General features: G+C 40.8%; 1 protein-coding gene and 2 long non-coding RNA genes across 4 annotated transcripts; all 3 read right to left on the bottom strand.

The window, feature by feature from the left end:
- Positions 1-67931: 67931 nt before the first annotated feature.
- LOC134516670 (uncharacterized) lies at positions 67932-94237 on the bottom strand. 2 transcript variants are annotated; one of them, XR_010071394.1, is made up of 4 exons: positions 94115-94237; positions 93013-93200; positions 73806-73912; positions 67932-68080 (listed from the first exon to the last, which is right to left on the bottom strand). It is a non-coding gene; the product is annotated as an uncharacterized LOC134516670 (long non-coding RNA). The 2 variants fall into 2 exon arrangements; XR_010071393.1 differs by lacking the exons at positions 67932-68080; positions 73806-73912 and adding an exon at positions 89671-91223.
- A 6092-nt stretch (positions 94238-100329) lies between these two features.
- On the bottom strand, positions 100330-109162 carry LOC134516669 (uncharacterized). Its single transcript, XR_010071392.1, has 4 exons — positions 109036-109162; positions 105602-106760; positions 101820-101982; positions 100330-100762 (listed from the first exon to the last, which is right to left on the bottom strand). It is a non-coding gene; the product is annotated as an uncharacterized LOC134516669 (long non-coding RNA).
- Positions 109163-112316: 3154 nt separating this feature from the next.
- GPM6A (glycoprotein M6A) lies at positions 112317-248213 on the bottom strand. Its single transcript, XM_063336056.1, has 7 exons — positions 247555-248213; positions 158813-159005; positions 141908-142064; positions 126499-126652; positions 123850-123926; positions 122414-122479; positions 112317-114633 (listed from the first exon to the last, which is right to left on the bottom strand). Exons 1-7 carry the CDS (start codon positions 247589-247591, stop codon positions 114481-114483), a joined length of 837 nt encoding a protein of 278 aa, XP_063192126.1. The 5' UTR covers positions 247592-248213; the 3' UTR covers positions 112317-114480.
- Between the last annotated feature and the right edge of the window lie 40145 nt (positions 248214-288358).

Raw genomic sequence — 288358 nt, 5'->3', positions numbered from 1 at the left:
TTAGTCATTTGATGGACTACCTATATCACAGGAGAACAACCACTAATTAGCTCAAAATTACACATCAGTATATTTGCTGTTTCATTAAGTTTCCGCTCTATAAAAATGCATACAAATAGGATTACAAGTGGGATTTCCTATCTGTTTTTTGACAATAATTATGTCTTGCTGCAAACGTTTATGCTTCCGATCCATTTAGAGTCAGTCCACATCAGGTCAACTCAGCTTTGATTTCATTAGGGATGAACATACGTCAAACATTGTTGCCTGCGTTGAGACTCAGATTTTCAAAGATCCACAAAATCTAAACTACAGTGACCTGAAGTAACACTGATGCTTGTCACCTCCAATAAAGATCAGCAAAGGCATCGGTATGGCAGAGTTTAGAAGGAAAGAAAAAACTCTGTTGTTATGACTAGGCAAACCCAGGGGCATCCTGTTCTGGGTTGGATGCAGACTTCCGTTAGATTGATCATGTTTAGTGAGTTGACTTCTAAATTTCCTCTTGGGTCATGAAGGGCTGAGCCTTGACTACATTTTGACTTCTTGCTGTTTCATGCTACGTATTCACTGTGTCTCTCGGCCATTCCGGGGTCAGCGTGAGTTGGTGTGAATATTCACAGAGTATATAGAAGGTGCATTACAAAGCCACAGGCTAAGGTTTTTTCACTGTGTATTGTTAATTAAAGACAATTCAGCTTAATGATCAGTGTTGATCACTAATGATCAGGCACAAACTTGACCATAGGAAGTTCCATCTCAACACGAGGAGGAACTTCTTTGCTGTGAGGGTGGCAGAGCCCTGGCACAGGCTGCCCAGAGAGGTGGTGGAGTCTCCGTCTCTGGAGACATTCCAAACCCGCCTGGACGCGTTCCTGTGCCACCTGCTCTGGGTGACCCTGCTCTGGCAGGGGTGGGACTGGGTGATCTCCAAAGGGCGCTGCCAACCCCGCCATTCTGTGATTCTGTGTTTAAACTTTTCTGGATGCTCCTGCTCGGAGGTAATTTCACGTACCTAACTGTCCTCCCCCTCCCTCTCCAGACACCCCTCCAGTTTTCCTGACCTGAGGTACCTTTCCCAAACAAAAACGTTCATCATCATTTACATCTCTCCTAAAGATCTTCTCTCTCCACCATCCTTCTCCCAGTGCGACACTCTATACCCATATTACTTTGTTCATGAAGTCTCTTTGGGAAAATAGTTAAGTACCTTCTGAAATTGCTTTTTTTTTTTTCTCCAAGTCAAATCTGCCCAAAACAATAATAAAAAAGCCACCCTGTCAAGTTAGTTTTTAACCCTGCATCACCTTGGCAACAGGTGAGATTCACAGCATATTACTTTGATCTATTCAGGTCACACTAGCGTTACTTTACAGAAATCTCTGTGACAGTTTTTATGTATGTGCACGTATTAATTTTTCAGATAACTCCTGGTCAGTCAGGGTTGTGTGTAATTGCTTCCTCTAACCAGAATAGTGCTACAATTCCAGACACGGGTGTTAGAATTGAAATACAGTGTGAAAAATCTTAAAAAAAAGAAAGGACTGCTTGTACTTTGCTCCTGAGGAGGACACCAACCATTTCATACCTTAATAACTCCTTAGTCAGTTAATAACAGTCTTCGGTCACAAACCCTGTATCAAAATGCAGCAAACGTCAAGGTAATCTGAATAACATTTTAGGAAACATAAAGTGTTTGAAAGAGAAAAAAACACCTTCATGAGACTTGAGCTGGAAGTTCTCTATAATTCAGGCAACAGAACTGAAAAAAGCATCACCAGCCTCTGCGTAATACTCAACTTTATTTAAGAGTAGAAAAAAACACCTGTAAGTGCAGAAAGAGTTACACATCTTACAGACATATAGCAGAAACCAGCAAAAGCAGATACACTTTTGGTAATAGTTGGTTTCTTGTTTCAGATTGCAGCAATATGGAAATGCATTTTAATTATAAGGATCTAATGGTACCTGAGAGTTTATTAGAGCATTAATATCTTGCATTAAATTTGAAGCGTCCGTAAGTTTCCGTTTCTTCACCGGTATCAAACCCGTAAATATCTTGATTTTTCAGTTCCGTTGAAAAACAAAAGCCACATTTAGAATATCTGAAATATGATACAAAACCAGACAAACAGACCCCCAAATCCACTCCCGGCAACCTTCCCCAAATATTTAACATTTTTCAAAACGTTCAGAAAGATCACTACATTCACACAAAATATACTTTTTGAAATTCCTGTTTTAATCCCGTGTCTTGCAGGGTTTCCTTAAAAGCACCCTTCTTTCTAAGGACTTTGTACTTTTCCAAATTCTGCAAAATACAAGAGCACTCTTCCCTGTCCTTTGTGGGGACAGGAGTTCCCTGTTCTGAACGAAGAATCGCCCCGTGGTCAGGCTTACAGCCTCGTGAAACAGGACATCTTTCCCGTACTCTTCTCTCTACTACTTAACGGAACAGTGTTGCTTCCAAGAAAAGTATATGAAATATCTATACGCATGTTCTGTACTACATTCAGACTTGAAGGAAATTAAATGCCAAATGATGCACAAGTGACTATACAAAATTCCTCCAAAGGACTTTTGATTTAATCATTGTGTGCGCTCTTCCTGTCTTTAAAAGTCACAGTTTCTGACCTAATAAAGCCTTTGTTGCTAGACACAGGACTGAGTGCCGTCTTTGAACGGTGCCATTCAATTTGTTTATAAATGTCCATTGGTTTCAGTAAACTGAAGTATTTAGGTTGACTTCCCCAGCGCACCCTCTGGGTATAGGGACTACCCTATCCCAGAAGTGGCTCCAGGCTCTGTAGTTCCACCAATTAGTAAACTATGTTTTTGACTTAGGTCAGAGCCATCTAACAGCTACAATATCGTATGCTTCCGCCAGTCTCTTGTGTCTCATTTTTCTTCCAGAGGCTCCCCGCCCCTTTCTCCCTCATAGGCTCTTTCTTCCTAAAATAAGCTCCTTATTTAGAAGCTTCATGCTCTGAGGTGAAGGCCACCTGGTGGGGCTGTGTCCATTCCAGGTGATCCCTATTCAGCCCCATCACATGGCAAGGGGGTTCATTTCTTCTCCTTAAGAGTTCAGGACAAAAAAAAAAAAAAAGATTGTTTTGCTTGGTAGAAAGGTTCCATGTAAATATTTACATGTGATTGTGCTTAACTGTTGGGACCCCTCTTCTTTCCTTTTTCATTCTTGACTCCTCAAAATTACAGTCCAATAGAGAGGTAGAGATGCAATTCTGTTACCTCCCACATTCCATCCTGACTATTTTTTCCCTGAAAAATGAGTTCAATAACTAGCATTAAAATAACAATCCTAACACAAATTTATTCAAATAACTACAGGCACCAGCACGTCTTTCTAGCATTAAATTTCTGTTAGGAGAAATTTTTTATATAGATGGAACAGGAAGGTTTGCAATCCTCTTTTTTTTTTTGAGTCCCTACATATTTTTCCCCTAATGTAATAGGTCAGCAAGATCCCAAATAAAAATTTGTACGTTTGTTTGTATTTGAATATTTAAATGATGAGACAACACAAGAAACGTCTCCTTGCAACGTTTAATAGCAATGACCGTACATCCAGGTGGATACTGTGGAGGAAACTGTTGCACGCGTATCTGCTTTCATAGTAATATGGGGTTAATAGAGCAGCAGCTTAAAAATAGTCATTAAATGCTTTTTTGATGAAGGTAACGTGAAAATGCTAGACCCTAATCTTGACCTGAAGCTAAAATGCTGCTTCTCCAGAATATCCAGTGCGAAAGCTTTTGACACTGTTTCCCACAGCATTCTCCTGGAGAAACTGGCTGCTCATGGCCTGGACAGGTGTACTCTTCGCTGGGTAAAAAACTGGCTGGATGGCCGTGCCCAGAGAGTGGTGATAAATGGAGTTAAATCCAGTTGGTGTCCGGTCACAAGTGGTGTCCCCCAGGGCTCGGTGCTGGGGCCGGTTCTCTTTAATATCTTTATCAATGATCTGGATGAAGGGATTGAATGCACCCTCAGTAAGTTCGCAGATGACACTAAGCTGGGCGGGCGTGTTGATCTGCTTGAGGGTAGGAAGGCTCTGCAGAGGGATCTGGACAGGCTGGACCGATGGGCTGAGGCCAATGGTATGAGGTTCAACAAGGCCAAGTGCCGGGTCCTGCACTTGGGTCACAACAACCCCATGCAGCGCTACAGGACTGGGGCAGTGTGGCTTGAAAGCAGCTCGACAGAAAAGGACTTGGGAGTGTTGGTTGACAGCCGGCTGAATATGAGCCAGCAGTGTGCCCAGGTGGCCAAGAAGGCCAACAGCATCCTAGCCTGTATCAGGAACAGTGTGGTGAGCCGGACTAGGGAAGTGATCATCCCCCTGTACTCGGCACTGGTGAGGCCCCACCTCGAGTACTGCGTTCAGTTTTGGGCCCCTCGCTACAAGAGCGACATTGAGGTGTTGGAGCGCGTCCAGAGAAGGGCTACAAAGCTGGTGAGGGGTCTGGAGGACAAACCTTATGAAGAACGACTGAGGGAGCTGGGGTTGTTTAGCTTGGAGAAGAGGAGGCTGAGGGGAGACTTTATCACCCTCTACAACTACCTGAAAGGAGGTTGTAGAGACATGGGGGCTGACCTCTTCTCCCTGGTGACAAGTGATAGGACGAGGGGAAACGGGTTCAAGTTACATCAGGGGAGGTTTAGATTAGATATTAGGAGACATTTTTTCACTGAAAGGGTTATTAAACATTGGAATAGGCTGCCCAGGGAGGTGGTGGATTCACCATCCCTGGAGGTGTTTAAAAAAAGGGTAGATGGGGCACTGAGGGACATGGTTTAGAAGTGGCTCTTGTCAGGGTAGGCTAAAGGTTGGACTCGATGATCTTAAAGGTCCCTTCCAACCTCAACAATTCTATGATTCTATGATGTGAGCCTACATTGTAGAAATATCTGAAGTACCTGAATGGTGCAAAACTCAAACATCCCCCTGTGAGCATCCCCTTGATATCTGGACCTCCTTTCAGTAGAGGTGACCACAACCCAATGAGTGAGAAATCCCAGGCAGCCAGACTGGTGTGGATGCGTAGGAGCAGCCCCATACCTGCGGTAGCAGCAACCTGCTGGTTCATTGCTCTACTTTCTAGCATCATTTTGCGTTTCCTTTATACAGAACAGAATCCATTTCCTTGCTCTGAAATCTTTAAGAATGGTGAAGAAACCCAAGTGTCTGATGATACATCGTACTTACAATTTTTAGCAAGGCTTTAAAGCTTCTCTACAGCTGTATGGTTTCATGCACTTTTATCCCAAATTAAAACAAGCGTCTGATCTAAACAATAAATAATAAACTAATCTAAAATCGGTGTCTAAACCCAATGTCTTCTCAGAGGATCACTTCCACGCACCACAACAAATGATGCAGACATCTAGTGCTGCAGCAAATTTTTGTCCGTGGCTTGTGTCTGTATCTGGATGCAAAAGGGGGTGCAAAGACAAGGGAGGTTCCACTCTGTTTTCTGTTCCCTGCAATCTTTCTGCCTTAAGAAGAAAGGTGGAAAACATGAACCTTCCTACATGTAAAATGTAAATATGTAAAATAATAGTCATTTGCTACCTGTAACCAATAGACAAATGCCATTATAACAAGCTCTTGAAAGTTATTGATCGAGTTTTTCCATTTTTGATAGGGCATTAAATAGTAAGATATGCCTTAAATTTCCCACTAGCAACCTTGCTCTCTTTTCTTCTCCTAGGCAACCAGCTCTCACACAGCTGTTATTCCACCATTTATTCTCTACATCTTTACAACCCTTTCACTGCGGATTAGTTGCTGCCATATAAAACAGAAGGTCACACAGCGTCTGAATGAATGTTATTCGCAAGAAGTTCCTCTGATATCAGATGGGTGAATTTTCCAAACGATGACTTTGCTATAGGTGGAGTAAAAATAGTGTATGTTGTTTAAAAAAAAAAAAGAAGTTTTTTTTAGAGGTATGTAGAGATACAACTCTCAGAGAACCCTATTAACTCTTACAGAGTCAATTTGCCTAAAATACTTCTACTCAAAATATTGTCTCCAAGTCTGCAGAATTAAACACAAATTTATCAGCAGAACTAGCAGAAAGCAAGAGAAATTAAGTTTCATCCTCCTACAGCAAGAGAAAAAAAGCCCTGCTTTTCAGCAAGATGAAGACGTAGATAAAAAGAGAACATATTTCTCCTATAACAAAAGTTGGGGAAAAATGGCTTTTCATAAAGAGGAAATGAAAAATAAGACATTCTAAGCAGGTACAAATAAAGGAGGGATATAAGTTATGAAGTAATTAAAGGAAAATAAATGTGATCTAGGTTACTAAAGACAAGTAACAGGGTTTGAGGTACAACAGAGAGATTAAAAAATGCTATCTACGTACACAATATTGCCCCTGTTCATAGTTATGCTCGATGATTAATTTGTCTCTCTGAAACAAGCAATGAACAAAAAACTGTAACTTGAAACAAAAGCTATTGTAACAACTGGGCTCCATGGCTCAGGTTCCCTCCGAGCCTTTAAAATGCTGCTTACTATGGGTATGCTGTGATTTAAATTTAAATCATGTTAAAAAAAAAAAAAAAAGCCAAACAAGTCTAAAGGTTATGTTAAATAGCTAATACAATGGTAAAAAAACAACAAATCAGCCAGAGTGATTGCTATATTCAAAGATTTTCTGATAGTATCTTACATTTAAATATATCAATTTTCTTCGGAATAGCATTTTAACGGTATGCTTTCATGAGACAGAATGCTTTAGAGAAAATTAAGAAAAGATGATAAGTGACAGATAGGATAGTCATTTGGTTAACCTGCACAAAAAAGAAACAGAGGCTAAGAAAAATCCTAACCAATTTCTGATGTATTTGGACAAAGCTAGAATCTAAGTTCCTAACTCATATCTCTAACAGTAGCTAATTTTGTATCTTATGCTGAGCCTTCTAAGGGCATAAGAAGAGATATTGCTTACCATTGCTTTTGTTATGTACACTATTTATTTCATAAAAATCAATGGTAAGTTGAAATGTCCACGGACCCACTTATGCTCCCTTGTGTTTTAAATGTTTTCAAAATGTTGATTCTATGGCACAATTTTACAGGTAGAATTATATATTGATTTTCTTTATGACTTAGTCTACTTCAGTGGGTGTAGTCTATTTACGGTAGCTTCATCGTACCAATTAAGCTGCACACCGTGACACATGCTGATATTGGGGGGTCAGTGCTTGCTTGCTTCTCTCCTCCAGTAAGATCTCCTGTCTTCACATTCCAAAGAAATTGGTTTGGATTCCAATGGCCCTGAAAAAACAGCCCAAGGGGCTAAAGAAATCCCTGCCATGGGAGTATTTTCTTGCTTATCTAAAACAAAAGGGTCTTATTTAATTCCCAACTTCCCTGTTTGTTTAGAACATGTAAGACACAGTCCAAAGGGAAAATAACTCATAACATTATAAATTGCAAAGGACTTCTTCTAGGCTTTATCGCTCTTAGAACTAGAATTTTCAGTGCTTACTGCAGCTGTAGAAACAGATCATCTGCAAAACCACAGGACAGCCAAAAGGTAAGAGCGTGACATGGGTAGACAAGGAATTAACAGTTAAGAAAGGCAAACAGTACAGAGAAAAATGAAAGAAGGTGCAGCGTAGCTGCACAAATAAATGTTCGCTTTTGTATTTTGCAAGTTTAAAATAAAGGCCTGGTTTAATAAATAGAGCATGCTTGAAAATGGCAACACAAATGAAGCCATCACTGAGATATGCACAACATTTCAATCAGATTTCTCCTAAGGTCAAAAGTCAAGCAATAAGCGGTGTCACTTTCTGATGTGAAAGGCTTTTTTCCATTTTATTACAAACCTTATTATTAAGTGAGAACTGGGTTTATTAATGCAACTCTAAGACAGGATCACAGAAAGCAAGAAAAATAGCAAACCACTTTATATTTTTCCTCTTTTACAGCTATATATGTTTCAGAAATGATTTCATGAAAGCGTTTGTGCCCTTGTAGCCCAGTAAACACTGCTTGTTCCTGGCCACAGGCTTGTTGAACTACCAACACAGGCCTTGGGATATCTCAGACTTTGGGCTCGTCTTGGCCTGCCTGGCGCCATGATTTGGCTCGTAGCAGCAGCTGACACGCTGGTGACCATGGCCAAATTGGTTTTAGCTTCTCTTTATCTTCACAAAGGTGTGTGGCGTAACACCTACTGTTATATATGGGGTTTGCAGGAGATGGCTAGTGATAGCAACTAGGCATTACGTGTAAAATGAACTGTCCCTGACTGTAGCATAAAGCACGGTGCAGGTGAGTACAGATACACGATTGCAGCAGGAGCCTGGAATATGCAGCCACAGGAGGCTACCAGGGCTATAAACTCACCAGTGCTACTCACCAGTGGCCAGTTACTGGTCGTTGAAGAAAGGCAACCCTGTGAGATGAGCAAAAACAGTGCTGGGGATAAGGAAGAGAACAAACCGTACGTAACACATAACGTAGGTAGAGCTGTGAGCCAAGGAATCATGCAATCACAGAATGGTTTAGGTTGGACGGGACCTTAAAGATCATCTCATTCCAACCCCCTGCCCTGGGCAGGGACACCTCCCACCAGCCCAGGTTGCTCCAAGCCCCGTCCAACCTGGCCTTGAACCCCTCCAGGGATGGGGCAGCCACAGCTTCTCTGGGCACCCTGGGCCAGGGGCTCACCGCCCTCACAGCAAAGAATTTCTGCCTCAGATCTCATCTCAGTCTCCCCTCTGTCAGTGTAAAACCCTTCCCCCTCGTCCCATGGCTCCTTTCCCCGATCCAGAGTCCCTCCCTATCTCTCCTGTAGGCCCACTTTAAGTACTGGAAGGCCGCTATAAGGTCTCCCCCGAGCCTTCTCTTCTCCAGGCTGAACCCCCCCAGCTCTCTCAGCCTGTCCTCACAGCAGAGGGGCTCCAGCCCTCCCAGCATCTCCGAGGCCTCCTCTGGCCCCGCTCTAATGCGTCCATGTCCTTCTGAAGTTGGGGACTTCAAAGCTGGATGCAATACTCCAGGTGGAGTCTCACAAGAGCAAGAAAGGAGGAGTAAGGTGCAGAGTGTGTCAGCAATGTGTAGAAACAATTTCAGGTGGCTTCACATGCGTGAATGCAGAAACCATCAACCTCATACTTCTGGGAAGGAACCTGAGACGCTGCTGATGTGCCACACCATTGCCCACCACCAGGCCAAAGCCATCAGCCTCAGGACTTGGGGGGCAGTGGAAGGCAGGCAAGCACAACAGAAAGAGGTGCATACTCAGAAGTTTGTGTATATTAATTTTAACTGTATTTTCTTAAAACTCTAAGTCCTGGAAGCATTGCAACTGGACTAATAGTAATGTTTTGGTTAGACTGTGAAGGCTTCAGCTAGACTAGCAATAAATTCTTGATTTACATGTAAGATGTGCTACCCTCCTTCGTCAAAATTTGAGTGCAAGACCTGTGTGGGAGACTGTCCTCCAGAAGAGGAGGATCAGGGAAATCCTATCAATGTGTGTAAACACCTGGTGGAGGGGAGCCAGACTCTTCTCAGTGGTGTCCAGTGACAGAGCAAGAGGCAATGGGCATGAACCGTAATTCTGGAAAACTCCATTCAAACACCGTAAAAAATTCAGGGTCTGTGCCAAATGGCTTGTATATCCATAGGTAGTGGTATTTTTTTATTATTTCTTGCACATTTCTATCTGTTATGAAAAGGAATTAATACATTCAAGCATAAGAGAAAAACACGTAAGAAGGACAATGTTGTGTACTAAAAAGTCAGTTTAGAGAGAGATCAAGTATAGAGTGTGTGAGAGAAATGGAAAATATCTAGTATGAAAAGGTATAGACTACCTTTGCATTTTGTGAATCCTTATTTCTCATTGCCTTTGCTTTTGAACTCTTCTTCCAGCTATCAAGAAGACCGGTAAGTATTAAAACGGCACCCTAGGAACAGTGAGAGGAGTTCCATCCATACAACGTGCTGCTCTCTGATGGCACCACTATACTGCAGAATGCATTTTTGAGTAAGGTGTTCGTTCACTATGCTTGTATAAACATTCCTGTTCCAGCATGAAGAGGAATCGCCGGGAGTTTTGCCAACCCACGTCTGAATGCAGCGTGAAGACTCTCCTGCTCTGGATTCACCAGCTACAGGAGATATGATAGCTCCTTCACAGATGACTTAACCCACGTTTCTTAACAGAAGAAAAGAACCAGAACACATTGCTTTTTTGTTTTGCTTTTAAACTAAGGGACTAGGGCAAGCAAGCAATTCTAACCTCTTCACTAGGACATAAAGCTTGTACATATTTCAGTAAGTTTGGTGAGTAGAAATGCTGCCAGGCTACAAGATTATCTTATGCACAGTAAGTTTCAGTGTGTTTTCTGGCAAGCACAGCAACACGACGTACTGCTGTATAAGTAAATGAATGTGCTTATGAAACTTTAACAATTAACTTGTGGACACCGGAGTAAATGCAGTGGACATATGCCTATGTCAGCTAAGATTTAGTTGACATCCCTTTTTAAACATATTTATAGACCAGGCATTTTTCTCCTCATGTTGTTATCGTTGAAAATTAGATTAGACCTTTAGAAGGAGTCTGAAACACTCCAGTAAAAAACCAAAAGGAGTCAAAGTTTGAAACACTCCAGTAAAAAAACACTGGAGTGAGACTCTAAGTGGACAAAGTAATCCAAGACGAAGGGAAAACCGACCCAACTTCTTGTTGACAGAGCCTTTGGGCTGCCAGCTGCAAGGTTCAGTAAATTAACCTGTATCTCTCACAGAAAGCTAATTCTCATTTTCAAATAAGGAAGCCTAGCATTTGCTTCTACATGCTGATGTCTAGTAAATAGGAATACATTTCTACTTTCATTTCCATGTTATTTCTCATTAACATCCTCTCCAGTTGGCTGTTATTTTCACAGCCCTTGCATGCACAGTGGGAGAGAGGCGCTCAGAAAAATAACACAACCAACCCAAAAGCCAAGGAGCTCATTGATTTTAAGACAACATTTTCCATGGAGTAGACAACTCAAATGTGGAGTTGCCTTTAATTTGGGTGGTACTGCAAGAAATATCCAGGATTCCCTAACTCACAGACCCCACTTCAAAAAAATTGTTTCTGCTTTCACCTGCATTTCAGAGCCAAAGGCTTTATGGAGAGGCAGCTTCAGTGGGCTCAAAGCCATAGCCAATCCAGGGAAACTAAAATATGCAAATTCGAAAGCAACTAGTAACACCACCATTATTTGAATTTCTCTGTCCCTTCAGCTAATCCACCCCAACCACAGCCAGCTGCCTTGCACTCAGATAGTGCATCTGTGAGAAGAAAATACAATAGTGTTCATTTATTGCCATACATTCTTGCGGCTTACAAGAGGCAAAACACAGCAAAGTAAAAAAGTGAAAAACAGAAAACACAGTAAGACTCATTTCTAAAGGCTAGCAGATAGGAGTCTTTCTAATACTGTGAGGGACTCTTACAACTATGTCAGTTTTCTTAAAATTATAAATACTTGTCTGTGGTCTTTACCTTCTGTAGTTCCTTAAGCTAAAGTGAAATAAAAGAATCACCCACTTTTACCTACACTGCAAAATGCTGTGGGTTTAGTGCACCAAACTGTTCTTATAATCCAACCACAAAGCGTCTGAGTTCTTATGTCCACCCTTCGGTATGGATAGTTTGCTTATCCTGCCCACATTATATATAAATATATTTATGGCAGCAGGAAATCACAGCCGTTAGGAGGAACAGAAGAGTCCCAAATATAACTTTTTGCATCACTTCAAGATTTAAACAGACTAACCCTCACTCGGCTGGTAAACAGTTCAAAGCTTTCTACAGCCCCTCTTCCATAACCACCTATATCTCCTCTCTTTTAGAGTTATCATTTAAAGACCACACAGGTTACAAACGGTAATTCAATATAAGTAATGATCTGATGAATTGTCAGTGTCTGGAAATCCCTCAGACATGGCTATAATCGCGCACATGCATACACAACAGATCTGGTGCCGTACACACCAGATCTAGCAAAGCAAGCAATTGAAACAGAGGAACGTTTCTCTGTATCACGTTCCTTTCGGCATCGCTCCATCAGAGCTGGGCTGTTGTGGCAGCCTGGCTGAAATTCTGTCCTCCTCAGGTTACACAAAAGCCTCTTCTAGGAATGGACAAGCCGAAGTACTGCGTCCAGCTCTGGAGTCCTCAGCACAGGAAGGACACGGAGCTGTTGCAGCGGGGCCAGAGGAGGCCCCGGAGATGCTGGGAGGGCTGGAGCCCCTCTGCTGTGGGGACAGGCTGAGAGAGCTGGGGGGGTTCAGCCTGGAGAAGAGAAGGCTCCGGGGAGACCTTCCAGCCCCTTCCAGTCCCTCAAGGGGCTCCAGGAAAGCTGGGGAGGGACTCTGGAGCAGGGAGGGGAGCCGTGGGACGAGGGGGAAGGGTTTTACACTGACAGAGGGGAGATTGAGATGAGATCTGAGGCAGAAATTCTTTGCTGTGAGGGTGGTGAGCCCCTGGCCCAGGGTGCCCAGAGAAGCTGTGGCTGCCCCATCCCTGGAGGGGTTCAAGGCCAGGTTGGACGGGGCTTGGAGCAACCTGGGCTGGTGGGAGGTGTCCCCGCCCAGGGCACGGGGTTGGAATGAGATGATCTTTAAGGTCCCTTCCAGCGAAAACCATTCTATGATCCTGTGTGGTTATGACTCAGCCTCCCTTGCAAGCAAGTGTCGTTTTATAAAATAATTTATAGTAAAATATCATATAGCAGCTTCTTTTTAAATGTGCTGAAAGAACTGAGGAAGGTGACTTCTGCTCATCTCTTTACAAGAGAGAGAACATTTACTGCCAGAAAAAGGCTGCAGGTGGAAGATTGACAGATGCACCATCTTCCTGGAGACATAACGAAAACAGCTTGCGAAAAAGACTACGATCTGTTCTGTTTGCATGTCAGGCAATCCTAGACAGCAAGTGGTCTTATTTTAGGAGTCTCCTATGAAAGACTGAGAATAGTCAGGTTTTTTGAATTTCCCAACTCTGAAAACACTACACCTTTGTTTCTGCGCTGAGTCCCAGAAATCCCAATTATTTCGTCTCGAGCTTTTAGACTAAGATAGCTATGAGAGTCTGAGTTTAAAAAAGCAATTTCAGGGCAGGCAGGCTGACCCTGAAAAAAATCAAATTAAAATAAAGATAAGGATCAGAAATATATTCAGCGGCTAACAGTTTATAGTTTTCCGAAGGCAGCTTCCTCTGAGAACAACCAAGAAATATATACTCCCCCAGGTCATAAAACAAACACTTAATTGCATTAAAAGCAGCACTAAACATAATTGAAGACGCACAGCAAAGTATACGAGTTTTTCACAGTTTGCTTTTTCAAATAAATCCATCGTTAGACTATCATTTCTCTTACAGGTAAAACCAGTGATAATTATTTTAATTACACCACTGCTACTGAAGTATTTTAAGGCTGGAATTACTTAGACATATGCAATCACGCAGACAGGGTAAACAATGTGGGGCACAATCCTGGCAACTGCATGAATGGCAACATTGGTCTCCTTTTTGAGACTGAAACAGACATTGAAACCAAGAGGTAAAATTAAGTATGTGCAGAACATTAAAAAAAAGATGAACTGTCACTTACATTTCCCTCTTCCCGAGGGTAGGGAGCCAAGCGCTATTCCAACAGCTCATTGTCACCAGATGAGGGGAAGGATGAAGGAGACCTCACCATCGCCTCTTCCCACGGAGGAGCTGGGACTCATGCTGGTACCACGTAGCAAACAACAGTCACCCATCCTTGCCAACAAACAAAACGGGGTGGTGGAGGAGATCAAGGGATGGCACCATTAGTGATTTAAATCTCCCGGAGAAGAGTTCTGAGCACCACCAGAGGTAGGTGGTGTTGGCTGCGGCCTGGCCGGGGTGGGTTAAGCCCAGCCGGCAGCTAAGTCCTACCCCTGCCAAAGCCAGTACACTGGAGACACTACCTTTTTATTAAGAGTATTTTTTTTTCTAGTTTGTTTTGGTTTTGAATCACGGAGATGATCTTTATGTAAATTCAAACTCAAAAGACTTCAACAGCTGTTTCAGTAAAAACCTGAATGTGATACACAAGCTCCAGCGAGATCGAGGAGAGGCAGACACCGAAAACGTTTACCAGCTCCCTATCTTACTAAAAATATCCCATGAAATTGCTACAAAATAAATTCCTCAACAAACTCAAGTTCTCAGACTTTCTTATAGAAAACTGCAACGTGAAAGTCAAAATATCCCAAGTAAGAATAAATATACTATTACACTTTGCAAGAGATGTAGAGTCTCTTGCAACAAGTAGAGTCTCTCCCAGATGGGCTGGGTTCCTCTTCAGATTGGAGAGCGGGCTTTGTAAAGCCCTACTTGGAACATCCATGGGTAAATGCGGGTAGCATGGCAAATATCATACAGAGACTTAAGAAAAGGAGTGAAAAAGGGCATCTTAGTGAAACAGTATGACGTTTCACAAGACATTTTAGGGAGTGCTGTCTTTATCATGTGGCACCTCAGTGAACACAACTCTGTGGAGACCCTCACCAACTAGTAACACCAAGAGTTTGACATTAGATCCTCAGTGAAACAACTTTCTATCCTTTTCCGATCTGCCGCTTGAGCAGGACTGTTGCCTGTTGGGAGACAGACAGCCCACCCGATGGCCTTCTAGTGGACAAAGTGAGAAATCGTAATGCATTAGAAGAAACGTAATGTCGAATTTAATTACTAAATAGTAGTCTCAAAGCAATACAGGCAGTCCACAGGAATGGTATTATCTAAAAGCATAAGATCAGAGCGGAAAGCTGTCACTGGTGCTTGCACAACAAAACAAAAGCACTTGTATTTTTAATATCCAGATGTGAGCATTTCCACTGATAGAGCTAATTCCCTCTGCTTCAGAATAACCACGAAAGAGCCTTTCATTGAGTCTGATGAGAAATGCTTACCAAAGAGCAACATTGCTTTAGAGACACCATTGACTGCAGATACCAAACTCAGTAATTTAATAAAAATGCAGTGATTCTGTGGCTAGATGGAAAATTTGCATGCTAATTCCATGCCACTGATTTGCAAAGAGAAGCAATAATTAATGCGCATGTACATACAATTTGTGTACGTATATTTGCAAATGAATTCTTATCTTATTGGTTTTGCTTCATTTCACCAGAAAAAATATCCTGGGATGTATAATCCAAACCACAAAAATCTAGTGCATATATATACATAACACCATATATATGGTGTAATATTTCAGGCAAGCCCTCTGTACTTCAGTAATAATGACCGAGGTTATTTAAGATGGGAATATGATTTGAAGTCAGCACTGAAGATAAGAATCAAGTGTCAAAAAGGAATTCTTCTTCTTGCTCGGTAAAGGATGCATCTGATGCAAAGGTTCATTTAAAAGTCTAAAACTGGAAGCAATGAAATGTATGTTATCAGATAACATAAATCAAAGTGTCTGTATGTGATGCGGCCTATTTAGAGATAAGAAGAAGAAATATGTCAGGCGACAGACCGGGCACGAGATGGTTTCATGGTTTTTTTACAAGCACCTACGTAGTAGTCACACTGTGTGAAAATTCACTCAGAGATTTCTACCAGACGCAAATATTATTTGTTCCAGCTATGCATGCTTCTCAAAGAAATATTACTGAGCAATCATTGTAAACAAGATGCCTTTGGAGATGTTGAGAGGGTGCTAAAGTGAATTTCCTGTTAGATCAGATACTGTGGAGAAACGTACGCTGTTGATAGAATGCGACTGGTATCAAAGCGTGAATTCGTCGTCCTAATACAGAAATACAACGAGAGTGGGAAAATGCAACAGCCTTCATTTCACTTTGTGGCAACAAATATGATATAATTTATTGCACAGTATCAAGAGTAAGAAAATATGTAATATCTTATGCTTGCCTTTCAAGCTTTTCTCTTTTTTTCTTGCATTCTGCTTCAGGCTGCTTTTTATCTCGTCTTGTCTTTCCACCTACATAAAACCCATCCCAACGTCATATTGACAAACTACCATTCTGTGCACCGCTTCTCCCCATCTCACGACTAGGTTGTCCAGTCTTTTGAACTCTTAGTGCTGCCCACTTTCTAATTTCATAAGTATTCATGCCAGTGCTATGAGTGTATATTCATATAACTTCATTGCAAACAATATAAAAAAAAAAGTCTAGAAATTCAGCTTTCATCATCCAGTCCTGTGTGTAAGCACCCTTTATTTTTTGCTGCTTCATGGTCTATTTTACACATAGACCCATGTGTTCTACTTATGGGCATATCTACCAGTAAGTAATTTCTGACTGAAAACTGCAATAAGGGTGTTTTTTCCAAAATATGCGCACAGATTTTGTCTGGCTTATTTGTGCTTTGTTGTAACTGAATGGGATCCAAGTAAACTACTTGAATGGCATCCAGTAGATTGTGAAGGTATCCCCCTGCATTGCTTTTAGCTCGGACCCTTTGAAATGTGGAGAAGACTCGGAGTCTCATGGAGACCTTCTAAGCCTAATGATACTGGTTATTCCTTTAGCCAAAAATTGGCAGTTCGCGCATTCTGAAACTTAATTGTCATGATTCCTGCTGTGTGGGTTAATTATTTCCCATTTCTAGACTGTAGAAATTAGACTTCATCAGTGAAAAACGTGTAACCACCGGCACTTTTCAGCAAGGTACATGACTTATAATATATCTTTCCTTTTATGTTTGTGTTACTGTGGGCTGTATAAAAATAATCATAGTCCAAGTGTGGCAGTTCATTGCACCAGCTTATCAGTAATTATATTCTTCCAAGATAATAAAATAATTATAGTAATAAAAAAAACAATCTAATAAAACATTGTTAAAAAAAGAGATCGCCGTGCTTACGTCGGGTTTATGGTGTAACCAGAGAAAATAGCAAACCAAGGAAATATGTAAATTTACAAACACAGATTATTCCACATCTCAGTTCAGCAAATTCCCAACCTTAAAATAAACCTTTTTTCAAATATTTCCCCCTTCCTCGCTTTGAGGGCTGTAAAGAAACCATGTGTCTGATGGAATTTCTTGCTATGGATGAAAGATCAAATATTTGTGCACACTGCAGATGGCGTTTTGCTACTTTCACAGGCACGTCACCAGTTACGCCGTGTTTGTGTTTTCGATCGCACAACAACAGTTGTCAGATGTTATATTAATCTCTACAGCTTTAAAAACAAAAATCTAATAACACCAACTTTGGTATCACAGAAAACAGAACACTGCTTTAAATAGTTTAAGAAATACAGGTACCACAACACATGACAGTATTTTAAACCCGCATAGACAAAATACTTGAAAAATATTTATTTCCTATGCTGTAGTAAGGCAATAATGCTTGGAAGCAACTTAAATTGTGGATTTTGTTTCATTTCTGACTCATCCATTTGGTTTTAATGACTATAGTGCACTTGTCCGCCTATCAGATTAGCAGACTTAGTATTTCCTACCCTCTCTTCTCTAAAAGCTTGAGGTGATACATCAGTGCTTTCTTATGTTTTGTTTTGTTTTGCATCTTTTACCCATTTACAATCCTATTACATAAACTTCTTGTGCAAAATATGCAAAAACTTGCCTACTGACCCATCACTCACCAGTAAATACATCCACAAATTCAAGGTGTTAGCTGACAAAACAGGGAACAGATAGGTAGGAGTACAGCTCAGTATATTTAATTTACATTTTTTTACTTAAAAAAACATGCTTAATTCCTTTTCATTGTAATTCAGAAATACACAGACTTGAACAACACCGATTCATTCACAGAAAATGTGAAAGAAAAATCCGAATTCCTCCTGTTCCTGCCGAAATAGCGGACTGAGGAAACCTATAGACTCCTCTTGTAATCATGCACTGGGAAATTTTAGGAAGGCAGCTATTAGCCAGCATCATCATCTGGTCATACATCACACTGGACATATAGTCAGAGCATATGAAATTCAGAAGTTTAAAACACAAACTGAAAATATACACAGGATTTATAAGAAATATTTTTTTTTATAATGGTCGGAAAATGAAAGCTCTTGTGGGTAATGCTCACAAGATTAATTTAGCTCAATAGTATTTATTAAGAGAAAGTAATGTTTGTTTCTCATTTGTCCTACTGCTTTAATAGAGTGGAACAAAACTTTCACACCTACCTCAAACTTTTAAAATATACTGGGTTTACCACAATTCAGTAGACTGCATTCATTACAATCCAAGTGCGTGAATTTGAGACCTTAGGAGGCAGCTGCGTAGAACACATAAAACACTTAGATTGCTAGCTGTGGGCAACAATAAAAATATTTTATAGAGAGAGGCCATTTCATTTGTGAAATCACTCTTCACCCTGAATCCACAGTTCAGAGAAATTACTTCAAGCTAAAAAGACTCTAAAATGAAGGAAACAAAAATCCAAGCAAGCCACAAACATAAGAAACAAACTAAAGGTGTGAGCGAACAAACAAGAGAACCGAATATTGAGAAAACCAGCTTCTGGTTTCGCATATTTTCACATTTAAGTTTCATATTTCATTAAATTATGCCATTAGTTACTAGCAACTGAATTTCTGCTTTTGTCAATGGCATTTCCTTCACCTAAGCAAAGGACTGCACCATCGGGCCCTTCTATTAGCTAATTAGCTAAATTACTCATTTTAATAATTAATGATTCATGCTGCCCTGTTTTGTTGCCATTAAACAAATACATTTAAGACGCTCTAAAGGGCAGTGCATTTTGTAAATGTAAAAAATAAAAAGCCATACAATTTTACAGTGATAATAACACAAAACAGTTTTTGTTCTTATGTAAAGGACCCTTAGATAAACAATTCTAACAATGACAATTTGAGCTTACTAAAATACCTTCTGGAAAAGCCCAGACTCCAATTGCCATGAATGTTATACAAACTAACATTCAATGACATATTTTAAAGCCCACTGGCACAACAAAGCTGATAATATTTTTCATAAAAATATGTATTTCCATCTGAAATGCTGTAACGTACTCTCTCAACTCCTTTGATCATCACAGCTGCATTCTAGGGTCATCTAAAAATAGTCTCCTATAACTCCAAAGTTCTTATCTCTGTAGATATTGTGAATCACATATGATTACCTACAATAAGGCTCTAAAAGGTTTCAGTACTTTTCAAAGCACCAAAAAAATCAACCAAGGGGTGAACGGCCCCCAAATGCCTTTCAATCATACATTAAGCACTGAAGCAGGTTTTCAATTTTGAGGCTGATTCGAAATCCTCACACAGAAGCGTGTCAAATTCAGCATTTGTAGATCAGGGCCAAACTTGAGATTTTTCAGCAAGTTTGAAAGTAGTGTGGAATATTTCTGAAGAAGCAGAGAGAAACAGAGGTGTTGAGCACTGAATTGTAATTTTTTTCAACTTTACGTATAAAAATTTTTAAAAACTTCAGAATATTCCATAGCACACCATGAATGTAAGTAGAAAAACAAGTAACTGCCAAGATTCTAATCCGTTAGAAAATCTCCAACCTGCTTTCTTGTAGAGTAAGACTGGATAGTATAAGTTGAGAAATGAGGAAAGAAAAATTGCTTTGCTACTTTTTTTTCATCTCTAACTTGAGAGTTGGCAATAAGAAGCAACAAGTACTAAAACTTACAGACTTGTCTCTTCAGAGGCAGAGGTGAGAAGAAAGGAATTTCTAGGGGCACATCTCTAATGCAGCAATCAACCAACCAATATTTTATGTCTTGCGCTTTTGTTACCTATAAACACACTCTTTTTATTTTTTTTTTACCAGTTACTTTTGTCCAAAAAAAAAAAAAAGAAGAGAATAATAGGGATTTCTGTTTGTGTAAGTCATGCCAAATGGTATTATTCCATGAGAGTAAATCTTTGAAATTAATCAATAATAAACCCTCCAGAAGTACAAGCACATTCAGCATTTCTTCCTATCACAAAAAAAGTAATCACAGTTTAAAGAGAGGATTTTTTTCAGCTGTCTGAAGGGCTAACACAAGTAACTGAATTCAACTCACAGAGGTGTTACTCTGACCTGCCACCGAGAAATCATCACCAGCACCTGCAGCATTGTGTTAGACCTTAGAGAAGTCCACAACCTGTTAAAGCTCTGACCATTAAGAAGACCATTTTAAAAAATCTCAGACATCTTCAGTAACTGAGTTTCTAATCTACTGTTCTACAGTATGTTTTAAGACTCAATGTCCTGCCAAGATGTTTTCATTCTTCCTGGAATGAGTTATCTATTTAAATGTAAAAATATTTAATCACAGTTTCCCTCCAAGTTAAGATCACAATTCTCTTTTAACATAGGCTTCAAAACAACTAGTAATATAGAATCATAGAATCATAGAATTGCTGAGGTTGGAAGGGACCTTTAAGATCATCGAGTCCAACCTTTAACCTACCCTGACAAGAGCCACTTCTAAACCATGTCCCTAAGTGCCCCATCTACCCTTTTTTTAAACACCTCCAGGGATGGTGAATCCACCACCTCCCTGGGCAGCCTATTCCAATGTTTAATAACCCTTTCAGTGAAAAAATGTCTCCTAATATCTAATCTAAACCTCCCCTGACGTAACTTGAACCTGTTTCCTCTCGTCCTATCACTTGTCACCAGGGAGAAGAGGTCAGCCCCCATCTCTCTACAACCTCCTTTCAGGTAGTTGTAGAGGGTGATAAGGTCTCCCCTCAGCCTCCTCTTCTCCAGGCTAAACAACCCCAGCTCCCTCAGTCGTTCTTCATAAGGTTTGTCCTCCAGACCCCTCACCAGCTTTGTAGCCCTTCTCTGGACGCGCTCCAACACCTCCATGTCCCTCTTGTAGCGAGGGGCCCAAAACTGAAGGCAGTACTCGAGGTGGGGCCTCACCAGTGCCGAGTACAGGGGGATGATCACTTCCCTAGTCCGGCTCACCACACTGTTCCTGACACAGGCTTAGGATGCTGTTGGCCTTCTTGGCCACCTGGACACACTGCTGGCTCATATTCAGCCGGCTGTCAACCAACACCCCCAGGTCCTTTTCTGCCGGGCTGCTTTCGAGCCACTCTGCCCCAATCCTGTAGCGCTGCATGGGGTTGTTGTGACCCAAGTGCAGGACCCGACACTTGGCCTTGTTGAACCTCATACCATTGGTCTCAGCCCATCGGTCCAGCCTGTCCAGATCCCTCTGCAGAGCCAACCTACCCTCAAGCAGATCAACACGCCCGCCCAGCTTAGTGTCATCTGCGAACTTACTGAGGGTGCATTCAATCCCTTCATCCAGATCATTGATAAAGATATTAAAAAGAACCGGCCCCAGCACCGAGCCCTGGGGGACACCACTTGTGACCGGACACCAACTGGATTTAACTCCACTTACCACCACTCTCTGGTGGTAAATATTTGTCATTCTGTTCCAGAAGGGAACTATTACAGTTGCCAACACCTATAAAGTTAGTCGTGCAAGAGAAGAAGACAAACATTTAACTTTGGCTTTCTACCAGGATTGGAAAATCCTGTTCGTTCTAGGAGTTTAATATCCTTCATGATGAAGTTAGAAGGAATTTTACTCTTCATTCCCCATTTCACAGGTAATAGGGTCCTGAGATTTTCATCACTATAATCAATCTGAAAAACAGTATCTGAAGGTCACCGGGAATAGTTTTTTTATAAAAAACTTCTTACATTAGTAAATGATTGACATTGGTCCACTTCTTTCTACGTTAGGACAGCACTTGTTTTGAGCAAAGAGTAGACATTTCTACATACATAGTCCCATCACAAACTGTTTCCAGGATGAACACTGGAATTTAGAAATAAATAAACCCCCTCACATTATTGGAGGACACCAGCCAGCCCGTTCAGCCTGCTTTGTGCTGAAAAGCTGAATTTGCTTATGTTCAGTCAGTGAAAGTCGTGACGTGCCTTGCCTTATCTACAGCAGTAATTTCAGGACTCCTGCCGAAATATGTTTTGTAACCACTGGGGAGCATTTTCTAAAACATCACAGTAATTTAGAAGTCCTAACCGACCCAGGACAACTTGCACTCCTTAATTGCTTATGCACTTTTCTACTTCAACCATTTAGCAAAATGATATAAATTGGTTTTTCATTTTAAAAAAATCTATTTTCTTTGTCTTAAAGTTTCATACAATGGTTTTCAGTGCTTTAACTAATTTGCTCTAGAGGTAAAACATTTTTCATTTTAAATTATTGGAGTGGAAAATTGCAGACGTTTAAAAATTTATGAAAAAATATGTAAGGGCCTGTGGTCTCATAAAATATGTATCATATAGCACCATATTTATTCTACCTACTTGTTAAATTTGCTTAAAGTGCCCACTGTGATTTGTTTGGCAGAACATACTCCTTTTTCCATAAAAGTCTTTTCTGTGTCTTACACAGCGTTATCTATTGTTTGAACTGTGCCAGGGAAAAAGAAAGTATAACATTTCTGACGATCTTTTCCTGTCTTCATTAACAGAAGTTAGCTGCTAGTGGGAATTTAAGACAGCACATTTATGAAATCATTGAGGCAACTTAAAACTGAAGAGCGTCTATTAAACAATACAGCAATAAACAGCGTGGTTTTTGCATTCATGTGAAATTTTATATCACGACATGGGAACCTGGAAGGAAGACATCAATTCTATGTAATAATGTGATTATTTCAGGTGGCCTCTATTCAGTACCAAAACAAAATATCAGATACTTGCTTGCAGAAAAAAAGAAAAAGCCTTTTCAGTGAAATATCAATATCATAGTCTTTTGTTAAGATGGAGGGGGAAAAAAGCTACCCTTCCCCCTTGGACAAATCAGAGTTTTTCTTTTCAAGTTAATTTAATAATTTCTACGTCATGTATGCTAATTGTTTATTTCAGTATTTAACAGACGGACAACAATATTAATATTCATTTCTAAGAACCTAAGAACGATTAAATAAAGGAAAAGCTTTTAAAAAGTTTTTCATTAAAAGAAATTACATCTACTTTCTAAATGTTGAAGTAATTATTGGTTTTATTTTACCATAAACTTGTTCCATTTCCATTTATTATACGATACAATAGAATAAATACAGTGAATGATCTTTTCAAATACACAGCATTGTTCTGTAAAGGGACAGAATTAATTTCCTGAACGTTACAGATAAACTGCAGAAGGAGAGTCAAAATTTGATATCCCAATAAAAGGATCTTTGTTTCTGAAAGACAAAAAGATTAATGTTTGTGCATTCAAGGAGCTGTAACAGAATAAACACATCACATTTGAAAAAATTTACTTCCCTCTAGGATAATTCAACACTAATTTTTTTCTTGTTTAGAATTTTGGGTAGTTAGTCTTTCATCTATATTTTAGAGATTTACTCCTAAGTTTGCTTGACAGTTCAAACTCAGCTCAAATAAAGGGTGCAGATGGAGAGATCTGCTGGCAGAGGAGCCCGTGTGCCACAAATCCACTTGGGACAATCCAATCCCTTGAAAATTCCTAAGGAAGAACCCTTGGCCTCTCTTCAGGATTTTCTGAAATTTAAAGCACTTAAAAACAGTGGACACTTTTTTATAGCTTTGTTTTGCTTTGACCTGTGTCTTGGTGAAATTACATGTAAAATTTATTCAAGAAGACAGAGAAGACTATACTCTCAATATTCAATCCCCTAGTGATTTGGGGAGAATATATCTCATTTTCCTAATATCATTCTAATATGCTAAGCAATGATCTAGGACATAGATTTGAAATCCTATTATAAACTTCCCCATCAAAATTTACAATCAGTCATATTTAGGATATTTTAAAGAATCTCCAGTCAACTTGTTTACTGACAACACATGTACCTAGCATTGGAAAAATTTGCGATGAATACCAAGAGCCTAGCTTCAAGACAAGATCTCTTTAGCAAAGTTTTCTTCAAGAAAAATAGAATATATTTATTTCTGAAGCAGCCTGTAACCGAAGCAGAAAGTAAGCAACAAGTAACTCACAATGAAAGTGTAATTTAAATTCTTTGGACAGCTGGGTTTGTCGTGGTTTAACCCCAACTGGCAACTAAATAATATGCAGCCGCTCGCTCATTCCTTTCCACCTCCCCATGTCAGATGGGGACGAGAATCGGAAAAAAGAAAAGGTAAAAATCTTGGGTTGAGATAAAGACAGTTTAATAACACAACAAAGGAAGAGAAAATAATAGTAGTAATACTAATAATAGTAATACTAGTAATAATAGTAGTAATAGTAATAATAATAAATTCTACAAAACAAGTGACGCAAAATTCAATTGCTCACCGCCCACTGACTGATCCCCAGGTTCCCATCCCCCGGCCAGCCCCCGTTTATACACTGAGCATGACGTCTATCTTATGGAATATTCTTTTGGCCAGCTTGACTCAGTTGTCCTGTCTATGCTCCCTCTCAGCTACTACGGGAAGCTGAAAAAATCCTTGTCTGTTCAGCAACAACTAAAAATATCCGTGTGTTATCACCATTATTTTCACCCTAAATCCAAAACATAGCACTATACCAGCTGCTAGTAAGAAAATCAACTCTACCCCAGCAAAACCAGGACAGGATCCTACGTGCACACATAGAAAATAAAGATAAATCTATTATTTGAAGATGAAGGAGCCCATACATTTCTTCAGAATACTTCTGAAGTCTTTAGAAAGGTGCATATAATTGTAGCTCATAGGTGTTCCTGTAATTTTTCCCATGTTAAACACTCCAATGAATTTACAAAGCTCAAGTTTCTCTTTGATTTTGAATAGTCAGTGTGTCACACGATCTTGGAACTTTCTCTTTTTCAAGCAAGATTATTTTTTTTTAGCTAGTAAGTCTTCAGAAGAGCTTCTTGTTGTGTCAGTTTTCATTACTTGTATGTATTTATACCAAGAGAAACATACAGTGTACGTGTGCATAGGTGCTCATTGGCCTGGATCACAAAACCTTTGATTTAATGTTCAGTACTGCGGTTAAGCACACGGTTAACCTACTAAACAAAAGTAGTTACAGATTAGTTCGGTGTAACTTGTACAACAGGATTATTTATTGATATGAATAGGAATGTATAACTTAAAAGAAACAGCTATCCTTGAATGTGTTCATATCGCACCCTTTGCGTAAAGATCATAGGTAGTTCATGAAACGTGTAGGTAACTTTTTCTTTCATGAAATGCATCAGTAACTTTTTCTTTCTTTAAAATAAATTATTTCAAAGTTGATAAAATCTTTGTGTAGCTCTACAACCAAAGACGTGGTACATGACATCTGTTCCTTTTTCTTGTCAAGTAACTAGAGAAATGCCGTAGCCTGTGCCCAAATCTCCTGGAACAGGTGGATCCACCTGGCTGCACGACTCCAGCCGTGCTCTGCCATTCTCTCCCCAGACTGGATCCAGAGGGCTTTAAACTGCCCCGCTCCTCCAGAGCTTTTACCCAGCATAAAAATCCATGATGGTTTCTGCCCTTTAACTTGATTGCCAGAGAATAAGGTTGCCTTCCTGCGATGTTTTCTCCCTGGCCATCCCCAATCTGACTCCCCAGTGCTTCCTCAGATCTTTTTATTCCCACAAGATAGTCTATGGGTCCCTGAGTCTGCAGGGTCCTTAAGAGGGTCCTTTTAAGCAAACTTCCAAAACTTCTGTTTTTTTCCCTGGGCACCAGGGACTGCAGGACCTCATGCTTGATTGTCCTGCACTCCAAAAGATCTATCTCCAATCTGTGCACCCAGTGTGAAAAGATTAGCTTGACTGTTCAGCAAAAAACACTGCAGCAAATCAAGCTCTGATAAACAAACAGTGGTACCTTTTTCGAAATACAAACAATATGATTTCCTTCCTTGTAATGATTAAATTTCTCCTTCTGATGAGACAGATTGTTTTCATTATGTTGGCTTCACCTATAGAGATACTAAAGTGTTAGAAAAATAAAGGTAACTTTAGTCTTTTAGAATTTACTGGTCATTTTACCTGTAGCTTGGTACTCACTCTATCAACGATGCTATTATGTTATCTAATGCATTAGATAGATGTGTGAATGATTAGGTACGATTTTTTTTCCCTGTCCCATAAAAACAATCTCTAGCTTTCTTTTTCTTCCTATATTAAAGTTTGTTTTGCTCAGATTAGGAGTAATTTTCACACTGTTGGGAACAGGGTCAACAAGCGAAAATAGAGCATCATGCTGGCATTAGATACTGCGCTGTGAACTAAAAAAATGTCCTTGCATCGTCACGAACCATCACGCTTGTTCCTACCAGGTATAGTTAAACCATCTATTCTCATGCCGTGCTACTCCAAGGCACTGTGTTACACAGATATGCTCGTACTTAAATATGTGAATACACTTTAGTAGGGAAGTAGGGAGGTGATTGTCCCCCTGTACTCAGCACTGGTGAGGCCACACCTGGAGTATTGTGTCCAGTTCTGGGCACCTCAATACGAGAGAGATCTCGAGGTGCTGGAGCGAGGGCAGAGGAGGGCAACGAAGCTGGTGAAGGGCCCAGAGAATAAATCTGATGAGGAGCAATGGAAGGAGCTGGGACTGTTTAGTTTGAGGAAGAGGAGGCTGAGGGGAGACCTCATCACTCTCTACAACTACTTGAAAGGCCATTGTAGAGAGGTTGGTGCTGGTCTCTTCTCACAGGTAATTAGCGATAGAACAAGAGGGAATGGGCTCAAGCTGCAGCAGGGTAGGTTTAGGCTGGACATTAGGAAAAAATTCCTCCCAGAAAGAGCGGTGAGACACTGGAATAGGCTGCCCAGGGAGGTGTTGGAGTCCCCATCCCTGGATGTGTTTAAGACTCGTCGGAGAACTTTGTAGAGTGGAGTTGATGGTTGGACTCGATGATCCCAAGGGTCTTTTCCAATCTAAATGATTCTATGATTTTGATTTCTTTGGGGAACAATGGAAAACATACGTTGCTTTTCAGGACCTCCTTTAGAAATCGTCCTTTTATTTTGCTAGGACAAGCATTCTAGTTGTATCTAAACTCAGAGAAGAGTGCAACCTTCAGTTCTTGTTCCCAGATAATCGAACTGAGAAATTTACTGAATTCCCACTCTCCCACCCCTCCCTACTCAAACAGCTAGGCATGAAGGAAAGCAGGGGACAACAACCAGGATGCAGATCCTATCCCAGTTCCTCCAGTTTAGCCATATTCACAAAAGACAATTTTGGTGGAGATTTCCCCTCTTCATGAGGATCTTGATTTAGCATTTGGCTTAGACATCTAACCTTTACTTTTCATATGATAATCCTGCCCTCCTACCCTTGTAGGACTCAATTCAGTACAACATTAGGACTTGTGATACGCTTCACTGCATGACGATCCACTGACATTAATAATTAGGCGAACAATGCTTAGATCTTAATGGTGATGTTCCTCATTTGATTAAATTAGATGGTCTCATTAGGATATAGGATTAAATTAAAAGATAATGCAAAAAGATATATCTTAAATATGAAAGGTAAGAAAATAATGTTGATGATCAGTATGATCACACAAGACCATATTTTCAATTTTAATTTACTTGTCCTTAAACTTTTAAAATAGAGAAAGGAAAGAGGATACAGGAAGAGATAGCACTGAAGCAATAAGATCTCTACATTCATCACAGCCATGGAACCACTGAGAGCTATTTGAGAATAATAAGGAATTTCTGAGACTGATGCACCCAAAAGGAACATAAATACCATAAACTTATGTCACAAGTGAAATAAAGCAAATTATAGCTACTTTTAAATGTCAGTTACTGTTTAAGTCTAGTTAGGTTTCAGTAGATTTCCAAGAAGAAATCATAACTAATGAATCCTAATGAAGAGCATTCCAATTAGTAGAGTGGAATTTTATACTGAAAATTCACATCCTGAATGTCCAAGAATGTAAAAATATTCTGGATTACAACCAAGCATCTCTAAGCAACAATTAAATTCAAAGGGTAATGTTAGGGAAACCGGGTAAGCAAACTTCCAAAGAAAAGACACTCTTTTTTAACACGTTGTTCTGGAAACAATAGAAAAAAAATACAGTTTTCTCTCTTTTTTTTTTTTTTATTTGGAACTATACAAGTAGCATCTATCATCTCTGTAGGATGCTCCTCATTCTTGATCACATTATAAATGAATGAGAAAAAAATGGGAGATTACACATAAAACCCAGTCTCTCTAAAAAAAGGTAGGCCAACTGATTTACTGCCACCCAAAAGACATACGCTTCTCTCCTTAGAGAAGCGCTTCCCTTCTTTTTTCCCCTCTTTGACCTAAAAAAAAAATAATAAATATTTTTAATCCTATAATCTTAAAAAGTTGTTCAGAACATCTTCTAGCTTAAGCAGAGAATCTGCTTGTGTGTCCTTAAGCATGATGGTTGAGCTGAAAACAAGTGCACAACAGCTGAAAAACAGGAAAGAAAATACAATCATGGCTGGCCAGCAGGTTTTGAAATGTTTTTCTATATGCACATATTTCCTCTGCTCCCTCTCAGTGATTTCTCTATCAATGCTTCTGTCCTCCCACTGTAGAAACCATTAGCTCACAGCTGAACGGCCTTTAAATCTCTGACTTGCATAACTAACTCTCAAGGTACATTAGGTTCCGTACGGTTGATCATTTCAACTAGAAACAATTTTCCTCTGGTGAAGAGCCAGGACGCTGCTTCTCACATACGCAGCTATCTGCGACGCCTAAAATGTAATACTTGTAAAAAACAGAGATATCAAACTCCCTAATCATATTCTGTTTTCCTGGCACAAGATTTCACGCTGTAATAGACGAGGAATAATAAAGCTGTAAAGATTTAAAACAATATATCTTCAGAAAATGTTAGCAGCATATTATGCTGTAAACAGGTTTTTCTTGTTTCAGTTCTCACCTTACTCCTCTTTATAGGTGCTAACCTACTTTAAAAACACAGTATGTAATAGAAATATTTTTTATTCTTTTTGAATAAAGACATAAACAATTATTCCTGTAGTCATTTCACCCTGGTCCCTTTTATATATTAAAATGCTTATCTTTGAACAAGTTTTTTTAGAAAAAAATACACGTCCATACTATTATGTCATTCCAACAGTGACTGAAAATGACTTCGATGACTGTAAAGCATCAATATTAAGGTCAGTCTGCCAGCATGACAAAAAGAGTAAACCAGGGAATCTCCACTGTGCAGCAATTAACAGAGAAACTCCAAAAATATTCATTAGTTTCTATTTTTTCTAGTAAATAACTCAAGTCAGAAGGCTGAATACATTTTCATACGTATAAGCTGCAGGTGGGGTGTGGAGCTACAGTCAAGTTCACCAGTGTAGAAGTATCTGGGCTGAAATTTGGCATTTCTGTCCTTTAGAAATTACTTTTCTGTGAACATGACCTCATGGAAGTTCCACATCTTTGAAGAACACATCCTTCAACGTCCTCCCCTTCTGCGGGAAATCAAAGCATGTTATCCTCTGACACAACACTGTTAAACTTCATCTCATAAAAAGTTGAAAAAAAAAATCTCATAGAAAAGTTTTCCAACTGTGGAAATTTATGCATGAACAATTAGAAAGCAGTACGTGTTCTAGGCTTTTTTTTAACCTTATGTGTAGAATATAAGATCAATCAAGAAGAGGGATCCAGAAGGACACAGAGAATAAAATACTGCCTGTTGGATATCACTGCCAGCAGACAGGAGTAAAATGAAAGGCATATGGGCTATTGGCATAATCAGAATTGTTGAGTTTCTACGGCAGTCAGTATTTTGTATGGCTTTGAAGTCAAACCTCCCACTAGAGGTTCAAAGCATAATACCACACTCCAACCTCCAAACCCTTTCTTTTGGATGTCAGTGTCTAATTAAGATGTTCTTGAAGCAAACAACCCATTTTCCATATGTAGAACTATGGGAAGTTGATCTTGTGTGTGGCCTCAGCTGTCGTAAGAAATACACAGTGAGGTGAATCTTCTGGTCTATCTCACTTTCAGGTAAGAAAAATATTATCACTTCACCACAAAATAATTGTTTCACTTTATACTAAAATTAAAAAAAAAAAAGGGGGGGGGGAGCTCTGATCAGAACTGTGATGAGGTGATAAGCTGCCAAAATATCATGTGCTAATGCTTTGATAAAATATATTCAGGGGAGAAGCGGCAGGCAAAAAATAAGACCAAACTAAGTACTAATGTGATGAGAAATATGTTTTGTTCTACATCAAGTGTTTCAAACAAAGCTAAACAGTTTGTGATGGATAAAGCCGAATCGAGGAGCGCTCCAAAACCTCTATTTTTATTTATTTTACTCACAGTGCACCTAATCCAAATATTTCTGAAATGGTTCACAATATCTTGACCATGTCCCTAAAGGGCATGATTCTTTATGACCTTAACATCATAAGACATCATAAAGCAGGAGCTTTATTTCAATAAACGAGAATTTAAGAGGCAGCAAAGATCCCATGATATCAAGGAGTGCAAGGGACGATGGAGGAAGGAGAAGAATTAGGAGGAACACAGTACTACAGACAGGAAAAGAAAACCCACAACTGAGTGATTATCCTCCTATTTTCTTGCAATCTAGATTGTTCTTGTAGTACAAGAAAACCAGTTTTGTCATGGTTTGGGCTGGGTTGGCCAAGGACAAGACAACCGACATTCTCCCACAAATCTTGCTCTAAGGAGAGGAACAAGAGAGATAAGGAGATTTGGGAGTTTAGAAAAAAACTAAACTACTTAAATGAAATATTAACAATAAAATAAAAAGGAAATAATGGAATAGATACAATATACATAAATACACACAAAACCGTATCAAGCTCCCAGGGGGATGTCACTGGCAGGCACTGGGAAAGTTCCAGACTGGACTCAGTGGCAAATGGGAACTGGAATGCACTGACCGGGATCAAAAGGCAGATGAGCTGATGGGTTCCTCCTCAGACATCAGTCATGGAAGAAAAAGAGCCACTGAAGAAGCAGTCCATTGGAGAAGAGCCCACTGGAGAAAACCCAAAGAAGAAGAGCCCTTGCAAAAGAGTCCTTAGAGAGGAGCCAACCTGGCCCCTTTGATCCCTCAGCTTTTCTACTGAGCATGGCAGATGGGATGGAACACCCTATTGGTCAGTTTGGGTCACCTGACCTGTCCATAGGCGTGACCCTTCCACAGGGTAAACAACGGAATCCTAGAATGTGTTGGATTGGAAGGGTCCTTTAAAGGCCACCTAGTGCTGACCCTGGTTGCCGCAGCAACAAATCTAAGCAGGAGCCTCTCTCACTGAACACAAAGTTGCTCCACCCCAAACCGGGACAAGTTTCCAATAAAAAAATATATAATTTACAATTACTTTTAAAAAGTTAGATAGAGAGGTACTTAATTGATCATTTTTCTTAAAAAAAATACATCATTTTTCTAAAAAAAACCCCTTTTTTTCCTAAAAATCGACATAGCTCAATTTTGCGTAGCCATTAGTTTTATACTACGTCTCTTGCTACATCTCCACCATACCTTGCATTAGCCTCTATGTTTCCAGAGAGGACATCGAAATTAAGATCTATCAACATTTTTTTCAACAAACCGTAATGAAACATGGTATTAAGTGGAAGGGACTGGCAGTAAAATCAGCCTTTAATATATTAAGAAAAAAAAAGACATTTAGAGCAGGTGTGAAAGTCCTCACTTGTACGATGCGAATAGCATAGATGAGTCTGTAGATGCTGCACCATGTGCTTGGTCACACGAAAAAATTACCTTTAAAACTGATAGATGATCCACACAGTAAGAGTTACATGAATGAAAATGTGGCGGTCAGAGCTATGAACAGGACGGCTAGGTAGCTTTTATTTTGCTTATTTTGGAAGGAATCGCAGCAAGAATTGTAAAAGTCCAGATCACCCATCTCTGTACAAGGAATTCCCACAGGCCTCAATCAGTAACAGAATTTTGTTTTGGTAATTCAGTTAAGGAGATTACATCTGCTCTGGGTCTGAATGCCTCATGTTTGTAAGGAAGAGAAGGCTGTAAAATGGACTCAGTGAGATTCCTTTCTCTTTCTTGTCACCGCAGAGGAACAGGAAGACAGAAAAGTATAGATGGCATCTAGGATATATGTGAAGGTAGAAAAGGGGAAAAAATATTTCAGTAAGAACGAGGAAAACTAAACAATTTAGACCAAAGACATTCAGTGATAATAAACACTGAATGTTTGAAGAACTACTATGAGACAAATGGAAAAAGAGCAGTGGCTACTGCTCCACAACTGCCAGGACATGAGAAAAACAAAACAGTTCCTTCAATTTTTTTTTTTTTTTGTTGTTTTTGAGCTCTATTAGGAGCTGCTAGCACTATGAAATGGCAAGGTTCACATGTTGCCTAGGGTTCTTTGGAAAATCACGGACACAGACTAACTGCCTTCTAGGGGACGCATGGACTGCATTTTGTTTATTTATTTTTTGTTTTACAACTGAGAGAAGTTCACCGGCCTTCCCAATGGCAAGAGGAGGGACAACAGCGCATCGAAGTGGTGAGCTTGTAGAAAGATTGAATCAAGACTAACGACCACGGGAGAGTGGCCCAGATAAAAGTTCTCACGTAGCTTAAAACAAGTTCAGAAGTACTTTTCATGTGTGTAATCATTCTAATTAATTGTATTTCTAAAATCTAAAAAGTTAAATAAGGCTAGAATATATAACATTATGTTCAGAAAGATGTTTTTATTCAGAATCTTTTAGCTTCTGGAAGAATGTACGTGCCCTTTCGGTATTAATTATTTTAATATTTTGTAACATCCTGCTCAAAATAAAGGGACAATGACATAGGGAGTAGGTGGGTTGTTTTTTTTCCAAGAAAAGTAAGGCAAAATTTTCTCTGTTGGAAAATAATTTCTACGACTGTGGTTAAAAATATAAAAAAAAAACCCCACACTTAATGAATGCCTTTAAATGTATTTTTAAAAGAATGCTTTTAGTGTGGAAGATTCTCATCAACACTCATTCTGGAGCAGCCTTTTTGCATCGGATAGCAATGTCTGACAAGACCATTTGACAGCAATCCCCTTATACTTGTTGAAAATTGGTAATTCTGAGGGATTTAGTTAAAACAGCTGTTCTGCACCAACACATCTGAGTCCACTAACCATTTCAATTTTTAATCCTCATCTGCAAATAATAAAATTGACAAATTTCTTGACTTTTGAACATGGATTTCTGTCAGTCATTGAAAACAAACTCTCTCTTCACAGTATAAAATACCTGTGCAATTTTGGAGATATCATCCATTTATGTTCAGAAAATGTTAGTTTCATACCCTCTTAGTGGACGGGAAAGAGGAACAGAGTTTCAGTGGCTCTCAGTTTATATAGGATAGCAAAGAAAATATAAATTTTGACACTTCTAATGACCGTTCATTTATTCTATTAGACATGCATTTCTAAAAAAGCACCTCTAAGCTATAGATAAAATTAATTCAATAACAGACATTCACCCACTGGCTCAGCTGCACACCCTCAAGCTCAAAAACTCCTTTTCTCCCATCTGTTAACATGACTGGAGAGAAATGGGTGATTAAATGATCATGTATAAAATTATCCCAAAAGCAAGAATTTGCAACACACACAAAAAAAAGGCTGCATGTACACCCTCAGGGTAGGAGTTTCTTCAGTCTAAATATGGCTTAATCTGGACTATATGTTGGAAGATCAAATACGGTCATTTGAAACCCCCTCGACTGGTTTCACTAAATCATATTTGAGAAGACAGTCTGTTATCAAAGTAGTCTTGATTTCTTTCCCCCTCTAACCTCAAAGTAATAGAGTAAGAGACGTTCAGACTATAATCTGTTCAGAAAACACAGATTTATTCTTCCTCAGACATCACTGTTAGGTTTCACGTGAATATTTCATCTAGCATTCTTTCATTCAAGCCGCAAGAACCTTAATTTCTTGGCTTTATTTTCTTGATAGTTTCACAGCGACACGACTATTATAAGATGAACGGAAAAATGGAGCTGCCCGCCTTGCTTAGCTACTCTTCTAGATGTAACTTGCCAGCTAGGATAGTTTTATGAGAAGAGATATGGGGTTTGACCTCTGTCAGACTGAGAAAGGCATTAAAGATGTTTCTCTGGTTTGGTGTATCAATGTTTTAACCAGTATATTAATTTTTAAAAGACCGGATGTTAACAGAAAAGAACCCTGTATGCTCAATTCGACAGAGATTACTTCTTAACACCCATCTTCAGAGTAATTGTTCCAAATGGGTGGAAATATTGCTCTTCAGTCTCAAGTCAAACCAACTTATGTTATTGACAAGCTGTAATTCATTACTTGTTCAGCTGGTCTGTTCCTTTACCTGAATTTTCTTTGTTCTCAAATTATCCTTTTTTCTCCAGTACGCCACAGACAGAAATTGCTCAGAGTTGAAACAGATAGCTTAATTTACAGAAATCATACTTGGCTACAAAAAAAGCATTTGCCAGATTCCCTTTATTTCTACAAGTGAGGGAGACTTTATTAAGGTGAGATGATCTGCAGTTCTGCAGATTACTGCTAGCATTTTTAAACAGCTATATTAAACATTTAAACTAAATACCATTAGCAATTAGCAGCAGTTCTTAATATCATGATTTACTTTTGCTGAACTTTGATCAACAACTTTACCAAATTTGACCAAAAATGACAGTTCTGCTGACTTGTTGTATAACAGTATATCAGCTCTTGTATGTTGCCTCCTAACTCCTCAGTCTTCTGTATTATCACATCGTCATTATCTCAAAAAGCTAATCAGAAGCAGATTTTGAAATCTGTAAAGTCAGACATAAGCATAGGGTGAGGTAAACTTTCCCCTGGTAAAATCAAAAGTGCAAATTAGGAATAGAACCCATCACGTGATGCCCGAGATATGCAGGTGGAAGCGTTATCCAAGTAATCATATTCTAATCTAAATTCCAAACCACACCAGAAGAGCATGTTTGAACCACCACGTACAAACACAAAGAGCAAATAAACCATGCAACACTTTCGGCAGGTTAAGCAACGCTGCATCAATTAACTTGAAACAAAGCTCTCTAAAGGCACGGTATAACATTTCGCGTAAAAGTGACCTGATGTGAGCTGTCTGGTTTAGTCTCTGAGCAAGCTGGAATTCAAACTATTCAGGCGATCTATCAGAGCCCTGGTCAAGCACCACTTGAGCCCCAAGTTGGGCAACAATAAATCTGTTGTGGTTTGGGACAGACTGGTCACTGCGGTGAATGACAGATGCTCTCCTCCACCTCTCTCCAAGGAGACAGAGAGAGAGAGAGTCTTATGAGTTTAGAAAAAAACTAAACTACTTCAATGAAATATTAATAAAATAAAAAAAAAAAAATGAAATATATACAAAACCAGGATCAGCCTCCCAGGATGACATCACCGACAGGCACTGAGAAAGTCCTAGACTGGACTCGGCAACAGATGGGAACTAGATTCTGGATCTGGAGCCAGGAAGGCACGGATCGGGATCAAAGGCAGGCGAACAGACAGAGTCCTCCTCAGACACCGGCCATTGAAGAAGAGTTGACCTTTGATCCCTCGGCTTTTATACTGAGCACGAGGAAGATGGGATGGAATACCCTGATGGTCAGTTCGGGGACACCTGTGCTGTCCCTAATTCGATTTTATATTACACGAGATATGAATTAATTTATTCTTGTTATTGCCAGTACTTTTACATGCCACTGGCAGATGTTGATGTAATGACATAACTAACCATAGGTGGTTTGTATCCACATCACTGGAATTGCATTTCTTCTCTGGATTTGAGTACTATACTTTCTCTGAGAATTTATTCCTCTACCCTGAAAGGCTTAATCACTTTGAAATTATCCAACCTTTGCCTTTTATTTATTACCTCAATCTTTAAAAAAAAAAACAAACAAAAAACCAAAACCAAACAACAAAACAAAAAATCAAATTCTGAGCAAGACTGAGGTTTTAAAAACAGTGCAATACCAAAATGCCAGCTGATGGTCCAGGAGTGAACTTTGTCTCCCGCAAGGATTTCTTTAGCTCAACCAATATGCTGGAGACAAGATATCGGCCTACATATGCCAATATACTTGTGTCTTAAGTACATTCACGGGCCTCAATTCTCTTTCTCCATGAAATTCAGATCAAACCTGTGAACCTATCTCTATCTGTAGCTTATTTTTACACTCCCATATCCTCCTAGGTCTAATTCTGCAGTTTTATTTTTCCTTATATTTGTAAATATTTTCCATATATGTGTACAGGTACACATATATGTACGTATGTTTGGGTGTGTGTGTATTTTTGCATGTGTATTTGTGCTTTTGTGCGTGTGTTTCTACTCCTATTGCTCTCAAACATATCCTGCCCTATTTCAAATGCTGACAGTAGTTTAGGATCAATATAAATTAGAAATAGGGCATGAACCACCCATATAAACTTCTGAATGCATCGCTGAAAGCATTAGGAGGGCAGAATTTTCTGATTAAATACAGAGGTATGGGAAAACACGTAAATGCTGAGATGTTTTCACAAGTATTACTTTTGGTGAATTTTCCTTAGGCTATTCTCCTATTTCCAGTCAAAGTACCTCATGGGCTAATTACAGTTCTCATATTTATTCTGCTAAATGAGGCCAGGCAATTCTGGAGGTTCAGTCTCTAGTCAGGGCTTGGGCCTCAGCTCTGCAGCAGGAAGACTGAAAATCTTGATTCTCTCAGATTTAGCTGGATCTCTTGTGGCCTGCATAAACTAAGGATTTATTCATGCTGTGAACTAAGAGCATTAAATTCTTCTCTCTGCAGCAGAGAGAGTTGGAAAGCCTAAAAATCACAGCTTAAGTCGGACGGAACACTCTGATTTCTCTAACTCCCTGTGAAAGGGCTCAGAAAAAAAAAACGTTTAAAAAGGTCTCAGAGAATGGAAACGCCCTGACTCCACCAGCTCAGTTTGTTTTTTAAAGTTTTTCTTTGGAATCAGCTGGGTAGGAAAAGTCCCTTAAGAAATTAAAGCTGAAATTCTAGATATTCTCTTAGTTTTGGGTGTTAGGATTTCACTGCAATATAGGATCAAATTACAATATTGATTTGTATTTAAGTAGTAGCAAACCTTTACATTCCAGGAGTTCAGCATATATGACAATGGGCAGCATTCAGATTTGAGCAGTAGGTAAAATAGGAATAGAAGTACAACTTCTTTTTAACATTTAAAAAAGAAGGAAAAAACTAATAAAAACCAATCAGGTTTACCTCATAAAAAGTACCAACACCCGAAGTCTTTACTTATTGAAGTCTTTTGATTTATTTTTTTTTTCTAACTTGAAAACGTCCCCAAATACTGAAACAGCATTTTTCCACTGAAAAAATAATTTTGACTGAAAAGTAAAGATAAGTTCTAGGACTTCTGATAGTAAGAGAAATACTGCTCAATATAACAAAAGTAGCTCTGCTGTAGCACAATGAAAGATGATTGTGAAAGAGGAAATGTATGCAAGCCATAAGCAAAAACTTCCTGATACTTGTATACATTATTCATAGCACTGATAGGAGCATTCAATCTAGCCTCGCTTTTTGTATGACTCAGGGTATCGACTTTCCACCAGTTATCTCATTATTGATCCAAATAACTTTTGTTTGGCTGAAATGCATCTTTGAAAAGCCAGAGAGTCATCTACCCTTGTTAACAAAAGAGAGAAAAATCTTCATTTCCTTTTGTTGTTTCTCCAATGACTAATCTCCCTCACTGTTAAAATTTAAGCCTAATTTATACTTCGCATTTAGGAGACTGCCTCTGTAGCAGACAGCATTTTTCCCTGATAAAAAGTGTTCATTATCAAGTGACCTCTTAGCTTTGTTTCAATAAAACAATCAGATGCAGGTCTTTAAGTGCAAAATTTTATCACTTGTTGAGAAATACTTACAAAGGCGTTGAAAAGCCAAAAAAAACCCCAACAGTTGTCCATGATAAGATATTCTCAAAGGAGGTCGAAAGCAGTGAGTGAACATCACGACCATCACATTTCCACTTGTCTCACTTGTTTATATATACATAATTTTGATTTCCTCCAATCCCATTTCTCAAAATTTCTATCTTCTCGTACGAGACACCTTAACCTGCAAATTAGATTATTAGGTATATTTAGGTATCTACATAGTATGAATCATGTACCATTCCAAAGAATTTTGCAGCAATTATCTATGAGAATTGACTCTTAAGACTGCAATTTGACATCACATATTTTATTCAGCAGCAAAGCTAATCTAAGACATTAACAACCTCTCATCTCCAAAATACTTGCTTCTGCTTCTCAGTTACAGCACTGCTGTAAACAGATTACTAAAATAAGAAGTGGGTTTTTTTTAAGTTAATTACTTCAAGGTTTTTCCTAATATTAATCTTTTTTCACCAGCTCCTGTAGTTATTACCTGCAAAGAAAACGCCGGGATAATAAATGGAATCCAAATAGGCATGTCGTTTTGAATAATCCCTTTGTTGTTTTATGGTTACTTCTATGTTTTGTAAAACGCCAGTGACCTTGGTAACAGGGCATATCTTCCCAGGTGATATTCTGCTAAAATACCACTCCTGTGAAGAGTTCCCTTCTGGCCTGGCACTGATTCCCCAAATCCTTTGCAACCGAGCCAATATCTTAATACAGTAAAAAATTAGGATTTATCTGCTTCTTCAGACTTGTTTGGATTATTTCCTAGAAACTAAAAAAACAGATAAAACATGAATCTGGGGACAAAAATGTACCCAAAACAGCTCTTTTCTTATTCCAGATAATATATAAACTTCTGTAATCTTGTTTAAAAATGCTCTGCATGACAAATCCATACTTAATACACCTCTGGTAAAGACTTTATATGACACTGAGGATTAATTTAGCCTAGTGTTACTGCTTTATTTGTAAATTACCTGTAATTATGAATATAAATGCAGGCTGAAGAGAAACAGGCAGCAAAGCTCAATGACTTTAGAGGATTCTTTCAAAATATTTCATTTACTGCAAGAAGAAAAGACAACCCTGGGTAAGACGAGACTTTCCAAAAGTGCAAATCATAAGGTCGAGTACAGATAACAAGTGGCACAGTAGCCAAGAGGTTAAATCGTCTAACGAAAGTTTCTGATTAGATTATCGTGGTTTCTATTTAAATTCATTCATATGCAAACTAGAACTTCTACATATTCTGTGCAACTAATGCTATATTCTGTACAGAGGACGTGCCAATTTTAAAATTAGGGTTGCTTAAGTGCGTTTTGCCTCCAGATAATCACACAGACATAAAAATCAAGAAAACAGTCATTCACACCGCTCCCATTCTTGGTCCTTCCCTGCCTCACTATTCAAAATATTCAGCCATGGCTGTTCCATAATTCTTTTTCAGTTCTTGGATGTAATCCTAGTACTCATTGCTTACAGTCGTGATCAAACATAATATTTCATATCCAACCTAGATTAAGAATGATTTTCTGCTAATTCAATAATTCTACATAGCACAGCGTGAAGCCAAATTACTCATTTGAAGACAGTCCTTGGAGAACTTGGCGCAATACCAGTAAATACTTTGCCAATGGAGAATTTGCTAAAGAGCAGGGGAGTTAATGAGTGAATTTGTCACAGTATTTGATGTAATAAGACACATCGAAATGAGATTGGCATGATGTTAATATTCTCCTAACCAGAAATTTTCTATATAGCAATTTATTACACTGACAGATTTTATACCTAAGCAATTTTTATAACAAGTCAATTATGTGGGAATTGTATGGGAGAAGGTTTGGTTTGGTTTGAGTTTTTCCTCCTCCAGTAGGTTGTTCTCCTCTGCCTGTCTTTTCTTTCATGGTTTTCTCTGGTTTTTTACTGGGTATCCTTAAAATGAGCCCTTTGTTTTCCATCTTTTGTTCCCTATTCCACTGCTGAAACTGGAATGCTTATTTTGAATCTACATATTAATTTCGTGATCTTGGTCTTACCTTGGTCTACGTTCCTTAGCCACCATCTAATCGAAAGTGGAGCCAGGCAATTCTCGAGCTTGCAGTTACCTGTCTGGATCAGGCAGTACTATATAATCCATCCAAATCATCAGCACAGGGACAATTTCTCAACTGACTTGGCACCTCAGGTGACCTCTGCTGCTCTCCCTGGGCCACGCTCACTGACAGAAACTAGTTCACAAAAGTGAGATACCGTGAGGCGCTTCATACATTATCCTATCGTAACATTTTTTTTTTTTTTTACATCCTTCATTCTGACTATAGTTTAATGCAAAATGGAATCGGTGAATTGGTTAGTTTTTTTAGTGCCGTTAGTTGTTAGCACAGATTAAAGACCTTATGGAAGTAGGCTGTTACTGAACAGACATCCCCGTCCCAAGGGTAGCAGAGCACGTTTGATTAATTCCAGTGTGTTTCAGAAAGCGTGGATTGCCCAATTATATGCGATGCCTCAACCACAGACCATTCCTACAGCCGTTGCTTAATTAAGGAGAGCACTTCCACATTCCATGCAAGAGAGTATGAAAGATTTATTTGTGGGGATCTGATCACACTTGGAGTTAATGCTGACGCAGCTGAAGGATTTACAGTCTAGAACCTTTAATGAAACTTCCCGGCGTCTGTGCTTCCCGCCACCATAAACCACAACACTCATCCCCGCGCCCGGGGGGAGCTCACGTGCAAAAAAAAAATTAACAAACGATGTTGCAAAAGTAAAGAGCCTTTTTCTTCGCAGTTTGTATTACTCAGCTCCCTCTTGCCAAGCCCTGTGTCAGGAGCTGGTGCAAGATTTCCACTGTGAGCAGCACCGCCACGTGTTTTGAAGTGCAGCCGGATACAGGGAGCTCACTTACTGCCCCACACGCTCATGCTAACTTACTTCCTCCGGCATTCTCTTAATAAATAGGTAGCAGCCAAAAAAGATGGAAGTGATTAGTGACAACTTAGGAAAATAAATATTGGTGAGGAATTGAGATTTTTATTTATTTAAAGATATTTAATAAATATTAATAAAATTAATTAATATTAATAAAATTAATAAATATTAATATTAATAAATATTTATTTATTTTTATTTATTTAAAGACTATAGCAGCAAACAGCAGAGAAAATATATGTGGCAATACCTTCAACTAGTAACGTTTTGGGATTAGGAGCCTGTGTACTGTACCATACCAGCGACTTTGAAGGTAAGTCAAATGACGGATGCAATAATATTTTAACTTCCATTTCCCCTCGCATTTTCCTGCAGCGAGGACGTCATCACACAAGCAGTGTGGTTGTCAAGGGCAGTGGAGGCATTTCCTGAAAAGCATTAGGAAATGTAGATGCATCGTCAGTGTGATGACACTACATTTATTCTTCCATGATATTTGTACGAAAAGGGGTAAAAAAAAAGAAATTAAGCCAAAGCAATATTCTTTTCCTAAACTAAGTTTTATATTAAAATACAAGTTTTGGTATATTTAGAAGCAGCCACAATCAAATTGCCATGGTCCATGTCAGCCAGACACAAGCCAGCTCCAGTCCAAAAGCTGTAGAACTACAAAAAATACATCTCAAACCACGATGAAAAGCAGGTTATATTAACCCAAGTAAGATCGGTATGCAAGTATGCATATTTGAGTTCCCAAAGAGATTGTATCTGTTCAAACTAATTCCAATTTTTTTCTATCCATCTGAGGAGAATGCCCATGATAAATGGGGCTCTCTCGAAACTTAAATACTTTATGAAGCACAGCAAGAACAATATGAGCTACATAGTGTAGCGTAGCATGTTACACATTTTTTTCCATTAACTTTTTTCCGGACTCTAAGTTCTCAATGAATGGGAGCATATCAGACATTACCTTGTACCGTGTCAAACATCTGCATGTTTCTTCTTCCTGAGCGGTTTTGATCTTAACACTATTCACAAAAATTAAGTCACGCGGTCATAATTAATTTGTAATAAGACTGAGCTCAATAAAATCTGCAAAAATGGAAAGTAGAACACAAAGGATTTTTTTTTTTTTATTTGGTTATTTATGGGTAGTCATGTCAACATATTCTGAAACTATAGTCTCTCTACACTGTCGAGCTTTATTCTAAAGCTCATTTATACAGATCAAGGTATGTGATTGTGATTCTCCATGATGATGCGTCTTATCTGCACACAATGCTGCTGATATTTTAGAATTAACTATATAACTAGGTAGAAAGCATGGTGGATTTTTTTTTTATTGGGGGTGTGTGTGTGTTGTTTCTTTCTACGTATCTATCTGTTTCTTTGTGAAAAAGACGAATTTCAGGAAATCAGAAGCCAGCCTTCCACGTGCACATACACACACCTATGTTGTACTCACAAATAGCAGTCAGTGACACCAGTCAGTTCTGCTGCTGTTGGATGGAACATAGACCGTGGGAGGTGGGAGCCCTTGTTCTCTCCCCACCTCTCACCCCTGAATGGGAGCTGAAGGCTGAGACACACAGACCCACTGCTGGTGCCTTACTCATGACCCGCATGCAAGGAAAAACACTGCGAAACACTGAGCGAAAAACACTGCAGGTGACTTTGTGCACTTGTGATCGGGGGCACTTGGGGTTATCTAGAGGTACAAATCTCTTTTTACATCATTTACCGTTATATAGCTACTTCAGAATGCCTGACAGATATTCAGGACACATATCCACATCCTCTTAAATCCCAAGCCCAAATATTAATGTCAAGCCCCATCAAGAACACAAAACATAAAGGTGAAATCAGAAACTCGGTATAACACGCCTTTATTCTTGTGTTCATCTGTGTCTGCCACCAGAGGCACACACACAAAATCCAGAAGTGGATTAACCTGTCGCCAGATATTAATTCCCAAGTGTAACTCCTTTGAGCCCTGACACATGCAGATTTCTGTCTCTTCTACAGCGCTATTAATAGATGACACATAATTCTGGAAACCTCCTGTTTCTTGGACAGGAGTTTAGTATCTTAATAAATGCTCTTGAATTCTTGTATACTGAGGTTAGGCAGATTTCAGGCATGTGAGGCAGAGACGGCTATAGACTACTGTTCACAAGTACATTTGGGAGCATATAAAAATATATTTGAATTCTTTATATACTTAGAAACAGAAAAAGAAATTTTTTTGCCCAGTTAGACTATTCAGCTTGTTAGGGAGCTACACCAAGAAGTGTTAGTCTTAATTTCTAGATCCTCTCAGCCCAAGCAAGTTAAAACCTCTCTCTTTTCAACTTTCTATCACATCAGTTAGCCCTGGCCTCACATTCTTGATAGTGCTAGTCAGCACTTTTTCTGCTGAGGCTGAAATAATATTCAGATAGAAAATACTTATTCATGTGAACAGAAAAATCTACAAAGGAGAGAATTGATTCAGGCATCGGAGAAGATAAGAGTGTCTTGAGACTGTGAAGTTCTGAATGAATACACTTGTTCAGTGTGGTTTGTGCTGAAGAATGCCTGGGTAGAGTACAGAAAAAACCCAGTACAGAAAGACAACAACTCTCTCATTGTGGTGATGGGAAAAGTCATCAAACCTCCTTACTAGGTAGAACTTACACTTCTGAAAGATGGGTCTGAACAACAGCGCTGAAACCAGAATTGACGCCATTGGAGATCTCCAACTGGAAGATCCAAACATGGCCTGCACGGTTCAGTACGGCAGATAACAATACCGCTAGGTTATACAACAGTTATACATTGTTTGGGTTGTCAGTCCTTTGTGAATAACACCGACTCGCACGTCTGCTTGGAACATATATGGTCTCTTACACTGAGAGGAAAGGGGGTGTTAATTTTTTACAGCTTCATCTAAATATGGATGCAAGCTTTGCTGCATCAAATTTAATATCCGTCAAAGAAGAATGAGTCAACTTTGGAAATGACATGAACCACTGTGCTAGTACATAGTGATGAAGCAAGAAGACACGTTGCTTGCAAGGAAGAGTATAGCATCAGAATGCCCATAAGACCAAGAAACACACTGAGAAATTTGGGGTTTTCAGGTATGAGCCAGTCTTGGTTTGTATTTTTAGCATACTGAAGTCCCTCTTGGAGACTAGCTTTTTTCTTCTGTTTTGCTCACTGTACTACAAGTGCTGTTTTCGAGAGCTGTTGTACTGGAGAGAGTTCAAAATAGATATTTACAACCATTAGCTGTGTCCTGTGGATGACAGAGAACTTGCATGAACCCTTAATTGTATTGAATAACTATAAAACTTTGAAGAGAACTCCGAACCACTCGTGGAGTCAGGGAAATGACAGCTTTCAGCAAAGTATCAGTAGACTTCGTTTGTTTCTGGCCCACAGAGACATTCACCTTAAGGCACTGCCTCAGGCTTTTGGATTTCTTAAGCCTACCTCCGTGAGATTATTTACGCTGTTTTTCACTTCCCACCAAATTAACCTTTCTTAACAATATTTCAGAACCCTAGTGCAGTTCTGTGTGTTCTAAATTCAGTAAATATCTTTCTAGAAAGAAAATTTATAGACAAAATAACTTCAGTAGCCCACCTTCAAACCATATTGAGAGAGAATAAAAAATAAGGTAAGTGATCAGTTATGTTTCTACAAATCTATTTACAAACAAAAATAAAGTATGTTCTGGGTAGAATAAAGGCATTGGTCTACTCTACGAAGCGCTGCTCACGGGGATAAATTAACTTAGCACAGGCTTTTGCTGGTGTGATGTGGTTTTTACAAATTCTGTAAGTACAGTTGGTTTTTACTGGGTAATTTTACGCAATTTCAGAGGTAGAATGTTACACAAGCAGAAAGAATTTCTTCAGCAAGCGCCGTGGTTTCGCGCAGGGGCTCTGCCAGTAGGGAGGTCTGTGGTGGCGCACACAGGGATCTGCACGTGAAGAACAATTTATTTTAAAGCTACAGGCTTCTAGAAACTGCTACTCAACTCTGAATTCTATGGCAATTTATTTTACACATTAGCTGCTGGTGCTGCAGCACCTCCTCACAGATGTAATTGGGAACATTCACGATATCAGGCATCGTTTTAGTTTTCAAGAACAAAGAAGTTGAAATTTATGCAACGTTCATATTCTGCTCTAAACTCTTCTGTAAAATGGCACTCATTATTTTTTCTATATTTCAAATGCCCGCTATGTATTTGATACTCCCTAGCCGATGCTTTTAAGGTGATATCAGCAGTGAAATTTAGTTATAATAAATAATATTCTCACAAGCTATTGTGAGTAGGACGAGGGTACAGAAAACTAGGCATGCCCGTGGCACGGGGGTTGGAACTAGGTAATCTTTAAGGGTCCCTTCCAACTCTAACCGTTCTATGATTCTATGATAAACCCATTTCTTAGACAGATTAAGGCAGATTACCAGCACCAGCTATAATAAAAGGATGTGTTGAATACTTCTAGTTGTGAAAAAAAAGCTAAGAAATGTGATCCAATTGTAATCTAAGAGATAACTTCCTTAGTCTGTAGTCAAACTCAAACGGTAGCTCTGACAAAAGACCGTAAAGTTTAATGTGGAATTAATCTCAAGATTCTCTGGAATTGAAATGACAGAACGAGAACACCACACGTCGTTCAGCTTACCTGGGAGAGACGCAACCCAGCCAACACATCCCGCATGACATCCTGGTCTCTAAATTGGAGAGACATGGATTTGATGGATGGACCACTCAGTGGATCAGGAATTGGTTGTGTGGCTGCACTCAAAGAGTTATGGTCAACGGCTCGATGTCCAAGTAGAACACAGTGATGAGCAGCGTTCCTCAGGGGTCGGTTCTGGGACCAGCACTGTTTAATGTCTTTGTTGGCGACATGGACAGTGGGATCAAGTGCACCCTCAGCAAGTTTGCCAACGGCACCAAGCTGTGTGCTGTGGTCGACACGCTGCAGGGAAGCGTGGGAGGGGGCACAGGCTGGAGGGACCTGTCCAGAGGGATCTGTGGCCGTGCGAACCTCATGAAGTTCAACAAGGCCAAGTGCAAGGTCCTGGCAGCTGGGTCAGGGCAATCCCAAGCACAAATCCAGGCTGGGCAGAGAATGGCTTGAGAGCAGCCCTGATCTCAGGGATCTTAACAGATTTCTCTGTGTTTGTCGGTCACTATGCGTGTGCCACAGTAATTCTTGAAACTTCTGTATATGTAGCAGTCTGAACACTCAGTGTAATGCAGGCAGGCACAGAAAAGTGTGTGCCCTTTTCTGCAGGCACAGAAAAATAACAAAAAGTTATTTTTTTTTTCAGCAAATATCATATTTATTATTCCTGAGCTGTCCAGTTGCTGTGCATTTAAATTTTATTCTGATCAGGCTGTCAAACATCCACAAGTCTCAGATAAAACAAAGTAAATACACAGGTAGAAGTACAGATACCAAAACCAAAAAATTTGTTGCCTTCGGTGGATGAGCGTTAAGTCTAACGCTTCAAGAAGAGGCCACACACTAAGCAGCTGTGCAGCGCCCACGTTGTATCAGATACAGTACATTTGTGTTATAATAGTAAAGGAACATCTGGGGAGCTATATGTCTCACAAAATATAGAATCATAGAATTGTCTCGGTTGGAAGGGACCTTTCAGATCATCGAGTCCAACCATTAACCTAACTCTGACAGAAACCATCACTAAACCATATCTCTAAGCAACACATCTACCCAGCTTTTACCTCCAGTGATGGTGCCTCAACCGCTTCCCTGGGCAGCCTCTTCCAATACTTAATAACCCTTTCAGTGTAAAAAATTTTCTTAATATCCATTTTTCTGAAGCCAGTATTACAAATTCAATCAAAAACTTAAAAGTCCAACAAACAAAGTTATCCCAGAATTCTATGTCTCTAATTTTCCCCATCAATTGTGCAACTTTAATGCCTCTGGAATCCTTCAAGTAGAAATATGTTGTTTGTAATTTTAAAATAGTTTCTGTCTTACAAGATTTTCTGTACACTTATAACATTAAATGTCATGCGTATCATTGGAAAGTCATAGACTGGAAATAGATTTTTCAGGAAAAATCTACCACGCACTAACCTCTTTTTCCTACTTTCAAAGCTAAAACAGAACACAAAAGCCATTTGAAAGTTCTGCACATCAGCCTTATTTTCTCTTTTGCCTCTTACAAGATAATTTTTATTGCAAATTATGGATTGTCTTTTAAAGTACATAATGACCCATTATGTACTACATCTTTGTCAAATAATGCTATGTAAGTGGAAGACTGAATTTAAACAGTAATTTTCTATTGCCGAAATTATTTTACGAAATCGTAGAAAAATGCCTTTCGTTTCACTAGGAAGCTGAACTAGAAGAACAATATATGTAATTTTCTAACAAAGCAAAGTATAACAACTGTGATATTGATTTTATCCTGATGCTTTTATCTGAGTTTAAAAATATTTTGCCTGTTAATCAGGGTTGATATTGTTTACTTGCAATTACCTTCAGAATAAATTGCCTAGAAATGCATTCTCCAATTTTCATATAAAGGGAGAAATTTAGAACAGGATGGTTATATGTAAAGGCCATGTAATTTTCAAACTAGTTGATAGCTTTTCCAATAAGATTAAATAAAAAATTAGTGAGTTTCATGGTTTTCACTCAGTTTTTACAAGTGCCTGACCTGTTTTTTTAGTTTATGGGTGCTTATCAAAATTCAGTTACAAGCATTCAGCACTTTGATATGGTATTACAGGTTGTGTGTGAAAACAATACATACAAATTGAAAGTCATGTTAAAATTCCCAATATAAAGTTGATTTATTGAGATTTAAGGAAAAAATATATAGAATCAAAATATGTTCAGCGTTGACATTCACAGCAGAATTACTGTATGAAAATAAAAGGAAATTTTAGGTTACTTCTCCAGTATTACATATCAAATTATGAATATGAATGCCTAAATCAGATGACGTATTAGTTTCATGTCAGGGGAAAAAGAAAGAAAGAAGTCTTTTTAAACAAAGAAGGTTTTGAATATGATGCAGCAAAATATTCAAAGTAATTTGCATGTTTACATTATTTGTTTTCATGTAATTTTGATGTAAGCTTCAGAGAAAATGTTTCCGACACAGTAATTAGCCTTCCTCAAGTATCAGACACTTCTCTTTCTAACACTAATTTAATGCTTGGCTTCATTCTACTACTTTGGCATGCGCTAGTGCTACCTGCAAAATTCAGATTTAAAAACACTCTAACATCTAAAAAAATATATCATTTTGGCTGACCAGTGATTAGTCTGAACTAACATCAATGATGGAGGCTGAAATGTAGGGAGAGATAAGTACTGTTGATAATAAAACAGAAAAATAAGGACCAAAAGATAGATGGAGTTACAGTCAAAGTTCAAGAGCGCTGCTCCTCACACGTTACTTCTCGATATAGCCCTCCTTTTTCTCTTATTTAAAATTTTGTTTTAGATTAATGCAATCCCCGGCTATTACCTGTTTAGCCTGTGTTCTTAGGTCTCTCTGTGACTGTAGAACCTTGCCAATCTAATGGTTTGAAATCCTTTTTTTCCCCCTGATCTGCACAAAATTTCCCATCATAAACAGTGAAATCCTTTGAAAAAAAAATTTGCTTGAACACAGTAGTAACGTAATGCAAAGTTCCTTCACCTACAAGTTGAATCCCTTGTTACTCGTTCCACCTCAAACCTCTAGATGCGCTTCCAGTCCTTAAGCTAAATTCTCAACAATATTAAAAATTGGAGCACAGATTTTTGCCTTAAGCAAGTAAATGCCACCAAATATAAAGCTTACTGCTCTCATTTCAGAAAATACACTTGCCGTGAGAGCTTTAAAGATTTATTCAACCCATAGTTTATTCATTTTTTCTGGTAGCTTAACACCTTAGTGCTATTGTAATTAACCAGGATATTAAATAAACAGAATGGCAATACAATTGCCACTTGGGAAACTAATGAGGAGTGTTAACTCACAGCTACTACGATGCTACAGAAGGCAAAAGTTCTAGTTCGCTGCATGCATTTGCTGTGCTACTCACAAAGCACAGAAAAACTATTGCCTATGCTGCACTCTAAGAAGACCTCCACTGGTCTCTAAGACATAGTATTTGTCTACTGAACTTCTTTTAATCCCAGAGCACATTCAGAAGCTTCCTACAGATGCGGCCCAGGTAGACAAACATCGTTATCACCATTGTATGCCAGGAGTCAAGCAAGCCAAGCGTTAGCACCAATTTTTCTTGGCAGCTGTTGGAATGGCATTGCAAATATTCCTGTCCAGGCTTTTCAAGAACGGTTGGCAGGCAAAGTATTTGCACGCCAGTTTTTCCATCCTTGTCCTGATACCACACCGTAAGAGGCATGGCAGATGAGGGCAGCCTAGAAAACACACTTCTTCCTTGGTGAGAACCAGTGGCTAGAAAATGCTCTCAGCCAGAACATTCACCACACGCATGGTGAACAACCTGCTACACACGTGGCAAGATGGGTATTATTTTTTCTTAGAAAATCAATAGGTCAAAAATACCCTCTCAGCAGCTGCAGAGGCTACAAATAAAATAGGACTCCATACCCAATAACTGGATTCATTTTCTACCCTAAAGCCCATGTTCACCATTCCCATCCTTGCTTTTACTCTACTAAAAACACAATAAGGACATCGACCTGTTGGAACGGGTCCAGCGGAGGGCCACAAAAATGATCATATATAGATCTGTAGATATACAGAGGGGCTGGAGCCCCTCTGCTATGGGGACAGGCTGACGGAGTTGGGGGTGTTCAGCCTGGAGAAGAGAAGGCTCCAGGGAGACCTTATAGTGGCCTTCCAGTCCCTAAAGGAGGCCTACAGGAAGGATGGGAAGGGACTCTTTATCAGGGAGTGTAATGATAGGACACGGGGTAATGGCCTCAAACTGAAAGAGGGGAGATTTAGATGGGATATTGGGAAGAAATTCTTTGCTGTGAGGGTGGTGAGCCCCTGGCCCAGGGTGCCCAGAGAAGCTGTGGCTGCCCCATCCCTGCAGGGGTTCAAGGCCAGGTTGGACGGGGCTTGGAGCAACCTGGGCTGGTGGGAGGTGTCCCTGCCCAGGGCAGTGGGGTTGGAACTGGATGATCTTTAAGGTCCCTTCCAACCCGAACCATTCGGTGATTCTGTGAGTACAGAAGGACTATGAGCTAGATCACGTGCCCAGAGACGCTCTGCAACGTGCACGTACCCAAGAAGGAACAGCCTCATAGTGTCTACAGAAATGATGAAATCTCAGTGCAATCCTCCTATCATTGATATCCAACTTCCTTTTCTTTTAAAAAGTTAAATGTTCTTGGAATTAAAAGCAACTGTTTTGCCTCTGTGCTGAAGCTTTATCGCATGTATTCACTTAGGCTTTAAATCAAAGCAAAAAAAACTACCAACAAAAAGGAAACAAACCCCTTTGACATTTAAAACTGTATATTAGACAGTATAAGATTACTGATTCACAGGGAGATGTATGCTGCTTGAACTAGATCTAGATTCAACTCGCAAAAACTAGTTTAGATTGTATAAATTATAGATTTTGAATGAATTTGGCATTAATCTAGCGGTATTTTGGAATTTTTAGTTTGGTGTTGATCTTGTAGTTTTCTCTACACAAAGCCATTGTGTTTCAGTTAAGTTGATCTTGCCCTCGCGGGAGATCTTTGTTTTCCCTGACAGATGCCTCCCACGCAGTCCCCTCTCACCCCACCTTCCCCCACTAAACATCTGTACAGAGCTGCTATATTCTGGAAAATTTGTTTTTCTTCATGCACTCTCCAGGCTTATTATTCATAAAAACTTCAAAACCTTATTAGAGATAACACTTAACTTATTTAGAAGATATAAGGGCTCCCTGGACAACATGTGTGCCGATCTATAAACGTTTTGGCATTTGTAACAACGATCACATAACTGCACTCTGCAAAAACCACATAAGCAAGCAGTCCGGTCCAAATTTACTCACTTGTACATTGTGTAAAAAAAAATGAAATATGTGGTTTGTTTTTTTTTAACAAAGGTATTCGTAATAACACATCCATGCGTTACTATAAGCCCATTCTGCCCTCTCTCACTGTTCTGCACAGCCAGAGAAATCGGGCAAGGAGGTATAACAACACTGGGAGCTAAAAGAGGAATGGAAATATGAGTTTCATTATTGAGGACCTATGCCTCATTGGGTCCCAAAATTCATGGCAATTGGAAACACTCCATTAATATTCCCTCCTCCTCTAATCTCCCACCCCATGTCCTTGCTTCTCTGAACAAGGCTCCAGAAGGCTGCTCAGTTCTGGTGGAGTCTCTCTTGTTCTGGGTGTCATGTCATAGAATCATTGAATCATCTAGGTTGGAAGGGACCTTTCAGATCATCGAGTCCAACCATCAACCCAACTCTGACAAAAACCCCCACTACCCCGTGTCCCTCAGCACCACGTCTGCCCGGCTTTGAAACACCCCCAGGGATGGCGACTCCACCACTGCCCTGGGCAGCCTCTTCTAATGCTTGACAGCCCTTTTTGTGTAGAAATTTTCCTGATATCCAATCTAAACCTCCCCTGGTGCAAGTTGAGGCCGTGTCCTCAGTCTTATCACCTGTTGCTTGGGGGAAGACACTGACCCTCACCTCTCTAAAACCTCCTTTCAGGTAGATAAAATCAATGTTCTTGGACCATAGAGCAGTTTTTACACAGTTATTTCCTCTTGTATCCTTGTTCCCTCTCACAACATGAGTCTCAAAGTTGAAGTGTGGTCAATACCAAAAGCCAGGCTCAGATGGATCAAGTTTGAACATTTAGTGTAACAGTCATTACCAACATACTACATCCAAAAGAATGGCCACATTCCCAAGTTATTAGTACTCTCGCCTCCAAAAATACAGTCTATGTCAGCTTTTTCTTTCAAAATCCATTCCTCTGTCTTTTGTTAATTTGCAAATCCTAGTTATTTCCATACTAGTATTATATAACCTCATTTGCATGGTTTCCCAAGCTAATAGCTTCTGCCTCACCTTAGAGTTTCCAAACTTTGGTTCAGTACTGTCCAAAGCCTTCAAAATCAATCTGTAATTTATATAGAAAAATTTCATCATCAGTTACTGATAAGAATCTGGCTAAATATGATGTTGCAGAATTACCTCAACCAAACTTACAGTAGAAACAGAAAAAAAAAAAAAAAGAAAAAAAAAACCCTATTGTTTTCTTTAAAAATTCTTTTAAGCAAGAAGAGGAAAAGAAATTGTAGAACTAAATTAGAATGACATAATTTGACCTTGCAAAAAAGGCATTTGCTGTATTAAAAAGAAAATGATAAGCTACTACTGACATTATAAGAAGTAGAAACAATGGTTCTCTAAGCTTCTGATAAGCTCATTTTTTTACTCACATGTCAGGGTAAATGATTGTTTAAAGAACCAAATCTAGCATCAAAGTAATAAGTTGTCCAACTGATGAATTAGAATCTTTCCTCTTTACCATCTCCTGTAAAATTTTCAAAATATCCTTAAGCTACAGGCGGAGCCAGAGCCCTTTGGAAGTACTCAAAGGTCAATTCTTCTCCCTACTATACCATGCAGATTACGGCACTGTCCGAGGGAGAAGACTCATTTTAATCCAAAAGTGAAGTACATGTAACGAGACATGGCCACGGGGCCTGCTCACTGAACAAAGAGTTTACATGCATTCGCTCAGAAAAGGATGGATTTGCCCGCTTAAGAAAAAAAGAGGAAAAAAAAATCTAGCACTGATTCCAAAGTAAAATGGATAAGGATTCATAATTTCGTATTATTTTTTAATACACATACTGAAGTCTATTGAACACTTTCTTTTAACCAGAATATTTATTTTTTTTGCTGAAGACCTAAGTCTTTATCAAGCGTGCCAGTCTGAGCAAGGCTGCCGAAAAGGTAAGTAGGAAAATCTGTTAACAAACATGAAAATAAAGATGTGCAAAATATTTCACTGTATGGGAAGCGAAAGACATTGAAATTTAAGCCAGTAAATTGAGCTTTTATCTTTTTAAGTTTAAATGAGTTAGAGAATAGAACTATAAAATAAAGCTTTTTTTTTTTGCTTTCAATAGATTAAGCTAATAATTATTATTTTAGTTAAAAATCGGAAAGGAATTGTTTAGCCAAAGCGTTCCTTACTACCCGACACTTCAAACAGTGACCACAGTAACAGTCACAACCAGGTGTTCAAAGCAACCTTGTTGAGCAAGAAGACTCATGGTAGACCTCGAATTCCGCAGCTGGTAAAATAGACACGTTCGTAAAAAGGGTTACTTCCCCTAGTCTTGAAAGGAAGCAACATCTTTCAAAAAGGAGTAAAATAATAATAAATAACAAATAGTCCTACAATAACTCGTAATTGTGAAATTCCTGTAAGATTAAAAAGCATACCAAGTTTTAGCGAAAATCCTATTTCTACTGGATACTTGGATTTCACACAAAACAAAAAGGAGTTGTTCAACTCTAGCTGCTTAAAGACTTTTCCCTTTCCTCATTTTGTTTTGAAGACTGAAGCTCAGGTTGTATTTCAAGGAATAAAACATTGCCTTGCAATGATACCCAAGCTAGTTCTGGTCTCATAAGCAGCAAGCGTTTTAGAACGACATTCCCCCCAGGCTAATTAGCAGACCTGGTGTAGCAATTACATAGCATTTCAGTTAGGCTAGTTAACCTTGCTTCTGGGCATTAATGAGTATTACATTAATGCACACATAGAGATGCTGTACCAGCCACGCCATCCAGACATTGCAATGCTCAGAGCTGCAAGTTCAAGAGCACCAAGCTTAAAACGGACTTAGTTTGATGTGAGAAAAGCATCCGCTGGGAGCAGGAGGGTTTGTCTTGTTTTGTTACATAAAGGAGAATGTGTTCAGCAGCAACGACTGAGAGACTTAAACCTCCATGAATCCAACAGGACAGCACAGCAGCTTTGAGACCAGAGGAAAGGTAAACTGTGCTTAAATAATCCCCAGACAGAGGGAAGAAACAAACCAGAACCTCTTGCACTCTGCTACACTAACCACTGAGTAATCAAATCAGATTTACATGGGCGTCCTTTCTTCCTGGTCTCTTCAGCTGCTACCTCTGTGATTCAGGGTTGAGGAACATGGTCAGAAACTCAGATCATAGAATGGTTAGAGTTGGAAGGGACCTTAAAGATGACCTAGTTCCAGTCCCTGCCCTGGGCAGGGACACCTCCCACCAGCCCCGGTTGCTCCAAGCCCCGTCCAACCTGGCCTTGAACCCCTCCAGGGATGGGGCAGCCACAGCTTCTCTGGGCACCCCGGGCCAGGGGCTCACCCCCCTCACAGCCAACAATTTCTGCCTCAGATCTCATCTCAATCTCCCCTCTGTCAGTGTAAAACCCTTCCCCCTCGTCCCACGGCTCCCCTCCCTGCTCCAGAGTCCCTCCCCAGCTTTCCTGGAGCCCCTTGAGGGACTGGAAGGGGCTGGAAGGTCTCCCCGGAGCCTTCTCTTCTCCAGGCTGAACCCCCCCAGCTCTCTCAGCCTGTCCTCACAGCAGAGGGGCTCCAGCCCTCCCAGCATCTCCGGGGCCTCCTCTGGCCCCGCTCCAACAGCTCCGTGTCCTTCTGCTGTTGGTGCCCCAGGGCTGGAGGCAGCACTGCAGGGGGGTCTCCCCAGAGCGGAGCAGAGGGGCAGAATTCCCCCCTCGCCCTGCTGCCCACGCTGTGGGCTTAAAGCCACTGTGGCCCATAAAGCCACTGTCTATTCAGAATTTCCTACGCAGCTCTGCAGGTGTTGTGAGGGCAATAAAAATTCTTGGTAAAGAATTGCAGTGTCCGGAAGGTATGCAAATATTTAGCACTGCCATTAGTCTAGCTCACTTTCCTTTCAGGAGAATGCTCCCGGCAGAAAATTAATCCTGCTAAAATGAGTGATCTTTGTTACTGAATCATACAATAATGTTCTCCCTGAGTCCCCTAAGCCTTCCTTAAGTCTCAGAAAAAAATAATCTTTGCCCAGTATTTGATTTGTCACAACTTAGATTAGTTAACGCAAGACACTTTTTTTTCTGTCCCTTTCTCGACATAAAGTGTTCCCTGCAGGTAAAGTCAAGAAAGCACGCATTGTTTTACAGTAAAAAATGCAATCATCTTCACAAAATCTCTCAGCTTTTCATAAGAAAGACTTTTTGTGGAGGATAAATCTATCATTTACAAATTAAGGTGACAAAACTCAATAACAGCAAGGCAAATCAGAAATTATTGGCCTTTGCACTTTCAGTAGAGCTCCACTTTCATTAAATAGACGTTGAGGCATTAGTTATTATTACTGGTAGGACTGGTAAGTCGTGCAGCTGGAATGCTAACAATCCGAGCTGTTCCTACAGCTGAAACCAGCACCTTGCAGGGCAGACCAATTAAAGATACCCTTTTCTCCTATACTTCACGTATTCTTGATGTCATGAGCTGCAATACGTCCACAAAACATAAGGGTTTATTTTAGGAGCTTATATACAATTGTCAGTATTTACTTACCACCAGCTTTAATGTCTTTTTCCGGTATTTGCTGTAGTTCGAGTTTGCACGGAAAGCAAACACCCAAGGCCATGCCAGACTAAATGCTGATCATTCCTGCCAGGATGAGCACCACAGATGCATCTTCTAGTTCCAAAAGAGTCTGATCCTCTTCTCCCTTCCTTTGATGTACAGCGTGAATAAAGTTCTGTCCATGTTGCTTTCCATTCAAGACACACAAAGACTGTAACGAAAACTAACATTGATACAATTTCTCCCCAAACCAGCTGGAATCCACTCATTATCCTGAGTGGGAAGGTTTGTTATGGTTTCTTACTGTGCCGGACCTGTAGGACAACTTGTCCCACATGGAGCCTTCAGGGAATAAGTGATGACAGGATCACTTATTGGACATATCTATATCATTTATACCTATATCATATCTATCTACAAGTTCACTGATATAAAAATACCTCACGAGTAAAATACACGTAATCAGACTATGTTACAAAAATCTATATTTATAAATTTCTACTAGGCAGAAAGTGGAGCTTATTCCGTATCCAGCTCATCAAAAAAACAACAACAAAAAATACACACATTCCATTAAAGATTTGTTGAATGTCTACCATTAAATAAACAGCTTAACTCTAAAAAGACTAATAATACAATTTATTAAAATTAAAGTACTTCTATTTAATCACAAACCTAATTTAAATATTTTTACTTAAAATATTTGTGCTACAACAGTTGCATAAATAGCGATGATTATTTAAAAAGTCAGGTTAGTCTGGTCTAATACATATAACTATTTCCACAAGACATTGTTTAATCATTTGGAACTTATGATTACATGCAAGCTATAGTTTCTAAAAGTTTACCATTTAAATGGTGATCTCCAAAGAAACTTTTAAAAATCTTTGAGAATTTGCTCTTAGCATAAACCCAGAGTAAACAATTTGTGTTTTTAAACTGATTTTTCCCCACGTGAAAGATTTGCAAGATATATTCAGCCTCATTGCCATTATTGCAATAAAGCAGGGAACCAACGCAACCCCAGCTGACATTTCAAATAGGTGCGTAGAGACCTTAAGGAAGATGAATAAGATGAAGGTCCCAAACAGCAATGGGATGCTTAGATTTAACTCAAGGACAATAAATGTGATTTACATCATTGTTTTCATTGAGCTTGCGTCAGCCCCGTGATAATTTATATCAGCTACAATAACATTAATCACCTTGAGAGTTTGTTTACCTCTTCTTTTTTATGAAAAAATGCCAGTTTATTGGTGCTTGTTAGTGAAACAGTATATTTACCTATATATTATAATTTGGCTTATGGGTGGATAAATCAATATACTGTAGTTTTAGAGGGATACTGTTTTACAGGCTGCTTTCTGTCAAAATCCTACAAGACAGTTAAAACCCAACACAACTGTGAAGTGAAGGCCTCGGCCATCACGAATATCAACAGCCCAACATTCTAATATTCTGTGAAGTCTTCTCTGGACTAGAGACTAATTTTGCATTAATGAGCACCTGTCTATTTCTCTCATTTTACTACAAACGACACGGGGAAAACAGGATAAATAAAAAGGAGAAACAAAGCAATTTCATTTTAAAAAGTAGGATTTATGCACAGTTATACACAAGAGAAATATTAATTGCATCAGCACTGATGAAAGAGAAAAGAAAATTTATCAATTAAAATAGGTGAAAAAGAAGGTCGCTCTCCATGAAATTTAAGGAAATTGAATAAACTTGTTCATTTGTCCCCAACAACGTCATCTGCATAGCCAAAAATGGAAGGGAGTTAATGTTAACTGTATGCTTTACCATTTTCTCCAGTAGTACAGTAAATTCCCAGGGAGACCTGCAGTTAGGCTGTAAATCCATATTAAACTTGGACAACTACCTCACTTAGGCACAAGCGAAAAGCCTCACAAGAACGTTCAAAGAACATTCACATCTAATAATGGCAGAAGAACAAGGATTGAGAGGCAGGTCATTGGCAGCAGCATTAGCTTTTAATGAAAAATAGTAAGTTTGGACTCTTTCAGCTTCTTTTTCTCTCTCTCCTTTCTCCAAGACCAATACAAGAGAGGAAACAGGCCATGAAAGCGAGATCCTTTGAAGCATTCCTCTAAGTCTAAAAACGGCACTGTTAAAATCTGGAATGAGCCTGGTTCTACAAATTTAGCAGCAGTTTTGGAAGGTCTAAATCTACTGTTTCAAGCCACCAGACAAAAAAAAAAAATTGCAGAGTTTCACCCTCTCTCTACAGATTCCTATTTTAGACAAGAACAGAATCATCAAGTGATTTGCTTAATTAACCAGTGAAGTCAGACTTGCAAATGGTAATCCTAATAAGTTTACACAATTGATCTACAGTGCAAGAATTATTTGCTGGAGAAATCGATGAATTTTTATTAGTGAATATATTTAAAGTTATTGTATTTCAGACAATTTCCAGATGGTGAAGGGGGAATACATTCAGGGAACACATTATTCATCGCTCCCTAGCTACAGAGCACAGCGTCAGTCCTTGGATACGACACTGAGCAGCCTAATGTTGAGAAAAGCTGCTGAATTGTTCTGATGAGAGGCCAGTGTAGTTCTTTGTCCCCCCCAAAACCCCACAATCTTGTTATTATTCAATCTGTGGGCAGCTTCTTTTTTTTTTTTCCTGGAGGAGCATTAGGCAACAACTTGAGAGACATTCTGTTCTGTCATACTGCTTCGATTCCAGGCAAAAGGCAATTTTTTTTTTTTCCCCTTTAAAGCATTATTCTGAATTACATTAGACACAATTGAACGAAGCAAGTTTTTTTCCTTATTGTGGCATCCAGAGTTTGAAAACTGCTTACACACACACACGTATGTGACAATTAATGCAGAAATGAGTGTGGGTTTATGCATATTTATATAGTCAAGTTGTTCATACTTCTCATACTTCTACCCAACAACTCAAACATTTAATTATTGTTTCTTTCATATTTTTCTTCAAAAGTATTACTCTCTTAAGTCTTTCCATAATTCCGTTCCAAATGTCTGTATCGCTATGACGTTCAGCTGTTATTATCAGTTGGGCTAATATTACAGCGTAGTATTAGAATCATGTCTCCTAAAGTTTTCCATCACAAAGGAATTAATTGAACTCCCCGTGACTGGGCTACATGGACTGGAAGTTATCCATGTCTCTGGTCGCACTGGGGAAATCACGAGCATAGCAGCAGGTTTTCACCTGGTGTTTGTTTCCTGAACAAAACAATAAAAGCATCGATTTCAAATACTGCTCCTAAGTGACTTCTTTATATATAAACATATATTTTTATTTTTATTAGCAGTGCTTTGCCAACCAGCAGGTTCATTGGCGAGTTAATAACCACAAAATGTGTTTTCCTTTGACACTAGAATAGGATTGGACATTATGTTAAGAGGGGAAGAGGACTCTCTGTCCTTCACCTATCCTCTGGCATCTAACCAGTCTTTAGACTGAATTTCTAATTTGAATCTCAGTCTGGTGGAATAACTACTAGAGGGAAATATGTAAAATGAGAATATATTCTGTCCGGCAGATTAGAAGGGAAAAACATAAATGTGTACGAGAAAGGAGGGAAGAGAAAAAGGACAGAGCAGGAAGGCGTAGGCGTCATTTCCCTGACACCAGGAGCTGTCGGGTGACGGCTTTGGAAGCAGACAGAGAACTTCTGTTGCATGTGGGAGGAGTTTTAGGAGGAACGGGAAGTATTTTCAAAGATGAGGGACGCTGGGCAACCTAATCTTCCTTCTTCCCAAGTGAGGATTTTATTTCATGACAATTTCCTTTGACCTCGAAAGTGTGAAAGTCAAACTGTTCTGAGTTGATGCACTAGAACGTCCATTGTCATCCCAGTGACAGAAATGGTTTCATTTCCTGGGAATTCATCGTTCTGAAGACAGTCTTGTATACCCTGGCATTACCTTTGAGGTCTGGAGAGAAAACAGACGCGGGTTTTGTAAGGCTAGGTGAAAAAGCAGACAGGTTCTCAGATGCTATATCCCTTCCCCAGATCTGTTGAGGTATTCTCCTGACAAACACGCTTTGATGAATGCTTGAGACTTAGATGCTTTTTATAAATGCCTGTTTTCTAGAGCATAAATGAGAGCAGACAGGGAGGTCACCGTCCTGATTTTGCACCAGTGAAAGGTCCTCTCATCCCAGGCAGTTTTCCTGAAGCAGAAAAGGTTATGTTGTGTATAAAAATAAAACAAGGCACTGGATGGGAAAATAATTTCTATTTCAAATTAAAAGAATGCTATGAGTTTCAAAGCCTACTTTCCCCTGTTCACGTCTGTCTTTCTCATATTTGCCTGCAGCTGAGCTCTGGTATAAGCTTTCTACAGTTAAAATTTTGCTTTCGGCTTAAACTACCTCTTTAGCATTCCTCCCAACGAGTGTTTTGTTTTCCACTGTGTTTATGTAATGAAAGCCAAATTTTCAGCTATAAAAGTTACGAAATATCTTCAAGGAATAGCTACCATCTCCAACATGCAAAGCGATTAGATTTGGGACTGCAGAACTTTGCATGACTGGACTCAGCAACCTTAAAGCACTTAAAGATTGTATGTTTTCTAGGGTAACAGAGGCAGATGTGGATATAATCCACGCGTTCTCAGTTGCAGTAAGTACTTTAAAAGTCAGGGTTAGCAAAATATTCAGTCATAGAACAAAAATGCCTTAGCTGGTTGTTTTACACATATAAATATATATGTATATAAAAGTGTACACGCAAATTGTGCAAAATGCCAAAAAGGTCTTCCCTTCTTGAGGTAAAATTATGACTCCAATAGAGTGATTAAGAGATACCGTCAAGTGGAAAGAAGTTGTGGGTTTCATGATTGGCTTTTGTTGGACTTCTTCCAACCTCTGAAGAGATTAAAGATACCAGAGAGACCTTTTTATTCAATTTCGTAACTAGCATATGATATCAAAGAAGCTGTGTGAGTTTCTCATTTTCCAGTATTCATTTTAACCAACTTGGCTGCTGTGTTTATAGAAGTTCAGCAGGTATTGCGGCACTGATCTAACTCTGCGCTTTTCAAAAGCATTTCATTATTACTTTTCTATTTCTCCAAATATCCAAAATTCCAGAGGCTGGGAAGACAGTAAATATGATGAAATAATATTAAAGTTTGATTTCCTTCCTTTTACATCGGTAAGAGTTTGAATTAACTTCTGGTGAACTGTGAAACAAATAGATTTAAACACTGTTTCAACACTTAAATATTTCACAGAAGCAGTTTGAATTCTACTGGCAAAACGCAGAATCTGGAAAGATTTGTCTAACAAACAGACCTGTCCTCCACGCTGCTGATAGCCTTATTTAATACTTAATTTACAAAATGTCTGTTTATAACTGAATTCCAGAGTGTTTCTTTCACCATGGTAATTACCTCAAAAATTTGCAGAGCATTGCTTTAAATAGACTACCTATTCCAAAGTATGAGGTTGTAACTCTACTTTTTGACTGCCAACAGAGAGGAAAATGAAGGGATGTATTTTTTTCTTCCCGAATTTGACAGATTTGGGTTGGAACAGAAAGGGAAGGATTATTTCATGCTGAAATTAGATGATTGTAAAGAAAAAAAAACAGTAAAATATAAGGAATCAGTAGGAGAAGTCTAAGAAGATGAATATACTAGATCAGACTAGAAATCTCAGAATTCTTTTTTAATTTCAACAGCAATTCTTACAAATTGAAAATTGCCTGGATTATAGAGAATATAACCATTGAGTTTTCACGTCCTAAATTCTTTTTAAAAAAAAAAATAAATCTGAAATGAAAAGTCATTTCAAAACAGAAAAGATATCAAAAGATTCATTTAGAAACTCTCAACATGTTTTTACTAATTTTGTTTCTTTTTAATTTCAGAAGTCTTTTCCCAAAGCTGGTAGCTGACACTAACTCACAGACTAGTTTGTTACTGCTGAAAAATCCTTCTCCTGGAGGAAGGAATTTTCATAAAAATGTTTTCACCAGTTGTGGTTAGTTTGTGAGGCACCTAGCATCTTCAGAATATTTAAACACATCCCAAGGTAAAGCCTTCTCATAGTGAATTGATTTTACGGACTAAACACATCACGGACCATTTGTTCCCTGCTTCTTGGGAAATAAGCAGAGGCAACTTCAATCATTAAGGAATTTCTCTGGAAAGAAAAAAAAAAAAAACAACCAGAAAATGGACTCTAGATTCCTACCAGTTCTGTTATAATTAATCTGCTGCACACAAGCACGCAAGACATTCTGCTGGCATCCTGAAAAATTTTTCATAGCTAATGCACCTGAGAATATAAGAACACTATCAAGCTTTTTAAAGCTTCCTTGGTGCCCGTTTCTGTAGTTATTGTCATTCCGTACCAGGCCCAGTGAAATCTTAAACACGTCAACCTAACCGAAGTCCCTATTATTCTGCTGCCTCTCGCTGGACCCAGTTCGGTTGAAAAGTGTGGTCAAGACTCGTCCCTTGACATTTTGGAAGTAAAAGCTGCTGCCACCATCTCTATATGCGTACTCAGGAAGGCTGTTTGTTTTCAGACTCCAAACCGCCATGATGAGCACTTGTCCCGCCATTTTTTCTCCTTCAGGGAAAGCAAAGACAGAAGCCAGTACAATAGATGTACTGTCTACATGACAGAATACAATTAACTCACTAGTTTATAGGCCTAGGGCTTGTTTAGACTGAATACAGCTCTATAAATCCTTAATCTTTTCGTTTATATCTTTTGAAACTTTTTTATATCTGAAGGAAAAATGAAGCTGGGCCATCCGGTCTCGAACAGCAGAGAAGTGAGATGACAGTTGTAAGAAGACAAGCAAAAGTCACAGCAGCCCAGAATAAGAATTTGTGAAGAACATGGTCTCATTTTCTGGAAGTGTTCGTGACACAGTGCAGTTAAAAATGTATCTTAATTATGTAGAATATTTGCAAGACTATATGCAAACATACGATGTAAACACTATTTTCCTTTTACCACTATTTCGTAATAAAGCTCATCTCCACTTATGTCCTATATTTTTGTTCTACATCCCATCCTTCTTCTAAACCGTCCCATAATTTACATTCGCTGACATTACAGGTGTCAGAATTTACTTCTTCAATGTCACGGAAAACTGATAAAAACTGTTAATAGTAGCCACATAACCAATTTGTCCCCAAATATTCTGATGTAGTTATTTTCAGCTATAGGGTTTCCTATTTGGGAAAGGGTTTTGAGGAAAATGAGAGACAGTCGTCTTAGACTTTGTCTTTAATGTTTGTTGGTTCTCCTTAGTGGGCTCTGCCCACATTTTAGAGCTACACTGGCGTCTTCTCAATAAGAGTTAAGTAATTGCTCAGTGCATCCGCCAATAAATACTACATTTTTCACATTTTGCAGAACTTTCTCTTGTCGGCTGCTTCTAAGTTTTCAGTAAGTGATTTTTAGAATCGTGTCAGGTTATAAATAATAAGGTAAAGTGATCATTTTGCCTATCCTGTGCATGAAGAGAACAGAAGTGTCCCTCAGTTCCGCTGCTTCTCGATGCACTATCTCATTTCGGCACAGACAGAAGAGAACCTGCTAAGTCAGTCTAAACAAAGTCTGTTGTAAAACAACAAAGAGATACCCTACTTCAGTTAACACCTCCATATAAAAAAGCACAAAGATTGTTAAACGCTTTGTAAACCTAGGCGATTCCTCATCATTTGGAAGAGACCAGAATCAACCCTCCCCAGAAAACCCAAACACGGCAGGGAGGAATCCACTGAGACACCAGACAAATAAATCACCCATCGCTTCTGAGTAAATACAAGGAAAAAATCCATAGCAACACCGACTGCAGAGGGATCTTTTTTTTTCTAAACTGCAACAGCAAACAGTGCAACTGTGAGTATCAGAATTAAAGTCAGATTCTGTCCCGGGGTGCTCACTTAAGCCATGCCGATATTAACAGGAATGATATACGACTAGGCAGAAAAACATCCCTGTGGCACACAGCAACTCCTGAAATGCATTAACTTGGGAAATAACACACATACCATTGCTAAGGGAAAAGCCTTTTCCTTGGTGTATCCCCCAGAACGACTGGTTTACAGCACTTGTTTTTTCCAGACCAACCTGGGTTAGAGAAGGAGCAGCCGCCCCCCTCACAGCCGGTACGGAATTGTGCGGGATCATCCCAGAGCCTGCTGAAAACGGGCAACACGAACTTCTCAACTCTGAATTCACCACCCACCTTCAGAACAAAACACACACCCTTTCCCCACCCTCTTAGACTGAGAGTTTATGTGAGAGTCTCCTTGTAAACTGAGAGTTTAAATGGACTGGACTGGGATTTTGTACATCCCACAACATGGGAACACTGGTTTTAGCTGCATCTGAGTCCTAGAAGTAAGTCTCTCTGCCAATAGTTAGGAGCCTTTGGGGTCCATGCGGCTTTGAGGGACAAATGCTACCCAAGAAAAAGGGACAATATAACCTAAGGACACCAAAGTTCACCGGCAGTAATCTCCCTCTCCACGACTCTCAAGACTTGAGTATTTTTCAGGAGTTTGATAGAAATGTTCTAAATTGCCAAGCAACCAGAGCTCTAGAAGCAAAATATTGGGTATCGCTTATTATCGTGTTACCATAAAAAACATTTATTATTGTATATAAATCATTGTTTCTGTTGAACTGAAATAGTTAAACTCTTAGGGGTGGAACTAGATGATCTTTAAGGTCCCTTCCAACCCAAACCATTCTGCGATTCTATGAATATTTCATCTTCCAGCAAAACTGTGAATCTGCGTAAATCCAGCGTAAGGTTGAAATACCAGCAATTCTTGACCAGCTGAGCTCAGTGGATAGGAACAAAACCATCATTACGTATTTCCTGCCCTCCAGTATAAGCAGGGATTTGCCAAAAGTTACAGGTTCAATCTGTGTAGAGACAGTAGAATATATATTTTTAAAATGAAGCTAATGTATTGATACAGATATTGTGAAAGTACCTGTTTAAATATAGATGCTGCCCAAGTTTTAGAGAGCTTAATGCTTCAATTGACATAATTAATGTTTTCTGGATAAGCTGAACTAAGAGAAGCAAAAAGTTCTAGATGGCTTCTGAAGACTGACTTTGTGGTAGGAAAGAGCTGATCAGTAAGTGTGTACACGTGTATGTGTGTGTATAGGCAGGTAGATGATGGGTGTGTGCATGTAATATATACATTATACCTGCGCACACACCATCGAGGCCGTGGTTCTGCTGAAAAGAGTGGTAGCTAACACAGATCCAGGACGCAGATAAGCAAATGTCAGATAAAAGGAAAGACAGGAAAAACGTAACTTTTCTTTGGAGGAGATAATTTGCTCTCCAGCTTTAACAGGTGTAGCTTTTTTGACTTTGCTTAAATCTGTGCCTTTAGAAACATGCCTCTTTCCTTTCTGTAGCTTTTGAAAGGCTTATCCTTTTCCATCGTTCTCCAAAGAAACGTCCTATGAAGGAATTACACAGGCACAACATAATCTAAATGATTGTGTGCATGTTGTATACAACATGCGCAAGTTTCTGTTTTAAAACAACAACAAAAATCCCTTCCTTGCTTCAAAAAACAACTGGAAGAGGCTTAAAAGAATGCTATTCATTTCTCAGGTGTCTGGTTAGGTTGGACCAAAAATAGTCAAACCATGTTCATATTAACTCTAGAATCACTACATTCAGCAAGCTCTGAGAGGAAGTAGCTATTTCAATAACTATATTAAAATCTAACATTATTCACTAAAATCAAGCCAGCCAAATGAAATGGATTTGGGCATTTGTGGCTGACAGCTGCCATGGAAGATGCCTTCCATGCTAAGAAGAGCAACGGTCTCCTGAAATAGTATAGTCACCATCCTTTGCTTGCATAATTTCAGTGAGTTACGATTGGTTTAGTCAGAATTTAAAAAAAAAGGAAAAAAAAAAAAAGAAAAAGGAAAAAAAAAGAAAAAGGAAAAAAAAGAAAAGAAAGAAATCCTATTCTGAAACTTAAAATTCTTTATGAGTGGGTATACAGGAACTGCAGGGGGCAAAGAATTGCCAAGGCAAACATCAGAACCAAGTATATACATTTGAATCTTAAAAATTAGTTAATAACTCACTAATTCGTGAACATTATCCCCCCGCCCCTGGAGGGCAGCCACTTCTGTGTGAAGTGCTGGGGCAGAAAACGGGTGCCACAAACCCTTTACTCCCCCACAGGCTCATGCTGCTGCTTTTCCTCCTTGGAGAAGAACTCCATAACTTTAAGAGCTATTAAGCAACTTGGGTTCTCAGTTTTTCCCAATCCAGGTGCCAGCTCCTCATCCGCATCCAGAGAAGCCTCTTCACAACCTGTGGACAAAGGTCCAACCCACGCCGGAGCACACCAGGACACACCAGCACATCCCACACGGGATGTGGGGAGACAGGGAGGGAAACAGGGGAGAGGGGAAAGCTAGAAGGAAGGCAAGGAAACTTCTGATGTGAAGAAGGACCGAAGACCTGAGGGCCACCTGCCCGTCCCTTCCAGATGAACCTGGGCTGAGGAGACGGAACAGGCTGAAAGGGAAAATAACATCCAGAGAGCCCCGACATGCGGATCAAAAGGAGCTGCTAGAAATTCCTGGTGGGGCAGGTACCCCTGGGAAGGAGGGGGTGGCAGAAGAGGGGCTGCCATGGCAGCCAGGGAGATCCTGTGGCTCCACTGCCTGCTCCCCCAAACACCCACCCCTGCTCCCCCCCCGCACAGACCCTACTGCTCTTTGGTCAGTTATTCATATAATCCCACCAATCCTATTAACTTGTTGATCTCCTCATGTTGGAAAGCAGGGAGGGGAGAAGAGGCGAGACTTTTAAAATGCATTCCCATCTGCTCCCGTCTTCCCAGCTGCCTTTGAAGTGAGGCATAAAATGATTTAGTCGTTTTGACGGAAAACAAATAAAAATGGTTTCCTAGCAACAGGAGTTGCGCTATTGGTCTCTGAGGAATCTCTCCTTGGTGTTCTCAAGGCTTTGCCTGCTTACTAATATTGGAATAAAAGTACTCACATCATATTAGCGTGATTTGTTTAAGCAAGGAAAAGCCTATATATATATTGCTTTTCGGGAGCGTAGATGTGGCAAAGCATGGTGTTAAAAGAACTCGCGTCCCTGCAAAAAAGCAAGGAACTTCAACACTGAAAAGCAAACACCTAGCATACCTTCAGCAGGTGCCAAAAGCTTTATTTCATTGAATCATCCAGTGTATTACGCCCCACCTGCAAACCTATCAAGCTCTATTTCAAAACGGAAACCTAGCAGTACCTGGAATGGCAGAACAGTTAATGTTTCTAATATATGAAACTCCATCCCAGAGGTATTAATCCAGACATACCATTCGAGTTATTTGGCAAAAAAGGCTTTAGGGGCTGTCGGACTCGTACTGTCTGATGGCTGATAACATATTAAGTGGGAGAAGGAAAGTAAATTAAATACCAATATTTGATGTGTCTGAGATGCTTTAGGGCCCTCTGAATACACCAGACGTAAACACATCAGGGGGAATACATAATTCTTATTTTTGGAAAATAGTACTGTCTTGAGGAATTAACTGCCAGGAGATGCCACCAAAATTTAGTGCTTAGTAGTGTTAAAATGAGATGAAGAGAACATGTACAGTTATATTAATTAAAGTAACGGAAAGAGATATGGTCCCAGGCCACTTTCTGTCAGAAGCTGCAAAGAACATTTCAGAAACGGCCATTGCGGGACTTGGTTGCGTCTGCTATTGAAAACCTATCAACTGTAGGAGCAGCTTAACAAGCTACAGTGACCATTAATTTGCTCCAGCATGGGAATACCTGTGGGTTTATTTATCAGAACTAATTCACAGGCTGAAAATAGCTGAATTATTTTAGGAAAGTAATTTTTTTTCATTCTGATATTACGCTGAGAATGGTCTTTAATGTTTGCAAAAGGGTCAAGAAGAATAATGAAACGTAACATGCGCGCAAAGAAATAACTATTTATACATCTGCCATTTTAAGTCTTTGTTTCTCCAGGGTTTGATTATTTAATACCAAGATAAAGCAAACAAGTGCATAACTTTCATAGATGGCGGCAACTGCTTTTATCTAATGGCTTTTGCATTGGCTCTATATGAAAAAACACATACAAATTGATGAAAAGTCATCTGTAAGAAAATGCATTACCAAAATAAAATAATTGTACGAGTAAGCAAATATGGGGGATCAGAAGAAAAAAACAGATGCATGCTTCCTGCTGGTGCAAATCAGACTTAAAATACATGAGAATTTAAATGTGCAGGGATTAAATAACAAATAATTTGGGAATAGGGCAGATGAGGCAACTTCTACCTGCCCCAGCCAAACTCAAGACCACACTTACAAAAGCAGAGGGAACAAGGAACAGATACTGCTTGTTGCCAAATATATTTTTATCGTGAAATTATCATGTAAGACACTAACCTATTTAGGAGAGATTCCCGTAAATCCCTCTGTAAATTTCACGTTTCTTCAAGCAAGCGCATTTTCCAGCCAGATTATTTTATAAAGGCTTCTCTTGATATGAGAGCACCTTTGCACATGGCAATAAAAGCACTCCAAGCAGACATGAATTCTTCCGTCTTGTCTAAATTAAATATATAGAAAAAAAAAAAAAGCATTATAGGCTGCAGCTATTCTGAGGAAAAGACAGTTTATAATTTCCTTTTTAAAATCTGCCTAGATTTATAAAAAGCCATTATTCCCTTAGTAGTAAAATGACCTATCAATCAAAAAAGGAATGAAATACTGCTTAGAAGGGTGATTGATTTTTTTTCTTGATCCTATCTTTTCAAAGAGAAAGAAAGAAAAAAGAAAAAGATAAGATAGTGATGTTTCCCTTTGGAGAAAGTACTCTGTTTTATCCAAATATAGTGCTAGGTGAGACCCTGAGCACTCCAGGTCTCCTCCTTAGACCCCTGACGAAGTGTGAGGCGGAATGACCTGGTAGAGGTCACTCCTTCTGAGAGTGCAGAAGCTGATGGATGCAGCTGGGTAATGCAGTGGATGTGCTGGATATTGGTCTCCTGGGTTAAAGGCACGATAGCAAACTAAAGGAAAAAAAAAAAAAAAGATAAGAATTGAAGGGGAAAAAAAATGTTTTGGTACAGGAGGACAGTGCTCACTTGTTTTTAAGTCCTTTTTGTTGCCGTGAGCTCAAGTAATATAAATTTAAAGAACACCGGGGAATATAAACTATCCTCTGGTTCATCAATAGAGTGCCTTAATACCCGAGAGTGTAGTGTTCTACCGAAGAACGCAGCCCTGGTACTTCTCATAGCCAACCTGCTTCAGAAAAAAACATAATATATCATGAGTGCGACGAGACTAAAAGCCGTCATCTGTTTTGGGATTGCAGTTGTGTAATTGTGACTTAGATCCAAGGGGGAGCTCTGTTTGCTTGGATTTTCACCTGATGTGAAATGCAGCAGCTCGCTCATCAGTATCGATGGGGACGGATGCACCCTGTACTGGCCGGACCCGGGAAGAAGGTGCAAGCGCCATTGGTACAGTAAAAAAGAAGAAGAGGGGAAAGAGAAAGAAAAGATACTCACATGGCTAGGAAACACTGACAGAAACGCATGATCTTGTCTAGATTTCTGATAGGAAATATTAAATTATATTTCATCAAAACATATCTGTAACTTTCCGAGGGGATGCATCAGTCCCAAGCTCTTCGAAAACTAATTATCCCATATGCTGCTCTGAGACAGAGTGACTTCAGCCGCGGTTGTGGTTAAAGGGGAAAGCCATTTGAAATCCAGGCAAACACACTGCGTGTGCTTCTGTTACTGGTGAGAGACATACAATAGTACCGTAGATTTTATTTTTTCCCCAGAAGCTGGCATACCACAGCTTCTTATCAGCCTGTCTGATTTGTTATCTTGAGTTTAGTAGTATCTGACTCTTTAGCCCAATATCATGGCTCCAGTTCTCCCGTGGTACCCTGCTCACGTCGATATTTTTTGTGATGCGGAAGTGTCACATTACCCGCGCCCCTGTCTGCTTTTAGTAAAAAGCCCAAATCCTAAAAGTCTTTACATTGTTTTTAAGGCTTAGAAAATAATCACCGTATTTCCCTCGAAAGTCTCCCGTAGCAACAAACTCCACAGAAACGCTATATACTGCATTTAAAATGTTGGCTGGTTCATAAGTGCAGTAGTGCAAACCATTTTTATTTTACAGCAGCAGGAAATCTGATGGGATTAAAATAACGTGTCATAATAGCTTCCTCTTGTGTAAACAAATACGCCGAAATGGCATGTTTTCCGGTCTATGTGCATCCATTGAAAAGCTCCAATGTTATTTGGATTATATAAATAAAACAACTAACAGCATACTACTGCTATTATTTATACTACTTGTTAACAGTACCAACATCAGCAGCACGCAATTTAATAAAACAGAGATGTCAAAGCACTGTCATTCCAAAAATAAAATATTCCCACATCATACAGAACTAATCCCCTGTAGTGGAGGCTGAAATACTACACGTCATTTCTTTCTATAACTCTTGAAATTCTGGTGCTGCGAAACCACTTTAGTGTGGGCATTGTGGTCAAAACTCAAATGGGTTATAAATTCGGTATATCTTTTTTATATAAGAAGAGAAGGGGCTACACAAAAGTTTGTTTCACTTCTTCAGCATTGAAACAGCATCAAAAATAAAATGTTAGGAATGATAGGGAAAGACACAGAGAACAAGGGGGAAAATAAGCATGCAAAGGTATCAATCCATGGTGCAATTGCATGTTCAACGCAGTTTGGTCCCCTCTTTCAAGAGAAGATGTTACAGGAGTAGAATTGTAGAATCATAGAATCATTTAGGTTGGAAGAGACCTTTATGAACAAGTCCAACCATTAACGTAACATTGTGAAAACCACCACTAAACCATGTCCCTCAGCACCATGTCCACGTGTCTTTTAAATCCCTCCAGGGATGGCGACTCCACCACTGCCCTGGGCAGCCTCTTCCAATGCTTGACAACCTTTTCCATGAAAATTTTTTTCCTAATATCCATCCTAAACCTCCCCTGGATCAACTTGAGGCCATTCCCTCTTGTCCCATGGCCTGTTCCTTGGGAGAAGAGCCCGACCCCCCCTGGCCACCCCCTCCTTCCAGGGAGCTGTAGAGAGCGAGAAGGTCTCCCCTCAGCCTCCTCTTCTCCAGGCTGAACCCCCCCAGCTCCCTCAGCCGCTCCTCACCAGACTTGTGCTCCAGACCCCTCACCAGCTCCGTTGCCCTTCTCTGGACACGCTCCAGTACCTCGACGTCTTTCTTGGAGTCAGGGGCCCAAAACTGGACCTCACCAGTGCCCAGTGTGGGGGGACCATCACTGCCCTAGTCCTACTCACCACACTGTTCCTGACACAGGCCAGGATGCTGTTGGCCTTCTTGGCCACCTGGGCACACTGCTGGCTCATAGTCAGCCACTGTCGACCAGCACCCCCAGGTCCTTTTCTGCTGGGCAGCTCTCCAGCCACTCTGCCCCCAGCCTGGAGCGTTCATGGGGTTAAAAATAGACAGGAAGAACAATCAAAGATATAAACCAATTTTCATACAAAGAGCAAGTAAGGAGATTCATCTTCCAACACACACCACTTCAAGAATTCTGTAAAGAAACGACAAGGTGTGCTTTTTATATGACAAGTTCAAAAGGCCAACTTATCTCATCCCTCACGTTAAAACTGGGGGTTGCAAAAGTGTCTCTCACAGTTGTTATCATTCGTGCCGGCTGGAAGGCTCTCCAGGGAACTGAGGTGAAATCCATCCACCAGGAGGATTGCTCTGCTCACCTGATGTGACACGAGCATCTGAGACCCTTCTTCCCTGCCGTGGTCTCTGAGCCATCTGTTAATCTTCCTTGACTTGCTCTACTCTAATCTAAGTTAGAGTAGTTAAGAGTGTGTTGGTGAGATCTCAAGCTGTTTTCAATTACCTCTTGTTGGTTATGAGGCCATTTAACCCAAATAAGCACTGCCAGAAGTCAGTAATTACCACCTGGCTGTAGCTGAATGCAATACCAAATCTGAAGCTTGCAAAGGAGGAAGTCTTAGAGAGTATGATGCTTGGGCATTCCCACCATCAACTCCTCTAGAGGAATTGGTCTCATGCTTAAGTTTTCCTAAATTACTTCTAGAGTTTTGTATATAACTCGATAGAGTTTTAATTGCCCTGATTCAGCACGCGAAATGCTTTGCAATTAGTATGTGGATCACATCTGCTTGGTTGCTCACCATCTAATTAGCAAACTGTAAGTGGGAGGGAGGTCCCAGAGTTTCTGTCTTTATTTTATGATTGAGAGACGTGTCTGGGAAAGTCCAAAATGTTTCATGAGACTGGGCCTGATCCAACAACTAAAAGCTTATTAAATGAAATAAAAAGGGGTTGCCACTGGCAGCTATACCAGTCTTGTCTGCTTTTCTACAAAATCACGGTAGTGTAAGCTGCCTTTAATTATGGATTCACACTTCTTACCATTTGTTATACAGGGAAGAACAGTTTCTTGCTGACCACATTTAAAGTGGCTCTAAATTTTTATTCATGAGTCATAGAAATAACGAGTTTTTATCCGAAATGCTGCACATTAAAAATTCATAATGCAAACATGGCCCATTTGTGTAGTCAGAGAAGTCCCTGTTCAGTCACTCTGTTGCATTTTCCAGGGAACAGCCAATTCCGGTTGCCATCATCACAACTCACTGGCTCAGCTGCCGGCCAGGAGACAAAACCAGCTCTGTTTGAAGAGCATTAGTGCCACGCTGGCAAATTGACACCTGGCATAGAAGGGTGCTATGCGAAATCACTGACTGTTCATTTCACTAATCAAGTAGAAAATTGACTCAAAGTGCAGAGCATTGCTGCTATGACCTTTTCCACAAAAAAACTCCAAACCAAAACCCAACTTATTTGGGATGGACCAGAACTTGCCTCTCATCCAAAACAACATTTCATTTCTTTTTTGATTTTTTTTTTTAAATGTCTTCATAAGAAATGTAGATTTCTTTTATCTTTTAAAAAATTCATAATGGAAACCTGATACTTTGCATTTTGTAAACACGTAAATAGAATACTATTTCAACAAAATTGTTGTCCCTGGGAAGGAAGAGAGGGACACTTCACCCCCCAAAATTCAACAATTTCACCTCAAATTTGCAAATACCCCTTGTCAACATGAACACACAGTTTTTGGCTAATGTTTTGAAGAAAAACATTTCACATGGCGTTGGGTATTATCCCAGTAGCAAATTATTAGACTGTTGATTATGCAACTGACTTATTTTTCTGGATTTGGAGCAAAGCTTTTAATATCATCATTCGTAGTTACTTGATTAACTTTAAAATAGTCTGAAGTCATTTTCATGAAATAAGGAAATAGAGTAATTTCTTAGAAAGTTGAGACTGTTTCCCTTTCCTATTGTTGTAGCACACAGATGCCTCTGAGAAAATTGAGCCTGGTTAAGTCAGGTGCAACACACGTACACAAGAAGAGCAAATGTAAATAGGAAACAGAGAATGGCTAAATAAGGAAAGCCACGCAATATCCTCATTCTACAGACAGTAAACTGTGCGTATAGGTTGAGAGACTTGAGATTCAGTCTGTTTCTGAGCTGTTAGCTGAATAAAATGAATGCAATAAAGGCACGGACAGGAAAAATATATTATGGCATTCTTAAAGCAAGACTCGTGATCTAGAATTATATGCCCGATGTTGTGCTGTTGTGCATATTTTATACTTGCAATTGGATTGTTTAAGGCACCATAGTGCACTGTTTTTCAATATCTTTTTGAAGAGCGGCAATCATTAATACTTTTTCAGAATACTATACGTCAACAATATTGCTGTCTCTGAAGTCCCGCGCATTGGTTATGCTCGCTAAATGGAATTTTAAACTCAAAGGGACGTGATGTGCATGCTAATGTCAGCTCAACAAATCAGAAGAAAAGAATTGCTCCACTCATATAAACTCCTGCAAACCTTTGCTTTATTGGAGTTGAAAAAGTATTTGCTATAGAGCTAAAGACTTTCATCTGTAACTACTTCTGTAAGTACTGCTGTGAGAACAGCCATCTGACACTATGGTTAGAGCTGCAGAGAAAGCCCCACTCTACTCAAGACCAGGCTTAAATTGTCACACGTTTTCAGATTTCTCATTGTGCGTTAATTAACAAGTCATGGAAAGGCCACACAAAACTAGAAAAGTCCCCACGGTAGTTCTAGAACAAGAAGCAACGTAAATTGTTATAAATGTAAAGTATTACATTAAAACAGCAAGAATGTCCAATTATCCACTACAAATTTTGAACTTACCATTTTGAGGGGTTTAGAAAGTAAGCAAAACGCATTCATCCCAATATACAAATTTCTGTACTTGATGTTCACTGATAATATGTCCTGTTTATAGGAATAGATGCAACCTGAAAGAAGTAAATATTAATTAAAATGATGATTTAGGCACAAAAGCACACAGTATGGAACCTACTTCCCACCTTACCTTCTTCTTTAGCGCTAAAAGATAAAATGGAGATCAAAAACAGTCTGAAAAAAACTCTGGACAAGTATTTGTTCTGCTGGAAAAAGTGGTAAGCATTAAAGACGTGGGGGTTTATTATCATGTTTTTTATTCATTTCTTTTTAAATTCATAATTCTTTATATGTATGTGTATCTGGCAATATACTGATATATTTAACTAAGAGCATTATCAGTTGTTTACATCAGCTACAGCTTATTATCACTGACCGTATAAAATGATTCAACATTTATAAACAGGCTGCCTTGCAGTAAGACCCAGCAATAATATTCCCACGCATGAGATTTGGAACCAAATAATTAATTGCATAACAACAGCCTACGCACCGTATGAGCAAATGTGCAGACCAACACTGCAGACAAATAGGCCTTTATTGCCGTTATATACATTAAAGATGGCTGTAAAACAGCCTCTGTCCCAATGATTTATCTTGTTTCTGCACCTCATGACTTTCCGGGATGATGAGTGGATAGTCCCCTTGAAAAGGGGGGGAAAAAAGTGAGGCATCTTTCTATGACACTGATTACTGTATATATCTTCATAGTAAATATTTGTTAAAATATTTATCAAAGTGGTTCCTACAGAAGCTGTGATTTATCAATGAATGTTCTACGTAAGAATGGACTAATGGAATCAGAAGGATGGTGCGGGACATGCAGCCCTGCAGAAGTAAGAAAGAAAAGTTCGTTGACCATAAGGTGGCCCAGTTCCCCCTGACAGGAATGAAAGGTGAACATCAAAGCTGGGAGACAAATGTAATTTACTATAGCGTTATTTTTTGATCCCTATTTAAAAGCTGAGACAGGAACCATAAAAGTTCTACGTTGCCCCATGGGACATGATTTTGTGCTAGTGCCTCGTTAGAGGCATGCACATTATTACCGTATCAAAGGAAACCCGTTAGAGATACAACTTGAAGCCCACAAACTCAAGTCTTTGCCACGAACAGGTCTGTGATTCTGCTTTATAAGGTGCAGCCTCTGCCAGAGTCTGCCAAGCACCGAGTGGTCTGACATTACAGCACTGGTAACACTGGTGATTTTACTCTTCTAATTTTAGAGGGAATTCATTTGGAGTTCATGAAATCCACCATCGTTTTCAGTGGCTATTAAGGTCAGGACTGAGCACGTGTGGGAAGCCCACCGCTCCTGGGTGGCAGATGAGTCCTTTCAACTCACATACCTGTTTTAGAGATGACTAAGCTATCCTTACATGAAAAGGGTTATGTGCACTAATTAACACATAGAGAGAAGAATATAACAGCCGGCCTGCTAAAATATCCCTACACAAAAGCACGTATCTGTATAGTACACTGTCTTTTAAGAGAACATATAAAATCAAATGAAAAAGCACAAATTGTATGTTAATACATACATCTGGTACAAATGAGCCACTCCTTACCAGCTACATTTTTCTAAATCGTTCTTATTGCATAGCTTTAATCTTGTGAATAATCCACTCTCCAATATCCCATAAGATCAAGGAAAAAGAAGGAAGATCGTAGAATTCAGAGCTAATTATATTATCAGCTAATTTCAAAATTGCTATATACAATATTTAATTATGCTCTTTAACTTCACAAAACTTGAGAACTTGCGTCGCTTTACATAAGGGCTTTAAACGTATTCCTTTAGTGAGCATTTGCGGTCTTTCAGAAAGCGAGACTTTAAAGAAAGAACAAGAATTTCTCTCATACGTTGCAAATCTTTTCCTAATAAAATGATTTGAGTTATAATGTGTTGCTTCTCTTTATGCTGTTGAAAGTAATTACTTAATATTAGTGCATATGCATGTGTACATGCAAATTTACTTATATAGATATGTGTCATTATTTCGTATGTAGTCCATATAAATCACTTATCTAATCATAATTATTTTCAAGTACGATAATTAATAAGTTCTATGAAATGTATTATACTATATTATAGTCATATAATATAAAAATTTACATTAGTATACATGATCAACCATCAAATACTAACTCTAAACTTCTGGTGAAGTTTTCTCATGTCTCCTGTAGGTAATAAATCACTTACCAGACAACCACTTAGCTTTTCATGGGGAGCAGCGGCTCGTGCTATACTTCTAGGAACTGCAGTTTAAATGTTACTTATGAAAAGCATGCTTAATAAATTTCATTATGCAAGGAGAAAGCATATAAAGCCAACACATTATATAGTACTGTGATTTGGCCTCAGACATATTCCTTTTCATTTTAACTACTCGTGGAGCAGAACTTCTCTTTATAGAATTATAGGTACCAAACAGGCTATTCAGCTATGAAGAACATATGTGTCTTCCCACCGCTAGCTGCAGTTTTCTTCCCCTATTTTTTAGTAAATGCAGGAAAAATACATTTCATTTTAATCTTCTCTTTCCCCATATATACACAGATGTAGTAAATATGATCCCTCTATATTGTACATGCACGTATGCAAAGACCAACTTATTATTCTAGCACTTTCTAAATGAGAAGTGCAGCCTGAAGAGCTCCAACTGAGGAGCAACACGTTTACCTTGTCTTGGTAAAGGACAGGTTAAACTGAGTCAAGCTATCAATTTTTGAAAGTCACGTACAAAGCCCTGAGTGGTTCTGGAGCAACCTGCGCCACTTCCAGCAGATATAGGAATGGGTGCTTGGGTGCTTCATTTCAGTGTCTCCTGTTCCTTACGCTGTAGAAGCCATAGGTCTCCCCAGCATGGAAGTGTAGAGCTGAAGACAAACGACTGGGTCTACAGGAGGCCACGAGGATGATCTGAGGGCTGGAGCCCCTCTGCTGTGAGGACAGGCTGAGAGAGTTGGCGTTGTTCAGCCTGGAGAAGAGAAGGCTCCGGGGAGACCTTATAGCGGCCTTTCAGTCCCTGAAGGGGGCCTACAGGAAGGATGGGGAGGGGCTGTTTGCAAGGGCATGTAGCAATAGGACGAGGGGCAATGGTTTAAACTAGAGCAGGGCAGGATTAGGTTAGACATTGGGAAGAAGTTCTTTACACTGAGGGTGGTGAGACACTGGCCCAGGTTGCCAAGAGAGGGGGTGGAGGCCCCATCCCTGGAGACATTCAAGGCCAGGCTGGATGAGGCTCTGAGCAACCTGATCTAGTTACAGATGTCCCTGCTGACTGCAGGGGGGTTGGACTAGATGGCCTTGAGAGGTCCCTCCCAACCCAACACAGTCTATGATTCTACGATTATGATTTCTAAGCTCTACTTTTCCTTTGATCATCATTTCCTGTATTCTAAATACCTTGTGCTACCCACAGAGTAGGAAAATACACTGTATATACTATATTAAGAGAAATTTCAATTTCAATTAAGGGTAATTTTCAAATTAAAAAAATAGTAATAATTTATTTGAACAGCTCTACAATTAGAACTGTTTCTGCCTGAAGCTACTACTAAAGACCATAGATAAATGCTGGAACAGTCCTTTAATGTCATTGCCACAGAATCTTTCTTACAATCAGTTACAATAACTCTGCATTAAAAATAGTGCTTTTTGGTTTAATGATCATTTGGTAAATGGATTCTGACTATTAACTATTATTTTTCTATACTTAACTAAATGAAGGACGGTAAGGTTGATTTTTGCACAGCTAGTTTAACTAAATTTCACTTAGAAATGATGATCCAGGAAATGCTTCCTTGTAAAGTAAGAATCTGAGCAACTGCCTGGACCCAAGGTTCTGCAATAACGTTTATCGGAACCCCAGATGTTCTCTGACTATGGAGCTGACAAAAGCAGTTGAAGTTGTGTAAGAACTCAACTCCTTCCTGGGCACTTTGGCACAGAATATTCTGTGTGTTGACCAACCAAGGCATCGCCAAATATCTTCCAATCAATTGCAGTACAACATAAACTTCTTAAAAGGTGCAGAAATGCAGTTACAAAGACGCGTTTGTTTTTAAGCCCTTTGGATGTGAAAGGGCGCTTCTAAATGGAATCATCGGGATTTTTTCCTGTCTCTTCATTCAAATACTATACGTCTGGTGCTGAGCTCATCCCTAGCAGTTTTGGTGGGTTTATTTCTGCTGTACATTGATGTAACACTTAAACAAGATAAAGAGAGCAGAAAGTATGGCTTTTGAGCATTTAACAGTTCTGTTTTATCACTCATTTAGCGTAGATTTCCGATGTCACGTCACGGCACTGCATGTTTGCTTCCTACCGCGTTAGTCACGAAACCAAAACAAGTCATAAATTTTATGTTAAAGTACCTGACATCCAGTTCTGCTAACTCACCCGGAATCAGCAATTGCGCCGATCCCACACAAGCAGATAGTCTTTCAGCCTTTTAGACCGTAGAGTAATTATGCTAATATTTTCATGGATCTTTACGGAATGATTGATATTACAGATTGCATTCCCGTTGCCGCCGCCGGATGACACATCTGTGCAACGAAGCCACTGAAGAGCCTTCCGCTCTTTACAGCTGAATAAAAGTCTTCACATTAAACTCAACAGACATATTGATCCTTCTTAATTTTACTTTCCTGACACTTTGTTATTTTGCCAGGAAGGCATGCCATCCATGCATTCCAGACAAAATTACAAGTGTCAAATGTAATATGCAACAATAAATACGCTCAAGCAAAGTCTCCCCTGGTTTGAAAGTTAATGAAGAAAAAAAGATAAAGGGGAAAAAAAAATGTACAAAGGAAATATTCCATGTCCTTGCATTGCTGGTAGCGTACTGCAGTTAGCTTTTAGTGGCATATTATGACATCTTGTCATTCGTCTTTTTACTTCAGTATAGAAAGATACGTATCGATCTAGTGAGGTGCAAACTGCTTTTTTGTTTTAACATGGGAAATGGCGTATTTTTAATGCAGCATCTCCAGACGGAAAACAAGTGACAGAGTAACTGGAAACTAAGGGAACAAATGAGCTGCTCTTTACTTTTGCTAGGGCTGATACTATTTCGTTTGATAATAAGGTATCCAGCATTTTGTTTTTTTCTTTTTGGTTCACTTCAGGCAGATAAATTGTAACCCCCTTCAAAGTTTTCATTAGATAGCCTATTATTCCCTTGGAAGAAATCATACTTTATGCATTATTCATTAGGGACAGCAAATCTTCACAGCAGCCACACAGGCTGCCGTTTCATGAAACTACTTAAAATTCTATGGCTTCTTTCTCCATTTCTGCTGAATTCAGTTCTGGTCTAATCTCCATGTATAATGCAATATCTCTGGCTAATTCAGATATTGCAATGCTGAAGGAAACGCATGTTCTTTACTTTATTAGTGCGGAATAAAATACCCTCACTTTTATTTATCAAATGCTTGTAGTTCACTCTGTCTATGATAGTTTCCTCTTTTTTTTTTTCTTATTTTTGTTTTTTTTTTTTGATGGTGGTGTATACGTCTATATATCCATATGCAGTGGAAGTTTAAATATAATATTTTATTGATGCCTGCATCCCAGAGTTCATTTTTTCCAGGAGTCTGCTTTACGTATGCCTTAATGGCGTTCTGTACTCGTTAAGGCTATTACTGTGTGCTTCCCTCACAGTTTCCCACCAGCTGGTATATTAGACTTTATGGGGGAAAAACAGTCAACCCTTCATTCATATGCGTCAGACGATGCCCACTTGATGAGTTGTCCTGAAAATGGTGTAGGCGGTGAACTAATAAAATAATTCAACTAGTTTTCTTGGGCCTTCTGTTTTCGCTCTCTCTCCTCTACATATTTCTCCTCAACAATGCAATGCACGACCAGGCAAACCGTGTAGTTCAGCAGAAAGGCCACTGCACAGAGCACGGACCTTCATCCCCTTCATGACCGGCTCTTGACCTTCCATGAGTCACTTCTATTTTCTGTTTTTCTCCCTCCACCCAGTGCTTTTGCACGTCATTTCTGCTTAGCACGGAACTAAGAACACCAGGGCTGTCATTTGCTCTGTACATATTCAAAATAGCTGTGCATTTCTCTGATGATTGTGAAACCAAATACACTCCCACAGATGCCCCAAATGACCAAGTTCCTCTTTAGTCAGGTCTAGTTTTTGCTGCAGTTATGAGATGTAGATTTTCACAATATGCCTTCTTTTAATGCTATCCTTTTTCTTTTTATCTCTATTTGTCATACTTAGTGCTTCTTTTTGATCTCTGAGTGAATAAAAACTTAATAAAAAGAGGAGGTGAATATATCTAAGAGGCCACTTGAACTGTTTAAAGACAAAGTAAGTGATATCCTGCAAAGGATATTAAAACAAATTCTAGAACTCCATAACCATATAAATGTAAAGAAAATCAGAGAGGGAAAAAAAATGTAAGACGACAGTTACATGATAAGAACTAGAATATAATATAGGATTATCCCTCCCCTCAAAAGAACAAGTGGTGATGGTTGGTTGGGGTTTTTTCCCCAATTTTGAACTCAAGCATGGGGTGATGGCAAAATACCTGAAGAAAATAAAACAATGGAAACACAAATTACTGTATCTAGCATGGAAGCAAATACGAAAAAGCAGAGGAGGGACTTAAGATCTAAATTACCTCCATGCATAATTTCTGAATCGAGAGTAAATAAATTCCAAATCTTTTAGACCACACAATAGTTCTGAAGTTCTTCAAACCACTTGCCGCAAAAATGATTTTGTACTTTATTCCTTATCTAACTAGGCTGTACCCAAGCTTTTCATAATTCTCAGTTAAAAAACATCCCATCACTATCAATACATACCTAAAATAACCCTATGACATCACCAACTTAAATGCATATTAGAGAATTAAGAGGTTTAAATTTCACTGAACATGACCATGCTTCTTACATATTATTATATTTTTGTTTTCCTTTTTTATTGAATGATTAATCTGCTAGAACTATGAAGTGGACAACTCTTATTATATGAATTCTATGCATTTAATTTAATTTTGTTCAATTATGTATCAAAATACCAAGACTGTATTTTTCATCAGCCACATTCATTTTGGTGTAATACTGACCAATGACGTTTCATCATTTGGCATCATAAAAACAGTCTTAAATGTGTATAAAAGTAAGATCATATGGGAAAAGTTCAAAGTGCCAGTACAATAAACTCTTTTTTTTTAATTTAAAGAATTCAGATACTAACTAGTAGGAAGATGTAAGTCCAGAACATAAGACTTTTATTTTATGTATATTTTCTTCAGAGAGATGGAGGATTATCTTCAGCTTTGAGTATGGGACAGGAAGGTAAGGTCTTGAACTGAGACAAATGATTAGTATTCATATTTTGCAGAGGATAATTTTTCAAATTAAATATACAGACACTCATGTATACTGAATGTCACCAGGGATTAGCATAATATTTCTATTAGTAACGCTAGCTTATTTAACCGAGCGACACAGTGTAGTGAAGAAAAAAGCGCTGGAATGGTGAAAATGATCTTCAAGTGTTTCCAAAATGGGTTCGGGAGGGAGAGTGAGCGCTTCCACAGGCAATTATTTAACCTTAACTACTGTGTTTCCAACAAAAATTCTCTGCCCTTACAGAACTGATTACCCTCCCTTCCTTCCGTATTCCAGTAATTTCTCCCTTTCTCCATCATGCTGCTCACTCCAGACTCTTCAACAAATGAAATACAAGAAACTAAAATTCTATCATGGAATCAAGGAAAACTGAAATTGTTGCCTTGATACTGGATTGTAGAAATAGCTCTTGTCTATGTCAGTTATACCTTTTCCGATGCTATGCAAATCCCGAATAATAAATACAGCATTTTATGTTATTACTATTTGCTATTGCAACTGCAACTGATCAATTAGGGAAAAACTTCTTTCTTAAATGCTACATTATTCGTTCTATATACATCACTTCCACAGTTGCTACAAATATGGTGTTTCCACTCTACATAGCAGGATTTACCACAGGTATCCCTGCTCTTTACATAAATGTGTGCAAGTTGTATGAAGAGTGCAGGTTACGCTTACACAACGGATCACAGAAGGAGACTGTTCCTGATGGTGTCTCCCAGAAGAGCATGTTCAGGAAGATGCCGTGACTTTGATAGAAAGCAAAAAAAACGGTGACAAGGTTTCATTTCTGAGCTATGGGGTTTCCTTTGGAAAGATCTTTCCATAGGCAGGACCTGTTATTGCTTGCATATTTTTAAATAAAGCTGCCAGGCTGAAAATTTTAATTTGAGTCAATCAATCAACATTCCTATTACAAAAGCACGTTAACCTGGGAGAGGCCGAGACTGATCAGCTTAATACAGGAGGGAAACCAAAAGAAACAAAGCAAGGCAAGGAGCCAGGACACAAACTGATCGATCTTTAAAACGTGGCTCCGAGGTGAAAAATCCCGTTTGATTTCTGGCTCAATTTTTCGGAGTCAAATTTTATCTGACTCTTTTTTTCCCTAAATCATATAGAGAAAAAACGAGGGTCTTCATACCGCTCTGTACCCCTATCTGGAAACAGTTGAAGCAGAATAGAGAACAGTGCCACATATGGTAAAATACTGACAATAATTATTTCACTATTTGGATACACAATTCACATACATAGAACTATATCACTATATATACTTCAAATAAACCTATTAGCTCATACTTTGAGGACAGGAAGTAAAAACCCCACACTTTCTGCACAAAAGGAAAGAGGAGGAAACTTACTGGGTTGAAATTTGTTTCAGATAAATTCAGAAAAACTAACTTATTTAAATAATGACAGAAAACAAAAACATGGTAATTTAGATGTCAGCAGTACCCATGACAAAGCAATACTTAGTGACAAAACTTAATGGTTTGGTTGAACGTGTAGGTCCCATCTTGCTCCCTGCCCTACACATGCTTCTTTGTCAAATCAAATCAAGTGAGAGAGGGTGAACTGAAAAAAAATTTTACATAATTCCCTCAAATTCTATGAACAATTCAGGCATACAGATTTAAATTGTTGTGCAAGTCCACTGCAGCATAATATATCCAAGCTGCTCCTCCTTCCTCAAGCTGCAATTTATGATTAGGACTGGCAGAATATCAGAATTTCCATTCTGCAGGAACTTGATGGGAAGGGTGGGGGAGAAAGTGTTCAATTTTGTAGAAGGAAAAAAGTTGGAAATTTCCAAACAATCAGGAATTTCATTTTATATAACTGAGCTTCGTTTGCAGAGTTTTCAAATAAAACCGAGCTCCCGGTTCCTTACATACTCTTGCAGACTGATGAGGAGCTAGGAGTCAAGTAGACAGAGCTCCCAAAGCCCCAGCTCTGCACTGGGGAATACGAGGATGATGACTGGTCCAGGCAGCGGATGCAAATGTGCGTCATGGAAATCCCCACCAAGGAACAGAAAGCATTTTATTGCCATCAGAAGGTTAGTAAACACATGCACTGAATCAGCATTTTATGTATTGCCATGAGCTTGGTCATGCAATGTCAGGCTAATCTAATCTTCTACCTTCTACCTTCCCCTCCCCTGTTTTTATTTATTATTTCATGAAGACCTTACCCAACTAACGTGTCCTGTATCTCACCATAATCCAGGCATCTCAGCTAAAGGTTTTCATCTTTACCACAATGGGAGTAACCTAAAATAAGATTTATTGCATGGTGTACCAAATCTTGGCTTATTCAGCATTCAAAAGAATATTCTCATTTTGGTAGCAGAAGATCATTATCAAACCTCCTTAACAATTAATATCCCTATGTGATGGGTGACCAGTCATAATCACTTGACATATTTTCCCCACAGAAAATTCAGGTTCTGTTTCTTACAATATTGATCTTCACGTTACCTGATGCACAAGTTTTCACTTGGCATCACCTCATCAAACAAGCAGATAAAACACATCTTCATTACTTGCTTTCCTTACTTTACCAATGGACTTGCTTTCCTTACTTTACCAATGGTTCAGGTTCTCAGAAAGCCTTTTTCTGCTAATTCCCTTCCCCTGTTCCCTCATATGAATTATTACTAAGTGATTCCTGCCTATATACATATTGTCTTCACACGGGAAGGTAGTTCAAAGACGCTATCTTGCCTTTTTCATTCCCTGCATGTTTTTCTAGTGGAGAGGATTATGTTGAGACAGTCTGTCGTTACAACAATGCTCTCAACACCACTGCTTTAAACATCTCAACTGGCACAACAGCAGCGTCGCCACCATCCCGCGTCTCATCATCTTAGCAACAGGAGTTCCTACCGCTACAAGAGACCCTTTGAGGCTCTTATTTGAACACTCCTCCCCCTACAGTTTTCTCGGATATTTTTACTGAGTAGTTTTCCATAAAATCACTACTGCCTGCTGATGACTTCATTATTCTTCTATCTATTACTCTCTGAACCTGCACAGGTCTACAAATCCTTATCTTCAAGCCCAAAACTTAACGAGGATTTGCCCAGAAGACCCCAACTGTGCTTCCACTGAAATACAAACTTTCTGTTGATAAATTAATTTAGACACAAGCATAGCAATAAAACAAAAGTATAAAAGAAGTAAGAATCAATTTTTCCTCTAGAGTCTAAAAGATGTCTAGACAAAATGTAACAAAAATATCCAATGGCTACTTTCTGTTCCACACTTCACTGTAAAAATATATATGTATTTATATTTCTAGGTATGTATATATTTCTAACTATGCATTCTAACTATAATTCTTTATTAAGTGCTCTATGGCTGTAGCTTTGATCCACATTCTATATTTTTTTGTCTTATTGCCCGATTACTATAAATTAAACAAGAAAAGTGAGATATGTCATACATGAGAACATGAGAATCATTAGCTGTTGCAAAATATTTGTCCAAAACCCATAAATAACTCCTTATAGTGAAAACAGAGATATTCCCTATTATAATGCTAAAACCATTTGTCGCTGTCTGATAGAATTTCTATGTTGAGGAACGAACAACAATAATCATATCTTAATCCTATCAGTGTCAAGGGAATTGTGTTACTGCAAGTAACGAAAAGATTACTTGCATTTTTCCTTTCACAATAATATTTCTTTTTCACATGGCCAAATGAATTCTGTTTGAAGTTGATAAAATGTCTAAGAGGTGCTGAACAAATACGTAACTATTTAATCAGAAAAAAAGGCTTATATTTAAAAATAAGGGTCCCCTTTGAATTTTTTCCTAATTATTGTACTGGGAATCAGATCATAGAATCTGATGATCATTCAGTTACTGCAAATATCTTTAAGATGTAATGGAAACCCAGGTCATTAATTAATGAAACATGAGCTAATTTAGGAAAAAAACACCAAATCCATTTAGGTCACGTGCAGTAATTAGATCAGAAATGTCTGTGATACCAGAACAAAAAGACAACGTTATACTGCGTTCAGTTTTGGGTAGGAAAGGTTGTATTTTTCACTCTTGGGTAGGAAATTCTGAAACTCTTATTGGCATTTCATATGAGTTTCAGTGATTCAGCGTTTTGTGTGAAGCCCTGAATCCCTACATACCTCACAATCCCAATCACTGCGGGGGGTTCTTGAAAATTTTCTAACTGGTGGGACATCTAAATTTAAATATAATAACACCTAAATTATATTATGACCTATTCAATATCAAAAGAATCTAAGCTTCCCTGTTCCCTTTTGGCTCACAATTCAATTTATCATGGGAGCTCAACTAAAAGCAATCAGGTCTGAAAATTTTAGCTTATTGTAGAAAAAATAATTGTCATTATATTTCTTAATTTTCATATTTTGGGAGAAAATCATACACCAGTCATAAAAATTTGTCTCTATTACATCCTCATGTTAATGAGGAACTCACAAGGAATGCAAATCTCTACTTTCAAGAACTGTGTACAATATAAAAAGTATCTTAATTTTCTAGGTGTGGGAATCCTTCCAGAAGGAATAATTGAAATTCAAGACTGCATGAATAGAACGTTTTAAAACCCCTAAGTACCCACAGAATTTCTTTGATTTTCTTATTTTTTTTCCAGTGTTTTATTTATTTGTTGGTTTTGCCTTATGTAAGCATATGTTTCATCTCATCTAAAATAGTTTTTACCCCAGTAGCAAGTGCCATCCAGAAGGCCGGCAGTGTTGAGTGCTGATAAAAAGCACCTGTGCATTTAAATTTTCTGTATTCCAAAGTGAGCACATAAAAACTATGGAAAATATATGATAAAATTGTTTTTTTTCTATTTTTGTTGCGGATTAGTTTACGAAATAGAAAATTAGCTAATTTCTAATTTACGTTATTTGTTTATATTTTTACAACCCTAACAGTGTTATCTTGGTAGGCCCACAATGACATCTTGTGGCTGCTCTGGGCTGATCTTCCAATGATTAATATGATGAAAATTTCACTGAGCGATTGTCAGCAGCATAACTCAGTGTATTATTTGATTTCAAAGATTTTTTTTTTATTTTTAATATTATTTTTGCTTTTGGAACACCTTTTGCATGAAGGTACCACAACAATTTCATAAAGGTAATCCAGTGCTCAAACCCTTTCCTTTTGAGCTAGGTCACAGTCAACTGTGAATATATTTTTATATATATATGTATATATGCACACACATATATGTATCTCCATATATACATTTGAAGTGTTATGTTCTGGGGGGACTGGCAGGGGATTTATTGAAGACAAGAGCATTGCCCATCCTTTATTAAATTTAAATTTTGTACAGCCATGCTTGATTTTCCTGACCATTATGCGTGGTGAATCTGATGAAATGCTTATTTGTTGCTCTTGACTGAACACAGGTAGAGTTATACGATGTATATGCAAGTATGGGGTGTGTAAAACATTGTATTTCGGCTTGGGGGAACACTGGGGGACCCATCAGTTGGCTGAGGGGTAGGAAACAGCGTTACACCCATTCCAGCGGTACGACGGGAGGTTTGGGAAGGAGCTGGCAGGATGGACGTGAGTTGGCGACCTGAGATTTACCAGTGCCTGAAATCTCTCCCCAAAGAAGGAGTGAAGATCAGACTGAAGATACGATCAGCAGTTGTATCAAGAATCGACAGCAGCGTGAGGTGTTTTGGCAGCAAAAGGAGGCTGCTGGAAGGCTGCAGTTCAGCAGTGAATGGAAGAAGGAGGAGACTGTAAAGTACAGTCTTGAAAACCTTTCGCAAAAAATAACTGCCCATATTTCTTAATGGATAATCTCTTTTCTATTAGCCGCTTACCTGAGCTGACCAGTAGCTTATGCAACAATGCCAGCAAATAGCAACAAATCATAAAAACAGAATCAAATGTGTTGGAAGGGACCTCTGGAGGTCTTCTAGTCCAAGCTCCTGCTCAAAGAAGGTCAAGTTGAAGCAGATTGCTCACAAAATCATAGAACAGTTTGGGTTGAAAGGGACCTTTAAAGGCGATCTAGTCCAACCTCTCTGCCACGAGGAGGGACATCTTCAACTAGACCAGGTTGTTAGAGCCCCATCCTGAATACTTCAAGGAATGGGGCATCTACCACTTCTACGGACAACCTGGGCCAGGGTTTCACCACCCTCATTGCAAAACATTTCTTCCTTATATCTAGCCTAAATCTCCAAGGATAGAGATCCTCCAGCCTCTCTCAAGAATCTGGTACAGTGTTTGACAGTGTTTCCTCACAGTAAAAATATCTCCCTGCCCTTGCAGTTAACTTAAATTTCTCCATTTACTCTATTTCTGCTAAAAATTGGTATCTTACAAGTTAATAAATGAAAAGTCATACATGTTTTTAACAAGTTACAACTACAGTATACTCTGTTCACTTACGTAAACTGGCATCCAAACCGGAATGAAGATAGAGCCAAATTTGTCTAACTCTACATTTGGAGAGGCCTTAGACATCTGCTGGCAATCTTCACTAAGGCAAATGCCAGAAGGTACCATTCTCCTGGCAGAGGTACAATTTGATTGCCTCAGGCACTTTGAAATTCAGGAAACGAGCAGTATTGCACCATGGCTCCCGAGCGACACTGATCCGATATGCACCGACAGACAAAAAGTAATTCATTTAGTACTGCCTGGTTAGGCAGAAGGCGGCCACCTTTTGCAGAACAACCTTCTGCAGGCGTTTCAAACCACCCGCATGCAGCCAGCCTCTTGACGTACGTGCACGGGCACAAGCACAGGGAGGTCTTGTCCAACAGAAATTGTGCATACGTTGGCTTAGTTTGCTGGACAATAGATTGCCACTGCCAGCTGACTGGCAGCTCACGTCAATCGACTCATTAGAAACTCTTGGCTTTCCCATTCAAGCTACTCGCAAGGTCTGGTCCAAGAATGCAGGCAGATCTGAGCTTGCATTCCCACTTAGGATACCGGAATAGGACCATGTCAGTGAGGTGGTGAAGTAGGAAGCAAGATTTAGATGAAGGCATGGTTTGGGGTCCCACTACAGTCATGAATAAGAGGAGTGAGGAGGCAGGAAAGAGTATGGAACTGGATTCCTGTTACTGTGAAAGAGGGGGACCAGTCGCATGTGTACAAAATCTAAGGTAAAGTGCCTTTGGGTACACCTCATCCAAACTTTTCCTCACTAATGAGGGAGTGAAAGGCTCAAGTTCACTTCCCACACTTAAAAGGGAAAAGAAAAAGAAGAAGGAAAAAAAAAAAAAAGAGAGAAGAAGAAGAAGAAAAGAAAAGTTTTAAAAAAAAAACAAAACAAGGAAGAAAGAAAAAAGGGGAGGAAAAGGAGGAAAAAGGAAGCATGGGATTGTCCTAGCCACCGTATCATTTATATAGTTTTCTACAGTGTAACTCATTCTTCCTGTGCTTCCTGTTAAATCTCATCAAGATTTAGCCAAGCACATGAGCATCGCAGTCCTAGGCATGATGCCATATACTGCTACAGCACATACCCGGGACAGTAGAGCCCATTTCTAACATTTCTGACATACGTCTTTTGTGGATGGATAGAAAAAAGGTATAATCTTGAGATTACAAACAGAGCACAGCTTCAAGCCACCTCGGTTTCTTACCCAAGCCTTGAGAAGATTTCTTACAAAGCATGCGAATTTCTGAGAGATTTCCAAAATTACTGCACCCTACACAGGAGGCTTCTCTATATTCTAGAATTCAAAGCCTCTCCCCAACCTTAAAACCACCAGGTCCTCGGAAAGTAGTCCTACAACTATTCACTGTAATGCAGGCCCTAATCAGGTCCCACCACTTTGTGTTACTCTAACCTTTTGCCAAAGTCTTATTCAGCCCATGAAGTTCCAAAAAGGACTGTGATAAGACATGGCGGGGTGGAAACCTGGTGGGAACAGTGGGACCTCATAGCTTCACCAGCCTTTCTTTTGACAAGGGCATCTGTGCCAAGCCTAATGGCAATGCAGACAGAGGGAAAGCAGAGCTCTCTGCCCGTCTTGGATAAATCCACAATTTCTTTTTTGGACTCCTCTTCATATAGGCCTAAAAACCCAGCAGTGGGATGTGGTGCTGTGACAATAGTCAAAGCAGTGTCTAGCTGCGGTTCATCCTGCTGATGCACAGTCAGGCTGAAGAATAGGTTTCCTCTGAGACTCCGAATATTGCCATCACAGAATCACATCTCCACGACCCTTGGGAATCTGTTCGTTTTCTATACCCTCCACCTAATCTCTGGAGCGCACCCTGTAACGGCTGTATCAGGACAGAATGGCCCCCTCTTATCTGCTTCACTCCCCAGATGTTTGATGTCATAATCTAAACTCAGCCTCTAAAAGGAAAGAATGAATAACAGAATTCATTAGACTTTATTGCTATTGTAAATTGCTCTGTGGTACACAAACTATCCTTTTATTGCTTTCTTGATTACAACAAAATTGCACTTGTCTGTTGTATCAAAGTTAATGACCCAATAGTGTTAATGGAATTGCTAACGGCTAATAAAAGTGTTATTATGCATGCAATTAAATAGCTTCAATTAATGTATTTATGTCTTACCGATAGCAAAAGTATTCTGCCTTCTACAATGAACTTCCATCATGATTAAGAATTACAGAGATTAGATACTCATGCATCTTTTTAGTAATAGAATTGTCCGGTATAGACCATGATTCAGAAGATCCAGAGCAATACTTTTAAAATAGTAGATAAAGCAATGATACACAGCCTGAAAAACGTAAATAGTAGTTACTAGAGCCGAGATGTGTATTCAATCTTGAACACGCAATTTATAAGCAGCTTCAGAATAGACCACTGAAAAGGATGTTTATGGGCTTAAAAAACAATGAAAATTATGCACTGGAAGCTTGCAGTGTTATAGAGATTGTTATAGAGAAAAGAATATAAAACAAAATGTAACACATTAATCTATATGGCCAGAATTAATCATATGGTGCTGCTTATGACTGGAACTTGAGTGTGTCCCCAGCAACCAGACAAAAGAATAAAACCAATAGAAATGGCACGATAAAGACATAATACATAATTAATAGATTCAGGACGGAGAGATGAAAAGTCACTGATTTAGGATCCACAGCTCAGATTCTGGCTGCTGTGTGGCTGTATCTCGCTGACACTTAATTTCCACACCAGCCCGTACACTTCTGTTATGGTTTGAGAAAACTCATAACAATTTATTATTGTTTCGACAATTATTCTATCACCCGATAGAATTCCCCCCACCCGGGAAGGGGAACTGGGGAAAACAAGGAAACACGAGGGTTGAAATATAAACAGATTTAACAGGTTAAGACTAAATAATTAACAATAATACTAAAGAACCAGTATTGATCCTGATACTAATATCAGATATACAAGAATTATAAGCAGCCAATTATATCAGCAGAAGCCGTGCGCTCCCCACAGGGACAGTCCATGTGGGACCCTGCGAGCGCTGTGGCTGCGGGTGGAAGGGAAGGGCTCAGGGCTCCGGCACCGGGGCAAGGAGTTCACTGGACCGCCATCATCGAGGGAGAGTGAGAAAGACATCAGCAAAGTTTCTAATTCATATTGAATGTGCCGTTCGTGGTATGAAATAATCCTGTTGGCAGCTTGGGTCAAGTGCCTGGGTCTCGCTCCTCCTCATCCCCGCACCTGGCAAGCTCAAAAACACTGAGCCCTTGAATCCCACATAGCCTAGCTGGCCATAAAGTAAATATTTTCACAAATTCAGGCATTAGAGTCTTCCAAAAGTGCAGTTTCCCCAAGCGTTAGAAGAGAAGTTAGTCCTGTGTCGCTCAAAGCAGGACAAATTCCTACCTACTCGGTTATCCTAGTGCCAAATAGTGGCTGGTCACTCTGGTGTCAGGTGGAGTTTTGCTGATGAACCAGTCTGATCACACCAAGAGAGGTGTGAATGTCTTCCTGAGATAACTGGACCTGCGGGGGGGAAGTGTATAGTGACTCAGCCTAAAATAGAGCGTAATATCTGAGCAACCAGCAAAATGACCTTAGAAGAAATCAAAGGACTTGAGCTGGCTTCAACCTACGTATTCCTCCTGGCGCCTGGGGACACCCGACATTGTGACAGTCATCATATAGCCACTGGTAAGGAGAATCACATTTCTATTGTAATCCAAGTGTGTATTGCAACTGCTTTATTGTCTTTGTGTTGCAATTTCAACGCATTGCTGTACCGCACTGCTGAATCAAAATCCCATGTAAAGCCAAACGTCTTTGAGTGAGTAAATATAGTATTTAAAATACTAAGACCTCCTGTGTGGAATATCTAAAAGAACCAGGTGAGAGAGTATTGGACCCTGATACAACTTGTCAGGATATGCAGAATTAATTTAAACTGCTCAGTTTGCAAACAGGCAAAGGTATGCAAGCTTCTTCTTGGCTTGACTGTGGCACATGTCACTTCTTGATTTAAGTCATTACCTGCGGTATTTCTTCCATTTCTAGATGGCGTGCAACAAAACCAACAGTTAAATTAACACGGTTGGTTAGCACTGTGGTTCCAATACCATGAGTTTTCTCCTTCCTGGACAATTAATTACATGTAGCTCTTGATCAAGCCAAGGCTTAGCTTCCTCCTTAATAACCAAGAGCTTTTAAAATCTCTTTCAAACAAGCAAGTGGGCAAACTCTGAAATCATTCATGTCTTTTCTGAAATAGAAATACTGCCCAAACCAGGCAAAACATTTTAGTAAAAGAACTCATTAATGCCATGAAGATGTAAAACCTTTTATTCCTACTATACTTATTTCATAATTTCCTCAGATCTGATTTATGTATGTTAATCCTTTTTTTTGCATGTAATTTTCTCTTACATTATGCTGCAACAGTCCTTCTTATTTGGATTTGGCATTACAAGATCAACTTTTGCTTTATAAGTCAGCATAATTTCCCATAATGATAAAACTAGAATTCCAAAGTTTAAATCCAGGGTAATAAAACATTGGGCAAATTAAACATAAGATCAAGATTACGCTTGAAAAATATTGAATCGAACTCTCTCAGGACTAATGCTTAATAACCCTTAGGATTATACTGTTCAAGTTATTAAAACAAGCCTATATTGTATCATACATCACTCTGTGCAAAGCTATTGTGTTTTCATGAATATTTGATTTGAATCCCCGACTTTTAAGAGGAAATTTCTGTTCCATAAACTTCGTGGTGGAGTGCAAACTCTAAAAAGCCCTGTACAGGGAACTTCTTGATATGAAACGTCGCTTCAGCCCCACCTTGTGGAAATCTTCTGCATACACCATTACTTGGGTTAAAAATAAACTCGTCGGTATGATGTAAACCATGCCAGTAATGTAGGTGTAGCGTGTGACACATCCATAGCGATCTCCTTAAATTCCTCTGGCCGTGGAGTTGATAGCACCAAACGCAGGCTCTCGGTTAGATGAGCCCGGGCTGAATGTGTTCGCCATGACCACCGGGAGACAGGATGAGAGGGGAAGAGAGAAGTATCAGAGCAGGGGGAAATTCGGTTTAGGTTTCGTTCCAAAGATTACGGAATACAAACTTGAATCCGAAACACAGCTACTAGAGATGAACTGAACTGGGATCGTAGGATGTTGTAGGATACCACTATATTTCTGAGCATTAATCCTGTCCATCCACAAAAAAATCCACTGAAGCACCGAATTTCTCATTTAAATAAAAAGAAACTGGGAACATGGAGAAATTATAAAAAAACCTCCTTCTTACCCTGATCTGGAGGTAAGAGTCCCACAGTGTAAAACTCGTTTAAGTGACACCTCCCCTGCGAAGTCCTCTTCTCCCACTTCTCTTCTGGCAGGTGAAAATTCGTTTTTCTCTGGCATTTAAAGACTTGGAAACGAAGGCAGAAATGCAGATCTGGAGTGATCCCTGGCATCATTGCACCTGATTATTTGCTGTTACAAAAAAAATGAAACAAAAAGAAACAAACAAAAAACCAACAAAACACATACGATTATTTCAAAATCACTCTTAACTTTTGTTTAAAAAAATACCAGTTTTTTCCTTCTGCTTTCCCATTAGCAGGTTGCTTCAGAAAATCTGTACATTAACGGTGTAGAATTTTTTTTTTTAATTTCCGGCCTAAAACCATGACAGTTAACTTTTACCTATTTTTTCCCTTCACCCGCGTTAGCTAATAGATTAAATAACTATTTCCCATTCCCTAGTGTTCCCTGCCATACAGGGAACAGTCCCTTCTGTTATAGACAAGAACCATATCCCCTCGGTTTTTGCTTTGCTTGTTTTCTCTTATTCTATTGGCAAAACGTATTTGTCGATGTGGGACAGAAGAGACACAACCAGCAGTAGAACAAGAGACGGGGGTTTCACGATCATTTGCAGCTAGTCAAATGCCATATTTTCAATTGTTTTTTCCTAATGGTTGTTTGGTGTGGTTTCAAATCCAATATATGTCATAAATATGGTACTGCTTATTTCCAAGTCTACTAAAGAGAAGCAATTTTGCTCATCAGGTTAAAGAAAAAAACTAGACTGAAATAGTAGTCTTAATATTTTTATAACTGGTCTATTTCTTTCCGCTATTCTTTACATGCTATTTTTCATTTCAATTTAGGGACAAATAAAAAAAAATGGGTGATTTTTTTTCTGACTTTAGTAAGAGAGTGTCTTACTTCTTGTATAAAGACTTCCAGAAGATTTTTACATCTCCTGCTCCGAGCTAGATCTTAATGTAAGAATGTCAAACCTTCCAGAAGCACTATTGAGAAAATTACTGACACGATAAATGCTAACAAAAGGAAGATTATGTAAACAAATAAACAAATAGAACAAGGCAAGGGACCATTACCTCTACGCGAGCCTATGTAGTAGAGGCTGGCCACATCCACACCGCGTAGATCTTGACTCTGTCTCTCCTCCAGCCTGTATACAGTATCTTTACAGCATAATTCTTTTTTTTAATTTATTTTTTTAAAAAGTTCTGAGTGAAAGATAAAAAATGAAGAAGTCACTGTAATCCATTAGAATATTTTACATGGGGAACTGAGGACGTGTGTTATAGACTTGTGGAATAAATACTAAATTGGCTAAAAAATACAAAAGTACAGCATTGTTCACACATTAAGGTATAAAATCAAGAGGCTTCTGAGGTAGAAAATAGCCGCAGCTGGCATGAAGGACACAACATCTGTGGTTCCCTGATAAGCTACATGAGGTACGGGACGGGATGCAATTATTCCGCGGCTTTACCTTATGATGTATAGCGGATACGGGAATGCGATGATACCATGAAACAGATGAACTGCCAATTAGCTGCCCGCCCAATGCTCAGAGCCAACATTTTGTCAGATTTTGATGAAATGCTATCCTTTGTGCGAACTTTGCTCATTATAATGTCATTATAATACCAAAACACACCTCCCTCCCAAAGGCTACCCGCCTCCAAGGTGCGACCACTCCTTCTTGAGTCTGCGCCCTGAATTTCTCGTAAACTATACCTTTAATTGTGAACCGAGAGAATTTTACACCAATCATGATAAAAGTATGTATGACTAAAGTCACTCAAACTCCACCTTGAAGATAACAAATAGTATAAAAATAGCCCAAGAGAGGGGGGATACCCAGGGAAGACACCATCACAAAGAATTCCATCACTGACTTCTGGGATCAGTCGACGGGCTGAGCCTCTCTTACCCCCCATAGGGACGCCTTTGGGTAAGACTTAGATTATACCAAGTGCTTTCTCGGGAAACTTAGAAATTTCTCTAGAGACTCTCTTTTCCTACATTTAGAGCCAGGCTGTATCGTTTATAACTTTGTCGCACGTTTTGTATATGTAACAATACTTTCATTTGCACGTGCTTTGCAGACAGTGTATTTATCACCGGCAATCCTAAGAACCTATCTATCTGTTGTTTAAATAAACTGCACTTTTTAAAGTAGCTAGTCGTTTTGGTTTCTCACTGAACGCGACCAAAGACTGGAGAGAGGCCGTGCTAGTTCAGGAGCACGACTAGACTGAAGGTGCAGCCCACTATTAGTGTATCCAAATCGTAATAGTTTCGTACATGTTAAACGCGACTGGACTGATAGTGCTGAATTGGGCATCACTCAGAATTTAAACCCAGCCACACCTGGCCTCCCACCTCGGTGAGGAGTGTTAGAACGCAAGGGGGTTTATCTCTGCCAAAACCGCTTTGCCCCTTTTCACGCAACAAGACTTTATACAAAAGCATGGAAAAATGATGGCAACACTTGCTGGGTCACTGGTAAGGGACGTGGTAAGTGACAGGCCAAACCTGGCTCGGCCTCATCCGTTTTGCCTCATTCCCTAGTGCTGCCCACTCCAAGATCTGTAACTCGGCATTGTCTGAAAACGGATCAGCTGGCAAACCAAATGAGCAATTAGAGCAAAACGAACAAGCAGACAGTCAGTGCTCAAGTTCACCTTTCACCTCAATCAGAATGTAATCTTAAGGGCAAAGCATAAGAATTGTCTTCCTGTGGGATATTTTAATTTTATTTTTGGATACGGCAATTAAATTCTTCATCGGTGCACTGCTATGAGCTCAACAGAGCATCAACGTTGGGTGCAGGGCTGGTGGCAGAGGACATCGGAAACTTGGGGCTTAGGCTTGTAACAATCCTCTGACGCATCCAAATAGCAGCGATTCTATGTTTTTTAATATAACAGTGAACACCAAGTTTTTCTTTTCTCTTTTTCTGCGAATAACCTCTGAAAACATATCTTACGAAATCCGCCTCAATCCGCAGAAAATCTGAAAGGAGCTCTGAGAGGCCTCTCTCAAACCCCGCACAACCACCAGGACCAGTGCTCTGGAGGGATCCACGTTCCAGTCACCAAGTGATTGCAACGGGGCAGACACAGAAGTGATTTTGCCACTCTTCTCTGTCTTAGGGAGTTATACAGAAGCCTGTTGGCTTTGTTCCCCAATCACTAAGTTTTCATTCACTCCGTGAGGGATTTGCAGCCTTTGACATCCCGCTGGTGGGAGGGAGAGGTTCCTGCATCCATCTCTTGGTGGCCGAGGTGGTATGCCAGCTCCAGTCTGGTCAAAGCAGTATTTGGACAGCTATCTTTTCTCTTCTTTTTTTTTTTCCTTTTCTTTTTTTAATGACACGGCTGCGTGCATGCTTTTATGTGGGTATGTAAGCAAGAGATTTTGGGAGTGGCAGATATGTTTAGCCTATGTAGAGCAGAGATCTAAATGGACCTCCAGCTGATATTCTGGCAGAGCACCTAAACCCACACATTTTTTTCTCACACAAGTAAAAGGACAATACAATTAGCATAACATTCCCATTTTTATATCATTATTAAATCAGTCAGAAGGTTAGGGCTTGGAATCCTCTTTCAGGCTCACCAACAAAAATCACCTGTACTTGCTTAAAAACCGTATCATATACTAAATATACTCTCCTTGTTTAAAGGCTGTTTAGGAAGTACGTTACAAAAATAATTCAATGCTGTGGGTAACTCTTCCAACCACTCTATGTGACAACGCCAGATGGCAGCAAGAGATCTGGTTTTAGCCTTCAGAAAAAACCAGTAGTTCCTAATACAGTAGGCAACCAGCTATTTTCCACTGGAGTGACTCCTCTCACGAGAACAGTTTTCCCTAAACCAAGCTGTTATTTGGGAAAACGTTCCCCAAATGAAACTGAAATAAAATGGTTTGGTGGTTTGGTTTGGCTTAGTTCCGCCTAAGGCAAAGCTGCCTGACATGGTTCATTTTGATTTGCTTTTACAAATCCTAAGACATTAAGCTGTTTCCTTAGCGTAGCATTTTGGGGATCGGTACCCAGAGCCTTCCCAGTGCCCTCAGCCGAGCTCCCGAAGGCTCTGAAAGCTGCGTGGCCACCCGTGTTATGGGCCCGGCCAGCACTGATGGGCAAGTCTGCATCGCACCATGCCAGTCCTGCCAGGAGATACCAGCAGCTTGAATTATCACTCATGCGAGGAGAAGCAAAATAATTCAACGACCCAAGAAAATATTGCCATTTCAGAATTTCTGAAATAGAATGCAATAAAAATACAGAAGGATGTGTACACACAAGGCAGAACCAATACATTTTCAGAGGTTTTTTCTTTTTTTTTTTTGAGAATTTTTGAAATTTACACTATTCGTTCCATTTACACATGCTGAAACAGTAACATTTCTGAATTTCCCTGATTTCTAGCTACCGCTTCCCTCTGCCTATTTTAGTATCCTCCAGCTAATCTGAGCAGGCCCTTACCAGAATAGACCAGAAAAACCTGTAAGACACTAGGCAATCTCTCATGACTTTCAGTTCTTGTGTATCTAATATTTGTATCAAATAGCATCCTCCGGCCAGCACAATTTTATGCTTATTGCTAGACAAACAAGATAAAAAAGGCATTCTTGAGAGCTGTAAAACTGTATAGAAAAGAAGATGCAGCAGACGAAAGGAAACTAGGAGGGCAGAAAGAGGGGAGACTGAGATGAGATGTGAGGCAGAAATTCTTGGCTGTGAGGGCGGTGAGCCCCTGGCCCAGGGTGCCCAGAGAAGCTGTGGCTGCCCCATCCCTGGAGGGGTTCAAGGCCAGGTTGGACGGGGCTTGGAGCAACCTGGGCCGGTGGGAGGTGTCCCTGCCCAGGGCAGGGGGTGCCACTGGGGGGGCTTTGAGGTCCCTTCCCACCCAAACCAGTCTGTGATTCTATAACACTACCCAACATGAAAGGCTGTGTGCACATCATCATCTACCAGGAGCCAGAGAACACCCCCCCTTTGAATGAAAGGTTCCTCAGACAAGTAACGCAGCAGTCAAGTTTACCAACAAACAAAATTACACAAGTACAAACCAGAGAGGTTGATAAGGACAACGGGGATGACTGCATAATAAAATGAGCTGATATTAGAAGAAAAATATTGGTGTTGCCTTGTCCTTCACCTCCTATCAGGAAGACTCCTAAAATAGAATCATAGAATCGTAGACTTGTCTAGGTTGGAAGGGACCTTTCAAATCATCGAGTCCAACCATCAGCCGAATATTGACAAAAACCATCGCTAAACCATGTCACTGGGTGGATCTGGGAGACTTCGAGACGAGCTCTGCGTTAGCTCTGGCTGAAGGCTGGGGCAGCTGTGCGCTTCCCGAGGGACCAGGTTTCCTCCCGGCTGGGCGGCAAAGCAGACAAATTCATTTTCCATGAAAGATATGCCTTGCCAAAAATATGGAAGTATAACACCTTCTGAAACCAAAAGCAAACATTTGTACTCTGCTTAATTTCCTCGAGTTTGTAGGGCTTGTCTTTTTCATTGCTATTGCTATTTTCATAATTTTAAAAAAATAACCATCAAGTGGTACCAGCCTTATCACACAGGCTGCACATCCCCTTGTGGCGTTCAGGGGCACGCTGATAGGTTTTGGAAATGTGAAGACTCAGTCTCGATATAGTAAGGCATCTTCCGTTTCCAAAATCATGGAGTAGAAAAGCAAACTACAGAAGACTGGGTAAGCAGAAGTACAAAGTACATTTACATTTTTATGGAAAGAAATTACCTTTGGGAGTGCTTGGTTTATTCCCTGCAATTATCGGCTGTATAAAACTCTTAATGCTCTGCACAACTTTTCTAAAGCAGGGCAGAGAAATCCCGTCAGATGTTTAAAATCTTTCTGCTGCTTGCTATAATTCTGATGTTACAAATAAATTCAAAAGGAAATAGTCTTCTTTCATTCTGCTCTCCATTCTTGTGTGATCTTCCTCGGTCTCCATGACTGAGTCACTGCAAAGTGACTCACAGAGGAAGATCTTTCATCTTTCTTTTAGCTTTGTATTTCAGCCTTATTACAAGTGTTCCCAGATGTTTTTACTGTCAAGAAACACTTCATATGACGCTCATATTCCTTGCCTCTTGACAGTTCTTTATTTTTTATTTCAAGGTCCCATTGAGTTTGTATATTGTCCGCAACTACTTTCTCTCTGGACTCATGTCCAGGATCTCCAAATTCTGCTATTTTCTACATATTTTGTCTCGACATGTATTTGCGCATGTTTTCTTTCAGTTCTTTCCCGCTCATTCGACTCTGCCCTCTAGTCTCGTATCAGATCGGTGATTATCTCCCCCCTTCAGTGGGTTTCCCACCCTGTCCCTTGTTCTGGGCATGACCCGTCCCTGCTCCGTATTCGCTCTCAGGCCTCCCTGCTACATCGCATCAAGCCCCCATTCCCCCCCCCCGCCATCCCCTTAAGGCCCTTAGTTGTTGTTACCCTGCCATCTCGCCTTTCGTCTTGTCTCTTCTTTTCCTCATCACATCCTCTTTGCCTGACGAGCGGCGCCCATTTTCCCATTTTCCCATCAATTGCTTTGCACGCCCAGACGTATCATTGCCTGCACCCGTTCGCTGCAACGGTTTGCTCTCCTCGCCCAACGCCAGCTCCCAGACAGGCAAACACAAACTAGCGAAAGACGTTTACCAGCCTCTGTGTTGCACAGGCGGTTATGTGGGGGTTAAGGAGAGACGCTGTCACCATAAGGGTAAGTACTAACACGCGGAAAAGGTAGCGCGCCAAACAAAATGATCAGTATATTTCAAACCTACGCGCTGAAAGCCCCTTTACCTGCGTTTCCTTACCAGAAGCCGCGTTCCAGGAGTCTCCCGACTGCAGAGGCTGCAGGATTAACGCCGAGAGGAGCGCGGGGAGACATTTCACACATCAGAGAGATGGGAGGGGGGGACGACAGCGAAGTCAGGCTTTGGCAGCTAACGTGCTTTTAACTCTGCCAACGTTTCCACTTGAACTAGAAATTTGACTACAGATATTGTGTGTCTTTGAATTTCTCTAGTCACTTATTTTAGTGCCTTATTCTGGACTTAGAGCCTGACTTTCCCTGCGGCCAGTGTTGAATTACTTTTAAGAGAAAAGGTTTGTGAAGAAGCCTATGGCTCAGCAACTTCATAAAGAAGTTGAGGGTTCAGGAACCCAGTGAGGATCCCTCCTCATCCCGGATTCGCTGGTTACCCCTCTCTAGCTGTTTGTTCCGCTCGAACCGTGCAGACCCAAGCCCTGTATTGCAGTCCCCCTGCTCCGCTTCGTATGCTCGCACCTCAGAAACATCTTTCCTCTAATAGATTGCAGAGCTTCAGCTCTTTTGCCTCTCCCTTTTCGCTCGTAGACCTTGTTTCTTTGACATTTCCTACTCTTCCCTGTGCTCGAAAAGCTTGCGATGGAGTTTTTCTAGACTTCTGTGTGTTTCATAGCGTACCATCCATCCCACCTCCAGCCTTTAGGCTTCATTTGAAAACCTTAAAAATATAGTCCCGTCATACCTGCTGGATGGATCGCTGCCCGAGTCTGCAGGAAGGCAAAACAGGACTTCTGAGAGGGAAAACAGCTCCAGGCATTTCAGAAAGACGTTATCTCTGACATTTAGGATGTGTGTGCAGAAGGAAGCAAGCAGTACAGCAGCCCCGGCTCCGATATCCAAGCAGATACCCTTCAAACCCCAACTGCAAGGAGAGAGGAGACCTGCACCCCAAGTCTTCTTGACTATTAGATTTGCATTCTAATTAAACTAGTTTGAATACATAAGATTGTACTTCTTGGCTTTGATTGGGCTAGTTACTGAAGACAACCCCTAAAGTACTTCGAGCACTCCTTTATTATTCCTGGGCCTCTGTACATTTTGATCATGTGTTTATTTCTCAAATAACACTTCTACTCCTGGGAATTTTTGAAGAATGAGAATGCTTGAACACCTGAACTTTGCTGTTTGTATGTAAGCAAAACAAGTAATTATAAACAATTTAGATCTCAGGTTCAACTCAGCCGCTGAATGCTCATAGTGCCTTTTGCTGGAGAGGGGACAGCAAAGGGCTACCAAGATGATGAGGGGACTGGAACACCTCTCTGATGAAGAAAGGCTGAGGGATTTGGGTCTTTTAGCCTGGAAAAAAAGAAGACTGAGGGGGGATCTTATCAACGCTTATAAATACTGAAAGGGTGGGTGTCAGGAGGATGGGGCCAGGCTCTTCTCAGTGGTGCCCAGTGACAGGACAAGGGGTAACGGGCACAAACTTGACCATGGGAAGTTCCATCTCAACATGAGGAGGAACTTCTTTGCTGTGAGGGTGGCAGAGCCCTGGCACAGGCTGCCCAGAGAGGTGGTGGAGTCTCCGTCTCTGGAGACATTCCAAACCCTCCTGGACGCGTTCCTGTGCCACCTGCTCTGGGTGACCCTGCTCTGGCAGGGGTGGGACTGGGTGATCTCCAGAGGGCCCTTACAACTCCTACCGTTCTGTAATTCTGTGATTCTGTGAGATGATGCCCTAGCGTATCTGCACTATGTGCATGGGGCTGCTAGTTGTCTTGATAGATCTGGCATAAAAATTACAAACTTACACCTTTCTGTACTGGCAACTGGAGGCCATGTGGGATATCCTACAACATCTCTGTGAATACCTATGGTTAGAAAATTGGATCGAGCAGTATTGGTAGTCAATGGAGGTCTCTAGACTCCATGAGCTAGAAGAGGAGCTTAGACACCAGACTAGATCACACACGCACCTCACACATGCGGATGCTTCCACTTCTCTTACTGTGGAGATGAATCCCCCTTTATTGTCCCACTCGATGACAACACCCATCTGTGCCTCACATCGATCAGAGAGGGGTCCTGTGTCTTTTTCAGGAACACAGCAGTCAAATCATACATTCATCTTGTTAATATCTAAAAAAAAGAGAACTTTAATTTGTTTTCAATCATTACTACTGAAAAACGATTTGGCTGGTTTTGACTCTGTGATGGGAACTTTCCAAAGCCACTTCCCTGAAGTAAAGCTATATTCCAAAGTGGTACAAATGACTAATATTCTAAATAGTAATTTTTTTTGTGTTTAAAAAGTCTTTACCAAATATACTTGTATGATTTTTCAGTCATATTTACAATTAGAGCTACGTATATGATCCCTAAAGTAACGATCCCCATGATTCTCAAAATAGTCATTTTAATGTGAATAGCCTTTAAGGAAGACATCACCTCTTCTTCCTAATAATCTTGGAGAGAATGTTGTCCTTTTCGATTTTGGCAAGAAAAATGTGTTGACAGATAAATGACGAATGTTTCAATTAATATCAATATTTTATACTCAAATGACTTTTACTTTAGTATACCGGTTTTAAGAAGGACCTTCCCTACCATATTTCTGCGTTTTCATATAGTAATGGCATCAAATAATTAATGTTAGACATTTTGTACAGCAAGGTGTTAGTGTTAAATACAATGGTAAAAGTCACAAAGATGTCAAATTCTGCATTTTCTTTGATCTTAAATAAATGAAGACTTTACAGTAAAAGAAAGTAATTTTCAAAACCAGTCAGAGCATCTCTGGCAAGAGCTAATTGACGTTTTTCTCATGTACTCTAGACCGAATAAAAATAGTGGTAGCAGTTACTGACCTTTCTTTCAGGACGTTGATAAATCATATGCAATACATCTCTCTTTTACAAATCTTAAAAAAAAACGACAAAGAAACAAACAAAAAACCCACTAAAGTGAAGAATGTTGCTTTTTGAAACAAGTTCCCCAATAACTCATAGAGAAGCAAGGGCTTAGCTAAAGAGTTTTATAGAATACTTCAATAAAGACAAACGTATGATATCCTAAATTCAGATCAAATTAGTCTGGCTATCTGGAAAGTCCTAATGCCATGGGCTCCAGAAGTGCTCAACACATATTTACGACCAACAAGGAAGTTCTTTATGCTTGTTATTTTGGAGGAGAAAACAAGTTTTTCTGAGGAATCTCTCCAATTCATCTTAAAAATTAGTTCAATCAAACAAAAAACCAACATATAATTATGCCAACTGTTGTCACCTAGACAAGGTCTGTATGCAAATAAACCTAAGCATCTCTCAAAATCAAGCAGTGCCAAGGCACACTTGCCATACTTAAAAATATCACAATTCATTTTGACAATTTGATTTAAAGCACTATTTTTGTGTTAGCCTGGAAGTTCCCTCCTGGGAAGGGACTATTCATTGTGAAACTGAACTAAGGAAGAACTAAGAAAATTACAGGTTTGGGGCCTACAAGAAAGCTGGGAGACCTTATAGCAGCCTTCCAGTACCTGAAGGGGGCCTACAGGAAAGCCGGGGAGGGGCTGTTTGCAAGGGCATGTAGCAATAGGACGAGGGGCAATGGTTTAAACTAGAGCAGGGCGGGTTTAGATGAGACATTAGGAAGAAGTTCTTTACACTGAGGGTGGTGAGACACTGGCCCAGGTTGCCCAGAGAGGGGGTGGAGGCCCCATCCCTGGAGACATTCAAGGCCAGGCTGGATGAGGCTCTGAGCAACCTGATCTAGTTGCAGATGTCCCTGCTGACTGCAGGGGGTTGGACTAGATGGCCTGTAGAGGTCCCTTCCAACCCAAACCATTCTATGATTCTATGATTCTAAGGCTTTTAGCTCATTTATTATGTTTTTTCCCAAAAGTTTCACTCCTCTTGCTAAAATCTTTTTTCATAACGACTTAATTCCGGGTAAAGTTCCCCTCATTTAAAAAAAAACACAGCTGAACTGAATTAATTTATTTTTTTAAATATTTATCTTAACATTAAATGTAATTATTCTTTTCCATTTCAGTCACCAAGTAAATCTGCTTTATGAAGGCACCAGACCATGAAGCTTTAAGGTTCTCATCTGCCCTAAGGTGTAATCCTTCCTATTTTCCAAATTAAATCAGATCTATATTTCAATTATCTGTTAAGGGGGAAATGCTCTATCAAGAGCAGGGCTACGTGTGCGATGTGTGTACAAGTTGTTCCTCCAGCTGGGATCCTGTGAGAGCCGGAAGAGCCACAGATGGATTTGCCAGTGTTGTCTTCTTGCCAAGGAGCCCAGACTGGAGGGCTGAGCCAGAGACAGCAGCAGGGTTGGCTCTACTGGCTTCCCTCTGCATAGAAACCCCAGCCACAACACTGGAGATCAAGAGACGTAAGACTCAACTACCTAGGTCTAGTAACTTGGTGTCATTTTGTATGTTTTAGGGTGTTTGATATCCTTCACTGGCCCAACAGATGCAAGCCATGTCATGTTTGAAACCTCTTCTGGATTAGTAACGGAAGACAAGGAGATATACCATGAGGCATCTAAAATGACCGTAAGTGTCGTCCAGTCCATCCCCCTTTATGTTTTAGGCTCCAGCTGTGACACAACGTGGTTTGGAACAGCTTGGCTAGCTAGACATCAAGGCAGCTTAACATCCAACTTCCACATCTACGGAGGGAACCCCACTTACTGCAACGCTTACACCGAGTTGGGTTGTCTCATGGTTGTCTCATGACGCCATGACTTTTGGAGCAAGCATCCCTCTGCTCCAAGTGACGCTAGAACTGTGCTCGGTGCTTTCACCGCAAATAAAGTTCACATACAGCAGGAAGCTGCTGCTACTGCAACTCACTAGTTTAAGTTAAAATGTTTGTTCATTCTAGAAAGTGACAAAATATTTCTGAAAGACTAGCAGCCCTTTTTTACCACCAGGTAAGGTGAGCAAGCATCATAAATAACATTTTTAGAAATTGTACCTGTAATATAAAAAAGCCATACTGTACAAATATGCAGTATTTTTTCGGTTTGGTTTCAGAATATTCTTCTGCAACAATAATTATCTACAAATGCCATTTTTAAAGTAGGTGGCAAAATCTGCTAAGAATTAAAAAAAAATTCTTTTACAATAATAATAATGCCAAGAAGTCAGGTTCATCAGCAAAATCCTTTCGTTATTCACTTGCTGTAAACCTACCAATCGTGACAAAGATTTAAGGGCTGAATCTACCTGTATACCTGTATAGAGACAGAGGGTTTGGACGTTTTCAAGCTATGTTACAGAATAAATTCTAAATATACAGAGCTAGAAAAGAAACAGATTGGAATAATTCTACCGAAAGAGATTATTTAAAATCGTACTCTCCTAAAGCCACTAATTACCCACATCTTTCTGTTTTAAGCAGTTTTACCACCAGATGTCAGGGTTCTACAAATGTCAGCATGAGACTTACCACAGTCTTCCCCTTCAACCATTTTCCTCATTGTCAAAAGCTACAAAATGCTACCTTATATGGGTAATCTCCTTGTGCTGTGTTTATATCTTTTAAAATATGTAAAGATACTTATACGTAATGAGGAATAAGCATGAAGACCAACATGTTTTCAATTTACCCATAACAGCGTCTTATACTGCTGTGATTAGAACACTGAGCTCCGGCCCACGGGCAGAAAAAAAAATAATTATGAATTCCATAATAGTTTCTTTTCTGTTAAGGTTTCCACTGATGTTTACTTAACTTACCTCAAACAGGTCGGATGGGGCTGGTCATCAAGAAACAAACTGCCTGACTTTCGCAGGAAGATCGGTTAAGCAGCACATCGCTCCACAAGCTGACGTGGAATTCAGGACAGAAAAATACGTCTAATATCCAAATTCAGTGTCACCACAGCACTTTCATTTGATTCCCTCCAGTTTTTCGTGAATAAAATCATTTAGGTAGAAGAAAGATTCCCTTTGAACTTCAGAGACCTTTTGAAAATTATAATGCTTTAAAAAGAAAGGACAAGTCCCTTCAGTTTGTTTATTTAGATTTCTCGGTCTGAACAAATTCCTAGAAAGAAATAGAGCTGAGATGATTACTGCATTTTCATATATTCATACAGAAAAAAATGTATGACAAAAATAATCACAACCATCAAACAAACGGAGTGCTATTGACAGAGTCTCTCTACTTACAACACGAAAGAAATTAAATTAGGTCAGCTGTAAGCATATGAAGCCAGGGTCAGGACTGCAGCTGCCAAAATAAAAATATAGAGTAAGGAAAGGTACCTTTCTGCAGGCAAATGGGAATTCTGACACCAGGTTTCAAGGCGATACAGTCTGGTGTACTGTTGACCATGATCTATGCTTCATAATGGAGAAGAAAAAAATAATCTCCGCGGCATTTATCAAATTGAAGTGTAACACTGGATTATGCATTTGTTGTCCCTGTCGAGCATCCAACAAAAACTCACAAGCAGTAGCCAGAACAACACTGGATCAAACACAGATTTGTTTTCACTCTGAAGGCTCTCTATAATTTTTTCTTTTCTCTTTTTATTTTTTTTTTCAGAAAACAAAACAATAGATTTACTAGAAGGACCATGACCCTAAAATGAGTCTCAAATTATGCAGTTTTCTCAGTTACCCTCCTGGGAAAACCTGCGAGACAGAGTTGAACTGTGATCTTCTGGAATATAATCAAATTGCCTGCATGCCTATTCCTAAATACCTGTTCCACAGGTCTGGCCCGTACGCTCATCCAGGAACTGAGTGGATTTTGTTCTCAAGAATTTAATCCAGTTAAAGAGATTAATGCAGATAACAAACTCTTACTGCGCCCCATGGCACACAGGGAAACGAGGAGACGACTTTCACGGATTGATGGCTCCTTCCATGCATGTGGCTCTTCTGTATTCTAACGAAATTAAATACAAATGGATATATATGAATCTGTGTATTTATTGTCAAAATGCAAAAATATCACATTACCAAACCATAAAAATGCATGTCATGCCTGAATACTGTTAGCCAGTCTTAAATTTTAAATAAGGAGATTTTTTATTCTCTTTTTTTTAATAAACTTTTCTCCTCAGGAAAATTGATTAACACTTTCTATAGTTCACTTAATTATATCATATAAATTACGGTATGAACTCACATTATTATTTTCAAAGTTTTTTCATGAATTTAGTGGATTCGAGGGGTTTTTTATTATCAGCTGCTTTGTCCCAGAGGAACACCCCTCCCTAGACTTAGAAAAATATTCTTTTGCCTAACATTATTATTTATGACTTTGTTTGATTTTAAAGAACAACAACAACACGACTTGAATATCAATTGAAAAGCGTCGCATCGCACAAATTTGCATAGGATTTAAAGCAACATGATCTTGTATGGATAAATATTACCCTAATTCCTGGTTTTCCCTTATTTTTACTCTAAGAATATTGAAGGCTGACAGAAATCTGTTCAAGGAGCTCAGATTTTTCTCCTTAGTTAACAGGGAATCATACGAGAGTTTGGGTGGGAAGGGACTTTTAAAAGTTCATCCAGTCCAACCCCCCTGCCATAAGCAGGGACATCTTCAACCAGATCAGGTTGCTCAGAGCCCCGTCCAACCTGGCCTGGAATATTTTCAGGGATGGGGCATCTCCCACCTCTCTGGGCAACCTGGGCCCCAGGGGCTCACCACCCTCAGTGTAAAAACATGCCAAATAGCTGAGAAGTACTGGGGCAATAGAAGTGGCAGCTCTTCCATGAGGAAACTTGTTGCTGCTCACCACCTACAGCAGAAAAATGACTAGGATAAGATGAACTCAAACTAGGGAGGAGGAAGAGCGAGCAGTGTGCCCCAAAAGACAGAGAAGTCCAAAACGACCACCCCCACGACCAGATACTCCACCTGAGAGCGATGGAGGTGAACGTACAGAATCAGGACGCACCATCCTCAAAGATGACCCAGTCTAGAACCCAGAGTCCAAAAATGATCTTCCTCCCGTGTAAGAACTGTCTTAGTTATTATCTGTTATCCAATTATTTACCCATACGAGGACTTTCCTATGGCTGAGTGGTCTTAAAATACTTTGGCAAGATACTGTCAAAGGCCCTTTGGATGTCTAAATAAATAGGAAATGAAAGAGACTGCTGATAACCACATGGCTGCTGACACCCTCAAAAGACTCCAGTAGGTTTGTTAATAGACTTCCATTTATAAAAGTCATGCTGTGTCTTCTCAAGTGTATTTGATTTATCCAGGTACCCATTAATTGTATTTTCTACTGTAGATTCTAAAAAAAACCCACCGTTGAATAAAGATGATGGGCTCACAGGCCCACAGGACATCAGAATACTATTAAAGTCTGCAGGATCTCAGCTGATTTTTCTTCTATAACTGGAATAGTACAATTTCAGACAACAGAGCACTGATTAACTGTATATTAAAAAAACCCACCCTATTTCATCAGACTAGGTATTGTATGCACGTGTGTGTATATTTAAAATGTATGAAAAATGCAATCACTTAACTATTACATTGCAAAAAATCATAATGTGACCCACTTGGTTTTAAGCAAATGATACAAACCCCAGATCTTCCAGACTGCTCAACCTCAAATCCTGACTTTGTTCTGTTGTTAGTGAAACACAGACTTGCTTCAGAGGGGCCAGGATCATGTGCGTTGCGGTGGTTCCTCTTCTGCATCATCCTCAGAGCTGCTTTAACTGACACAAACTCCACGCATACGTTCCATCCTACTACACGCGTGACATCTGCTCTGCCATCGTGTTTCTCATGCTGGGAAGGGAAACCAGGAGGACGTGGCCATACCACCAGCAACTTGGTCCTACCATGACAATTAAAGGCATGTAATGGGAGGTGTCCCTGCCCATCGCAGGCCACTGGAACTAGATGATCTTTAAGGTCCCTTCCAACTCTAACCGTTCTATGATTCTATGACCTGCAGCTACAGGTTTCTCTTGGCCACACGCTCCTTTAAGGAGAAATGTGCCTTGGGACTGTCCCAAATCAAGACGTTCCAGGCAGTATTTGCTCTTTGTACCTTGTCAGAAGCTCTCGCTACTTCTTGAGCCCGTGAGTCCTACGCGTCATACCTAATTCTTTAATTGAGGTACAGGCCCTGAGCCTAGCTTATTAGTTTGCAGCTAGGGTTACTAGCAAGGCAAAATCTTACATTTCTTTGTCCCTCTCTTGCTCTTTTTCACCGTCTTCATCCCTTTTTCCAGCCATGTGGTACACCACTCGCCAGTGAGACCTCCTCTTCTCAGTAGCAGCAAGTTTTACGTTACTTCAGTTCCACTTAAAATTACAGCACAAGGAGCAGCATGTCAAGGAGAAAAAGCAAACCATGAAAGGAGAACACAGGTACGACTTAAATACGGTAATGAGGTATTACTGCCTAACATGTGATTTCACGTGTCACAATGTAAAAAGGTGGCAACAACACAAGGGCTTCAACGCTGCTTATTCATCTCAAACCTGAGGCACCTGACAATTTGCCTCTGTGTCTAACTGTGGGATTTAGTGTATTACTCCCAAAGATCAAACTTGTGAGGGTGTGCAAACTAAACTGGCTGAATCCTAAAATTCCAGGAGTTGGTTTGCATGCTTCAACCGGGACGTGAACTTGTTGAGGATAAGTTTGCTCCCCACTGAGATTGGTTCTTAAAATAGTATTTATCCTTAAGAAAAAAATGGGGTAGTGGCTTCAAACTGAGAGAGGGGAGATTGAGATGAGATATTGTGAAGAAATTCTTTGCTGTGAGGGCGGTGAGCCCCTGGCCCAGGGTGCCCAGAGAAGCTGTGGCTGCCCCATCCCTGGAGGGGTTCAAGGCCAGGTTGGACGGGGCTTGGAGCAACCTGGGCTGGTGGGAGGTGTCCCTGCCCAGGGCAGGGGGTGGCACTGGGTGGCCTTTAAGGTCCCTTCCCACCCAAACCAGTCTGTGATTCTATGATTTTCTCTTCTAAAATGAAGATTCTCTACCACAAACGAGCTGTCTCTGTACCAGCAGAACCACTTACCTGCTGCCATCATTGCTAATAACTGTTAAATACAGGAGTGACCCTCTGCAGGGTTGGGATCCTCCACAGATATCTGAAAGAAACAGAAACTATTGTTAAAAATCTCAAAATCCAGAAACTGCTGGAGTTCCCCCCTCTTAAAAAATACAAGTCAGAAGAATTCACGTGGGACAGAAAGAGCTGTTAAATACAAGAGGTGCTTTGAGCTTGTTCTTTTCAATTGATATCTACCCAAAATGCAGGCAGCGCTGAAATGTGCTATCACCTGGAGACATAAATGAGTTTGCTGCCCAACAACACCTATTTGCAGGCTTTCTGCGCAACCCAACGGAAATAAAACGTTGCTTGTATTTAAGAGAGAACTTGTATAAACACCACCCTTCCCCTCCTGGGATGAAATGCATTATAGTCTGTGCTTCTATGACTTAGCTGAATCGAGCTGTGTTCTTCAGAAATGCAGCCGTGTTAATACCTGCGGTAACCCCGAACTGAATAATTGAAAAATACGCTGGGTCTTAACGATGGAAAGAACTCTATAAACTTTTGTCATTGATTATTATAGGAAGCACAGCGCAGAAATTTTCCGTCCTAAAATCTACTGTACCAACTGGAGGTGAATTGCAACCATGGTCATGTTCAAGAAATACTTATGGTCAATGCATACGTATTACAATTTAAATAACCGCACCAAGTCAAGACTAATAATGGCATCTATTATTAAACCCAATGAATTTATACATACACTTCCAATTACAACAGAAATCCTCATTTTATTTTAGCTCCTGTGACAAAAAAAAAAATCATAAACTATTTAGAAACATGAAATTAGCAAATAATTTCAGCGCCTCCTGCTTTTAGCCGCATCACCCAACTAGATGATACATTGGCTTTAGGCATGACACTGGCTTAAAAATTCTCCTCCTCCCAACCCCTGCTGTGGACACTCATCCCCACGTCTCCAGTGCGCTCCACTATTCCCTAAATCATGCTGATTAAACGGTTCGTGTGGTTGTGCCGAAAACAGAAACACTGATACGATCCTGCTGAGGGAGAAAATAAGCTTGTGCAAAGAAAATGAGGTGACGTGGGTAGAGGAAAAGGGGTGGGAAGGATTTCTAACTCAAGCAGGTTTTGGATCTGTTTTGTAACGTGCTATGAGCACTATTGATGGGCACAGTAAACCATGAAGAAAACACAAAACTGAGTATCTAGGGCTGGAAGCTTCTTAAATTGGAATTTTCATGGAACTACCCCCTTTCGTGCAGCAAAAACCTGCACTAAAGGGATTGATCTACGATCGGTTTTCTTGTTTCTGCAGAGCACAATAGCCACAGGTTTAGCACAGACGAGTCTACAGAAATCAAGATCTGCGCAACCTACCTCAGGATAAATCAGCGTGGGCTGTCAACAAGCACCCAAGAGTCTGGCATAAACCAAATACACGCAGACGTTGAAGTGAATCAGTCATGACGGGTGTGCTGTGGGAAGCTCCTCTGCTCCCTTGGCTTGTGCTGCTGCTGAAGGACTTGTTTGCCGTGACGGCATGCGTTCCCACCACGAGCACACAGAGAGCCGCGCAACAGCTAGTTAACCGAGAAACAAACACATTGTGGAACTGTCTTCCAATTAATTTTCCTTAGTGATATCGTGCTAATTGGCACAGCTATGGATTTCTCTTAGCCATTTAAACGACTTTGCATGCACAGAAGTAACGCAGCATTGTTACCAGTCTCCTCAGCAACACTCAAAGTGGCGCCAGAGCCGCTTCTGTTGAGCTTTTTCCAAATGACACCACGGTCACGTGCATCTTGCCCAGCTGTAAAAATATAACAAGTATGGCTCATCCTACCTTGCTCTTCCTCGACTACGAAATTCTGCTCTCAGAAGAAATTCTGCTCTCATTCATATAACTTTTCTGATACTAAATGCTGATTAAGAGATATATTTGAAGGAACCTGCGCATGGGCAATGACCGCGAGTTTTAATTCAGCGGAACAAACTACCCAAAACTGTGGCCCAATTCCTACCCGTGGGAAGGCTGTACACTGTACTTTTACCTATGTGCGATCTGTAAAGGTACAGGCCAGAGGAAATTGTATCATGAAAAGGGATAAGAACATTACTCTTCAGAGTTTGGATTTTTTTTTTAAATTATTCATCACCATAAGAATTTTTTGCCACAGATTGGACAAAGACATATTCTATAATTAATAGAACATCTCCAAATGATTATTTTTAAAATTTTACCCTTTATTGTCATAATTTCTGCTAAAGGAACTATCTCCTCGAACATCTAAAAGTGGGTTGTACCAAAAAAATGCATAATACTGAGAAGAGTCCTCCAATAGCAAGGACAAGAGAAGGGACAAGCTTCTTCCATTTCTGGTTCCAACGATTTGTCCAGTACAGGCAAAGAAAAAACTACGCAACACGAACAATTAATAAGTACACAAAGTACACAAGTGTGTTTATTACATTTTTGCAAGCACTTTGTTCTACATTTCAAAAACGCCACCATCAAGCTGTTGGCACATTTATGTACAAAACAGATTAATTGTAATGCCTGCTACAAAGCATTCTTTGTGAAAATACAAACTCTAATACCAGAGAAGAGCCAAAAGCATTAACATCATTACATGAGTTTAAAAGACAAAGTTTTAAAAATCAGCACAAACGTTTGAAGACACAAAACTGAAACACTACAATATAGAATCCAAAAGAGGTTCCTACTACTTTTTGCAGAACTGTAATACCGGTACTGCACATTATCAGAAAACTGTTGACCCCATAGGACAGCCTAAGTGTAAAAAAAAAAAAACCAAAAACAAAACCAAACAACAAAAAAAACCCCAAACCCCAAATCAAAAACACAACCAAAAAAACCCCAAAACAAGCAAAAGAAAAGAAAAATTAAAAAAAATTCAATCAACTAATACTACTTAATGCATTATCATGCCACAAGTAACTATAGTATTACCCTCTACTTACTACAAGAATTGTTAAAAATTACTGATGATGCATGACTAGTAATAGTACAAAGAAGAGTTTTACTCAAGAAGTTTTATTAGAAATGCACTTACACTGAGAGAGAATTCACAATGGTCCAATAAGTGCACAAAACTACCTAAGATTTTTAACACTGACAAAAATGTCTTGTCAGGCTACATCACTTTAAAAGACACTTTACAGCATTCTTGTAGCATTAGAAAGAGGCAAAAAGAAAAAAAAAATCCACCAAATTTGGTCCAATAATACCGACTTTTCTTAAATAGGGTTTTTTGTTTTGTTTTTGATACAGGTAATTCTTTCAAATGAAGATGACCTGTCTTTCTGATAACATTTTCCTATCAAAATAAAGGTTCAAATATATTACTACACTTTCAAATAATAAGCTCTGTAGTGTTTTTCACCTTACTTTAACATAGTACAGGTAAACCGATATGTGTAGGAAAGCTAGAAGCCAAGCTATAACATTTATGGAAGTCTCCTTTAATATATCTTTTACAGTTCAGACAGGTGCAATCCATTTAAATTTTTAAAGCAGGTAAAAAGACATCTGACTCCTACGGTCACTGTATTTTTGATATATTACTTTCATAAATGTAGCTAAGCAGTAATTTCTTACATCGTCACATGAACAGCTCCAATTTAGCATAACCATCATTGAATTCGAGAGAGATCATTCTGTAAAAAACTATGGATAACTATATCACTTAATTAACAATTGTCTATATACCATAACTCTTTAACAGGTAGCCGTGGTATTGAATTCCTTCAAAAGGCAAGTGGCCATGCATTGTTAGCACCACGGTCTGCATGCTCACAATACAAACAGGAATTATCACCCATGGAACTTGGAACAAGAGAATATTCTTTAAAAACATCGATAATAATACAATGTTAACAAAGATAAGAAGCACTTTTTTCTTTTTTTTTCTTTTTTTTCTTTTTTTCTCTTTTTTTTTCATTTTTCTTTCCTTTTTTTTTTTTTTTTTTTTTTTTTTACCCACTATTACAAATTTAGAAATTGCACCTTTGATTGTTTAAAACGTTCTTAGGACCTTCGTTCAAGTCGATCAGGGTCCATCTGGCAAGTTTTCCAAATATAAAGGAAAGTCATCAGAGTGTTTTCTTTATATATTGTACATCATGTACAATGGTCCCTTTGAAGTATACCTGTAGTTAAAGTAGTTATTGAACTCAAAACTAAAAAGTATAAAAAGCTACTTTTTTTTTTCAAAAAACATATAAGAAACAATGCAAAAGGTGTTATGCATAACACATACAAAGTGATTAAAAAAATCAAACACATATTTGTATTTGACAATAGTTTAGTATCCTTGATCTAGCAGAACTAATTAGCTTAAAAGGATTCAGGAAAAGGCTATTTAGGAGCTTTGTGGCAGAGAATGGTCACACAAAGTAAGAACTAATTAAGAAACCAAGTGCTAGACAACCAAGAATTGTACCTGGGTGATGTCTGAATCACCCAAACTATCTTTTGTGAGAAGCACTTTCAATTGTTTTTAAAATGGTTGGATGGCCTTTAGTTAAACAACAAAGCATTCACATGTTAGAAAGTAAGACAAGGTTTCTCTTATGTGTAAGCATTGAGCCGCTCTTTAGAGCGAGTAGAATGAATGTCATGAAGCTCTTGTTCCTCCTTTGATTTAATATCCTCGTATTTTTGCATTCTGCAAGCATCTTTCACATAGGCCCAGTTGGCAGACAAGACCATGAGATAATGGACCTGTAAGAGAGGTAACATGGAGTTAGGAACCAAGGGAGCTGGGCAGAACAGAGCGCGTTCAAACTGGCGAGCTATGGGATAGAGCTTGGGCTTTCATCAGAAGGAACGGAGCTTTGTCATGTCATGAAGTAGAACAGCAATACGATGTGAAGTTCGAGCTTGAGCTTCATTAATCCTCAGATAACCCGGCGCACAGACGGCACTCTTACCGTGACTCGCTAGTCGGTAGCAATGGTTGTAAAAAATTTAAAAGAACTGAGAAATCGACACATCATCCCCGCTTTGCTATTTCAGCCAGTCTGCAAATCTACGTGGAAAAAACACCTCCTGGTAATCTCTTGCAGACTTTTCCCCATTGAATCACTGTTTGTTAAAGTAGCTGCCTAAGACAAAAATATGCCGTAGACACATCTGTAGTCTTGCGATTACTCATCTAACACAATTTAATAAATATTTGCTTTTTCCTTCCTGTTAAAATTAGCATTAGCTTTCCATTTTGCCATAACTTCTTTCCTTCATCTACAACTCCAGCAATTTTGTCAAAACCAGCTAATTCGGTAAAAATTTGTCAAAAATTGAAAAATATTTTCAGCTAGGCAAAATGTGACAAAATATAGTTACAAATAAACTTGAGGTCTTAAAAGGGCACGCACCTGTCACCATTTAATTTAGTAATTTTATTTCACTATGTATTAGTTATACCACAATTTATTTATGCAATTCCTTGAAATGCATGCAAAACAAAAAAGCGATTTGAATTATTTTTAAAAGACAACTTCTGTATACGTCTTGAATGGAGCAGAAACAATGTTCACGTTCTGGGTAAATTTTTGAACAATGTAGAAATACATTTAATTTTTCTAAAGAAAACAAAGATTAAGAGCTTTCCAAGTATCCCATCCAAAAACAAAATAAAAAATTATCTGAAAAGAAGGGGAAAAAAACCCAGAGCCAGTGATTATTATACAAGTTATTGGTGAGTATTGGACGTTGGACGTGGCTCACTTGCAGCCAACACGAATCACTGGGTGAGCTGTGATGATGTGCACCCAAAGAACTTGGTTTATTTATCTTAGCGAATGGGGAGGACAGAGTGTCTATGAATACATCAGAGAATTAAACACCAATTAAAGGATATTGGCAATATTGTCACATGAACAAATGTTTTTCACGTGGCTTTGAATAAATTTAATCTGAAAGTCAGCGAAAGGTATCTTACCAGTAGAAAAATTATGTTCTGCAAATGTTTTCCATTATAAATAGAGGATGTAAAACACCCTAATTGCATTTGAGATGGAGCTTAGCAGTCTATAAAAATCGTATCGTATGGCAGCCCATGACCAAGTTTAACAACTGGTAGCTGTCCTGCCTTCTGAATGGTGGCACTGAAAAATCAAGCAAGTGATAAATATTAATACACCACCAACACAAGGAATGAAGCTGAGTCCTCCAAGGAACTGCTGCCAAAAATACTTTATTCCAATAAAGCTGGTGAGGGGTCTGGAGCACAAGTCTGGTGAGGAGCGGCTGAGGGAGCTGGGGGTGTTCAGCCTGGAGAAGAGGAGGCTGAGGGGAGACCTTCTCGCTCTCTGCAGCTCCCTGAAAGGAGGGGGTAGCCAGGGGGGGTCGGGCTCTTCTCCCAAGGAACAGGCCATGGGACAAGAGGAAATGGCCTCAAGTTGCACCAGGGGAGGATTAGGATGGATATCAGGAAAAATTTCTTCCTGGAAAGGGTTGTCAAGCATTGGAAGAGGCTGCCCAGGGCAGTGGTGGAGTCGCCATCCCTGGAGGTGTTTAAAAGCCGGGCAGACGTGGTGCTAAGGGACACGGGGTAGTGGGGGTTTGGGCAGGGTTGGGCTGATGGTTGGACTCGATGATCTGAAAGGTCCCTTCCAGCCGAGGCAATTCTAGGATTCTATTCTAAATTTCCTCCTTTGGGGGCAGTCACATGCTATCTGCATTCAGTCCCTTTTGGAGTTAGTTTCCTTAGTCTTCATGCTTGTGACCACCTACAGTGTAAAGTCTATTTCGCTGCCTGTAAGAGCAATGAACGGCTCTCCTGTCCACCTCAGCTTCCGGGGTCTGGGCCTTTCAGGACATCTGCAGGCTTCGAAAGCTTTCCTTTCAAAGGTGGACTTCAAATGTCCTACCTTCCGTCTGCTGGATCTGCTTGCAAGGAGCCTCTGACCTTCTTAGGACATGCTCTCTTGGCTCTGTATTCAGCCAGAAAATAAAAATATTCAGTAATGGTATTCAGCTGGTTTATTCCAGGTCTCTCTGGACATTTATTCCTCCCCCAGCAAGCTTTCAGATACTTTCTAATGAGAGCATGTCTTATAGTTAATTGAGTGCCTCAGAGGCCACAGTTAATTGTCTGAAATCAAAAAGATTCCATCTCTTCCTAAGAAATGGAAAAACTAAACTAGGATTCAAATAGTGGAAAATGGAATAGACTAATCTTAAAAACACCTTGAGATTATGTAAACTCTCCTTTTCGTATTGGGCTTTTGTAGATACATGAGCATCTTAGATTCATACTAAATGAACAGAACCAATTCTGTAGGATCTTTCTTTTTTTTGGAAAAGCCAATGTTGTCTTTTTCCACAAATGTTTGCTGGCAATTGTTGCTGATTAGTGCAGGCTGATGTTCATTTCTTAATCTGGCTAATTAAAATCAAGGAAAGCGTTCTGAAACCCTTCAAAGGAGCACGTATTTTTGGTGTCTTTTTTGTCCTGGTGGTTTACCGCAAGCTCTCACCTATTTGGGGAATACAGTCTGAGTTGAGGAGCCATAAAATAGGAAGCAGCGTTCAGAGAATCCGTCCTCTGGGAAAAAGACTACAGATAGTAGTATTTCTACGTATCTTTAGGAGTTTCTTAATACATCTAGTACAACCCTCGCAACACAACCTGTGATGGCAGCGCGAGTGCTGGAGATGGCAGCACGTACTGTGTTACCCTGGGACGCGTCCTGGGCGTAATTTAGCACGCAGGAAAAAGAAACGCCTTGTATCTACCTCAGCTGTTCCAAAAGATTTCACTGGAACAGGCATTTCTAGATCAAATGAGAGGCACTTGCACTGAATCCCCATTCTGATGAATGAAATGCCTTAAAATTCCTCCACGGTAAAACTCTAGAGGAAAATCAAAAGAAACAGGCTGGTAATCCTAAGAATTCTGTCATCTCAGAAAATTACAATTTGCATCCAATGAAAACAGCAGTGCTGGTCCTTCGAGGGTAAGATTTCAATTAAAAAATATAATCTGAACCTCAAACAGCTTGTAGACATGAGAGCCCTAGAAGCGGGGGTATGTCAGCAGCGTACTCACATCTTCCTGATCTTTTAAAACACACCTGCCAGAAAACCCTGCAACTGAAGAATATGTGATGAAAATGGGACCACGTAGGCCCATTTCTTATTCTCACAAAATATTTGGTAACGACGCATTAAGAGGCAAATTTTAACCTGACGTTCTTGCAGTTTGCACTTGGCATTTTTCTCCTACTAAAAAAAAAATAGAGAAACTATTCTGAAAGTGCACTGGCCACAGTCTGACCTTCGTTAAACTCCCATTCTTCACCCATCCCTTCCTTCAAAAGTCACAGACCCAAACTTCCGGGACAACTGCTGAAAACTCTTGGAGTTCACGCTCACTGCAAGCAGGATGACTTTCCTGGAAACAACTGCTTTGGCTTTTGTAATGAATATAATCTCAAATACACATCCGTGCTATAGAATGGCATGTATGTTTAACAGTCCCACCACCTTTGTTTTTTTTGTTGAACACCAAGTTCCTAGATAACATTGTCACACTAAGGAGGTCATCTCTAAGTGGCTGTCTAATTGCATTTCACACTTCCATGACCTGAGTAGCCTGAAGCCGGTGGGGCCCTGTCAAGGCTTATTCAAATTGAAGCAGGGCAGCTTCCACAGTCCGCCTCGGGATGTTTCAATTACACACATATGCAGGACAGCGCGGGGTCTTTCCATGCTCTACGAAACATTCCCGCTTAGATTTCTTCATAAAGTGAAATTATGGTTCAGCTTTTCAAAACTGTAGAATTGCATCTAGGCTAAGAAGGGGTTTGGTTTTGGTTTTCCTTTCCTTTTGGGACATGTCGTTATCTCAGCAGGGCAGAAGTCTAAATAACATTTTTTTCCTCCCCTTACCTGCATCTAACATCCTGCAGAAGAGCACAATCATACTGGGGGAGGGGAACGAGACCACTTACGCATTTCCCTTGTCCTTGTTTCGGGAGAATTGTTTGCGTCTCCGTTTTGCAGGCCATAGCTGCTGTGAAGGTTCAGGCAGAAGACTAATGCTCACATGGTAATTTTTGAGAAGGGAAACTCTATCTCCTAATTCAGTTTTGCTGTAGTGGTTTTGGGAAACGCCACGGGCAGGATGCTTACTGGCCTTACAATCACCCTTTGGGATGGTAGAGTTTACACTTAAACAACTTCACGTCTTCTGCTTCTATCTGACACAATGTTGAAAACAGTAAAATTAATAGCTATTACTTCACTGATCATTTCTGTATCCATTTATTGTCCATTCAGACATGAGAAAGAGCAGTAATGTTCAGAATCACACATAGTCCAAATTCAGTATGATCCAAACCCCTGGCTTTTCTTTTTCTGTGCTCAAGACTGACAAAAAGTATCTACAACATAAATAGTTCTATCAGTTTTTTTTCATCTTGGGCTGAAGTCTAAAAATGATAATTTTTCAAAACGAACTATTTGACATTTTCCTTTTCTGCAAAATAAAGCTTTTGCTGACATATACTCTAAAAAATATGTGAGTTTTTCTATACACAATCCTAACTCATAGGCCAAGTCTCTTTTTGAGCCCCCAAACAGCATTCCGCTATGGAGACTCCGGAGGCAGCCAGTGAGTTGTGAAGAAATTCCAACACTCATACACAAATCTGAGACCAAGAGAGAGACTGAAGTAGTAGATATGGGAAAATTATGACTTGTAACCAAATGGTTTGGAAGTAGTAACAGATGTTTTCTTGTGCTTTTTTGCAATAAATGACTACAGTTTTCTAAAATATATTTTTAAAATACAGATTAATGAAAAGTATCCTGGTGGCAGATGATCTTAATATTTATGAATAAGCCAGTTTCTTTGGTGAATTTCATGACAAATGTTGATATTAAAAGAGTTCAAGAACTCTGCACATATTAAATAATCTGGCTCTTGAAAACATCCACAAATCCAGAAGTGAGGATATAATGAAGTATAGCAATGGCATGACTTAAAATGTCATTTAAAAGAGCAAATTTTACCAATTCATCTTTTCAGTGCTCTCATTGATAATGCACAACTATTACTGGCTGGCAATAAATACAAAATGCTACTTAAGTGGGATGGCCTAAGAAATCTTTTACAAGTGCAATAAATTAATAAGCTTCCCCTTTTGTGAAGGGCTGGTATTTTAATCTCATTTTTTGTTAAGAAGTCTTCTTAAATTTCATGGAGATGTGCTACTGTTGTGGATATATACAAAGATGAACTTCATTAAATCATACTTGTGATTATTGACGCAACAACACATATTGGGAAGGAAATTGGTTCTCCAGTGACTTGAAGGGCTTCTGCACACTGTCCCACACCCAAACCCATTGCTGATACCTTACCACCTTCTACTAATTTGAGTGTAGGATCTGGGGGGAAAAAAGATGCTTTCTTCTTTCTATATGAGACGCTTAGGACCCAAAATTCATTTTCCCTCCCATAAATTACATCTTTCATGTAAAGGTAAACTTCCCTGTCTTATCCCTGGAAGTGTTCAAGGCCAGTCTGGATGGGACTTTGAGCAACTTGGTCTAGTGAGAGGTGTCCCCCCTGGAAGGGGATTGGAACTAGGTGATCTTTAAGGTCCCCTCCAACCCAAAACATTCTCTGATTCCCTAAAAGAAAGAGAACCTGTTAATATCTGCTTGTCCAACCACAAAACTTTCCTTCATGTCCCATCCCCAGTCTTTGGGCTACTGTGTCAAGCGTGAAGCACACTGCTCAACCTAGAAATATGACCTGGTTATGCTGGTTCTAAAGATTACCACCATCAAAGAGTGGAATGTGCTAGTCTTCACCAGGAACCTAACATCACAATGGTAGCTTAAAACCAGTTTACTTAGAAAATTGAAATACAGGCAACAGAGTTGCGAACATCTCACAAAGCATACATTTACCAGCATTTGGACACTACACAATTTACTAGCGCTTAGATTCTTCTATTTCTGTTGAAACAGAGTGTTATCATGCCTGCTCTGGGCAAAGAATGCAATAAAAAGCATAGATGGGTAGGGGTGACCTTTTCTAAATATGTGAATAAATCTGAGCCATCAAAGCGAATTCCTAGTGGATCAGTGCTTGGTGCAACACATCTATGGCATCTTTGATATGGTACTCTGAGCTTTGAAGGGGTTTTTTAAACTTCATTGAAAGTATCATGTATTTAAACTACGTGGCTTAATGTACCTATCTAAGTTGCTTCCACTGAAGATGTGTTTGTTTTCACTGAAAATCTTTTGGTGGCTATTCTGATTGAAAGTTCTTCTTTGAAATGCAGAGTTGTTGTCTGTACAAATTAGCATTTGATAACTACTGGTGCATATACTTCAAAACAACAATGTACCGGAGAACTGATGATCTCTTGGATATACTTTCCTAACGCTAATATATATATTATAATGATTACTATTTGGTCACCATTTTTTCAGGTGGAAGCAGAAAATTCTCCATTTGGAAAATCAATTAAATTATTAGTATAAATTATATTCTACTGAGGTACTTATTATTTGTGGTCTTGAAACAAAAATTACATTGAAAATGTATGTTTTTCATTTAGCTATCTCTGCTGTGTTGGCAGGGTGTCATTTAATACTGAAAAAATGGCGGACAAAACAAAAAAAACCCACTAATGCAACAGGAACACTTGCTTCATTGAATATTCTCAGATTGTCCTTTTTTATAAATGTAATTCTAAGGAGACCGAAAACTGTATGGCCCTAGGATTCAATGTAAAATTTCTAGTAGCAGTAGAAATAACAATCATCATCACACACACTTTTCTTACGGAATGCATCGGTACCAAGTAACAGTCATTTTTCATTTCCCATTCCAGCGTGTGTCATACAAACCCACACTGGCGCAGAATCCCCATTCTAAAAATATCCTATGTTGAAGCAGACACAGCAGACGAGAGGCGGAAGAGCAGGGCACCAGCTCGTACACTTTTTTTTTTCTCAGTGGATCATTTTCATTGGCAAAATGTCACCAAATTCGAAGTAATCTTCATTATATAAAAAAGGCAAAAATTACTCCTGACAGAAAAATGGATGCATTCACAGATATGCACAGAACGGAAAAAAAAAAAAAAAAGAGTCTGCTCCTAAACTAGCGGCGTGGCAAGGCTGTGAACACCCACCCAGAAAGGCATAGAGCGTAAAGGGATATTACTGTGGCCATGAGAGAGACACCTGAGTTCAGGTGTTTGTCTGAACGCAGCGATAGAATAGTAAAAATTCTAAGCATGCACTAAAAAGGTGCTTTTTTTATTCCAAAAACTAATCATGATATTCTACTTCAAAGGGGATCCATCAATACATTTAAAAAAAAAAAAAAAAAAAGCTAAGAGAGAGTACTGAATTACAGAATTATATTTTAGTAGCACTGAGTGACAGCACGGAAATTGAATAACTGACACCGAGTAACGAGGGGAACGTGTTAGCAATTCGGAAGACGACTGAGCGTTGGGTGGCTTACCATAGCGATGACTGCTGCGCCAGCTCCAGCGAGAGCCACGATGAACAAGTGGAATGTCATGTTTAGCTGCAAAGGGGGACAAAAAGGCACTTTCATGGCGCTACCGTAAACAGAAACGGAACAAAAATAACGCAGAGCAAAAGAATACCTTCCCGGTGCTTCTACAGTGTTACTTCTACAAAAGTAACGGTTACTTTTACTTTTTCCAAAAGATTCTACACCGTTACTTCTACAGAAGTAATGGTTACTATTACTTTTTCCAAAAGATCGACATCACTACATGACATCGTGCTTGCGCCTATTTTGTTACAACACTCCTATCAGGGATAAAGCATAATTCTATTTAAAAATACTGTACTTAAACTATAAAATATTAAAAAACATCCGATGATTTAAAAATAAACCGTCCGGCACTTTTCTTTTCTGGTTCGTTTGTTTGTTTGTTTGTTTTCCCCTGGTTACAATACTACTTTACTAGATCTATACGTGTTCGTGGCGGTTTCTCTAGTGGCAGAGGCAGCCTAAGAAAACCCCGCTCCCCTTCGTTAGCTGTAGCTTCCCATCTTCAGATATTGATCCCCTTACCCCCCAAACTTGCCAATAAAATGTGTTCATGGTGACAGAATACAAACCAGGTTAAATAGCCCCAGTTAACCACCTTCCTCACCCCACCCCATGCCCTTAAAATTATTACATCAGCTTTTAATTCCAGCGAGCTGGTTGAGCGAGCAGCCGCTGAGGCGGGCTGCGCAGCAAGGGCTGCGTTTTCTTAGATGGTTTCGGTATAAAGGCAGACTGTCGACCTCCGCGCTAAGAAGGTTTATTCAAACGCAGTAAGACCCAGCGAAACATTGAGCAAAGCAGCCTCCGACTTCAAAGGCATCAGGATTTTAGCCTCTCCTTTTGTTTGAGAGAGATGTAATTTTGTTCATCCTGCCTTCATCCCTGACCATTTAAAAACAAACCCAAACCCCCCCCCCGCTGCACTGAAATAGGTGGCCTTTGCCTAAGGGAAAAAAAATACAACAAACATACTAGGATTTATTATCCTAACACCCTGCGAGACTTGGTCAAATCCATTTCAAAGCTTCACTCCCCTGTCACAACAGTAATCGTAAGAACTTCAAACAGTGATTCATTGCACAGAGCTACCAAAAACATCCCAGTAAAAATATACATGACAAAGGAATTCTTAAAAAAAAAATATAAATTCAAGTGTATTTGGAAAACAAATGGCTGGGGAAACTGCACTGACTAAACTTGGTGTGTGGTAAAAGACTAGGAAAAGTACTTGCTGACTGGATTTTCCACTGGGATTTTATTTGATCACCATAGCTAGAATTAGAATATTAAGAGTAGGAAGAAAAAACACACCACTTACTACCTACTATAACATATTGGATGGGTTTGCCAAAAATATTGTCGTATTTATTCACCTCGTTAGAGTCACACATCTTGATGAAACTTTCTGATGTGGTGCAAACCTTCTTTTCCTCTCCAATAGTTACGATACCTGGAGCAGAAGAAATATTGACAGTGTTTAGTATTCCTAGCACATAGCAACTTACTGCATGCGAGCCAGAAAGGCTAAGAAATACAAATTCTTGGCTGCTTTGCAGAACTTTTTTTAACAACAAAATCTGTTTTTTGTTGATGCTGGGAGGGCTGGAGCCCCTCTGCTGTGGGGACAGGCTGAGAGAGCTGGGGGGGTTCAGCCTGGAGAAGAGAAGGCTCCGGGGAGACCTTCCAGCCCCTTCCAGTCCCTCAAGGGGCTCCAGGAAAGCTGGGGAGGGACTCTGGAGCAGGGAGGGGAGCCGTGGGACGAGGGGGGAGGGTTTTACACTGCAAGAGGGGAGACTGAGATGAGATGTGAGGCAGAAATTCTTGGCTGTGAGGGGGGTGAGCCCCTGGCCCAGGGTGCCCAGAGAAGCTGTGGCTGCCCCATCCCTGGAGGGGTTCAAGGCCAGGTTGGACGGGGCTTGGAGCAACCTGGGCTGGTGGGAGGTGTCCCTGCCCAGGGCAGGGGGTGGCACCGGGGGGGCTTTAAGGTCCCTTCCCACCCAAACTATTCTGTGATTGTATGATAATTTCAGCAATCACAAAACTCACCCATCATTATCAACCGTGCACGTAATAATTTTTCAGCCATTTTTTGAAAATATCTTCATTCCAGATTTTCTATCAGCACAATAATCAAAACACCAGAAAAATTATCTACAAGCAGTAGGTACACTTACCATGGTGTTCACAAACATTCTCTACCCTCACGTGGAGAAATATGTTGTATATTGTTTTTCAGACATATTGTTCTGGTACAAAGCTTCTTTCACAAGTTTTAAAAAAGCACTACCCAAATGTATACTTGATTGTAATAATACTTTCCCTTTTAGCAAGAATAACTAGAATCTGCCACATCGTTTCCTTTAGCTAATGTCCAGATACTAAATCAAAGACTAGCCTGAAAGAAAGTGCTATAACTTGGTTATCATGAAAACTAGAACTCTTCTTCCCTATTAGTAATCAGCAGTTCTTACGCAGAGTTTACAGGAAATAGGCAGGTTCACACAATACACATTTTGTACGCTAGTTTTCTACGCACTATTTAAATGGAATTATAATAAAAAATAGGCATGAATATTAGCAAAATAAAAGGCCAGAGAAAGAAGAATTAATACTCTCAATGAGGTCTGTACAGATAATTGCCTTCTCAACTCGCCTGTCATGCAGGTGGGGGAAAAAAAAAAGTCAATAAATTTAAAAAAGATATTTTTTTTCCCCCTTGTGAAAACGATGATGTGAAATATTTTGTTTCTGGTTAAATGAAATGTTTAATGTGAACCAAACTGTTTCATTCCCAAGGAACAGAGCATTTTTTATATCTTAAAGAAAAAAAATAATTAAAAATATACTGCAATTTTATCTTAGGCCAAGGCAACAAATGAGAGACTCGGGGAACTGCCCAACAAGCCTAAGACGACTCAAAGCTGCGTGGGCTGAGAAACCATCGAGATCAGAACATCTAGATTCAAGTCAGTCTTGGGGCAGAAAGGAATTGAACCAGCACCACCAACACAAGCATTCTCAGACTTTTTTAAGACTACAAATCCCCTTTTCTCCAAATTTCCCATCCCCTCAAAACACACGTATGTGTGTGCCCCCACTTGATTCTCACCCCCGCAGTTCAGGCTCTAGCCCCGCTCTCTCTCTCCAGCCTTTTAGACTGGTGGTGTCTGTATTGTTGCTCTTCACGAAGATTTTTGCAAGCAACGGATCTTCTCCTGTCCCGGTTTCCCTCTGCAGGGACAGATGATAACCTAGGATCTCACATCAACAAATCAGTGTCCTACTGCGAGATTAAAGAGTCCTTCTCCAGATAAATGACAACTTAAGCATTTTAGACAAGTTCCAGCAGAAGAGACTGTACAGAAGCCCCAAGCCAAATTTTCAGTACTCTGGGAAGAGGGACAATGTTGACTCATAGAATTGTCTAGGTTGGAAGGGACCTTTAAGATCATTGAGTCCAACCATCAACCCAACGCTGACAAAAATACCACTAAACCATGTCCCTCAGCACCATGTCTGCCCGGCTTTTAAATACCTCCAGGGATGATTGGGGGTTGGACTAGATGACCTTTAAAGGTTCCTTCCAACCCAACACATTCTATGATTCTATGATGTCTCCACCACTTCCCTGGGCAGCCTCTTCCAATGATTGACAACCCTTTCTGGGAAGAAATTTTTCCTAATATCCATCCTAAACCTCCCCTGGCGCAACTTGAGGCCATTTCCTCTTGTCCCATTACCTGTTCCTTGGGAGAAGAGCCCAACCCCCCCTGGCTACCCCCTCCTTTCAGGGAGCTGTAGAGAGTGATTAGGTCTCCCCTGATTCAGTATTGTCAGGCCTGGAAATGCAGCGCATCTCCAATATACGGCCTTGACGAGGGGGTAAAAGGGTACAAAGAGATACTTGCCAGTTCTTTCAGAAACACTGAAATAGTTCGTTTCAAATACATGGAAGCAAAGCAACGTGATGCTTTCTTTCGTGAAACTTTCACTTTGTATTTAAGTGCTCTTCCTTCACGTACCATACTGGCGAAGGTCCAAGCAGAGATTAGCTCCGTCCACGACGGTGGCGTTTCGGCAAATGGTCCACAGGTTGAAGTACATGTAAACGGGCAGAGAAGTGAAAGCTGTAACGCCAAGCCAGGCCAACATGAAGATGTATGTCAGCATAATAAACTGCAGCAAAAGAGGGAAAAACAAAACCAGCGGGAAGTTAGAACTTAACCAATACTCCATTGCAAAAAAGGAATCACAGGGAAGTGATGAACACAAGCATTTCTGACTGGTTTTGCCTGTTTCTGCCCTTATTTAAATTATGGGTTTGGTCTGATAATCAACTCACGATCTGGTCAAAGTGAGTGATGGAGCCCCAACACAATGTTGCTGAAGAACAAGCAGTTATGCTTCCACCAGGACAAGTTTTCTCCAAGCTCCTGTCCCCCTTGGGCCAGGACTGACGCACAGCACCACTGCCGCAGTGCGGAGAGCTGTGCGCTTTGGGAAACACGTCTCTCTCCCATCGCCGCTACTCCAGAATTAAGGCAAGAGGCCACGTGGTTGTTTTCTCTGCTATCAATCATGAGGCAAAAAATTAGAATGCAATACTATAGGCTTTGCTCGCTTTTGAAATCTGGGTCTTCATAAAAACGATTCCTTACCCATGGCTGCCACAGAATCTCACCAGCAAGTCCATTCTGCATTAAACCAATGAGACAATATATTTGTCCTTTTCTTACTGTATTTAGACATATTTGGGGTCTACTTACAAAGGAATTCATCATTCAGTACAAACTAGGGTGCTTAGTAATAAACGCATTAAATTTCACGCTTTGCAACATGTGTTCTCCAAAGGCTCCACATTTTCTTGTTTATTTTAGGCTCTCCAGAGAATAGCAATCTGCTTGTAGGAGGCATCAAACTCTACTTGCCGTCAGGGCCGGTGGTTATGCCGGCACATCCAGCGTCTCTAAACACGCAGGCATGCCACGTTACTGCTCCGCTGCTAACCCGAGACGACTCGCAGAGACACCCGTCAATAACAAATTACCTTGGCATTTTATGCCGTGGAAAGGATATGAAGATGCTACATGGTTAAATGGGGAAGATAAGTCAGCCTCTAAATGTTGAATCCACATAGCCCCAAGATTTGGTGGCTTCAGAAATGCTGATCAATCTAAACACATTACTGAAACAACGAAATTTCAGCACACTAACATTTTTCTTGCTGCCTACTACAGAAAAACATTGACCGTGAATAAGAAATACGAGCTATTTTTGAAGGCTGAGTAAGCTGGTCCACAATCTGCTTAAAATTAAACCTTAAAGAGTAAACAAGGGGAAAATGGCAGACATTTTCTACTACTTCCTTAATGGAAGACCTCTCACTTCAGGTCGTCAAGGAAAATACCTAATGTAAATACAGATTTTGGTTACGGAAATCAAATGAAGTCGGACTCTAACGGGGTGTAACTGGTAGCAGGAATTGTCAGAGGGTGGCTTGCCCGTGTGGACCTGCTAAGGAAAAGCAGTTCAAAACAATAAAAGGTTTGAATTTTAGGTGAGGTAATTTTATTACCTTGAAGTTATGGGATGGACATTCTCAAGCAATATTAAAGAGACCTTAATTTGATTTACTGTAACTCACTCCCAAAGAATATTAAATAAAAGCCATTTTAATTCTGAGGAAGCGTATTTACATAGGGATTTAAGGTAGTTTAATTAATCCAGTTTAAAATTCAATTCAGATTAATTTTCCTGACTGTCCCTAGGTAGATGAGGCTTTCAGCTGTAGTTTGAAAAACTGGAGAATTTATAGCACTAAAAATAATTATCAGAAGGATGCAGGAAAGTAAAAGATAAAGTGTAAAAAGAATAGAAATATTCTGTTTAATACTTGGGGTATCTGCTTCCTGTCCTTTTCTTTATTTAGTACTCAATGCTTCAGCTTTACCTGCCGCTTTGTGAGCTATGAGCCATTTTCATGTTTCCCTTAACATCAAACCAGTTTAAAAGGGAAACCGATGTGTCTAATTTATGTTTAAAGATTGTTGAAAATGTATTCATGCAGATAATGGCTGTCTTCCTTTCCAGCTTTTCCCAAAACCACGCTCACTAGAAAATCAACTGATAAAATAGAAAGTGATAGCAAAATCTATAATAAATATACACTCTTGAATGTTACGGTAGACTTCTCTGTGTGTCAGTTGCTTTATATAAGGGAAATTCTGTTCCATCTATTGCAGAGGAAACAGTCAATACAAGTAAATACTGTTCTGTACACAATCCTATTTATTTTTTTCATTATTGCTCCTTTACTCTTTTCTCTTTTTCTCTCCCTATTACAGTCTTAAAGCTAATGAGATGACATCTGGTTCGACCCCAGGCACTCATTTACAAATAATTACTTGGAAAATGACTTGAAAATGTAGATTCACTTCAGGGCTATGAATTCCCACCTAAAATGCTATGCCTCATCTTAATTTATTATCAAGCTAAAGAGTTGTACTCAATTTTTCTACAGGAGGAGCAAGAAATAAGAGAGAAGGTGCTCTGTGTGTTCTCAGAACAGCCTTTAAATTCCCAGTTTACTGTATTCTAGAAGTATTTTTAAACTAAAACCAGCCTCCTGGCTTATATTCTATGAGTTTGCCAAAACTGGGTACGTTTGAAGCCTTATTTTTGAGCCGCCTGCTAGAATTTCTGAGCTAAATAATATTTAAGAAATTTAGTACATCTTGCAGTGGAGTACACGCATAATAATTTAATGGAGAACTAAATCTTTTACATTAGTTACATTACTGAACTGTAGTAACTGTTTTTAAGACTGGGCTCTGCAAGGATTCGGGAATCTCCCTACTCTGTGATTACCACCAAATGGAGGAAAAACATCAGCCTTACTACGAGCGTTACAATTCCTCTTTAATGTCTTTTTCTTTTCTGATCTGGAGTAGGGGTGCCACTCCCTGTAGCCTTGCTTGCTTAAAAATAAGATAATACAAAGCGTTGGTCTAGCAAAGAGGGGAAAACCCAGAGCTTATTAGCCACCAAAGAAATCTGCCTTGGGCACAGAATCAGCGCAGGAGAAATCTGTGGGATGATCGCTGCCCGGAGCCACGAGAGCTGCCCGCTTAGAGAGAATCGCCTGCTTGTTTACGGAAGGGATTCTCTTTTAAAAACATGAACCTGTTCGCTTGAGTATCTCAGAAAAAAGCAAATCAAATGTTCATTTCATTTTAAAAACATATTGTAGAAAAGGAAGAACTTCTTTTTTTTTCCTCTTTCAGTCACTTTTGACTGAAGAGCCAGTGGCCAAAGACATGCCCAAATTCATGTCATAACACCAAGAAGACTGGGGGGAAAGAAATAGAGAAATGTCATTTGGTTTATGTAAGAATAACTAAAATGCAAAACTTAAATCACTTAGCAGCCATGAGCTATCCCTGGAAGCTGCTATCAGTGGTATCAGCAAAGCAAACCACAAAAATGTGGCCTGGGCCATAAAACACTTTCTGCTGTAGGGGCAGGAAAAAGCAAAAGGTTGACCTTGCACAACAACTTATTAGTTTTTAGCAATAGGAGGTGTCAGCTTGTAAATTCTTGTTATAATGGAATGAAATTGTGAATTTATTTTTTTTTTAAACCACAGGTGACAAAGTTTGTTGGTTTTTTTTTTATAATTTTCTCTGCCATTACAATCTTCCCTCTTTGCTCTAGAGACCTTACGCGAATTGCTTAAGGAGCCTGTTCACTCCAGGAATTAAATTCAGAACTCAGTCTCCTGAGGTTCAAAGGGATCTTCCTCCTTTGAAGCAGCATTCTGCTACGTGACAAGGCAAAGGTTTATGAAATAGCAGAACAGCATCTTAAAGAGGTATCACAGTTTGTTCTTCAATAAGCTGCGTATTGCGTTGGTAGTGAAAATTGCTTTGTCTGATCAGTTCAGTTTTCACGGTAAAATGCCAGAAACATAAACCCAAAACAAACTGTAAGTGATAGTGAAATGTGTCTACCAAATCATGACGACAAAAGTTCACTGATCGATACTTGGTTCACATCGGGAAACAAATCTAAAGAAAGAAAAAAATCTAAATAATTGTTTGAGCAAATCAAACCTTTAACCTTTGTGGAAGTTAATTTCTGGTACCAGCACCATGGCTCCTCAAGCCCTCTTGCCAGATTTTATGAGTTTTTCATTGCCAGTAATGGCTTTCCTGAGTCACAAATTATTACAGTAAGCAAATCACCAACCCTTCTGGAAAGACTTTTTTTTATATATATACATATATATATATATATAATCTGTTGCCCAGACCAATGTCGGCAAGTAGAGATTTCAGAAGACGTTCTGAAACGGTATGTACAGAGCACAACAGCTTTCGTGGTGGTCGTTGCTGGTTGAAATCCTGTTTCCGCTGAAAACATTACCCAAATCTATCTACTTTAATAAGATCAAGATTTCAGTTACCACTTTCTTTTTAAAATTTATGGGTACTTGTCCCATGAAAAGCACATTCATTAAATTTCAAACACTGTTCTTCTTTTAGTTTTGTTATAAATATTTTAACACCCCTGAAGAAACATTATGTGACTGCTTCCGCGACCCTGGGGACAGAGACAGTGAAACCATATCTAAAAGGTACTGCTGCCGCAGAGATGGGTGGAGGTGAGAAGAAAGCAGACTCCAGTTGTTTTATTGTATGAGGACACTGCTGCTTACTACAAAAAAATAATAGAGAAATATAGCAAGAAATTCAGCAGTGCCTGAATAAAACTTAACTCCAGAAACCTCACGTTGCCAGGTAATTTTATCTTTGTTCCAAACCACTCGGTACTTACATTTACACTTACTCTCAGTTTTGTCATTTACTTATTTTATATGACCTCCCTGACATGAGCTCTCAACCCAGAGAGCTGGAAGGAGACCTACGCCTTGTGTTAGTGCATCTCATCTAGATTTATTGTCCTATGACACATACACAAAAATTCACGCTCTACTCTCAACCTGATGATCGAAGAGGTTCCTTCCAAACCTCTTCACAGGCTCAGAAATCCTCATGGACAGTTTTTGCCAGAGATCAAAACTGCGTCTACAGAGACCATGTTCCTCCATCCTGCCAAAAGCCTCTTAGGCTTCACTGCGAAACCCTGCCAGTGCAGGTCATCACCTGAAGACGAGCCCAGGAGGAGCGTGGCTGCCTCTGACTGGAATAACTGGGAGGCACCTGCCCTCCACAGTGCGTTGTGTAGTCCTGGTTCCCAACCGCATGCCAGAACAAGGTCCCGTGTGTCATTTGATGGCAACCCGAAGCATGAGCAGGAAGATCTTTTCAGTTTCTTCCTGAATTGCCCTGTCTCTCTAATAAAACATTCACATTTAGTCATCTATAGATTTCATTTCAATACTAATAAGAAAGTCTTTAGCTTTAGCACTTTGCCCAGCTTTAAATTCATAAATGACCTTTGGCTTTCAGGCCTTCTGCCTCAGTCTTGTCCCGCTTTCCTGGGAAAAATTCCTCTGAGCGAACGCTACCATTTCCTTACCCTGGGCACATTCTGCATAAACCCATTTACATACTCTTCTTAAATTATTCATTGCAGTCACCACACATTTTCTCAAGTGGTGAACTTTGTCTGGATGAAGTTGTACTGAGAGCTCTTTCTGCAGTTGACAAAAAGTCAGAGTTAAAAGCAGTACACGTCTTCTTGCCTCGGAGCTACTGCTTGTTTGCTTTCAATTTTCTATAATGCAAGGTTCTGCCTATAGTCCAGCCTCAGTAACCTCCTTTGATCAATACATTTTTATCATAGTTTAGTGTAAATATTAGATATTTTGTTCCTGTCCATCATCTGTATTCTTACCCTACAGGCGTTTAGTTCTTTTTACTTTTGGAAGGCCCAGAATTCATCCAACAGAATTTTGCACTTTTAAAGAAGAATCTCTACATAAATACTTCAACCTCTTCCCAATGTTTTTTGAACGGGATCTTAAATGTTTAGTTCCCCATATGCAAATACTAGAGAGGGCAAGTAGAAAACTCACTAAGTTCCTTTAGGAAGGATTTTAACGTTGCAGACCTAAACCAGCCTTTTCTGCTTAATTAAAAATGTTAGGTTGTCCAGAACCAGCAATACTATTCTTATTTTTTTTACATCTAAATAAATCATGTTTCCTTAAGTGGTCAAATGAGAAATTGAAAAAAAAAAAATTATAAAGATGTCTTTAGACTCATTGATGTATCAAAACTTAATATGTTACAGATCATCCCTCGCCACCCTAGCCAAGCTCTTGTGGCATTCGTACACCCTCTTCTTACACACGGTATGAAATCTGAATAAGTTGAAGAAGGAGTGTTAAGTTACTCACACCCCAACTGCCTCTTCTAACATTCTCGTGTCTGCGCTAACGAGCACCTCCTACATTCATACCTCATTCCTGAACAGAAGTAAAAGATGAAGCAAAAGTATTTCAACCTATCTCATTTTACATATAATGCTGCTGGGAGAAAGAGACCGATGTTCTGATATTACCACTATGTGCACTATAAATCACAGAAAACACACACAAACTCTATTCTGCTTGGTCTAAAATATCACTCTCATTGCTAACAATCACTTGTTGGACATTCATTATTGCCTCTCCAGAACACGTTCATCCTCTCTCTCTCTTTCTGACATATTATATTCCTAGGCACGGCTCCAAGAGTGTTGTTGAAACATGGATACATTTCATGCCACGCTATTACTGTCATGTGCCTGATTCTTCTTGGCTTGCGTTCAAGTCAACTGCTTCAACAGGAAAAACAAGCCAATATTGGTCCAAATTTCTCTTCATAACGGTACAGACTTCTCAGGTTTGCCTAATTGCAAATTGTCCACATCCTAAGTACTACCTAACGTGTCATTCCTTAGATCGTTAAAATCTGTTACCAGAACGTTAAACCCCTGAAATCTTAAATTTTGGAGCATCTGTTTTATAGAACTGGGTTTTTTTCCGGTTTTTTTTAATGTTTTTCTTCTACAGACATTAAAAGTGTCTGTATTTATGTAGTGTAGTATTTATGTAGAGATGTGAAATACTTTACTTAAAAGTGAAGTATTTGTGTAGAGATTCTTCCTTAAAAGTGCAAAATTCTGTTGGACGAATGAATTCTGGACCTTCCAAAAGTAAAAAGAATTAATCACTAAAAGATTAAAAAGTGATTTGGACAAAATTAGAACCAATTCTTACTGTTACTTTCTGCTTTTCACCTGCACATATGTTTTTCTAAAATTTCCTTCAGATGGGCATTTCAAGGTTGAAATATTCTACGCATGAGGTCTATTGCCTTGTAACTATTTAGATGCCTAAAAAAGTGGGTTTACTTTCTGATTTACTCTGAATTGATTTACTGGTAACAGTAGGGGAGGACCACAAACTGTATGAGAAATACAAAAAGAAGATTCTCTAACAGATTGATTAATTTTTTGAAACTTCACTTTGAAAACAAATCCACTCACTATCAGCACATACTCAGCTTGAAGAAGATGGCTTTGCATTGACGCAAGGCTAGGTTTTCCCTGGAGATTTATAATTCATCTTTTCAGTGCTTCCTTATAAACCAATTATACTGATTTTTTTAATATATCTTTCTGAATCTTCTTTAGAATATTGATGGGTTTGTAGCATTCTGCTGCTTAAAGTTGTTAGCATTCATTATTTTATATGACCTTCAGGCAAGACTATCATTTTTGTAGGCTTCAGAAGTCCTACAGAGAGCATTGGATTTTACCTGCTATTGAACAGCAGCAGAATTTACTATTTAATTTTATAATCTTCCAGATAGGAATTACTTTTTCTCAAAATATATATGCTTATATTTTCACGTTCTCAACATTTTCCTCCTCCGTTTTGTTTTTCTTTTTAGTGGTGTTTCTAACACTTTGATGTACTCTCTGGGAATACAGCAAAGCTATTGGTTTTGTATTTAAATATGATTATGGATGAATAATCTGGTTTTAAAAATGCTTTTTTAAAAACTGGAGTAGATATCTTCATTAAATACTGGTTCTTCATGGGTTCTTCAGATTGTGTTCGTGCTACTATTCAATTCAATGACATTCAATTCAATTCAATGACATTCAATTCAATGACATAAAATATGAAAAACAATCAGTTCTACCATGACCCGCTCCCAGCCAATGTAGGCAGGTCCTAGCAGTAAATCTTCCAGGTATTTTGCTTCCAAATTGCTGATAATCTATTTAGAAAAAAACACAATCCCTACTGTAATGGTTTCCAGTGATGACAAGTTTTCTGTACACAGAAAAAGACAACAGCCAGCTGGGAGACGACTGCGCGATACAGATTGTTTACATTTTTCTCCTTGCCAAGACTGTGATTTTTGTTTGGGAATTTTGCACGGTCTATCCTTGCGAACAAGGCAGTGAAGCTTCAACTAGAAAGCAGAAATAATACTCTTATAGCTCCTTTAAGCAGATGTGTCACTCAAAGGGAATGCTTGGCTGTCAAAAATAAGAGCACGCGTTCTTTCCTGATTTGTCTTAGTGGGGCTTGAGAAGCCTCGGAGAGAATCAAGGGGCGGGGACCTCCCTTTCGCCTTTGCTGTCCTGCCAAGCAGTGAAGGTCAATAACATGGCTTTTAATCAGCCAGGGGATTCTAGAAACGTGACCTTGCATGTTCAAGCTCTTCAGCTGAAAGATGTATTGATAAATATACTCTGGTTTGCTAAGTCTAACCAGCCAAACTTGAATGCGAATCACCGCGCACGAATAAAAGGATACAAGCAGTGAGGGGAAAAAACAAGTTTCCCTCCTTCTTCCTGGGCAAGCAACACCAAAAAAAATATTTGCAGTGGTAACTATGAACTGATAAGGCATCGATAGGAAGATGCAGTTGATAACGAAGAACAAAAAAGCTGTAAATGGTTTCTGTGGATTTTGGGGATAGTAACTTTAAGTGGGAGAACTGAAAAAAACCAAGCAGGCTAGAAACCGTTGGGCATGGATAAAGGACACATCTTTGACCATAAAACTGTGAATTTACGGTAATGTCACTGACATCCCCAGGTTTAAATAACTATAAGAAGAGGAAGGTGTCCAGATTCAGGGAAACAGAATAGAGCAGGCGGGTGAGAACAAGGTTCAGGGAAAACCGTGATCATCTGAGGAAGCATTCAAGTTAAAACTGGGAAGGATTACCTGAGCCCGGGGGAAATAAAGCTGTCATCTTGAAGTATTTGTGGTGCTTCATAACAGAAAGGAAAAGCCCGTGGAGAAGGTGTAACAGCTCCCAGAGTCAAGCACACTTTGGAAATGTATGACAGCACATTCTCAGAAAACAGCTGCATTAAAAACAAACCTACTTATTGCCTGAGCTTACACGGCGAGGAAAAACTCTGTCCTCCATGTCAAAGACACGCTGACAGCACAATCTGAAGCAAAACCGTTTTGTCCAGTTTATCACCGGCAATACCCATTCCGTCAGCGAGCGGTGCGAGAAGCTGAGAAGCTGGCGGCAAGGCACGTTAGGCTGTCTGGCACACGGCGCTATTGAAGGAAGCAACGAACACTGCGGTCAACAAGAGGGCTGTGTACAAAACACATGGCAAGTTATGTGAGAGGAGGAAAGATCGGGCGAAAGAGTGATTTTAGAAGTGCGATATCCCCGAGCGAGAAAATCTGGAAGTATAAAATAAAGAAAAATAAAACCACCTGGCCAGATTACAGAAATAAGACAGACCAAAAGTAGAGTCAGCATCTAGAAATATATACCAAAACAATTTCTGAGCTCACTGCAAAAGATTTCTAAAAGTATTACAAATAGAGGAAAAAAAAAAAAAAAAGGAATAACCTGCATTCTTCTTTCTTTTGAAGAAACCATCTGTATATTAACAATGTAGTTGGGAGAGTAATGGCATAAAGATGAGAGAGTCTCTTCACCGCTTGGGTGAGTTCTGAAGTACTGCGAGGGCTTCTCCTTCCTATGTCAAAAGCAAGCACAGACCACACAGGGCCCAGTCCTCTCAAAAAAAAAATCCACCACTGGTCTAGTACCCAGAGATAAGATGACTTCCAGAAACCTATAAAATCATTAACATGTTTTATTTTACTTACGAACTCCAGCAGTGTCTGGATAGCAAACGTTACTCACTGAACTCCAATTAAAGGGACCGAGCGGGATACACCCTACTAAATTTAGGCAGGTTAGTGAAGTGCTTAATGTAAAGGACCCAACTTCAAAGACTTGAGGGTTTATCCTCTTTGCAGAAAATAGGACAGTCACTTGCAGAAAAATTCATTTTATCTGAGAAAGCCTTGCTAACCCTCTGCTAAGTACGGAAGGAGGCCTTCTCTAGGCAACCTTAGCGACATTGCTAGTTAGGTGGGATACAGCTGTGTGGCGATATATTCCTTCTGAAATTAGCTTCTCCGTCATTTTCTAGGTCATTTGTGGCTATAATTCCTGACTCTGGATTTTAACTATGCAGTCTGAAAGGTGGTGGAGCACCATGCAAAACTCACCTTCCCCATTTCCCACGTCAGTGCCTGAAACTAGCGAGGGTGTTCGCTACGTAAGATTTATGGGGACGGGAGGTTTGTTAGACGCTTTCCTTATTTAAGATTGGATTAAGGGATCCCAACCCCATGAGTGCATCTGCTGCCTTGGAGAGAAGGTTCTTCACTTCTCATAAATGCTGCAGCAGCGGCATGAAGCATTCTGCATTCCTCAGAGGCTGCAGCATCCCATCAGGAGGAAGGTCCTTCTCTCTGTCAGCTCAGCATTTTGCCACCAGAATATCCAGAGATGGTATCTGGTTTGTGGAAACGAGAGCTTAATTTCTAGCATTGAGAAGCGATGCATCCTTTGTGGGTGGAAAAGCCAGCCGAGCCGGCATGGAGCTCTCTTCCTCCTCTTACACAAAGAATCAAAGGTCAACACCACCTCGGGAATAACCGGTCTGGTACGGGCAAGATGCAACGACAAGCTCACATCCCTTGCAGAGGGTTTTTCACAACATTTGCAAAGCTTCCGTTGTTTTTCTTGCAAAATAAAATCTGGAAATAATTGTGAAAGTTCACACTTTAGTTTAAGCACCCAAAAAGCAGGGGTCAAAGAACACACAGGTATTCAGGTAGCCAAAATAACTTTAGAATCATAGAATCATTTAGGTTGGAAAAGACCCTTGGGATCATCAAGTCCCAACCATCAACTCCACTCTACAAAGTTCTCCCTTACACCATATCCCTTAACACCACATCTAAACGAGTCTTAAACACATCCAGGGATGGGGACTCCACCACCTCCCTGGGCAGCCTATTCCAGTGTCTCACCACTCTTTCTGGGAGGAATTGTTTCCTAATGTCCAGCCTAAACCTCCCCTGCTGCAGCTTGAAGCCATTCCCTCTTGTTCTATCACTAATTACCTGTGAGAAGAGACCAGCACCAACCTCTCTACAATGGCCTTTCAAGTAGTTGTAGAGAGTGATGAGGTCTCCCCTCAGCCTCCTCTTCCTCAAACTAAACAGTCCCAGCTCCTTCCATCGCTCCTCATCAGATTTATTCTCCAGGCCCTTCACCAGCTTTGTTGCCCTCCTCTGCACTCGCTCCAGCACCTCGAGATCTCTCTCGTATTGAGGTGCCCAAAACTGGACACAATACTCCAGGTGTGGCCTCACCAGTGCTGAGTACAGGGGGACAATCACCTCCCTCCTTCTGCTGGTCACGCTATTTCTCATACAAGCCAGGATGCCATTGGCCCTCTTGGCCACCTGGGCACGCTGCTGGCTCATGTTCAGCTGGTTGTCAATTAGAACCCCCAGGTCCTTTTCTGCCAGGCAGCTCTCCAGCCACACTGCCCCAAGCCTGCAGCGATGCGTGGGGTTGTTGTGGCCCAAGTGCAGGACCCGGCACTTGGCCTTGTTGAAGCTCATTCCATTAGCATTGGCCCATCGGTCCAATCTATCCAAGTCTCTCTGTAGAGCCTCCCTATCCTCATGCAGATCAACACTCCCGCTTAGCTTCGTGTCATCTGCAAACTTGCTGATGATACACTCTATGTCCTTATCAAGGTCATCAATAAAGATGTTGAACAGAAATGGTCCCAACACCGAGCCCTGAGGGACACCACTTGTGACCGGCCGCCAGCTGGATTTAACTCCATTGACCACCAATGACTTTCAAAGGCAGAAAAATCCCTTTCACTCATTAAAATAAAAGGTTCCTAAATACAGAAGATATGTTAGTCAGTGCCACTTAGAATATAAAATATCTCTCTCTAGAGGTTTAACGTGTTTCTTTAAGAGGTAAGATACAAAGAAACAGAAATACAACTGCCAGGATGAAATCTTTATCCAAAGTTTTCTGATGAAATAAAAAGAAACGATTTACCATTTCATAGCCTAAAATTTTCACGGGTAAAATTTTTCAAGGAAAAAAAGCCTCATTTGTGTTTCTTCCTTCTTATTTTTATAGCTTCCGTAAGCGGGCGTTTTCAAACAAGGTGTAAATGCAGCTTTCCGTGACCGAGCTCGCTGACTATAGATGGGAAGGGTATTAAATCGCCAATATAGCACCAGTGGCACAGCTGGCGTCAGGCCTGCCTCCCATTCCCCACGAATCACGCTGCAGCACTATTACATATAACTCTTTAGTTAATTCTCTAAAAGCATGTTCGGGCATTGAAAAATGGAGACTAAAAATCCAGCCACCCCTCCTCGAATGTGACTGCAACTGTTATACCCCTTTGGTTCTACTTTTCACAGTAAATTAATTCCAAAAAACGCTGCTGAGGAGCCTCTTCCCGGGCGCTTTCACAGGCCCCCTCTCCCATCCCAGAGGGAATGACCTGCACGATTCCGGATGCCCACAGGGCCCGATTAATCATGTGTACGATCACTGGAAGGCTTAGGTGGAACTAATTCTTTTTCCTTTACTTCAGGCGAAAAAAAATTGCTTTCGCCCGTATAGAGCTAGAAAGCGAGTTAGTCAGTCAGGGAGGGCCCATGAAAAGTTTCTGTAGATGTTGGCTTTCCTTCCTAAATGCCTGCTTTTCAAGGAATATTTTAATAAGAAAGAAAAAAAAAATAAAAAAAAAATGTTACTTTGCAGATTTCCAGCGAGAAATACAGCTTGTTCACACCAAGTTAAAATGAGCTTGTCCTCCTTGAAATTTTTTGTTGGTATTTTTTCCTCCCTTTTCCCAATAGGTTTAGTCACAGATGTAATAAATATGCTCATGAAAACTATTAATGAGAAGTAATTGATGACAATGGTAAAGCAGAAGGACTTCGTTTTCAGACCTTAACATACTAACCGGTATTTAGAAAGACATCAGCGAATTTGATGGGAAATCGTTGTCACGACTGGATTTTCACAAAGGTATTTTTGGTGTGGAGCCATTTTGTCATTTTAATTCTTCAAAAGCACACCCATCCTGCGTGTCCATTTCTCTTAGTATTAAGGTATTGCTAAAGGAAGCCAGCTCTTTAGTCTTTGACAGCTTAGATTTTAATATTTACAAAATTACTACCTCAAATTTCTATACCAGAAAGTTTGCTTGCAACACGCAGTATCTGCCAGTCCTCTCATTTCGGCAACTGTACGTCACAGAATTGATGACAGCAAATTTGCAGAGCAGTAGAACAATCTGGGCCTGACACCCGAGGACACCGATTAGGCTCAATTTACCTCTCCACTCGTCTTTCTGTTGTTCTTGGAACCTATTTCTTCACATCGTTTGCATGATTTAAGGAACTAGATAAATTATAAACGTGTCACTGCTGGACTGAAACATCTTCTATTTCCAAATGTCGGGGTTTTTTAATGGAAGCTGCTATTTCTCACTTAAGGATTTTAAATACGAAATAAGCAAAATAAACCCAGTCAAAAAGGGCCTCAAGTTTTAATTGAAAAAAATGTGGTATATACTGTCATACTCTCAAACCTCTAAGAGCACAGAAGTTAAAACCAGAATAATAACCCCAAACAGCTCCAGACATTTGCATAGCAACCTTACTGATATAGCATCAGAATAAGAAAAGCAATCGAACAGATTTTTTTGCTTTTCCAGGGAAAAGAAAAAACTTCCACTGACTTGAAGAATAACAACAACAACGTATTTAACTCAAAATAATTGTTGGCTTGTTTTAATTGTGGTCACAAACAGTATACAGCCTTAACCTTAGCTGCAAAATGGGACAGCCAAGGTTTCTTAAAGTAAAAAAAAATAAATTACAAATTACTGATGAGGAAAGTAACAGGCTGAAGGAATTAATTTGATGAATCATTAATAATAACCGTGATATTAACCGTAGAATAGATGCTTAACTGTTCATTTCTTCTAGACACGTGCTACAGAATGACAGTTTATACTGCCAGGGCATCCAAGCCGAGAGGACGCAGCTTTGCTCTGCTGCAACACCGAGGACAGGCGTTTATGGGAGCTGTGAAGAAAAAAACAACGTTCGGAAAAATGTGCTGCTCTGTACAGAATTTGAAGTAGCTCGGTGGGTTCTCACTGAATATGGATTGGAGGCTTCTTTCCAGGAGATGAAAGCAGTGTTGGTATAAGCAACGATTGTTCCCTCTTTAAAATGTTCCCAGTCTTTATTTGTATATTTATTTAAGGGCTTCAAAACAACACTTAGTCGAAGTGCCAAAATCATACAGTGACATCTGACAGCAATAAAGGAAAAAAAGATGAAAAAGCAACATTGCTGTGGAGCATGTTACGTCTGTGTAGGGAGGGCATACCTGCTGTATTCCCCAGTTTCCAACGTGTAGGTTAACTGTGTCCAGTTTAAACTTAAATGTCAGTTTAACCTTAAAAAAACAGTTTTGATAATTTTAAGTGTGCCTGGAAAATGTTCTCTGTCGCTGAGGTTTGTTCCCAGTCAGCAATTTTAGTATGAGAAACCTCCATTTAAGTCCCAGTACAAATCAGAATTTTTTTGAATCTAGCATTGCCATGGTCGTAAGTGAACGGTCTCTCCAAACCAGAGATAAGGTAGGAGTAAATAATGGGCTGTTTGCCTTTTAAAATCAAAAGAAAAGCTGATGACAGGTCTCAGCCAAAGAGGAACAGGCAGGATTTCTAAATGAAAGCGTTAGTAAGAAAAACCTTTCTTGCCCAGTACCACTGAAGGCATGACACACTTTTAGTCCTGTCCCGAACAGCTTACGTTGCTGAGAGAATAAGCTTTCCCATTCAACTGGTGGAATTAATTGCTCCTAACTGCAAAGAGACTGCTCCTAATCGCATAGAGAGCATTCCTAACACTCTATTTGCCTTTTCTATAATTTGTAACCGCTAAACTGAAGTATCAGAAAATATTTAAGTAACAAAACCCCAAAAATAAACATCGCAAGGCACTACAAATATCCAAAACGTGTTGGAATTGTCATAAGTGCAAAAGCTTTCTTAACCACTTACCCAGGCGCTGACACATCTGCCGCAAGTGGTGATTTTGAAATCCCCGTAGAGATCCTTGATGGCACCAGTTGTAAAGAATCCCTCCACCATCAGCAAAATGCCATATACAAAGAAAGCAGCTGCTACACCATATATCACGTACTTGAAGATGTCAATCCTGTAGAGGAACAGCAAAAATTATTTATCGGCATAAATGTTTAAAGCTGACTCTGAAATTTCAGGGTGAGATAATCAGACCCACTAAGCCTCAAAGTTTCTGCACTGGATTCAACTTAGGAATGAACTTTGGAATAAAAGAGCCTTTATATAAGAAACACTGGGCTGTTTAATTTCACAAAACGTAAAAATGGATCTGTGTAGGGAAGGCAGCACAGTTTATCGTAATAATTTAAAAGTCGGTTAATTCTCATTTTATTTTTCCTTTAAATACATTAGCAAAGAAAAAAAAAAGAAAAAGGAAAAGGAAACAAGAATCTGACACATCTCCTGAGTAGCACATTGTATCCAGCACTTAGGTTATAGAAAAGGTATTTTGTCACAATCTTCCATAAATCTTCCTACACGTGCAGGTAGTTTTCAAGCTGCAGTGCCAATCTCTGCTGTGCCAATCTCTGCTATCTTCTCCTCATTATTATTTTTCCACTTATTCTCCAATGGACAAAGTGTCTGACACAGAATAATAAAGCCATCAAGAGAGATCCTTAACTTCAAACCGGAAAGATGTTATTGGGAAGGTAATAAGGTCAGATCATCCAGCGTTCTTCTATAATGGGGCTTTGAAAACATCGTTTCACAGACGTAAAGCTCAAGAAATGGGTGGCTTACAGTGTAACGTGCAGACCCTGAGAAGGCCAAATTTATTGCAAAGAAGATTACCCGGATTGTCATGTAGTTGTCCTGCCCAGCACTGTCCAGAAGGTCAACAGTGGCTCAAGGAGACTCTGACTCCTAAATGTTCTCCCATGACCAGGTTTTGTGAAAAGCTCTTTGAAAGCACCTCTCTGCTCCAAGTGTCTGGTCTAAACTGGGAAACATTCCTAGTGACCATTGCCGTGGATCAGCAGGTTTCAATGTTTCCTGCTTGGACCTCTCTAAAAAACCAGCCCCAGTAAGCTTCCAGTTTATCAACATGACACAGCAGGAGTTACACAACTCCTCATAAAATGGTAACATGCAGGTGTAAGATGTTAGTAAGTTTGTCATATTGTCCAGGTCAAGATAGCGACAGCTCACAACAAAGTAGGACAAAAAATAAGCCAGAGATCCATTAGGATCTTCAAGATTAATTTTGACATCTACCAAACCACTATGCAAACCGGATGTTTCTCAAGACATAAAGACTAATTTTTTTTTGTTATTAAAGGAAATATTTAACGATAACATTTCTTTAGGATCTCAGTTTTCATCATCACCCAAAAGACAACTATCAGGACATGTTTTACATGTACAATACAATAACAAAGCTCAAACCCCCATTAAAACATCTTTGAGTTTGGACGGTTTTCGAGAGATTCCAAGTCAGATTCAAGTTTACAGCTGATATTTCAGGTGTATGACTGTGTCTACAACTTCAGTGAATGTATCTTAAGTTTGCATTAGTCTCATAAAAACACAATTAAACTTGTGACTTGATTGGGAGTGGGAGAAGTATTAGAAATGAACGCTCTTGGCACCTACTGGAGCATTTTTCAGAACGTGATAACTGAAGGGTCGTGGAACGAGACACGATGTGGTTTTCCCTGGCATTCCAATAACAAAGCCCTCTCAGCTTTCCTCTACATCACTTTTTCTCTCCTGCTCAAGTGAAAACGAGGGTAAACTGATATCTGTATGGAATAGATACATGAAATATCCACAACGGCGAAGCAAATTTAACGCTATAGGCACTATTGGATGATGCAAAGATGCAATTTATTTTAATAGATAGAATTGCTGATTGCATTGTAAAAATCTCATTTCCCTAATTTTATAGTAATTCAGCCAGTGTAACACTATTTTAACAGGAAAATGATCTTCTGAGCCTATCAGGTCTTTATTGATGAAAATAAGCTTATAAGAACCCAGCAAACAGAAACTTTGGAATTATTCCCTGAGATCTCTTCCAGTTCCGACATTATACACCTTATAAAATTGTGACGTCCACCAGTGGCTGAAGCCTGGGAGCTCTGCCAGCAGCGGCTCCTCACAGACCCCAGTGTACTCGGGGATGGAGAAACGACAAGCTCTTGTTGTCCTAAAGAGATTAAGGCTTTTGGGAAGTCCAAAGACTATTTCAGCCCTTGCAACAGCCCTTTAAACCATCTGTGCTGAGCCTCCCACTGAGCCGCTTGTATCAAAAAGCGTACCAAAAGAGCTCTGCTTTTTCCTCAGCCTTATGTGTAACCGAAAGAATAACTTTCACTTAAGCCTTCTACAGGGAAAAAAATATATATAGCTATACACTAGTCAAATATAGAAATCAATTTCTTCCTCGTATACCCTCTGCAGAGAGAAATAGTAAAGTCTCTACCAATCAGAGCACATGAGATGAAAAAGCCAGATTTACTCCAAGAAGAAAGGATCTTGTAGAATGGAAAGAGTAAAAACATAAAAAAAAATCGTGGAACAGTCAATCAACTGCCTCTTTAACCATCAGATAGAATTGTATTGCAATATAACTACATTTAGTGCGTGCTGTATTTAAAGAAAACGTATTGCAACAGTAACATTTTATATACATTTAATTTTTCAAATAGTGTTGGTATTAAATTATTCTGGAGTATACAATAAATTTCAGATAAACTCTGATTTTCCAACGACATTAGAACAGACAATAAAATACGGGCCTTGTAAAAGGGAGATTGCCTTTCTTTAAAATAAAAATGTGATTCTTTGGGGATGAACTCAGGGAGATTAATTGCCATCTGTGTTTCAGCAAAGTCTCAAATGCTGCAGACAGAGCACGAGAGCAAGCAGGGCGGTAGAAGGGAACGGCAGGCGGGGTGATGAACAGGAGCCAAGGGGCGCAATGGGTGAGGACAAAGGAAAAGGACAATCAGGGCTCGCACTTGCGTAGGCTGAAATGGGAGGAACGAGGTGGGTACGGAGCAAAGGAAGAAGAGACAAAACTATAAAGATAAATTTTGTACTCCTGAAGTACATTAGGTGAAGACTAAAGCTACACTAAATGAACAATAAGAAATCATAGAAGCATAGAATTGTCAGAGTTGGAAGGGACCTTAGAGACCACCTCGTTCCAACCCCCCGCCATGGGCAGGGCCACCTCCCACTGGACCAGGTTGTTCAAATCTTGCCTACCTATTCACTAACTGCGGGACTCCTGTGGATATTTTATAGAGTCATGAAACGTTTCTATTAAAGGCAGACAATGAAGATTGTGAAGATAAACCTGATTTTAACAAATTTGCGTTGATCGTGCAGTCTTCACATGTTAACCTAGGTTGCTGGCTAGAATAAGCGGAATGTCTATCTAAATGTAAATTGATGGTGAAAAACATCTTGAACCTAGCAAAAGCCTTTTATTTTTTACAGAATAATCTAAAACTGTCCTAATCTTGTAGAGGCTCCACGGGTTCCAGATCTGATTTTCCTCACAACACGATTTTCAGAAATGTTAAAACCAGAAACATACTGTTTTCAATTTGCGATTGAAATCAAGCTGATCTTTCAATTTTTAGTTCCTTTTCTGCTGCTGGCTCATTAATTATTGCATATTAAGCGGACTTCCTAATTCATTAATCTGAATCTGGAGTCCATCCGACAAGATGAATATTAAAATAGCTCTAGAGAAAACACTTTCTTCCTCTGACAGAAGGTACTGATGGAAGCCATCACTGGTACCATCTCCAGGAACAGGCTGTAGCCAAGCACCGAGTAGACTATCCCAGCAGAGACAAGTCAGAGGGGAGTGAAAACATTCTCAGTGAGTCAGATCAATGTTGCAGATTTCCTACTGTGTATTTTCACGGTGCTTTGGCAAATTCAAGGATTAAAAAAATAAATAAATAAATCAGCAAGCAATAAGATTAACTGTTGAATGATCATGTCCGTGTGTAGCAGGCTTTTTTCAAAAAGTGTGCTATAACAAATCAGGGTTTTTTGTTGTTGAGGCTCCTTCCATCAACTGAGCTCATAATTATTACACCCCGTTTCAAAATTATTTCAATGTTCATAATTAGCTTCTGTTAACTGTCTAGAAGGAATAACGTTTGGGGCTTGAGGAACTAGTCGCTTCACTGGAGTAAACCAGTACTGTTCCACCCTAATACGTGCATTTACGACCCCAACAGATAAGCCAAGAAGAACTGTTAACATTGACCCTTTATAGTTTATAGTGTCCTAAAAGGAACTACAAATTGTAGTTGAACCTGAAGCCTTTACACTATTCAGTCTAATCATGGTACACCTTCTGCCCTCCATGGTGAAGGTTGGCCCTCAGCTAATGCACACAAATATACATTTTTCTATCAAAATTACTTAACATTGCTTTGGAACGATATACAATACCAGCTAGGGATATTTTCATTTAATTTGGTTAATATAGGCATGCATTGCAGACATTTATTTGCAATTAGCAGCAACAAAAGAAAACACATTAGTTTGCCCTGTGACACGTGATTCTCACGCTGTCCAGAATTTTTTTTTTTTTATTTAAATAAAGTATGTGTATGCTTCAGCCTGAACAAGAGATAAAAGCCTACTGTCACAGAGGCTTTGGCTTCCTAACCCACCAGAGTACTAGGTATTACTGCGGAACTAGTTTTCCAGCGTTTGTAGTTCATCCTCACCTTTCTCTTCCTGAATTTATAACATAATTTCTCCAAATACAGATGACATTCAGATCCTACAGGTCCTGAGGAGCACATCATTAGCAGCGAGCTGTACCTATACCCTCTGAATGCAAGGAGATTCAGGTAATTATCCCTACTTCCAAGCTAAAAAAACACAATAAGGAAAATAAAATATCAGCCTATCAAAGTAATAAAAAGTTAATTAGATTATCATAGAACAATTCCTAATTAAAAACTGCCTTTTTGTATAGCTGGCATAGACAATTCAGAAAGATGAGAAATGCGTGTGGTCACTGCCATTGGGGTAGGTCAGTTTGGCCTTTTTGGGTGAGGGCGAGTTGGGTTTTTTCCCATTAATTTATTTTTTTCAACCACAAGGGACTTTGACTAGTTGATGTTTGCATCTCGAATGTAAAATAATCTCCAAATTACCCTGTAAAACAGCAATTCTGGCCCCCGCGCTGACCCTCTTGCTCTCCATGGGGCTGATCCCAAGAGGCTGGTAAGAGGCTGAGATCGCAGCCTGCCCCCTCCGGCTCTCTCAAGCTTGTAGGAACAGGTTTGCAAACGTGTTTTTTTTGTAGAGAGACGAGGGAAAAGAGGATATTTGCAAGCCAGAAGGTTGCTTGGGGTATGCAAAAGCCATGCCCCATGGAAGTTTTTAAAAGAGGTGCTCAGGCTCTCCTGCAAACCAGCTGGGAACAATTCCTTGGTGTAAATTCGTGACGTTATTCACTTAAGGAGGTCGAGCAAGGAAGATGTTGGTACGATGAAGCACTGGGGAATCGTTAGCAAAGGGAGGAGAGAAGCAAAGGCAAACTTGAGAAGGAAAACATACAGCCCACAAGGAGAAAGAAGGATTTATTAATAAGCATGTACTAACTGCAAAGTAAGACCAAAAAACTGCAGGTGACAACATAAATGAGGTAAAAGAAACTGAAATATCCCCACCGTGGAGAAGAGAAAAATGAAACTAGTAATAAAATGTCAGCAGAGGTCCATGAGGGATTTTTTTCTGAGATTAGGTTAATACAGCATCTAAACTTCTAAATTTCAGGTGGAAAGAAAAGAAAATTGGAGTACAAGAATGGTTAATTGATGTTTGTCAGGAAATGATAAAAGGAGGAAGGGTTAATAGTAGAGGAAGGATAAGAGCAACAAAGACCTAAAAGTATTTTTAATTAAAGTAGAAATAAAACATAATAAAAAGAAAACAGAATTCTTATGATTCTGTATTTCGGGAAGAAATTTTGTATGTAATCATACAAATCGTTTGCTCAATTATATAAATTATACAAAGAACGGGTCATCACACTGTCACATGTGAGTTACACTCACAGTCTCCGGGGGCCAGATTTTGTTATTCTACTCTGAACAGCAGCTGTTGTGACATAAGATCCCATGGATTTTAACAGACTGATTTGTGGCATACATATGCAGAACACAACCTTAAATCGCCATCCTCAAAAAGTCTGATGGTCTCTTCCTTCCTAGGAATGGGACGGTCGAGCCGAGATTTCACGGAGCACCTCTCAAAGCAGCAGAGAGTTCCCAAGCCAATGGAAGAGGAACGAGAGCAGTGCAAACCCCATTTCTGCCCTACGAATCTTGAAACTTTCTTGGAACGGGAAAGGATCCAGTATAAGAATTTAAATAATCACGGAGTGTTTGAGTCCAAACCACAAAATTCTGAGTGTGACGCGTGGACAATGCTGCTCCTCAAATTTGCTTCTGATAATCCGGGCTCGTTCTCTCTGCTCACCTCTAGCAAGCCGACTTTCTTAGAAACATACGTAAAGATGCTAATTACAGAGGGAATCTGGAGCCCTCTTTGCCTGAAGAAGGCCCCAAAAAAATTGGAATTAGTGCACAGTAACGTGCAGGTTTCTGGCAGAGTTACGTGGTGGCGTTGTGCACTACGGATACTGAATTCCCAGGCAACTTTCCATAGCAATACAGAGCAAAAAGATGTGGCAAAAGCATACCACAGGATTTCAAGTATCTCATTATTACGGACGTAAACTTGGAGTCACACACGGTAAATACTGATAGCGTAAGACTGGCAACTCGATACTAAAACTCCAGATTGGGATGGGAATAGTTAATTTTACGCTTTTCCTTTCTCCTGTGGAAAGGCCGGTCATCTTAGCTGTGCATGGCACACGAAGCAAGGTTTAACGATGTGTATATTACATAGGAATACGCGCTTTCCTTTCCACGGGCTTGTAAACTAAGACAAAAAGGAAATAAAGGCGCTTAAAAGAGAGACAGATATTTCCTACGAAGATGAACTGACCGATGAGGAAGGTCTACCGCATATGCTTGGGGTCACGGGCCCGCAGCGATTATAGCCAACCCGAAACTCCAGACAACCAAGAGAGATGCTTAACGCAGGAATAAATAATACAGCTGTTTGCCTAAAGGTAGTGGACTGTATCTGCACAGATGAAAAATTTCTTTATGTAAGATCATTCTGCTGTTACTCATGTGCGCTGTTATCAGTTTCCTCCTTGAATTATTTCATGAAACGAGGACCACATTTTTGCAGCTATCTCCCAAATCCTAACTTTTACTTACATAGATTCTTACTGGTTTTGGTTTTATTAGAATACAGGACGCTAGGCTACACAATACAGCTGAGCAGGTCGTAAATGTGACTTTTCAGCAGTGTATAGTCTTGCAAAGGTCATATTCTCAGGTGCTGGCATGTTTTGTCAGATTTGGTCCATCTAGGGAACGATACCAGATCTAAAATGCAGATCTAAAATCTTTAGTGTGCTGTATTTGCCCAGTTTTACTTTTTATGTGTGACTGAACCATTCCAATGTAATGGAAACTGTTCTCCTTAAGTAAACTCTATTTTTTAAAAACGAGAGACGCATCCTTCAATGATAATGTGCTCTCTCTGGTGGTTCCTGTCAAATTATAATACACAAACAAGAGACTTTGGCCCGAGTCCGGCCATCCTTCCAGGGATGACTTCATTTTCCTACGCGTAGTCAGAATCCAGGTGCAAGAACTCCAAGTGTGCTATTAGTGGGATCTTTAATTAGCCACATTAGAAGTCTTTTTACCACTGAGCTCAGTGAACAAACCCGTGATGTTACAGCAGTAGGGATTACGTGTACATCCCTGTCAACATTTTGGCTCAGGAATGGATTTTTTTTTATTTTATTTATTTTTAAGCAAGTCCCGCAGCTGTTCCCACTTATTGAGATACAGTTCGCATCATGTTTTTCAGAGTGCACGACACGGATTGCTTTCCAATTCAAGCTCAATGAGAAGCGTGCTCCAGGAGTGCTCTTACTGCCCTCCAGCCACTACTGGACGTTCAGCCCATCGTAGCAGGCAAGACTCAGTCCAAAACAAGTCCCTGAAATAAATCCTGGATGAACAGCGAGATATTAGCACCGAGTATTTATGCCCACTGCTCAGATTCGATGGTGTTAGCGCTGCTTTCTGATGTATACGACTCTTCCACTCAACTCTGGACTACATCTTCAGCACTTACATCTCACAGAATGGTTCATCGTAGAATTCATAGAACCATAGAATCTCAAAAATACCAAGGGAGCAGATTGTCTGCAGATTTCAAAAGAGGGTTTGGATAAAGCAAACCTCAGCCCGCTGCTGCCCATTTTCCAGAGCACGAGACGATTACGAGCCGATGCAGCGCACACAGCAGGCACAGTCTTACACACCCAGCTAGGATTTCGACAATGCTTAGATGAATTAAGATTCTATGAAAGTTATTTGCTGTCACAGAAGAAACTACACTTAACGTTTCTCAATGTAGAAATATCCAAGGATTTTAAGGATAGTTTCCAAACATTGCATTAGCAAAATATTTTGTAATAAAATATTTTTGCTAACATTTGTAATTTTTTTTGTATCTGTAACTTTTTCCAGATACGTTTAGAGGTATCAAATTGACCTAATGCAACAAGAAAATCTATTATCTGAAAACCAAACATATTTCTAAGGCAGCATACTTTAAAAAGAATTATTTTTTAATATAAAACTATCATTTTATAAAAATCTTTTAATGCTAAGTGAACAGATACGAAGCTAAAAACTTCAGATCATACTCCCTAGATAATATATTAATCTGATGTATAAAGGAAATGTAAACTCGTGTTTAAATAGCAACTTGGATACTATCATGTAACCGGGAGAGTGAAAACAATCTTTACCAATAGCGAGCGTACACCTCCGAAAAGGCAGCATATCTCTCAAACAAATGACAGCACCAGCCTGGACGTCAACCACAGGCAGTCTGCCTGGTTTGGTATCTGCAAACCGAGTCCATCTCCACTTCTTTCCCATCTTCCTCCTGTTCACAGGCTCAGAGAGAACCTTCTTACAGACCCCGTGGGGCCACCTGCCAGGGCTCTTTGGGGTGGCTGACGGTTGCTGCTTCCATGGGATCATAGAAACATAGACTGTGTTGGGTTGGGAGGGACCTCTAAAGGCCATCTAGTCCAACCCCCCTGCAGTCAGCAGGGACATCTCCCACTAGATCAGGTCGCTCAGAGCCTCATCCAGCCTGGCCTTGAATGTCTCCAGGGATGGGGCCTCCACCCCCTCTCTGGGCAACCTGGGCCAGTGTCTCACCACCCTCAGTGGAAAGAACTTCTTCCTAAGGTCCCATCTAAACCTGCCCTGCTCTAGTTTAAACCATTGCCCCTCGTCCTATCGCTTCCAGAGACATACGAGGACACTGCCTCGCATAAGTTATATGGTCCTTATACTGAGCCCTACATGTTTCTTCCCATAACACAAGTAGTGCTTAAAGCATAATTTAAGTTCAAATTTAAAGAACGCCAAGCTTTTGTAATGGAACAAACATGCATAGGGAAAACCAGATTAGTGCTATTGCGTACAGAGTAGATGGCTGAAACAATCATCACATGGTCTAATGCAAATATTTATAAATACCGTATTTCCTATCAGCTAGCCATTACTACAGGTGTCATTGTAATACCTTTCACAGTATTCCATTAGCACTAGATATGCCATTAATAATATTAACAATAACAATAATATTTTTAGTGGTACCAATATTTAACTTGTGAGAGCTTCAAAGCCAACAAAAAGAAAGAACAGCAGAACAACAGAATAACATCCATTTATCTGCCTCTCGAAACACTGGTTCCAAACACTAAAAAGAGGGATATAAAAGCTTCTACACATGCTCTTTTGCTTTTCCTCAGAAGAAAGCAGTTGCACATACATATGTATATTTCTTAATAATATCCTTTTAATAAACAATAACTATAGAAGGACTAACAGAGAGGTTATCAGCAAGCATCAAACTTGGACATAACAGCATCTGAAACGCCGCCTTTCACATTTTGAAAGGAAGGAAATTTTGAGCTGTAAGAAGTTGGTTCCAGCAGAGCGTCTGGGGCACTTCCAACAGAGAAGATAGTGACAACAGATTTACAGATTGTAACTTCGTTTAGTTTACTATTTGCTTTCACACCTTTAAAAGGAAGTGTATTTACAACGACCTGAATTAGCGCTGACTGTAGTAGGAAAATGGTGTTACTGTTTCTATCAGGAAGGTTTCTTCATTTTCCGCTGTAAGAGCATGATTCCCTTGTTTTGTGGCCTATATATCCCAAACATGTGACAGATGGCACTAGCTGGCCTTGCATACTAAAGAGAAAGAACTGTGAAAAGACGCTGTTGGGAAATACACCAAACATACCTCGTGCTGCTGATTTCATAGAATCACAGAATGGTTTGGGTTGGAAGCGACCTTTAAAGGTCATCCAGTCCGACCCCCCTGCAATGAGCAGGGACATCTTCAACCAGCCCAGGTTGCTCAGAGCCCCGTCCAACCCGGCCTTGAACCCCTCCAGGGATGGGGCATCAACCACCTCTCTGAGCCACTGTCTCACCACCCTCGCAGTAAGGAACTTCTTCCTTGTATCTAGTCTAAATCTTCCCTCTTTTAGTTTAAAGCCATTACCCTTTGGCCTATCACAACACACCCTGCTAAAAGGTTTTTCCCCATATTTCCTGTAGGCCCCCTTTAGGGACTGGAAGGGGGTTACAAGGTCTCCCCGGAGCCTTCTCTTCTCCAGGCTGAACCCCCCCAGCTCTCTCAGCCTGTCCCCACAGCAGAGGGGCTCCAGCCCTCCCAGCATCTCTGGGGCCTCCTCTGGCCCCGCTCCAACAGCTCCGTGTCCTTCTGCTGTTGGTGCCCCAGCGCTGGAGGCAGCACTGCAGGGGGGTCTCACAGAGCGGAGCAGAGGGGCAGAATCCCCCCCTCGCCCTGCTGCCCACGCTGCTGGGGATGCAGCCCAGGATTTGGGGGTGTTCTGGGCTGTGAGCGCACATTCCCAGCTCATGTACAGCTTTTCACGGCAGGGCTGCTCTCAATCCCTTCATCTCCCAGCCTGTGCTGATACGGGGGGTTGCCCTGACCCAGGTTCAGGACCCTGCACTTGGCCTTGTTAAACCTCATGAGATTCACACGGGCCCACTTCTTGAGCCTGTCAAGGTCCATCCGGATGGCATCCTGTCCCTCAGGTGTGTCAACCGCACCACTCAGCTGGGTGTCATCCACAAACTCGCTGAGGGTGTCCTCAATCCCACTGTCTATGTCATTGAAGAAGATATTAAACAGTGCTGGTCCCAGTATGGATCCCTGAGGGATACCACTTGTTACTGATGACTTGTTACATTGAGCCATTGACCACCACCTTTTGGATGTGACCATACAACGAATTGCTCGTCCACTGAAGAGTCCACCCATCATATCTCTCCAGTGTAGAGAGAAGGATGTTGTGAGGGACCGTGTGAAAGGCCTTACAGAAGTCCAGATAGATGACCTCTGTAGCTCTTCCCTTGTCCACTGATGTAGTCACTCCATCATAGAAGGCCACTAGGTTGGTGAAGCAGGACTTGACCCTGTTCAAGCCATGCTGGCTGTCCTGAATCACCTCCCTGTCCTCTACATGCCTTGGCATAGCTTCTAGGAGGATCTGCTCCATGATCTTCCCAGGCACGGAGGTGAGGCTGACAGGGCGGTGGTTCCCAGGGTCTTCCTTTCTACCCTTGATAAAAATGAGTGCAATGTTTCCCATTTTCCAGTCACCAGGTTTGGCAGTTCTCTAAAAAAACACTTCTGGAATTTGTTCCTAACACCAGAAAAATATAAAAATCCATCTCATACAATAAACTGTTGATAAGCATACATCTGCTTCTGCTGACTTCAGAATCTTGTCAAAATCAGTGATTAAGCGAATCTAGTTACACCCGGCACTTTGCCGATACAGTGTTCACTGCAGTTTATTACGCTATTAGAAGAGCGACTGAATGCCACATCTGCCTCAAGCAGATTACTCAGTTTCAGTGAAGCCTACAGAGCCGTTAAAATGACAAAGTAGGCAACATAAACCATTCCTCTCTTACAGTTAAAATATCATAAAGGCAATTTTCAGGATAATTTAAATGACCGTATTTAATTTTTTTTAGGTTTCTTTTGTATCACAAGGAACAAAAAATCACTACTCTACATCCACGGCAGGAATCCACATCCCAGACAACGTGTGATGACTTCTGCTCATTAAATCCCCAAACGGGCATTTCTCCACTTGGGGGAAAAGAGCAGTTAGAGCAGTGATAAAGTCGACAGTGAAGAAATCTGGCACTAGAGGGAACGAAGTTTCACAAAAGTGAGTCAGAAAGCGGTATCCTTAGCGGTTAGACCCAATGAAAAGGTCACTCATTGATAATTCCAAATGTTTTCTATAACCGTCCAATTTATTAAAGGCTCGTGGCTTTAGAAAGGACTGTGTAAAGACAGATGGGTCTCCCTCATCCAGCTTTGTGATTTTTGGAGACGTGCTCTCCCCAGCAGGAACACCTGTCTGTACACTATGTGTTCTCATGAATATCAATACATTTGGTTTATTTAAGTTTTCAAGACTTTAAAGTATCTGTTTTATCCGTGTCACCCTGAAGAAATTCAAGTTATGTTGTAATCCAGTACTTTCAGACTAAATCCTTTAAAAAAAAGTCATTGTTATTTTTTATAAACTATTGTTTTTAGTACCCTATTACAGGCCAAATTTGTTGGGGGTTTTCCCCCCTCAAAACAAGCAAAATGTTTTTTTCCCCCTCAAAACAAGAGAATTCTTTACTGTAAGCCTTTGCTATAAAGGCGCTATCTCTACCCCACGCAGCATCTCTCCAGGACGTCTCCAATACCTCAGAATTATTGACCGTGATATTCCGTATTTTAAAAGAAAGAAAAATCAGAAATTTGAGAGAATCTTTTTAACTGCCTGGCATTTAAAGAATTTTAAAACCAGCTGCAAAACTCGCTCTTCAGTTTTGAAATTATAAATGTTTACCACTTGCTAGTATTTCCGAAGCAGATCTGAGCCGCGGCTGGTATATCTTGTTTTACCTCAGATAAGAGGGTGAGGAGCTGGAATGAGGGACCACATCCACCCTGCAGGGCCAGCACTCAGACCACCTCTTCCATCCCATGGGGCTGCCCCTCTGGGCTGAACCCCCAAGGGCAGAGCCCTCCAAGGGGACTTTGAGGCCAACTGCAGGTTCTTGATTAATTCGTTTCCCCCCACCACGTTGGACGAGGGCTCCCCACGGGGCAGCCAGCGCCCACCCCAGCCCCATGGCCTGGTGAGTCCATGGTGAGGGACTGAGAGCCCCAGGCCAGGCTGAACTGGGGGGTCCTGGACCATGGGCAGGTTGAGGGGAGGCCAGGCAGGGACAGTCAGGGCTGTTTGATGCCCTCGGGGACATTGATATGGACATTTCTGAATGGCTTTGTTGGATTTAGGTACTTGGTTTTTATTTTAGGCACTTAAAAAGTGTTTCAGATCCTGTTTATGCCCTCATTATGCCCTACTTGCTCTACAGGGGTCTGTAGCTTCTTCTAAATCGCAATGAGCAGCTGTATTGACAAAGATAAAAGATACAGGCTGGCTTGTGAGTTGTGTTATCTGTGTTCAGAACAAACCGAGTTGTGGGCACAGTTAAAAAAGCCCTTATCTCTTACCACCCACAGAAGAAGCTCTCAGATAGGGATTGATTTTTATTCTGAATGACATTTGAAATCCACTGTGCTAATAAAAATATAGACAGAAACCATAAGCGCGATTAAACAGAATCTAACACACTTCACTCCACTGCAGCATCTGCCTACACATTTATCACAGAAGGACGGACTCCAGGTCAGCCTGAGACACTTCACACCACTTGAAGCATTAAGAGCCAAAATGTCTTAAATTGCCTTAAAAAAGTGTAATTTAGTAGGGCACGCTGCTAGATTACGTTTTTAAAATGCTTACTATTTCTAATCAGAACAACAAACAACTAGGTTTTATTTCCATTTCAATATGTATAGTTTTAAGAATGTAGGCACTGCACTGTTTAACTGTTTCTATTTACATAATTTTTCTTTCTGCTTTTTGGTCTTTCAAAGTGATATAATTACCATAAGGCTTTTCTACCGGCAACTGTTAATCAATAGTTGCGACAAAATACCAAGCATTTCTTCTCCCAACAAAATTATTTTAAAAAGCAAAGTAATATCTACTTCAGCAGGTAGAAAATTAACGTGTGCAAATTTCTTTCAGAATCACACAGTTTATTCAGCTAAAAGCAACGGCTCATTTGCTTTTAGTCAAAATATTTGCTCCTCTTCCCTTTAAGACATAATTTTAGAGACATCTTTCGCAACTGAATAAATTGAAATTTCGATTCCAGTAGGTTTGCCCAGAAAAGAACTGGGCTTGGTACATTTTTAAGTAAAGAACAAACAAACAGAACAAAAAGGTACTAGCTAAGCCAAACAATTTAATGCCAAGAAAAAAAAAAATCACCTTTACAGTTCCTTAATCATTTCCAGTGAGTTATATGCAGTTGAACTGTGGCTCCTGACTGATATTTTCACTTAAGTATTTGACAGAGGGAAGCTGGAAAACTTGCTACGAAGAGAACGCATCGATTTGTGGCTGTTCTGCACTAATGGCTTCCTAGGGACTAATAAAATAAGTTAGAGCCTAATAAAATGACTGATCTCTCATTCAGGATAACAATGAACCTTAGCCGCCAAGTCAAGTCAGACCCATTATTCGAAGTGACAAGCCAAAAAAGGCAAAGCAGAAGTCACATACTTCCCATCAACCCAATCTATTATTATACAGGAAGATCTAAATTCCTCGGTCCTCAGAAGAAATTTGGATATGGCATAGCAGTGACATGCTTGTTTGGTACTTTCTCCCTTCCGGCTGCTAATTCCAGAAACAACAGAGCTAGCGTTCACAGAGAAGCTTTGGAAAGGGCGTTGATAAGACAGCACTACATAAGTTAAGAAATTTAAGATTCTGTTTCTAGCTATCATGAAAGCAGTGGTACCAGGTCAGATCAAATATATATCTTGCCCATTTGCCTATCTCAAACAAATTAATATAAAAAAGAAAGAGCAGGCAAGTCAATAGGATAACCCCCATCGCTGTTGTAGCCTCTGGGACTTCCTGAGCTGGATAAGTCTGTACGCCATTAGAAACCATCAACGGATTTGTTTTCCAAGATAACCCAAACAAGCTTTTGGCGTCCACAATATGGACCTAGCTTCACAGGTCTGCTACACAACAATTGAGGAACCATCCTGCTGATGAATCACCTGCTGAACCTGGTGCCTACTAGTTTCCTCCTTTTACTGGAAGAGAAAGACAATTTAACCTTGTGCTCCTCATTCATAAGTGTGAATTTGCAGACCTCTAGCCCAACAGATCTCAATCACTCACTCTCTCAATTGAGGAGTCCTACTATACTCAATTTTTAACCATATAGCTTCTGTTCTGTAACTCGAATCAACCTGTTTTGCCTTCTTTGGGGCACCAATATTGTACACAGTATTAATGATATGGATAAAAGATGGATTGACACAATGGCATTAGCACGTTCCCTGTTTCTCTGTGACATTCCCAGTAGTTCCTGGTACCTGGTTTGCTTTTTGATCGCTGCTGTCACTGAGCTGCATTATCATGGAAGTATCCATCATAGAACCATAGAATGTGTTGGGTTGGGAGGGACCTTTAAAGGCCATACAGTCCAACCCCCCTGCAGTCAGCAGGGACATCTGCAACTAGATCAGGTCGCTCAGAGCCTCATCCAGCCTGGCCTTGAATGTCTCCAGGAATGGGGCCTCCACCCCCTCTCTTGGCAACCTGGGCCAGTGTCTCACCACCCTCAGTGTAAAGAACTTCTTCCTAAAGTCTCATCTAAACCTGCCCTGCTCTAGTTTAAACCATTGTCCCTCGTCCTGTCGCTACATGCCCTTGCAAACAGCCCCTCCCCAGCTTTCTTATAGGCCTCCTTCAGGTACCGAAGGCCGCTATAAGGTCTCCCCAGAGCCTTCTCTTCTCCATCATAAGAGGTCAATGTTTTGGTGGGTGATGAAATCACTTCACTTTTCCAAGAAACATTCATGAAAGAACAGACTTAGAAATTTGAGGATAGGACTCTCCAGCTTTAGTTACGACCATTATCAGTCATATAAGAATTAGGATTTCAAATGCCTAAGAAAACCAAGAACAAAACAAAGACCTTCCAGAAATAGGTTTTCAGGAGTAGTAAAGAACGAAACCTTCCAAACAGATGAATTCTAGGAAAACAGGAGGCAACAGAGTTCTGACATTTCTGCACAACTCTTCAGTTACGTCTTTACTGCATTTATTCCCAGAACTAGTCTGTTACTTGTTACACACTCCGGCTTTATCTCTGTAGAGTATAGATTTTTATTTTTTAAAAAAACCACATTTTAGCAAAGAAATTATCAGAGGATAAAAAGGATAAAAGCAAGCATGCATGGAACAGTTTCATCAATATTACATGAAGCGATGTTTAGTAACAAATTAAATTATAATTGTGGGATATTAAACAGTATTAAAAGTTGCTTGTAAATAGTAAAATTATCACCCCTGTCAAAACTTCGTATGCTGAGCTTATCCAAATCGTTCTCTCCATGATTTTCATTACAACACATTTTCTTGAGTCAAATTTATATGCCCCGTAGAATTTTTCAGCAGTTTTAAAATGAAAGAATTAAAAGAAACCAGGAACTTACATGGTAAAGACATCAATAACGTCTCCTGCAGCTCTTGTCATCTCAAAGTAGGTTTGCAGAATGTTGACGGTTCCTGAAAGGGCTTCATGTCCACACCCACAGAACAGCGCGACCCCAGCATACAGCAGGATGGTGGCAATCAAAGACGCGTAGGGAATCCCTCCCAGGCATTTGATGCAACACTCGAAGCACCCTACAAGAAAAGAAAGTTGTGTGTTAATGTATTATATCAAGAAAGAATAAAGAAAGCTCTTGCTCTTGAGAAACACTTCTGAAAATTGAAGACTGGAGGCCAAAGAGGGATTAGGTCAAGTATAACAACCCATAATGTCAGAAAAATCAGTGAAAGGACACAGGTTAATTCACCTTCTGGGTCTTCTCAGTTGTGACTTGGCCTATGAAATGTAGACATGACATCTGATTAACATGAAATATTAAACAGTTGATTCCTTGTACAGTTTCATGTTTTTATTCAGAGGTTACAAAGTCAATCCCAGGTTATATTCACAATTCCTGTTCTCACCTGTCTGATTACTGAGGAGCATCCTCAATAATAGGAAAATCACAAAAAGAAGATATTTAGTTCAGTTCCTTCCCTCACCACAGGTTTATTCCATTTTTTCATCTGTACAGTGCTGACAACGGGATTGCTCCTGCCCATGGCACCAATTCTTTGTGCATCACTCAAATACCTCACAAGAATAAATGAAGATATCGAATAGAAAGGCACAGAATCAGAAACAATTCTAGAAGTTGAATTTTATCTTAAGTTTCTTAGGCGAGGGCAACTGCTCTTGAGTTATTCACGGCCAGTCTTTAGTCCAGCCACGATGCCCAGTTCCACCACAAACCCTGTCCCCAGCAAGGATGCTGACGTGCCTGGCACTGCCTCGCCTGGTTTGTCACGTAGCTTCATGAACGCAACATCTCTGACCCTCCCCAATCTCACCGCTCCCATAAGGACCACCCTGTAGAGCCCTTCCCGATGCCTTTGGGCAGGATGGAGAAGGCAGGAGCCACGGCCTGAGGGAAGGCAAACATGCATTGACTCAGCAGCCAGAAGCTTTATTTTCTCCTAAGTATAACCAGCTTAGGCCACGAAGGAGTTGGATAGAAAACAATGTAAGGGTTATACATTTTAAATACTTATAAAGACAATAGCCAATTAAAAATTACTTATAAGATACCCAACACGTGTGAGTCAATGTATTTTAACGTGCTCCAAAAGCTTTAGGCTATGCTAAATCACAGGAATGCCAAAGATATATTAAAAGAAAGAAAAAAAAAAGCTACAAAAAAGCCATTCTTTAAATAAAATATGCCTACTTTTCTCATACGTAGCCTCTACATGTGATTTCATACTTTGTTCTTTAAGTTAGTAAGTTCTTATTTCCTTTAGCCTGGATAACGAAAGTAGTAATTTGTTCAAACATTCATTTTCTGCTTTTAATGAACAAATATGAATGTCATATGTATATATATGTTTAGCAGCTATCTATACACAAGATTCTCTGAAGGGAACAGTTTAAGCCATTTTCAAATATAAACACATTATAGCTAAATAGAAACCTCCATTTATATTTTGTAAATATAGGTACTACAAAAGGCAGTATGTAAATTGATGGATAATTCCTGTAAGAACAATATAAATGAATATACTAAACACGTACAAGACAAACAGACTCCGAAAAGTTGGGGTAAGTCCCAACTATGTACGCTAGTTATATGAAAATAGAAAGAAAGATGGAGACTACTTTTGTTCAAGGACCAATTACTACATCGGAGCCAACTGTAAAATACCAAACGTAGACATAGTGCTCAGTGACATGGATTAGTGATGGTCTTCGTCAGAGTTACGCTGATGGTTGGACTCGATGATCTGAAAGATCCCTTCCAACCGAGGCACAGAACCATAGAGTTGTGATTCCATGATTCTATAGACTCAAACTGCTGCCCAAGTCTTACCAAGTAACACGCCGTATGAGTGACCCACCTCCAGCAGCCATCACACCCCTGCGTGGGTGTCACCTCCTGCCCCTGCGTGGGTGTCACCTTCCACCCTGCCCATACTTGGGTAACGGCATTTTACCTTTTCGCCCCCTCTCCGAGCCCGCACGCCACTGGTTGAAGGACACATCCTTCTCCCAACCCATGCCAGCCCACTGCGCTGAAGGTAGGGAGCTTCCAGGCACCACTTGGTGTCTTCCTCAGGGACTGCTGGACTACGGGCGTCTATACCCCAGCAGCCTGTGGGCTTTCCATCAGCGGGAGGCTTTAGGAACAGACTGGGAAAATATACAAATGCTTCTGGAGTAACTAATAATTCTGCATGCAGATAAATAGAGGAAATCCCTTAGAATTCCTTCAGTTCTATTTTCTAAGATTACCCTCAGTGTTAAAAGCCTACACAAATACTAGCAAATGATCCTTCACTAGACAATCTATTGTCTAAAATGCATATAAATAAGAAATATGTATTGAAAATATATATATATATATATTGAACAAAGACTGCAGGGAAATATACGGTTGCACGATACCAGAGTTTATCACAAAAAGCCCATTGCCATTTTCGGCATGGAATAACAGCAGAAAAAGCCTGAGGAAACCAGTAAGAGGGTGCACCTGCCAGCATTATACCAAAAAGCAAAAAGAGGGGAGTGATAATGGGAGTGACGTATGAGGGCCTGCAAAGTCAGAGATGAAAAAATATAAGACGGACCTAAATATTTCCAGGGACACAGGGGCTGTCGGGAGAGCGTTTCTTAATACCGCGGCAGCCTGGGGCAGGGAGGCGGCAGAGAGAGAGTTAAAGAAATGGCAGCAGGGAACAAAAATGGCCGAGAGTCTGAACTCGAGTGAATTTCACTGAGGTCACACTCGGCTACGAGCGCGGGTTTCAACAGCGTGGGTACTGTGACCCCCCTCCCGCGGCTGCTGCTCCTCGCCCACCGGGTCCCGCGGGAGCCCGGCACCCCCCCACCTCACACACGGCATCCAAAATGCAGGGGCGGTACCCTTGCTTTAGCTCCCTTAGAGTGAAACAGGGCAATATAGAAAATCCATCATCCAAAATCCAGGGGCAGTAACTTTGCTTTCGCTTTGTGATAGTGAAATAGTGCGAGACAGTAAAATAGCGCAACAGAATAAAACCGGCGTAACGCAGTAAAGTCACATACGATAAAATAAGGTGCCATCCAATGAAAAATTGCATCAGAAAAAAAAACCAAACACTCCTCTTCTCCCCCCCCCCCCCCCTTTTTTCAAAATTTGAAAAATAATCGAAACGGATTTATGATTTGTGAAGAAAAATTGCTTCTATTCCTCTCTCACACTAAAACTGCTCATGCTTATAAGCCTTTCAGGGAAGCTTTTCATAGTACTATATTTTACCAAGTCAAGACTTTTTCACCCGGAGAAAAATTATGGGAAAAAGATAATTCCTCCAACCACACAAAATTTTCAAATGATCGGGTATTCTCAAGGCTGCGCTCATTTATTCAGCTCTTCCACAGGCCTCTTACCTTTCTCACTATTTCATGAGTAACTGGAGTTTTCAGTGTCGTCAAATCAACTCAAAACTAAAGAAAACAGGGGATCAGGACAAAGATTTTTAAATGGGTCCCCCACATCCCTCATACCCCACAGAGGGTGATGTGCTGTAGGTAACATTTGCTCCGATTCTTTTCTTTTCGGCTGTTCAGAATGTGAAAATAGCCGTTTAATAAGAGAAGAACAGACATGCGATTTTAACTTGCCCAATGGTATTGAACCGCGGGTAGGGGATGTGAGACAGGCAGGCGTCCCCCGCTCCCAACCCACAGCCACAGAAATCACCACCAGGAAAGATAAAAAACGCTCCTCTGATCTTTGCTTTCATCTGCAAATACAGGTTTCGGTATTTTTCAAACAGTTCACTCTGCACAATAACCTTGTGCAACAGAATTCAGATTTGACGCTCTTTTTTTGCTGATGTTCACCAATATTTTCCCCCAGGGAAAAATCTAGATCTGCTGGGACATAAACCACGGGAAGTAATCCAAAACGCCATTCTTCTTTGGAGCTTTCAACATGAAGGACTGTACCGTTCTTTTCTTTAATTGTATTGTAAATCATTCCACTGAGAAAATCTAATAATGAAATACATAGAAGATGACAAGGCAAGGAATTTCATTTTACATGGATAAAACAAAACTCCAAAAGTCCAGTTTTTCAAAAGCCTCCACGTGCACCAGCCAAACATATGTTGACCACGTCTGTTTATACAATCTCTTTCTCTACGTGAAGAAGGCAGAAGATTCAGGTCTTGAGCAGAAGCAGAAATTGTCCCTGTGATTGACGTGCTCATGATCCACCCAAACTGCACCACCACCATCAGCTCCGTGTTTGCGTCTTAGCGATACGGGAACCCTTTCTCCTCAGTGCGGGTCAGGACATACAACTGAGAAATAAAACGCACAATCCATTTCTGGCTAGTGCATTCTAAAAAATAATAAATAAATTAAAAAAAAAAAAAAGGGATTCAGGATCTAGATCTCTTGCCACATAAGTCTGTGGAAGTGAAGCTTAAACCAAATATATCAAAACCAGTTTCAGAATGCAATTACGCTACTGCCTTTTACGTAAACCGTTAAGAAAACCCATCCACCCCAGATTCCTATGGAAAAATTAACATGGAGAAAATAAATATAAAAAAAAAATACATAAAAAATAAAACATAGAGAATACAAAAGGATTTTCTCCTTTTTCTTTTTTCCTCGTTTACAATGCATTTTCAGCTAGAACATCTAGGATGATTAAACCCAGATAACTGCATCTCCAATGCATTACTGATTAACCACAGATAATGTGAAGAAGCGCCTCCGAAGATTATACAACATTTTAATTATATTTTTTTCTTAACTTACTTATTTTTCGTAACAATTTTTCTATCTAATATTAGGAGCCAGGACAGCAGAGCCCAAGAAAAATGCAACAGAACTACAGAAACCTGAAATGGAAAACAAAAGGAGAAAATCTTTCCTGCCTTCCACGCCTGGCTAGGCACGCGTTTTTTCACATCTAAATTTGTACCACTTGTTACACAGCTTTCACGGCCAATCAACTCAAATACAGTTTCACAGACCGTCACGAAATCCGCAGATTTAGTTCTGAGTTTTATTAAGCTAGCCTGAACGTCACAAAGTCAAGCTACTCTTATGCAATATTTTAATTGATACATACACCCATCAAAACACATAGTACTGAACAAAAAGGAATGCATTTTACCTAGACCTAGTACCAGAAAAACCCCAAATTATAGAACACGTGGCACAACTTCCTGATCTGAACTGTTCTCCAAGGGATTACAGCAGAGCAACACGCAGAAGCAATCCGGCTGCCTTGATATTGTCCCAAGTAGAATCAGGATGGTTTGGGTGGGAAGGGACCTTAAAGCCCCCCCAGTGGCACCCCCTGCCCTGGGCAGGGACACCTCCCACCAGCCCAGGTTGCTCCAAGCCCCGTCCAACCTGGCCTTGAACCCCTCCAGGGATGGGGCAGCCACAGCTTCTCTGGGCACCCTGGGCCAGGGGCTCACCCCCCTCACAGCCAAGAATTTCTGCCTCAGATCTCATCTCAGTCTCCCCTCTGTCAGTGTAAAACCCTTCCCCCTCGTCCCACGGCTCCCCTCCCTGCTCCAGAGTCCCTCCCCAGCTTTCCTGGAGCCCCTTCAGGGACTGGAAGGCCGCTAAGTACAGAAGACGGACAAGATATTTGAGAAGTAGTTTAACAAAGCTGCAAATCAGGGGAAGCAACATTTGGGAATTAATCAGCAAAGAACATCCTTGTACTCTGATCTGGACAACCTGTTCCAGATGTGCTGCAAACCCTTCCCACATGGTTGTCCTCTAACTGTGTCCCGGGGTCATCCATGGGACACATCCCACTCTGCTCCTACCCTCTACCCTTACACAAGATCTACTGGAAATCAGAAGAAAACTTCATCTCCTTGCTGTTTCAAACACTAACAACTAAAGCACCTTTCTTACTCTTGTTCAGGAGAGGACTTCTCCTTTAAATTAGCTCTCTATGAGAATGTTTACGATTGCAGAATTACCTATTAAGCAACAAAAAATTACTTCTACTGCAAAATTTATTCTGAGATCCTGGCTGCTAAGACTACAGTGGAAAAATAAATAAATAACTATCAGAGTAATTTGATTAAACTGTTATCAGCAACATGATATGAAGAGCAGCGAGAATAACGCCCACAGAAAATCTCAAAAGGATTTTCAGGAAAATGGCCAATTAATTGCAAGAAAATACGAAACAAATATGCAGGTATCTTCTTACAGGTTGAATTCTGTATCATTACTGGATCTACTTTGACTTGTTGTCTTAGTGTGCCTGGTTGTTAGCTAATCAGAAATCAGCTAATACTGAAAATCAAAATGTTATTCTTCGGGCCTTTACAGTCATCCTGCAGTTAATGTTTGCAGTAAATAATCGCATCAGTTGCTGCACTCAATATGGGACCAAGGATAAGAGGAATCGTAAAAAGACTTTTGCTTATTTAGGTGCAGAATTTCTTGAAATAAATTGAAAAACCTAACATTGTGCATTCTCACAATTACTGTAATGCATGTTGGCTAGGAAGAATCCCACTGGCCAAAATGTCAGCTTTAAGCAGGGGGGTTATACTGGATCTTGAAGGCAACTTCCACTAACCCATCCCTTCCTCAGATGGCTGCCTTGATATCATCCTGCATTAAAAAATTCCCAGAAACCACCTATGTGCCCTGGGTAGGACAACTGATGCATTGGGTGTAGACAAGTGGTGTATGCGGTGGGTGGGAACTGGCTGATCGAGGGTGGTGGTCAATAGCTCCTTCTCAAACTGGCAACCTGTCACAACTGGGGTCCCCCGGGGATCAACGATGGACCCAACGCTGTTTAATATCTTCATAAGTGATCTGGATGATGGGATCAAGCATACCCTGATGAAGGTTGCTGATGACACCAAACCGAGTGGGGAAGTGGACATTTCAGAAGGCAGAGCCACCCTGTAGCAAGACCTGGAGAGGCTGGAAGAGTGGGCTAAGGAGGACAAGAGTAAGGTCTTGCACCTGGGGAAACATAATCCAGGAGTGCAGCACAGGCTGGGATGTACCCAGCTGGCGAGCAGCTCTGCAGAAAGGGAGCTGGGGGTCCTGGTGGACGACAAGCTCAATGCGAGTGAACAGTGTGCTGGTGGGGCAAAGAAAGCCAACGGGGTGCTGGGTTGCATCAACAAGGGCATCACCAGCAGAGATAAAGAAGTCACTATCCCACTGCTCAGCGCTGGTTGGGCCACACCTGGAATGCTGTGCTCAGTTTTGGTCCCTGCTATACAAGAAAGATGTGGAGAGGCTGGAGAGGGTCCGAGATGGGCCACCAAGATGATCCAAGGACTGGGAAGCCTGCGTATGAGGAAAGGCTGAGAGAACTGGGTTTGTTCAGCCCTGAGAAAAGAAGAAAGCTTAGGGGAGACCTTATCGCCATGTTCCAGTATTTCAAGGGTGGCTGCAAAGAAGGTGGAGACTCCCTTTTTTCACAGAGTCACATGGAAAAGACGAGGTGTCATGGGTACAAGTCAGTCCTGTGGAGATTCTTATTGGACACAAGAGGACAATTTTTCACAACGAGAACAGTCGGCCCTTGGAATAATCTCCCCGGGGAATAATCTCCCCAGGGAAGTAGTGGATTCCCCAACATTGGGCACTTTTAAGATTTGGCTGGTCAAAAAGTAAGCCATCTGGCTTAGTTCAGCTCCCTTCTAAATAGCACTTTTTTCTTAGTAGGCTTAGTAGGCCTATTTACCCTGTATCGACATAAAATTATTCTGCACTTGTACTAGGAAAGTACAGACTTACAGATACATTGTTGTGAAAAGCCTTTTTCTAAACTAACTCAAGTCAATGCTCTGAGAAATTTTAGTTAGAAAATTTAGAATTATAAGACCAGCTTAGGTCAGTAGCCCAATGTGAATTCAAATGTCTCATGGAATGCAAGATTATTTTTTTTTCTTTTAAGTTTGCAAAACCTCCTTGTAGCAGCAACAATATTTGTTAAAATAGAAAATTGCATGGTAAAGCCTTTTTTTTTTTTCAATGGGAAAACTACTATAACCTTCAAAGACCTGCTTTAAAATTCATTTACGAACACCTTTTTATTCTTAGTGCATATACAAATTGTAAAGTTCTTTCTGTTCATGTAAGGGGATCCGTAGATTACATGGCATGGTAATAAAGTACAGTACATGACACAAAATCCCCTTCCCTTACTCATGTTGATACTCTCTTCTTCCGAGTAATGGATTACAATCACAATTAAACCTGAGCAAGGGCAACAGAATTTGTAATTTTTCTATGCTGCTTATAAATTAGCTATAATTTCATCCAGAACTGCCCCTGGTTTTTATTAAGCACACAAAACTCCAGTTCAAATTCTAACGTTTAAACGAATGCATTCACTAGAGAAAAAACTAGATTCAGCAAGATCAATAACAATCCATCACGGTACCTTCTGTATCAGAAATACAATTTAGATTTGCATTTTCATCATACGCATTGAACGCATTTCGTGAGTTACATTCCAGGTAATTAACTCTCAAATGGATGGCTTAAATGGGTTCCAAATAATTTAGAGTTTTAATACACAGTGGTAGTAATATGAAATATGCTACTTAGTCAAAGAAAAGAAATATTATTTCAAGAAGCCTGCAACAGAATAACACTGAGCTCCTCAAACAACTATATTTAGCAAATCCAGCTGGCAGAGTGAACTATAATTCCTGTGTGACCATCACCTGGCGTAATAAACTTCCAAAGCCGCAGTATTTTATATATATTTGCTGAATTATATTATAATAAGTTATATTAAGTTATAATTATATTAAGTTATATTATAAGTTATAAGTATATAATTATTATTGTAAGTTCTCGACTAATTTTAAAGACACAGATAAATAAACATGGTTTTAGTTCTCATCAAAGCCCATGGCATGAAACTTAAGCCAGCAAGGGTGAGGAAGTCCTCTCCTTCTCCTAGAATCAGAGCCAGACGCATGTAGTTATTAATCCATAGATAACAAACGCGCTTCTTTTCTTCCATCCTTCTTAAGCACACTGAAACCTGGGGAAAAAAATAAAACAACCAAGGGCTACCTACAACCCCTTTTCCTGGGTAACTGAAACGCAGCTGGATATAGACAAATGTACGTTCTATGTACGGCTTTTATAATGTCCAGCCTGGACCAGAATGAATGAAGAATTTATCTGTTGAATATATCTAAAAAAAGTGAATCTGAATTAAGCAGCAGATACAATAATTTCACCCCGTCTTTCATCGGTCGTACCTCAGCATCACCCAATGGTGGGAGTACAAAAACTCGTATTCTGTTCACACTGGACTGTGCTCTTTTATCAAGGATCAAAGAGCTTGTTGGCTTCCTCTGTTGCACCAAAGAATTCTGCTGAAGCATTTGTTGAACCTGGATAACTTTCTAACGAATGATGAGCATTGCTGGATGTCACCCCTCACCAGAGGAGCGCTGTGAAGCAATCCACCTGGGTGGCACCTTTCAGCAGAATGCTGACCTGAGCTATCGTGAGAGCACAGAATCAGTGGCTTAGCAGTAAAGTCTCATCATGATCAAAGATCTAGAATTCTCATAGTGAAGGTACATTCCAAACTTTGGCAGAGGCTGCACAACATCCCAAAGAGTTACTCCACATCTCTTTCTTACTCCGTAACTCTCAACAACACAGGGAATCACAGAATGGCTGGGGTTGGAAGGCACCTCTGGAGATCACCCCGTCCCACCCCTGCCAGAGCAGGGTCACCCAGAGCAGGTGGCACAGGAACGCGTCCAGGTGGGTTTGGAATGTCTCCAGAGACGGAGACTCCACCACCTCTCTGGGCAGCCTGTGCCAGGGCTCTGCCACCCTCACAGCAAAGAAGTTCCTCCTCACTTTTAGGTGGAACTTCCTATGGTCAAGTTTGCGCCCATTGCCCCTTGTCCTGTCGCTGGGCACCACCAAGAAGAGCCTGAGAAGCTATCTTGGATTGACTGGAACTACATTTTTAAAGCAAAACGCCTCATTCTCTTTGCCAATCAGACAGGAAACTAGCCTTTTTTTCCCCCATCACTTTATTTTCTTCTTCTTCTTTGATGGACAGGTAAATGATCATCCTGTATGCTGTATGCTTCCTTTAAGGCATCAGTGTCACCTTTCCCAGCCCTGCCAATTGTAATTCTAACAAAGACCTAATTTAAGCGAAAGCTCCTGGCTGCACATCTTGCAGCTTGTCAAAGAAATTGGCTCAGTTACTATTTAGGTACCTACACAAGGCTCCTTTTAGTAAGGTGTTGAGCCTGTGCTTGACTGCAAACACGTGGCTTGTCTCCTCAACTTAAAATCAAATTAACACCGTAACGTCAATACGATACAAGGAAGAAGGGGCAGAGAGCCAGAACTAGGTGACATCATGCTACAATTATTTCCAAATTGTACAGCCTCACCCTACACCCGAATTCATTGTTTTCTTGGGTAAACATCTATGAAAAGATTTAACTTCCACTAGTACAACTGAGAGCAAGCAGCAGTAGTTTAGGGATGGTTTTAGGCCACTATCTTTCTTTTCTTAAACTTTTTTACTACTCGGTGTGTCAAGCCCCTTAGAAAACATTTCCCATCTCCTTGCCCTTTTGTCCCTGACAGCCCCCGCATCTTTGCTGCCATCCTTAAGCTTAAATTGTTGGATGGTCACGTTGTAGAAGTAGCTGCAAAACCGGGTTAGGATCCGACCCGACCTGGCTGGGCCAGGTACGGATCAATTCTAAAAGCGGACGCAATCTGGCTCGGACTTTTCTTACCCTGTTTTACACCAGTACACATCACACCTTCACTGCTTCACGTTCATATAAAAACTTTACACGTGCGATTTTTATAAGCGTCCGCGCTGGTTTTGTTTATCCGTGTCCAAGAGGGTAAAGCTTCTGGTGAGGGCAGAACAGATTATTAAGTGAAAACCTTGGGAGGGGGATCTGCACGTGCTTGAGAAGATTCTCTCTTTTTTACACGTATTTTTATAGCTTGCAATGGAAACCAATGCCACTTTTCCAGCTAAGGAGCCAATTAAAATATTTTATGTATATACATAAAAACCTACACATTCACACCTTTAAGAGAAAGTAGGAACACAAACGAACACTCCGACTTGTGGGACGTTGATGGCTGTGACAACGCACAGAAAACTGCTCTGTGATGAGCTGTACTACCGTACAGACTCCTCAGTACATTAGGTTTATTGCTGTTTAACGAGACAAATCTTAATCTAGCAGTTAATAAGTATTAAAGTTACTGACACGGAGCAGTCGCTGCCTGAAACACTAATCAGCCAGGCATAACACAGTCAATCTTTGTAACCTTAAAAAAATCCCGCTGGTTGATTTAACCCAGACAACATTTGTCAGCTTCAAAATCACGCGAAAGCCAAAGGGACAGGAACGAAACAAGCTAGCTGCACAGATGTCATACAAATAAAGACAGATTTGGTCAATTGATTCAAGTGGTGTACATCTTTGTACACAAATTTGTATATCATGTATCTAAGGTTTGTACATTAGACTAATTGAAAAAGCATTATTATTACCAAATAGGTTATAGACACGTTATATGTATCAATAATGCATAGACGATTATTGAAACTATTATAGATATTTGCAATTATGTTTTTGATCTGCTGGAGACAATAAGGGTTTGTAAGAACACTAATTCTAGGCAACATTTAGCACTCTCGTTATAAAGCAAGTGGCAATGCCGTGGATCATAAAACTAGAAAAGCGGCATCCTTTCCATCCCCCTCACCCAGGGTTCACGGCGTCAACCCCTCAGTCCTTCTCCTCAGCCTCGGACCCAGCTGTTTCTCCCAGATGGAAAACTACTATGAGGCACGTACTGAAGCGGAGCTCTGCAGTAATTTTTTCCCATTCACCAACAGACTGAGTGACACCGGGCTTGGAGCCACGTCTTTTTTCTTTTTTTTTTTTCTTTTTTTTAGTGCATTATCCAAAATCTTGCAAACTCAGAGAACATTCCGCCGTGAATCTTCTGCGCGCTCATCTGCTTCATTGGAATGTTCTACAAACCTCTCACATATTTAAAAGGTATTTACGGTTTTAAACCTCCTGATTTTAGAGAAGGCAGCGCCCTTCTTTTTTCAGGCAATGGAACAGGGACAAAACCAGGTTATTTGTAAAGTGACTTTTTAGTTTGGTCCTCAGAATAACACTAATATGATTTCTCAGAATACTTATGTTTATATAGCTCTTTATATAATCAAAAGACACTTTACTGTTGCCCGTTCCAGTTGTGCGTGCTCCACACTCAGAAATGGCAAAAAATACAATTAGAGGTAAGTTGTGAATACTTCGATCTCGGGAGATTTTCCAGCAGGTGTGCAGGACGTGCTGGCAAGAAGCGTACGAATAAAATACCAAATACTCAGCTGCCTTAAATGATCTCTTTTGCCTTACAAATCTTTCCACTACCGAAGCGGATCGGGTGGGGGAGTTTACAGCTCTCAGCTCATAGCAGTGGAATTCTAGAACTCAAAAATCAGGGGTTCTTGGATGTAGTAGCCATTTGATCTTTCTTTTACTTGGCATTACATAGCCCTTGCTCTTTATTCCACGCCGTACGCAACTTCTGATCCCACGTCCTCCTGTTTTGCATCACTTTTATCTCCAAAGCCTCTCTTCGACAACATCTGCTCCCTTTACCCTCAGGCTGGCTTCATCCTGGCCACTCTTTTTCCCTTGAACACCTATTTGCCTGAGAAACAATCAAAGCGGAAAATCTTGCTCCTTCTCTTCAAAGCGGGGCGAGAGCAAGCTCATCGCACTGGGGGATGCGCCGTGGGAACACGGCCTGGGCTCCCTCTTCTCTCCCCATCCTTCTTCTATCCAATTCCACCACCGTCTCCAAGGCACTGAGAGACTCCCCAACGAAACCCACGCGCACAGGGTGTCGTATGCGTTTGTTACCCAAAAGGGGGGAATAACTTCAGCCAAAGCAGCAGAAGAGGGAATTATAGAAAGCTTCAGTCTGAAATTTTGAATATTCTGGATATTTCCATCTGGAAATAAAACCATAATCTTTTCACAGAAGCATTAGGTAACTTTATATATGACTGTCACTTCAACACCTCAGAAAGAAAAGTAGGTGAAGAAATAGATGATGATGGGGCAGACAGTGGTTATCCTTCAGGACGACCTGAATAACCCAGTCAAGACTAGTTCTGAGGAAGACTGTTCTGCGAAACTAACGAATGCCATCGTGTATGTTTTCCAAAATACATACGTAACTATGTGTAACGCTTTAAAATGTCTTATTTAGACTTCTCTATACTGGCGTCCCTGCCCAGGGCAGGGGGTTGGAACTAGATGATCCTGAAGGTCCTTCCAACCCAAACCATTCTATGATTCATTCTATGATGACACAGTAATTAGCCCCTTAATCCCATTTTAAAAAACCAACCTATAAATCTATCAATAAGCAGTTTTGCAGACATAAATAAAACAGAAATGGAAGTGTTTGTTAATGAACTTAGGATAAACAATTTAAAGGTACCACTCAGTGAAAATTTACACATACACTTTTTTCGTTGATAATAAATTTAAAGATACAGGTGGTACGCAAAGTCTCTGTCGACCAGTATGTTACATATTTTCTCAAGCCTAAAACTAATAATCTCAATGACACCAAACTGATTTTTGGTGTTTTTTACGGGAACCGAGTCATTAACTTTCATTCTACCAAGACCTCAAGTTATATATTTGTTTTGAACAGAAACATCTGTAGTGGCCACGTTCTATCGGCTTCAAGACGACCATCTATTCAAAACCCAAGCCATCTCCCCCCAGAGTTAAACAGCGTTTACTCCTGACTCCAGCAGGAACGGAAATCTCAGCAAGTATTCAGTGAAGTGACAATTTTTAGAGTAAAGGAATGAGTAACTGTATCAAGGAGAATGACTTCTCAACCAGACAGATCAGAATCCAGTGAAAGATCAATCTGCATTAAGCATGCATTTCATTTTCACTCTCTACAGAAAGGGGAAAAATCATTTATTCTTGTATATTAAAATACTAGAAGACATTTACAACTGATATATGAGAGGCAGACAAGAAAATTCCATTTCAAGAACACAGACTCTGAAATCACTCAACTGCTGCTTTGCCATGAAAGACTGTTTTCTTTCTAGTTTCACAAAGGTTCATCTGCAAGGTACTTAGGCACAATTATTTTCATTGAAGTTTATAGTTTCATCAAAACTCAATCTAGATAAGGATGCTGAAAGCCACTTCTAAATCTTAATGTCTTTTCTACTTACATTTTCTGCCCCCTTCCCCTTTTGTAGTTTCTTTTGCCACTAAGTCATGCTTCAATGAAAAAAAAAAATAAATAATTTTTTGGAACGCTGATTGCTGCACGGAATTAGAATGTTCTACTAATCCTGTGCTTTCTTGAACCTTTTGAGCTAGAAGCAAGGCTTATTTTCCCAGCTAAGATAAATTGAAGGGTGAGGAGGTAAGAGGTAACACTGCGAAGAGTTCTTCAAGAGCACAGAACATGAGATACAATTATTATGCGTCACAGGCTTTTTCTTCCTCCCAGAAATCTAAGGTTAGGGAACTACTTTTCAGACAGAAAAAAAATAAGTCTATGAAAGAGCAAAGGTAATAAAAAGTGGGAAACATGCTAAAAAACAGAAGTAAAGCTGCCATTTAACATTTTTATCCTAATAGTCACACCTACAAATATATTTTTTTAATCATGGATTATGAAGTCAGGCAAGACCAACTACAAGAAGCCAATATACCTCCTATGCAACCTACTCCTTGCCTAAAATTGCATTAAGACTGTAACTTACAGTTGAACAGCTTTTGAGAACGAAATCAAGTATTAATTTACGGATTTCAAATTATTCAGAATGACGCACACCTACAGGCGATTTGCTCGAAACATGAAATTAGAAGACTGCATGAAATTTAGGAGCGTACCGATAGCCTGAGTAGATCCACTTTCCTCCTCCACCAGTAGAATCTTCCAGTGCCCGTCTCTAATTTTTAAGTGGGAAATGGCTGTAGTAGTTGAGTTTGTTTAATGTTGGCTTTAGTTTATTATTCTTTTTTCCCAAATTCCAAGTACCAAGGAAAGGAAACATTATACACCAACGAGAAAAAGTTCAGGCCAATCCTGCGATAAGAAAGCATTGCCCAGGAGGCACGATCCGCGATGACCAGCTCGCATTTATCGCGTCTCTCTCCCGCTCTGCTGGTTTGCTCTACAGCGGGAGAGCTCTGCAGTTCTTCACAGTTATGGGATGCTCTCTAATCTCACATTTCACAGCCAGAAATACCCAACCCCTTGTAAATTATTTCACTGCAGCAGTTCCAGAAAAAGAAATCAAACAAAACAAAGCAAAAAATCAAGAAGCCGATGTATCAGATTTAGAAAGAAACCATAGATACAATAAAACAAGTTCAAAAGAGAAATTCGCAAAAGTATTAGGAGTTTGGCATGACAACAGTGTCTTTTAAATTCTATTGATAATATGTAAGATTTATATTGGATTTTCCGTATTTAAAAGACTTGTGCTTATTTTATTACGGTTAACCAAAGAAAATTTCCAGGTAGTGGGCTAGTCTGCCTTTGACGTACAGATGCTTTTTCTCATACTCTCAAGAGATTTGAGTTTAAAAGCTTTCTAATGTAATATATTATCAAACATACCGGTGATTTAAAGCGAGGTCACTACAGGCAGCGAACAACGGCTACGTTGTTGTTATTACCATATAAATAACAGACATTTGTCTTTCTTACAGCAGTGATTTTTACTTAACGTTGGTCTTATAAGTCCCATGGTGACTACGGTCCAATACTACTTGGAGAATATTAAATTTGTTTTCATTTTATTATCTTCAATTTATAAGTCTCCGTACTAATTCAGTAAACATGAACTGAATAGCATTAACTCCTGCTTGATAAGGCAGTTTACCATTATGTATAAATTTATTAAAAAACTTCTTTTTTTCTTTTTGTTTCTTCTTCTTTTTTTTTTTTATTAGAGGAGAGGAAAACGCGCACATTTTTACACTGAAATTAAAATCACATAGTTGTGAACCATTTTTTTTAAAACTTGAAGCTGTCAAAATTAATCCATAGCAGCCTTTGTGCACTAATTTAATTAGGTTAGCACAGTTATCTCCAGAAGTAAGCCTTTTAGTGTTTAAAAAAGGTCATGGTCTCAGGAAGTCTTACTGAGCTCCTGCACGGTCTCTTTATCGTAACACTGCGCTAAGAGTGATATATTTTCCTCCTGGGAAATAACAAAAAACACAAAAGCTAAAAAGGTCAACAGACAGAAGGCTTTGAGACAAAAAAAAAAAAAAAATTCGAAACAAAGACAAACACATTTGAAGAAAAAAAATAATTGTTAACATAAAAGATGTGTATCTATACCATATCCATACCATACTTATGGATAAGGATTTATATTAATTAATTTAGGCTAAACCCTGTTTTTTTAAGAAAAGCAGCTGGAGAACTCTTGTGGCCTAATGCCATCCCTGCAAACTGGCACTAGAGAATCCATGTATTTTGCCTGCCACGAGGCATCTTTTTGAGGTAGTGGAGGAGCTGCCCAGGGCTGTACAGTCTGGCCAGAAGGAATTTTGACTACCTGAAGAGGTGTTTTGAGCAATGCTTTCACCCCCCCACCCCCACCATGCCAGAAAATGTTGTTCATTAAAACCAATCTGTTGGAAGGGAAATTACGATTTTCACAGATCTTTTTTTTTTTTAATTCTTTTGTTGTTTGTTTGTTTGGGTTTTTTTAATATTTTAGTATTTTCAAATGGATGTCTGAATTTAAGCTATTTTTCTTTTTAAATTATTTTTATATTAAAGGAGATTTAAATAAATCCAAAATTAAAATAAAATATACATAGAGAAAGCTTTTGATAAAGACGAGTGAACTAACAATTTATAAAAGAGACTGAGATTTCAAAACTTCAGCTGTTTCAGGATAGAGAAGTTGCATGCGGAGTGCCCAACTCATGCCCCTTGTATTTTAAGACAGTGAGAAAACAAGACAGGGACAGGCTTTGGTTTATCAGGTAATTAACTATTGCTGGTTTTCTCTAATGACTTCGAAACAAGGCATCAAGATTAAGATAACCTTGCGACTTTGCCTCTTGCATCACGCGTTCTGCCTGCACGTACTTGAAGAGCACCAAACTTTTCATTTGCAATGAACATGTAGTAGCTGCACCCAAGACAAGCTTTTTCTGTATGTGGACTAACTCTTCTCCAGTTAACTCTTCTACTCCCTGAAGTAAGGTTTAGGCTGGATATTAGGAACAATTTCTCCATGGAAAGGGCTGTCAAGCATTGGAAGAGGCTGCCCAGGGCAGTGGTGGAGTCGCCATCCCTGGAGGTATGCAAAAGCCGGGCAGACGCGGTGCTGAGGGACACGGGGTAGTGGGGGTTTTGTCAGTGTTAGGTTGATGGTTGGACTTGATGATCTGAAAGGTCCCTTCTAACCTAGACCTATGGTTTTCTGAATGCACAACACAGAAGAAACAACCGAGGGCCCTAAACATCCTGTAGGGCTGTTCCGGCAACTCAAGGATCTGAAGAGAGCTGTTTTGCAGACCAAATCCTCAATGCCTGTGAAATGAAGTAGACTAAAACATTGAATTTTAGCTGAACTCTAGCTATTCGGATTAGATGCCAACAACACCGAAAGCATAGCAACAAGCTGAAGATTAACTGCTTAACTACGCGTAAGAGGAAAAAACGCAAGTTAATGGCATCCACGTTTTGATGGGAGCTTGCAACCAGATGTCACAGAAGACAACACAAACCACGACGCAAGTTTTCTATTTAATTTTCTGAAACAAGGTTGGTTTGAGAATTTCCATTTTCTAAACAGGATATTATCCAACAGGGAAAGTTACAAATTTCCCTGTTTGCTAAGACATACGAAACTTGCGCGAACTGCAACCAACTCGTCCATAAAATGTCATGATAAAAATATTTGAATTATGCCTACTTTGCTGATTACACTGTTGGTATGGATTTATAATGCCGTTTCCCTAGTTTACTAAGGGCAAATCTTTTGGTCTTTTTCAGTACGTGCAGCCAAATCTAACCGTGCCCGAGTGCAGAAGGCGGCACGAATTCTCTCTCCAAAGCCAATGATCTCTTCCCTACGTGAAGATTTCAGCGCCGCGTACGCTGCAGGCCAACCGCAGCAGGGAGCACTGTGAAAAGTGCTCTAACTGCTATTGCAACAACTCTAATTGACTCCAATTCCACAGGCTGCAGATAAATATCAGGGGGAATCTTCAAAATTATGCTCAGATCACTGTTAGTTGCTCCACTGCGTTCTCACAAGAAATAGAATCTGATATTCAATTCCGTTTTAATGCAGGGAGCGTATCAGTACGTTACATGCAGTCTCAGAAAGGGTTTTGCCAATTGCTTTTCAATCACGGATTAATTGTAATCAGGCTGGGTTACAGCCTCTAGCACAGGGAAGAAGAACGCAGCTGCCTCCAGGGATTTCATCTGCTTCCCGGCCTAGCAGAATTCATCCAAAAAGACAATGGGAAAAAAAATAAAAATCAATTTGCAGTAAATGGTTCCCCTGTGCAGCTCCCAACGCCCGCCGAATTCTGCAAGTAGAGTCGCTTTTTGAGTAACTAGACAACTCCTGGTGGGAAAATCTCGGTGTTGGCACAGGACGCGTGGTCAGGGAGGCAGCTGGGCATTTATTGACTATATTAAAGGGTAAATATTTAGAGTACCAGCAACGCTCCAAGACTATCTTAAATATAACACCCAAAAGACTCCAAGCAGACACTACTGACTACCTTCCACGCTCAGCACACAGACACATACAGAAGCTGGAGGCAACATCTTTCTTTTAAAGTTACAGAATTTCTCATATGCCTTTGCCTATTCTCGTTTCAGCATTACACCCCAAGAGAATGTTTACATAGCCAAAGATCTGTAACTAAAAAAAAATAATAAAATATTATTTTCCCGTGCTTTTCTGCATGGGAAACACTACCAAAATTTATTCATCAGACTTGGAAATCTGAAAATTCATGCCCCTACCAGTGGACTTGGCGTGAAGCCAAAATCTCATACTATTTCCATAGACCTCTGAAGAGGATTTCAGCAGCCAAAGCAGAAACTGGAGTCCTTGAGTAAACCAAGAAACCAGGTGACACAAGATCCAAGGCGATGCAGGCAAAACGGACACTTAGACTCTATTCTTCCTGTTTTAAGGCATCATCTGCTAGTAATTTTTGAGATTACAAACGCTTCTACTGCAACACAACAGACCAACTTTTTAAACACTTAAAGGCTGTGAATTCAGAATATAAAAGTAACTTTGTTCATACATGTTTGTAAAAAGAGACTCAGAGGAGGGAGGACGCGTGCAAAAGGAGAAAGAACCCCGTTCCTGAAACCAGAGAATTCCAATCCTGCTGTTCAAAGAGATACCGATGGCAGGTGGCCCAACGTCACCTACACCCACACCAAGTGGCCTCCAGACACCCGTTACTACAATCAGCAGACTCACAACTGGCTTTTTTTGGAAGTTGGCCTGCGTTTGGACTCTGAGGCATGGAAAAATGGCTCATATCTAGTAAAAAGCAATTTGCACGATATGAGTAATTGTATAGCTTCATGAGAATGACGTGCCCATTGAAGGGAAGTTCTTCTTGGAGAGATAAGCGAAGAAAAAAAATTTCCAGTCGCCATAAATTGCCAAACATAACATACAGAAACTTGTACATGCTGCCAGTATAGAAGACATCCACTTTTTTCTAAACGTTTAGTTCTACATTAACGGACGGGTTACTCTGCTTACATTCACCAAAAATCTAAATTTCTTATGCCCGAAATGCTGACAAGAGAGAGTCAGCACAACAGGGCCAAACCAGCACGATGTCCATCAGACCCTCAAAGCAAACAAGCTTTTCTGCAGGTCAGGAAAGCACAAGAACACGGAGGTTGGCAATACATTTTGCCAACAAGTTCCAGTAAACTGGGTAAAAAAACCCAAAAAACAGTGAATCTGCAAGCGCGTCTCCTCTAATGGCAGAAAGCTGCTCACTTCCACAAAGCACAAAAATGTTTACGTGAGCTCATCTCAATGACCTTGAAAGACTTTCTTCTGTTTTCTCCAATAGCATCTTCTGAGGAAAATCACTCTAAAAAGACATGAAAAGGTCAATATAATAGTTTAGATGATGACCATAAGGAACCTAGGAATCCCTCTAAAACTTAGGCATACCTTCAGACAGCATGAATACATTTCAGATCCACTCCACTAAGATTTAACAAAGAAGTTCAAGGCTTCAGAAGGTATCTAACGCGGTAGGGCAAGCGCAACAAAGAACTGCAAAACACACGGCAGGGAGCATCTTCAGCCAAAGGTACTGCATTCTAGTAAAAATCCATTCCCTTGGAGAGCAGATGGTATTTCAGCATGCACCAATTTGCAGCTCCGCTGATGGAAGGTTTTTTGTGGGATTTTTGTTGAGTTTTAAAAATTTATTTATTTATTTTAAACCTTGCTACACCTTCAAGGACTCCTCCCGCCGGCTTCTGAAGAACGGCGCTGGCTCATTGGGCTTCAAAATGACACTAAAAAACATGATAGCTCATTTTCTAGCCGATGCCCACTCCCACACACCTACAGTTAGGACAGTTAAGTGTCACCAAAATGTTTGTTCCCGTTCTGCTCCATACGCAATTTTTTTTCAAAGTAAACAGCCAGCGCGTTGCCTGGGAGCCTGGTACGACGTTTGTTTGTGGTGCAGGTGGAAGGTATAGAACCATAGAACGTGTTGGGTTGGAAGGGACCTCTAAAGGCCATCTAGTCCAACCCCCCTTGCAGTCAGCAGGGACATCTTCAACTAGATCAGGTTGCTCAGAGCCTCATCCAGCCTGGCCTTGAATGTCTTCAATGCCGTATGCTGTCACGCAAAGGGATTCCCAGCCTGGAAGGCTTCTCATGGCCATCACACTGGTGGCCAGTGCCAGACGGGCCTCAAAACCACTGAATATATACCAGTTAACTTTTTGCAAGACAAAATTTTACTCACATACTTTCCTGCGAAGACAAGGATTATAATTCATCATTAGCAACATATATATACGTTTTATTCTCCTGGTAACACACACACACACAAAAATCTAGTAGATATTATTTCTGGTTTGTGTTCTGGAGACCTCTAGGAATGTCTTTTTTGAGAGAGAAGGAAAATCTTCAGTTGACTGTTATCCAGCAGAGACTGGATATTTTAAAGGTCATCGACAACACATTTCAGCCCTCCTGAGAAGACGGCTATTTCTGCAGTCAGCAGCGCACTCGTCTTGCGAAGACAAGACAAACACGAATGCAGAACTTACATTAAAATAAGATCAGTAAAACGACGACACCAGCTGGAACAAACACAAAGGTAACTTGTCCTAACTCACAATTTCGAGTGGAGCAGTGTTGGAATTGCAGAATCATCATTATTACTATTTAAAATAACGATTAAAAATACATTCTGTCTTTAAGAGGTTCCAAATATTAAGCAAAGCAACTATGAAAAGCTAATGTGCTGCGAGCTCTCTTGTGTAGAAAAAAAAAAAAAAAGTTTTAAGAATCTTCTAGCAAAAACCACACAACATCATTGTCTCAGTAAATGAAAAACAAACTTGCAGCGACATTGGCCACAAAATATGAACTTACCGCTTGTCAAAATCAGTTAAAATGTTAGAACCTATTTTTATTCTGCAGTTGTGCATTTCCAAATCCATACTCTTGTCTTTCACTGCGCTGTGTTTTAGCCGTAGGCATCTGTGTGACAAGTGTAGGTAAGAAAGAGATGTACAGTACTGCAAGTCTCTAGGAGCTGCATAATCTAGATTAGTTTTTAAGTCTCCAGTAATACTCACTTCTGTTCTGAAACTCGAGTACTTTATACAACTGTAGGAGTACACTTGCAGATAAACTACCTCAAAAAAAAAGATCCTAAAAGAGAATCGAAGGCTAGACAGGTCACCATGATTTTCTCTATTAAAATGCGTCGTCGTGATTTATGCTATGAAAAAAATGTTGTCCCCAAAAGCGGAATTACTTGTCCATGCAGTAGAATAAAGACGGTAATACCGCTCTGGGATTGATCCTCGGCAGCACAGACACTCCGCTCTTCACCTCCTCCCAAGCCCAGATGTTTTCCAGCTGGGATCCCTTCTTCCCTCTCTCCAGCCCTCGTAACTAGATTGGCCGTGCCCAGCTTCTCCAGTACCCCGGTTATCTCCCAGTTATCTCTAACACAAGTGTTTTCCATGGATTACGTATATCCTGAACCAACACACGAACGAAGGAAAGTAAAAGGGCTGTGAAGAAAGGAAGAGGCAGGCAGGGATACAGGGAAAACCAACCGTGCTTACATGGGAGGGACGTGAAGTGGACAAAACCATGACAACGTAAGTTAGATTTCATGAAACTCCTTAGGCTATCTTTTTTTTTTTTTTTTTTTTTTTAATTAAACCCTGTGCTTAAGACCTCATAAGCTTGTATATCTTGCTTTAGAGTCAGGAAGGAAAATATCTTAAGCTGACAGAACACAGGAAAAATCGTGGAAAGGAGGACTCAGAAAAAGATAAGAAAAGATACTCCCAATACTCAGGAACGCATATACTTATAATATGCATTGTACAAAACTTTGTTAGAATATTTAAAACATAATTCCATGTTCTTCCCTGAACATTTTTTGTGCCAAGGCCACTAAATTCAATCAGGTTAAAGACCCAGTGGAGATCCTTTAGTCCTCTTTTATTTCAAAATTTAATTTTCAAATTTTGAGTACTTATTATGAATTAATTTTTTCCACAATATTCCATCCCCTGCATCATCCACTTGCACACCTTTACACTGTGGTATCAAAGTGCTTTAACAATTATATATTTTTCAATTATGCAACACTAACGTACAGCATGCTAAGACAAATTAAGTCACCCCAAAATATGTAATAACTTAACATCCTTTTCTACTGCTTTGTAGATCAAGAAAAAAAGATTCCAGAATGTAGGAGAAAAAGCATGTCACTGCGATGTCAGTGTTAACATGATGCTGATAACTATAAGTACACAATTTTGTCTTGAACCTTTAAAGAAAAGCTTACAAGCTTGCTGATAATCTAAACATAACTGATTTTTCCTTAACAAGAGTTAGGCTGATTGGTATTTTTTCCGCTTAAAAAAAATCATTCCAAAGAGGCTAGTTCAAAAATATTTTGCAGGAACGTATCTGCTTTGATGAAATTTTCTTCACAGAATTTTCTTCTGTCATCTCAGACTGGAAATTCTGCTCAAAAGTACAGTAGAAATGGAAACATAGAATGGTTTGGGTGGGAAGGGAGCTTAAAGGCCACCCGGTGCCACCCCCTGCCCTGGGCAGGGACACCTCCCACCAGCCCAGGTTGCTCCAAGCCCCGTCCAACCTGGCCTTGAACCCCTCCAGGGATGGGGCAGCCACAGCTTCTCTGGGCAACCTGGGCCAGGGGCTCACCGCCCTCACAGCCAAGAATTTCTTCCCAATATCTCATCTCAATCTCCCCTCTGTCAGTGGAAAACCCTTCCCCCTCGTCCCACGGCTCCCCTCCCTGATCCAGAGTCCCTCCCCAGCTTTCCTGGAGCCCCTTGAGGGACTGGAAGGGGGCAGCGAATTGCCTTGTTGTTACATCAAAGTACAGGCGTGAATCTATTTCATAAGGTAGACATTTAGTTCTCACAAACTAGAGCTAATTTTTCATGGTTTTGTGAACTTGATTTTTATTTGATAAAAAAAATTGCTGGAGTCCCAAATCCTGGAGGGTACAAAGCCTGTTGCCTGCTCAGATCTTCTAAAAAAGTGACCATTCAACATGTCTCACATCATAAGACTAATAAAGAATTTGCAGCTTGAGTTTGCAATTGGAAATCACTGTATCACATTAACTCCTGGAATTCTAAATCATACAGATACACACTGCAGTAAGTTCTGGTATGGGCAGCAAAGCAACTGTGTCGTTACAAACCAACACCAGCTCCAGAACCCACCTGAAGAACCCACTTGGTTGTTGGGTTCCATTATCTCCAGTGTACTCTGATGAGAACACCTAAGGATTTTTAAAATGTATGAAGCAAGATCAGAGATGTCTCCAAGAGCTGTGGCCACACTTTAACTTCTTATTTCTTCCTCCCTTTAAAAGTACCACCAATTTACAATAGGTCCGCTGGACACAAACAGCGAGTTCCTGTATCACTGTGACAAGGAGATTCTGAATCATCACAAGGTCTTCAGCCCGCAGAGCAGGTGGGTCAGCGAGATGGCTCGAATCGAGTTTGATTTTATACGCATACACTGCAACTTTTATAATAAGCTTATTTTCTCTCTCAGCAGGCTTAATAGGCTACAATTGTTTATTTTTCTGGCGTAAGCCTGATAAATAGGCTTTAAACATTTAGACTGGCCAAGGGATAAAGAACTGCATAAGACAAAAATGCAGTTGGTTTTATTCGAGAAGGCCTAGGCAAAGGGGAAGGATTGCTTTAAAGGCAAAATACATCTACTGTTTTATAAGCAAGGGAGCAGAGATGGTGGCAATCAAAGTAAATGGAAAGTAGTTCACTGCAGTATGAAGCTCATCAAATATTTACCTCCCTCAAGGGTACAATATCCATGGAATTGCTCAGGCTGAGAATATTTTCCCTGCGGTATGGGTTTTTTTAGTACGCACGCAGCCCTCAAGCACAGTTTTGCTATCAGATCTCATGCAGGTAAGTTCTATTTTGCAGTAATGACAAATTTTGTTGGTTTACGTTACGTGTAATTAAAACAATGTTCATAAAGTCAAGATATTCAGAATAAAAGAAGAAATAATAAATTTATTTTTAAAAGGAATAAAACTATTGCAATCAAACGACAACTATTTATTCAGTGTCACTAAGGACGAAAGAATGGCTGCAAAGTGACTTTTGTTACCTTAAGATTCCTTTCCGGACAAACCCAATCAGTACATAAATTACTTAATAAATAATCATGTTGGCAAAGTATTTTCCTTTGGAAAGTATAGGATGCAGGGAAGTTCATGAGGCATTGCGTTCAGGTATAACTCCCCACTCTTCCCTACATCGCGACTTCCCACCCTTCTTCCTCTTTCTGGATTTTCTACTTCAAGCACCAGGCATCGGGATATTTTTTTCTATGGAGCCAGATCAACGAGCTCTTTTTTCACTAGTTCTGAATTTGATCTCATCTGCCAAGGTTGCGGAATGATGTGGAATAAATGAACACCTGCTCTTGAAAAGGAAGCTATCTGAACCGCCAGGCTTTGGCAAGAGCAGCAGAGAATACGCGTGTCGCCCAGAAAATCTGTTCCAATGGCCACTTGCCAAGGCCTTTGTTCCCAGGGAAGCACAGGTTAGAACGGCTGTCAATAATTTCTCTTTAGAAGACAAAGAACCAAGTAGAACCCAGCCAAAGCGGAATAAACCCTCAACATTCGTAAACCAGACAGTTGAAAAAAATTTTGCAAAGAAAAAGATTTGAGGGCCTTCTTTCCTATGACTTCTGAACAGCGAGAAATAGCTGATTTCCACTGATTCAGCCAGTAAGGATTCAGTCACAATGAGTCATGAGGAGGAAAAATTGGTCAACGTACTATGTAACAAACTGACTTTGATGGCAAAAATCTGGTACAAATCCTTCCTTAAAAAAAAAAAACCAACTGTATTTTGTAATGAAGTTAAAAATACAAAAATATGTATGCAAAGAAGTTTTGATTGCTTAATTATTTTTTGTGTTCTGGTAACGAGACATAGAGGCTTCCTCATCTATTCTGATGGATTTACCCTATCTGAGCAGCACATAACTGGAGATTAGTATGAGCTAAATTGTAAGAAAGGTTTGAAAAATCTTAATTCAGAAAATTTCACTAAATAATCTTATATTTTAAGTTGTGAAATTCTCCAAAATTAAAAAAAAACAGTCTTTAGACATTAAAGTATTAGGAGAATCAGCAGCAGGAAAGTGGTAATACTGGTTTTGATGGGTGTTAACATTTCAGTTCTAGATGATCCATATTTATGAACAACTCTTTGAAAATGGAATTAAAATGTCCAGACAACATAGGAGAATTTACTAGTCATTCTCATTTATACTCTTATTTACTTATGTCCCTACATAAGTTTGCTGTTCCTCCTTTTAATAAGGAGTTTGTGATCTGACCCAATAGGACAAAAAAAGCCTGGGGAGGAAGAAGAAAAAAAAAGTGAAATTCAGTATCAGAAAGAAAATAGAGAGGTGAAACTCCGAAACAGTAACCTGCAATTATATTTCCATTCTCCAGATGTCTAAAAAAAAGAAAATTGTTTGGGAGTAATTTACTTATGACAAAATATAACACACACACATAGCCCATCACAAAATCATTGTCGATAAATACGTGTAGCTGAATTTCATCCTCTCAAGGAGCTGTAACTTACCAATAATATGAGAGAAGCTCAAGTTTTCTGTTTAATCTGAATGTCAGCACACAAAGGACTGCCTAACCTTAAATTATCAGCTTTAAATAAAGCACTCGGACAAAGTGAGTTCGTACGCGTGGTCATTTCCTGATAGAGCACTGATAAACTTCTTCAAAAGTCTCAAGAATTTGATGGGCTAATGTCAAAAACTATTTCTGCAATGAAAAACAGCAGCCTAACAACTTTCACGAGAATGTTATTTCTAAATTGCATTTTTGACTGTCAGCGACAACTTAAGCGTTTAATGGGGAAATATATTTCGAGTCAATAAAGTAACTAAATCGATAGTTCTCAAAAGCTATGGTTATCAGCGTACACTGACTTCAAAGCCATGTGCAGTGTGTGTTTGGGAGTCTTATTTTTAAAGGCTTCTGTACTTCATCCAAGGAGATTCTATTAGTCAAAAGAATTAAAAATTACATGTAAGAACACCGTTCAGATGTTTATCCACAAAACAAATGTGTATCTCGGCCCAAAATAATGAGTAAAATAATGTTTCCGTAAAAATTAAAAAAATAACCGACCTAAAAGAAAATCTAAGAACGGTTATAGCAAAAGCAGGTATCCTAAGGAATAATTAACTTGAGCAACTTTTAAGAAGTGAAAAGACAAATTCATAAAGCAAGTATAACAGAGCCACGCTAACAGGATCCTCTACTGCCCTCATATCATCTATGAAATTTCTTCGGGCTTGGTGCTTGTTTAAAGACAGAGTCTTCTCTGTCAGCATCTTTCAGAAACGCAGCTCTCGTGGAAGTCTGCAAAGAATGTAATCTTCTGGGACCTATTTGGCATCTATAAACGCGACCGAGTCTTAAATTTTGTTCTGGAGACATCAAAAAGATAGGCATTATTCTTTCCTCTTTATAAAGGACAGTGTTAAATAAAACAGTAGCTTTCTTCTAAAGATAGTAACAATTTTTGCTCTTCCGTAGCTGAACACGGAAGACTGCTAAGGGTTGGGTTTTTTCTTGATGCTGGCATTTGGCGTATTCAAGACTAAACGATGAGCTTGCTTAGCTGAGCATCATTTTGTCTTCAGCCAATGGTCTGATGCTAAAGCTTTAGCAAAATCCTACCAAATTTTCTCTTTTCTCTTACTATTATCTCTGTGTATTGGCTTGAGTCTGAGACAGCTCTTTGTAAGATTTCTGCTGATTTCTTCCCCAAAATATCTGTGTGCTCGATGACTGCAAAGTCGGGTCATTGCAGAGTTCACTTGAGTGTAAGACGCGTCTATCTCCATAATTTTAGGGTGGCTTTTTTTTTTTCCCCTCCTACAAATAAAGGGGTTTATTAGAAAAGTTATTCTTCAAAAGATTCATTTGCCTTATTGTTTATAGACTTCCTTTATTTGCCTTATTTGCATGTCAAACGTCAGAGCCCTGAGGTGAAGCTAGAAGTGGGACCGTAGGACCGACTCCCCATCCAAGGAGAAAGTTCTCTGGGACAACTGGGATGCTTAACGGAATATCCTGCTCCGGCCTCAAATGTATGGTGCTCTTAAATAACAGCATAAAGGTCAAGAGAAATTTAACGATATTCCTGAAAACTTTGGCAAGAAAACACCAGAGGGTTTATGGATAAGTGAAGGCTTCCCCATGTCTGGTTAACAAACTGTTTGCTTTGGGGCAATTAATTACACGTGTCCTCCACGATGGAAGCGGAACACTAAATTTCTCAGTAACCATGAGAGGTCAGTAGGGCTGACGTCAATTTTAAAGATAATGGCCTAAAGATATTTCAGGGTTTACAATTGAGCAATTAGCTCGAATTTACACTTGCATGGATTTCTTCTTGTAGCAACCTTGCCCCTGCCTCGTAAAGCTGATTTCGTTTTAGTCTTTACAGCACCCTTCTATCGCACTGTAGAATTGAAGATTTTTTTTCTATAATTTTCTGCTTTTCCAAAGGATTTAACAGCTTACTACCCAAAACCGTTCTAATAACATGGCCTACACAACTGTAAAGGTCGGGTTTTTTTTAACTCTTCTTTCCCAGCCATAGCAGCTATAAAAGCAAAGAGGGTCCTGGCACTTCACAAACTGTGAAGAACAGATTTTGTGCTACTTTTTTTTCCTTGTTTTCATGCAATTAAGAGAAACATAGTGACCTACCAAACTAGCACGGTATATGGGAAATTTCCAGTGCTAGCTTACTGATAACACCGGGTTGCAATGTTCTACTAGATGTCATGAGGCAAGTCTAGATAACACCGAGTTGTAATGTTCTACTACATGTCATGAGGCAAGTCTAGAAGGAGTAATGGATGCTGAATTTCCTCCCGCTCCCCCTTTTATTCTTTTGTTTGTTTGTTTTAACCCCGAATGGAACAGCAGAGTTATCTGGGACATCTATACTGAGGGCAGCATATTTGAGATGTGACAATTTCAATTTCTACCATATGACATAAAACGAGAAAGAAAAGGCCTCCAAGAGCCATCTGGCCATTTCCTACCATGACAGAGAAACCAGTCACACCCAGCGCACTTTTATCAATTTTCTGGTATCTTAATCATGAAAGCCCTTGCCAATGGATATTCTCTTACTTCCCTTTAAAATGAATCAATTTGGATTAGCTTTTCAGTACATTCTCATCTAACAGCCATCATTATCATCTACTCATTTCACAGCCAACAATGGTATAGGCTCTCTTCTTATTTCCAATTCAAGAAGATAAAAGAAGAGATGAAGAGTCTCTGAAAATGGAGAAGCTTAATAATAAACAAGGAATACTTGTGGAAAACAAATCTTCAAGGAAAAAAAAAACAAAAAACAGTCAAGCGAAACAAAACCCAAATAATTACATTTTTCCCCAGGTACAATGAAATACATATTTGGTTGAGAGTCTGGATCTGGATACAGGTGTATCACCATACTATAAATAACGTGTTACACTATTTATCATAATTCCTCATGCCTTATAAAATACGAAAATGACTTAAAAAGCCTTGGTTACAATCTCTGTCCTACCTCTTACTGCTGAAAAAAACTCCGAAGTGATATAATTTCATGAGTTCTATGAAATTTAAGACATATCTGACATACTATGTAGCAACAAATTGAAATATGAAACTCCTGTGCAGCATGAAAAACACATCAGGAAGATAAAAATCAAAGCTACAGAGACAACATACTTCATATGACATCGTTTCATCACTAGCCATTTACTAAATGAGTCACTAAAGAAGTTTTAAGGTTTAAACCATTTCTGTATGCATGCAAATGTTTTCAGTTGCCAGCATTTCTATGTTCACTAGTTGGGGACATTACTGATGTGGAAAATTGGGTCCCCAAGATCTTACAAATGAAAACGAAAACACAATATTTGGGGTAACTACCCTAATCAAAGCCACACTCCTTGAAATTCAGGAAAATATTTTCACATTCATAATTTTATATTTTCATGGATGCTTATAGACACACAGACAGAGCAGTGAAATAACTGATCCTACAGCTCAGTTGAAAACGGAACAGCAATACACCTTCCCTGATTTTATAATGCTCAAGAATGTTCTGTAGGAATATAATTTCTTCTCAATTAAGCAAGAACGAAGCCAGCACTTGAAAGGTCATTACTCTTCTGTTATTCTTTACTTGTAAGTCATTGCTACAATAAAAAAAAAAAAAATTTGTTTTCCTCAAGGTTTTCCCTACAATTCCAGCAGAGTGGAATTTGAGGTGCAACATATCTGAAAGCCTTGGAAGTGCTTTGAAGAGGCCCAGAGAGTGGAAAGCTCTTGTGTTCTCTGTATCTGATGAAGTGTCACAAACAAAAGAGCTTCCCGCCACCTGATTCTCGACGTGTCAAACCCCTCTCTCCGCATCAGCTGCCCCTAAGGCAAGATGAGAGGCAGAAGCTAAAAGAGTCAAGAAAGCATCCATCTTCACTTCCAAACGGTATGCCTCTAATTTCTGACGTCATTAATACCAGTATTAATCTGTTGTATTCGGCGAGGTAAGGCAGATAAAAGCCAGGTTGTTTTTGTTTCATTAAATTTAGTTTCTTCTAAAATATCTTATCAATATCTTGCCTATCAGAACTGAGAGAGGTCCTCACAATGGCCTTCTAAGCGTGCAGCACTGGTTAATAAATAAATAAATAAATAATCATCATTACTTTATGTTCCCAATGTAGGCATATTCTAATAGAGGATTATCAAAGGCGGTACAGCCTCTAACGTCTCCTGAAAGGCCCAGGATGCAACGACTGACACTTCAGCAATAGCTTTGTTTGCAAAAAAAAAAAAAACAAAAACACATTAAATGCAAGGCGAGATCTGGAAGCTACAATCATTTCCAGGGGAATTTTCGGAGGGTCACAGGGTGCAGAAAATTTCACGCGCGCAGCCCAAGGAAAGGGTCCAATGGAAGAGCTGCTTTATTAAGCTCTCTACAGCTGCAACCTCAAAAAAGGCTTCAATACAAAGGAGAATTCTTGTCCAGCTGTACTCTCATTTTTACTGGGAAATCTGCTGGCAGAATAATGCAAAAACGCGTGGCGAAATGCTGAATGAGGAGAAAACCTCTGCTTCTATTGTTTTGATAGAAGAGGAAGAAACACAATCCTCCCAGAGGAAGGAAGAGCACGGGCTGGGTTTCTGCAAGGACCTACCGCTCTTCCTGGGAGGTTCAGAACTCCGTCAAAACCACAACAGTGGGTAAACCGTACGGATTTGTACAGGCTGATTTGTACCTCAGGGCATTAAAAGAAGTTCTGCAGCAGGAGGAATACATGCTAGAAGGAAGTTATACGTACATTTCTTGAGGCTGAAGACTTCAGGCTTCGCTCTGTAAAATATAATAATCCACAATTCTACCTTCTCTATAGCAAATACGCGGCAGGACTTAAGAAAACAGCTCCTGAACAGTCAGAAAAAAACCTCTATGTATTTCCCCAACTGTAGGAACACTGTAATATTTTAGACTATTTTAGTCTGAGGATTTTGAAAGCTTTTTTCGCTCCAAAAGCCATCCACTTTGGGCCAAACTCCTTCATGTACTGCCCCGTTCATTTCTACCTAAACTCCCATAACACAGATCGAAGTCACAAGAGCCAATTTGGCTTGAACCTTTTCACGCCAACAGAACGCCTGGTGAATCCCGAAATGCCCCTTCCATTAATTCAAAGTCGTAGCTATGGGAAAGAGCCCCAGATTGCACGTTCCTGACTCAAGGCCGTCTTCTTCTAGAAGCTTCTCAGGTTGAAAAGGAACCTCAGGGCAAGAATGGGATTAATTCTCTATCTCTAAATACAATGGGATTAATTCTCTATCTCTAAATACCAAGAAACAGAGAAAAAGAGCCCAATGAAACTAAAATATTTTGCTACTTGATGCCAGTTGCTTCAGCTTCATTCACAGCCTCAACTGTGTGTGTGTATGTATATATATGCGTGCGTGAATATATATACGTATATATTTGGCATCATTATACTTCCACAACAAGTTTCTTTTATGGAAATAGAGCTTTAAAGAAGCTTCAGAGAATATCAGGTAATAATCCCGGTTACTGCCAACAGAGGTTTCCCTGAATATGCTTGTTCCCTGCTCCTGCCTGTCTGAAGCGTGGCACATCATGCAACGAAATCTGCAGGGAAGCAAACCAAAACAAAACCCCTCACACCAAATTAAACCTTCCGAAGAGTTTATAAATATTTATCTTCACTAGGGACCACCACAACCAGCGGCAGTGAGGAAGAACAACGTTGTAATCAGCAAACTTGGGGATCGTTTTGGGTTTTATTTTGTATTCAGAAATTTGACTCGCGGTGGCAGTTGTTTTACTGTCCCACATAAACAGCTGTGAGCAGTCGTGATGCGTATGGAAATTACTGGTGATCATATTCATCTAACTTAACCGCCTTTGCAAATGGCAAGCCATGATGGAAACTGGAAATGTAGAATCTGGTTTATATCTAGCATTAATGAAGAGAAAGAAACATCAGGAACCTATTTTTGGACTATGCTGATTTTAGTAATTAATTTATGGAATAGAAATTCCATGGAAAAATATTTAAGTTCTTCTACCCACATCAATAACGGCGGGAGCCAATGCGAGTTCAGCATCAGTCTTTCCAATCAGTGAACACCAGCCTAAGCATAATTCGGACAAATTCTGGAGCACTGTTAAAATAAATAATTTTTTACTCTTTTTTTTATGCTCATTTATTCAAATACATCATCCTCCAGTGCTGACATATAAAAATTCAGAAGCAGTAGTTACTACCCTTTCTATACAAGTTCTTAATGACCAAATTCATAGACAAGCTGCGACTGGCACAGCTTTATTCCTGAAAGCATTCCACGGGGTTCGCTTCAGCTGTCACCGGGGACATGACCGGAATGCTAATTCTCTTTAACACAACCTACTTGTACCAGCTCTTCCTGTAAGACTATCTTTTCTTGAAATTCAGAATTCAGGAGGTGTGCGACAGTACAGTGGTTTAAAGAAAAAAAAAAACAAAACACAAACTTATGAATAAATAGGAGACTCCTAATGAAGTACTACTGACTGCCAAAAATGGGGGCGAAGATCTCACACAGCCACTCGATGTCAGTGGGCTCTGCTGGACAAGTCTTTGGACATCGGCTCTCTTGCTAATGCACCAAAGCATCCATAAACGCACAATATAAAAGCACATTATCAAACACACAAGCACGTGCAGTTGTAGAAGTCACAAAGGATGTCTGTGACGAATAAAGGCTGCATCGGAGATAAATGAAGATCCCTCACTCTAATTCAATGAACGATACTAGCACGCAACCAGCGTTTTATTAAATTGTCACGTTTCTCCCGTAATCTGAAAGGAGAAACTCCAACATTTTACCTACAAGCACATTTTTGTATTTACAAGAAACTAGAAAAAATGAGTTTTGGTTGTTTTGATTATTCTTACAAAATAAGTAAAAATTTCCTTGCTTCCTCGACTATGGCTTAACACAGTGAGAGAAGGAAAAACAAATTGAAATTATAGTTTGATAACAGTGTGAACTATCCAAGTTGTACTTTCCAGGCCAGAGGAGTGTGAATGTTTGTGTTTCTTCACTAAAGCGCTTCAGAGCTTCGAGATAAGACGGTTACAGAACATGTTATCAATGACATTACTGATGGGAATTAATTTCTGCTTCGTCCGTTAACGAGGACAAAAATTTTCTTAATCTTTCATACGCAGTTATTACAAGTCTTAGATCATCACCTACTTTTAAAACCCCATTACACCTTTAGATCGAAGTTCAAAGGAACTTTAGGAGGTGTCATCCCCTCTACTGACCCCACGGAGCGCCCAGCTCCAGGGAAGGGCGCGGGACGGGGTCAGTCTGCAGCAGCTACAACTGCAGGTCTCTTTGGGGCATCACGATATGGGCAAAAAAACCCACCTTCCAACTTCAACTGAGAGCAATAACAAGTGGCAGAAAATGGGGGGTACGCGCGTAGGAGGGTTGAACGTCAGAGATTGACTTTTTGAGCCGTCACGCAGAAGTTTGTTCTTTGCCAGCTGCAACAGGTACAGTCCGATTGGAAATTTTTGTAACAGTTGGTATAAAAGTGGCATGGCCCAATTCTTCCAATTTGTAGAGATATCAGGCAGAAGCCCCAATTAGGATGCTGATCACACACTGCGCGTCTGCGCGCTGGCTGCTTAGATCGGGCGGTCTGGTGCCTTGGGGCTGTGGAAAGGAAAGGACAAGAAGAAGGGAGCCTGGAGAGAAGATGAAGGCGAAGATCCTGGCTGGAGGAAAGATCCTGGAAGTGGGAGAAGATCCAGGAGATCAGACAGCTGGATGGAGACGAATGGTACGGTCACCCAGGGTCCTTGGCTAACGACGCCCAAGATGGGTAAGTCCAAGGAGCACAGGAACCAGTACAACTTTCTGCACAACCAGCCTGGCCCAGCAGCATCTCTGTGGAGGGAAACGGTGATCTACTGAACGTTGTGTTGGGGAGACAAGAGATGAACGGGACAACGTGAGTGAGAGTGTGAGATAATTAAGTAGGGGAAAAGCTCCGGTCTAGGTGTTTCTTAAATAAATCCTGGTATACAAATCAACTCTGGGTCGTTTACAGCATCTCATTTGTGAGAGCACCTAAAAAACTTAGGCATCATGTGTATTTTATAATTATGGCATAATTATAATGCCATAATTCTATAATAATGCCAATTTTATAATATGGCATAGTAAGATATATCTGTATATCACTTTCAAGTAAAACTATGTGGTTTTTTAAACACAAGTAATTTCAACCACACAAAGCAGATACTCTGATGTGAACTACAAACGGACATAATCAGAATTTTTAAATGACGGAAAAAATGTCCTGAGGTTTTTCTGCCTTACAAACCAGAGACTTCTACTAAAGTGAACACTGAGCTATATTTTAGTCCCATAATGCAGCAATGATTTTTCTCCTTAGCAGTTTTCCCTTTTCACATTTCAACAAGACAGCAACCACCGAACTTTGGGGAGAAACTCAAATCTAAGTCTTATCAGGATTCTGCTCAAGCACAACGATTGTTTTTCTGCCCTCCTGCTCCCGATTTGCAGATTTTCACAGCTGCAGGGGCTTGGAAGAGCATGGGAATCTGCAATGTACTGCCAGAATATATTGAGAGCCTTCTGGAAAGAACTGGCGCAGGCTTCCCAAGATCACGGTTAGGAAAGACATTTTTATTTCCAGTGATTGTGGCTACTAGGAGGGTAGGATTGTCCACTGTCTGCTCCACCAACCAATAGTCATCGCTTCCAAGGCTGCAGATTATGGACATTCAATACCTCTGTGCCTAAATGACTTCTGCTTCTACACAATCTTCAGACAGTGACACCTACATCTCAGTTAGATGGTCACTTTCTCTTGTTACTCCAAAAATCCTCCAAACAGGAGTAACAGAGAAACTCCTGCCAATTTATTTCCTTTTGGGAATACTTTTACTGGATGAGCCTGGGGACAAAATGCGTGCCAGCTAAGAGACCTGGTAGATACCAGTCTGTGCACTTCACCTTTTATTCTGACCAGTCACCGCCCCCTCGCTCGGCTCAAACAGCAGCGAATTTAATAGAGAAGAGAATGCCCAGAGAAGCTGTGGCTGCCCCATCCCTGGAGGGGTTCAAGGCCAGGTTGGACGGGGCTTGGAGCAACCTGGGCTGGTGGGAGGTGTCCCTGCCTAGGGCACTGGGGTGGGTACTAGATGGTCTTTAAGGTCCCTTCCAACCCAAACCATTCTGATTCTACCATAACAGGGAGATGTGACCACAGATTACAGGTGTCTGACATGACGGGTTTTGCTCAGACCCATGTGCAAAAGACTCTCTGCCCACCTGGAGAAGCTCTACGTTTTTACGTGAAAAACATAACAAGCATCACATCCAAAACCATAAAGAACGCCAGGTGTTGCTCACAGAACTTAATGAGCGAAGACACAAGATTTAAATAAAGCTCCAAAGATGCATCATGGATAATACTACACAAACTTGCAGTCACAAGAATCTCGTTTCAGTCCTAAAAAAGGCTTTCGCTTTCAATATCTATCACAATTTGTGAAATCCGGGATATACTGGATATACAGGATTTGTAATATAATTTGAGTGACACTTGCAGTGCAATTAAAAGAACTTTCTCATAGCTTTTAGAGATTAGACTAATTATCTTTTAAATTTAGATTTAGATGGGGCAAACATCCCATGTAAGATTATGAAAGACTGAATATCATCTAAACATACAGATAGAGGGTTGATAAAAATGCAGTTTATAAAGTCTGACCTTAAATCCTGGACGAACATTAACTTTGCTTAGTTTTGCTTGCATACACAAAAAAACCCAAAGCCTTTGGTGAACCCTTTCATGGTGTCAACCTCTACCAAAATGCACAAAGCCGTTCCTTTGCTCATTGGGAATGAATCTGCCTCAGGGAATAGGGAGGCTAATTTTCAGAGGCAAAGGTTTCATTTCTGGGACTCACTATTGATCGGACCGTTGAGGTTCAGTCCAATCAATACGGTGATATGAGGAACCATATCTACCAGATCTTTTCAAGAAACCAGTTGTGTTCTGCGTGATCCTGGGGCTGGCTCTTGTTTCCATCCCAGCCTGAGTGAGCTCAGACTGCCTAAAAATCTGCTGGTTGATACCTCAAAGCTTTTGGGAAGGACCCAGGGCATCCCTTTGTCCATGTCAACCCTGTGAGGCTCGTGGCACAGATTTCCCAGACTTATACACATGGTGGAGAACGCACCCCATCCAGTAAAAACAGACCTTTTTAGAGAGAAATTACAATCAAGTTAGCAGAGAGCCAATTCTGCATGTATTTTCAAGGACAGATATTACAGAAAGGCAACTGGTTTTGGTCCTCGAGGCTTCCCTATGATGGCCTCCCTACACAAGAGGTGCACGCTGGCTAAGGGAGAACGTTGATGCATCCAGAAGAAATCACACTGTGCTGCGACGCCACATCCTTGACAGATGACAGCCATGCAATCAAGAGAGCCAACAGTCATGCCGTTGGAATAAACTGGAAATTCATTGTGCTTTACATAGAGCTTATATAAATGTAAGCTGCAAGATATTCTGTTTCTGGAAGACCACCTGAAACCATTGGCAGCCTGCAGTAGCATTTCAGGATATCAGAATTTTAAGCTATTTAGGTACACACAGGACAAAATCCACCTAAGATTCCTGCATCATCCCTGTCCAGCCAACTTAAACCCGGGTTTGTTCCTATCAAGTTGCTTCATGACGAGTCATTGGAATCGGATGGAAATTCAGCACATCTTTAAGGCCTGCAGCGTGTAACACGCAGAACATTAGTGGAGGGTCAGAAATAAAGCAGCCTCTTTGACTCCCCCATTCAGTGATTAATATCTCTCCGAGATAAATTGTTTTCTGTAAACTGCCAAGTGAATTTACAACAGAGGAAAAAAAGAAGACAAATATTCATGCAGTATCTCGTTATCTTTGTAGAGTTACAAGGCAAGCAAGAAAGTAAAGAGAAAGGCCCATTCTTGAGATGTCTTTTAATACTTCTAAAAAAACCAAAAAATAAATCCACTGCCGAGTGCGTACCAGAGAAATATGTACCGGAGAGGGAGTTACCAAAACTACAGGTCTATTTATATCACTAGTCAACCAGGAGGAGAAGGTTGTTCTGTGCCACTGGAAATTCTGGTCCATTAAGGGGAGGGAAGAGATAATGTGTACCTGAGGGAGTGGTGTAAAGACCGTCAGCAGGATGTCTTACCTTGTACTAATGATCTTTCCAAATTAATATTAATACGTTTAACCCACTGCACGTCATCTTGCATTTAATGTCCTACATTCTAAAATTATTATTTTATTAAGATTAAAATATAAAATTGATGCGTTCATACTGTCCATCTGCCTGTAAAGTCAAGATCTTGCTGACCAAAGAACGCAACGTGTGGCCGCGTGCCCAGGCCCCAAGAATTTCTCCTGTCCAGCAAGTCCCCAGCCCGATGACTTTGGGCACCCACCGCACCCTAAAGATGGCCGGGGTTTTGGGGGGACATCCCCAAACAGGGGACATACAGCACAGAGAAACGAGTAAAAAAAATTCCCTACTACGACAGTGCTACTGGCAGCAAGGTTTTCACCCAAAGTGAGTGGTTTTCACTAACGGCAGGTGGTTTCCACCAAAAGAAGAATTTGGGGAAAGCCAGCTTCCCCATGTCATGCCAAGTGACAACCGTCTCCTACTGAAGGAAATAAATGAAGGAATTTCAGGAAAAAGAGGTTAAATTGTTCAAGATCCCTGAGAGGACTTGAAAGCGTGGACTGACAATAAAATCTAAACACAAAATGAAAAGGGATGAAAAAATGCTGAAATGATTGCTACATGTGGTCAAGAAGGAAACAAAGTAAGAGATGAAGAAAGCAGAGGAAGAGCCTTATCATACTGCAGCTACATTGATATACTGAGAACAGGTTTTGTTATGATTCTTCACCTAAGCATCTTACAATAATTTGTAACCATACTGCCTGATTTAAGTGCTATAAATAAATGCTTATACCTGCACTTTTCATTAATTTGGTTCAAGTTAAATATGATTTCAGGCAATAAATAATAGCAAGGAATTCCTCCCAAAAGAGCACGGAGAATTTATATTATTTAAGGCCTTGGGAAACCTGAACAATATCCCCAGCACATCCTCCCCTCTATCCAGCAGGTAACAAAGCGGGTCCCCACTGTAGGAAATCTGTGTTTCTGCAAGACCTTCCCCTTTCCTGTTTCTACTGGTTTCCAGTGGTTTGGAACTGGAAGGTCTATGCTAGCATAACAAAGGAGAAATCATGGCAATTTCTCACATTCACCACTTAAAAATAACAATCCACCCTGTAAAGCTGAGGTGACGCATCACACACAACTGTTCAGAAAAGCTGATCCTGAACTCATGCATGGCAACAAACTTCTAGAGCCACTCGCCCAAACATCATCTCTGGAAACAAGCTGTGGCAAATGAATCATAGAATCACGGAATGGCAGGGGTTGGTAGGACCCTCTGGAGATCACCCAGTCCAACCCCCTGCCAGAGCAGGGTCACCCAGAGCAGGTGGCACAGGAACGCGTCCAGGCGGGGTTGGGATGTCTCCAGAGACGGAGACTCCCCCACCTCTCTGGGCAGCCTGTGCCAGGGCTCTGCCACCCTCACAGCAAAGAAGTTCCTCCTCATGTTTAGGTGGAACTTCCCATGGTCAAGTTTGTGCCCGTTACCTCTTGTCCTGTCCCCGGGCACCACTGAGAAGAGCCTGGCCCCATCCTCCTGACACCCACCCTTTAAGGATTTGCAAGTGTTGATAAGGTCCCCCCTCAGCCGTCTTTTTTCCAGACTGAAGAGACCCAAATCCCTCAGCCTTTCAAACCCCATCTCTTAAAGCAAGAAAGAAAATCTTTTTTCTCACATGTACAGCTTCTTCCCCCCCCGTTTCTTTTTTTTAAACTTTTATGAGTTATCCTCCCTGTGGGAGTTAGTGGAGAAAAGAGAGAAAGGGGAAAATGAAAAAAAATCAAGACTCACTTTTGTTTCGATTTTCAAAAAGACAGTAAAAAAAATAAATCAAGCGATTAAAACATTAGGATTTGTCACTCAGCCTTTTATCTTTAAAAAAAAAATAAATTCGTTACTTTTACCTACCTTTCTTAATATTGGTTCGACTTTCTTTTTATCCCTCCATACTTTTCCGAAAGCTTTTCATATGTCCCCTTCCCTTTTTACCAAAATGAATTAATTTTTCCTTTTATGCTCTCTTTAATTTTTCCCTTTCCAGTATAACCAAGGCTGAGATTCTTCTCATTGTTACTTGGTTTCTGCCCTTTTCTTTTGGGAGCTAGTTTTTTTTCTCAGCCTTCCATCTTTAACTGTATCATGAAGGCTCTTGGCTTTTTTCCTGTTCCTTTCGCTCCGTTCACAGGAGCCGCGATCAGTCGTGCCGTAACCAGGCTGCTTTTTAAGACTGCTCAACTGTGTTCCATTTTGGCAGAATTTGCTTTCTCTTTTTTCCCCGTGCTAACTGCATTTCTCCAATGCCTTTCAGATTTGCTTTCCCAGATGCTAAAATCCCTGTGTGACGATGCTCTATCCGAGCGATTGCTTCCAGATTGAACCCAAGAAGGCTGTTAACGCAGGTATTAGGTGTCCGAATTTCATGCAGCTTCAGATAACTCATCACTGCTTATTTTCTGATAATTTTCAAAAACCTCCCTGTTATTTACATTTAATTTTTTTTGTAATCACATCTTCCTATGGCGTTTATACCCCCCCCCCAAGGTACTGTACCTTAGGAAAAACAAATGCTCAGTCGTACTACGGATACTCAACCATATGTTGAAAACGTGATATAAACTAATAATTCGATGCAAATGCATTTTGACGAAAGTAACAATTAAGAAAGTATGCAAATAAAGAAAAGCATAACGTATACACGTGTATTTTTTTTAATAAACAAAGAAAGAATTCCATTTGTATTTCACAAAGTATTTTTTGCAAAAAAAATTATTCAGACAGTCCCATTATTATGCTTGGCACTTTACAGATGTCTTTGAAAATGAGGTCATTGCCTTGACGAGCTTCTAATTAAAACCCCTGTGAATTATATACTGAGTAAGTGAGGATAGTCCATCTCTCTGCCTGTGAGCTCCACACACAACATTATTCAGTGTTACATATTACATATTTATATGACTTTGGGTTCCAGTTTGTGTGTTATCCGACATGAAAATAAAAACAAGTAGATGGTGCAAGATTTCAGACAGAGTTCTAGCCAGATTACTGTTTTCTCATTTGCTTTTTCATAGATGTAAGCAAAATGAACGGGTTACCAAGACAACCATTTCATAAAATCAGATTGTCAAAACCTGTTAGGGACCAAGCACTCTATAAAACGAGCCTTTGGCTAAACGAAGTCAGCCGATATGATGTAACTCTAAAAATCACCTCGTAATTTCAATTAAAGCAAGTTGCATCCCTTTGGGCTGTGAGCGTTGACCGTTATCGCAGTCCGCAATTGTCACTCCCCAGATTATTCGCACTGAAAATAAATGGTCCAAAGGACTCTTTTAGGGAACTTACAAGACCGCAGCAGTTCCAACTATCCCTTTTTCCTTCCCTGTTCTCCAAGACTCATTGTCATTGTGCTGAGCACCACATCCGAAAGCACGCTTTTGCAGAGCTAGCAGAAAAAAAAGGTTAACATTTTCCCAGCCAGAAAGCTGAACTGAAGCGATTGCTTAGTATTCAGAATATCGCCTCTTCTCCTTCCTTCTCCTTCCTCGCCCCGTCTCGGCAACTGGGCCGTTAGGCCCCTTGTGTGCGAACCAAAGAGAACGGTGGGAGAAGAATAAAGGGGTTGCAATTTCCATTTATTTTTTGTCGTGCCCATCTTTGCTTCTCTTTTTCAAGTTTTCCCATCTGAAACCAGGACAAACTTTTCACTCGCCCGTACGATAAACTTGCAGTCAGTATTTCTATCAAATGAATGACGTGCTGAGAACACCACAAAACCTCCCAGGGAGCTATATCGTTTCTGTGACACCAGTCCTGGCTACTGACCCCTTTCCAATTGGGGAAAAAAAGCCAAAAAAAAACAAGCTACATTTCAGTTCTGTTTGTTTCTATATGTAATACATGCCTTTCACATGCATGTAAAGAGCAATTTGTATATTGAAACACAGAAATACACACAGAGTTCTTTAACATGACTTCTGTCTGCTTATTTCCCAATGCCGCAAGGAGCTTTTCCCTTAAAAAAAGAAAATAATAATCTAAGCTTAACTACAGCTTCCGAAACGTTCTGAAATTTCTTTCAGTAGAATTTCTGGAATCTCTGGAAAACACTAAGAGCTCCAGATGGAAGAAATTTTTGCAAAGCTCGATTCAAAAGACTTCTGAATTTTGGCAGATAAAGGCTGCATATGTTGTGTGGAGGTGATCTCCTGTGGGGGACAGGAAGATGATCTCTTAATGCACATTCACCAACTGTCAGAAGCCTGAAGAGAATACGCGTGTATTGTGCCCAGATACTTATCAAAATTTCAAACCCCTGTTTTTCAGTGCAAAAGCTGAAAGAAATCCTAAAAGTGAACTGTCATGTTCTTCAGGGGATGAATTAAACATGCTGTTAAGTGTATACACCGTTGGGAAAAAACGTGGTCCTTTTTAACCTCTATTTATATAACTCTCTTTAAAAAATACATTTCCAATGGCATGTTTTATTGGGGGGAAAAAAACAACCCTGAGCATGCAGGCTCACCACGCAACCATGCAGTTGATATTTTCAGCCTAAGTGAAGGTACAAGTCTAAACTAAAATAACCAGACTCAACTAAATAATTGACTGGGACAAAACCTTAATTCTGGTTAAACAGTGGCAGCAAAATCACCTTTCCATTTAAAAGGTTTTACTGATTTAGATACCTGTGACGCTTTAAAAAGAATTACGCATCTGTGGCCTAAAATATATATATATATATATATATATATATATATAAAAATAATAAAATTAGTTCTTCATTTCCTCTGGGACTTTTCTATGGCAAAGAAAGAGAGCGCTCCCCCTGGGACAAAACCACGTTTCAAACTCATTCAGTGGTGCCACTTGTTCTTGATATACAAAAAGTTCCCTCTGTACCCAGCAGGTCAAACCTCTATACCAGGATGCAGCGGGAAAGCATGTAAGACTAGTTCGGAGAGTATTAATAAACGTGGTTTTCCTTAGAAGCTAACAAATGCTCTTACAGGATGGAGGAGAAGCAGGATCCCGATGGCAAGGAGGGATCTCGGTGCTCACAAGGAGACGTTAATTAGTCCCCAGCTGGCCGCCTATCTCTCGTCACTGCTCTGTAAACTCTATCAGCACAGGCATCAAGTCCTTCCCTCTTCTGCAGAACGGAAGACTGGCAAATAGCTTTTGAAACGCCGAAATCACTGACATTTAACAGAGAGAACCCCACCATACAAATGGCCTGGAACAAATGGTTTATAACCCGCAGAGAGACCAAACACTGACCCCTTCGCCAGGCTCAGGCCGTACCCTTCTTCCTTAGCAAGGTGAATCGTACTCACAAACAACCAAAACGTGCAAAAGCTGGAGAGTTCTTATACAGCAACCAAGGTCCCATGAACTAATTGCCAGAAAACTACCGAAACTCATTAAGACAAACAGCCTCCATGTTTTCTTTGCATATCGCTATTTTATGGAAAGGAAAGCAGGCAGCAAAAGCCACTTTCGTCATCAACCATTGGCCTAACAGTGTATTCAAAACTTCTAGATTACAAATAATATAAATTATTATAGGTAAACAGACATGATTCATGCATATACTGTATCTTCTATGAATGCAAAGAGCACAGAAAATGGAAAAATAGGTACCTGTCAGAAAAACCGCCCCTAAGTTTCTGTGAAATGAATGTAAGGAAAGAAGTCTCAAGGGGGAGGATCCTGACTGCACAAATTAAAAATTAATTATTCAAGTTTTAGGTGATGTCTTAGGTTACTTTTCACAGATCACAAAGAAAAGATTGTTGCAAGAGTAAATGGAATTACTTAACAATATACTCTCCAAATTTGGAATAAGTATTTATTCGGAAATGAATTTTATGTTACATTGCACCTTGATGAAAGTGGTTGAGGTTTATTAACTTTAACACCTTTGATCTGTTATTAAAACTCATGAAATCACAGAATCACAGTTTGGGTGGGAAGGGACCTTAAAGGCCACCCAGTGCCACCCCCTGCCCTGGGCAGGGACACCTCCCACCAGCCCAGGTTGCTCCAAGCCCCGTCCAACCTGGCCTTGAACCCCTCCAGGGATGGGGCAGCCACAGCTTCTCTGGGCACCCTGGGCCAGGGGCTCACCGCCCTCACAGCACAGAATTTCTGCCTCACATCTCATCTCAGTCTCCCCTCTGTCAGTGTAAAACCCTTCCCCCTCGTCCCACGGCTCCCCTCCCTGCTCCAGAGTCCCTCCCCAGCTTTCCTGGAGCCCCTTGAGGGACTGGAAGGGGCTGGAAGGTCTCCGCGGAGCCTTCTCTTCTCCAGGCTGAACCCCCCCAGCTCTCTCAGCCTGTCCTCACAGCAGAGGGGCTCCAGCCCCTCAGAGCATCTTTGTGGCCCTGGTGACATGAGCCTGGCCAGCATGTCTCAATGAGGAAACATGAAACAAATCAGTTTTTGAGAAGAGAGAGTGCCCACACCTGGCAATTGTACTAGAAACATGAGGTTATGGGGAAGATCCAATGGAAGATACGAGCCATTTACTCCAGAGCAGATCTAGTATCTACACATTTAAAAACTTCCTGGCAGCTTTAAACACTATGTCACCTAAAACAGGCCTTGCTGTTGTCTTGGCTCCCAAGAAGGCCAGGACAGCTCAGGGACATCCATCATGAGCCACAACTTGTGACCAAGGAAAAAAACACATCCCAAATGACAAAGTTTGGGAAATGCTTCTCGAATGGCTACAAGGCAGTACCGAACCATACAATGAGGAGCTCTGCCGTGCTGAAGGCTTTGGGACAAACCAACATCCCAGTCTCCTGGTGCCCAGTATGGGATAAGCGTCTACTATGAGGGACGTTGTTTACATAGGGAGGATGAAATAACCTGGAAAATGCAGTTCAACAAGTTATATCTTTCTATATCCCCATTTTAATATTCACAAGGAAAAAGAATTATAATCAAATAAAAAAACCGAAATGCACCAACATTTAAATAAAATCAAGATCATTTGACAACTAGGTATATGACACCTTTAGTAAATATACCAGAATAGGCATTTTTCATTGAGTCTTAACTCTCCACTAAGGCATGCCCCATCGAACTACAGCTGAAATGCTATTTTCTGAGTGGGAATCAGGTACATTTAAAAAGATTCAAAGGAAATAAACGTAATTTCCTCTAACAACAAATGCCACGATTATTTTTCAAAGAGCAGAAACTCACCTTAAAAACGAGATATAAAACTACCGCATCTTAGATACTATTAATCTGCTAATTTCTGGCGAAAGTTCCATTTTCAATAACGATCACAGTTTAGTTCAGACAGAAGCTATTCCACACGAGTTGAAAACGCAGCCTTCATTAGACAATTTTCACAGCCTTTGGCTCCCGGCATATTATCTAGCAGTGATTTTTTGTTTGAGCTTAGACGATGGGTTTCCAATAGGTATAGACGTCCATCTAAAATAAGCTGCAGCAGCAACGAAACTGTAAAATCGACAAGGTGAAATGAAATGATATTGTTACCCAAGTCACAAGGAAAGAAGAAAGCCAGCGAGAATTACAAATCTTAGACTGAAAAGGTGCCACGGGGAGGGAAGAGGTGGAGATTTCTCTACGTTGTCATGCCTCGATCAGAAAACATGTGTATCATGTAGTCATTGTCAGAATAACTGTTACTACAGGACCGTTGTGCACAGGAATTCAGGTTATCAAGAGCACTTGCCTGATGCTTTTGAAGACATTTGAACTTGGTTGCTTTCCAAGCATAGAAAGCTTTCTAAAAGTTATACTCACTGGCCAGTGGGAGGGAGGGAAAACCAAAGAATGTACTCCATTTAAAATAATCTTCAAACAAATTAAAAAGAAAACTTCAAAGTTAAAAAAAAATATACTGAGTAACTGGTACTGGAAAATCAGTTAATCATTTTTGCACCACGTAACCACGGGGCAGAAAACAGCTGGCCAAAGGAAAGAACAAGCATGGACAACACCATAACACATTCAAAATTCAAAGGCAAAAAACCAAATAACCACACAAACCATGAACAAAGATGCACTAAAACGTACCAGAGTCAGTCCAAATACAAATCGCAAAGTATATAGAAGCACAGAACGGCTTAGGTTAGAAGGGAGCTTAAAGATCATCTAGTTCCACCCCCTGCCCTGGGCAGGGACACCTCCCACTAGACCAGGTTGCTCCAAGCCCCGTCCAGCCCCATACATTAATAACTATCAGATGGTTCTGAAGCATTTTCTAAAGCTGGGTTTATTTGCCAAAGTTGAAATTTTCATCAGAAATTTGCTTTTATGGTAATGAACTGGGGTTGCCCAGGTGAAGCGGTGAGACAAGCACAAAGCGTGGCATCTTTGGGCATGAACGTTTAGAGGCACATAGCTTAGATTTGTACGTCCAGGTAAGTTAATCATTCAGAAGTCATTTCATTTCAAATTCAACTAAGTAGAAACGCTTGCAGAAGAAATCACAGTTTTCAGTCAAAACACATTTTGACTTGTTGCTGTCAGGAAGCTGCTTGTCTCTGGCCTCTCTGAAGGTGGGCAAAATACGAGCAAGTGTTGCAATTTGCACTCCCTAACGAGAATCCAGAGAGGCACAGGCGGTGTTGCCTCCTGGTACCCCGCCAAGCAGTAGAATCCCATAGCACCTACTGCTCCGTATTTTAGGAACAACTTACATACTTGTAAGACATAAAAACAAATAAAATTTCTTATTCAAGAGGGGATACTCAAGCTTCAGTAAAGCAATGAATAGATCCACTTGCAAAATTCAAACTTAAAATTATATAAAACTAACCTTGAAAGCAACAAAAAGTACAGTTTTTTGTTTTTTTTTTTTTTTTAAAGACTAAAGATTCAATAAACTTTATACGTCAGCGTTGGAGTGGAAGCATAAATCTGGGTATCCTTGTGTGTACTTTGGGGTGTCCATGTGTGTTTGTCTAAAGTATGAACATATTCCTTTTTTTTATATATATATATATATAAAACTTAATTATTCTTCCTATTGCTTGTCCCCCTGGGAACCTCTGAACTGGCCATCAGCATAGGACCACCATAGAGTAGAGTACGACTGGAGCGTGGCACCAGTATCCAGTTGCAATTTGGTGTTTTCACATTTAGCCAAGAGCTATATTCGCTGTAACATCCAGAGTCCTGGTATGGCATGGAGTCCCAGAGTGGCAGGGGTTGGCAGGGCCCTCTGAAGACCATCCAGTCCCACCCCTGCCAGAGCAGGGTCACCCAGAGCAGGTGGCACAGGAACGCGTCCAGGCGGGTTTGGGATGTCTCCAGAGACGGAGACTCCCCCACCTCTCTGGGCAGCCTGTGCCAGGGCTCTGCCACCCTCACAGCAAAGAAGTTCCTCCTCATGTTGAGATGGAACTTCCCATGCTCAAGTTTGTGCCCGTTACCTCTTGTCCTGTCCCCAGGCACCACTGAAAAGAACCGTGAAATCACAGCTGAGTTGGTTACTGAGGTGTCGGGCTCCTACCTGGGAAGTCAAATCTGGACTTTTATCCCCCTCACAATATTTAGACCTATGTTATCCGCATGCAGATAATTAATGCCGGGGATGGGGACTTGACCATACACTTTATTCTGATCACTCAGTGACCATTCCCACACCGCCCAATCAGGATACAACTGTGCTTTGCTAATATAGTATTTATAAAATCAGAGAATCATATGACAGCTGATTCCAGCAAATTGCTGCCAGCGATTCCTGTATTTTTAAAGAGGTATTTCTAAAGAAGTAACTCCCAGCTGACCAAAAATGTTATGTAAAACTCCTTTGTTTTTTTCTAATGTGTCTAAAGGAGCCGTCCAAGCACACAACAAACTCCGGTAACCCCGACTGGAGCTGTAGAGCACCAAATGGTAGTATTCACAGAGACAAGTCACATTTACGGGTCTCAGAAGCATCACTGTAAGAATTATCAACATGAAGAGGCAGCACTTAAAAAATAAGCCATAAATATAAATTGGTTTTGTCTTGAAGGAGCTGGTGCCCATACGAGCTGAACCATATGCACAATAGTAGCTTTACGATATGCTAATGCAGATGGAGTCCCAGACATGCTAATGCAGGAGAAGACCAGACTAATACTTGACTTTACAGTTCAAATTAAATAGGCAGGATTTAAGTGGATTATACCACACGTACTTTGTGCATACAGAATGCCCTCAAAACCTTCCTAGTGTGAAGCCACTTTCACGTAAAAAGTATTCCATTTTACTAGTAAGCCCTGAGAAGTCAATCCAGACAAACATATTCAATAATTTATCATGCCGGGCATTTCTAATACCAACAAATTTAGCACGCACGCACTGACGTTTTTAATAAGGGCGAAGCCGCGCACCTACAAATTCAATACGAAGCACTGCGAAAGTGACAAACACATCACCGTCTACCGCAAATAACTGCTACATACATACTACACCACAAGGCATGTGAAAACAAGATTTGATTATGAGACCAACCCATGTCCACGAAACACCAGCCCTCGATGAGCAGACTGAACGACGGGCTGTCTCCCATCAGAAGCTGAGATCCATCTCTAACAATCGTACGCATACACCGCGTGTCTGTTTAATTGCGATTGAAAGGGCACGCTGATTGGCTCATCACCAAGTGTTTCACAACACTGTGGTACCTGGAAGGTTTCTAGGAGGAAGATGGTGGATCAATAGAGTTAACGATGAAAGAGCGTTAGGTACCAGTAAGATTAGCATTTTCACAAACATTATTTTGCACCTATGAATCTCTTCTGCCTCACACCCAGCACACCCTGGAGGTATTTAAAAGACGGGTAGACATAGTGCTTAGAGATATGGTTTAGTGATGGTTTTTGTCAGGGTCAGGTTGATGGTTGGACTCGATCTGAAAGGTTCCCTTCCAACCGAGGCGACTCTATGATTCTATGATATGTGAATGCTTTGCCTTCATCATCAAATTATTTCCTCCAACTGATTTGTAGGACAACCATTTATCAAAATCTCCAGCTCAAAAATGAAATGCGTTTTCTGGGGTTAAATTCACTTAGAAATGTCTCATAAGGAATGAATGCCCCAATTGTTAATCTATGAAGTCATTCTTCTCTCTCCCTGAAGGAAACCAAGGCACCTCCTTTTGTTGGCCAATTTGATTCAAATTTGTTACCAAGATAAACTCAACTGTTATATTCATGGAATTAAAACTACAAGCGAAACTGCAGAAATTGCCCCACAACTGAATTGTGTTGAAATGCAGCATGCTCCATACTCTACGCCATGATTATTCATATAGTTCCATGATTTTCTTATGTTATCAATACTTAAGTGTCCTGAATAAGTTACATATAGCGCATTTTGAGATATTTCAATACAGGACTATGTCAGGTACAAAAATAACACAATCAAAGTGAGTCTAAACCCTCCACAAATACATATTTAGATGACGCAACAAAGGAGTACGCTCGCACTAAATGCAGCTTAAGAAACTTCAGGACAATTTAATTAGTGATTTTTTTTTTACTGGAAATGAATTGATGGCCATGATCCCAAAACTAGAGCAGTTTTGAACCTAGAAGGAATCACTAACAGTTTAAATAATTGTACTGGCAAGACTCAAAAATATATTAAATAACACTGTAAATGGAAAAGAACGTATCAGCAGAAAAAGCAACTTAAAAGAACCATATTTGATTCTTCCTCTGTAAGAACAAATCAGCAGAGTCCCCATCACGCAGTGGTTTTGTTCTGGTAAGGACAAGAAAGGTATCAGTTGTCAAAAAGACAATCCAAACTTCTTTGAAAAAAAATCCAAAGGTGGAAGTCAGTAGGACATCTCTCTATCAACCACCAGGCCACCACGCCGATGTACGCGTCAATACGTCTATCACAGCTCTGTACTGCAAGCACATTTACAGAAAATTAACTTGGATCATATACAACGATGAAAAGAATAATTAAAAAAAAAAATTCCAAAGTATCAGTACAGATAAAGAATAAATCAGTCTGAGAAAGGACTCCAGGTCCAGGTTACCGTGAGATGACCAGTTTGAGCTAAAGTATTTTTGAGTAGAAAACTGGGGTTTACTATTTCCAACTTTAAAGAGCAAATTAAAAGTTAACGGACTTGGCTTTGTCCTTCCACAGCAATTGCATGGAAACAAATGGAAACAAAATGCTCTTTTACTACATTTTTGTTGCACAGATTTGAAAAAATAAAAAGCAAAAGACTTGATTAAGCCACAGATTCGTATCTAAATTCTCCAAACAAATCGGTTCCCAATATCTCTATTAGCCTGCTTCGCGGAGATTTAAGTCGATGTCCACAGCTTCATAACGTGGCAGAGATTAAGGTTATTTGCCTGGTGGCTTTTTCAAGTCCCTAAAGCCAGAGAAATCAAGGTTCCCTCGTGGGACGCTGCTCCCCAGACTGACAGACTGGGTCAAGGAACAGGTTTGAGACCTCGATGCTCCGACGCGACCGAGATGAATTCAATGAGGAGAGTGCGAGGGCGGGCTCTGCGGGAACTGAAGGACGGTATGTTCTCCTGCATTACTTTCTCTTATCAGTTAACACAGGTAATTAAGCACTCTGAACCCAGTACCAAAGCAGTGCTCTGCTTCAGGAACTGAGGGCAAAAAAGTAAAATTCAGAAATTCCTTTCAAATGAACAAAAAAAACCCCCTAGCCACTGTCATAAGAACTGAATAAGTTCCTGAGAAAAATCCTCGCTTTTGCAATTCTGCTCAATAAAGAAAACAGGACAGTAAACAAACCACCACTGCAGTGCTAAAGCTGCATACAAATCTACCAGTAAAGGGGTGAAAGTTACAAATACCTTAGCGGCTTCTGAAAATTAGCCATAAATTACCCTAACTTCTGCTCAAACAATTGAAACCTAGGTGTGCCTAAGACTACGTATGTCTACCTAGTCAAACACTATTTTGAATGACCTAAGCAGTATTTATCTCATCTTCTCATAAATTTTTGGTCTAATAACATATAACACATCTATGTTATAACTTCAGCCAGTTTTGATGGTTGCCCACAATTTTTTGTTTGCTTAACAGGCCAACTTGTCATAGAATCATAGAATTGTTAGAGTTGGAAGGGACCTTAAAGATCATCTAGTTCCAACCCCCCTGCCACGGGCAGAGACACCTCCCACTAGATCAGGTTGCTCAGAGCCCCATCCAGCCTGGCCTTGAACACCTCCAGGGATGGGGCTTCCACCCCCTCTCTGGGCAACCTGTTCCAGTGTCTCACCACCCTCATGGTGAAGAACTCCTTCCTAACGCCCAGTCTAAATCGTCCCATCTCTAGTTTTAATCCATTCCCTCTAGTCCTACCATTACCCGACATCCTAAAAAGTCCCTCCCCAGCTTTCTTGTAGCCCCCTTAAGATACTGGTAGGCCACCCTAAGGTCTCCTTGGAGCCTTCTTTTCTCCAGACTGAACAACCCCAACTCTCTCAGTCTGTCCTCACAGGAGAGGTGCTCCAGCCCTCGGATCATCCTCGTGGCCCTTCTCTGGACACGTTCCAGCACGTCCATATCTCTCTTGTAGTGGGGTCTCCAGAGTTGGAAGCAGTACTCCAGGTGGGGTCTCACGAGAGTCGAGTAGAGGGGGAGAATCACCTCCCTCGACCTGCTGGCCACGCTTCTCCTGATGCAGCCCAGGGTACGATTGGCTTTCTGGGCTGCTAGTGCACACTGATGGCTCATGTGGAGCCTCTCGTCCACCAGCACCCCCAAGTCCTTTTCTTCAGGGCTGCTCTCGAGCCAGTCGCTGCCCAGCCTATAGCGGTGCTTGGGATTGCCCCGACCCAGGTGGAGGACCTTGCACTTGGTCTTGTTGAACTTCATGACGTTGCCATGGGCCCATCTCTCCAGGCTGTCAAGGTCCCTCTGGATGGCATTCCTTCCCTCCAGCGTGTCAGCCGCCCCACACAGCTTGGTGTCGGTGGCAAACTTGCTGAGGGTGCACTCTATGCCACTGTCCATGTCGCTGATGAAGATGTTAAACAAGACCGGTCCCAGTACTGATCCTTGAGGGACTCCACTTGTCACTGGCCTCCACTTGGACACAGACCTATTGACAGCCACTCTTTGGGTGCGGTCATCAAGCCAGTTCTTTTTCCACTGAATTGTCCATCCATCAAAGCCATGTTTTATCAGCCTGGAGACCAGGATGTCATGCGGGACAGGGTCAAAGGCTTTGCTCAGGTCCAGGTAAATGACGTCAGTTGCTCTCCCCTTGTCTATTGATGTTGTGACCTTCTCATAGAAGGCCAGCAGGTTTGTCAGGCATGATTTGCCCTTGGTGAAGCTGTGTTGATTGTACCCAATCACCTCTTCGTTATTCTGCTTCGGCAGTGCCTCCAGGAGGATCTGCTCCATAATCTTACTAGGAACGGAGGTGAGACTGACTGGCCTACAGTGCCCTGGTTCCTCCTTTCCCTTTTTGAAAATAGGGATTATGTTTCCCCTTTTCCAGTCAGTGGGGACTTCACCAGTTTTCAGCAGACTTTATTGAGCCCTACTGTATTTACAGAGAGAACCTTCTAATAACAGCGTCATACATACAGACAAGAAGGAAAGCAAACCAAGGAGATAAATATAGATATAGATATTCATACCATATTTTTGAATGGGTAAAAGGCGATTTAAAGTCCCCTTTTTATTACCACAAAATGTCTATAATGTAGTTTTCTGTATGAGAGCTGTACTGTAAACACTAGAAAGATGATTTAAAGATGCAAGGCCAAAGCAGTTTGGAAATTTGTGGAGATTACAAGGATGCACATAAGGAATCACAGAGGAACCCAGCCTTTATTCCCAACTCTCAAAGTCCGCTGCAGCCACGCGCTGCCTGTAGCACGCTCACGCCAGCAACGTCAGGTAACGCCAGAACAGAAGAGGGTAGCCCAGTGAAGAGCTGCATAGAAGAGAGACCCAATTACTGATTAAGAACAAAATTTAAATAACAAAAGGGGAAAACAGAGGTCACTCATACCTATTGTTAATTATGCAGCTTCATGGGAGACACTGCTTTTGCACGGCTTGTTTGGAAATTCAGTTTCTGGCCATAGAGCCTGGCAGCCACAATCCCATTCAAGCACATACCCTCTATTTATGATTCTCGTTAGACAATTCAATATTAAGCAGACTGAGAACTGATCACTAGCACGATTTAATATTGTTCCTGCTGAGTTAGGCTCCGATATTTGCCGTCAACGCATTAAATAAGTCATTTTACACTTAGAAAAATTTGCTTTGTGCCATCTTAATCACGTATTTTTTCCTGGCAAACTAAGCATCGTCAGTTTAATTAACCCAAAGTACTTTTTCATATTTTCTGGACACTGTCAGTAAAATGTGGGTATATTTTTAAAATTACTGGGTCTACTAATTATTTGGACCAGTGCAGCTGCAGTACTCTGGTCAGGCAGAAGATGAATTCTGACAACAGAAGAGTCATAAACACTGGTATGAACCCAGGTGGTGAGGACTATACTGGAACGAAACAGGTAAATATCTATTCCATCAGAAAATTAATAAGCGTAGTTGTAATAATATAAAAAAAAAGGCGTTTAAGATATTCCCCCTCTTGGAGAAAACCAGCCACCTTGGCTTCCTCCTTTTGCAGGCTCAGTGGGAGTTACTGTGGGTGTTAACTCAGCCATTGGCTTCTCCTCTGCCCACCCCGTTTACTACCAGTCACTCCCCGGCATCACAGAGAGATCTGGAATCACACAGAGCACCAGCGAGACACTGACGGAATGGGCACGAACAATTAACACTTTACAGAACTTTGTCACTTTATCCACTTTCATGGAATTATTCCAGCCTTTTTTATGGGCACTCCATTTGCTAATGAGACATAAATAAAAGAACTTCAGCCGTGGCAGACCTCAGAACAAAGCTTTTCACTGTTTCATTTGCTACGTCTCGCTCATTATAGAAGCTTTGTTTTCCCCCCAGCACATTCATCCTAAAATAGCTTCCATCAACTACTATGAACTACTACTTTTTTTTTTTTCTTTTCAAATATCTCAAAGGAAAAAAATATATAAAATTTTTAATTGCCTAATATTTGCAGGGGAAAGTGTCAGCTACATACTTTATCTTCATCTTTCATATTTCATTTACAATAACATTTAAGATTCAAGCTGTTTAGGCAAGAGGCTCCATTATTTATTTTCTTTCCCCTATGTTTGGCTAGAACTTGATAGATTGTAAGTGCTTTACTAACATATGCGAAACGTACCCATTAAGGTCTTGAATTCAGTGTCCCACGTATCCCAAAGGACCCCACGTATCGCAGTGCTACCGAAAGGACTGAAAACAAGTGTGTGTGCTAAACTGAAACATTTTTTGAGATGTTAAAGGGCCAACAACCACAGAAGGGGAGCATCTGAGAGCATCAGCTGTACTTTTAGAGGACTTTGCGCTCATTATACTGCATTAAAAAATAAACAAATAAAAACCAGGATACATTTATTATGATAGATAGTGGGTATTATTCCTACGTTAAGACTGAAGGGCTTTTTCATTTGGGTATCTAGTACACACACTGAGGTACAAGTCCAAACCGACCTCGGTATTTTCTCTCTTTTGCAGCACGCAAAAATTCTTTGTAAGACGCCCATTTTCCCTACCCAGGGCAAGGACAAGAATTACTTGTGTCAGAAAGGAAACTCCGACAGCCCAGCACAGTAAGCAAACTTTCAAATTCTTATTTCAATAATTTGTTTAGTGGCAGTTTATTTAAAATATGCGTATAGACACCAGACTTCATCATTGTGCTCTTTTTCACTGTTCTTTTTTTTTTTTTCCTTCTTGTCTCTATTCTACTAAATCCATAATTCTTTTCAGTAAAATCCAAGAGTTTCAGCAGAGAGGGAATGGTCCCCATTTCAACCTGACCTACAGCTCGGTTGTTAGAGTGTGCTCAGGGACAGAGGAGCCGTGGCTGAGAAGGCAATTGATCCCAAGCACACAGGGGAACCACTCCCTTCGCACTCTCCATCTCTGCTGCATTTTCCAATCACACGTCGCAAGGTGAAACCTGTACACGAAGCAACACTCTGCACACAAACGAACCACACAAAGATGGGAAACCCACTAAAGCCAGTTACTGACAGCTCCACTTCCAGGGTGTGTCCCATGCAACTTAGATATTTTGGTACATACACATTTTAGAAGCCACCAGGATTGGGCAAAACCTCATGAGGTTTAGCGAGGATCAGATTAAAATCATAGAATTGCCTCGGTTGGAAGGGACTTTTCAGATCATTGAGTCCAACCGTCAACCAGACTCTGACAAAAACCATCACTAAACCATATCTCTAAGCACCACGTCTACCCGTCTTCTAAATCCCCCCAGGGATGGTGACTCCACCACTGCCCTGGGCAGCCTCTTCCAATGCTTGACAACGCTTTCCGGGAAGAAATTGTTCCTGATATCCATCCTAAACCTCCCCTGCTGTAACTTGAGGCCATTTCCCCTTGTCCCATGGCCTGTTCCTTGGGAGAAGAGCCCAACCCCCCCTGGCTGCCCCCTCTTTCCAGGAAGCTGTAGAGAGCGAGAAGGTCTCCCCTCAGCCTCCTCTTCTCCAGGCTGAACCTCCCCAGCTCCCTCAGCCGCTCCTCACCAGACTTGTGCTCCAGACCCCTCACCAGCTCCGTTGCCCTTCTCTGGACACGCTCCAGCACCTCAATGTCTTTCTTGGCTTGAGGGGCCCAAAACTGGACACAGCACTTGAGGTGCACATACCTAAACTCTGAGTCCCTTTTGGATGGATCCTAAGTCTTCCAGTCCTTTTTATGGACAACTGCAAGAAATTTAGGGTGGGAGCCTGAAAATATAGAGCTACTGTCCACCACAGCCGACATGGAACTGCCGTCACAGGCTTCAGGAACCCTCGCTGCCAGTTTGAACCCAACGCTGAGTTGTGGGAGGCTCTCTGGGGACAAGCACCCAGGAAACTTTGGGGTATGGGGGAGACGGAAAAAAAAAAAAAAAGAGGGGAAAGGAGGGGGGGAAAGAGGGGAAGCAAAGAGAAAAAAGGAGAAAAAAGGGGGAAAAAAAGAAAGGAAAAAGAAAAAGGAACTCCCACAAAACCAACTAGCATGATGAGAAGCTTCTAGATCTTGGTTGGTATCAGATAGTTTGTATTCCCACACTTGCTTTGGCAAGTAGAGCTAGCTTTTATTTTAAAACATAGATAGACTTTATAATAAGCCTCCTTGGAAGTTCATCGTGTAAAGACTTGATGCGAACCCCCGAGGAGGATTGTTGAATATCTTGTGGCAGAAAATGTCAAAATGTAGAGCTAACATATCTGTGGCTTAAGTTTGCACACATGTTGAACTCGAGTAAATACTCCATATTTTCTGCTGCAGATGAACTCTGACAAAATTATGGCCAGGTCCCAACATTTTTACTGCAGAAAGATATCACAATAAGAAAAACTGTTTTTCCTCCCATTCCCTTCATATTTTTCAGCTTCAGCTTTTATTCTGTCCTGCTACAGAAGATAAACAGGGGCGGGGGGAAGAAAAAGAAAAAAAAGAGATCTTTCATTTCCCAAAGAACCTTTAAAATAAAAGAAAACAGCGGGATATATTACAACAACGCTCTACTACGCAAATAGGAAATGTGGAGAGATGTTTTAGTGGCATTCCATTAACTCTGCAAGATCTTAAAATACAGAGAAACACAAATGGTCCCTGTGATGTTTCACTCCATTAGGCTACGCGCTGCTTCCCCAGGGATGCAGCAGAAGTCATATCTGGCACTTTCAAAACCACCGATCAAGTAAATATAATCGGAAAAGCCTCTGTAAGAAGCTCCACCTTTGCCAGATCTCAGGCAAAAGAAAGATCTTCGCTGCGTCTCTTTGCAGTACTTTAAATATCTCTGTTTTACTTTCCAGTTCTGGGAGGTTATTCAAAAGACACGCCAGCCAGGCCAAGGAAAAGGAGCACATTTCATCTTGACTTAAAGGTGAAATATTTAATCAAAATAATTTCAATATGAAAATGCATTTATGCTCCTTCTGAAAATCTCATATGTCATTTTATTTAATTATGCAGGAAATCACTTGGCAAAAATCAAAGTGGTAGGGTTTTTAGGCTTACTTGGTTTGGTGGACCTGGGCATTTTTGATGCGGGAGAAAGTTATTTTTCCTTAACCTCTTGACAATATCCTTATCCCTGACACGCTTTGCCGACTGGGAGTTGGCACCAGCTTTGCGTGTGCTCACTGCAGTCCATCTGTTAAACCAGATATCCAGCGAGCATTTGAGATACGCCTTGCTACAGGTACTCGCTCCCTCCAAATACACCGTCTAGAGGAGGAAAGGCCATCACTGTTGGCGATCACAAATCAGATTCCCAAGTCTCCGGACAATCAAAAGTTCATTTTGGAAAATCCACAATATGTATTGAAGCTTCCAGTGCCACAAACAGGAACTAAAAGCAGGGGAGGCCGTGAGATTTAAGAGCCTGCCATATGTCCTCCACTGCCTTGTGCATCCACTTGAAAATAAACTCCTTAAGTGCAACCTCCGGAGAGCCCAGTCCCTCCCGCCAAGGGCTGAGCCGGGGCAGATCTGATTTACTGCTCCCACCTTCTTTAACGTGTTCCAGTGAAATATGATGTATTTACTCCTGGACCCGAAGAAATTTAAAGCACTGCAGAGGCAGATAATTTAAGATCTGACTGTAGAGCAGGGAAGGCTCCGCGGGTTTAGCATTAATTTCCATAAAAGCAGCACTGAGCCCTCAGCCACAAGGACAAGGGTTAGAACCACAAGACCACTGGGGTCAAACTGACCAGCAGAACGTCCAGCTAGGGTGCTCAGAAGAGAGACAGTAAGGAATTATTAAAGAAAAAAAAAAACTACAAGAAACTAAACAACTTCCTTATAGAAAGAAAGAGGCAATCCTTTTGTAAAAATAGCAGTGAAAAGCTGGAAAAGTTTTTACACAAGGTTACTTCCCATTTATTCGCAGAACAACTAATGCTTTCAAAAGCCATGGAGTTTCTCCAAACTCGAACCCAAAATGAATGAAAAGGAAAATTTTCTCTGCTCTTTCGACGAAGAACAACAAATAGACTGGCTAACATATGTGTGCTGGTCTTTAACAGTGCTTATATACGGTTGGTCTTGCTTTCCTTTCTTATTAAAAGCATACCTTTAATTGCATAGGTAATAATTAAGCAAAGGTGAAAGCTTAAAATGGCCAATTTAACTACTTTAGAAACTGTAATGACTTTTTGTTTAAAAAAATCAAAACATCCTGTCCTTCTCCCTAAGTTTTTTTTTATTAGTAGTAGTACAACAATCAACTATTTTTTTTAAATTCTCCTACGCAAAGTTTGGTTTAGTTAAACTATGGAGGCCAAGAATCAGCCAAGGATGGTTTGCGAGAAAAGGAGAGAAGAGCAAGATAACCTACCAAGAATACTGGGAGGACCAAGACTTGTTAACTCCACATTTTTTCCCCCTTTCGCCTAAAACATATAAAGAGCATAACATGGCATTGCACCAGCTCATGGGTTCATCCAGCCTCGGTGTTAGAATTTAACCGTTCTTAAAATTAACTTGCCCACGTTCTGTTTTCAGCTATTTTGAATTGGAGCTTACCTACTTTTATTCGTCCAGCGTGTCATTGTTTATAAGTGCATACACTTTGGAATATTTTTCAAGCTCTTGTGAGATCCCCAAATAGTTTGTATTTTTGTTTATATATAACTTGATTTCCAAACTGTACTTTTTCAGCTACTTCTGAAACATCTGCAGGCCCAGAACATGAAGAGTGAAGTGTTGGCCATGCAACGGGTGTTTGCTCCTCAGCAGAAGCAATTGCTGTAGATCAGCTGGCGGGGATCAAAGCTCCCAAGCTGTGAAGGTGACAAGAGCTGCGTGCAGTATCGGGTCCAGATGTGCAGCGTTATGATATTGGTGTCCCTGGTTTTTTGGACCTCCGTGAAAGACGCCGTGTCAGCACGAACGGCAAAACAGAGGCGGCTGCTGCCGTCAGAAAATGCATTGTGGCAATCCCAGGCACAAATACAGGCTGGGTGGAGAATGGCTGGAGAGCAGCCCTGAGGAGAAGGACTTGGGGGTGCTGGTGGATGAGAAGCTCAACGTGGCCCAGCAATGCGCCCTTGCAGCCCAGAAACCCCCCGCAGCCTGGGCTGCATCCCCAGCAGCGTGGGCAGCAGGGCCCGGGAGGTGATTCTCCCCCTCTACTCTGCTCTGGTGAGACCCCACCTGGAGTAGTGCGTCCAGCTCTGGAGTCCTCAGCACAGGAAGGACATAGATCTGTTGGAGGAGGGCCAGCGGAGGGCCACAAGGATGATCAGAGGGCTGGAGCCCCTCTGCTGTGAGGACAGGCTGAGAGAGCTGGGGGGGTTCAGCCTGGAGAAGAGAAGGCTCCAAGGAGACCTTCAAGCCCCTTCCAGTCCCTAACGGGGGCCTACAGGAAGGATGGGGAGGGACTCTGGATCAGGGAGGGTAGTGATAGGACACGGGCTAACAGCCTCAAATTGAAAGAGGGGAGATTTAGGTTAGATCTCAGGAAGAAATTCTTGGCTGTGAGGGTGGTGAGCCCCTGGCCCGGGTTGCCCAGAGAAGCTGTGGCTGCCCCATCCCTGGAGGGGTTCAAGGCCAGGTTGGACGGGGCTTGGAGCAACCTGGGCTGGTGGGAAATGTCCCTGCCCAGGGCAGGGGGTTGGAACTAGATGATCTTTAAGGTCCCTTCCAACCCGAACCGTTCTGTGATTCTGTGTGATTCTGTGAATTCCTGCCTGAATACGTTTCCTTTTTTAAAAACTTCATAGCTCAGAACACGATATGCCCCTCAGCTCCATACAATGCTTTTATTTTACAAAAATAGATGTTTTTACCAATGCCTATCAAGATAACAGTCTAGTTATTTCTCTTCCACTCAACTGAGGCAAAGGAACATGTAGCCCACAGAGTAGTTTCCTCCAGCTGCAAGACTTCCACTGATGCCCTGACTTGGTCAGGGGAAAGATTTTAATCTCTATGCAATTATAAAATTCCTTCCTTTTCCCTTCACAGCCCTACTCTTGCAAACCGCTTTAGTGGTACCATCCAGGCTTCAGCTTCAACTGTAGAAATCCGATAATTAGATCAACGGTCATTACTATGAACTGGTGGATGTTCAAATTCCAGTTTCCCCTGTGCATGGTCTATTTTTCGGAAACTGGTATGAATTTAATTGTCGCTGATGTCTTTTGAATGTTGGATGCCTGGTTTAAAGCAACCTATAGTAAAGATCAAGATAAAATTCCAGTTCTCTCTACTCCGGATTTTTCTGACTAAGTCAAAATATTGAACTTATAGTAACAATATAAATGCTAATAACTATTGAACTCAAGCGAATAAATAGAAAGTGCTAGTAATTTATATCACCTTTGTGGAAGTTTGGAAACTTCTACCCATTTGAGAAAAGCTACTAAACCAGCCATGAATAACTCTGCTAATTCCCATCTGCTTTACTTGCAAGTGAAGTTTCCTAATTTACCTCTTCACAAGCATCCGCACTATGCGGAGTAACAGCATTGCCCTTAAATTTCAACCTGTTTAAATCAGAACAAAATTGGTTCAAGAGGTTGTGACAGTAACGACAAATCTGAAAGTATGTTTGAAGCCTTCGACTAATGTCACAGGACTTTTTTCCCCCCACACTCTTAAATACGGTGGTGGGACAGGGCAGAATTCCCTTTCAGTAGAACACAAAGGATTTTCTCTTTCCTTCTTTGAAGTTTTTGTGTAGGCACAAACTCCAAGTCTATTTCACCGGAGGAAAAAAAATCATACATAGCTCCGCTTGCTTTTAAGTTTCATTGTTATTAATTATGCAGACGTGTAGAGTCCATTTTGTGGATATTGTGTCAATAAATCTGGCTTTGCAGAGGTGGTTTTTACTAAACCGGAGTTTTAGCTGCTGTCTGTAAGGACAGCAAGAATACGCCGCTATAAAGGCTGAAGATGAGACTTCCATCCCAGCGGCATGACTCACCGCGGCTTTGTTTTGAAATGCCATTCCAACATCTGCATATACTGAAGGAAATGAAATTTTCAAGATATCTGCAGAGGATGCACCTACATCGTGCCTTCTTGAGAATGTACCGCAGTGTTACTATATCATACTACAATTACTAGTAGGGATATTACTAATATTGCTATTACTATGTTATTACTATAGCACTATTTGCTATTACCATACTGTAGGACAGGACAGTATCCTATGCTGTTCTAACGCCTCCATCCCCACTAAGGAAGTTTGACTACCGAGACTACTTCAGTTTCAGTGACTTATCTTCCCATCACTTAGAAACTCCAGGTTTGCAGAAGATTTCTAAGCCAATGAGGAGGTGTTTTAATCCAGGAAAAAAAACAAATCCATTAAAGCAAGACCTCCAGAAATGAAATAAAAGAATCTTGAGAAATTCAGTGATTGCACAAGGGATTACATTAATTTTCTTCTTCCATGATTGCATGATCAACCTAGATGAGACTGAACAAAAAAGCAGAACAACTTGTAGAGTCTCTTTAGCTTGGAAAAAACCAAAGTTCTGGTTTTTCCTCATCATCATTTGGTATGCTTCTAGGTGAAACTATCTCCAAATTGCTCCTTTTAAACAACCCACGGAAACAGAAAAATTAAGAATACACGATGGACAATGAAACTTGACAGACTATGGATTTTATCCTTCTTTTTGGGCCCCTCCAAAATGATGCAAATAAAAAATGAAAACCCACCAGTCAATGAAGAGTGTCCAGTAGTACCACACACAAGAATTCCAACACAAGTGGAATTCTGCTTATTCACAGATGGATGGAATACAGCACTTCACCAGTTGCTTCTGGTGTGTGGAGGAGGGGGGAAGGGAATGGCAAATCAGAGTAAGACCTAAAGCACTTATGAAATATTTATCTTTCTTCTGTCATACATTAGAACAAAATGATCTAACTGATGTATAATGTATTCAATCCCCCCAAACTAAAATAATATCCAAAAGACTTAAGGACAAAGCCATAATACGTAGCCTCGATTGCTGTGCATGGCTTCATTTTATGGGTCAGTTTGTATTTCTATCCCTCCTATCACCACCGAAAGATGATATACACACTAAAAAAATGGGGAAGAATCGGCATTCCGAGCGGTTTTTCCTGCCTGCCCTCCCGTACGAGCGGCGGAGAGCCCGCTCTGCGCATGGTTCCTGGACCACTGCCGTTGCCTTGCCAACGAGGAGGGAGAACTCGGGCTTCCATCGGGCATTTCAATGCGGTGACCCAATTACTGTCTGTCAACAAATTCACTGGGACAATAGCGAGTGTAACACATTACAGAGATTAAATCCCAGAGACTGAACTACAAAGATGTCTGGAACAAAATCTTCGTCAGTTTGAAAGGCCAGAACGCTATAAACAGAGTTAGCCATAATATGTGTTAATCCTCCACTGTATTTGTCGCTTTAAAGGAGAAATTTCTACCATAATAATCCACATTCATTATTTGTGTATTTATTTTTTTAACTGTGCTCGCAAACCTAAGTCAATATTGCTGCAAGAGTAACGGGAATTAAATACCTTTTGCATATTGCGTTCTCAGCTGAAACTGGGCAGAATTAAAACACAAAAACGTTCTTCCAAGGTAGAAGAATGTAATGGTGAATGCAGAATATACTTGGACAGACGGCCATCGTAGGAGCCAATCATTACAAAAACCCCAGTGATTTCTGCAAGACGGTTACGTCATGGATTTATATTTAAAAATGAACTGCGTGCAGGCTCGTTACAGGTTCCCCATGCTGTTCTGCCCTTTCACAAATACATTATCACCAGCTCAAAAATCTTCCCCCCCTCCATTACCCAGTTTCCTTCTGCTCTTTTCGTTCTCCGTAAACAGATGATTCCAATATAAAAAATTTGCTTGAAGAGACTGGCAACTGTCAAGAGAACTAAATAGGCATAACGGCATATTACCAAATGCAAAAAAAATATGTATTTAATATATTTTTACCTGCATTCTTTAGTTTCTTAGCAATATTACCCTGTCACTTTAAATGAAAGTCAACAATTTTTTTTAAAAGGCATGTGTCACCAGTTACCAAATGGAATTATCTAAGGAACCATGCAGGGAGCAAAAAATAGCTGCAGCCTTCTGCAGTATCTGTACAACAGGCTATTTTTTAAACCACTGAAGGTTTATTTATATGTTTACTCCTAATACTTTGTGTATTTGCATTAGTTGCCCGGCTATAAGAATCCATACTGCAGCAAATTTGGTATTACTGAAATTCTGAGACTGTTCTTCCATTACCTGCCCCCAGCAGAAACACCTTTCTGATTACCACCTACGAGCGGCCGCCACTTCATACCTTCAAACAAATATTTCCAAACCTGCTGTGGCTGGCAGGCACCCATAATGCCCATCTAACACACCCTTTTTTTTTTTTTTTTTTTAATTTCGGGAGGTGGAGGGGGTGTAAATGTTCCTTACACTCGGCTGAGATCACTGATACCGCACAAACTTAAAGGTGAAAACCCTTATTCTAGAAAATACGGCATCAGTAAGTGGTAAGAATTGCAGTTGTAGATTCTATATACGCTATCGCTGCAGCGTTGTCTAGTTCTGCCAGCTCAGAGACGGTGACCCACGCGCAGCCCTGGCCCTGCCAGACACCTTTCCCGTTCTTTATATCCAACACCACTCAGCACTCGCTCCTTCCTCTGGGTCTGGTAGCTTTAATTTGGGGGAAAAAAAAATCAAATCCCAAATGGGTCCTATCTACAAAGTGCTCCCTAGGCCCACGCTAAAGTAACAGTCTCCTTTCTGTCTCCCAGGAGAATTACCTTTGTTTATAACCTTGCCTTGTTCCCTGCCCAGCAAATTCATCTCTGTATTTGCTGTTCAATACATCAGAATATCACAAAATTACATGTTATTAATACTTCACACAACACATATTTTATCAAACCCATAATCTCTCATTCTTCAGAGATACTACACACCAGACACACACCTGTGCTGATCTGCTATTTCCACTCTCTTCCCCTGTTCCCTCCACTCAACTTCTCTCAGACGTAGGGACTTCCGTCATCATGCCAATATTTCCCAATGCAAAAGACTGTTTTTATTTACTCGTTTTTCAAAATAAATTATTAAGGAAGAAACTGGCCATGCACGGCGTCCCTTTAGGCTGCAATCTTTAAAGTTACAGCCAAAAAACCTCCCACTATTGCAAAGAGCGAAGTTAAAGGAAAATACATTAATTTGCCCTCAGGGGTGGGAAATCCAGCAAGCTTTTCTGTGAACAGCTTCAGGATTGGTTTTTTTTATGCTTTACAGGAGGGACTTGAAACTGGCAATGGGACAGGTGCAGTCTCAGAGATGTGCGCTTCGAAGCTTTCCTAAAAACTCCCTCGGATTCAGTCCCTGAAATTTGTGGTACGCGCGCACCCGCAGCGGAGATTTGCCGTGTCGGTGGAACGAATGGTGTCAGGAGTCCAGTCCCTGTGGGCTGGGGCAAAGCACAGCTCCTCCTGCATCTCCGTCAAACAGGACGGCGGAGGAATTATCCCGAACCGACGGCATCACGTGCAAAGCCTACGGCGCCCGGGTCAAGAGGGAATATCTGCTGCTTTACAAAATGCTCACCATAATTTCCTGTTCTTGGCGATTCTGCAAGAATTAGAATCATAGAATCTTTATGGTTGGAAGAGACCATCAAGTCCAACCATTCAACTAACGCTGACAAAACCCCCGCTACCCCGTGTCCCTCAGCACCGCGTCTGCCCGGCTTTTAAATCCCTCCAGGGATGGCAACTCCACCACTGCCCTGGGCAGCCTCTTCCAGTGCTTGACAACCCTTTCCGGGAAGAAATTGTTCCTGATAGCCAACCTATCTGGCGCAACCTCCCCTGGTGTAACTTGAGGCTGTTTCCTCAGGAAGGTCTCCCCTCAGCCTCCTCTTCTCCAGGCTGAACACCCCCAGCTCCCTCAGCCGCTCCTCACCAGACTTGTGCTCCAGACCCCTCACCAGCTCCATTGCCCTTCTCTGGACACGCTCCAGCTCCTCAATGTCTTTCCTGGAGTGAGGGGCCCAAAACTGGCCACAGCCCTTGAGGTGGGGCCTCACCAGTGCCCAGTGTGGGGGGACCATCACTGCCGCAGTCCTGCTGGCCACACTGTTCCTGACACAGGCCAGGATGCTGCTGGCCTTCTTGGCCACCTGGGCACACTGCTGGCTCATATTCAGCCACTGTCGAACAACACCCCCAGGTCCCTTTCCGCCAGGCAGCTCTCCAGCCACTCTGCCCCCAGCCTGGAGCGTTCATGGGGTTGGTGTGACCCAAGGGCAGGATCTGTCACTTGGCCTTGTTGAACCTCACACCATTGGCCTCAGACCATCGATCCAGCTTGTCCTGATCCCTCTGAACAGCCCAATTTGCTGTTCTTGATTGTAGGACATCAGAAGCTTCCAGTTTTCCCTTCCCCAAGATCATCTGCTTTGCACCTGCCAGTGACTCAAAGGTGCCTGGGTTCCTCCTCAACACGTCCTTAAACGAGAATCACTGTGAGAATGATTTCAGAATTTTTGCTTCCCTGGAAGTGGAGCTTTCCCAAATATCATTTGGCATCAGTGTGCTTTAGAAGGGAAGAAAATACTACTTCAGCTTCCTCTCCACTTCTCAAATCTCAGCTGGAAGGGAAAAATCAGACTCTGCTGTTGCTTTCACTGCTCGGTAGCCCTTCCCTTCCCTACACAAGCCCGGCTTTTCTTCCTAGTTATCACCTTAGGGAAAACTCCCGGCAGATCCCAGTCCAATGCCACCTACTTCCATGAGAAACAGCGGCAAATTACGTTGAACAGTAAGAAACGCTTCCTGACACTGTGCTGCGTTTCCCAGAGCCAAAGGCTGAGGGCAGTAAAAATGAGATAATTCACGCTCTTGTACTAGAGGAACACGTTATGATGGATGCGCATGCCGCACTCGGCTTTTGGCAAGTATCACCAGAGGACAGCTTTAGCGCTGGACTACACTGAAGAGTCACCGCTCAAAGCAAAGCAATGTTTTTATAAAAATTAACGTGCACATGCTCCGCGGCACTGCGAGGTATCTCGTGGTCCAGGGCTGAGAGCTCACGGGAACTCTTCAGCTCGAAGCAGACAGAGCGTTTTCTGTCTCTCTTCTGGTGTTGCCTGGGGGAAATGCTGAAGTCCTCAAGGCTTCCTCCTTGGCTAAAATCTCGGTGCCAATGCGGACCCTGACACAGCTTCACACACATCCAGCGTAACTGCTACAGAAACGCCCTCGAGCCGGAAAACGAGTCTGGTTTTCTTCTCTCAGCTTCTTGCGTCCACAGCAAATAGCAGGAGTAAAACAACATGCAGATATCATACCACGTCCCCTAGATACAGAATAAGAGGTGGAGACCCTCCTGTCCTAACAACTCCCTTTCTACACTAAACATTCCCAATCCGTCTAGTTGTCCCATTTGCCAGCCACCGGGAATTCCAGCCACGACCCACTCTCCCTCCCCACGTACCGCCACACAGCCCCGCCAGCCTCTGACCCATCAGATGTTCCTCACCATCCAGCTGCTGCAAGCGCAGGTCTTCAAAGAACCGATATAACGACCTCACGCTACGCACGCAGTCCCTACCCACCCCTAGACACAGGGCCTCCAACTACATCTGCTGAATGTTCTGTTGTTACCTGTGTTAGGAGCCAAAAGTCCACGACCCAGGTGAAAGGAAGAGCCAAAGGACAGCTCTCGCCCAAGGGGCAGCTGCTGTGGGGTCACCAAGCCTTGCTATCGTAAAATATTTAATTGTGTAAGAGTACATTAATTGCCATAAACTGTAAGGACAGGAAAATCAGGCCCCCATATGCCACTAAAAACAAGGTTGGTTTTTTTTTGTTTGTTTGTTTTATTAAAGTGCCTGTATTCTTTCACTCATGTTCTGGCTCCTGAGCCTTCAGAATGCATCCACTTCACATCTTCAAGATGCTTCATACATTTATGACATTAAGACTAATATTTTCATTTAATCCCTATTACTTAGAGCCTGGAATTTTTGAAAACATCAGCAGACGTGCCACACGACTCCAAGCAGCAGCCACTTTGTGTACTGCATAGCTGCTCAAAAACTCCCTCATGATGGAAGTCCTCCTCACTCTGTTGTTGTTCTTTTGTTCTCTGGTGGTAATGAATAACGGTATATCATTTATTTCTTCCAGACTAATTCACCCCCAGATCCGCTTGGCTTTGCTGAACAGCGGAGCATGAGAAAGCTGCGATCACTTCCCATTTTCCTCTCTCTGAGTTTCACTTGGCGAGGAATATCAACAGACAACCGGGCTCTATCCAGGCTGCTAGCACAGGGAGCCTTAGCGCTCTGTAGGACTCTGAAACACGATGGCCTAATGCTTGCTTCACAAAGGTGGATATTCTACAAAAAGCAATTTTTCCTCAAAATATTTTTTTGAAGCTCTGTTCATCACAGAATGGTTTGGGTTGGAAGGGACCTTAAAGCCCACCCAGTGCCACCCCCTGCCCTGGGCAGGGACACCTCCCACCAGCCCAGGTTGCTCCAAGCCCCGTCCAACCCGGCCTTGAACCCCTCCAGGGATGGGGCTTAATCATTTATAGGACTTAGTTTGTTCCACAGAACTGAGAAAACCAAACCGTTCTGCAAAACGTTTCACACGCTGCCGTTCCGGCAACTCCAGTTATATTCAAAAAGAACAAGAGTTTTTGCACAGTTAGTACAACCTACCAGGAGCCCAAGATTGCAAGTTCACACATTACATTCCTCTCCTGAGGACTTTTTACTACTACTTCACCTGCCTCCACTCAGGATGCAGAAAAGCACTTTTCATGACTAAACCAATCTGCTGTATATTTACTGCCTCTCGCAGCGCTACACCTGTCTCCCAGGAATAGCAGCCTTCGCCTACGGACAAAGTTTTCTAGGCATGTCACAACAGAAAGCAAGCACTACACTGATATACGGAAAATAATCAAGCAAAAAAAAAAAAAAAAGAATAAAACTTTCAGCCTTCTCTAGAAACTGCTATCAGATGAGATAGAATTTTGAAAAGCGTAATCTTTTCCCAAAATTTTTGGATAAATGCAATGTCGTAGGTTTGCATCAAATTTGTACAAAATGTATGCGAAACTTTCCTTTGAATACTACTCGCTTGAAAAAAAAATAATTGTAAATAATTGGAAATATGGGATTTCCCCTTCCCTTCTTCCTCTCCCACCCCCTTCACCTCCCCCACCCCCCCCAGTTTGAGCCGAATCAAGGATCAATTCAGGATACGGACATTTAAATGTCATTGTAATCTATGGGTATAAAACCTCTTCTGGATACTTTTAGGAAATATTTATCTCTAGGATGTGGACTATATGGCAAAAAAAAAAAAAAGTATTGTTAAAAAAAAAAAAAAAGCTCACTTTGTTTTTTGGCAAGAAAACAGTCCCAATAAAGAGAAAAATCCCCCAAAATGTCAGCTGAGTGTTCTCAGTTGAGTCTGTGTAGTGTATGCGGCATATATAATATCACTGGTTGATGAATATCACTTCGTTCCTGAAGGTCATCCAGCATGACCTGATAACTTACATTTGGTTTCGCTCTTTGTGAGCGCTGCACCATTCCACGTTCCCAGGAACAGCCCCTTTTGGCTCGCTTTTGGCAACCTCCCTTTTTTTTTGGGTGACAACGACCTCTGTGCACTTTTCTGACCGCGTACAGGATTTAAACAGGCCTCATCCTTCTACACTCGCCAAGGTACCGATCCAAAGAGCTCATCCAAAAGCTATTGGATCAAATTACAGATAATCACTACGAACAGAGAGAAATACACTAATATAATATGACTAATCTACATTCAGATATTACATTATAACAAAAACGGAGCCATTCAGGGGTTTTGGGGTAGGGTATGTTATTTTTTTCTGCCGATTATGCAAGGAAACAAATTCTTATTGTCTAAGTAAAAATATTACCAAACAAAGGAAGTTTGCAGTCCTCATAACACAGCGGTAGGAGAGAAGTTCCAATTCCTTTGCTGAAGGGCTGAGAAGTCACTTCCCACGGACACTCTTTAGGACAAATAGCTTAACCTCAGAAACAAAGCCACAGATCTTCCCCCTGTCCCCCCGACATGTACCTTTAAAAAGCATTTTTCGTTCTCCAAAGCATAAGAAAATAATAGGAGCTGTGTCGGGACTCACGTATCCAATGTGAAAACCATGTTTTCTCAGGGATGCGGTAGATGGGTCGATGCTTCAGTGGACTGAGTTCTCAGCATCATCGTTAACCTCTCCTAGCGAGCTCCCCCTGCTATTGCAATTCTTGACTGGATGTTGAAGATAAAGCTCCATCCATTTTTCCTCCACCCCCGTACTAGACAGCCTAACTTATCATAGAATTGTTAGGGTTGGAAGGGACCTTAAAGATCATCTAGTTCCAACCCCCTGCCATGGGCAGGGACACCTCCCACTAGATCAGGTTGCTCAGAGCCCCGTCCAGCCTGGCCTTGAACACCTCCAGGGATGGGGCTTCCACCCCCTCTCTGGGCAACCTGGGCCAGTGTCTTCACCTCATGGTGAAGAACTCCTTCCTAACGCCCAGTCTAAATCGTCCCATCTCTAGTTTTAATCCATTCCCTCTAGTCCTACCATTACCCGACATCCTAAAAAGTCCCTCCCCAGCTTTCTTGTAGCCCTCTTAAGATACTGGTAGGCCACTCTAAGGTCTCCTCAGGAGCCTTCTTTTCTCCAGACTGAACAACCCCAACTCTCTCAGTCTGTCCTCACAGGAGAGGTGCTCCAGCCCTCGGATCATCCTCGTGGCCCTTCTCTGGACGTGTTCCAGCACGTCCAAGACCTTTATGTCTTACACTTCATCTGCTTGATTTGAAATAAATCCTTCCTTCTTATTTTTGTATCTAGGGAAGTTTATAATAGTTTGACATTGCTTTCAGTCATTCTAATCTTGGCATTTGTTGTCTGCAGTCAGACCCCAAGGTGGGCAGAACTGCTCTTCAGTGTTATTCAGGACGCTAGCGGCAAAGGCTACGTCCACCATCTGCTCTGACCCTAAAACTAAAATACCAAAGGCCTGAGGGCTGCTCCTATTTACCACAGAATAAGAAGAAAACCCCAACATTTCAAGTTATTTGGAAGCATGGAAATGAAAATGAGGATAGTACATATGCTGAAAGTGTCACTTGCACTGTCAGAGCCTCCATACAACTCATATCCTATCAAGAGGATTCATTATATACATACTCTTAAGAATAACTTTTTCTTTGACGTCATGAAGGCCAGAAATTTGCTTTTGTAATGCAACCGCTGAGATTTTGTTCATCATGATGTGATTTCAGGAGCTCTTATTTAAGAGGACTTCGAACTTGCACCGAAGCGAGGGGCAAGCAGAAGGCAGCCCATTTCAACCGCTCATCTGAGCGTACATCTCGCTGGCGGACAGCAGTGTTAAAGAAAGACCTATAAACAACATTTAAACGAGAGCTTAAGTAGCAAAAAATAAATCTTGCTGTACCAGCGCAGAGCTCACCACTGTGTACTCTCTCCACTAGGATAAAGGGGATGGTGGTGGTGCTCGTAGTCCTGGGCAGAGACTGGATGGACCAGAGACATGTTGGGACCACATCCCACACACCACTGGGGAAGATACGCAGAGTCTCTCTTTGCACGGGCAGTGCAATAAAGGTAGCCCAAGGAAGCAGATATATTTAAGAAACAGTCTTTTGAGTATATTTCTATTGAGAGATAGGTCTGTTAATCTCCTTCCACGCTTCAGCCTGAAATTTTCCTTGTATTTGGGGGTTGTGTTCAATCACGTGCTGTTAACACAAAGCCTTTGTTTCCTGCTGCCAAAGCCAGAACAAACTTTTCCATCATTTCACTACATGAAAATGTTGCAGTTGCCTTCCTAAAGAAAAACAGCCATTCATCTGAAGAAAATATAGATTTTTTTTTTTAATTTTTTTTTTTTTTAAACAAACAAGCAAGCACAGGCCTATTTGCTGCTGTTGGGTGTCACTTCTCTACAATGAGTGAAGAGAGATACTGATCCTGAGTAGAATCATATCTGTCCGGAACTTTTCATATCGCATGTCTATTATTGCTAAGAGACCCAGTTCTCCTGAAGGGGCTGAAGTTAACAACTCTCCGAACTGTTCCTTCCTTTGGCACACCGCGCAGACAGCCACCATATGTATATCCCCGCATCCTGCCTTTGACTACAGCACTGCTAAAAATCAAAGGTCTGTCACTCTTCATTTTAACAACACATATGCCATGTGCATAACGATTGCAGCTCCTTTAGTTTTGCTCATTTAAATAAAATATTTGGTTAGAAACTAAAGTGGGACAGAGAAGATACTTTGATTACCCTGTATTCCACCTTTAATAGCAAAGAACATTTAATGGCTGCAATTTATTTATTTATTTACAAATCAGCAAGTATTCCCTGGCCTATTTCATCTTTCTTTAGTATCTACAGCTGAGATGAGATTCCCATTGTAGAAACGTAAAGACTATGACCCACTAAAGCAATAAACAAGTCACAGAACGGGTGGAAGAAGTAAAAGCTTATGTATGTCCTACATGGCTTTTCACAGATGGGAAACCAAGACACAGCGAGTTAGAGTAAGATTTTTCAAAAGCACAAACAATTTTGTAGTCATTTCCGCAGGTCAAATTGAAAAACGTAAAGGATACAGGGGATCAGTTTCAGATCTCAGTCCAGAATCTTAAATGATATCCTAGTAATCTTCAGAAAACATGATCTTTAAAACAGTAACTTATAAATTATTGGCAGAAAGAAGAACTTAGTTTTTAACCCAATAATATACATTTTGATACCTTCGCTATTTCACAACAATTTAATTCCTCAGGATTACCAAGCGTGATGGAAATTATTGCTGTGACATTTCTTTTTTTTAACTGTGGACTCTTACTGAGAGTTCATACATTGGGCAAAGGTCCAACGTTTGTACTCGCTGAAGCTGCGCTACTGCAACCACCTCGGGAAGGTCTCTGATGGGATTTTTGTTTTCACAGAATCACAGATTCTTCATGGTTGGAAAGGACCTTTGAGATCATCGAGTCCAACCAAACAACCTACAATCTCTGCCACTAGAGCATGCCCTGAAGTGCCACATCTGGACGTTTCTTAAACACCTCTAGGGATGGTGACTCAACCCCCTCCCTGGGCAGGCTGTTCCAGTGCCTGACCACTCTTTCAGTAAAGTAATTCTTCCTAATGTCTAACCTAAACCTCCCCTGCCGCAGCTTCAGACCATTTCCTCTGGTCCTGTCATTATTCCCCTGGGAGAAGAGGCCAACCCCCACCTCTCTGCACCCTCCTTTCAGGGAGTTGTAGAGGGCAATGAGGTCTCCCCTCAGCCTCCTCTTCTCCAAGCTAAACATGCCCAGCTCCCTCAGCCTCTCCTCACATGCCCTGGTCTCCAGACCCCTCCCCAGCCTGGTCGCTCTCCTCTGGACACGCTCCAGCACCTCAATGTCCCTCTTGTACAGAGGGGCCCAGAACTGAACACAGCACTCGAGGTGAGGCCTCACCAGTGCCGAGTACAGAGGCACCATCACTTCCCTGCTCCTGCTGGCCACACTATTCCTGATACAGGCTAGGATGCTGTTGGCCTTCTTGGCCACCTGGGCACACTGCTGGCTCATGTTAAGCTGGCTCCACCGGCACCCCCAGGTCCTTTTCTGCCGGGCAGCTTTCCAGCCACTCTGCCCCAATCCTGTAGCGTTGCTTGGGGTTGTTGTGACCGAAATGCAGGACCCGGCACTTGCCCTTATTAAACCTCATACAGTTGGCCTTGGCCCATGGATCCAGCCTGTCCCGGTCCCTCTGCAGAGCCTTCCTACCCTCAAGCAGATCAACACTCCCACCTAGTTTGCTGGTTTTGGTGGTTTTACCCTATTTGTTGAAAGGTTTTGCTGGTATTTGGTAGTGTTACTACAATAACGCAGTTGTTTTTACAACCAGTTTATACAAGTGTTCTGCCTCACACAACCAGGGGTATGGTGTACGTTCATTAAGAAATTTATTTCCTATCCCCTGCAGGTTGACTTTCACCCACATTAACGTTTTTATGCTTCTGTTGCAGGAGTTTCATATCCCAGTTTCCCAAACTGAAAACTCTCATCTCGGTGCTGCTTTCTCTAAGTGGTAACACAGATTAAGATGAGCTGGGAGAGCTCGCTAAATGTGAATATAATCTCATGAATTCCGGCTGCATATTCCGCCTCATTTGCAAAACGTGAGACGGCCTCCCAGGTATACACTGAACACAACTGATCCAACTTCTTACTTTTATGGCACGTTATCACTACAGCTGCAAACATTCTGACTATCTGCCCACCTTAACAGCTCATACAGAACAAACAACTGAATAAAAGCACGTTGTTCTGTGAGGAATACAGCTGAAGGATCTGTGTCCTCCCCCCTCCAATATCCCTTTGAAAAAAATCTTGAAAATACTTATAATTTTGTGATTTTTGGAGTTTGTTTTCTCCCAAATACAATTAGAAATCTCCAAAGTAGCAAGAGTATTGTTGCTTACCTAACACCAACATCAGCTGTAATTAAAGTTGTAAGACAGCAACTGGAAGACACTGCCAGAGGCTGGTTATATTAATAGATACTGCAAAGATTGTATATTCAATACAAAATCATTAAAATGTATAAAATACCCAGTCTTCTCTGTCTTGATAACATCTTACGTCTTTCAACTGGACAAAATTAGACTTATTTAGCTTTTTGGTGGCAACGAATTATTCAGATAAAGCAAATCAGCCGAGGTCCTCAGCGCACCAACACTACCAAAAAGGTGGCCACTGTGAGGAAGACAAATTTACTATAAACTAGGGAGAAGGGAAATAACAAGCAATTAAGGACGCGGAACGACGCTCCGGGCTAGAGAAACCGAGCTGATGGACCTTGAACCTCTCTCAGGAGCTCAGAGCACAATGGGGTACGTCACTGGGACCATTCTGGCCCCCAAGGTGCTTTTCTCCTTCGCCAGAGCCTGGATTTCATTCATTTCCCAGCCCTGCAGCTCACCAGCATGGAAAAATAAGAGCAGAACAGAGATAAGAAGCCAAAAGGCAGTATTTCACCAGCTGACAGCAACAAAAATAACAAGGCCTACGCTTCCGCCCCACCCTGGTACCGAGGAACCTATGAAGCTTCATTTAACGTTCTTTTTCCTGTATATTTGTCCTTAAATAAGAATAGCCTTGAAACAGCAGAAAACAATGTTTTAAAGAATCTGCCCTGAGGCATTATATTTTTCCAGTATGAAAACCAGCTCCGGAACTACAATCTGTTAAGAAGATTTCTTCAATAATATCGTTATCGCTCCTTTGAATATTCATACCTATTTTTGCACTTCCCTGCACTGCTCATTAGCAAGACCCGCTGAATACATCTGCAAGCAACTGAGACGCGCAGCACTTATTACACCATTGCTACTAAGGATGTAAAAAGACTGAACTGACACCAGCTCCAAATACACGCTACATACCCAGCTCCGTAAGCTGCCTTCAAAAATTTCTAAAATGTCAGACATTTGAGTAGATATTTATCCTCTGCATATACATAAACCCCCAATTCTGCCTCTATTAAATACCTTAGATTTACAATGGCTTTGTTGGAACGCACAAGAAATATAGGACTGGGTAACAGAAATGCGGATATTTTATTAGCTATAGTCATAAAATTGTACACCGCCACGAGTATTTGTCAAGCATTATGTCATAGAGAAACCCAGTTTCAGTTTTAAAGCAAACGATTGCACGTTCTGAAATGAGAGCCCCCGGAATTAGTCATTTCCATTAAAACTATGAAGTAGAATTGCCTAGCAACCAAGAAAATTAATTCAGAGATTAAAATAAACACCGTGGCACTGACAGAGCAACTGCTATGCTCTCCCGACAGCCATAGAGACACTTCGAAAAGAGGCTAGTGCTTCCTTAATTTTTCCTAACAAAGGAAAAACAAAGAGTTTCATGAAATGAGTCATAGTGGACAAAGAATAAACACAAACCATCGAAGCGACTGCAAAAAGCAAATGCAAGTAATTGCCGTCTTTTTACATAACATCATTAAAATGAAAAATATAGAAAGTTTTCGTATTCTGCCAACAGTGCAGAGATAGCTGCGGAGGTTTCTAACACGTTTTCCCACTTACAAAGAGCAATTTTGTTTCGTTACATTCACTCCATGCAATTATTCCATATTTTAGTACTTACTAGCTTAATTTATGACAGAATTTATGACCATGCCTACCTGAAAAAACTCTGCAGCATGATTACCCGCTACTACCCCTTGTCAAATTATTCCCCGTCACATTTCTGTAGGGAAGCTTTTAAATTATACAGTTTATCACACTGAGGTTGTTACGGAAAAGAAAAAAAAAAAGGTAACAGATTAAGGACAGTAAGGATGGCTGCGATAATTTAGTTTAATGACTGCTACTCTTATATTGCTTGTTCCATCTGGGCCATTGTGTAATTCATCGTCCCTGAAGGGCTACAAAACGCCTAGTAAAATTATCCCTTTCGAAATAAAACAACCACGTTCCGTAGCAACATTGAAGTCTATCGCCTTGGCAGGATATTAGATTAGAGGAATGATTACAGATCAACGATTCCCGAGAGCAGCACTTTCAGACCTCGACTGCAGACGGTCCATCTCTCCAGCTTGAGGTGCAGAGTTTGTACGCACTCAAAAAAAAATAATCAGGAATTATGAGGGCAAGAATAATGGAAAGAGGACAAAAAATGAGATCCCAGAAGACATCACCAGATTTAGCGACTGCAGCAGCTACATCAAATCTAGTTGAGTCTACATTAAGAGATAATAATAATAATAATAAAACAATATGAGAAATAAATCAAGACAGACAAGTAGGAATAACTGCGTTAGAGGGTAAATCCCCAGGCGTGGAGATAACTGGACCTCTTCTATCAGGAGAGAACAGTAGATTTCAGCCCTTTGGTTGTGTGTAATAGTCACAAAACACACCCACAGCTAGTTCCATTCCTGGAGATATTTAAAAGATGCGTAGACATAGCGCTTAGAGATATGGTTTAGTGATGGCTTTTGTCAGAGTTGGGTTCATGGTTGGACTCGATGACCTGAAAGGTCCCTTCCAACCTAGGTGATTCCATGATTCTACAGGTACTTTAAAGTCTGGAAATCTGCCTATTCTAATCACATTCAAGAAAGGCAGAGGTGCCTGAACTGGATTTTAGAAGTTAAGGCTGTCAATAACTATGTGATAAGGTACTAAAATACATGTTCTCATCTTCTAGCCAGGGATATAGCAGGTAGTAACGGAAGGATATCTGCTGGAAGGACAGGCAATGCAGATGGCATGGGCATGTGTAACAGATCAAAATGAAGAAAACATTAACAGCAAAAGTCCCCCATATGCAAACACATCCATAAAGCCGCTAAAAGATCCCAAATGTCCATAACAGGTTCCCCCATGTCTTAAATATTTAATGAGCGTACCAGATGGGGACGGGGGAGAAAAGTATCTTGCCTGAACCATTAGCATAAACACAGCTGACCTAAAAGGACCTACTCACCGCTAGATTATAATTACTCCAGTGTTTTCACGAGTGAACAACGTTCATAAATCGAGAATAATTTGGAGAGATGACATCTTTGACAAACGGTAGCCTCCATATGCTGTTGAACAGCAGAAATAAATTTACGTTTCATTTTCTGGCCTGTGTGCTGGGTGTGGCTGTAGCACACGTGTTTTACCGAAGTCTTAGGACAGCCACAGTGGTAAGCACCCTTTTTTGCTTAATTTTATCTGTATTACGGAATGGTTATAATTTGTGATAGAAGACACTCCTGCAAACTCTACACATAGCGGACAATGGTGTCTTTTTTCCCCGTCTAAGATTTTAAACAGCACAAATGGCAAAAATTCTCAGAAAGAAGTGGCCATTTTCTGTGTTCACACTAGACATCGTGAGAGTCCAGTATCTTGTAATACCAGAAAGCCTTGTGATAGCCCCTCGGCTCAGAAGGATTTATTAAACATCTTCCCCACTCTACCCCACAAAACACAGGCAACTCACCAACACGCTGCTTCAGACCTGCGTTAAAAGACCAAAAGTCTCACCTATAGGTCGTTAGAAGAGGACAGCGAGAAGGATAACACCACTCTTAGCCCTTGCACTAGCAGCAGGAATTTAATGAAATTAATCTCCCAGATAATCTTAGAAAGCAGACCATGACCATGTTGCAGAGAAAAGGTAAAAAGAAGGTCACTGGTAGCCTGCCTTGGGGAAAATTCCATCTGCACAGCAAATTTGACGATAGGCTTGGCTTCAGCATGTGAACAAGACACACTAGCAAAGAATTTCAATGCCATTAGAAGGTCCAGTATACCTTGCCCAAGAGCGAATCCAAATTCCAGTAATTCAGAGGAAGAACACAAACAAAACCCCTTAAAAATGAGAAGAGCCAAGAAGAAAAGAATAATAATTTCTTAGAACCTGCAGACAGCCACAGGAGACCTCAAAGCATATTAATCTACTGTAATACCATGCAAAACAAACAGGAAAAAAAAAACCTGCTGATAAACAAACTCCATTCAATCTTCCTTCCAGTCTCCTCTCAGACCCTATTAAATTGCATCACCGTATCCTCTCGCAGATTTCCTGCCAAAAACCCGGCAGCTACATGCAAATTCCTCATGGCACTGTTAGGTCTTAGTCTTAAAGACTGTGCACGTGCTTCCTTTTTGTCTACCTGAAAAATTGGCATAAACCCAATGGGATTACTTGCGGTGCACGACGTCGAATACGTACGTATTTGCAGGATCAGAGCCTTGGTCATTGAGCTTCCAAATTTTGAAGGTACTTATGTCTATAATTTTAGAAGCATTATATTACCCTGAAATCAAGGGCAATATATGCATTTACAAGCAAATCCTACTCATTTCTACAGTGTTGGTGAGTAATGTGAATGAAAGTGGTCCTTAATACTCTAAGACTATAAATTTTCCAGCAAAAGGGAAGTATTATGTAGCAAATAGAGTCAAGGCTCAATAGAAGGAAAGTTCTATGGCGCAGAGGAGTAGATCTCAAGCTAATTATGAACACTTGGAAAACAAGACATTATTTTGTTTCAATCTGGTTTGTCCCTCTAGCTAATTAACACGGCAATGAGATGCTTTTGAGTAGCGTGAGAAGCACAAAGAGAATCTGCAGGTGTTTATAAGGAACTGCAACCTCCTACTGAGAGGACAGGCGGGGGAAAGCACGGTTAGGCTTACTTATAATGTTAAAAGTGTGCGATGGCCAGAAGTCAACCCTCTCAGTGAGGAACTAGAAGGCTGAGAAAGTCTCTGAAGACAACCGTACTGCTATATCGAAGCATCACAACAAACAGGAAAAGCGTTGTGTATATCCAACACACTCAGACTATTTCATGAGACAGTAAATCACCGTATTGGCATCATTCGGCTAGAAATGTGAGTTCCTTTTCTGTATAGGAGTGGTTTACCAACAATTCATGAACAATGGCAAACCACGTTAAGTGGGAAGCATTTTACGCTAAAGCTACTCAGTTTAAAAATCAATAATGCAACATTCAATAATATAATTGAATAGCTTTATGAACACCACAGTGGCCAGCAGTCAATGGTCCCTTTCTCAAGGCAATTTCAGCCATTTGCTTTCACCCTCAGTTATGCATATTGAGTAACTATTTACAGTGAGGTAGCAGCCTACTGCCCCCATAAGCTCAAGTACGTGCTCTGTATTGCTATATAATCTTTACGAAAAATACCGTCCTTTTGTGCCACATGCAGAATTAAAAATGTTATTGATTTTACCATTATCAGCAAAAATGCAAACTGGTTCGTGGGTATCTGCTCAATTACAGTTTTTCGCAATGGGCCAACAGCCAGAGAGGTGGAATTTGGGCTCACTGTGCCCAGTAGCAGCTACCACATCCCCTTCCTTCGACTGGAGCTACTGAGCTGTTTAACATTGTACTCGGGTAGGGCACAGAAGCGTTTGTCTGCACCTTCTGCTCAGTTGTTCCCCACCTCCGCCATTGCAAAGGGAGCATACCAAACATACGCATCCCAGAGACCAGATCCAGCCTCCGAGCTGCACCATGAATATGGTAGATAAATGATGCAGAAAAATGTAGCCGGAAATCATGGAGGTCACAGAACAAGCAGGCGAGTAAAGAGCGTGAAGTTGCTGAATACAAGTCACTTTGTACATATAACATGGTGACACAATATGGTATTTCACTGGTAAAAGGCAAGGATTACTTTCCTGGAAAGGTTAAGGGTAACTTTAACTTGTCTATTGCCATTCACTAAGAGGGAAGGCAATCCTCTGTTGAATAACTCCACAGTTAGGTAACCCACAATCCCCATCAGATCCCTCTTGACCTTTCAAGAGTATGCCTCCCTCTGGAACAGATGTCCTTCGACCTGCCTAAGAAGTAAATGTTAATTCTCTTGTATTTTGTAAGGCAAGCCTCTTTGGGGATTTATATGCCACCATAATATCTAGAGTCTGGGCATTTATTTTTTTTCAAAAGGCATCAGGAAGAAAACCACCCAAAACTGCAAACGTTTACTCATGTGAAATGTTAGAGAACAGTCTTAAGATTTAGGACTTACCTACTGATAGAACAGGAACAACAGAACTAGCAACAGTGATAAATTTTCCGTGGCCTTCCACTGCTAGTCCAGGCTTGGAGGATTCACCCTCAGCAGCCTGCACGATGTCATGCCCACCACAGTCCAGATGCTCCTTAACATTCTAGAGGAACCTACCACAGCATCAGCTTCTGCATGAAGACTCTAGCCCGTAAGCATTATGACATCCCAAAGCATTCATGGTACCGTTAGTAACTTCACTGTATCAGAACAGAAGATCTTCTGAAGGTGGAGGGTTTTTTTTGAAGTGAAACGTGTAAGAGAAGCATAGAAGAAATGGGGAGCAAACAATTCGGCAGATGGAAGTAGAAGATCACAAAACGTATGTATTGGCTTTCTTCTGGAGAGGCGAGAATCAGACTCTGTGCCATCCAAGCAGAGATGAGCACCTGGCTTGGATAGGTTTCCTCATCTAATCCCTGAGATACCAATCAAAACCACGACACCAGAAGCTCAGGACCTACTCCTGTATAAAAATATGCAAGCCCAAGTCCTTAGCTATGGCCAAACAGGTCCTCAACTTGAGACCTGCAAAGAGACACCCCAAGCTCTTCCCATGGTTGTTTTCTAAAGGCTTTTAAACTGATTCCAAATTATATCAGCTGCTTACTATTGCATATAGCTTAGTAGAGTAAGAGAAGACTTGGTGGGGAATCATGATGGGGGTGGTAGGTTTTGATGAACTACATAGAATCATAGAATCTTCATGGTTGGAAAGGACCCTTGAGATCATCGAGTCCAACCATACACACAGTAGCAGAAGGTGCCACTACACTGTGGAGCCTCCCACACCGGCTCCATCACCTTGCTGGGCAAGGGCACTGCCTTCACCAGAGAAACTGGGCCAACAGCTCAACTGCCACCACTCTTCCATGAACGTGACGTGATACTCTTTCCAACTAAGAGAGTCCTTCCTGCCTCTCATGGCTTTAAGATAAAACCAAATGTTTTATTTACCAACATTAATCTGCAAATATTAACCTTGTACCAGTGTTCAGATTACTCATGGTTTGGTTGGGGTTTTTTAAGTTTAAAATTATTGAACTTCATCATTATATCAACAAAATAAGAGATTTGAACTAGAGAGAGACTAAAACAAAGGTTTGGAAGCCATTTAAAAAAACCTCTATCTTAAAAGGCATGTTTTATTTACAAAGAAACTCCTAAAATTTCCATCAAGGCTCTCTATAGGTTTTGTCTGAAAGACCAAACGTTTCTTTCAAAGACCAGTCTTTCATTCTTTTAACTCTAACATTGTCTCCCACTATTTCTATATCAATTGCAAACCTCTGAACCCCTCCAAGGGTCTTCCAAGTTGTATTGCTTATTCCTTTCTTCTCTCCACCATATCCCCTCTCTTCAACCTCTACCAGCACAATCATCTCCACTTTTTCCCCCCAACGTGCCCTAATGCAAAGCAATGCTGAATCACTTACTGTGATTACCTGCTTAATTACTTCACTGTGCTACTATACTCTTCCTTTAAATTCCTCCTTCATGTCTAATTTTACCTATAGAAAATCATCCTGCTGCAGATTGAAAAGTGGGATGTGACCAGCTATGACTTAATTAATAAACATGCGGCACTTGACACCTCACACCGCACCTTCCCAGAAGAAATGAAAAAAAAAAAAGGTGTAGAATTTCATTTCTGTCCCTTACAGATGCTAAAAAAAGTGTTTCCACAGAAAAATGAAAAGCAAGAGAGCAGTCAAAGAGGTAGGGATGGGTTTGGGTTTTTTGGTTAGTTTGTTTTTTTCCGTTTATTTTTTTCTTTTTCTTTTTTTAGGAAGAGGAAGAAAACCAAAAACCACTCTTTGGGTACAAATGGGAAGATGCTGAGAAGTGAGGAACACTTACTGGAACTGCATAGACTGTGTTTTACTTGAGTTTCTTTAGACTCTGGGAGTAGCACCTTCCTGCAGAGCTCATATACCAACAGTGCAGCAAACGCACCTTTTGCTGAAGTCCAGTTTTATACCAGAATTGCAGAAAGTGCACTGCTCTCTTCATACCACTATTAAAAAGACAGATGTTTCTTAAAATTGACAGTAAATTGATTGTGATATTCATTTGCTGTACAGTTGGATTGCTATCGCTACCGGGGGAAAAAAAAGGAAAAAAAAAAAAAAAGGCGCAACTTTCACTATGTGACCCAAATCAAAATTCTTCAGAAACTGTCCATGTGCAAATATCAGAGATATTATAAATGTAAAGAGAGGAGTAATCCTTGCACTTAGTAGTAGTAGTAGTTAATGATATTTTAGCAACTGTTATTTGGAACAACGTTGTCCCAGATGGCTGCAGTATAAATTTGGGGAGGACTACTGAAGTCCTACATGATGACCAGTAGGAAGGAGATGAATAGATTGGGGCGGGGAGAATATTTAGGTTTCTTGGGGCTAGCGTCTCGTAGTATGAGAGTTGGCAAGGCTATTTCAGCTAACAGAATATTTCAGCCATTTTTTTGTGTCAGATAAAACACAGGACTCCCGCTGACACCTCAGTTGGATGAACTGGCTGAAAATTCTTCTGAAATAGAACTGTCAACCAGAATATTGACTAACAAAATATCTGATCTAGGATCAACACCCACCTTTGCCTTTCCAAAATTCTTATTTTTCAGTGGCCATCAGGCGCTTTATGTTTTTATAAAATCATACGCAGTGTCTACAATCTGAAGCAGAACAGCCCAAAAATGTGTAATTTTTTTTTTCCTTATTTTCTGCTTAATCCTTCTTATAAAACAATTAGGAGGAAAGAGCATATTCTCGCCTGTTTATACAGGGACAATTAACATTCCCAAACTATTGTATCAAGAAAGCAAACGTTGTCGTTACGTGAGGCCAGCAGCATTCCATCCATCTTCCATCTCCAATTCCAGTGCAATTCAAACTGGTTAAAAATGGCCTTGCCAAAATTGTTTGAGGTATTTCTCAGAAATGAATGTCTTGCCTCAATGTAAAATGAATAATTTTTAGAGATATGAGACATATCACTCCCTCTCCATAAGGAGCGTAACCACTAAGTTGGATCAAATTTATTTTTGCTATATCTGCAGTATTGTTGTGTCACTACTAAATGCTTATTTTTTCAGAGTTTTAAAACCCAAAATACCCCTTTTCCCCCGCAAAGGGAGCCTTGACTTTCACAAACTGTAGAAAAAGCTTTGTATAAATTTATATTGCTGGTTTGATGCGGTATTTTTTCAAGACTTTGTATAAATTAATAATTTTCCATATATTTAATGCCTCTTTTTTTTTTAAGCGTTTACATCTCTTACTTAGAAAACACCTTATTTCTAAAATAGCTTATTTATGAAATTGACACACGAGTGTCAAAATTACCATGAAGACTTCAATTCTCACCCGTTGAACTGAGGATTCCATCTGCCTCAGGGCAGCTGGAACACTTTTTGCCCTGAAAGAATATCTATAAAAGTATAATTAGGTCCTATTAATGCTGGATTTTCATGCCTATGACTAGTATGATGTTAAGCCTGTAAGAAATAAAGTTCTCTACTATGAACAGAGACACTTCAATGTTAAAGATTAAATAAGCAAGCAAGACTAAATTTATTTATATCATTATCTGCGAATAAAAGCCTAATGTATTGAATAATAGCATATATTCAAATTACAGCTCTGGAACTCACTGCTCCAAACGTAAGGATATGAAGTAAGGTAGTCTGTAGTCACTACATAAAGGAGAATAACTTACAGTAATAGAACAATTAACTCCAAATTCATATTGAATGTTATTGCGTTTTTCTTTAATAAGCCTCATTGATTAACTACTTAAGAGTATTACGCGGGAAATACAGGGAGATACTTTGCCAGATACTAAAATTTACTTCCATATTTAGCGTTGCTTGAGAAGGAAAATTATTTACTGCTAGGGACTTTGTGATTGTCAGGTGAGTATTTTACCTGACGCTCACTATACGCACCCTTTTAAGAGGCAGCAATAAACATGATGGAAGTTAAGACCATTCTGCTCTGAAGGAACTCGTAAAAATCCAATTTGAGCACAAGCTTGGGAACGAAGAGTAGAATTGAAAACATATTCCCAAGGGAAACGGGGATTGACCTCTGCCCATCGTGTTTGCTTTAAGAATCAAGAAGAGCAAACCCAGGTTCGGTACGAAGAACATCAGCCAGCAAATGTCTGCTCCTTCCTACTTATAAGGCCAAATTTCAAACCTGTTTCCAAATGACTCGCAAAAGCGCTTGTACTTCAGAGGTCCTACAAGACTAGACAGAGGGCAAACAGCCCAAAAAGCATCTCACTGAAGAGAGGAGCGCGGCTCACGCTTCCTCTGGCACTGACATTAAAGAACAGTAAAGAACTCCTCGGCTTTATTTGCAAGTCACATATATTTATATGCAAGACAGATTTATAGTCGCCCAACTAAATCAAAGTGCAAAATAATGAGATTCGCTCGTTTTTATTTTAACCAACTTTCGAACAACAGTCAAATGAGAAACTGGGCAACATTTCTCTTTTAGAGGTAAATAAAAAGATTTAGCAGCCTAACTCGCAGAGGATGCCAGCAACGGTCTGACCATTTGGCCGTTGGTTTATTTCTTAATACGAAATAAAAATGACCACTTTCCTCTAGTCTAGAGTATCCTACTAACCCCGAGTCTGCCATTTTCCAAAAAGCACTGAGGTCAAGGGCAGCAATTCAGGCTCTCCCAGTCCTGACCGCATCCTGCACTCCTTAGGACTTTCTTCTAAAACTCTGCTCACAGCTCTCCTTCTCTGGCATGCCGTGGAACAAACAAAAAAGCTTTGATAACGCTGCAGATCCTCTTAAATCACTCATACAGACCAAATTATTAAAAAAAAATAAAAATAAATCACTAATTCAGGTCTCGTTATTTATTTTCTAGTAGTCAACCATCCTTTGTCACAATAATATTATTTATTTTTTTTTGCGCTATCCTACCAGCGGAAGCTTACCTATGTCTGTTAGGCACGCTGCAGCCACGAGAGCGCCAGCAAAACTAGCCCTTCCTCATGGCTGCTGCTGACCACACACAGACGCTCCATCCTTTCCCAAGAGCTTGTTTGATGAAGGAATTCAAACCACAAAGTGAAGTTATGGATGAACCATAAAAAAAAAAAAAAAAAAAAAAAAGGCAAATTTATCTTCAATTTAGTGCAAGTGGTACGTCTTGCTTTCTTTTTTGTCTGAAATAGGTACATGGTGAGGATAATCCTGAACTCCACCGTGCCAAGTCCCACCCAATGCAAAAATTACAGTCCCTGCCCCTGGAAAAGTTTTCCCTTGGGGTGAACGAGTGAGGTTGGGGACATCTTTGCCATCTTGGTGCTCGGAGGGAGGGAAGACGGGCTCTGCAGGAACGGGACCGATATCTTCTTCCAGCCAGAGCTAAGAGTTTGACGTCATTGTCTTTCAAACGCCGGCAGTTGAGACCTGCCACTGACACATGCAAATTTATGCATGAGGTTTTCAAAATTAGCATGCATCCCCAAAGACATCAGCGAAACTTCGGCTTCTAAGCGGAGCTGAGCATTTTGAAAAAAATAAACCCGTCAAATAAATTACAGGCCTTAGTGATCCCGGGTTTTCCAGACAGCACTTTTGCAGTCACAGCTCTCGGTGTGGTGCAGTTGGAGGCACGTAGCACAACGTCCACGTGAAGGAAATTGTGAACAAGCTGATATTTCTGAGATGTTATGACTTTTTCCTTTGTTAAAATGTATTTTAACTTTCTGACCTCTCAGCCAGACTGTCGGCACACTTTCTGTTCTTGGGCAGCTACAGCCAAGGTGCTTTGACCTTTGAAACCTCCTCCCCGGCCTGCACCGGCTTGAGAGAGAAGGAAACGTGGGGTCAAGGGAAAAAGAGCGGGGGAAAACAAGCCTTCTCATGCTTTAAAACCGAAAATGAATGAATACAAATTATTCCTGGTTTCAGTTTTTACAGCTTTACACCTGAAAGCTGCTGGACAACAGCGTTATCTCAATTTACCATATGAAGGGGAGCGATGCCATGAAGAAACGACCTTCCAAGGCCAAGAGAAAGAAAACATTGAAGGAAGGGGGGGAGACAGGGGGTGACGACACACATCCATTCGTGTTTTCCAATCACTACTTTGAACTGTACAGTTTCTAGTAATTCGTTATTTTCAGAAAACAGACATGATATATTTCCCTGCTGACAATTTTCCAAGACACAGCCATAAAGAAATCCCAAGTGTTAACACCAGGACGTAGAGAGATCGTGTCAGGCAGAAGGCCATTATTTGGAACCACGATGGTAAGAATTATGTTTGCATTTATCAATGTCTTACTGCATAAAACTCTCAAAAATAACAAGCCTTCCAAGTCGGCAAGCCTCTAATTAGAGCTATCTTTACTGTATTTATGAAATGCATGGATACGGAACGGCTCCCGTCCATCATGGCTGCGAGCAAGACGTAATGCTGCTCAGTGGGAGGTGGGAAGCATCTGCTGGGAAGAGCACGGGAGTTGATAAGCAGTGACAACTTATACTCCCATGGATTTTGCAGAAAGCAGAGGGAAGGAAGGAAGGAAGGAAGAGTTCCACTCAAGATGGAAGGCAGAAGGACCAAAATTAGAATATATGAATTACAATGAAAGTTGCTGGGACACTACAGTTAGAAAAAGTAGTGCAGATGTCCTGGAACTGTACTACGGATGTCAGTTAAACACCTAATAGATAAATCATGCTAAATGAAAGCAAAAAACCCAGGAACTATGAGAGAGGCATGAAGTCATACCAGCAACAGCCAGTATTTTTCAAGTGCAAACCTTGAGGAGATCCATGATTTCATAATCACCCCTGTACTTCACTATAATTCCAACATCTGCATTCAAGCACCCCTGAAAACTCAGAAAATAACACTTTTTCCTTCATTTTCCTCCTGAATTGCAAATTTTCTTCCAACTCTAGCTACATTTTACAAGGTGTCGTAATCTGAAGTGGGAACAGGGCAGTTGACACGCCAGGTCCGCAGGTACGGTGACAGCAAGGAAGCAGCAGCCCCTTCCACACCAAGAAGGGGAAAAATATACGCAATTTAGGAGCTCTTAACATTCTCCTGTCCCTGTCTGCGATGACAGCTGGGAGCCACTAAAGGGAAAAAAGGCTGAACACATGGCATTGGAAACGGGGTGGGGGGCGAGTGGCGTTAGCTGCTGTAATCACACTGTTAATCACACCATTTTGAGGGGCTATTGGCCATTCAGCGGCTTATCCCATGAACAATGAGGACACAGTTTATCAATAACAACACGTTCTTTTAATACACAAAATGATTCAGGTTTTTCTCCAATTTTTTTTTTCTTTTTTTTTTTCCCCTAATAAGAATTTAGAATTTCATACTCTTTCTTCAGGCAACATCGTTCAGTGAGAATGAAGAATTTTGATTCAGTGGCCAAACAGTTCAATCCACTTGTTTTAAGCGGGGGGGCGGGGGGGGAATAAAAAATAAAAAATGCATTTCAGACTTTTAAAAAAGCACGTCTTCAATTTTTAAGTGTGAAGCACAGTAAATAATTCGAACCATAGAAGTATTGATTTTACCTTCAGAAAAAAAAAAAAAAAAAAAAAAAAACAACCAAAACCAAACCCTGAACTGTCTTGTATTTTCCCATTATTTCTATTGTTTGCAAATAATAAAATTCAACTGAAGAAAATGCTGAAATCACCGACCAGATACTAATCTATTTATCTATAAAGATAAGTATGTACACACACGGGGGGGGGGCACACATGCATCCTCCCTTAGTCTTCCCAAGGCTATCTACCCTGCATCCAGACCAAGCCAAGACCATGTGGAACCGAAAGCTGCATTCCGCCTAAATGGGTCACTTGCAATGGGAAAGGCGGACATTTACGCGGGGGAAGCACCATTGATCAGGCGGCGGAAAAGAAAACCCCCCAAAAACCCAGAATACGGCACCAGGGCAGAAAAAAATATGCCTTTGCAGGCGATTTGCATTAAATTAGGCAAGTTCCTAAATCCTCCCGCAACATGGAGGTGAATTCCCGAATGAATGCAAAACGCAGAGTACGCGGGATTTAACAGCCGCTCGGGTCAGCCTTTGTGCGGGCGGCAAAGGGAGAAACCGCGGTGCCCTCCCCTGCTGCCGCGTCGCCTGGACAGAATAACGCCGAGAGACCAAAAGCGCCCCGTTTCTCACAGGTTCCCGGATTAATAAGCAGCCTGCGGTGATTTTAAATTGCACCGTTAAGCGCCGGCCCGTCCCGGTGGTTTTGAGCCCGGGCGGCAGCGGCGGTGGCAGAGCCGCGCTCCCCGGGCGCGTCGCGCCGGAGCCGCTGCGGCTCCGACCCGCAAAAGGCGCCTCCGCAACACGCGGAACCGCTGCCCTGCGAAGAGGAGAACCGCGGCGAGGCTGCTGCAACACACGGCCAAACCGGGGGGGGGGTGGGGGGTAAAAAAAAAAAAGGGAAAGAAAAAAAAAAGGCAGAGGGAAATTTCCATGCTGCCTAAATAGATACAAAATATCCCCCCGTGCCTTTGTTCAGCCCGCACTCTCGTTCAAGGTGTTAAATACTGGTTGCCTCGTTAAATATCCGCTGTCGGAACACTGCGGGAGCAGCTCGCCCCTGGCTCACGCCAGCCTCCCCCGACCCGGCTCGACAAGCGTGAAAACACGAAATAAAGGAAGGTTAACAAAGACCCGCCTGGGAAGCAGCCTGCGTTAAACGCTCGCAACATCAGCCTGCGTTAAACGCTCGCAATATTAGTAGGAGCGATGTAAAATGCGCTGGTTTAGGTCTTTTTAATGCTAGGCATCGGACGGTAGTCGCTGGACTAATGGTAGGTGCTATCGCAGGGAGACAAACGGCATGAAAAAAGGAGAAATCTTTCCCCATCTGCCAGATGAGGCTGGCGCTAACCTTACGGCACGCTGCGAAAGCAAAGAAGGAGCTGCAAAATAATCATCTCCTTGCAGAGAGAAAGCGATTTCAGCACAGTACCTTTCTGCGTTTGTCCCTCTTCCATATTCTCTTCCATGGCTACCTTTCTTCGCTAGAAACAGCTACGGAGAATTAATCAAAAGCTTCAGTTGGATGTAGGAAAAAGTGTGGATTTTTTTTTTTTTTCCTCCTCTCCCTGGGAAGCTCCAAGAGCAGAGGCTTAGGCAAGTCCTCCCAGCTTAGCTAAGGCTCCCTCACTCTCCTTGTTTGCTTGGAGACGGGCTGTCAAGTGCAATTTCATTCAAATTACTCTTCCGTGAAGATTATCAATTTTTCTTCTCAAAGCTGCCCATTGTGTCCCCACCGTGAGCAGGTATTCAAACAACCAGCCTGCGAATTTGGGGGGGAAAGGCGGTCTGAGCCCTTCTGGCAACGGCAGCGCTGCATAAGCCTCACTTTGCATATAAAAAAAAAAAAAGGGGGGGGGGGGAAGAAGAAAAATAAATAAATAAAAATGGAGAAAAGAAAATTGGAGGTTTGGATTGAAAGCCCTGTTTTACATCGGCAGCGGGCTGCGCTGAAAGCAGACGGAGGGGTGTCCTCCTAAGGGGAGGCAGACCACCAACCCCCAGTTCCCCCTCCTCGCTCCCGAAATGGGAAAACCCAGATGCCTGGGGGTTCTTTATGCTGAATTATTTGCCTCCCCCCCCCCCCACCCCTTCCCCCTCCTCCCGGATCAGCACATTTCAGAAGAATACGACTCTTCGCTTCCCTCCTCCTCATGTATCTGTATCATCTGGAACTGACAACAAATACACACGATCACCCGTCTGATATTCCAGAAAACGTCTTTCCGACAGTCCCATTTTGTGTGGTTATTCACACGTACCAGCGCAATTCAATTAATTAACTGCTGCAAAATCCACGCACCCTACACGTTATCTGTCAGGGTCACAGTCAACAGGAATTTGGGGCCAGTTCGGAGACGTAAATCAGTACTTGCATCAATTTTTTTTTTGTTTATGATTATCCAAATTAATGATACCCAAAAATCAGCTAGCCGCACGCTTCAAACCCCTATTCAATAAACCGCACCTTCTTAAAACGGTGAAGCGCCAAAGGTTGGGGGAGTGAGGGGGCAGGAACAGACACACAAACTGGGAGGAATTCACCCAGGAAAAGCCCAGGTGAAACACGCTCCGAGGCACCTGCGCGTCTGGGGAGCTCTGCGGGCCGGCCTGGAACGCACCTTGGATGCCGCAGCCTACCAATAAATTCGCATTTTCGTACCTCGGTCTACAGCGTAACGCAACATCAGTTGAAGACTTTCGTTATTTCGCCGGGAAGCGCAATTAGAAGATAAGTCCAGTGTTGCTTTACAGTTTTCCCTTCTCATCCTTCTGGGGAAAAAAAAGTGACTGGAACTTACCCGCAAATAAAAGCTGCCGTGGCTGAAAGATCATATTTACATAAAAATGATAAATAGCTCATCTATTTACTTTATGCTGTCTAAAGAGATTGACCTACTGCTGCCTTCTAAGTCAACCCCAAAAAAGCAAAGTGGTTTTAGTTTGGGGTTTTTTTGCTTGCTGGGGATTTTTTGTTTGTTTTGGGGTTTGTTGTTGGTTGGGGGGGGGATTGTTGTTGTTGATTTGGGATTTTTGTATTCTTTTGGGTTGGTTTTTATATTTTTCTGGGTTGGTTTTTGTACTTTTTAAACACAGTTTGTATATAAATCTGTTCAAATCTGATTAATACCAGAATAATGTTTTATGTGTGAAGTTAGTTTTTTATATATAAATTAAATAACTGAGCGCATATTTAGTTAGTTACCCAATCCGTTTCCTACCCCTTTTTCTTCCTTTTTAATTCACCTCCCCAGGGCTCTGTTTTCTGGAACAACTGAGGACCAGTAATGAGTTGTTTCAGTGCTCAGATCTAATTGATCGTTTCAAAATCAACACACCGAGACTGCCCACACAACACGGAAGCGCGGCGCCATCATAGCATCGAAGTATCTTCCATCTTTCTAGGGATTATTCCTCCAGCCATATTTTTTAAAAGAAGGAAAAATTCCTCTAAAACAGAAGATGTCCTGTGTAAGTGTTTTCTTACACAAGCATTAATAAATCTTGATGTTTAAAAAAACCATATAGCAAATATTTTACTTAGGGTGGCAACTGTTTCTAAGCTTTGTTTCTTGATAGAACCAAATATTTGAGATAACCAACCTCTTTAACAGTGAGGTTTGCAAAGAAGAATCTATAGGTTGCTTATCAAAGCAAATGACTTTTTTCCTTAAAACGGTCATACAAATTTTGTTTCAAATATAAAAAGCATCCAAAAAAAAAGGCTGGAAAGAGATAATTGGGAGAGGATACGATGAAGGCTGTACACTCCTGAGTGACACAGAAAAGGCGAATAAGAACCTCGTCCAATACAGGGAGAGGGCTGCAGAGAAAGTAGGGTCAGGAGAAGACAAAGGCTGAGAACGCAACGTGGAGCTGAGCTCTGGAACTTGTTGGAGCAGGGTCTTGTAGAGGGGAAACAACAGAAGAGCAAGGAGAATCCAAAGATTGCTGGATAGGAAGATGCACCTCTGGATCAGGAGATCCCTGAGCTGCAAATCATTGGAGAGCGGAGGAATATTTTGTGGAAAAGTTTTATCTTTTTCATACACTACTTCCAAGACAGTCCGCCTTTGGACACAAACATAGGAGGTATTGGGCTGAGTGAGTCCTTGATCTCATCCCCACTGTGGTCATTTTCATGTCAGGTTTATGCACACACCTTAAATTTTAATAAAATTTTTAACTTCCTGAAAAGCCTACACTCAGAGGTTAAGGTGAGGTTAAGGTGAAATCAAGGTACCGGTGAAGCAAAGTATGGTATTGTCAAACCATGAAACCCAAGCCTGGGCTGCATCAAAAGAACCATGGCCAGCAGGTCAAGGGAGGTGATTCTCCCCCTCTACTCTGCTCTCCTGAGACCCCATCTGGAGTACTGCGTCCAACTCTGGAGTCCTCAGCACAAGAAGGACATCGAGCTGTTGGAGCGGGGCCAGAGGAGGCCCCGGAGATGCTGGGAGGGCTGGAGCCCCTCTGCTGTGGGGACAGGCTGAGAGAGCTGGGGGGGTTCAGCCTGGAGAAGAGAAGGCTCTGGGGAGACCTTCCAGCCCCTTCCAGTCCCTCAAGGGGCTCCAGGAAAGCTGGGGAGGGACTCTGGAGCAGGGAGGGGAGCCGTGGGACGAGGGGGAAGGGTTTTACACTGACAGAGGGGAGACTGAGATGAGATGTGAGGCAGAAATTCTTGGCTGTGAGGGCGGTGAGCCCCTGGCCCAGGGTGCCCAGAGAAGCTGTGGCTGCCCCATCCCTGGAGGGGTTCAAGGCCAGGTTGGACGGGGCTTGGAGCAACCTGGGCTGGTGGGAGGTGTCCCTGCCCAGGGCAGGGGGTTGGAACTAGGTGGTCTTTAATATCCTTTCCAACCCCAAGCATTCTATGAACCCAACCTGTTTTTCTGTGAGGATATTCTTATCATAAAGGCACTAACAGCTCCTCCCATTAAACATCAGCTCCTCCAAACTACACAAGTGTCCAAGCTCCTTCTCAAAAGGACTCTGAATAGTTTCAGGTGGTGTTAACTGGCCATCCATTCACAGCTTGTGTGTGAGAGAACATGAAAGAGTTTTTATGTCAGCTTCCTTCATGTTTAGCTGCATTTTATTAACATATTAATGTTGAAACAGAAACCTGCCTCCTAGATGGTTCTTTCAAAACTGTTCCAAGGACTTTTCAAGATGGAATTATGAATAGGGGTTAACCCTAGAACCAAACAACAGAAAAGGTGTGCAGGGGTTAAGAAGAATTACAAACGAAACCAGGAAATGCCAGCTTTTTGTCATTTTCTAAGCAGCAAACGTCGAGGCTTTCTTCCTTCAGCATACTGGGAAACCTTTCCCAGCAGTGATACACAAGCTACGTTAAAGCCATACCCAGAACCTACGCAAGCTGCAAACCTTCTCTTCCTGGGCACGCTGCTGGCACAGAAGGAAACTGTTTGAGTAGGAACCACATACGATCGCCTCAGGTTCCCTCTCAATGCGAGAGGAGATTATTGGCGCGAGCGACCACGGGACACCCATGCCAATTGTAAATGGCAAGGCACGACAGAACATCCAACTGCATAATGAGACTAAATAAACAGTTAATCAAGAGAATAATTGGAAGCTGATGACATTAAGAGATCCCCTGGTATCCATTATGAAATTACGAAATGTAGTTGAGCACTTACAGATTTAAACCGCACGACAAGACACCTGACTTTTACTCCCAGTTTTGTACGGTCTTCAAATCATTTTACCGCTCCATCCTTTAATCCTGTTGATTTTCAACTACGTAATAACAATAATGTTGTGGTGTAATGATGTCTTGATCAACGCATGACAACAGAATTTAAAAGCACAATGTTATTTATGTTGCCATGTACTACTGCCTCAACAACCGGTGACTCCTTAGGGGTTGGGGTGTCGCAAGGTCCACTCCTGGAAAGTAAGTTCTGGTTTCACGACATGAAAAACAATTTATGTTCTTAGAGAATATTCTGTGAACCAGAACACAAGAGCTGGGGAAAACTGGGACATTCACTTGAAAAGCTCACTCCTGGACTCCCCAAAACACTAATGTAGGTGCACATGTAGTAATTATTTTATGGAAATTAGGCAGCAGGTTACGGAAATCTGCGAAAGGCTCACTAAAAAGTTAAAATTGGATGATCAAATTTGATATGTAGAGTGCTCCCCAATTAATATTTCTATTTTATATTCAAAATAGAAATATAACTATAAAATGATGGCACAAGATATTTCATCTTTGGAATATTCCAACAGAGTAAGGTTAGAGGAAGCACTGAGAAGATTTAACGCTTCCAAAATGTGTCTAACTGCCTGTGGTGGGATGTGTATTTCTGATTTACAGCTTCACAAGATGTTTATCAAAATAAACAAACAGCACACGGTCCATCCCAGAGTTTAACTCCTGCCAGACATTCACACAAGTGTCCAGGGAAAGGAGCAATGCTTAACGACATGAAAAACTACCAGAATTACTGGGGAAACGGAATGTTAAGAGAGGAAGAGAGGAAGGAGAAGGTAGAATGTAACATCGGTAGAATATTGTTGCTCAACCCAATGATGGGATTGTGTATAGTTGTCCCAAAAATTATTTTTTTGAGGAAATTACATTCTTTTATAGGAACAAAGTACCAGTTTAAAACAGGCTGTTATCAAAGAAATAGCAGGACGGTCATATAACCTAAAGACTCTTCACAACAGGCCTTCATCTAGTACGAGTCTATCACAACTTCAAAGAAATATTTGCATTCTGACTAATAATACCAATCATTGTTTGCTAAACAGAGAAGAAAGTGATATACAAACAGAGAATGCTAAAAGAGAGGTTTGAGAGGTTGTTACAATCCTACTTGTGCTCAGGTCTGGATGTTACATTTGACGGAAGTGTAACAGACATCCCTTCTTTAACGGCCTTAATTCATTCTCATTTCTTTCTACATCCGTCTATAATCTAACACTTCTAGCAACAGGGATTTTATTGAAGAGGCGTGTGTGAAGGAGACCTCCTTGCACATAACCTCATTATATTCTATGCTAATAACCGCTGACATCATTATCACGTTCAGAAAATTAACCCCTCTGTGAAATCCTCATCTGGGTGAAAAAATTTCTTCACTGAGAAAAATCTTTCACCCGTGTATGATATCCAGCCTTAGAACACAGCAGATAAGAATTTGTTCCTCTCGGCACTAAAACGTATATTTCATGTACGCTGTATCAGTCAAGAGGAGAAAGATAATAAAAAACCTGATGAATAGGACCTCCAATTCAGAACACCAATCTTAATATACTTCCAGACTATTCTCTGTAGCTCTTGTAAGCACTATCTATAACTTAAAACTTTCAGTCTGACTGGATATGTTTCATGATTATGATCAGTAAAGTTTTACTTTCGAAAATAAGTAAAATTTTCCAGACTAAAAAGACTTAAACCTACCAATACCATCCCCCTAAAATTCTGAAGAACTTGAATAATTTTGATAACTAAAAATGAGAAAATCATTTTTAACAGGTCAAGCGTGAATTAAGACCTTTGGGAACAAAAGTAGTTGGCCACATTCCCAAAGGTCACTGTTACTCATCCGGTACGCTTTAACTCTGAAAAGATGCTGACGGTGGAGGGAATAACAGAGGGCACTCAGTAGAAGATGAATGCCTGACGGTAAAATTCAGGGAGATCCCCAATACCACGTTTATACATAAGGGATTCTAAATCGTATGGCTAGATCCTCCCCACGGACACTCTTAAGTCTATAGAATCACAGACTGGTTTGGGTGGGAAGGGACCTTAAAGGCCACCCGGTGCCACCCCCTGCCCTGGGCAGGGACACCTCCCACCAGCCCAGGTTGCTCCAAGCCCCGTCCAACCTGGCCTTGAACCCCTCCAGGGATGGGGCAGCCACAGCTTCTCTGGGCACCCTGGGCCAGGGGCTCACCGCCCTCACAGCACAGAATTTCTGCCTCAGATCTCATCTAAAACTCCCCTCTTCCAGTATATTTAAAGCCCAATGGCAGCTGGCCGTTCACATCCTCTTTCAAAACTGGAGGCCATTCCATAAACACAGCATTGTGATCATCCAACAGAGCTCTTTTCCCCCCAGATGGCATTGTAGGTAGTGGATATACCAATAAATACCCATACTGGTGTGTATTGGAGGTACTGATAAAAAAGAACATTTCACAGGGTAGCATATACACACACGCAGTTCTACTTGACCCTGCTTTTATCGGGAGACTTGGACTACGCTATCTCCAGGGGTCTTCTCCAACCCCCACCACACTGTCATTGTATTCTAAATTTTCCTACTGGTTTTACTATTATTGAAATATTCCATATAGGTGTTGATGCCATCAATTCAAAGATGCTGCTGAAAACTGGAGGTACTTCAAAAAAATGGCCACCGACACAATTAAGGAAAACATCCTTCAATATAAAAACCCAAAGTGATCAGTCTGGTAAATGTAACAGAAAAGTTCCGGAGCATCAAAGTATCTACAAGAAAACGGATCTAATTGAAAGTCAATATTGCTGGCATTTGAAACTAGACAAATTCCAAACAGAAATTACATTCAAATTTTCTTCAAAACAGTAGAGAAATTTGGCAAGGTTGGAATCTTGAGCACACACACACACACAAAAAAAACCCCAAACCTTAAATTAAGATCTGATATTTTCCTAGTTTTACTTCAGTTTAATTAGGTCATAGGAATTCTCTGATTAATTCCCACATTATGCAGGAATTTGGACTAGATGACCACACTAGTCCCTTCTGGTTTTTTAATCACTTAATTAATTAAAGCTGTAATTATGTTTGCTGAGATATTTCATATCTTAATGTGCTCTGAGATTCCCTTGACTTCTGTGGTCTTTGTACAAAGCATTCACTCAAATAGCTTCAAAATTTAGAAGTCTGATATGTGTAAGAATTAGTTACAGCCAACGTCTTTGCTTTTGCTTCCCTTCCCAGCAGCCTTTTGGAGTAAGATGCTGACCCACAGCGATTAAAGACATTATTTGCCCCACTTACAACAACAGCGTGTGTATCTCCCTGTTCCATTGGTGGTGTCAGTCTGTTAAAGCATTCGTTTCTCTTTGGCTTTGTAAAGTCTCTCTCGTGTTGAAAGTTTGAGAAATATCTGAAAGCATCTTTGGATGATCTCAAAAGGTTGTACTTGGACTAACCCTGACTCTTGACCAGGACTACGCTTACCTCTAAGTTGGGAGCTGAGAAGGGAGTTGGGCACAGAAGAATATGCACCACACACCCCATGCAATTACGGTAACAAGAACAAACAACCGTAACTGCTGCTCATGGCTTGGTTGGGAGTACCTGGGTAAAAAAACTGGTTGGAAGTCCGAGCTGAAATACTGGCGGTGAATGGAGTTAAATCCAGTTGGCACCCAGTCTTAAGTGGTGTTCCCCAGGGCTCGATATTGGGGCCGGTTCTCTTTAATATCCTTATCAATGACATGGATGAGAGGATCGAGTGCACCCTCAGTAAGTTCACAGATGACACCAAGTTGAGTGTGAGTGTTGATCTGCTGCAGGGTAGTAAGGCTCAGGCTCTACAGAGGGATGGATTGATGGGCTGACGCCAACGATGTGAGGTTCAACAAGACCAAGTGACAGATCCTGCACTTGGGTTGCACCAACCCCATGAATGCCACAGTCTGGGGGCAGAGTGGCTGGAGAGCTGCCTGGTGGAAAAGGACCTGGGGGTGTTGGTCGACAGTGGTTGAATATGAGCCAGCAGTGTGCCCAGGTGGCCAAGAAGGCCAACAGCATCCTGGCCTGTGTGGTAAGAAGGACTAGGGCAGTGATGGTCCCCCTGCACTGGGGGGACTGTGTCCGGTTTTGGGCCCCTCACTCCATGAAAGACATTGAGGGGCTGGAGCGTGTCCAGAGAAGGGCAACGGAGCTGGTGAGGGGTCTGGAGAACAAGTCTGGTGAGGAGCGGCTGAGGGAGCTGGGGGGGTTCAGCCTGGAGAAGAGGAGGCTGAGGGGAGACCTTCTCGCTCTCTGCAGCTCCCTGAAAGGAGGGGGTAGCCAGGGAGGGTCGGGCTCTTCTCCCAAGGAACAGGCAATGGGACAAGATGAAATGGCCTCAAGTGCACCAGGGGAGGTTTAGGATGGATATTAGGAAAAATTTCTTCACAGAAAGGGCTGTCAAGCATTGGAACAGGCTGCCCAGGGAAGTGGGGTTGGAACTAGATGATCTCTAAGGTCCCTTTCAACACAAACTGGGCTGTGATTCTCATGAGAAGAGCAACACATTTTGGCTTCTTGTTAACCACGTGGAAACCTAACAAAAGTTATGCATCTAAGGCCATCCGGGCACCATATAGTGCATGGGAGGCCCAGGCAGGGTGCTGAGGTGGTCGTTTTGCTTCATGTCAGCTAAGGTAGAATACTATGGAAGATTCAGCTGAGCTTTAAGAAATATAAAATGTTAGAGAAAGAAAAAAAAAGAAAAGAATAGAACAAACAAGATGTCCTTGCAAGGGCAGTAAACATTTGGTAATGAGTTCTGATGCCCCACCATGGGCTCTTTTCTCCAAGGTCTGGCTAGGGAGCAGCTACAGTAGAGTCTTTGTCTAGATGCCAGCTATGGTTTTGCTACCACTGGCCTTTTCTCCAACTGCATCCATTTCATCCAAGCTCTGAAGGGAATAAGTGAGGAATAACAAGCCAAAAAAAGGAGATTAGCAGTAGAGAAAAAAGAGAAATAAACAAAAGGCTTCTGAGTGGGTCCTCCTGCTGGCACAGAGAGCTCAAGGCTTATAGAGAATTGTGAAGTTGACGAAATCATATGTGTTTTATGCTTATTTTAAGGTCAGGTTTAGTTGCCTGTGTTTATTTGTTAAAACTGGAGAGATCACAAATATTCAATTTGTTAAATGATAGTTAAACTGTTTACCAGCAAGCTTTTTCCTCCTTAGTATATCCCCTAATGAGCAATGCATCACTGTCTCTGACGGCCTACATGTGACAAGGTAAGGAATCCAAAACAGGCATCATTGTCATTCTCTTAGAGTAACTGTCATGACAAAAACAAAACAACTTCTAAAAAAAAAAAAAAAACTAGGGAAAAACAGATTACATACTTCTAACTGCTAGAATCTTAGAGTCACAGAACGGTTTGGGTGGGAAGGGACCTTAAAGCCCACCCAGTGCCACCCCCTGCCCTGGGCAGGGACACCTCCCACCAGCCCAGGTTGCTCCAAGCCCCGTCCAACCTGGCCTTGAACCCCTCCAGGGATGGGGCAGCCACAGCTTCTCTGGGCACCCTGGGCCAGGGGCTCACCGCCCTCACAGCCAAGAATTTCTGCCTCAGATCTCATCTCAGTCTCCCCTCTGTCAGTTTGGAGCCATCACTCGCCGTCTTAGCACTACACACCCTTGTAAAACGTGTCTCTGCTGCTATAAGGTCTTCCTGGAGCCTTCGCTTCTCCAGGCTGGAGAGAGAGGAGTTCTAGAGATGAAGTGCCTAGGTAGACAGATAGATAGATATAGATAGATATATACACACACACGTGTTTTATATATGTGTATGTATATGGGTACGTAGATGCATACACAAAACACACACCTGTACACATATGTACTCCCATGCAGTTCTACTCAGCTGCAAAATATTCAACAAGTGAGACCTTTCTGCAATGCACGTGCCCCGCAACAAAAGGCAGGTCCATCATGGAAATCACGTCCTAACTGCACGGCATCCCTCACCCCACCCCCTCGGCTTTCCTGGAAAATCAAAGAGATTTAAAAACCATAACTGAAATCAACTGTTCAATTACAGGCCACGGAAGAACAGTTTATAAATATCTTCCACTGGTTTAATGATGCTGGTTCAGCAAACTCCCTGGATCCTGTAATCCCTTTTTTAATCTCTGTTATACACTTAGTGCCTTTGAAAGGATCCGAGTAGCACACAATATCCCCATTACACAGCAACATCATAACAGGACAGGCTGGGGGAAAAGAAGATTAACAAAACCTTTTTTTTTTTTTCTCCCCCCTTTCCTCTTAAACGGCACTTTTTGGGTGGTATTCAAGTCAAGATTCCTTTACAAACTCTAATTCTCTTAACGCAACACCGTTAGAGGATCTTCCTAATCTGGAAAACTAAATCCCATGAATGGATTGCAGATCAGTTTTCAGATGGCCAAAAAAAAAAAGCGATCAAAGGTTCCCACAAAGAGTAAAAGCCGTTGATTAAAACACACAAACCAAACCACATGTCCTGAATTGTCCCCTTTACTCTAGCATGAGTAAACTCATTTGTGTTGTAGCTACCAGACACCTCTGAGCCTTCTTCGCACCTATCAAAGTTTAGTGTTTTAATAAGGGAGGAGTTGCACCCTACACTGTAGAAATTTCACCAAATAAAATTACCACACAATATTTTTTCCACTATCCTTAGATAAATATAATGACTTTAAAGCCAACACTTAACTGCGATGAGATATTCTAAAGAAGTTTATAGAACTGTCTCTCAAACTATGGTCCAAAGCATAATTATAATGGAAAACTCTGGCTGAAGAAAAATCAGGATTTTTATGTTATTATGCTCATGACACTTATCCTACTAGCACAAAAAAAAAATATGGATTTTTTTGTTTTACCATTAAGAACTCAGGTCCAGCTCACAGTATCACAGAATTCCAGAATGGCCGGGATTGGAAGGGCCCTCTGGAGATCACCCAGTCCCACCCCTGCCAGAGCAGGGTCACCCAGAGCAGGTGGCACAGGAACGCGTCCAGGCGGGGCTGGAATGTCTCCAGAGACGGAGACTCCCCCACCTCTCTGGGCAGCCTGTGCCAGGGCTCTGCCACCCTCACAGGAAAGAAGTTCCTCCTTGTGTTGAGATGGAACTTCCCATGCTCAAGTTTGTGCCCGTTGCCCCTTGTCCTGTCCCTGGGCACCACTGAGAAGAGCCTGGCCCCATCCTCCTGACACCCACCCTTTAAGGATTTATCAGCGTTGATAAGATTCCCCCTCAGCCATCTTTTTTCCAGACTGAAGAGACCCAAATCCCTCAGCCTTTCTTCATAAGAGAGGTGTTCCAGTCCCCTCATCATCTTGGTAGCCCTTTGCTGCACCCTCTCCAGCAGTTCCCTGTCCTTCTTGAACCGGGGAGCCCAGAACTGGCCCCAGTGCTCCAGCTGTGGCCTCCCCAGGGCAGAGTAGAGGGGGAGGATGACCTCCCTCCACCTGCTGGCCACGCTCTTCTTGATGCCCCCCAGGATGCCTTTGGCCTTCTTGGCCACAAGGGCACATTGCTGGCTTATGGTCATCCTGTTGTCCTCCGGGACTCCCAGGTCTCTTTCCACCAAGCTGCTCTCCAGCAGGTCAGCCCCCAACCTGTCCTGATGCGGGAGGTTATTCCTCCCCAGGTGCAGCACCCTACACTGGCCCTTGTTGAATTTCATAAGGTTCCTCTTTGCCCAACTCTCCAGCCTGTCAGGTCTCTCTGGATGGCGGCACAGCCTTCCGGTGTGTCAGCCACCACCCCCAGCTTTGTGTCATCGGCAAACTTGCTGAGGGTGCCCTCTGTCCCCTCGTCCAGGTCATTGGTGAATATAACTTGTAACTTGAACTTTTTTCTTAATCGTGCAATGCATTATAAGCAAAGATTCTTTATGCCTTTCTGAATCTCTCTGCTAACATTGTAGATCATAAAAATGCGTATCTGCTTCAAAAATTATTTTTCACCATTTCAAAAATATTTCGTATACTTATCATACAGTACCTAAAAAAAAGTAATCCGAGATGTTCAGGCGTGAAATAATCCCCTACATAATTTTTTTAAAGGACAAGTTTAATAAAATACTGACTTATTACTGTGCCTTTTTTAATTACCCTGCACTAACAAGATATTTTATTCATGTCTTAAACAATTATTTATGATACCTGTGCTAATAATAGGGATCAAAATACCCTGTACTAATAACAGGGATCAAAATGTCATATCTTTGAGTGTTTTATTTGGTTTTTTTTTTTTTTTTAAGAGAAAGAGCGATTTGCACATATCCAAATATAAATATACTTTTGCCCCTAATGAAGACGTTGATAAACTAAGCACATCGGTACGGAAGGAAAACAATGAGACAGGCGCTGTAGCACTAGATTTCAAAATATACAGCAATGCACAGAAAAAGCTGTGACAAGACAGAGAAAAAGAACAAAGATTATCAACCACTGTTTTACTAAAGTTTAAATGAGGGCCTGTATGAAAAAAAATAATGAAACTTGTTAAAAAAATGGAACAGGACAGCTACAAAATAAATTAAAACCTCAGAGAAGGCATAAAGACTCCTCAAATTCACTTTATTGGAAGCACAGCATGCAGCTGTGCTTCCAGTAAAAGATTTGGGAAAGGGTGGAAGCTGGGATGGATAAACGTGGGATTTGCAGATTTTTCCTCATGGTTTTCGTTCTCTAAACGGGCTACGGTAACTTACGATTTCAAGGGTGCAAGATCTACCTCTTAGGAACTCAAGTCGCAGTCGTCATGCACTACATACCTATTCCTTTATAATGTGAACTTTTGGAGGAAGGATGAAGTGTCAGATCAGAGCAAACCAACGGTCTTGGGAAGAGTCTCCGATGAAAGAAGAGACATTCTACAGCTTGTGTCTAAACTGTGATCTCTGTTAACCTTCTCCTTCTTTTCTTAGAAGCAAGTAACACACACCTTCAGAGCAGGGGCTCAAATTATGCTCAGTCTGAATCATCCTCTCAAGCCGTACCAAACTGTTTATTTGCTTATTTTTACAGATATCACATGCTTACCAAGCTTCAGCTCATTTTACCATGTAGGTAGAGAAAAAAAACTGTTCCAGTGGGAGCCGTGTCTCAAGACGTAACGAGGAATTAGTGGTCCTGAGGTGTCCTGAGGGTCCCAGCCCAGCCTCCCAAGTTCCTACCCAGATGTTCGCCAAAGTGGCCTCGGAGTCACCCCACGCTGTGTCCTGCCATGCTAGCTTGCAGGTGTCATGGGAGGACCTACAGATGGTCCTGTCTGATGTTCTAACATGTATGACTTCTCCTTCAAGAACATTTCACATACTTAAGATGACAAATTAATGGTTTTATTGTGAGGAGTAAGACCTTCTTTAACCAATAGAATCATAGAATGGTTTGGGTTGGAAGGGACCTTAAAGCCCACCCAGTGCCACCCCCTGCCCTGGGCAGGGACACCTCCCACCAGCCCAGGTTGCTCCAAGCCCCGTCCAACCTGGCCTTGAACCCCTCCAGGGATGGGGCAGCCACAGCTTCTCTGGGCACCCTGGGCCAGGGGCTCACCGCCCTCACAGCCAAGAATTTCTGCCTCAGATCTCATCTCAGTCTCCCCTCTGTCAATTCAAAGCCATTACCCCTCTTCCTGTCACTATGTGCCCTTGTAAAAAGTCCCCCGTCCTGTAGATCAGTCCCATCTGTCCTGTAGAGATCTCTTACCAAGATCCAGAAAAAACAAGCAGGAAAGAACAGTAAACGATGTGAAACTGTCTTAAAGCACAAAGCCTTTTTTAGCAGCCCATCCCCTGGTCGGCCAATGCCAGAGCGCAGACACAACGAGAACCGGACTGTTTTCATGGCCTCCGTCAGTAACTTCACTCGCTTTACAGGGGTATGAAAAGGGAAGGGCTAATAACAGCTATCATTTGCTCCAATGCAATTTTTACCTTTTTTAATACATGCTTCATTACAACGATGCCGTCTTTTTCCAGCCAGACTAACTGTTTCTATATGGTGAAGTACATGCCTGGTGTCTTCATATCTGCCAATATTTGCTTCTCCCTCAGCCTCGTGGCCAGCAAATTCTAACGGACGTAAAAGAGAAGGAAAAGGATGACAAAGGAAGTATGGCTGCTCTTTCATGAAGCACAACGCTGCCAGTACAAAACTGAACTTATGAAGGGAGGACTATAAAAAGCAAAAGTAGAACAAATAAACCTACTTGGAAAAAAAAAATAAAATCCCTATTTCCATGACAACAGAAACACATCATTAAGGGCCAGTATACTTCAGAAGAACTTGTTTTCTCTAACAGACAGCACACTAACTGCATTTTTATTATATTATTTTTTAGGAAAAACCAGAAAAAGCTCTTCCTGTGGAGTCTTCCCATAAACAAACTGATAAGACAACACAAGACAAATGGTTTCTTTTGATATATAAGCAAGAAAACCTCGCTGCAGGGTACTTCAAGGAAAGGAACGTAGTTATTGTGAGCAACGTGGAACACCGTTATCTCCCAGAAGGAAGTCCGTGGATTACTTATAAAACTATAGAAGTGCTACAAAATTCTCACACACTCGTTGTAGGTGGTTTTATGAAGTTCATTTAAAAAAATAAGTCCATACAGTTTTGCTATTAGACTGCTCCACATCCTTATTTATAGATTATATAAATTTCCTTCCTCTTTGTTCATTACACATAAGCAGCCACCATCTTCTCACAGCAGCCCCAATGTTTTACACATTTAAGTACATATTAAAGCTGGAAAGAGAGAGAAACAGAATTAATCTTTCCTAACGAGCTAAGTATACCAGCCTTCTTTTATCATCATAACTGTATCGATACCGTCCCTTTATGGAGATGTGAACAAAAATTACCATCCTAGCTTTAGTTATTTAAACATATAATGCCTTCATTTACAGTGTTAAAAAAAAAAAATTTAAAAAACCCACCACAAAATCACCTTCTTCCTAATTTTATTTCCATCTTGTTTTTCTCCCCAGTTTCTTCCAGTCTAACAACATTCCAGAATTTCAGCTATACATCAGATTCTTTAGCTGGACACCACCATTTACTGGACCCAAGCTTTCTGCTGTATCTTCCCACAGTTTCACAACTTCACCATTGCCAGCACCTCTTTTCATCTTATCAACGTCATCGCCAAAAGATCTCATCTCGCTTCCTAGCTTTTCCACTTCTTGCCCTTCCACTCTCTGGCATATCAGCTAGCGTTTCTGCAGTTCATTTCTCTCTCTGCTGTGCAAGGTGACAACTTTAAATCCTTTCCCCCTTATTTGATTTTGTCCGATTTTCAAAAATAAAATTTACTACTTCAACTACCCTAAAATACTGATAGAGGATCATAAAACGCAGGCATTTAAAAAAAAATGCTGGGAAACTGCTTTGCTAAACTTGAAAAATGACGTGCTCTAGGTCAGAGTTGTTATCGTGCTCCACTTGAATAGATGATCAACGAGTATCTGATACATGCCAACTTTCAGAAACATGTCAACTTATTGCTACGTCCTTTAATATATTGTTTTGTTATGAGATTAAAAATGCTGCATTTTGAGACATCTGTGACCATCAGCAGCTGGGTTGCCCAGCGCTTCGGCACCTCACCATGCTCACCACAGACTCCACGCGGCAGTAACAGCGCCTCTGCCAGGTTCAGGGCAATGACACATCTCAGTGATTAAACAAATAAAGAAAAAACGACCAACACACATACACATAACTTAAACAGAAACTATCCGTTGTAAAACAACAGAAGTTTCTAAACCTTGAATGGGATCCTTGCAATACATATATTTCATTGAGGGAAAATAATTACTATCTACTAAGAATCACAGAATGGTTCAGGTTGGAAAGGACCTTAAAGCCCACCCAGTGCCACCCCCTGCCCTGGGCAGGGACACCTCCCACCAGCCCAGGTTGCTCCAAGCCCCGTCCAACCTGGCCTTGAACCCCTCCAGGGATGGGGCAGCCACAGCTTCTCTGGGCACCCTGGGCCAGGGGCTCACCCCCCTCACAGCCAAGAATTTCTGCCTCACATCTCATCTCAGTCTCCCCTCTGTCAGTGGAAAACCCTTCCCCCTCGTCCCACGGCTCCCCTCCCTGCTCCAGAGTCCCTCCCCAGCTTTCCTGGAGCCCCTTGAGGGCCTGGAAGGGGCTCTAAGGTCTCCCCGGAGCCTTCTCTTCTCCAGGCTGAACCCCCCCAGCTCTCTCAGCCTGTCCCCACAGCAGAGGGGCTCCAGCCCTCCCAGCAGCTCCGGGGCCTCCTCTGGCCCCGCTCCAACAGCTCGATGTCCTTCTCATGTTGGGGTCCCAGAGCTGGACACAGGCTATTTGAGCTTTTCTGGGATATGGGAAGGGCATGAAATACATCTCTGGACCACAGCAACTGTTTCGGCAATAAGAAGGAATGCTGAGGTCAGACAGAACTGGAAAAACGCCAAGACTATTCGAACCTTTTTATAATGAAATAATTAGAGGTGTGTAACTTTGGATAACTAGCATTTGGTATATTCTGTCCATTCAACGGTGGGATTTTCACCCTTTTGAGGGTGTACACATCCTTTCTGAGACCGCACAAAATCCATTATATAAACTTGTTTAAAACACGTGCTAGTTTTAACAAATCCCGATAAGGAATTGGTCACTCGAATTCACCAAAGTACTGCCTGACATGGACAGAGTTTCTTCAAAATTCCTTGCCAGACTGTATAAAACATCACACCCTTGAGTGGAATCCATGAGCTACCTGCTATTAAGTCAAAGAGAGCTTTCAATGTGTTTTGATTATACTCTCTACAGGAACATTATGAATATTTAGGATTTGTACATTTAATAAAATAATAGAATCACAGAATGGTTCAGGTTGGAAGGGACCTTAAAGACCATCCAGTTCCAAACCCTTGCCCTGGGCAGGGACACCTCCCACTAGACCAGGCTGCTCAACACCTCATCCAGCCTGGCCTTCAACACTCCCATAATTCCATGAAGTCTGACTTTAAGTAACCTACGAGCTTAAATGCTAAATATGGAATTGAAACTCACTGTGCTACCACTCCCCTTGCAGTCCTGTAGTGCACAGAATAATCTCTGCTTCAGTGATGAGTGAGAACACGTGAGTGAAGCACTCCTCACTGTCATTTTGTATTACATCACGTACGCTAGTACTATAAAAATTCTTAAGTTGCACAGAAAGAATAAGAGTTTTCTTCCGATTGGAAAAGAGGATGAGCCACTAAACCAGACCAGCAATGACCACAACTTAAGGTGCAATAGAATAGGACCCAAGCTTTCTTTCTCTACTAGACCTAAGCATAAAAGTAATGTACATCATTGTATTAACAAACACTAAAGTGAAATGTTCAAGGTTTTACCTCTGCATCATCTTCTCTCACTTAAAGCTTCACTTTGAGATTTGTACAAGAATGACTTAATATATATTTATTTTTACTTTTTTTTCAATGAATGGAGGCACTTGAGCAGTACATTGAGGCAACCCTTCTCGCAGGGCAATAACCTCAGCAAAATACCTCCTTAAACATCCTTTGTTCTCAAGGAACAGCTCGTATGAGTCTTGAATTTTGTCATACATCCTTAGAACGTGTAAAAACCATAGGACAGGCAAGACAGTAAATATAAATCTCACTTCTATCTTTTCTATTATGTTATTATGTCTACCAATAGCGTGGATACAGGCCAGTAACAACAGAGTTCTGGAGTACAAAACATGGCTTGAGTGGCCTGTAATGCTGACCTCTGCCACACAACTTCAGGACACTCTTCTTTTTGAAAGAGTAAACATTAAATTTCCCCCCAAAAATATACGTGAAATCATCTCAGAACTTGAAGTTGGAAGAGAACAGCCTTACACAGAGACCTAAAAGAACTGCACGCGCTTATATTTGGCTATAAGTTTATAGAGGAAACAAACTGTTGATCTGCAAAGTATTGGGACCCTACCACTGGTGAGTTTCTTCTGTAATATCCTTGTTTACATGTTAATGAATTTAAGTCCTACCTCTAAGTACCATACAAAACTGTTGTTCTTATACATAGATAATTAAGAAGCAGAAAGACTATCCAAGATTTAAAAACATAAGTATAATATACAAAGCTACCCATTGTAGGATGTTAAATTTGCATGTTGTGTTATTTATCATTAACAAGTTATAGGTCTGCATTAAAAATTGAATAGATAATGTAGAAAATTATTTCATCCAGACATTTGAACTCTGTGTCGGGTCGGGGGGGGGGGGGTCATTTTTCTCTGAAAAAGGACAAACTCTGCTCAGGCCCTGTCAAAGCAGCAGGGTCGTTAGCTGAATACCTTTTAGCTGACTACTTTTTTCTATCTAATTAGACAAAAGTCATAACTCATCTTCCCAAACGGACTCTGCACAGGGGAGGATAAGCAACGCTACAGTAAAAGAAAGACTGAAATAGCTTCCTAACTAAATTATAACTTAAGAGCTTCAGAGAGAGAGTTGAAGAGAAGGGAGGGGAATGGAAAGAAGAGAATGTTGGTAACTGGTTATTAAGCTCAAATGATTTGAGGACATAATAAAAGGACAACCTGTTCAAATCCATGTACCATTCCATGAAGACAACCTGAAGATGTCGGGGTCGCTGAGGAATTGGATCCTCAAATAGAAAAATGGAGCATCTCATGGCACATCAGCTAGAATTCACTGTGTGAAAACGACTTCTGGAGCTAATGCAACATACAGAGATGTGCAAGGCTTTGACAGCTCTTTAAATGTGTTAAAATTTGCAAAGCTCTATATATTACTTTTTTTTTTAATTAGTTATTTCACTAATTCTACTTTTTAACATCTTGTTTTATTTTACATCTACGTGTTTTATTTTTTACTCCTATGCAACCAGACTAGTAATGAACCAAGCCTAAAGAAACTACAGACCTCCTTTATTCTCCCTTATTTAAAGTGTTTGTGTGAGTGAGTTATAAGAGTATCTCCAGGGTATTTTTTCTGCTTCACATTTGTATGGACAGCCCAATATCTCCTTCTTTTTTATTTTTTTTCCCCTCCAAAACACATTCCCAATTTCTTTGACTGACGAGCACAGCGCCTGCAGCTATCTTTACTGAAGAATTGTCAAAACAAACTATAATGTGGTGACTGAAATGCCTCTTTCTAATGCAGGATTTTGTGAAACGTTCGTAGCAGTATAATTTGAGTGGCAAACTTCTTGGCTGGCTGTCCAGCCTGGCCTGGTTCTCCAGCATCGGTATCCAGCAAAGCGGACCTCTGGATACGGGCTCAACATCCCGAGTTCTGCAGTTTCTACGCACACGTTCATTCCCAATCTCCCGTCGGGCCAAAGGACATCCTGATGCTGAGACTTCTGTCCTGTTGAAGACACCATCATGAACAGTGATGGAGAGCACCCGCTCCATTTATTTGTTCGCCACTTACTAGCTGCAAGCTGTATTCTGCGAGTTCGGCTGAGCTGCAGAGGAAGGGCTGTCTATTGCCTTGCCTTTGCTGCTACTAATGGGGAAAAATACAAGCTTTTCAAGGGCAAAAAAAGATTAGTTCGGAGACCAACTGCTCACCTTCATATGGCAAAAGCTTACAGAAGGCAGACAGGGAACCTGGAAGGGTGTACAGTGGGAGATCCTGAAAAGGAGAAAGGAGCATACTCCCTTGGCAGACTTTCGAGGCGACTAAGGAGGGGGGGAAAAGAAAAAAGGAAGAAAATGGAACACACTACACACCAAAACCACACAAACTTTGCCCAGGGAACCCAGCAAGGACTAAACTGCTTACTGCAACCAAGAGTGCCAGTGAAAGACGTTGGACTAGAGAGCGAAGAGGAGAAAAGGACCCATCGCTTTAACCTTTAACACCCAAGAGATCTGTATTTCTATTTCAAAAGCAACCATATTTTAGCTTTTGTCTGAATAAATAATTTTACACATTTATTTAAACAAATAATTTTTTACATTTATAAAGCTATTTGGTCATTTTAAGGAAGTGATGTTCTGACAGAGTTCTGCCAAACGAAACTGGAATGAACAATCCAAAGATCTCCCACTTTCAAATAATACCTGAATTCACACACGTACACTCAAAAAAAGCGGGGAAGGGAATGAGGCAGTTGGGGGAAGAAGTAAAAAAAAAAAGTGGTAAAACAAATATTTTCAAGACATTTGATTTTCTTACTAAGTATCAAACAACAAAATAAACATTTCAAGTATGTTGTATAAGAGTTATTTAAATTCTTAAATTATAATGATTTGCTATATTTAGGAGTAATTCTACTACTAATAGATAAAGACCACATCTTTTTTTCTACTTGTTACAGAAAAAAAACAACAGCAAATCCAACAGTTCTCTGAATTGCAACAGGGTCAAACCCAAGATATTTGGTTGACTAAGACAGGATGGAAACTCGATGTCCTCCCACAATTGTTTTTCTTAAGCTGACAGTAAAAGCAAAAGCAGATCATAGTGCTTAGCGATAGGGTTTAGTGACGATTTTTGTCAGTGTTAGGTTGATGGTTGCACTCGATGATCCCTTGGAAGGTTGGTTGTCCCTTCCAACCTACACAAGTCTATGATTCCTTAGATGAAAACCCACAGGCTTTACCTGTGACCAAAAAAAAATAAAATTACTAATGAAATTTTGGTTCCGTCAACACTTTTTCCCCTATTTGGTCACCTTCTGAAAGGACAGCCAGGGAGGATGACCATCTCCCACACTCCTGTTGTTGCCCTGCTAACGACTTCCTTTCAGTAATATCTTACAGGATGATGATCACGTTTTCTGTTATACTGCCACCACGAAGGGAAAAACATCACTAAATGCAGTGTAACAGCTTGAAAATACACTGAGAGGTAACCGCTGAAGCTTCATCAATTGTTACTTTAAAAAGAAACGCGCCCCCGAAGACCTGTGTTTGGCAGCGTCGCTGTGAGAAATGAATAAACATCCTTTCACTCCGTCCCACCGACATCAGGCAGAAACGAGAAAGGGAAGTCGACAGAGGTCACGCAGGAACGTGAAGAGCTCTGGAGAAACCTCCCCGGATTCTAATCCGCACTGACAGCTATCCTATTCTTCACCAGCGTTATGTATAATGGACACGTAACTCTTGCTTCAAAGTCAGAATAACCCTCTGTCTAACTCTTGTAAAGGCAGAATGACTGGGCCTCATTCCAGCCTCCTGAACCAAACTACACATAAATCAAATATTTACTTGGACACCTAGTTGTCCAAGACAATATGCTAAAAAAAAAATACAGCAAAAAGTCCTGATAGTATATCACATTATTTATTCATTTCTAAGAGAAATAGCACATCTGTTATCTCTATGACCTTAAGAAAATTATGAATATTAACTTTAATGCATAAATTCAAGTTGTTCAGGCATTATAATATGTGGATCACAAAGAAAAGGAAGGCAACCTTCCACCAAGTGGAAAAATTGAGACGTTTCATTGGCTTGGATATTTAATTTAACTGTAGTTGATATAATCACCGATTTACTTCCACAGTATCAATTAGATGTGTGTTCATCTGTTTCTAAGTCTGATTTTTTCACTGCCTTTCCAGTTGTAAAATTGCACAAATATTAATTCTATTTACCGATCCTCTTCTCCACTTTAGCATACATGTTAGATCTCAAAGTTAATTCCTCCAACAGAAATTTATACCTCATTTTTTAGCCCATATAATTTTTCTGTATCAACTCTTTGAGAAAAACATTGCCACCAATCCAGACAGTAAGAGGTAAGGTTTTTAAAACGCCATCTATGCAACTCTCACGCAATGCTGCGGAGCCCTTATGACGAAGAGAAATACATTGTGTCCTCTTGGGTCTCAACAAGCTGGGTCTTGAGACCTTTCCTCACAACAGCTGGGGGAATTAGTGACAAAAACGGTCCTTCTGGAGGAGCAAGAAAGGAATCATGACAAGAGTAACATTTTTAGGGACCTCCAAACTTTCTTTTTGTGGTATTCTATGGTGATACAATTCTTGTGCAATGGGCAGAGATAACGGGTAACAGACAAAACAAGTCACGTTTCAGGAATATCTTTGACACATTTTGAATTGCCAGGGGAATCCCACCCTTCAAAGAGAGGAGATTGAGATGAGATCTGAGGAAGAAATCCTTTCCTGTGAGGGCGGTGAGCCCCTGGCCCAGGGTGCCCAGAGAAGCTGTGGCTGCCCCATCCCTGGAGGGGTTCAAGGCCAGGTTGGACGGGGCTTGGAGCAACCTGGGCTGGTGGGAGGTGTCCCTGCCCAGGGCAGGGGGTGGCACTGGGGGTTCTGTTCCAACCCGAACCATTCTATGGTATGGTTCCAACCCAAACCATTACTCGGCACTGGTGAGGCCTCACCTCGAGTGCTGTGTTCAGTTCTGGGCCCCTCTGTACAAGAGGGACATTGAGGTGCTGGAGCGTGTCCAGAGGAGAGCGACCAGGCTGGTGAGGGCTCTGGAGACCAGGGCATGTGAGGAGAGGCTGAGGGAGCTGGGCATGTTTAGCTTGGAGAAGAGGAGGCTGAGGGGAGACCTCATTGCCCTCTACAACTCCCTGAAAGGAGGGCGCAGAGAGGTGGAGGTTGGCCTCTTCTCCCAGGGGAATAATGACAGGACCAGAGGAAATGGTCTGAGGCTGCGGCTGGGGAGGTTTAGGTTAGACATTAGGAAGAATTACTTTACTGAAAGAGTGGTCAGGCACTGGAACAGCCTGCCCAGGGAGGGGGTTGAGTCACCATCCCTAGAGGTGTTTAAGGAACGTCCAGATGTGGCACTTCAGGGCATGCTCTGAAGGGCAGAGATTGTAGGTTGTTTGGTTGGACTCAAGGGTCTCAAAGGTCCTTTCCAACCGTGAAGATTCTGTGATTCTATGGAGTCTGTTTTCAATGGCTACTGAACATTTGCAGAAAAAGACACCCAACGACAGTTCTTGCAGACAAAGCTGTTAAAACACAGAGTGACTGCCCAGAGACAAGGGTGCTGCAGGGGCTCCCACTCTGCACGGCTTATGCCTGAAAGCCCCACAGATTTTACCTCTTGAAAGTTTTCAGATTTTTAGCCATATATATGCAGAGTACCCTCCTTAGCAACTCACCTACATAACTTTTAGCTTGCATTCCTAGTCTGGATATCTTCCTAGCCATGGCAACATCCCCAAACCTCTCAGAAATCAGATCTCAGATTTAAATTTCTTCAAAGTAAGCCACTCAATGTCCAACACAGTACATATTCTTTAACTGTATCTCACTCAGTGTTTGCTTTCCAGGTAGCCAATATCAGACAAACTGTGCAGAAAACCCAACAACACCCAACCTTGAGCAGTTTGAATACATCCCATTTATTCTCTACAGTTTCTGTGTTACACATTTGTCTCAGCTGCAGGTTTACCTGCCATATACCTTCCCTGTCCATTTTTTTCCCCCTACTAATTCCTAGTCTCTCTAGTGGAGACTAAAACTGATTTAAAGCAAGCGCAGAGACTAGATTGTTCCTATCCAAAGACTGAAAGGAATAAAAATCACTTCCTTGAGTAGCAGGACTCACAATACCTCTGCTATCACTAATTAAATGCCAATAGCTGCTTCTACAGCGATACGGTGGCAGTGACGGGGTAATAACCCCCATCTGGCAGGATTTTGATTTTCCCAACTCTGAGGTCCGCCAAGCACAGACAATCTGACTGCCTCCATGATACAGCTGTAATCTATTTAACAGCATTTTACAGGAGGAGAATGTAGCTTTTTCATTACACACCACTCAAAGACAAAACTTTTTAGGTAAGCGCATTCATGCGCCTATTGGAAACGTGTTTAGAGAAGCAGAAGACTTAGTCTCTCTCTTCCTTGTTACTATCTATTTATAAATCAGAGGTAACTTAGAGCTTAATGGACTGAATTGCTGTGAGAACTATTGGGGATCCAGACTCAAAAATGCTGCTGCAAATTAGTATTAAGTGTGGACAAAGGCATTGTCTAGGAGCAAAATTAGTGTCTCAAATCAGACCCAATCTGCACGCTTTAACGTGAGTCTAAAACACCCTATTTCACCTCATTCTTACAACCCATCTGTTTATCATAATGGTTTATGACAAAACAAAGTCTTTGATTCCTGGAAATGAGGCGTTTTTGTCATTCGTATCATACAGAACTGACACCATAAAGCATGCGTGCAGTAGAGTAACAGTGGATTTTCCCTCTTTTCTCTCCTCCCCACAAGCAGCAGAGGGCCTTAAGTCAATAACGTCATTTGGGGATTAGACATCATTAGTTCTGATGTTTCAAGATGATGCTGCATGGGAAATTAGCAAAGTACACTGAAAACCTCTTCCATAGTCTGAAAACGTTAATGCTTAATTTGGTAAATATTCAGTTCTTTCTCTGAATGGAATTCTTTTCATAAGCCCAAAATCTCAAACAATACACTGGGAAAATATCCATAAAGGCATTTCTGAAAACGTGTATTTTCCCCTCTGCAGTTACAATAAACTCTGGAATTCATGGTCAATGCAGTACAGAAGGAAAGAAAAAAGAAAAAAAAAAAGAAAAAAAAAAAAGAGGACTAACCAAACTATCTAACATAAATTGTCCCAGGAACTTAACCTAGAGAGCCCATAAAATAGACTTAGATCAACCACATGGTCCTCGGTATATCAAAGTTGTTAAACTATTTGGGCACAATGTACTCCAAATTCCGCAAGTATTATATGAATTACTTGAAAATTTACATTCACAGGCACTTTAATTCTTTGGTCTTAGAAAGTTATTAGCTGCAAAGAATAGCTTAAAAAGTGAATAAAATGGGAATAATACTCCAAATGCCAAAGACTCCCAGAACTTTTAATTCCTTACGGTTTTCAGTTTTAGGGTATAGATGTAAGAGCGTTACATTTAGAAAATAAAAGAGCCTTATAAGGGGACAGGGGGAAAGAGAGGGAAAGAAAAGTAGTTCTTTTCTTTGCAAGTATTTGATGCCAGAATGGACGTGGCAGCAGAAAGTAAAGCCATGGCTCTGACAAAGCCCCGAAAGGTAGGGTGCCAATATACTAGTCACGTCAGCTAGACTTTCAACTCATGTCAGCTCTACAGCATATATGCGCAGCAAGCTAATGAAACGTTGCCAAGCCTCAACTTTTTTTAGGATTTGAAAAGGATCAGATTTTCCTGTTGCGTAATCCCATTTGTGCAGAGCCGTCCGTGCGGGCGGCCCCACTGCAAGCTCGGAGAACCAGCACGATAGTTGTTCCAACACAAGGCTGTCTGCATATCCGCACCGTTAAAGTTCCACCTAGTCAAACATTGGTCTGAAAAACATTTTCAGCTTCCAGCACTTGGATTGACTATGTTTTTAAGGGTCCCTCACAACCCAGCACATTCTATGATTCTATGTTTTATTGACCAGACGAAATAGCTTTCTGGTGTCAAATTTTTATCATATTATACTTCAGAACGTGACCATCTCAGAACCTCCTCTTTTTAGCTAAATGATGTGCTGCATTCTGAGTATTTCATTATAATCATTGATTACATGTTTTGCTCCAGATCCCTGAAAAAGAAATGTTAAGCAAACAGTTTATAATCAATCCCTTCAGGGTCCCACTAAAAATACGGCACACAGGTCCCTATTCCCCCTTTAGAATTAGTTTGGGAGCCATCAGCCATCTTCTACTCTAAAGTCTTCCACTCCAAACTCGTATCACATCTATTTTTAATCAAAATGTCAAGCACTGAAAAAAAAAAATAATTCACCCATTGATTTCTGGCATGCCCTGTCTGCTTTTAAATCCATGATTACATTAATTTTGTCAAGCAAGATCTGCTTTCCATTAACACCATCTGACTGCATTAATTATCTTATATTCCTTCAGTTTCTGATTAACCAAGTCTAATAAGAAACATTTAATCTCTTGCCTGAGATCAGCATCATACTGATAATAGAATTATTCATTTCTTTCACCCGATCGTTTTCCAATATTGGAACTTCCATGCCAATTTTCTGGAGCTACTGCTGTTTTACAAGTGTGTTTTTTAGGAAACCTAGCAAAGCTGGTTCTTAACAGTAAAAGGCTTTTGTAGGCTGCTCTTATCTCTTCGGGATAAAAGGGAAGTGATAAAAGGCACATAAATAGGATGCACGTTTGACAGTTAGGAGGGCCTCGAAGCATTGCCTCTTCCAAGCACGGAGAATAAGACTAGAATCACAGAATGAAACCATAAAAGCTGAAATTTATGAACAGGGCTTGGAAAAACCCTATCTTTTGCTGAGACTACTCAAATATCAACTAAAGGAAATGTTTTTGCTAGTATATGAGATAGTTTGAAGGCAAGATGTTGGGCTTTCGGAGATATCTGGCTACATAAAATATAGCACAACCTGTGACGCCAGCCCTGCTGCCGAGCGAAGGGTACGAACTCTTCGGATCTACTCCATCATTCCGAAGTTGCATTATGTTTCGTGGCCAGTTCACTCGCCGCAGTTGCTCAGCTCTCCTGACAACTTAGGTTGATTGTGCACAAATTAGTCTTGAAATATCAAGGCACTGAAAGCACAGCTGTATGTTCAAGCGGATGGTCAGGCCAGTTGCTGCTGGTGGAACCATTCAACTCACACAAGCACATTATCTCACTGAGCTGGAGACACATTGGAGAGAAAAAACAGACTTTCTGTGACCGTTCTACTGAATTAATAATGCAATAAGTGTTGTTCTTGATAATGCTAATTTTTTTTTTTTAAAAAATCACATACTTCCAGTATTATCTGCAATAGTAAACTCTAACTAAACAATACAGACATTAGAAATAAATCCGTTTTATAGACGATTGCTCTCATAAACCTGAGAAGCTTTGGGGTTTGGAATTCAATTTCCAAAGCACAAACACACTGTCTCATATTTCCGCAAGTGAAACGACATACTAAAGCACAGAGTAACTGAAAGTCCTCTTTCTGAAGGAGGCCCCACTTAATTTCATGCAGCTGACACTGCCCCAAAGAAGAGAGACTGAATGGAACATTACCATGAAGAAAATCCAATTTCCATCACTGAGCACTGATGGCACATATTTAACTCAGTAAGAAGCCAGGGTGATGATATCTGCTGATAATTCTGAAAATTCAGCTGTTATGAATAGAAACACTATGGAAGCTCCATTTCTTGAAGTGTTACAGTGTTGTTTTATCCTAATAAATTAGCATGCTATTAAAAGAGGCCATGTGATTAATATGCAATGTTCTGCTAACCGAGCTCTTAATTAGGCCAACAATTTAGAAGACACAGGAACTAAAGGAGTTAATTTAGGCAGTTTGTATATGAAAAGAATCAAAAGTTAATGCTAATCATGCACCAAATAACAGTGAAGCCAGATGGCATAACCTGTTAAAAAAAAAAAAAAAAGAGAGACTCAAAATTTTCATTTTTATGAAACTGTGATGTGAGCAGCATCTTGTCTACTAATTAGCAGAACTTGATGATCCCGCTTTCAGTATATGTAACATATGTACATATGTAACATATGTGCTTGAGCATATGTACAACTTTCTATAATAAATATTGATAGAGATACCATACTATTTATTTGATCTTTTTCCTGAGAGTCCTTATACAGCGTCTGAAGAAGTGTACGATATTGTTAAATTCCTGTTCAACCAGGAATATTAGTGACACGGAAAGCGGAAGCGAACCACAGTTTTTCCTCGTAAAGCTGTGGTACTGCCCAGGAATTCAGTGAAGTGACACAGAATAAAATCACAGTGCGCTGTGAAAGGAGAAAACTCAGAGACACGGGCCATGCCCCAAAGCACGTTCACTTCAACTATTGAACCAAGTCCTCTACCACAAAAAGGGGCAAAACATCAAGCCATTTACATATCCCCGGAAACAGTCCTGAAAATAAAAGGCTAAATGGGGGAGAGAGGAAAGCTCCAGCGCGAGAGAAGGGTAAGAAGGGCAGAAGGATTAAAAAAGTGTTTGAGGATCAGGAGCAGAGGTTTGATATTCGTAATATTAATATGATACTTAGCCACTCGGTGAGCTCTTGGACTTCAGAACACGTCGGCTCTATGACACAGAACTCAGCGCAAGACCAAACCTCAGTCATTTCTGTCACTTTATTTGCATCTCTCTTTTCAAAAGAAATTACTGCACCTGATCAATTAAGAATCACTGCCCGCCCAAATCCTCACTTCTCATCTTCCACACCTTTTGTAAGGCTGAAGTAAATTATCTGGACTTAAACACCTGCTGTGGTGTTAATTGGAGTTGCTACACCTTGAGCTACACTCATTTGTGACGCGGTGACTAGCGAGGCTAGCTAGAGCAAAAATAACCCTGAAATCACAGGCTCGCAATCCATATCTCCTTGTATCTCTGTACTAGGTAGAACTATCTGAGGAATTTTCTCCTGGTAAATTGTGGCAAGAATTATACGTCACCTGAATAGATATTTGTCATTCTATTGCCTCTCTTAAGTGATATGTCCCATAATACTGAATGGTTACATTGATGTACGATAATTTGCACTAACAAGTTGCGGCCAAAAAATTTCAATTTTAATCAAAACCACACTGCAGTGATGGAAGTGGTTGGACCGCATCCGCAGTAAGGAGAAATATCAGTTGTAACTCTTTTTTTTTGTGTTAATGTTGTGACGAACACAAGCTCTTAGTGCTATTACAGGAAATCTATAGACATTCAAACATTTGGACATAGAACCATAGAATTGTCAGGGCTGGAAGGGACCTTAAAGATCATCTAGTTCCAACCCCCCTGCCCTGGGCAGGGACACCTCCCACTAGATCAGGTTGCTCAGAGCCCCATCCAGCCTGGCCTTGAACACCTCCAGGGATGGGACTTCCACCCCCTCTCTGGGCAACCTGGGCCAGTGTCTCACCACCCTCATGGTGAAGAACTCCTTCCTAATGTCCAGTCTGAATCGTCCCATCTCTAGTTTTAATCCATTCCCTCTGGTCCTACCATTACCCGACATCCTAAAAAGTCCCTCCCCAGCTTTCTTGTAGCCCCCTTAAGATACTGGTAGCCACCCTAAGGTCTCCTTGGAGCCTTCTTTTCTCCAGACTGAACAACCCCAACTCTCTCAGTCTGTCCTCATAGGAGAGGTGCTCCAGCCCTCGGATCATCCTCGTGGCCCTTCTCTGGACACGTTCCAGCACGTCTCTCACTCTTCTACCCCTAAAATTTCTGTACGCTGTACCATAAGCCAAGTTTGCAAAAATACGTAATTTTCTACAAAATGTACATGATTAGGTTTCAACATCACCGTTTCTAAAAATCACACCCATTACCCAAGAAGAATTCTCATGTGTTGAACACTCTGCATCAGCAACTGCAAGTTTCCCCATATTTCTCAAACCTGAAAAGACCATCTACTTGACCTACGACATTACAAAAGCCAACTAATCAAAAAAAAATCAAGATTTAGAGATTTAATTAGTGAAATTAAACTTCAGGCTGAAAAATAAATCCTCATGTTCAAGGAAGATGTCAGTGCGCCACAGTGTAGGAGGCAGATTAATCCACACCGCCTTGCTAATGAGGATTTCTGTCCGACTTATTCTTTCAATGGGCTCCTGCATGTTCTGACCTAAAGAGACTATAAGACAACGAATCAAGAGAAATTATATCCGAAATGTGAATTGTAGCTTTTTGCAGCTTGCTAATTCCTTCTTCACTTCATGCCTTCGGTAAACTGAAGTATGAAAGAAAAAACCAAACCCTTTGCAAGAATCAAAGAAAGCTGTAATAAAAAAAAAAAAAATGTGTCATTATGGTTCCAACAACCAATCTCAGCCCTAAGTAGCCACATCTTTGTTTAGTTATTATTGCAGCAAACAATTATCCCCACTAATTCAGCGGGGACCATTGTGTTGGCTCCATCAAAGATGATGAAGTTACCGCTGAATGAGCATATTTTAGTTGGCAGAGCAAAAGATGTTATGAACTGTTTTCATCAGTTTTGCAACATTAGTTGTGTTTATGTTAATTGTTACTTTAATTCACCTATTATTTGGACAGTTTATTAGACTATTAGCCTAGTAAAGCTTGTTTTGGTGAATATCTGAAAATAGCATTTTACTGTTAATCTCCAGTTTACGTTAGATGCTTTAAGAGTCTATCTACTCATCCACTTCCATTGCTGTCTGTCAGCACTGGGAGAGGCAATCAGCTCACATTCCAACCTCAATTATATCCATTTTATGCCCACATTCTGGAAGCCAAAGGAATGAGTTGCCTTTAATCCACAGTAGCAGTCTCACTGTGTTTTATGACTACACCATTAATGCTTGCCATTTCACAGAATCCCAGAATGGTGGGGGCTGGCAGGGACCTCTGGAGATCACCCCGTCCCACCCCTGCCAGAGCAGGGTCACCCAGAGCAGGTGGCACAGGAACGCGTCCAGGTGGGTTTGGAATGTCTCCAGAGACGGAGACTCCACCACCTCTCTGGGCAGCCTGTGCCAGGGCTCTGCCACCCTCACAGCAAAGAAGTTCCTCCTCATGTTTAGGTGGAACTTCCTATGCTCAAGTTTGTGCCCGTTACCCCTTGTCCTGTCGCTGGGCACCACTGAGAAGAGCCTGGCCCCATCCTCCTGACACCCACCCTTTAAGGATTTATAAGTGTTGATAAGATCCCCCCTCAGTCGTCTTTTTTCCAGACTGAAGAGACCCAAATCCCTCAGCCTTTCTTCATAAGAGAGGTGTTCCAGTCCCCTCATCATCTTGGTAGCCCTGCCAATCCAGAAGTTCCCTGGCACAACTTTTTGGCAAATTTATGGCAACTTCTGGGATCTTTAGGCATACTCATTTCTGCAATATTCAGTGATCTTAACATGTGCAAGATACTTAGTTATATGGGACAGAGAGCTTAAATTATGGTGTCAGTCTGAACTGCTACCTGGAATTACACCACCATTTATAGATGCATCTTGATGCATCCTCAAGTCTTCGGTTTCCATCTGGATAGTCATTCCAGTTTCTAGATTTCTTCTGGAACTAATTAGTAGTTTAAAAACCCCTGGTTCCCTGGTACCAACATCTTTATATATAAACTTTGCTAAATATGAACCAAAATCTAACCTAGCCACGTACCATGCTATTGGATGAAGGATGACAGTGAAAAGCTGTAACGGATTTGTCTTTACCCACGCAGTTATACCGAGGTTCTCTGCAGACACCAGTGCATCAGGGGCATCAACCTCTAGGGCCAAAACCAATCAATTGTGTTACTGTAATTACCTAGAAGCTAAGACAGTAACTGGAAAAGAAGAGAGGAATAGCAGTAACACATTAAAAAGGGGAAGCAGAATTGCAAAGATTAGATGTAGCAAGCAAAACAACGTGTTTCAAAATAAAATATTGAAAAACAGAACATTATTTTATTCAAGTGCCTGTAATTGAGTTTATATATATATATCTTTGCTAGACACACACACATATATCATCCAGACGGGTGCACGCACAGCTAATGGCATTTCTTTTAATGGAAATATCACTTAAAAGTAAGGCCAGTAATACAATAAAGAGTCAACAGTAAAGCAGTTCTTGAAACCGCAAACGCAGCTTTCAGAAAGCACTAAAGGAACCGAGCAAGAACAGAAGCATACCCTTTATGATTTTAATTTTCATTAAGATGTTTCCTGCCAAAAAAAATAGCTGAACGGTTCCAGAAGCCAAAAATATTTTCAAGGTCTATTAATAACTAGATGAACGCTATTCATCTAACTAATGTTATTCTACTAATCTTCACTCAACCCGCCACCTAAGCACAAAAAGAAGACGTATAAGCCAAAACTGCATGCAATAATTATTCAGATGGATGAATCTATGGCAAAGTACCCTATACACGACAGGGCGTGCCTTAAGTATCCATAATGCAGTTAGGATCTGCCTGTTTTCTGAAAGCAAAATTAATTATAGTGCATTTCAGCATGCTCCGTATAATATCGCAAGGGATTACATTTGTGTAAGAGATCTGTGCTCTTTGGTTTTTTTATTTTTATTTGTGTTAGTGTTGAACTGAGCCACAGTAACATAAAAGTACCAGAGCACACGTGCAGTGGCATTGAAGTTTTTAGGTACTGCAGGTCATTTCGGCTAGTATTAGAAAGACAGGGGCATTTTATTTCTTCAGATGTACAACATTTGCCTTTACATCCAGCACATAACTGTGCAATTGGTCCCTTCTGCTCTGGATCCAACTCCTGTGACATTCCCGGAGGCCGTGTCTCAGTTTTAGGTCAGAGGATAGGTACATATTCTTAGCTTGCCAGATCTGAACTTGCAATAAAAGTGAAGCTTTGCTCAGGCCTTTAGAGATCGCGTGCGCAGTATGGCTGGGTGAACCTCCCTCGGTGTTCATCACAGCACCTATCTCCTCAGCAGCACCGATCTACCAGGGAGCAGCATCTCCTGGGTCCTCCTTCCCTACGGCAATCCGGGCTGGCACCGCTCTCCTCCATCACCTGTCTCCTGCCCAAACTGGGCACGTAGCAAAAGAACACAGCTCTGCAGGGGAATTTCATATTTGCCAAAATCAGATTTAGGAAAGATCCACGAAAGAGCGCTGGAACGCTGAAGAGGACTACTTCCTGTCTTCTGTATTACCATGAGAAGGCAGCCATGAAAAGCACTGTCTTTTGGGGACCATCCCCTACACCTAGAAAGTTATCCCCAGCACTTACACTAAGGAAATTTAATGAAGTCCATAAAAAAAAAGTATTAAAAATTAACCTGGCCGGTGCAGAGTGCCTTTGAAACTCCTAGTTTAATTAAATCTCTAAAATGCAAACCTCATCCCCTCTCATCGAAGGAGCGGACTGGCTTTAGCCCTGGATGTTACGCAAGGACTGAGGTCTAAATCCTTATTTCACAGTTGGGCTAGGTATCGGCTGCTTTTGCCGCCCCTAGATGAAGTGGACAGAACAGACTGCAGACGAAGTGGGCAGGTGTGGGATAAAAGCCACCAGGAAAGAGAGAACCAGTTGCCGCAGAACCCAGGCTAGCTGAGAAAGTGAATAAAACGAGGAGTGAGAAACCCCCCAAAGTCAAACATCCTCCTCTGAAGCAGCTTCAGGCAACCCCTGCGTAATGCCGTCTTCTGTAAAAGAGGAGCTCAAAGAAAAGAGAAACAGCAGAACAGACTTGAAAGAAAACTGAGGAAAGACAGCCTTTATAAACAAAAATTCCCCACTCGTATATAAAATCAGAGGGGAAATATGTCTGGGCGGATGCTTTTATTACCTAAGCAGATGTAGCTAGAACACCCATGCAGATTATTTCAGTTTGAGACCAGCTTACTTCGTAAAAGTTTAAACAATTATTTGGGTTTCATTATAGCTAAGAGGGTTTTCACATCGCTTATTTTATTACGCTACAGTGAAGTCCCAAAGGAACTGAAGCAGAAGGTTGTTATTCTGCTTGTTGATATGATTCATATAATGGTCTTAAAAAGATACTGAAATTAAAAGAATATGCAGGTATGTAACAGGTAGTGGTTTATTCTTCATTTATGCTATGTGCTTTTAACAGATTATCTAGTTCAGGCAAGACCCCTTGGAAAAAAAATGGTAATGATGGGAGGGAAAGATGGCTCTTTCCCCAAGGAAGAGTGGGTAATGCTTGGGGGGAGACACTGGGAAGGGGCAGCAGGCCACAGAGGGAGGAAGAACTTGGCACCAACGAGCTCCCAGATACAGTTTGAGCAAAGAAAATAAGATTAGTGCGGGGCAGCATAGGGAGCAGGCACCCACGTCTCAGAGGAAACACCCCACATAGCAGAGACGTGTCCACAGAACGTCCTGTAGGTCAGAAAGTCACCGAACAAACTTAGGGAAGAGCCCACATCGAGTCCAACCACCACCAACCCTGCCCAAACCCCCACTACCCCGTGTCCCTCAGCACCACGTCTGCCCGGCTTTTAAACACCCCCAGGGACAGCGTCTCCACCACTGCCCTGGGCAGCCTCTTCCAATGCTTGACAGCCCTTTCCGGGAAGAAATTGTTCCCAATATCCATCCTAAACCTCCCCCGGTGCAACCTGAGGCCGTTTCCTCTTGTCCCATGGCCTGTTCCTTGGGAGAAGAGCCCGACCCCCCCTGGCTACCCCCTCCTTTCAGGGAGCTGCAGAGAGCGAGAAGGTCTCCCCTCAGCCTCCTCTTCTCCAGGCTGAACCCCCCCACCTCCCTCAGCCGCTCCTCACCAGACTTTCTATATTTAAGAAGGTAATTATTCTAGTTTTATTCTTATAAATCTTGGCTTTTGTGGGTTAGAAAGAGAAAAAAAAAATACCCACACAACTTTACTTCTCTGGAGACCCACTACAGAAGAATATTCAGGCAAATGCACTTGATTCTTCTGGAAAAGTCAGTTTCCTGACACAAAAGCATATCCAATATAAGGTATCACGGCACCACATCTGCAGAGTATTAAACAAGTACTGTAGGTCAGATCCGCAATAAATTCTTAAACAAGCAACTGGTGGCCATTTGAAAACTTAGGAGTGCTCCACAAATAGTAGAAATCGAAGCGTTGCCAAATAGACACCGCTACACAGAAGCGAGTCTGACGCTCTGCTAATAACTCACATTGAAAACAAGTCAGGGAACAAAATTCTCTATTCTTACACTTAGGCAAGTTTCCTTCCCACAGGATACAAAAGAAACTTATTCAAATAACTGCAAACAGGACTGTATAAAAGAAGTTGCATCCTTTCTGTCAGAGTGTCTAAAAATATTTTCAAATACTGAATAAGAATATAGATTTCTGTTATAATGTATGTGCAAAATGTTTGATTAAATATTATTCCACTAATAAGTAGAATAAATTCCTATACTTCACTAGTTTATCTTTTGTTGTTAGAAGCCTAATGTCACGACCACTTTCCTGAAAAGAAAAGTTCTTCACACTGAAAACATTCTTATATTAACTTGAATTATACTTTGTGCAGAACAGCCATCTTCAGTTAAAAAAGTGAATGGATAGATATAATTCTTCAGAAGATGCTTGTCCTATGCTCTGAAAGCACGCATCTTGCCACCTAATTTCATCTAACTTTGCACTGAGCATCCTCCTGCAATACACAAATAAATAATCAGATTAAATGAACTTTTCAGACGACTAGTGGTTATAGAAATTTGAACAAAAACGTAGCAAGCCTTTGATACAAAAGAAGAGTACAGTTGAGGTAAAATATGTACAATTTGACTTTGAACAGACTTGCTGTTTAATGTAGATGTTTTTCTAATTCTATAATTCATGAAATCTTCTGCATATTGTTCTCGTCTCCTGTGATTTAATGTCTTATCCCATTGCGGGGGCGGTGAGTGGAGGATTTGGAGAAAAATTTATTACAATCATTGTTCTAATAAACTATATTTTATTTCTCCATTGCTCTCCTTTTTCTCATTTTTGAAGGGACTGAAGGAACAAGTTTTTCAAGTCTTTCTATCTGAACCTCTTATTGCGTTTCCCTTCCTTTTAAGCCTGAACATTTCGTGTAAGTCACTCCATCACAGCAACGGCCAACACTTGACAGATGCCACCTAATACAACGCCTGGAAAATTAAAGAGCAATAAGCACATTCGGGCTCTTCCTGCAGTGTTTTCTTCAGCATCTCCCGGTGTTAGATTTGCCTTTGCTGTGGCAGCTCCATCTATTCACTACACTCACTTGCACTTGACTTCTCTTAAGTGCAGCACTTTGTACACATTGATATTGTATTTCGTCTTGTTGAGTTCAGAAATCTCCGATTTATCAGATGATTTTGGATACTAATTCTACCTATTTTGAATAAAACTTTTCAATTATTTCTGCGCTGCTTTTAGGGCTAGATGAAACTAATTCCCCGCCACACACACTTTGCTGAAAAGAACCAGTATTAAAGTGTTAATAAAGATTTTAGATGCACTGCTTCCTCTCTGTGCTCTGGCCAAGTTACCCTGACAAATAAAATAAAATCTGTTCCACACAGAAAGAATTAGACTGGCAGACCTGGCATTTCAAAAATTCATACCATGGTTTTCCTCCTGTGGGACTTCAGCCATCCTTCTCACCCTGTCCATTTGTTCAGAGAGCGCATCCGTTTGCACAGCAATTATTCTATTGCCCAGCAGACTTGAATGTCTTCAATCTCTACCTCCCTCACACTAGTCCGTTTCCCCAGTTGCTTTTTTAATAATAAACCACCAAGAAATAACCTGGTTTGAGAAGGCTGAAGCTTTAAATGCCTTCTCCACGTCGGTCAGATATTTCTCTTTACTGTTATAAGAATTTTTATTTATTTATTTAATAAACCTTTTCTGTTCCTCGATTGTTATAATTTGGTACCTTGACCTTTTCAGCCCTGTCCTTTTCCTGTAGCTTCATACTCTTCAAATACTCTTTGTCTTTGTTCCACGAGATCTTTTAGGGTTTCTGGTGCAGTTTTACTGATCTATCGTTATTTTCTCATCAGGATAGTTGCAGTTCACTATTTCTTTCCTTAGCGGCAAGAACTTCTACATTTTTGTTACCCTGCAGATGGCCTTCCTGCAAGCTCCTCAAGTTTGCTTACCTCTACTTTTTGACAGGCATTCAGCCCTTTTTTTAAGGATCATGAGTTTGACCTGTGTTCATTTTAATCTAAATTCTCACTCAGTTTTTCGATTCAAGAAAGTCCTCTTTTCTACTAGTCAAAGTTGAAACTAAGCTATTCCCATTACCAATTTTTCCCTTAGGAACAACATATTTCCTACAGATTTGCAAGGTACACGCGCTGTAACCCTCAACTCAGTCCTCTGGATCCTCCCCCTATTTCAGTGAAATTTCACCAAGAGATATTTATTGTTTCTAACCACCTCCGTAGCATTTGAGAATCACTTTGCCATTAGGTTGGAGACTTTGGTTCCAACCAAGCATTCCATCTCCCAGGATGGCCAAAGACTCTTAAATTTATTTTTTTTTTAATTGGAGGTGGAGTCGAGGGGTAGAAATGCTTGCCAATTTTTATTATATGTGGCTCTTTCTTCTCCAGAATCCCATCTTCTCTCAGATTTTTGTAATATGCCGTATGCTTGCCAAATATCAGATGGCTGGGAGAAGGAGGTAGCATGTTCTCTGCTGTGCCAGAAGCCATTCTTCTTGTGAACCACTTCTCCTTTCTTCACTTCCAGCACTAAAGTCTTTCCAGCCTATCTAGAAATCTCCCAATAACAATTTTCTTGTGTTTAGTTGGTTGGGGTTTTGTTTTTTTTTTGTCTTTTACATCCAAACCTCTCCCTAATGCAACCGAGCAGTTTCCACTGATACATCCCCTTCACACAAGTAGTGCTCCGGAGTGCCTTCAGTGGGGCTGCACGGGTCCACACGCTCAGCAAATCAAGATGACAATCTCATAAGGATCAACATCCTTGTTCAGTCAGAACTTCCATAGATCCATGCAGAAGGATATTTTCCCCATCTCTTATGTCTGTAATACATACGTCCTCACGTACATCAAAAATCCTTGCTCCTAGTGAATGAAAACTAATTGGGTTTAATTTCTTGGTCCTGCTTCATCATGTCAATGAGAAGGGGATCCGATGCTACAAGAGACTTTTCAAAAATCAAAGAAACAAAGCTAGAACTAAAAAAAAAAAAAAAACACATAATATCATAAAATGAGAAGTTATAGACAGTTTAAACAAACTCCCTTTAACTGAAAAGTCTTATATCCCTATTATACCTGAAAATAACGACACTCAGGGTGGAAGTTTGAGTTGTGTGGGAGGTGAGGAAAGACTGAGCCTCTGGAGACTTTACGCAGAATGACCCTGCGACACAGACACATACTCAAAATCCAAAGGCCTAGATGGCAGTCAAAAGATAAGGCGCAGATTGCAGTTTGTCCGATACGTAACATTGCTTGTCTCCGATTAGAAAAAAGCAAAAGGGACTGCAACGAGGCAGTGGGGATCCAGCAGGGAGCACGGAATCTCTCTTGAAGCTGCCTGGTTTCAGGTCACAGCTGGACATCCATGAGACTCAGAATAGGGAAAATGGTGTTTAGAGGAAACTAATGGGAAGCTCTGGTAGCAGTTCGTATCACCTAGAGAGCGCTTCTTTGCAACAAAGCAAATATTTTGGTGCCTTTCTCCTCTAAGTTTTCACTCTTCTTTTCTAAAGCCTGTTAAATTCTCAGTTCGTTACATATACCACTCATGTAGACTTCTATTTCGTCTATTGTTTTTTTCCTCTATTTTAAACATCTAAATATGTCATCCCAAACCATCCTCTTGACTACCTAGTTCAGCATTTCTCAGTATCAGCCCTTATATCTGAGTACCAGGAACACCATTTGAGTTCCAGGAACTAGAGTCAGCGCTGCCATTTATTTTTCAGTCAATATAACCAAAGGAACGGTTCATTAACTTCGAAACCACACTGCGGCCAGGCACCATCTTCCACCAGAAGTCTAAATTAAAGAGACTATTATGCTTAAAATAGGCTTCGGTACAGTCAATTCCCAGAACTGTTATTTGAAGTTTTACGCAAAGTGGGAATTTTAGGGATTTTTACAGGCCTATTTTTAGCATACGTAAAAGGAAATTGAGAGATCCGTTATTAAACCTTCTACTTATCGTTGTGAATGACCCATCCCCTGCAGAGCAGCACTTCCTTCAGCACTCAAATAGTTTGTTGTACTCAGTATTTATTGCTGAAGCATAATTAAAAGTATATTTTAGAAGAAACCTATATGGCATAGTGGAATACTAATGAACTATAGTCCAGATGGCATCAAGACGCGAGGCATTAAAGGACAACTCATTCATCAGAAAGTACCGTACATTAAGTTCTCAGTTTATTCTCTACTTAACTCGATATAACATCATGTTCCTATAGCAACTCTGTGAATATACAGATACGCCTGAAAGAGTTATATACCAGTAAGGATTCTCATCTCCAAAGCGTACATTGCAATTTAACACGTCTTTGGGCAGGAGCTTCCATTTAGGGATTGCCAGAAAACACCTTTGTCCTTTCATTCAGGGGAATTACAGTCCCTGTCTTCTCCTAACATCCCAGGAACTTTACTCATATGCGCAAGCATCTCTATCTCTACCTCATTATGGGCAACTTCATTATTTAAAACCCCATCTCATCAACTTCACTTGGAAACAACAGCACTTACTTGATCACAATATTAAAAGTAAAAGACTGGATTACATTTCCCAAGGTCCTTAGAACCGTTTTCTTTTCATGGAACATCTAAAAGATATTTTCATCATGAAAACCTCATGATGGAAAATGCAATGTTTGACAAGTTAGAAATTTAATGTTTTTCTTGTTTTTAAGAAGAACCTCTTGAACTGAAGTAACTAGTCTCCTTTCCTTCATTATATTTCTGCAAAGCATTAGGACATTGGTATTAGGAAGGATTTAGATATAAGATGTAAAGAAACTAAGGATTTATGGAAGCAAAAAGCAGTGGCACAGACACCAAACCTAGAGGTTCCAAGAGACTCTGGAGCTCTTGCATGCTACTTGAGTTAATCTTGAGTTCTCTCACCATAGGTACACACGTTAACCCACAATATCAGCTGTTAGACATAAATTGGGTCAGGATGGGTTGACCTGTAGAGTTTTCTCTAAAGGTCACAGATATCTTGACAGATTTTCAAAAATTAAATCCCAAGAAAGAATCAGTTCTTTTAACATCTTCAAATTACCTTTTCCAGGGCATCTAGCAGATCTTCAAGTGGAATAAGTAGTTTGCAACTGGGAAATTGGCCACAGGCTCTGAGGAAGTGACCTCTTTTTTTCTGCTGAACAGGATCATTATATCCTAGAGCGCTATTGGATCAATGAAGCTATAAACTCAAACAGCAGTCTCACAAATGCAAAAGACATTCTTTGACCCATTCCTTGGGACGCCTTGAAAGCTTTGCTGAGGCTGGCGTTTAACCACCAATCCAGGCCCTCAAAGAGCTCTCTTGGAAACTCTGCTTTACAATTTCTAGGATCCCAAGAAAATAAACAAATAAGGTATTAAAACATGAACTTGAATAAATCTCAAGGGTATTTTAGTGCCTTTTGAGGTGACCTTGCTGGCAACATCCCTGCTAGATGACAGTTCTTGTCTTGGAAATATTTATTTCTAAGCAAAACAAATTATTTTGAAGCAGCAAAATTCCTCTGTCTAAGAGAAACTTTATCAAATTTACACCATTATGGAATTTGAAACAGTTAAAATGTTAACTAACAACAATTATTCCAAATAAAACTTAATAGCCTTGTCTTCATTTTCCACACTACATACAAGAAATTATTCTAGCGAAGAAAAAAGAAAGGGAAAGTCTGCTTCTGCAAACATTCCAGCAGGCAGACAGAGAGGAGGCGGGTTATTTATAGCTTTGGGTTTAGCACGCTGGGGTAGGGGTTATGAACACGGCCTTCTGTCAACCGCTTCTCAAAACGATTGCGGTAGTATTTAGCCAGGC

The sequence above is a fragment of the Chroicocephalus ridibundus genome, chromosome 5 (assembly GCF_963924245.1).
Source record: "Chroicocephalus ridibundus chromosome 5, bChrRid1.1, whole genome shotgun sequence".
NCBI classification, from domain to species: domain Eukaryota; kingdom Metazoa; phylum Chordata; class Aves; order Charadriiformes; family Laridae; genus Chroicocephalus; species Chroicocephalus ridibundus.
This window is presented reverse-complemented; position numbering and strand designations above follow the sequence as displayed.

Excerpts from the sequence above, each read along its gene's own strand:
- GPM6A (XM_063336056.1), bottom strand. The coding sequence starts at position 247,591 with ATGGAAGAGAATATGGAAGAGGGACAAACGCAGAAAG. Across the intron at positions 123,927-126,498 it reads CTTGGACCTTCGCCAGTATG|GTATCGTAACTATTGGAGAG; the intron begins GTACGTGAAGGA and ends CTTCTGCTCCAG. Across the intron at positions 122,480-123,849 it reads AGATGTGTGACTCTAACGAG|CTAAACATGACATTCCACTT; the intron begins GTGAATAAATAC and ends CCCCCTTTGCAG.